This window comes from Alosa sapidissima, chromosome 5 (assembly GCF_018492685.1).
Source record: "Alosa sapidissima isolate fAloSap1 chromosome 5, fAloSap1.pri, whole genome shotgun sequence".
In the NCBI taxonomy this organism is placed as follows: Eukaryota; Metazoa; Chordata; class Actinopteri; order Clupeiformes; family Clupeidae; genus Alosa; species Alosa sapidissima.
In genome coordinates, this window is record NC_055961.1 from 22,531,935 (window position 1) to 22,820,292 (window position 288,358).

Consider the following 288,358-nt stretch of genomic DNA (forward strand, 5'->3'; position numbering starts at 1 on the left):
GCACTCAAGACTCAGTGACTCGAAACATCAGTGTATCCGCTTCAGCCATGGAAAACCCACCCGGAGGACAACGGAGCTGCACCGCACCCTGACCACCGTGCCCCCTCGCCATAACGTTGGTGACAAGGCCGAGTTTAATGCAAGGGCCAACCGGGTACTGGCCCAGTTGATCAGAGATCATAGGGGGCCAGAGGCCCTGAAAACCTGCACAACGTAAGCCCCACAGACCGCTGGGTTGACCATTGAGAGACCCTAAAAGGACCTAGCATTTCATGGGCCCTCATGCTGACTGCAAGTGGTCTATAGCTACTTAGACATTCTGCTTAAAATGTATGTTTATGCACCATATGTGAGATCTTAGAATGTCTACAGGGTGTGAATGCAGCGCAGGGCCACCTCATGGAATTCCGCGCTCCATGACATAATTTTCAGTTAGCCCAATCCCACTCCCACTCCCAAAAACCCAATTCCAACCAGGGTCCTAGGGATTGTACACACCTGTCATGCCCTTATGGCGCCCATAATAACTAGATAAGATCACACAAAATATGACCGCCGCTCAGTCATACACATTCTCTCTGCAAAAATAAATCACGCTTGTCAATTTGTCTCCATCCCCTACTCTTGTAACTTTTGTGTACTCGAGTAAATGAGTGTGTGCATGTGTGGGTTTGCTTTTGTGTATATGTGTGCTTCTCTGTGCGTGTTCGCTTGTGAGTGGGTGTGTTAGGTATGCGTGTGCCTGCTTGTGTGTGTTTTTATGTGTGTGTGTGTGTTTTTGTGGGTGTGTTTGTGCATGCGTGCGTGTATGTGTTTGTATTTATGTGTGTGTTTGCGTGCCTGTGTGTGTGTATTTTGAGTCTGTGCGTGCGTGCGTCGTGTGTACGTATGCCTGCATGTCTACTGTGTGTGCGTGTGTTTTTATGTGTGTGTTTGTGTGTGCGTGCCTGTGCGTGTGAGTCTGTGTGTGCGTGTGCATGTGTACGTATGCCTGCATGTCTACTGTGTGTGCGTGTGTCTTTATGTGTGTGTGTGTCTGAGTGTCTGTGTGTGCATGTGTACGTATGGCTGCATGTCTACTATGTGTGTGTGCTTGTGTGCCTGTGAGTCTATGTGTGCATGTGTACGTATGCCTGCATGTCTACTGTGTGTGTATGTGTGTGCGTGTCTTTATGTGTGTGTGTGTTTATGCGTGTGTGCAAGTGTGCGTACCTGTGTGTGTTTGTGTCTGTGCTTATGTGTGTGTGCCTGCATGTGTGTGCATGTATCTTTATGTGTGTGTTTGCGTGTGCTCATGAGTGCATGTGTTTGTGCATGCGTAGTGTAGTCACTAAATGTACACATATCCCATGAACGGAATTCCATGAAACTTGGCATGCATTCAGGGGGTGTCATAATGATCCTACACTTCAAATTCCGTGCCGTTTTAAACCTGTCAGCCAAAGATACCTGTGATTCCAAGGCCTCATTTTTGCTTTTTCATTTTTAACTAGGTGGCGCTATACCTCAAATGAGTGGATATGAGATGTGTTAACATGGCCCCTTAAGACAAACATACTAAAACAATGTGGTCCTCCTAGGCCCTATAGTTCTCGAGATATTCACAGAAAACTCTGTCCCCCCTACCCTCCTTTAAGGGGTCCATCCGGCATGGGGGCGACTGATCAAAATGAAAAACAATGGTTCCGTGTCATCCTTGTGGGGCTACATGCTAAACAAGTTTCGTGCACCCCGGTCTTTCAGAGTCCCAGGAAAAAACTCTTCGGAAGAAAAAAAACCTTTACTTCGCGGCTGTCAATTATTACGTAATTACATACATCTTGCTGATACACACAAGCCATTATCTCTGAGCCACCAGCTCTAGTACCATTGTGAGTAGGGTAACCAGATGAGAATGTTCTATCAGACTTTAACTACTCGAGAGAGACTAATTTTCGGGACAATTAGGGCAAGATTCGGGACAACTGCTTGGATTTTGGGACCGTCGCGGATGTCTGGTCACCCTGATTGTGAGGTCTCCAGTGCAGCACTGAGTTTAGTCTGCACTTTATGTCTACGTTTCAGTCCATTGCCATGCCTGGATTTCAGAACTGTCTGGAAGATGCCATACCCTTTGTGTGATGTGCCTACTCTGATCATGCACTCGCTTCAAGGGCAGACCCATCAAGCTGCCAAAATGGTCTCCCCTTCTCCATCTGCACGTTATTAAGCAGGGTGAATAAAGTTACCGGGAACAATGTATCTTCGTCTTCAAGGGGATCCTCTGAAATAAGTTCACAGCCATCCTCGCAAGCCACTTCTAATGGGTGAGTGGCCGTGAGACGACGAGCTTGGTTCTGCCCCCCTTGGGCAAACACAGGACGAGGAAGCATGAGGCTTAATAGGCCCTTGCTAGCACAATGGCCTCTTTGGTGAAGGAGTGGCATAGCATCAAGCCAATAGTGGATGATGCAGCAGCTTATTGAGCGCTCAGCTGCCCCAGTAAGGCATTCTGGTGAATGGTGCGTTCATGAGCACCTGGGAAGTTCAAGGGCATTCTTGCATCTCACCCGCCAGACCCAAAGTGGCAACTGGCTCTCCAGGGCCCAGTTGTTCAAAGTTGAATCTGGATCAGAATGATCCGGATTTGGAAATCACATGTTTTACAATCGAAGATCAGGTAATCCATTTTACTGTTATGCCGTTTTTTTCAAAGCAATTTGGGATGGGATTAAATTGGTCCAGATACAAATGTGCCTGTAGATGTGTGCTTGTCTGAGTAGGTGTCTTTGTGCGGGAATGTTGTCTTTCTGCACAGGCTATTCCCACACAGAGTTACAAAATTGTTACATTTAAAGCACTTTCACCTGTTCTGATTAAGTTCTAGGAAATAAGCACCTATAATGCAGAGGCTTGTGCACAATTCAAAATTGGAGAATGACTCCTAAATTCCAATTCAATTCTTGAATTTGAATTAAGGTCAAAAACAGGATGTAGAATTATGATTCGAATTTGAATTAAAGGAAGAAGAATTGAAATTCAATGAAATTTGAAGAAATTCATATACATAATTTAAGTGTTTAACAATTAAGCTTCACAATATATGTCAGATATGATTGCATCAAACACACAACTTATAACCAAAAACAGTAACAAGTTACATAATAGTTTTACTTACTTAAAATGTTCTAGTAATTAGAATTCAGGTTTTGTCTTTTGTTGAGATTTCTTGCGTAAAATGTTTATTTTGTAGAGTGTTTATTGTTGTAGAGTGTTTATTCTACTTCATTTTGATGTAGAAAAGTAAACAATCAAGTAAACTATACTTGAATTGCTGAAGTTTGTGCTAAACTGTAAAATTAGTTTATAACCTTACTTAACCTGTTAGTTTTAAAAAGCATGCAAACTGATTGCCCTTGCAATTCCCATTCCAGATTTGTCTGTAATGTCAAGTTGTGCAAACATGCTCACTTAGTGTAGTGCACTTACAGTACACAGAATTGCTATTTCAACTAACTTGGTCATTATAAGTAAAGTATACTGTATGTTTATTAAACACAAGAGGTGTATTGTAGTTGTGCTAACTAATGTCACAGTTCAGCAGTTCAAAATAATGTGTATATATAATGTTTTGCATCATTTAAATGACAAAGTAATTTTGTTGTAGAAAATTAATTTCTTAAGAAATACTGTTCATTTGATGTTGTTTAATTAATTTATAAATGGTGCACTGCCACTTTAAGACTCTTTTGCCAGCTCCACTAGCCTATGGCTCACAGTTTATAAATGGTGGTCAGTAGTGGGAACTACTGTTGCCATTGCGATTTCCTTTTAAAAGTTTCTTATAAAAAGGAGATATCAATTATCAACAATAACAAGCCAGCTGGAACCTGTCGCACTCTCTCCCTCTCGTGCACACTCAAATGCGTTCCCAATTCTTGAATTTCCCCTTGGGGATCAATAAAGTATCTATCTATCTATCTATCTATCTATCTAATTAAATGAAGTAGCATAACTGCTGCAATGGAGATACTATGTATCTCGATGTAACAAGCTGTTTTGACATTGACATGGTAAACGCTCTCTAAGAAGAGTGTAAAGCAGTTTCGTTTTGCAGTGGCCTAAAGTTAATCACAACGTCGTCTATGCTGGAAAAAATAACCCCCCCCCCCCCCCCCACACACACACACACACCATTTACACTACGCAACAAAACCGCTAAGTTTCACTTACAAAACCCTTATTTAATTAACCTGACTCTCGCCAGATGAATTTCGTTCCGCTTAGCTCCGCCTAGCTTCACTCACATCCGTCTGGGACCTCTTCCATAGGCCTTTATCACGGCAGCCCACGGGCAGCTGAAGCAGGGCTGTTCAATTTCCTGTTGGCAGGCAAACCACAGGTGTTCCTAAAAACATTAACGAGGCCTCTGGTTGAAGTAACTGTGGCCGAATCTGACACTTAATTAGAAACACCTGTGCTCACACAGGAACAGGGCTGTTCACTTCCTACTTCGGCTGCCGTGATAAAGGCCTATTGAGAGTGATTTCTGCACCCGATTTTATGGTACAGCCAATCAGGACGCAGGGCGGGAGTTTCATACATGTGACATAGCGTAGAAGCGACTGTGAGGCTCAGGGGGTCAAGAGCGTGCAGATTAGCTTCGGCATGTTAGCATATGCCATTTTCAAATATGGCGCTGCATGGAGCATTTGGAACCAGCTCCATGCACGAAAATCCGTGTTGGGCACGAGCTCTCATGCGCGTACATGTTGGTGGGCGGGTACCTATCCGGCGGCTACAACCAAACGTTATTCAGTGCGTATTTCTTGAGGAGCCTATAAGAAGACGTGCATATTATGGTTGTTTATCCATCATATGACAAATAAAGAAAATTCTATTGATCTTCTTTTGTTGTTGTTTGTCCCGAACAAACATAGCCTAAACATGATTAAAGACAATAAATTACACAACAGCGGCATAAAGACTTTGTCTCGTTGCACCATGGGTCTCCAACAGCTCTCAACCTATAGCTGCCCCCTTTGGAGCTTGCCAGAGGCTGAAGCACTAGGCTACTACATTTAAACACAATTATTGCCGCGAGGCATTCCAGCCTACGAATTTCATAAAAAGTAAACCATGCATAATTTAAAAAAAAAAAAAATCAATTTAGGCTACTTCGCTATGCAATAAGGTTTCCATTAGAGCACAGCGCACGTTCAATGAATGAAGGAAAGGCCTCGTCTCGCAATAAACAGCTGGAAATTCCAACACTTTTTCAACTACAGTGATCATCAAATACCCTCTAGATTTAAATGCCCATCAGTCTCAACATTTAACTATATAATAAAAGTCAAAAAGTAAATTAAATCCCATACCAAAACCAAAAATCGTCTGCGTTTGATAGCCTGGTATGCCGCTCCAAACAAAACGCATGTCTCACAATAACATACAATGTAAGAAATAAAGGTCTGCCTCGAATAAGCCTACCTCAAATAAATAGTGCCTGTGCTTTGCAGCCTAAGTAAATAGCAGACCCTGGACATAATTTAGGATTTACGGAAAGTATGCAATCATACGATGTTGGACGCCTGGCGATGCTCTGGCCGTCTACTGTGCCTCTGACACCGCTGCCTCATTTGGATGGTAACTCCACAGGTGAGCGCGAAGATTGGATGTCGTGGATGCGTAAGTAAACAGTTTTTTGCTGAGTCCGCAGACAACATTCTCTTTAACCGTTACTTTACCATCTGCGGTGTACAACTCAAAGTAAAGACACCACATTTTAGATGAGTTGGGGACGTAATTGTCCGCTCAGGCTGACCGTTCTGTGCGTTATCTTCAATACTATCTTCAATAATATTGAATATCTTCAATATTATTTTCAAAACAGGGTGGCTATTGAGGGCTCTGGCTCCAGTCATTATTGTGGCTACTGGCTATTATTGGCTTGATTTGGTCATGGGCCAACGAATACGTTTAGAGCACCCGCTATGAGATGGCAAACAATACAATAAAAAACAAACTAATCATAGACTGTAAAAATGCGCTACACCTGGCACTAAAAACCGAATAGTTTATTTACAGTTCGACTACGGATATTTCACGTCATGTTCGAATGCATATTTGCAGCAGGACAGCAGGCAGACCGCTGTGTTATCCAATGAAATTAAGTTGCGCTTCAGGGTGACTCCACTCGGATTCCATGCGCGTTCCCGAGCCACTTTTCTTCTTCTTGTTATGAGGCAAGAACTTTATGTGCATTATCGCCACCCTCTTACTGGAGGACGACTCTCTTTTTACAGAATATCCAATAAAAATCGACGTTGGTCCATGCGTCATTTCCAGCTTTGTAACTTGGCGCATGGTCAGAGCCGACTGGCGCTGGATCCGAACCCCAGTGTTCAAGATGGCGTTGACTATGAATTGGCCGGATTTACTAGCCTAGCCTCCACCATTCATTTGTATGGAGGGCGGGACTTAGTCACTCTCTCCAGTTATATATAATACCTCCATGGTGAGGTATTACCATAAACAAAATTCATCTGGCGAGAGTCAGGTTATTATTTAATAGCTTTTAAGTACAAATTACAAAATACATAACATATAGTGGTACTGTCACTGCACATATCTGTACATGTTGTTCATACATTGTTCATATTACATAGCATATTTATTCTGCTAAGGTAACTGCTAATAGGAACACTGCACATATTTATATTTCAATTATATTCCTTTAAACTAGGGCTGTCCAAATTAATGTGTTTTGAAATACATAATGCGTTAAAAAATATTAACGCATTAAACACATTGTGTTTAGGCCTACCTATTTCCTTTGGGGGCCGATGTCATATAACGGAAGCCACAAAACCTGAAGCCGCAAGCCTGAGAGTTTATTTTACTGTCTGGAGTTAACTGAAGATGGAGAGGAACCATGAGCTTGTAGGCGAAAAGGTCCAGTTTAATAAGTTGCCTAAAAGCACAGTGAGTGTCAAATGCTATGCTTATAACCAGGCTTGGAATTTCATAATTTTAGGGGCAGGCCACCTGGCCTTCAGTTGGGCATATTTGGTGGTGGGCACAAAGGCCAAAGTTAACTATATAGTAGGCTACATAAAAATGATAAAAGTTATATTTAGCCTATTCATAGCAGTAGACCTGCATCAAGGTATGAAACAGAACATGAAACATAACATATTACTAGAACTGTAATTTATAGAACTGATTTTAATATTAACAGATATCTAGGCTATATTTATCTATTATTATTTTTTTGTCCTGTTATGAAATCATATATTAAACAATTTAAGCACAGCTTGAAGAAGCTCAAATAGGCTAGTCTACATGCATGTTTAGCATTTCGTGATCATTAAGGCTACTTTGACAAACTCTTAGTCAGCTGATTTTAATAATTATTTTACAGATATCTAGGTGATATTTGTAACATTTATTTTGCATTTGGCCTGTTAGGAAATCATGTATTGAACAATTTAAACACACTGTGAAACCTGAAGCCCAAAGTTGGAGACATGCATTTAGACATTACTGCAAATGTCAGGGCCGGTGAGGCCAGGTGAGTTGCTGTGGAACCAAAAGCAGACTCGGGAAGCAGAGAGTATATTTAGTGGGTTTTAATGACAGAACACAGGAATCGGCAGCCAGGCAGAGTGACTTGACAAAACAGTGCAAACTCAAAAAAATCCACAAAAAAAAACGGCAGAGGTACAGGCAGGTTTCAGTCAAAATCCAAAGTGGCAAGACAGGCAGAGTTCGGTACACAGGTTGGCAGGCAAAAACACAGGCAGCAGTACAGGCAAGGTTCAGTCAAAAATCCAAGGTGGCAAAAACAGGCAGAATTTGGTACACGAGTAGGCCAAGAAAAACACAGGCAGATGAATCAAAGGGGCTAGGCGAGACTCACGTGGTTGAACAGGCATAGGTTGGCAACAAAAGAATGCAAGGTCCAAGCAAAGGTTTCCAAAAGGGTTGAGTCCAATTCTCAAGTCCAAAAAACAGGCTTAGGTCAAAAAACAGTAATCCAAAAGAGCATAAGTGAGAATCCACTGCGAAAGACGTGACAATCTGGCAAATAGTGTTTCTCCTGGCACTGCTTAAATGGTATGGCTGACGAGGAGAGTGGCAACAGGTGTGACAGTGCAAGCACTGATGATTGGGCAGCTCCCCTGTCAGTCAACTAGGAGCCAGGACAGAGGGAAAACCTGGAATGGAATCCAGGGACAGCAGAGGCATGACAGATCACAGACTAAGTGGGGATTCTGGACCGGACTGTGACAGTACCCCCCTCCGACGGACTCCACCAGGCATCCCAGCCAGGGCCTCAGGATGGCGCTGGTGGAACTCCGTGATCAGAGTGAGGTCCACGATGAACCTGGCAGGGACCCAGCTGCGCTCCTCTGGGGCATAGCCCTCCCAGTCAACGAGGTACTGGAGTCCTCTACCTCGGCGACGCACCCTCAGGAGTCTGCTCACCGTAAAGACTTCACCTCCATCAACAATCCTGGGAGGAGGAGGGGGTTTGGAGGGTGGGGATAAGGGACTAGAGACAAGAGGTTTCACTTGGGAGACATGGAATACTGGATTAATACGGCGCATAGTCAGAGGCAAGGCAAGTCTAACTGAACAGGGGTAGATTACCTTCGAGATGGAGAATGGTCCAACAAACCTGGGATTCAACTTGCGGCAGGGGGACTGGAGAGGTAGGTCGCGAGTGGACAGCATCACCCTCTGGCCCACTCTGTACATTGGAGCAGCAGAACGATGCCTGTCTGCCTGTTTCTTAAAGGCATCCACTGAGTGCAAGAGCTGGGTCCTGGCTCGAGACCCAAGTCCTCTTGCATCGGCACACAAAAGCCTGGGCTGAGGGAACTGCAACCTCCTCCTCCTGGGTAGGAAACAAGGGTGGTTGATAACCCAAACAGCAGTGAAAGGGGGAGAGACCAGTGGCTGAGGTGGGCAAGGAGTTGTGTGCGTATTCCACCCAGGGAAGAGTCTTGCGCCAAGAGGCAGGGTCCTGAGAGGTCATACATCTGAGTGCCACTTCCAGCTTCTGGTTTGCACGCTCAGTCTGCCCATTTGTCTGGGGGTGTAAACCTGAGGACAAGCTGGGAGAGGCACCAATTAGTTTGCAAAACGCCTTCCAAAACTGGGCAGAGAACTGAGGCCTTCGATCAGAGACTATGTCAGAGGGAAGACCATGCAGGCGGAAAACATGAGAAACTAGCAACTCGGCAGTCTGTTTGGCAAATGGCAACTTGGACATCGGAATAAAATGTGCAGCCTTGGAGAATCGATCAACCACTGTCAGAATACATGTATTCCCATTAGAATTGGGGAGCCCAGTCACAAAATCAATGGCTATATGTGACCAGGGGCGGTGAGGGATGGGGAGAGGCCTTAGGAGCCCTGCAGGAGGTCTGTTACCCGTCTTGTTCCTACTGCAGATGTTACAGGCTGCCACAAAGGTCCGGACATCCCTCCTCATGGATGGCCACCAAAAGCGCTGTCCGACCAGTGCCAGGATGGCAGGCAATTCTGGAACCATGCCCCCATTCCAGCACCTGTGACCGGACTGAGAGAGGCACAAACAAGTGGTTAGGGGGTTCTTGACTTGGTACTGGTTCCTGCTCCCGAGCCTTCTGGACAAGAGTCTCTATATTCATTCGGGCTGCTGCCACCAGGCACCGAGAAGGGAGGATGGTCTCCACGGAGGCTGGGTCCTGAGCTGAGGTGAATTGCCAAGAAAGAGCATCTGGCTTGGCATTTCTGGATCCTGGACGATAGGAGAGAGAAAAATTGAACCGTGAGAAAAAGAGAGAACACCTGGCTTGTCGAGCATTGAGGCGCTTGGCTGTTCAGAGATACTCCAGGTTCTTGTGATCTGTCCATACCAGGAAAGGACCATCAGCTCCCTCCAGCCAATGCCTCCATTCCTCCAGGGCCAGTTTCACTGCCAGCAGCTCCCGATCTCCAATATCATAGTTTCTCTCTGCAGGAGAGAGGCGGCGAGAAAAGAAAGCACATGGGTGAAGCTTATTATCCTTGCAGGATCTCTGGGACAGAATGCCTCCTACTCCAGATTCCGAGGCATCAACCTCAACCACAAATTGATGGGCGGGATCGGGAATGATGAGAATAGGGGCTGACGTGAACCTCTGCTTGAGCTCAGCAAAAGCCTTCTCTGCTCCTTCATGCCATCGGAAAGGGGACTTAGTAGAAGTGAGAGCAGTAAGGGGGGCAGCCACAGAATTGTAGTTCCTGATGAACCGCCTGTAGAAATTCGCGAAGCCCAGGAAACGCTGGAGTTCTCGTCTTGAGGAAGGAGTGACCCAGTCACACTACCTTCAGTTTTGAGGGGTCCATCTGGACCTGGGAGGGAGAGATAATGTAGCTCAAAAAAGAGACTGAATCCTTATGAAATTCACACTTCTCTGCCTTAACAAACAGTTTGTTCTCCAGAAGCCGCTGGAGAACCTGCCTGACGTGGAGCCTGTGGTCAGCAAGAGTACGTGAAAAGATCAAAATGTCATCAAGGTAAACAAAAACATTCAAGAAGTCTCTCAAGACATCGTTGACCAGAGCCTGAAAAACAGCTGGCACATTGGTTAATCCAAAAGGGACCACGAGATATTCATAGTGGCCTGTTGGGGTGTTGAAGGCTGTTTTCCATTCATCTCCCTCCCTAATCCTCACAAGGTGGTAGGCATTTCTCAAGTCAAGTTTAGTGAAAATCTGGGCCCCCTGTAGCAAATCAAAAGCTGTTGACATGAGGGGTAAAGGATAGCGATTCTTGACTAATGTCATTTATTCCACGATAGTCAATGCAGGGGCGCAACAAGCCGTTCTTCTTACCCACAGAAAAGAAACCAGCACCAGCAGGAGACGATGACGGGCGGATGATTCCAGCAGCCAATGATTCTGTAATGTATTTATTCATAGCTCCTCTTTCTAAAGGGGAGAGGTGCCAGGAAACAGCTCAATAGCACAGTCATATGGCCTATGAGGGGGGGGCAGGGAGACTGCACGTGATTTGCTGAACACTAGCTTGAGGTCCAATTACTCCAGTGGCACATTGGATAAATCAGGGAATTCCTCCACAGCTGGAGAGTTAGAGACGGGGGTAACAGCAGACTTCAAACATGAGGACAGACAGAAAGGACTCCACCCTAAGATGGTACTGTCTGGCCAGTTGATGTGGGGATTGTGCAAGGAAAGCCATGGGAATCCAAGAACAATTGAGACATGAGAATTCTCCCTGAAATTCTTAACGAGATAGGGGCAGTTCTATGGGTGATAGAGCTCAAACAACTGTCATCGAGGGCCTGGACTGTGAGGGGCTGTTCAAGAGCATATACAGGAATCCCCAGTCTCTTGGCAGTGGCTGTACATATTAAATTCTTGTCAGCTCCAGAATCAATGAGGGCATGAAGAGTATGGGGCTGACTGTCATGGATGAGTACAACAGGAAGATAGGAGCGTTTGATAGGGGGGTGATCTTGAATTGTGCCCGCCAGGCCCCCTACTCTTACTGGTGGGCATTTCCTTTTAAAGGACATGATTGACAGAAATGACCCACCTTTCCACAGTAGAAACAAGCCTTCAAGTCTCGTCGGCACTGACGCTCCTCTGGAGTAATCCGGGCTCGATCAACCTGCATGGGCTCAGTAGGTGGAGCGACAAGTGAGGAAGTAGTCGATGGTCTAAGAGGTGCGCGAGTCCTCTCCCTCACCCTGTCTGATGCGGCCATCGATTCGGCCTGCCAGATCCATAAGACTTGGAAGATCTGAGGGAACCTCTCTTGATACCAGTTCATCTTTGACAGCATCAGACAAGCCGTTTAAAAAAGCATCCAACAAGGCATTTTCATTCCACCCTCACGATGCTGCCAACGTGCGGAACTCTATGGCATAATCATACACTGACCGTGAGCCTTGTCGGAGTCCCATGATCTCTCTCGCTGCTTCTCTGCCAGAAAAAGAGCGGTCAAAAACTCTCCTCATCTCATCAGTAAAGTCCTTGTAGCTGGAGCAACATGGAGCATTAGCATCCCATAGGGCTGTCCCCCACTCTCGGGCCCTCCCAGTAAGGAGTGTGATTATGTAGGCTACACGGGAGCATTCTGTGGGAAAAGCTAGAGACTGCAGTTCCAAGGACAGAGAACATTGAGACAAGAAAGACCTGCTTGAACAGGCATAGGTTGGCAACAAAAGAATGCAAGGTCCAAGCAAAGGTTTCCAAAAGGGTTGAGCCCAATTCACAAGTCCAAAAAACAGGCTTAGGTCAAAAAACAGTAATCCAAAAGAGCATGAGCATAAGCGAGAATCCACTGCGAAAGACATGACAATCTAGTGTTAATTTCGTCAGACGAGACGAGAGGAAATATGTTAGTCAACAACCTTTTTTTTCATGACTAAGACGAGACGATGACGAGACAGCAGTAATGTCCTGAAACACTGACTAAGACTATCTTAAGATGCATTATTGTTGACGAAAAAAGACGAGACTAAAATGTCTTCCATGAAATAAAAACTCAAACTCAAAACTCAAACTCTTCATTTTCGTCTACAAAATGAGAAGACAGAATATCTAGCTGTTACGTTTTCAAAATATTCCGAATGAGTTCATACGCAACAGCTTTCCTGTAGGCTAGTCTACGTGCTGTTGCTGCAACCCTGTGGCTGCAACACAAAACTACATGGAACAAGAACACTGGAGATTTCTGCCAGAGTTAGCAAGCTAACTACCTAAGCTGTATGCCACAATGCTACATACCCAGAAGTTGAAGCTTCTCTCATACAAATTAACATCCCCCAGAATGTCCATACGAAAATGTTCATCATGTAATGTCAACTATTTAACTACTTAGACTGATGATGCCAAGTTTGCTAGCAAGTAAGCTAATATGGAAAGTTCGCTAGCAAGTTAGCTATGGCTAAGATGGAGAGTCTGTTTGGGGAATGTGTTGTGTTTGGGCGTATATCGCCATCTAGCGAGGCGGAGTAAAACATTAATACTTTGGTCTATGACAGTGTTTCTCAAACAGTTTCTTCTTTTTCAGTTTCAGGACCACTTAACTAACCCTAGCTAAAAAAAAAAAGATTATACCTTCTTCAACAGTAGCCTATAATTAGTCTACACTATAGGCCTGCTCACTGAACAACTTTGCTTATTGTGTGGATTCATACTATATGATTTAAACTGGCATATCTTACATAGACAGTGTTGCAGAACTGTTTTTACATACAAGTTGGTTCAATATTGCAAACAACTCATCTATATTATATTTTACCACGTCTGCTCGCGGACCACTTGGGATAGCTTGCGGACCACCAGTGATTCCCGGACCACACTTTGAGAAACACTGGTCTACGAATATGACAGTGGTCCATTCAAATCTTTTACGTCTATGGTCAAATCCCAGCCGAGCTATAACTGTAGCTCGACTTACCTGTGCATGTAAACATACTGACTGACAAAAAATCAGAATGAGTAATTATAACAGACGAGTAGCTTTGTGGACACACAATATTGTTGGAAAATTGAGATGCGTGAAACACTATTTGACTCAAATGGTAATCAAAATGGTAAAAAAAAGACTAAAATGTGTTGACTAAAACTGACCAAGACTAAGATACCTTTAGTTTTCTTTTGACTAAAACTAGATTAAAATGACGAGACTTTTAGTCGACTAAAACTTGACTAACAAAAATTATATTTGAATGACTAAATATGACAAAGACTAAAAAGGACATTTCGTCACAAGACTAAGACTAGGACTAAATTAAAAATAGGTGACAAAATTAACACTATGACAATCTGGCAAAGAGTGTTTCTCCTGGCACTGCTTAAATGCTATGGCTGACGAGGAGAGTGGCAACAGGTGTGACAGTGCAAGCACTGATGATTGGGCAGCTCCCCTGTCAGTCAACTAGGAGCCAGGACAGAGGGAAAACCTAAAATGAAGTCCAGGGACAGCAGAGGCATGACAGATCACAGACTAAGTGGCAATTTCTTGCCAATTCCATTTACCACAACAGCGATTTTTAATTAGCCAAGTGTTTCTCAAACTTTTTCAGAGAAGGACCACTTAACCAATAAAAAAGAAACGCACGGACCACCTAGCTAAAAAAAAAAAGATCAATCCTACTTCAACAGTATTAGCCTACACAATAGGCCTACTCACTGAACCACCTTGCTTATTATGACCGCTGCTAGCGAAGCGGTGATATAGGGATTGTCAAAGTTTTTTTTTTTTTTTTTCCGGGGGCCACTCCCCCCCTCCCGTGCTGGGCCCCCCGAACCGCAAAAAAAGCAGTTTTTCCTAAATAACTACCTGAACCGTGGCACTGAGGATGAAGAATCTTTTATGGTATGTTGGTCTCAAGGGCCCACATCAATCTGGCCCATAATCACTCATTTGTGATTTGCACCCCCCCGGTAAAAAATGAAAATGCAATATTATTCTGCTTTAATCGCCCCTTCAGTTAAGATGTTCAGAACTGCACCAAATTTTATGTGTATGATTGACCTGGCATTCTCTGGGGGTATGCAAAGTTTCGTAGAATTTCATCCATGGGGGGGTCTAAAAAAATTAGGTTATGTGTACATTTAGTGACTGTACACTCATTGGCCTGTAGATAGCGGTGCACACATATACACATGAACACACACAGGCACCCACATACTATCGGTATTAGAACGGCCGATACATAATTACAAATTCAGTAGGATTAAAAGAAAGCCAAAATAAATATTCATCATCATCATCATGGCTGCATTTCCAGTATTGGCGATAAGTAGTCGTTTGTCCACTAGATGGCGCGTCGTTGCAGTGAGACGTAATTTTGTTGGAAGTTAAAAGTGGGTTGAAAAAACAATGGACGCTTCATACAAGGAGTGTAGTTTACCGCAGAGAACGTCTAATAAGGATAGGATGATGTTCACATGAAATGTAATTTCCATTTCTTCTTGAAGCCGAAATAAATCTGAGGATGTTTATCGGACATGCTTGGTTTTTACTGCAGGTATGTTAATCTTATAATATCAATAAGGACCTAGGTAATGTTACCGTTAGCATTGGTTGAGTGATGGAGGCCAATTTGATTGATTGCATTGGTAGAAAACTATAAATGCGGTTATACCAAGCAAATTGATAGCAGCACTGTAATTGTATCTTTCGACTGTCATTTGTTGCACATGCTACAAAGATCATTTTGTGCAATGGAAGATTTACCCTAACCCTAACCCTAACGTTACACCGGTCTGATACAGTTTTGCCTATACATGCGTTAGACTGAGACGCCTGTTTATTTTGTTTTAAGTGCGTGCAGGGTGTGAGAGGGGAATCGATGTGCTTTGATTCCAGCTTGGTAGTTGTAGTCTGTGAAATTAAAAAGCATGTGTGTGTGAAGTATCCAATGACACCTTCATTTCATTATGGCTGCTTTAGCAACACACCTTAAGCCACTGTGTAGTGGGTCCCATTTAGAAGTGGCTACTTCATTCGCGCTTTCCTTGACTCATGGAGCTGCGTGAATTTTATTACAACTTTTCGCCACGATATGGCAGTTTAAGTCCGCTTGATACTGTAAGGCGTAAACCATTGGTTTCCAAAGGAGATTTTATTTGTGTCGCCAGCATAGCCTATTGACAATTTATGTTGTACTGTAAATAGGCCTACCTTATAAGCCTACCTGTAGCTTAGGGAAGCTAACAGCTTTCTATTAGGATCTAGTTTGTTAGTTACAGTTTTGTCATAACTCCCTGATGCATTTTTGCATTTAGAATAGCCAGAGCGTGGATATCTCAATTGGAAAATTAAACAATATCGGGTGCCTATGGACTAGGCTGGGTGAACCCAGGCTGATTTGCCCGCTATTTATTTCTTGATTTCTTAAAAGATTGAGCTTGGTCTGGTGAAAGCCAGACTAGCCATGGACCTCAGTTACACAATGCAAGGGAACATGAATCAGCCTATATTTGCACGAACAATAACGGACAACAGCTCTTCAACTTTGGCCCGTTAAAATGTGTATGAACAGTCTAGCGACGCATTTCATCAAGGCCCATTTGGACATGTCAGTTATTTGCACCACTGGTTAGATGTAAAACAGCATTTCGTTTCAGACTTCTGTTACTTAATTTGTGCATTAACAATAACGTTTCAGACTACTGTTACTGAATTTGTGCATTGACATATTACATGAGCTAAAGATGACTAAAATCTTATGTAGAAGAAGAAACATTAACAAAAAATCCATCCATCCAAAAATGACCTTTGTTTTTGATACCTGTTGAAAACGGCATGGAACTGACAGAGATGTTTTTGTTTATAAATAAATAAATAACATTATGCTGATACCTTTTGCTTTTCCCAAATACAATGTAGCCTACAGGTGTAAGTGACCTTTCATCAATCCAGTTGCAATGGATGAACTGTGATGAACTGCCCTACTTGTGATTGTTTAGAGATTTTATAGGTTTTATAACAATGCTACATCTTCTTTGGCTATTCTACAATCTATTCACCTTTTCAGCACCAGTAGGCTACTTTCTGTGCAGTCGCACACACACACTCAGGCATGCCAAACAAGCATACAGTTAAATACAAGTTTCAAGAGTGGGGGGATGGAGTAAAAGATGGAGACAAATTGAAGTGTGATTTATTTTCGCGGAACGGGTGTACAGGACTGAGCGGCGGTCATATTTTGTACTGCTATGCGGTACATCTAGTATTTTACCACATCTGCTCGTGGACCACTTGGGATAGCTTGCGGACCACACATGAGAAACACTGATTTAGCCTATGGCCTGTCAAATTAAGCTTAGCGATTTTACAGTGTACAGTAACCTTCCCAAAACTGAATGTATGTGAGATTCAACATATTATTTCTGTTGTGTGACTCTGGAATTGCTTTGAATTGCCATGAATTTAATTCCACTTCCTGTCATTCCAATTCAATTTCCTGTGGGGCGGAGCCAATTCAATTCAAATTCCAATTTGTGAATTATATGGAGATCCATTCTAAAATTCAGAATTTTGCACAAGCCTGCTATAATATTCAACAATCTTGTTTCTATATTTTTACCTTTCTAATAATCGAATTTACTCGTTTCCTCACAAAAAACGAAAATTATCATATGATCATAAATGTGATCTCACAGGAGTAAATGGTAAATATGAACCATAAATTATGTCTACATCATTGGTAATTGAGCTAAAGTAAACATCTGTTAAAGATTGTATCAGCGATAGCGGGGATACGTCACTTCTGTTGATGTCCAAACAAAACAGAGAGCTAGCTCGCTACTCCCTCCCCCTCCCTCCCGTGCAATTGAAACTCACGCATCTCGTCGGTTATTGGTTGAAACACTTTATTTTGCCTTTGAGTGTTTGCCAACCCTTGTTGGTAGCAATTGTTTTTGTGTACAGATCTCGGAGCCTAGGCTGCCTACAGAGACACGTTTTTTTGACGGGAAGGCAGCTAGCGGATCGTTAGGAAAGATTGGATGAATGTTTGGGCCTGAAATCGCTGATACAACCTTGAAGTATTTTATTTGTTATGGCTGTATTGATTTAAAAGCCTAATAATGTGGTGGGTCCACCAGACCTGGGAACATTGTCTGAGTAACAAAAATATGAACACCTTACAAGGGTTAAACCCTAACATTACCATGGTCATTAACCATGGTTTTCCTCAAAAGGTATAAACCATGGTTTTCTTCAGAAAGTACAGTATATAAACCATGGCTTTCTTCAGAAGGTATAAACCATGGTTTTTCCTAACCCAACTTCATCGACTGTAAAAAAAAACATAGTAGTTACACAGTTACCATGTTAAAACCATAGTAGTACCACAGTCAGCATGAAGTGCGATAGAGGAACCATGGTGGTACCAAAGTTACTATGAAGAATTATGAATAAACCATAGTAGTACTATGGAAAGGAGCATGGTGATCATCATCACCATGGGGCACCATGGTAAAAGCATAGTTACTGCATTAAAACCATAGGAAACCATAGTGAATTTTTGTAAGAGGGGCCCTGAGGATTACGAAATCTGGATTACCTGTGCTTTTATATACGCTCGGTGTCAGACACAGCAGTGGTGGTAAACCACTTAAAACAGCTGAGCCTGTCTCTCAAGCCAGCTAAATTCATTAAAAGAAATCATTTTCCTTGGGGTAAAACTGGACTCAGTAGCCATGTTAGCAGGCCTGTCAGATGGAAAGGATTGTCCCTCTACAATGATGTCTTTCACACTTCTAGGTCAAACAGTCCCTCCAGAATTTCATGATGTTGCAATTGCAACAATTAACGCAAATTCAACCAATCCCCGCAAATTCTGGGCGACCTTGCAATTTTGTCCAAACACCGCAATTTTTTCACAAATTTCGCCAATCATTGTAGTTTCCCTGTGAAATTTCACCTACCACAACAGTCCCTCGCACAGAATATTGAGCCAGATGCCACACTCACTTCTGCAGACACTAGAGACCACTCTATAACTTGTTCGTTCCTATACAGTGATGTAGAAGTTATCTCTTGGGAATGCGGTTTTGAGTTCTTAACTTTAATTCTAGAGTTCAATATGCATTTTTGGTACCCTGGAAATCCAGAGTCCTCGCAAGAGCACAATGGAATTGTCTCTGTGAGACACTCTGGCAATGAGCAATGATACCCCTTGCATCCCGTGGAATCAATCAAATCGTATCTGATATAGGCCAGAGGCGAGCTAAACTGATGATGACAGCGCTGCAACGATGGAAACATTGATCGTAGTATTATCCAATTGCGTCGAAGTCTGGAATCATTCAGAGTAAACATTGGTCTAGTGTTATACAATTGCGTGCAGTGAGATTTTCAAATGGGCTAGCCGTCTGGCAGCCTTTCTTGAGTGAAACAGAATTTTGGGTTATGGTTGTAACCTTGGTTCTGTGAAGGAAAGAAATGCTGCCAGACTTTGACTACATTTACACCGTCAGTTAAATGTGACCCAATACTAGTGCTGGGCGGTATACCGGTTCACACCGTATACCGGTGTATATTTTCGTTATGATATGAATTTTTAATATACCGCCATACCGGTGTATTTGATTACACAACGTTTGGAACGCTGCGCCGCGACACAGTGTTTCAGACGGGACTTTTCACACGCACGCATGGTGCCACTGCGAGGCATAGTGAGGGTAAAGAAAACACCATAAGTTTTTCCCCTGAAGTATGACCCTTAAGGCTTAATTTCTCCTTAGGTAAGGGGTTTATTTAAGGGTGTTGCACAGAATACCTTAAATTGTTTCTTTAGTTAAGGAAAAACGTTAAGGGATACTGCATTGAAAGGGATTTACCAAAGATCCTTGATTACTAGCTCCGCTTTAACCCTCTCTGGATTTACCGTCACAAAAATTCTATCGAGATTGTTTAACAGCTGTAACTAGCTGGCTAGTAGGTGATGTCGTTAGTTAGCAACCCACCGAACACAGTGAAGTTTAATGTTCATATCATTCATCTCACCTTAAGAATATTCGCTGAAATTATCCAGGTTGCAAGTAAAGCATGTTATAGACATGCACTGAGCAATACTAGCTGGCTAGTTAGAAATGATCCTGACTGTCATCAGTGCACCAAAATTAACTTTTTTGTTAAAAATTTGCCTAGCGAACCGAAGCTCATGGCAGGCTAACAAGACATCCACATGAAGTTAACGTTAGCCTACACTAACGTCATGTTAACCACACAATAACAATAAGGCATGTTTCTGATAGGCATATTTGTCAGAGTAAGCATATTAGCAGAGAGGTTTTATTTTAAATTGTATAATTTTCAAAAAAGTATAATTATTGCAAGTTGCACTACTAGTATTGGTTTTATAAAAGATGTTTGTGAAATTTTCACAGTAAAAGTTCTATATTTTGTCTGCAATTGTCTTTGCATTCTGATTAGATTCTTCATTAGAATCATGAGTGGCTCTTTGTAAACAGCATAATTTTCTGGGGGCATGCAAAACTGCATTACCACTAGTGTGGAGTTATTCTACATCATGACAGTAAAATAGACCATCCTTAGTCAGTGTACTGCAGCAATTCCTCTTTCAACCTGTAGAAAATGATGTGAACATCTGATTATGCATGGGAAAAAAAATACCGTCATATACCGTGAAACCGTAAGAATTTTTAAAAATACCGTGATATACATTTTTGGTCATACCGCCCAGCACTACCCAATAGCCTACTGATTTTTTGCTCATATGTGGCATATTTCTGATGCGCAGCATGGATATGTAAACAAGAAAATAGCACATGGATTCCAATGTTTTCAGATCCGTTTCAGGCCTCATCATATGTGGAAAAAAATCAGATATGAATCAGATATGGGCCAATGCGACTGCCGTCTAAACGGGCAGAAAGGATATTCCCTGTCATTTTCAACTTGCACATCATTGAAAATGCCCAGTCTTTTATCTTTTCGCATTTACATTACACAATGTTTTTTTTACATGCTCTCATGCTAAACTAGCAGAAAACCTATTTTGCGGTAGAGGTGGATTTTATCGTTCGTTCTCATGACAGTTTGCGTCATTCAGTTCGCCAAGATGATTCGTTCTGAATTGTTCGTTCGTTCAGTCGCATTTCCGGTAGCCTACAACGTAGTTCAGCGGTGAATCATGGAATGCAGGTTCTCAGCTCCTCGTTTGTGCAAACAAACGGTCAACACAACACTGTAATTGTAGCGGCAAATATATAGCTGCAACTTCATGATTATGTGTACTTTTAGACAAAACAGCAGTAGCTAATGTGTTCATTCACCTTGACATTAAATTGATATATTGAAGGTAAATAGAGTAGACTACGGCTAGATCAGCTAATTTCTTTTTTAAAAATGTGTTCATTCATAAAGGAACAAAGACCCAGTAGGCTATGCCGACAAACATGTTTAAAGGCTTGGCAGAAAGATTATATTGATGAAAAGGTTTCAAGTCCCCATTTTGCCTAGGCTACAGAGCCATAATCACTCTGCTTCTAGCCAAGAACGAGTGACTGCCTGAACGAGAACGACAGACCGAAGTGAAACAGGTGGGGGGTCTTGGTGTGAGAATGAACTAATGAATGAACGAGACAGGCTGAAGAATCATTTATTAACCTGGCATGACAGAAAATACAAAGACGGCATGCATTTACCATTAGACAGATATTTAAATGTAAATGCCAATATTGAAATGTAAAATGGAATTGTTAATGTAGGCTATTATGTATGTATTAATGCATTATCGTTATTTTTTATCGTATGCTCTTCCACTAGTCTCACTAGCCCATTTGTTGTTGTTTTTTTCATGGAAACGATGCTTTCATGCCCCTCATTGGCTAATTCCATGAGAACGTTTTAGAAACAATGCAGACAACAGCATACGATTGGTTTGGCTCTTGCCTTAGGAAGCTGGGCCATAGGCATTCACAGCAGCACTAGGTTAGTGTGTGTGATTCAGCGACGAACGAACAGCGAAACAGGAAAGGCGAACCAGTTCAGGTCGTTCATTTTAAAGACCCGTTCGAACGAACTGATTAGTTCGCGACCGACCCACCTCTATTTTGCCGACTTCTCACGATACTTCAGAAACGAAAGTAAAGCCACTGAAGTAGCCTATAATGCAAGCTTGTGCTATTTTGTGCATTTGCAGTGCCGTCTGTATGTTTGCTTTCATTTTGGTGACCAAAATCCCTGCGCGGGTTGTCTCAAGTGTTAAGCAAACTAGTGAACGATGTAAACACTCTGAAACATAGATGTGAACAAGCAGTCACAAAAAAAATATATAACTGCATCAAGGCCTGCCAGTGTAATGCAATTTTCTATCATAGTCTGAGGATCCCCTGAAATAGGCTAGCCTTCGCCACCACATGTATAACATTCAAGTAATGCCACGTGCAGTAGAGCTTAGATCGGACCCTAAAAAATCAACCCTGACCCTACCCGAGCCCGTGCACATTGTGCCCGAGCCCGACCCGGCCCGACACATTAACTGTAATTATGAGCCCGAGCCCGATTTAAACCCGACATTTTTTAAATACGTGGGCCATTATAACTGACGTTCTCAACTACAATTCCGAGCTGTTTGAGCTACATAAATCCGTTTAGAATTATATTAATGAACAATGCAACGGAGGATGAAGAAAGTAGGCTAAAATATGTTTGTTTATTCAGAATGGAATGGATTGCAAATGAATCCGAATGAAGAAACGTAAGCCACTTACGTTTCATAACGTAAAATTATGTCCCTGCAGCAAAACTCAACGCATTTCTCTGTGAGGGCTTGCCTCGCTTTCAGGTGTATTCTTGGAGAAGTGACAAGAGGACATTGAAGGCTGGCTATCATTATTTCTGCCATGGCAAGCCTGCTTCATGTTCATCTTAAAGTCTTTTTGCCATCATAGGTGAACATCGCACTTGCACGCAAAGCATACCTGACAAATGCATACCTCCGACTTTTCCCCAAACTTGCTCGAAGTTATTTCTCCTTTACATCTTCAAGATTCACGTTGCACTTAAGCTACACAATACAGCACAGCAGGCCCGGTGTGATGAGTGCGAGTGGAGAAGCTGCGCATGACACGTGTTGCAGATGACATAAATTACATTTTGTAACTCTGAGCTTAACTTTTATAACTTTGTATACACTTGTTACTTAGGTCTACTTTGTTAAATATATAATATTTCTGAGTCTGACTATGGCATAGCTTTAGCTCCCCACCCAAGTAGGCCAATTTCAAAAAAAAAAAAAAAAAAAATGCTTGATCAAGGACCCGGCCCGGCCCGAGGATAGCGGCTGGAAATATCGGCCCGACCCGGCCCGTGGGTCGGGTCAAGTTCGGGCTCGGGCAGAGAATCTAAACTCTACACTGCAGTCAAGACTTTATTGCCTAATAATTACAACCTCTACTACAGTAATGAGAACAGGCACGCTCAACTTCCAAACAGGCAAGTTATAAAGAAACTGTAGGCCTACCTGCATTGTTCACACCATTCCTCTACGGTCCCTCACTTGCTGAAGCTTCACTCCTCATTGCCCCAGGTTACTCATGGCCAGGTGACTCATGGCCAGAATTTGCATATTTCAGCAGGTACAACTTCTGCAGCTTGGCCTGACAGAAGAGCTTTAAGCCTTCAGGGCCTGAATCCATCAAGCACGTTTTTTGCGCTGAAGGCGGCTATTTTCAAAACAAATCCTATGAAGTTCAGCGCTCACAGTGCTCAGTGCGGTCGGCGGAAAAAAAGCCCTGGGCGCAGACCGTTTTTTTCCGCTGGGCTGGGCTGGGCTCGTCAATGTCACAGCTGAAACACGCGCGACAGCACTTTACCTCGGGAAAGCCACCTTGCCTTGCTGTGAAAGGCCTACAGCCTTTTGGTCAGCTCCCATCTCCTCGCAAAGTGCGGAGAATAGACGCGCTTTTAAGGGCCGGGTCTTGATGAAATTCACCACTCTCACAACCTTGTTCAAAATCTCATTCAGGTCGGGATTAACTAAGCTGCCTTGACACGAGCGCTTCCCTATGAATAACACAGTGCGTCCATTGTGCATTGGGTACTACCTGGGCCTAGGCTACAGATAAAAAAATAAATAAAAAAAACTCCTGTTTTTCACGTCAGTTCGCGCCCCACCTGGCATGTCTCTGCGACCCAGTAGTGGGTCGCAACCCACAGTTTGAGAAACGCCGATATACAGTATGTTAGCAATATGGGTTTTTTAACATTTGTGCAGAGGGAATCCCTTAATATTTCATTCATTGCATTTTCATCCATTCAGTTGATTCCATTATATTAGGCATCTCAACTTGGCAGGTGATCTCACCAAAGTGGATGAGTTCTTCATGGAGAGACATCCAGCAGACAGAGAAAGATAGAAGTGTAGCACTGCTTGCCTCTGCTTCACAAGCACCTCAGTTTTCTTCAGGTGGACATGGCAGACAGTAGTAGGAAAAATCCGCTCCATAAACAGATCTGGTTTAGGGCAGGGCACTAAACACTGCAGGTAAGGTATTACTATTCTATTAAATATACAGAATGTCACTAGCCTAGAAATCTAGACGCACCCTAGCAGCAGCAAATGTAATTTGCAGCCAGGGTAGTCTAGCAACTCTCCGTTGGCTTGCGAGCTGAAAAAATCATAATTCGAGGCCAATTACATCGTGTTGGTGGGGGGCGGGCTTAATATAATGACGGCAGAGTTGCGACAGTTCCGTGTGAATTCCCTGCTACTTGAAAACAAAGAAGATGGATGTTGCTGCTGGCAAACAGCGTGGCTCCAGTTAAGCTTTTTTTTAAGTTGGCAAAAGTTTGATCAAATACCTCCACTGGTGGGAAAACGCATGGGACTCATGAGTTGTAGCACTATCATTGCGTGCAGAGGGAATTTAAAGACAACCTTTTATCCCGTCACTCGGATTGAGCACTGCCAATGGTGAGTTCCCAGACCCTACATCTTGATGTGGTTCTGGCTCGTCAGGCTAGAATGTCACAGTTGTGTGCTGAAAATCCTGGTTCATAGCATATCATGTTGTTACACCTGTGATCTCCTTCACCTGGACTGTGAAAAATGTGTCCACCATCTTGTTTTTTAAAAAGATAAAAACAGGATATTCTTTGGTAGAAAACATCTTTCTTTAATTTATCCAAATGTTCAACACACACGATAACTAGCACATCAATCAGTCCGACTCTCCCACACCAACACACTGGCCCTTTTTAAAAGAGCACCTGTGGGTGTGGCCCAATTAACTTAATTAACAATTATTATACTTTCACCTGCAGACAGTTAGGGCCCATCCACACGGAGACGCTTTTTGGGTTAAACGCAGAGGTTTTGCTTTTTAAACGCAAAGGTTTTCCTGTAAACGCACTGCCTGAAACCGCACTTTTTTGAAACCTGGTCCCAGAGTGGAAAAATCTGAAACCGTAGCCCTTTTGAATACGTTTGGACAGCAAAACCGCACATCCTACTTGCGTATCGATGATGTCATCGCCACACCTCAGCTGCCCTGGACTTGACACTTATAGTATTGCCTAACAATACTAGTTTTCATACATGACATTATCTACAATTACACTCCGTAGGATAAATATCACAACTGGTGCTGTGCAGCGCCAATAGCTTATGACTTGGTGGACAGAACACTGTTTTTCCCGGTGTTTTTTTTATGCATTCTAGCTACTGTCAGTGACGCGAAAGAACTTAAGTTATTAGGGAAGTGCGGTGTAAGTTTACATTAATTTGTGCGTAGTGCCGGTGTCATTCATTTATTTTACATTACAACATAAATAAATGCATTCATAGTGAAGTCAGATATGAGCATACAAAGACGCTTAGAACTCATGTTAAGCCTATAGATGCGCACTAAATGCGCGATTTGATGCAAACAAAAGTATCGACTGTTACTAACAAAGGTATTATAGCAATATTATAAATGTGGCGACGGAATAGCCTAGAACTTGGGTACGCCTAGCCTTTAGTAGCCTATGCACTTGCGATAGTCAAAACTAATGTGAATCGCGGACTATCCTACAACCAAAGAAAGTAAAGGAGATTATGTGTACCTGCGTTAGCCAGGATGGGACTGCATCCTTCACAAACCGTAAAAATGAAGTGTATTAGTTTTACAGTTCACTATAAGTCCACACAAACAATTCTGGTTTCCTTGCACTAGCCATTTTCGTTGTAGACTACTCTGTCTGTTTATATGGCCTACACAGCGCACAAGCTTTGGTCAATTTCTGTAACAAACACTGCCACCTATAGGCCTGGGATATGAAATAATGTGTTGAGTCGGTTGAGATGGATCCGTTTGGACGCAAATATTCTTGATACGGTTCCAGGGAAGACGGAGGGAAAAAAGATCGGTTTGGTACGTGTGGACTAGGCCTTAGTCAGCTAACACAGACAGGAATATGTGCAAAAGTGCATTCAATTAAAAATTGTTCTAAAACAGGGAAGATGTAGTCAGCATCTTCACATTACCTTCCCCCTCTTTTAAGCTTGTAAACATAGTTTCAAGTAGGGATGGGCAAAGCGAGGCTTTATGAAACACTGAAACGTTCGAAGCAATTGTGCCGAATTGTTCCGAATCTTCGAAACAATTCCGACACCTGAGCTTTTTAGGTTGAAACAAATCTGTCAAATGCTTCGTATTGGAGATGTAGTCTTTAAAGTTCGTGGCTCGCTGTGTTACCTGTGTTCAGTCTTTGTCAAAAGCTAAGCAGTCATGCCCTTGGTCAATTACTGGATGGGAGGACCACATGAAGTCACAATAAAGAGAGTCTTATTGCTGCCACTAGTGTTCTCTAAATCACTTTCTTATAAAAACTGTCGATTTTGACCATTCTGAGAGTTTAGTTGAAACTGTGTGGTTAATGATGAATCAAGAAAACTTATAAATGATCTGAAACAATACCTTACAAATCAAACGGGGATTGAACCACATTTGAGCAGCCTGGGCTACCGTGCAAAAAACACCCTCACTAACCACTACACCATCATGGTTATTGCTTAAGAAAAGTCTTAAGCAATAAGACTTATAAGCACGCCTGCTGACACCGGTGAAATGCACCGAAGGTTCACTTAACTTTGGTCACATGACATGGCTGTTTTGAACCACGTTTCGAAGCAGTGTTTCGAAACACTTGTGCTTCGAAGCCTCGACACTGATTTGAGACGTCGGTTTTGAAAGTCACACCCCTAGTTTCAAGCGCAGACAAAAAAAACAGTACATTACAATAAATTGTGCAAGTCATTAGTGCTTTAAAAGGACACCAGGCAAGCCTGATGCTTTTTCTCTACGAAACTCCCCCTCGCTCGGTCTGAAGCTCTTTTCCTTTTCTTTGTGTCTTCCGTCAAGGGTTTTCGCTGCTTCTTCGCTGGCTCTGCCATTATACACACGTTTGCAACAATCTAGCGTTTCGTTAGCCTGCCTCTGTGCTGTAAACCGATCCTGCTTCGGTCGGTGGGTAGGATACACCAAACTTGCAAGTGGGATATTCTTCCTACAGGCAGTAGGGGCGGGCGAGAGAGAGCCTTCATTCGCCCCGTAATGAGTCATTTAACCATATACCGACTTGCGAAGATGATTAATTAACACAAAAACGTTGCCTGGTGTCCCTTTAAAAGATCAGTTCAACAATGTCTCAGGTGACTGCCAGTCTTTTCAAGATCACTCCTTCTTGGCCCAACACTGCACTCTTCACAGTACACAGCCCCCCTGATACCTCCTCATCCAGGCCTCCAGACAGTCTGACACACTGCCCAGCCCTCTGCAATCCCAGCAGATCCGAGCACCGGCCTACTCCCAAGGCCACAGGCCAGTCTGCCACTAGATATATTCAGGAAGTCCTCAGGTCACTGCTGCTCTCTTGGGCTTGGCAATAGCTCCCCACAAGGCTTACATCAGCATCAAGGAGTTCCCGAGCTATTCCTCCATCAGGCGTAGGCCAACCCAACAGGACAGCAGCGCAACTCCTCCAGTGATCTTTTCCCAGCAGGTCTCTTCATCGGCCTGCCACCCCCTTCTCCGCAGTACACCTTCATGTTCCAAATCAATGAAAAAGTGGGTTCCCTCCACACAACTAGAGGGATAATCCCACCACTGCCACCAAATGTGAAAAATGTGTCCACCATCTTGTTTTTTAAAAAGATAAAAACAGGATATTCTTTGGTAGAAAACATCTTTCTTTAATTTATCCAAATGTTTAACACACATGATAACTAGCACATCAATCAGTCTGACTCTCCCACACCAACACACTGGCCCTTTTTAAAAGAGCACCTGTGGGTGTGGCCCAATTAACTTAATTATTACTTTCGCCTGCAGACAGTTAGTCAGCTAACACAGACAGGAATATGTGCAAGAGTGCATTCAATTAAAAACTGTTCTAAAACAGGGAAGATGTAGTCAGCATCTTCACATGGACCCAAAACGAAGATAACCATAAAAACGTTTCTGTTTATATGTTGAGACCACATTTATACATTTTCGGACATTTATATTTTCTTCACGAGATTACTTAAATAGCAATTGTTCATAATAAATGTCCATTAAGAAATGCACATTTCGCCTAACAACGAAGCATGAGAGACACAACTGTACATATTGGTAATGCAAAGCTCTATGAAGAAAGATCTGCACACGTTATGTGAAAGCCCCTAGAAGGGGAGGGGCATCAACAACATTCTTTTGAAAAGAGGCATTCTTCATTTTTACTCTCAATACACCAAGGGTCTAAACTTACATATTGACCTCAAACCTTTCTTGTAGGTGTATTTTTTCTAGTTTGTTTTTCTTTTCTTTATTCTGGAACCCCTTTTTGCTTGTTTGGTTTCTTTGTCTGTAGGTTTGTATGCTTGTCTGTATGTCTGTATGTCTCAATCATGTAAACCATAGTCACCTGTGTAATGAATGTATGTGTGTCTTTATATTGTTGTCTTGCTCTGTGATGGTGATTTTGTAATGCCTGACTCATATATATATATATATATATATATACTACTGGTCAAAATGTGGGGTCACAATATCCATTCCACTCCATTATAGACAAAATACCAGCTGAGATCAGTTGCATTGTTTTTTATAATCAAGGCAGCAGTTTTACATTATGTGCTTACATAATTGCAAAAGGGTTCTCTATGTTGTAGAAAGAAATGGCTGATATTTAAGGCCATCCTTAAAAATATTTTCGTTTGCCGTAACCCGACCGACCCTGTCAATTTAGAACCGACCCAAATATTTATTTTTTTCCCCTTTTAGTCCGACCGACTTGCCGGTTGTAAACTTGCGTTAATACCGACCGATTGTTTTTTTTTACTCTAAACAACCAATACAAATGCAATAAAATAATATTTCTTTTAGTAGGCCCAAGTATTGTGAATATAAATTGCCTACATGCAAACGTGGCTCACTTAAAAAAAAACCTGTGGCGTCATCTCTACACCATTGGTTTTAAGCATGTCACACTATGGCCTACTCTTCGTTTCATTCACACAAACTGATAACGCTTTTACTTGGCACGAAGTTCTGGAAGAACTGTGGCCAGATCTTTTCTCATCCCTTCTCCCCCTAGTCTAACGGTGACCATGTCGGAGTATTGAAATTGGTTGTGGTCTATTCAGCATTTCTCAAAATATGGGTCCGCAACATGGAGACTGCTGGTCCGCGGAGTCGTGGAGTGAAATTAGGCCCGGTGCTTCATCTGATAATTTGCTGCACAGTTGATCAAGAAACCGCGGATCGACGAAAAAAGAAAACAAACGTTTCTGCTATCGATGTCATTAAACATGGAGCCCTACAATTAAGTGGTGGTATGAGCATTCATTCAATGCGCGTCTGCGCGAGAGAAACTGAAACTAATCGATAACGTTGGTATCAAAGCTCCGCTTCAACCTGTTGGAAGGCTATTTATTTATTTAACCAAACTTAATAGAACGACGTTGATTTTTGGAACTTCCTTAGAAACAGAGCAGAGACTGTATAATACACTGTATAGCATTGAGTATTGTATAGTCAAATTTCAATATAACGTGGCCAAGAGCTATTGTAGCCTTCTTTCTGGGTACATGTAGATGAGCCTTATGACCCAAAAGTCTGCCATGACCGGGCCTCAGGTCAAAGAAGTTTGAGAAAGGCTGGTCTATATAACCTGCATCAGAATGAGGTTTGCAATGGTGCGCCTGAAGGCACGGGTTGAAGACCCAGTCAGTTACGTCACGATATGCACATTTGTGTAAATTCATTCCTACGTAATCACCATGACCAAAATTGTACTTTTTTTTTTACTTTGAATCTTGAAAAAAAAAAATATTGACCTACCTACCGACCCATTTTTATTTTTTTTTGGCTGTTACTGCAAACAAAAATATTTTTAAGGATGGCCTAAAGAAGCCCTATGCAACAATTTTAGCAAAAATTACCTTAATTATGCAGGTTGAGAGTCGTTCTGATGGTTCTACAACAGTTTTTGGGTCGTTTGGTGGGTGCTTCGTCTCCCCCTAGTGCTTCTCCGCGGAAAAAACGAATATGCAACTTTCTGGTCACGGTCCGAACACATCCGGATGTGACTCAGCGGAAGTATCCAATCGCGCCTCGAAAATGTAGTCAGATTGTAGTTTCTAAGAAGACTGCAAAACGGACTCCGACTTGGCTTTGTTGCTGTTGAAATTGTAAGTAGCCTACCCTTGGGTGAACTTCGTTTTTGTAATGTGATTTGATAGCCTCTTGAACAATGTGTTTGCTCAACTGTTTTATTGTGAGCCCTGTATGTGTTTAGCTTGGTTTCTTGATGGCTAGCTCGCTAGCTAGTGGGGGTTTAGCGTAGCAGTCACTTGCTACCGAAGCTGCAGTGGGAGCTATGTCGTGAAAAATGCGAGCCCAAATCAGGCAAAAACCCAGAAACAGCGAAGGAATAACCAGACCTGCATAGGGATTCTTTAATGCAATATCTACATTGCCCATTATAAGCAACCATTCATCCAATGTTCCAAAGGCAGATTCTGTTTACTAATCTGATATAATTTTAAAAGCCTAACTGAGAAAACATTGGAGAACCCTTGTCATGCTTATCAATCTGGAACAAAGATTGACTGGGATTGAAGCACTCTCGAACCCAGCAGCAATTCCTAGAAAAAAACAGCACTACTTCCTTTATCTGAAACCTTAACTGTGGAACCTGATTTAGGAGGTGAGCCAGATTTCTCCATAAATTGATGGAGAATATCCGACTACTAAAATAATTGATAGCTGCACCATAATCCTTTGATCTAGCATCAGGTCAAAATAACTATGCAGAAGGGGAAAAAAGAGGCTCTGACCATTATTTTTGCTCTTTAAGGTGAAAGCCTTGCATAGTGTACCTTTTATATAACCTTTACGAAGCCAATTTGATGGTAAACGAACTTGTAACAGGGGAATCGTTCACCTAGCATAGCCTTACAGCACAGCCGTAATGAGTTGCTAACGAGAGAACCAGCCATGCAACTTGCAGAATAGCGGCCTGAAGATATCTCATGAGAATCATGAAACATTACCTTGTCAGTAGATAGCTCTTTGAAGATAGTTTTTGCCTGTTGTTAATCCTTCACCTCCACAACAAAGCATTTTCATTGTGTACAGGGGGAACAAAGCCACTAGAAGTAGGCTATTTACAACGGTAGAGTAAAGCATAAATATATCGCGACTCTACGGTGAGCTCTACAATCGCAACCTGAACCTGCATAGTATGCCTTTAAAACTTGTTAGTTTGTCTACAGTCAGAAATTCACAATCCAGACCAACCACATCTCCACATCTCCTTGGCTTGCTGGGTGAGCTGAAAAACATACAACCAACAGCCTCAGCATGCCTGCAGAGATTGGATGCCGTACTGATATACTGTGGATACTGATTGCACACAATGATGGCCATAGCAGATTGCCACATCACACCAGACCCCACTACTCCTCTTGAGCTAGTGTGTTTGATACAGCAGTTGCAGACGGTGTCCATTCACCTTATTCACCTGGGGGTCATTTGTAAACCAAAACAAGTTCCTTAGATTCTACATCATACTTAGTTATTATTGGGAATGAACAACTAACGTATAAACTACTCACAAAAAGTTAAGGGATATCTGGATTTCATGTGAAATCTACAGAAAGTTTTGAAACATTGAACTGTTGGACATGCACATTCAAAAGTTTAGAGGTCACATTAAGTTCACCTGTAAAAGTTATAGTGGATTTTAGGTCCATCCTGAAATTTCACCCTAAAGCCTAATATCCCTGACTTTTTGTGAGTAGTGTAATGAATGTAAGAAAATGTTTCTGTTGAGTCCCAGCATTTTATGCCCTATGCAGATCTGGTTATTCCTTCGCTGTTTCTGGGTTTTCGCCGGATTTGGGCTCGCATTTTTCACAACATAGCTCCCACTGCTAGCCTGACGAGCCAGACCCACATTAAAATGTAGGGTCTGGGCACTCACCGTTCGCAGTGCTCAGTCCGAGGGGCGGGATAATCAGTTGTCTTTCAAATTCCCTCTGCACGCAATAGGACAGCGGCAGCGCTATGAGTCCCATGCGTTTCCCACCAGCGGAGCTAGTTGGCTAGTTCAAACGTTTGCCTACTTAATAAAAGCTTAACTCGTTCACTGTTCGCCAGCAGCAACATCCATCTTATTTGTTTTCAAGTAGCAGGGAATTCAAGCCAAACCGTTGCAACTCTGCCATCAATCATTATGTTAAGCCCACCTAACGACTCTATACATGATTTCATTGGCCTGATTAAGTTTCGATTTCTGGAGCTCACAAGCCAACGGAGAGTTGCTAGACTAGCCCTGGCAGCAAATGTAATTTGCGGCCGCTAGGGGCGCGTCTAGATTTCTAGGCTATCCCACTGCAGCTTCGGTAGCAAGTGACTGCTGCGCTAAACCCCCACTAGCTAGCGAGCTAGCCATCAAGAAACCAAGCTAAACACATACAGGGCTCACAATAAAACGGTCGAGCAAACACATTGCTCAAGAGACTATCAAACTACATTACAAAAACGAAGTTCACCCAAGGGTAGGCTACTTACAATTTCAACAGCAACAAAGCCAAGTCGGTGTCCGTTTTGCAGTCTTCTTAGAAACTACAATCTGACTACATTTTCGAGGCGCGATTGGATACTTCCGCCGAGTTACATCCGGATTTACCCGGTCCGGGTTCATAAAGTTGCATATTCGGTTTTTGGAGACAATAAATTTGCTACCATTTCAAAACCGGATTAGGCCTACTCTGGAACTAACAGGGGATTGCATTACACCTTTGTGGTCAGTAAACTCTGCTGTTTATTCTGGTTTACAGTTTGTAGTTGAACGAAAAGTGTGTGAGATATTCCACCTATATGAATTGAGATCAGCACAGAGTTGTAGAGTAATATGATTATTTCTTGAAAGTTCATTTTCTCGCGAACCGTTTATCACAGCAAATAGCGGCTATAGCACCGTATTAAAAGACGAGAAAAGGTTATTTAATGTGATATCTGTGTGATGACTAGGCTAGCCTACTTTGTGAGTAGTAAACAGAGAAGAATGGGCGGCCACACTTCGCGTCCGCCTACCTCATAGGTCTAAATAGCAACGTGTTCTGTGAAGGTGTCGCGATTAAAATAGTCAGCGAATCAACAGAAAACTGCGCTGAAAACGTTGTAGGCAGTTATTTAGAAACAATGCTGTGGTCTATAATCTAGTCATCAACAAAAAATGAACGGATTGCAAAAAAAATAAAAATAAGAATGGATTGAATGATACTGTTGTTGACGATATCTTCTGCCGAGCTACCAGACAGCCTCGATGGCCTCATAGACCTTGCAGGTAGGATTGATTCTCGTCTGAGGAGGAGAGGACTGCAGAGAGATCACAGGTTTCAGCTCAGGGCAGTCATCCCTCCATCCTTCACTCCCACAACACCTGAACCTGAACACAAACCTATGCAGATTGGCTGGACTGGAGATTCTCTGGAGGAGAGGAAACGACGCAGAGAGACAAATTCCTGCTTTTACTGTGGCAAGACTGGGCATTTTGCCTCTTGCTGTGCAGTAAAAGAGACTGCCCACCAGTAGCGTGGATATGGGTGGGCGTGACGAGACACATTTCCCCTTCTGAAGGAGCCATAATTTCTGTCGGACTGGTTTTCAAGGGAAGGGTAAATTCAGTTCAGGCTCTTCAGGGGCCGATCAGAATTTTATTTGGCCCTCTCTGGCTCAGAGGGTGGGATTGTCACTGAAAAGGCTTATGACTACTCTGGTAAATAGAGCGCTTAATGGTACCAGACTCTGATCAGTTATCCATGTCACAGATTCTGTCGTTTTAAAAGTATCAGGAAATCATGTGGAGAGTTTTTTTTTTTTTTGCCATGGATAATGCTCTTGATTCTTTTGTTGTAGGTCTTCCCTGGCTCCAGTTACACATTAATTGGGGGGATGGCTCTGTTCTCTCCTGGAGCGCTCACTATCTGTCACCACATGTCTGTCTTCAGGCCAGGTCCCTGTATTCGCTCAGACGACCAGGCCGGATGAGAATATGGATTTGTCACATGTCCCGCCTGAGTAATTTGTCATCCGCCAGGTGTTCAGTAAAGCTTGTGTGTCCTCGCTTCCCCCTCACCGTCCCTACGGCTGCGCTATAGATTTGCTCCCCCGGAACATCCCCGCCTAGCGGTCGCATTTGCTCCCTCACCCCTCCTGAGAGACAGGTACAAATACATTTCTGAGTCCCTGGCGGCAGGTGTCATTCACCCTTCTTCCTCTCGGGTGGGGGCGGGTTTTTTCTTTGTGGAGAAGAAAGACAAGACTCTCAGGCCATGTGAATGTAGCAGGGTGAACTGATTGGCATGACTGTTTATGGTAATTGACTCATACCCCTTGCCCCTTCCCCTCATTGCCCTGATTGTGGTTGTAAAGGACTGCTGGCCACAAACTGCTATATGGTTACCACTGACTGGTTGTCAATATTCTATGTGACTAGAGATGGTAGGTCTCAGTTAGACCAACTTAGTCATCTTTTGGTGATCTATTGGAGCTCATTGTACTTATTGTTCTCCACCCCTGGAGGCCTGAACATTGGGTGACGGCCAACATATGAGGATGTTCTGTTTCTGGGTTTCATTTCATATTGTCTTGCCTCTCTGTTCATGTGATGTCTGCGTCTGTTCTCCCTATGCTTGGGCAACGCTGGTTCCGTGGTTCCGTCGATAAGGCTGGTTTGGCCGGCTCCAGTCTCTCTGTTTGACCCTGTTCCGAAGGTGTGAGCTGTACAATGGAGGCCGAGATCTGTTGCACCATCCACTCATCTGTGTTCAGTCTGTGTTTATTCTTTGTTATTTTCATTTAGTGTATTGTATTTATTTTTCTGTTCTGTGCTTGGGCTAGATGGGGGAACTCCCTTTAAGGTGTTTACTGTGTGCTGTGCTGTGCCTATTGACTTGTACTGTTAATTCACCCAGCTTGGTGTGTCTTTTGTGGAGCACTCTGACTTGCCTCTTGGCTGGGGATGTTGCATTCCTCTCCTAAGTTCCCTGGAAACAAGCCTAAGCCCTCGGTAGACTTTTCTGGTTTGTTTGCTTAATAAATCATTAAACAATCAATTAAATCAATTATTTTTTGTAAACCACGTCTCTGCCTTTTCGGTCAACAAACTCGGGTGATCTGTTGAATTATCATGTGTGGGGTGTCCCTGGCAATTCCTGGGGTGGCCTGGTCTAGGGCAAATATCCTGTAATGCCACACATAGATTACCGGTGATTCAATTTAGGGCTGTCAAAATAACTGATTCATTTCAATTAATTTAATTGATTCCGTATGACCTTTGACCCCAAGCTGTTCTAGTCAGTAACCATTAGACTGTAAAATGAAGAAGAGAGAAGAAAATGTGCTGCCTAGATCATTGATTGGAACATTTACTTTTAAAAAAACAGCCTGATAGTGTTCGTCAACTCTATTTCTTTGCATTGATGTGCGACTTTAGTGTTGACATTGAGGGGAGTGTTAATTTATTTTCATTGTGTCCTCTTATATCTGTGGCCTGAAATGCCTTGTATGTGAAAAAAAACTTCTTCCCGAAGCACTTGTGAATTTATTTCCTCAGCATATTAGGTCATATCATAGATTATTATGGCCATTATTTGAACAGTGAAAATAATAATAAAAGAGTTTTTGAACTTTTTCGAAAAATTTTTTTGAATTACATCACAGTTAAAGGAGAATTCCGGTGTGATATTGACCTAAAGTGTGTTGAAACATGATACCGAGTGTGAACGTATGTCTCATAGCTCATTTCGGCTTGTCCCCTGCACTCAGAAATCTGGCGCTAGTTAGCCAATGCTACCAACAGTTTTTCTATGGGGGTGCCTCGGGCATCGGCCTAGCCATGCCAATAAAACACTGTTTTACACCATTTACGAGGCTCAAAGTAGTTTCATACTTCATTGGTAGACTTCCGAGGGCCTTGACATTTAAAACGAGACATTGAGAACTTTGAAAAAGCACTGGTAGTTTATTTACAAGACGATTTATACAGACAGTACCTTCAGGAAGTTTACCGTTCGTCGCCATCTTGAATTTATTCACGATAAGTCGAGCGACGAGTAGCCTAGGAATGAACAGGTATGATAAGGGATCAGATTCCAAAAATAATTCAGTGGAAATGCATGGTATGGAGCTACTTTGAGCCTCGTAAATGGTGTAAAACAGTGATTTATGAGTTTCCAGTGAGAACGTAGTTGTTCGTTTGACTCACAATAACCCAAGCCTGGTATCGGAACGTCACATATTACCAATCGTCCCGTATTTCCAACCTCTTTACGTGTATGGTGTCACTTAATATTCATTTCTATACAAACCAAGACGGCGGATTTCTAAAGAAACGCAAGCACCCACACCATAAGTGTATCTAAATTAGCTATGTACCAAAAATTACATTTTACCGTGAGCGTGGTAAACAAAATTGGATTTATTAGGCAGTAAAAACCCCGGTAAGAAACAAACTAGATTTTGTTCAAATCTACACACCTATGGCTACTGAAAAATGTGAGGTTCATTTATCAAATGTTATTTTGAAGTATTAAAAAACATCGCTGTTTTAGAATTTTCAAACGTAATGGTTGGTAATTAGCACGTTTGCGATACATATTTGCCTTGTGACATTGGCGCTGGCTTGGTAAAATGTCGGTTCAGGCAACACAAAACTCATCCTATACGTCATTGTAGGCCTATTGTAAGTCTTGGACATGACCAGGAGATAGTTATAAGCATTCAATGAATAATGTCCGGCCATTCAACTGATGGCAAACCTGTCACTCTTCTTTCCAATCACTGAGGGTATAGGGGTCTGTCAGGATGGTCCCATCTGATAATGTAAGTTTTTTCAAATAATTCTCCCGATCACGTACACTGATTGTATGTTCATATTGTGTTATATCGTTACCCATTTTAGCAAAGATTTTAGATTACTGTCTGATTTTAGCCGGAATTGCAGCCTCTGATTACGTGAAATTAGCCTACTCAGTTGGAGGATGTTCAGGTATGCATCTGTAACGGTAACCAGCTGGTATGTAGTTGTGCAGTATGTACATTGTTTCTTGAGGTCACCGAATATTGTCGGAAACCCCCCCCGCCCGAAAACAATCGATTTTACCTAACTTGAGTTGCTAGTTCCAACAGCTAAAGCAGCCAGGTAGCTACAGCACTACACTCATGAGAGCATGAACATGGGGGTTCACGGACATGCCCCCAGAGTGTAGCGCTGTAGCTGCCTAACTGTAGAATATATTTGTAATAGTAAAATATTTGTAAATGTAGGATGATCTGTTACAAATAATTTCTACAGTTTCAAATTGCGATACAGACATACAAAACATTTTCTATATTATTACATATCAAATATTTATATTTTACTACCACACAGGCGCATAAAAAGTAAGAGATCTTGATGGCAAGACTTCATGTACAGTATGTACCCATGAAAAGGAGGGTCATGTATTCCTTTAAACTGCAGTATGTGTTAATGTCACCAGCCAAGGGCCAGTAGCCTTAAGTACCAACAGATCCCAGTTACACACACCACAACCCGAGATTACGTTTTTTTGTAAAAATACAGATTTATTTATAATGTAATAACACATGGGTCGCCACTCTAGACAGGAGGGTAAAACTTATAGGGGCGGACATGTTCAGGGCTGGCCACTCAAAACCACACGTGTAGTCAATCCCATCTCGGAACCATAAGGCACTTCAAAAGTCATAAGCATGAATCACCACCTATTATAATTTCACAATCCATGGACACAGCACACAGTAATGATTTGTGACGTCACGCCCACACACTACAAAAAGGCCCTTAACCGTTGCCCACTACAACTCCACCCACTGCCCAGTTACTGCAGCCCACCAGCACATAAGACACAACATTCACAAACACAAAAATGAATAAGAAGAAAATTATTGTCCGTTGGCCGGGATCCTCCAGGCCAAAAGGAAAATAAAAAAACAATAAATCAGTTCCAAGGGGATTGGTATCAGTCTCACCGGGGCCTCTGGGAAATGTAGTCCGCTATCGGATCGGCAGTGAGCCTAGTTCTTGAAGGTGACGTCACGGCGGCACGATGTTCACGTCAGCACACCAGTGGAGTCGTCAACCACGGAAGCAGAAGCAGCACTGAGTCCCGGCTGAAACTGTTGACAAAACACAGGCCATTAGACCACTCTAGCCAGCAGTGTCAGCGACGCTCACTCGCACAACGATGCAGAGTTGGAATATCACCGTCCCTTTTGATGCACTCCAAGTTAGCGTTGTCACTCAACTGCGGCTCTCCTCCGGATCAGACTCCATCTCGTCGTCCGGCAGCACCCGCCTTTACTGTGGCGATCGTCTAGCGTAGATAGCCCACAGCGGCTCAACGTCCTCGTCGGCAGCCACAGTCAGCAAGCAGCGGTCGGCACAGGCAGCGGTCAGCAAACAGCAGGCAGCAGGACTTCGCTTTCTCCCCTACTCCACCTGCACAGTCCCGCCGCTCCCTGCCTCTTATCCGAGCTACAATCACCACACCAGCCAACCAGCACGGTAGCCAGATGATTGCCCATCAAGGCTGACGGGTGTGGGAAATCGTCTAGAGCACCACGCAGGCTTCGGGGCAGGGAAAAGAATCAGTACACAAGCACCCTACCACACAAGCAACACGGTCATGGCTCGTCTAAGAGTCCAAAATGTCCATAACTGCAACAGTCCATATAACAATAATGTCCATAACTGCAACAGTTCATATAACATTGGTCTCCATATCATAATCAGTCCCCACACAACACATACACATCCTCCCCGCCCACGACATTAACATCTGTAGAGAGCAGTATGGGTCATCAAGCCCCATAAAGGTTCCTGTAATCTTCATTGTCACTTGTACAACTCGTGTTACAGTAAGTAGCATATTGATTTTAAATCTGAATTTATAACAGAAGGGCATGATATGCTGTTGGTGCAGTAACCTTTAGAGAATATTTGCCACTGACTTGTCAGCCTTCCTCGTGATTCTTTTTTTTTTGGTGGGGGGGGCAGCCGTGGCCCACTGGTTAGCGCTTCGGACTTGTAACCGGAGGGTTGCTGGTTCGAACCCCGACCGGTAGGAACGGCTGAAGTGCCCTTGAGCAAGACACCTAACCCCTCACTGCTTCCCGAGCACCGCTGTTGTAGTAGGCAGCTCACTGCGCCGGGATTAGTGTGTGCTTCACCTCACTGCGTGTTCACGTTGTGCTGAGTGTGTTTAACTAATTCATGGATTGGGATAAATGCAGAGACCAAATTTCCCCTCACGGGATCAAAAGAGTATAAACTTATACTTAACCCGTCAGGGCCGGTGAGGCCAGGTGAGTTGCAGGTGAGTTTGAGGAACCAAAAGCAGACTCGGGGAGCAGAGAGTATATTTAGTGGGTTTTAATGATAGAACACAGGAATCGGCAGCCAGGCAGTGTGACTTGACAAAACAGTGCAAACTCAAAAAATCCAAAAAAACGGCAGAGGTAAAGGCCAGTTTCAGTCAAAATCCAAAGTGGCAAGACAGGCAGGGTTCGGTACACAGGTTGGCAGGCAAAAATACAGGCAGCAGTACAGGCAAGGTTCAGTCAAAAATCCAAGGTGGCAAAAACAGGCAGAGTTCGGTACACAAGTAGGCCAAGAAAAACACAGGCAGATGAATCAAAGGGGCTAGGCGAGACTCACATGGTTAAACAGGCATAGGTTGGCAACAAAAGAATGCAAGGTCCAAGCAAAGGTTTCCAAAAGGGTTGAGTCCAATTCACAAGTCCAAAAACCAGGCTTAGGTTATCATAAGCGAGAATCCACTGCGAAAGACGTGACAATCTGGCAAAGAGTGTTTCTCCTGGCACTGCATGGCTGACGAGGAGAGTGGCAACAGGTGTGACAGTGCAAGCACTGATGATTGGGCAGCTCCCCTGTCAGTCAACTAGGAGCCAGGACAGAGGGAAAACCTGGAATGGAGTCCAGGGACAGCAGAGGCATGACAGATCACAGACTAAGTGGGGATTCTGGACCGGACTGTGACATAACCACACATTCAAATTCACATTAGATACCCAGATGTGTAAATACATAACAGAAGTTTTACTTTAATGATAATGTAGTTTGTGTTTGTACTTGTTGGCTAGCCTTGGAATACCCAAACAAACCTTTGCCAAATTTGGGATTTGCTCTGGAGGTCCATCCAAAGATTGTTAAGGCGGAGCAAGATACTTCGTCGTAGTTCATGTCTATGGGCGCGAAATGGGGATCGAATCCTGTCTGCATAAAGAGGCGTGTCGATGACGTATTGACGAGCGTACGTTGCAACCGGCCAACAGCAGCTGCATAAATAACCGGCGCACGCCTGATATAAGGTTGATTTTCTCCAGACTGGAATGCTCAAAAATGCTACAAATGTACCTGAAATGTTCAGAAGGGTTTGAGGATCATGAAAACGTGCCCGAAATTCACATTCCTAACTCTATAGAACCAAGACCTTAGCATATGTGGTGAAATTCTGAGCTATGCCCATAGACTTCAATGGAGCAGTCGCTGCCTCTGCTCTGCATAAAGGGGGATTTTGACCCCCCCCTCGTGCGATCCGGGTTCCCGGAAGTGGCTCCTGATGAAACATCTTGCTCCGCCTTAACAATCTTTGGTCCATCTGGCCAAGAGGCCATTGACGCCCATTTCCAATGTTCCTAAAACCCGGACATTACAAACACTAATCTGGCATGGATGTGTATTTTCTTTGGAATTGAGTAAACAACCTTTGTTTACAAGATTGCTGCACTTCTGAAATTATTTGGTAAGAGTTTAATGTACCAATTTAAGTTTAATTTCACTGCTAGTTACGCGCCTGCTGTCAATGAACCCTTTCCAGACCCACTCAATTGAGAAGGGTCTGGTGTCAACAAGGCTACTTTTTGGCACCAATTCAAACTCTGATCATGTAAGTATTACCATTAAAGTTGGAAAACAAGATTTTATCATTGCTCCTTCATGTTAATGAGTTAAGTAAGCAGGTGGTAGAGGCACATATAGGTGTTCATTTTACGACATTTTACAACAGAGCAAATTAGCAAAGTTAGGTGGGGATCACATTAGCCAACGGCAAGCGGCAGGTTTCCAATTGTTCTCTATGGTTCGGCAGCGGAACGGTGGCAACGCTGGCGTAACGCTAGCGTTGAACAAGCTGACCGTTGAACTTGGTTCAACTTTCAAAGCGCAATGCGAGCGTATTTAATTGACAAACCGTTTGTGTTGCTTAGGTTCAAGATAAAACTTATTATGGTCTGAGCGTTGTGTTACGTTTGCCACTGCCACTTGCTGCTGGCTAATGTGATCCCCGCCTTAAGTTGCGCTTTGAAAGTTGAACCAAGTTTAACGCTCAGCTCACCGTTCCGCTGCCGAACCATAGAGAACAATAGGAAACCTGCCGCTTGCCACTGGCTAATGTGATCCCCGCCTAAAGATATGAAAAGACACAAGTCTGTTGAAACCTGTTTGTAAAACATTTTGCTCTTCAGAACCTTTCGGTATATCCGTTTATCAGGGTGTACTGTGGGAGGGAAAATCTCCTGTGCTATATCCTCTGTGTCCTTCCCGTGGATGCCACTGTGTTGTAGCCTAGCACTAGCTGTCAGTTGTTTCTTTGTATAAAGATGCCACTAATCCCAGCAAATTTTAAGTGTATAAATTAGCAAATAGCTACTCCCTGACTAAATGATTTGTGAATATTTAAAGCCAACAGAAAATACTGCTATGTAGGTCAAATCAAAAGATTGTAATGCACAATTGTCAATCTGGGGAAGGCACATTCAACAGCAGAGGACAACAAGCGATAAACAGCATGAGATGTTGCTGTGTTTATGCAGGTCATGTTCTCCTATGTGGAAAGACGTATTGCCATCAGACAGTGAGCCTTATAGAAAACAGTGGCCAAATTGTGTCTTTCATAAGATTAATGCATAAATGAACTAATAAACTAATGTCTTATTAGTTAATTTATAATTTTTATTTCGACCTATGGATATCATGAGAGAAGTGGTGCATTATCAGTTGGCTTCAATAATCCCTGTAGTTTTCTCAATACTGCTCTTGAGTGTGTGCAGTTCTCTGGAATAGGCATACTTCATGTCACCTTATAGGTGACTATAAGGGACCTCTGCTTATGGACATAATCTATTACAGTCCAGATAAGATGGTATTTGACATGGCATTCAGGCATAGGGTGCACATTAAAACAGAACTCTGAAGTAAGCCCATACCGTCTCCCTTTCCCCTGCTGTCCTCATTTGTCACTAATGAGCTGAAGGGACATTGAAGTGCCCTTTCTCCAGTGGCAGGCCTCTCTGATCTGCCCAGTGATAGCCATGGGTAGCCACAATCTCCTTTAGAGGCCCTCCAAGAGCATATTGCTGTGATGTATTATACTATGAAATAGAACAAATGCTATTACATATACGCTAATTTGGCCCTGCAGATACAAGAGATACAAATGAAAGCAAATATTTCATCCAAGCTATCTCAATGGTTTAAAGCAATGTTCTTAAAATTAAACACTTAGTCTAAAAATACTGCTACATTGTGGACATTATTAGCTCAGAATAACATGCAGCAACTTCATCTTCACCACATAGGCTACTACATGATTTTAACATAGTGGAGGCTAAACGCACCTTGCATCTTTTAACATTTAAACATAAGTCCACACTGTATTATATATACATTGTAGTATATAAACTCATTTGATCCCGTGAGGGAAATTTGGTCTCTGCATTTATCCCAATCCGTGAATTAGTGAAACACTATTTTAGATTACTCAGCACACAGTGAAGTGAAGCACACACTAATCCCGGCGCAGTATAGCTGCCTGCAACAATAGCGGCGCTTGGGGAGCAGTGAGGTGAGGTGAGGTGCCTTGCTCAAGGGCACTTCAGCCGTGCCTACTGGTCGGGGTTTGAACCGGCAACCCTCCGGTTACAAGTCCGAAGTGCTAACCAGTAGGCCACGGCTGCCCCCATATGTACACTCATCAACACTCTAGGAACCATTTACTGTAATACCACTGGTATTGTTAAAAACATTGGACAATAACCTCCACCATCATCAAACATATTCTGAATGTCTTTTTAAAAAATCCGATACCGCATGATGCAGTCCACCTTATTGTGATCACATAGTTTACCCACTTCTTATTTACCGCACCCTTGCCTATGACAAAACAAACCTCATAGACTTTATCTGTCTGCACTGTGAGCTGAGGTTAGATATTTAAAGTGGAATGGAAAAAAAAACAACAACCAAGGCGCATTAACTGTACACCCTACCAAAAATCTTTTGTGAGCTTTCTATGGTGAATTAGCCTTTTCCCCACACAGCCTTGTAGGCCCAGTGCTAACCACCAGATGGCAGCATTATGTTAGAATTAATGGACACAATCATACTGAGAGAAATTTTGGAGTTGGTTCATTTGTGTTGAATGCCTCATGTATTCAACTTTTTCAGTACATACAAACAGAATGATAGTAAAAGATTAAAGGAAAGGCAGAACACCGTAGTCTACCACTACTATACTGATGGATACTATGTATCAATAAAAATAAACATCAGTAGTGCATATCATGTATACATACAGTACAAAATGAAAATGAATCAGTTTTGATGTATTATTTGGCAAAAGGGGATTGAGAAATACCCAGAATACAATGCACTTGCACTTCCACACTGTAGTTCTTACATCATTTATAGCAGGGGTATCCAACAGGTAGCTTGTGAGCTACCAGTAGCTCCCCACCTGTTTCGGAGTAGCTCTCAAAGGAAAATGTTTGCGAATTTGATAACAAAGTCACTTGGTAAACCTGATAAAATTCCTATCAAATCAAATTCACAATCTGCAAAGACAGCAGGTAAAGAAATTGAAAATGTATTCAGCTGTTTTGGGTGGAAATCAGCTATGTGAATACATATTACTATAGCCTATAAACATAGCTCTCGGCCATGTTCATTTTGTCAAAGTAGCTTTTGGAGAAAAAATGGATGGAGACCCCTGATTTATAGTTTAAGATTAACTTCCCGTTTTCTGCCATAAAGACAGATAGACTAACATACTGCCTTTTGCAGTTAGTGCCACAGGGCTGATGGAAATAGGGAGATAATTTGTTTAGCATCAGATATCCTGTCTCGGAAGTAGCTGCATCATGCCTATTCAATTAGGCTGCTTCAAAGCAGTTCCATTGATCAGCATCATTTTGTTCATTTAGATTCATCTTCACCAGCAGGAAGCCATTATGCTTGGTCAAGACAAAATGTTGGCCTCTCTGGCCAAGACAAAACTTGGCTTCATATTAAATCCCCTTGCAAGTGATGAATTGTTAATGGGCAATTTCATGTAATCATTCACATCATAACATACCATCACATTTTATTGGCATTATGGATGTTACAAAAACGTAATTTTCCATGGAATTGCCCTAATGAATTTTACAGTGGAAACAGTTAAATATTTGGTTCTAGTCTATTGTGTGGTGTGCCTTTGTGTCAGGTACAAGTGTATATGTGATCACAACTGTATGAGATCAAATGTGTGATCTTTAACCTCACAGGGGCAATATTTTTTTTTTTTGTAAAAAAAACCCCTTCTATTTATGACTGGGATCACCTCAAGGAGGAAATGGCTGCAGTCATTAACGGTAGAGCATGCATCAGAGGTCATTTTTCACTGATGGCCACCATTACACAATATTTACAAATACTATATCTCTCTGAATTTGCTGGCTATGCTGTTCACTGGTAATCTGATGGCTTTTATAGATGTGCAGGCCCTTCAAAGCATTAGAGGCAGTTCATAGAGACACAAATCAACATGGGCTTCCTCTCTCTATTAGGAGTCTGTGATGGATGCATGGATGGATGAGAAACAGTCATCAGGACCCTTATCATCTGCTGTGGGCTCAAACAACTCCTTTCAAATACATTTATATGAGCAACAACTCTTACCTTTTGATCATGTTTACTGATTCCCTAGCCTTAGTGGTAATATATTTCACGGTACTGTGGATTAACATTGCAAACACAGAGAAGTGAAATCCCTCACTTAAATAGCACACCACCTCCTCAAATGTGTCATTTTGAGTTGTTTCAGTCTGGATAGTCCAGTTTCATTTCCTAGATATGTGTATATATTCAGATGTAATAGGCAGCATTCCCAAGCAGGGACATTTTTGTTCAGGCTTCCTTTTCTCATCTGGCAGTAAGTCTGTAGACAGCGTTCTTTGTTTGACCTAATTCAATTTGGGCTTGGAGTCATTTCCTGTAGGGGTGGACCTCGAGGGGTGAGGAAGAGGGTGACAAAGAGACAGATGGAGAGAGTGTCTCATGTTCTTACATGTATGTGTTTGCTCCCTATCTATTACATTTCAGTTTACTGTTAAGTTTAATATTGGTATTCACTTTTCAAGCATCTCTACCTGTCTTTGAAATTGTCCACTAACACCTATGCTCTGGAAAAATATTCAACCCCTGAATCATTGCATGTCTTCATTAGTCTTGCCACCAACAGTATCTGTCTAATTCGTCATAGTAACCATGACAGGTTGGTTATGGTTATATCTGATTGGTTCCCCAGAAGTGGAAGGTATTTCCTGAGAAATCAGAGCATCTTCAGAACATGTTGGTCTTAGCCTGAGACAGCGATGAACGTTAGTATCACTATTAATGGCTAAGGATTACACCCTCAGTGTTGCCAGGGATGTCCATCACAGCAGTTCTATAGTAAAATCACATGACTCACTTTGCCACAAATGGTCAATTGTCAGATTTAGTTTCATGGATTCGTAGGTAACCACACTGTTTTGGGGATAGATGTTTAAAGGACTTGTAGTAGTAGTGGCAGTTGAAAGGTGAAGCAGCTGTGGACCATATCTAGCCTGTTGAGGAGTGAATTCTTTTCCTGGCTCCTTCTAGAATTCTACGCAAACGTTCTATAGTTTCAGTGTTCTTTATAAAGTCGATGGGAAAAAACCCTGTCGCATTATAGCAAAGAGTATAGAAGTAACTCTCGGATTGCGAACGTTCTAATCACATATTTGTGACTACCAGAGAGGGTTAAAGCTAGTAATCAAGGATCTTTGACTGTACTCCTCAACATGCTAGTGGCTTGTCTGTCTTGTCTGTGAGGTCAGTTCAGTCAAAATGGCTATGTGTCAACACCCACTCCAAGCGTTGACCCACTTCCAGTCCCAGCCATGCCTCCTGTTACTCGACATTAGTGGAGGTCTCAATGATTTAACTTTCAGCAAACTCTTTAATGGAGCAGTGTTGGCTTAAAGTTGTCCTATACATGCAGTCACATGGCACTCTTCCAATTGATTTGTGTTGTATTAAATACAGTGGCTACACGTAGTAGAACGTGGTATTACAATAGAGCCGGCCTGGCACTAGTTGGTTTGCATGCTAACTTCAGGATATCTGGACTACACGGAGCATAGGCATTATTGACACTGTGTCAAATCAGTTGTTCGACCGCTATTTCTAGGTCATTGTTCAATGTTTTAAACAAAAAAAAAAAACCTCCATGTACCTATAAGACCAGACCAGAGTATCATGTTTCTGTACGATCTGGGACAAACACATCTGCACACGGATCAAAGTTGACCTGGTTGCTTGCCACGTTTACACGCATGGGCATGTTCGCGTAGCCACAACATTGGCTGTCAGAGTTGAGCGTGTTGCTGTGAAAGCACATTGTGAGTGGGTGGCTGAATCGCAGGTGCTGGGGGTGGTGGATGACAGCAGGACTGACTGAGTGCAAGCATGTGGAGGGAGCCTAACTGTGTGGGCCTTTTTTCTGGGAGAGCTCGGCCACCACCATAACAGCCCTCTTGGTTACGCCCTCACAGGCCTGGCTGAGGCAACACTCACCTCGGAGCGGAGATGGAGAGATATGTCACTGAGCCAAAGCAAGGCTCTTTCTGATGTGTTCCAGTGATCGTGGTGCATGCATGCATCTGAAAAAAAACCTATTTTTCTTTATTTTCCGAGAAAGTTCCTCTGGCATCATCCCAGATGTTGTGCATTACAGCAGGGCTGGGACCACTGTGTGCTGCAGCAAAAGTATTGTGTGAGTAAGAACTGCTTACACTCCCACTGGCACAGTACCGTGAATGTCATAAAGATGTTCAGTCTACTATTCTTTTACTTTCATTTTGAAGCTAGGGAAATACATTGCTTTGAATACTCAGATCTGATAGTAATGTAATTATAAGTGTAATAGAACACCTCTATATTAATGAAGAACAATTTCTTATTGTTGTCCAACTCCATTACTTTACTGATATTATATCATGGTATAAATTTGCCCTGAAGGTGGCAATATTGTAACAACATCAGATCCACTTTACATTTTTATACACAGCATAATTCTCGGATTTGCTGAAATAAATACAAATGTGCATTTAGGACCATTCCCCCACACACACACACTCACATGCAAACACAGATATGCAGGCTCATGAATGTTTTTAGTAATTTTCAGTTCTATAGGTAAATATGTTCACAAGTGTAGGTGCTGCTCGACTATTTCTTTATTTTCTGTTATCTTCCACCTCATCTACAGAAAACTGCATCTAAGTCATGTGTAATCACTTATCATCAGGTCAAAAAGACCAGAGGGGCGCTGAGTCACAGAGTTCTGGACTCAGGAGCAAAGCTGTCCTGTGTGATCATGTATCAGATGGCTTGGTTATTAGCCATCTTCACTGTGTCTCTAGATCCGTTTTGATCTGGAGTGGGTGTCAGCGGTAAATGCCAGAGGTCACTAAGACCTTGCCTTCCTGCATAGCTTACTGTGACTGTCTGGCATGTAGTGGTTTCAGCATCACCACGGAACAGTGCGAATGCAATTGTTCATGCAAGAATATGTGTTACAGTATATTCACAATTCTTGCCAATATGGTATTTAATTGTTGGTTTGCAGACAGTATGTTTTGTATGAATGTTCAGTGCAGCTGGGTTGGTGTGCTTCCATTTCTTCCTGACAGTCAGCAGTTCTCTGACTGATGAAAAAGTGACACTATGTGGTCTGTGGTCTACTGGTCCAGCAATGCCTCAGCAAATAACAACAACCACTTGCATGTATAGCACTTTATCAAGGCACCCAAAGTGCTTTACAGTGAAAGGGGAACCTCACTAAGCACCTCCAATGTGTAGCACCTACCTGGGTGATGCACGGCAGCCATTATGTGCCAGAACGCTCACCAAACACAACCTTACATGGAGAGTGAGATAATAAATTCCCAAGCAGGGACCACAGAGAATTATTATTTGTACACAGAGGCACTTGGTAGCTGTTTCAATTGCACTTCATAGCAGTTTCAAGTCACTGGTAAGATGTTACTACTGAATAATATGTGGTGAGAGCATAATTCTGAATAAAAGATTCACCTATTACATCATGGCTGAAAAGAGACATTAAAGGCAATAGTTTGCTACATTCATTGGAACACACTACAACATCTCATACCGACTTTGACATGAAACATGTGAGAAGTTCTTTCATCTTTTAATCATATGAGTCTGTTTTTAAAAAATATCAGGTAGATAGGCTCCAAAGTGAGGACATATTCATTCAGAAATGTGTGACTGGTCCTGTGTTTTGCAGTGAAGATTAAGGCCAAATGCTAATGTACTTATGTAAAGGTGTGATACTGTATGTATAGTGGTCTATTTTGACTCTATGCTGGTTTAAGGTGCATTTATTTTTGACATGTGTGCTAGGGTGCTATGTGTGCTATGCATGCATCACAGTGTGACAAGATGATACCCATGGTGCAGTGGGAAGGAAATGTGCCTGTTTCAGTGGCCTGGCGTTCATGTGATGACAGGGCACAGGTGGACCACACATGCTCTCGGTCACAGATCCAGCTAGCGCAATGTGTCCAGCACAGCAGCCCTGCCTGTGAGTTCCTGTGGGATGCGTGGATGTAGTTCTGTGGCTTTGTGCTTTGTACTGAGCACTGTGGTGAAGCATGATGACGTTTGGTCCGTGGGCTGAGATGAAAGGCTCAGTGTTCATACATCCGGTGGGTTTGGGAAGGCCTCTCGGCATTGTTCAGTCAAGCATTTGTCATTCAACGAGGTCTCCTCAAATTTCTCATTCTGTTGAAACCATACCCGATGCAGGTATACCTGACTGAACTCAAGCTTTCGCTTTCCTTTAGTGCTAGTGCAGTTACTTGATTCAGTCATACATGTGTGTACATTCAGTCATATATGTGAGCTTATCAGTGTTTTCAGCTTTTAGTGACAGCAGAGGGAGATGATTTGAAAGACATGAAGACCCTAATGTTTGGAGTAAAATGAGTGAATTCCCCCGCAGGAATTCCACAGGTCATGCTGAGGTGTTATTATTTTCTTATGTTCAAACTACATGAGTTTCTAGGTGAGGTTTGTTTTTTGGTTCTTGTATCAGATAAATCAATATTTTATTTTGAGTGCAACATCATGACCCACCAGAACCAAGAACAGTTGACTATTTTTTCATGCCTGTTATTAGTTGTGTTAGCGTATAAATAACGAAAAGAATGCACACCCGCCGAGGTGCTGTATAATAATAACAATAATTTGTTGGCAAGGGAAAATAAACTAATTAAAACTTCACACTCTGTCTCTTTTTCCTTTTATTAAAATAAAAGAAAAAAGAGATAGAGTGGGCGATGACCAAGTTTTTATGAGTTGTGTTAGCAGCAATAATTTGTTTGCTCTGTGTATTCACATTTCCTTGGGAATGCCATTATCAAAATGTCACTTCTCACCAGTCACATTCCCTTAGGTTTATACAGGTTGGTAGACAAGTTGTCTATGCCATATAGTACATCCACCCATTTACTCACTCACGACAGTGACCTGAAAATGAACAACTTTTCTGTGAGCGAATATATTCACACACATGACATATTCAGATGTGAAGCTACCGTTAATAATATACAACCCCAAAACAGAAAAGGTTGGGACATTGTGTAAAACATGAATAAAAACAGAATGTAATAATCTGCGAAGCTCTCAAACTCATATTTAGTTGCAAAAAGGACACAGACAACATATCAAATGTTGAAAATGACAAATTTGACTATTTACTGGAAAATATATGCTATTTTTGAATTTGATACCAGCAACATGTTTAAAAAAAAGTTGGTCGGGGATGGGGTAATAAAATGCTGTAAAAGTTGTGTAATGATAAAGAAAACAAAAGGAAGAATGTTTCACAACTAATTAGGGTAAGTGGCAACACGATTGGGTATGAAAAAAGAGCATCCCAGAGAGGCAGGGACTCTTAGAAGTAAAGATGTAGGGGTATTTATCACTCTGTGTAAACTTATGTGCACAAATGATGAAACAATGTCATTTTAATGCTTCTTAACATGAAATTGTGAAGTATTTGGGGAGTTAATCATCTACAGGACATAATATTATTAAAACATTCAGAGAATCCAGAGAAATCTTTGCAAACAAGGGAAAGAGCTGAAAAACACATTGGATGGCCGTGGTCTTTTGGACCTTAGATGTCACTGCATCAATACCAGACTTGTTAACAGACCTGTCATTGTATGGGCTCAGGAAAACCTCTGATAACCATTGTCTATGTGCACAGTTTAATATCAATTCAAAAACTGCAGCCAACATTGTAACAGCTAAAATTGTATTGAGACATGATACAGAAAATACCACCCTCTTACCTGGGCCCGAGCTTGTTTAAAATGGACTGAGGTAACTTGGAAAATGGTCCTGTGGAAATCATGGACTCATCTGGGCTAAAGAGGAGAGGGCCTATCCAAGTATCCAACCTATCCAACTTGTTTTAGTGCTCAGTTCGAAACCCAACATCTATGACGGTGCGGAGGAGCATTAGTGCCTACAGCATGGGCATCTTGCACATTTGGCAAAGCACAATCAATTCTGAATAATGTATACAGGTTTTGAGCAACATATACTGCCATCCAGGCAATGTCTTTTCCAGGGACGACCTTGAATATTTCAGGAAAACAATGCCAAAATGAATTCTGCACATATTTAAATAGTATTTCTCCATAGAGGAAGAGTCCAGGTGCTAAGATGGCCTGTCTGCAGTCCAGATTTGTCAAATTAGGTGCATAATGGAATGAAAAACATGACTAAGAATACCCTGTACTGTTGAGCAAATTTTTTGGGACAAAATTTCATTCTCAAAACTGTAGCAAATGGTCTCCTCAATTCATAAACATTTACAGAATTTTGTTAAATGAAGAGGTGAAGCAGAACAGTGGTAAACATGCTCCCGTCCCAACTTTTTTTGAAACATGTTGCTGCCATTAAATTCAAAATGAACATATATTTCCATGAAATTTGATATGTTGTCTATGTCCTTTTTGCTGCTAAATATGGGTTTACGAGACTTGCATATTATCACATTTTACACAACGTCCCAACTTTTTCTGTTTCGGGGTTGTACTTTTATATATAACAGCAGTGCACCGATACCTTACCTTTGTGCTCAGGGAGCATGCACTTTGGATAAAAATAATCCTTCCAGTAGACGCCCCACATGTGCTTCAACTAATGTCCTTGCAAATAACCCAGTTTGCTGTGTTTAAAAAATCTTGACACATGCACCTAGATATTTGCTTATACTCAATGAGCCTCACACCTTTACTTTGATTACAATTCAAACACACAACTAATTGTGGCTTGGCATGACTGAATTCTTGTGAACTCCATTTCAACAGAACATCATCTGATCATACACCAGTGTGCTGAACACCTGACCCTCTTCAAGCCTGATCAGCCTACAGTAAGTAACATTTTCCTTTCGAAATTATATGTAAATTAATCATTTACATATTATTTCAATTAATGAAATCATTTTTGAGTGTGGTAGATGATGCTGTTTTCAGCAGATGTTAAGAATACAAACCAGTTGTGGCTAAGCGGAAACAGTAAGAAAAAAAAAACTGTCCCACTTCTCTGTGAAGAGGCACCAAAGTAGTGTGATGGCATACACATGTAAAACCCAACTGGAAACAGTTAGCGCCACAGGCTATCTCACTGATAAAAAAGAAAGATACAGTTGTTCAAACAGCACTGATTAAAAAGACAGCCATGGTTGAGATAAAATGAAACTTACGAAGTTCAGCAACTTCTAATTAAACTTTTTATTCCATTCATTTGCCAACCAATTACATACCCTCATAAGTAAGTACCCTGTAAGCATAAATAAATAACATATTTTCAAAAAAGGGGTTCAGTTTGTGTAGCCCATATTTAATAGCAAATACTTTCTGATTTTAATCCAAAGCCGTTCTGGGATCTGATGGAGAAATTTAGTTCTGGCTTATTCAGAGCAGAAATTGTCATGCTTGACATTTACACAGCTGCGTGTAATATTTGGGTCATCTCATATATTTTGTCATGCTTTGGAAAAAACTTTTATTCAGTATTTGCCCTGTTATTCAGTATGTGCCCTGTTAAGTGTCTTCAATTGAAGGTCTCTAACCTTATATAACCTTTTGATGTCTGCTAGGTGGCCCATGGATTGAAAGATTTAAATTGGAACATTAACTATGCCAGTTGTGTAGTCATAGTCAAGTCAAGTCAAGACTGAGCCCTGGTGTGCATGCCTCATTGTTCCTTGGAAGTGTAGAACTAAGTGGGCATTCATAGGCCATGTTTCACCTTGTGAAACTGGTATTAAATTGTGGTTACCACATGCATCACAATTAATGGATCTTTGATAGACCCATGGTTGCACACAACATTATTAATTCTGCCAAAACCTAAATAATGGGAACATTGCACATTTTATATAAAGCAGTGTTTCCATGAACAGCTGTAAACAGCTCATAGCAGTGCCATTTTGGGTTTCAGTAATGTCATACAATTGTTGTTGTCGTATTTAGCCACTTAATGTTGCACTTCTCAGTTGGTGTCAGGGTGTGAGGTCACAGCTGTGTTTGTGTGAAGACCACACAGTCAGCTAGTTCATAGGGGGGTGCATCATCCTACTCCGTATATTGTTAAATTCATTATCACATTTAGACATCCACCACTACACAATTTTCTGTTTTTTTTTTGTCTTGCGTACAAGTAATAGCTTTAACATATTCTGTGACACATGTGAGATTTGCTGTCATCAAGTGGAAATGCATATTAAATCCTTTAAGATTATGATACACAAGGCAATTTTCTACCTAAAAAATCTGAAAGCCCTTAATTGAAGTCAGTGACAGAAACTGTCCTTCTGCAACAACTCGTTAATTATTCATCACAGTGAATCTCAGAATTTCTAATTGCAGCCATGCTTTTTCCTCCTTGAGCTGGGTCAACCTCCTGCTATCTCTCCTGGCATGCTGTCACTCCATGTTTGGAATCATTGTTCTGGTGGCAGTCAACTGGTTTGATTTCCAAGAGTATGGCTAAGGGCCTCTCGCCTTCCTTGGGTGTCACGTTTCACAACAGCGACACTGAAGGCTGTGAGTGGGAATAAAGAGGAACTTCCTTTTAAGGCTGACATTGTACTCGCAGGCCCACCTCCTCCGCACAGATGCCATTTCCTGAGTTGAAATTCCTCGTAGTAGGACATTTTGGTGAATCAGAGGGAACGGGAATATAAATACAGGAGAATTGTGATGCAAGGCCCGGCCCACACATTCCCACTACGTCACTTGGATTTCCTTTCTCATTTTCAGTAAACACCTGTAGTCTCAATATCGACAGCGTTTTGTACAGAATTGTTTCCTGAGAGAAAACATGCAAATAACAGATTTAGACATGTTATAAGATGTTTAAAACATATCATATTATGTTACATTTTGGACTTTTGGAGGAACATTGAACAAATAATGTTGACTTTCTAAAAGGATAACCACTGCCATTACTGCTGTCTCTATTGTAAGTGATTACAGACACATTAAAAGGCAGCCTAATGTTAGAATGTGTTGCCAGGACAACTGGAAAGGAAAGACTAAAGACAGACTTGCCAGAATGAAGTTTTGCTGAATAAAGTTATCAGTGACCTTTGCATTATTCTTTATTTCCAATGGTCATGACATCAGAGTTACAAATTTTAACTGTCCAGAAGATTGAGATACAAGCTATGACCACACTTCTCTCACAGTTTAGTCATAAAAAACAAGACAACATCAATAAGGTCGTTAATGGCATTACTGGACAGGTGACCAGGCGATTATATGGGGGGCTGACCCCTGATGATAGCTGAATGTTACTTTACCAGTAACTTTACCAGACTCAAGCCCAGCTGCAGCACTGATTGTTGGCTGAGAGTTTTTTGAGTGAGCGGATTGTTTCTCATCATTAGCCGTTTCCTCTCTGACAGAACTGTTGCGTCTTATCTGGGAAATGCACACGTTCATAAATCTTTATGTAGCTTGGTTGCCATGGACACCGTTCAGGATGTGTGATGGTAGGGCACCAGACAAAGTGGACATAAAATGCAGAAAAGATATAAAAGAAAGTAAAAAGGCTATACAGTTCTGACCAATCATTTGATAGTGATGCTAAATAAGTAATTAACCCAATAAATGTACTATATTCTGAATTCTAACAGGTAATTAACAGATTTTGAGGGAATGTATAACTTTAGTGTTTGGCTTGAGGGAATGCAACTTTAATGTTAGGCTCATAGATATCAACTATGATAGCCCTGTGTCCTGGTGCTTCTGTTTGTTTTCTTTAACTTTTGTGTATTATAAGCATATTTGGTTTTGCAACCTGTGCTGCACTCCTGCAATTGGATGGAGGGCATCACTTCCCTTATGACTGGACAAAGAGTATGGAGCATTAGGATGAAGGGCATCACTTTCTTTATGACTGGACAAAGAGTATGCTGACTTGAATATGGAAAGAGACTTCGATATAACAAGAAAATTAGACCATCCACTAAGATGGGGCACGGCAATGATGCAGCTGTTGGGCAGCATCCAGGGTAGAGGTGAGTTTGTTACTGGAAGGCAGTGATGACTGATGGGTCTCATTCTTTTAGTCCCAAGTGCCTCTTCTTATTGCTTTCCACAGTAGATCATGCACAGTCGATGCATCAATGCCCTGAGAAAGGAAGGAAATTCTCCTGTATCCTTCTGTCATATTTTTACTCCCATGCCACAGATGATTAGTTTCTTGATAAACAAAAACAAGTATAATTGAAGTATTGGATGCCATACTGTTGAAGTATTTACTTAATCAGTTTTAATATGACTGCTCTGTGCATTATTAGTCAAATGATTTTTGACCAGTAAGGTATTGGCATTGGAAACACATTGAGTAGGTCATGCATTCTTGAAATAACAAACAACCCCAGGAGCCAGATGATAAATCACATTGAGTGGGAGGTCACAAATGGCAAAGAGTTCCTTTGGTCTATTACATGACAGGCTCAAAGACCTAAGCCATTTTGGCATACCTGACCTCTAGGTCACTTGAGGGGAAACGGAACCATGTGCACCCTGAAAGTCATGTTACATGCAGTAGGAGTCTTTGGAATGAGGTCAGTGGAGCTCAAATGTTATATGTGTTGATTTATTGAGAAAGTCATTTTAGCAAAAAAACATGAGTGACAATGGCTTTCACCTGCATTCTTCTGGCACATTGACAGCAACTTCAAAAATGAACACTTTTCATGTTATTGTTATGTATATTATTATATCATTATATTGTTATATCATCAACAACCCATACAATACCCCAAACATATTAAATTATAAGCAGGCATTAATGTAATCTCTCAAGTAATACCTATAATTCCCACTGTAATTATTCAGCCCATTCTTGCCCAAAGAAACAAGCCATTTGTGGATGAGGGTTTCAGCAACTGTTCGACATCACAGACATACACTCATACTGGTTATTCCTGACATACAGTAGCCTAAAGTAGGCATGTAGCCTACACCTCGACTCAACTATGAAATATCACTAGGCCACTAGGCCTATTTCTAAATCTTCATTCCAGTTTTGTTTAGTGAAATGTAGTGGAGATCTCAATGTCCAAGACAATAAGACGGAGTAGCCTAGCCTTTTCATCAGCAATTACAATTCCATTTTCAGTCATGTTTGTTCCAATGTGGTTTAAGGCCCATAAACATCTCCCTGTAGAAAGTTATCAAGACTAAATGATTTGCGTGCTCATAAAAGGACAACCCACAGAACAAATAGCACTGAGATATTTGATACTAAATGTGCACAAACATTAAACATGTTGTGTTTCAATTGGTGATGAACTGTCTCTATCACCAAGGTACAAGCCCCCGCTGTTTTGTGATAGGTTCTTCGAGTGCGATTGCTTCATTGTAACCGCCTACTCTGCCCCTCCTTCTGAATGCACTGTTCAGAGGGCAGGCAGGCGAGGGAGCGGGACTCAGCAATGCTCTTGTTCCTTTTGCTGTAAAACCTTCTGATTTTTAAACAAGCAGTCATATCAGCGAGTGACGAAAATGGAACTGTAAACATTTCAGACAACACGCCGAGGGATATTCAGTGGAATAGACTATAACCTCGTTCGTTTGATTGAACTGTAGTAGTTTCCTGTGTATTTGATTTCTTTGGACGTTGTCGTAGCATTTTTATTTTGTTGGTGGGGACCTCATTGCTTCAACTCAGGAACTCTCCATTGACATTCCCTGCTTTGGCAGCTACCGTATCTTTTTGCCGCAGTAAGTCTAGAGTTTCAGAGTGTTACCCGTAACCTATGTGTGTTTAGTGTTGGAAAACAGGCTTTTCCGAATCCCAACCATTGTCTAATGCCAATGTCTGTGTATCTGTGTTCCAACGCAGTTGTTGGTAAACTGTCCTCGCACACAGCTCAGATCAAATAACAAACTCCGCCGTGTAGTTTAGAACTTAAACAACCCGTGCACTATAAACAACACAGTTAAACAGCTTGGTTTCTGATCATCTTCCTTCCTTAACCCTTTGCCACTGTGTAGTAAAATATCCTTGTAGTCTACTGTAATCATGTAAGGTTAGCCTATGCAATTATACTTACTGAAATGTTTTCTCAGGATGTAGCCAAGGCTAACGACTGTTAACGTCAGAGCCAGATGTTTATAACTAAGTTGTGGTTTGGGACATAAATCTAGCCTGTAATCTGGGCTACCTGTTATAAAACTGTATAGGCAAATTCATGCGCAATGTAGCCTGTTTCACCTTGTCAATCTTACTTTTTTAGTCTCTCCATGACGATCAGGCGAAAACATAACTTCATTTTAATACACTGAGTGAAAATGGCAGCTGCTCTCAGTGGCCGAAATCCGGGTGGACGTGGACCAAACCCCAGAAAAGGCCGGATTTTAGGCATCATTGACGCCATTCAGGATGCAGTTGGGCCACCAAAACAAGCTGCAGCCGACCGCAGGACTGTAGAAAAGACATGGAAGCTAATGGACAAAGTTGTAAGTGTTTTTGCAGTTTTAAAGTCGTCAGCCTACCCTCATTTCTCTTGTAGGCCTATCTGATAGCTCAATTTCCACTTTCCGAAAAATAGCCTATTGCATTCTGATGAAATTAACTTTTTACTATAACTTACTGCATGCTCTCCTGCATGTTTGCTCTGCATTTATAGGTGAGACTTTGCCAGAACCCCAGATTACAACTGAAGAACAGTCCTCCATACATCTTGGATATATTGCCGGACACATACCAGCATTTGCGGTTGATATTGTGCAAATATGAAGAGAATCAGAGACTGATTCAGCTCAGTGAGAATGAATACTTTAAGATCTACATTGACAGTCTGATGAAGAAATCTAAAAGGGCAATTCGCCTCTTCAAGGAGGGCAAGGAGAGGATGTATGAGGAGCAGTCACAAGACAGGTAAGGATTGGGGCTCTGAATTTGTGCTGTTCGATACCTGTAATGTAACACATCTTTGTATGTCTTATCTTTATTGTTTGATATCAATTAACTGTATTGCATTCAGAAATTAATGATCAACTTATTATTATTTTTCTATTGGTGTTAGATGGGTATTGTTTAGCTGAGCATCTGCCCGGCTTAGCTTATTGGGTGTTCATTAAATCGTTTTTTGCCATCTCCAGAGCAGATGGAGAAATACTAAGACTTAAGTTGAGATATTGACTAGAAGACAAGGTTGACATTTGCCTTGATTGATTAGTTTGCATTTAATTTGTCTCGAAAACACAAATGGAGACAAAGGTTTAAGCAAATAGGCTCCAAATCCAGGCTCCAAAAATGAGACAAACTACAGGGTTCCTACGCAGTATGGAAAACCTGGAAAAGTATGGAATTTGATTTTAGTAATTTCCAGGTCTGGATAGGTATGGAAAAAAGAAACAAGGGTATGGAGAAATATTTGTGTTTCCAGACTATTGCATCTACAGTACTAATCACTTCACTCGGGTCATAATGAACCATTCCTATTGTTGTGTAGCTTAACTGTCAGTCCACATCATCAAGATACAATTGAATGGGGGTCCTCAGAAAAAAATCTCTCCCACAAGGGGACCCTGGTACCAAAACCAAATCGAGAACCCCTGCAACATGCAAGTGCCCTATACCATTGTGCACTGGTATGTTTGCGTAGCTCTGCTATTTTCGGCTAAAACACTGATAGACTTTTTTGATTTTGCAAAAGTTAACAAGACATGGATACTGCATTATCTGATAAACTGTTATACAAAAAATATTGTTTACGGTGATTTCTGAGGCCTCTGCCAGCAGTGCACTAGTCTCCCAACACATGTAGGCTATGCTGTATCTACAGAGAACTAAAAATGTGAGTGCACCTTCCAACACAGCACTTCCCCCGATGAAAAGTATCCAACAGTGGACAAGTGTTTTCTGAGGGCTAACAAGTTAATAATAAACATTATTATACAGTTCTTCACAATGCTAGTAGAACGCTCCATTGACAATGTCTAGAATATGGTCAGAAAAATGTACCGAGAAGTTTGAAAATTTGAGTATGGAAAAAGTATGGAATTTTGAAATGGAAAATGTGTAGGAACCCTGAAACTAGGTATAACAAGTAAAAGTAAATGTTTGTCCATTAGGGTTGTGTCAGTTGTCCCCAGTTGAAAGAACATAAATTAATATTTAATTATTTGAATGAATTGGCAGCTACTGAACAGGGGTGAAGCAGAGGTAAAGAGAACTGATTAGCCTTAGGATAAATGTTGGCAACATTTTGTGACATATTGCCATATCGGGAAACTGTGACACAGCGGACAGAGGTATCAGTTGATGGCCCCAAACCGTCTGGGATGTCACTTTTCCTTAAATCACTAGAGAGAGATACCCTCTGTTGCCCTTAAAGGCACACAAGACAGAGAGGGAGCAAAGTGAATTTGTCATTTTGTAGACAAACGAAAGATGAGAGACCGAGAGGTCATCCACAGTGCAGTGAAACTGCTGGGAGTGATCATCCTGGTAAACTGGTACCTGGTCTGTAGTCCAGCCTCTGGGAGAAGTTCACACATGTGCTTTTCCAATCAGGGCGGTCCATAGAAAGGATGCTCCCCTTTACCTTCGGCTTAGTTTGAGTAGGCTACATCCTGAACACCCAAATGAGAGATCTATATTGGTGTCTTAAATCATGTTTATCCATCTAAAATGTATAGTGCTTTTTCATATATTCAACAATATGTCTTTCATATAAGGGCCTTTTATATAAGAATCTCTTGGCTTTTCATTCTAGACTCTTTCTAGAATCTCTTTGCATTTCATTGCTCAGTGTAGCACATTGACAGCAGTGCTGGCTTCTAATAGCCTATCTACTTTGTGCACACACTGGAAAAAGTCCAGCAAGAGATCTGATCTTAATTAATCATACCCAAAACTAATTAAGCTAAATGTATAGGTCTTGAGGCCAGACTAATGTAATTACATTTGGATTAAAATAGACTGGCAGACAAAATACTGTACCAACAATGTTCTCTTTCCCTTTTTTCTCTAGTGACAGCTTTTCTTCACAGTCACTGTAAAATTATTTCCTGAGGTCTAGGTGTTTGAATTCCCTTTGATGGAGAGATTGGTGCCACTACATGCAGTGTATGGCAGATGATGTTATGTTTAACCTTTAAGATGAATAATATGGCCACAGAGAGGAACTGAAGGGCTATGAGGTGCTTGTGTCAACCCTTATGATGGTAATAGTGTACCTGCTGAAGTCGTGTCAACCTTGTTACTTTTGATAACTATGGGACAGGGTGCAGGGGTCCTATGCATTTCCCTCAGACTCAAGTGCTCTAAGTGCATTACCATCAATTAGTATTGACATTAAGAGGAGATTTAAAGGGGTCAGACAGAGAGATGAATGGTGGGATGAGCGCTCTGAATGGAAATTGAGCAGTGTCTAAAAGGGCAATGGGTATTTGGGGGAAATGGCTGTCACTAGGAAACAGTGCTTTACCAGCATGTCATCTTTAGAAAGTCAGTATCTCCTCTGTTGATTGCACAGTGACTGACAACTGTGTGATTGAAGAGTTGAAGGTAGCTAAAATAATCATGTTAACATGTGCTTGTTGATCTGTGATTTATGACCATCTAAAGATGAAACTACATTGCAAATCTTCTAATTTTCTATCAAATGTTAACACTAACGGAGCAACCTTTTGTTCTTAGCTGATAGACCAATTCCAGATTAAGTAAATTGTAGGCAATTTGCATCATGTTAGGCCCAACACAGAATGAAACCAAGATTTGTATTGACTATGTCTTTAATTTGCATTAAATGCATTGAATTTGCAATATTTAAAGATGCAGTTCATGATTCAGTTCAACACAAGCTGTTGTTGATGCTCAGCAGCCAATCAAATGACACCCCTCCCTTCTGCATCCCAAGCACCATATTCATTGACTGGGGTTGTTTGTGGCTCAGTCAAGCCACGATGTCTTTTCCCCATAACAGACCTACGCCGATTGTGACACTAGAGTTCTGTACAGACAGCTAGAGGACTGTAAGGAGCAGTTTTCTGAATTTGACAAAATATAGATAGATAGATAGATAGATAGATAGATAGATAGATAGTTTATTGATCCCCAAGGGGAAATTCAAGAATCATATCATAGACATCCTGAAGTCTAGGCTTTTGAATTCCCTTTGACCGCCTGTATGGAGAGATTGGTGCCACTATGCAGTGTATGGCAGATTGAAGATTAATAATATGGCCACAGAGAGGAACTGAAACAATGAGGTGCTTGTGTCAATACATTTATTCTTCTTGTTTTGCATTTAAGTAAAGGATGCGGTTTGTCTGCTTCGTTATGTGGTTATTCTACGTGTCATATGCATGTAAAAGGCTGTGTTCATAAAATCTAGTTAAGCCACAGTAGAATCAGTTACAGTATCTAAAAAACATTTCCCGTTCTTTGTCATGATGCAAAAAATGATGACCGTTTGCAAATGTTGTGTTCTCTTTTCTCTATTTTTAACTTCACTTTTGTTGTTTCCTGTTGACTTTTTCAATGAGCTAGCATGCATATATTTAGTAAGTCACGTGAGTTTGGGTTCTACAAATGGCTGTTGAACATGAACTGAAAGTGCAAGTTTGTCTGTTGAAGAGTTAAATAGGTTTAAATTAGCAAGAAAGTTGCCTGCTTTTAGTACTGCTGCATATTCAATTTTGGAGAGGAGGTGGTTCTAGTAGTAAAAAAAATGTTGGTCAAGTTCATATGGTTGCAATATACAAAATAGGAAAAGATAAAATATTTTACAAATCATTTAATTTAAAGAATCAGACTTTCACAGTTGATGTCTGTTTTATCATAGACTTCATACAGTGTCTTTATAAAGTTATGGCAGTACTAATGTCTTTGCGTCATGATGAGAAGATGTTTGTGTGGCAAGCAGAGATGGTAATGTGTTCACATTTTATGACTTCCAGAGATAGCAGTTCACTGCCACATACGGTCACTGGGTATAATATGACTCTGCTTACTGTACTGCACATATAGAGCCATACATGTAGCCTGACCCAGTGCATTCAGTCTGCTGTCATGGATGTTTTGAGACTGACAAAAATGAACGGGTAGGGGGAAACGAGTAACATCCGGTGTTTTTCCTGCATTCATCCTTTCATTATCACCTCACCAAGGCTCCTCAGATGTACGACTCTCATGGGACCATGGTCTGGTGTCTCCCTTTAGTGCCTCAGCACACAGACACACACACACACACAGACACACACACTCACACACACACACACACTCACACACACACACACACACACACACACACACACACACACAGACACAGACACACACACACACACACACACACACACACACACACACACACACACTCACTCACTCACTCTATCACTCACTCAACAGCTAGCACTCCACCCCCTCTCCCAACATCTCCCCAAAGGGGGGCCTTTCTCAGCTTATGTCATCTGGAAAAGATGTAGACCAAACTCCCCACAATGCATGTCACCCACGTGAATATTCTTTAATGAATAACCAGCTTTTGAGGTTTTATTTGTGCCTTCTGGTGGTTTTAAATGTCAGAACATCTGGCCGCCTCTTTCTTCCTTCCCTGACATTTCTTCATTTCTGTCTGTCTCTCTCATGCCGCCTTTTTTTCTTCTCTTTCATTCGTGCTCTCATCAGTTTCAGGTGTCATGAGGGCCTGCTTTGTGTAGAGTGTGTGGGTGGATGTCAGTTTTTTTTTTTACAGTGTTCTCCAAGTGTTCGTTTTTGAAGCTAAAGAACACTAAAGCCACCTTAAAGGGTTTTATGCCCGTGTTATCTGCTTGAAGTGGACAGGGAAGTAGGATAGGAATCAGTGGAGATTGTTCTTGATGAGACCAATCAATATCGAGGCTCATGGCTGTGTCTGAGGAAAACATTGGTTGAATGGCCACTTTTTGCTTTGTGCTCGCTAAGCAGCGTCATATTGCTAGTCAGTGAAGTGAGGTCTACAGCTGAATGTGACAGATGTTAAACACAAACCTTGGGTGCATAAATGAAGGCAGAGGCTTTTGTCTGCTGAACTTGCACAAGTGTCCATCCATATGTGCCACGCTGGGTCTTTTGTGCTGGAGATCTGCAGGGAGTCTGGCCAATGTGGCTGATTAGTTGTCGTGTGTGTGTGTGTGTGTGTGTGTGTGTGTGTGCCTTCCCCAACCAGGACCGCTTCCTCCTCAGAGCTACCCCGCCCCGCCTCTCCCCTCCCCAGCCCACCATGCCATCTGATCTCAGCCCCTCCGTTTATTGCTGGTAGACAGAAATCAAATCTGACAAGCTGTGAACAAACTGCGTGGCTCCAGAGCTCTTCAGTATCACTGCTGCTGCATTATTGTCCACTACTGAGTACGTGTCATTTGCTCCCTGCCATGACCACCACACAATATAACAGATAGAGATTCTTACTGTAATGTGTGAAGTGTATTTCCTGTGTGGCTTTGATTTATTGTTTGATCACGTTTTTTTTTTTTTTTTTTTTTTTTTTTTTTTTAAATCTCGTATGGGAAAGGACAGCAAACCCATCACCGGGTGAATCATTGTAAAGCTCCCTCACCAAGGCAGTAATGTGTGGGGAAAGGACAATGTGAGCCAGCCACTAAGTGTCTCATAGCAGCCTCTCTGGGTGGTCTGATCATAGGGCAACATGGCAACACTGTCTGAAGGCCCCGGAAAACTGTCACAGCAGTAGGCAGCCAACCCCACGTTTGTTCCCATCTGTCAAATTCTTGGCATGCGGCTGGTAGAAAAGTTGTTGGCTTACGGGCCTGACTGTCATTCCTCTGTCTATGTTATCATCGCTGAGCTTTTTTCATAATGTACAATCCAGAGTTCAGGCTCACTGTGTGAAACTGCACATGCATGTTGGAACGAATGCTTTTGAGATAGTGGGGCTGTTCTTTTCACCAGCTAAATAATTCCTTCAGTGTTCAAGGGAAGCTGTCCTGCTGTACTCCATCACTAAGTTTGGTCTTAATTAAGCTAATTAATCCTTTGCAGTGTGCAGCCCAACCTTATTTAATGAAAGCACCCTGCAGGAGTCCTTTTCAATGCACTCTTGACTGAAAGGGAAGCACGCCCTGCCTGTCATTAAGTTTGATGAGTCTGTGTGTAGGTCTTTCAGTGTCCTCTTCCACAACTATTGATTTTGCTAGCATTTTCAAAAATAACTGTTCTGTCAGTAAACATACATCAATTTTTTTACTGACACCTAACATTATCTGGTTGGTCTTTCACTTGTTTTTCCAGTTTTTCAGGATCATCGCAGAGGTGCTTATCATTTCTGAATGTGTCCCTCCCTTTAGTTAAGAGAGCTTAAGAGCACATGCATGCAGACATGTGGATCTGCTGTTACAGATGGACAGGGACCATGGGAGCTGCCTGCTGCTGCTGCTGTATCATTTTTACTGCTCCCTTGACAACCATGCCCACAGTAGCTTCCTAAAGTAATTGGTTCAGAATCAGCTGGATTTAAAGTGCAGCATTTGCCAGAAAGGTGGATGTGGACCCGTAAGGTGTTCTTATTCCTGATATAAAAAAAAGAAATCAGTCACTCTAGGGATAACTACTTTTAGATTGACACACTAAATGCATATGTACAACACCACAGACATGGAGTAGAATGTTTTTTAACATTTTTTAAATGGAATAGCAGCTTGTGTTACTGAATTTGCTGATTTGATGTGAACTCTGAAATGTATGTAAGGTTCATGTTATTTTTTTTTAGTTGATGACTAATACATAACACCATTTTAATTCCATCTTTTGTTATTATTATTTTTTTTTATCTGAACAGTTGAAAAAGCTGACGTTGAATTGATCTGTAGTACACACATCATATGTATACTAGAAAATACCAGTTTAAATAACTGGAATAATAACAGTTTCTTAGTAACAGTATCATCAGTGGTGAGATAACAGCCTAATAGTGAGAACTTGTAACCTTTTCTACAGTTATCATCATTATCTTCATTTCCTGAATAGCTAGCTATGTGTTCTCGCTTGTTTTGCAGAAAATGTGAACTTCTTGGTCATGATGTCAGATGGTGATATATTTAAACATCAGCAGATTAGCATTAGTAAGTATGTTTGTTGTCACTGACCAGCCACTAAAAGTAGCAAGGGCCATAACCCTTTCAAGTGTTTCAACCACTCTGCAATTTTTGAGCTGTACCACTGCAAAGATTGTCTCCAATATGTCAACCATTTTGGCTTGCACCATTTTGCGTAATTTACAGGATAACCTTTGTTTGTGACATGCTTCATTTGTGGTTATCTTTAAGCTGTCTAATAGAGGTAGCCGTGATGTTATCAGAGAGGATGTTGCTGCTTATGGCAGGAAGTATGCTTGTTGCCATGTCCTTCAGCCAAATGGTCATTGTGCTTCCATAGTCTGTGAATGACGTGTGGAAGGATCTCTGGTCTGTGGTTGAGCTGTTTCCTGTTCTCTGGATAGTATGTTGGAAGACTGATGGGTCATTGGTAAATTAAAGGGGGAAAAACAAAACAAAACTGTAGATGTCTGTAAGATAAGTCACTCATGGTGAACTCTCAAACCCTCCACTGTCCACAAATGCTCACATGCTCACTCACTGGCCTCCCTTGCCCAAAACTAGTGAATACAGCCCTGTCTGAGGGCTGGAATCACCCTGGACACACCATGGCTGCTGACTCATCGCACTGTGATGGACAGAAGCAGAGGGGGCAGGACACTGTGGAGGCGTACAGGAGACGGCCTCTCTCAATGTAATGAGGAGAAGAGGTCTGAAAAAAAGCCTGGGAAAAGCTTCACAGGAAGTGATGTGTGTTCTTCAAGTGGTGCAATGTGGTCAATAGCCATTTTAGGTCTTTGTGAGGATATCCTCTCAAGTGCTTTTGAAATTAAATTGCAAATTGGACCTTGTACACGACATTGGTTCACAAAGACAATCATTTTAGAGACAGTAATCAGCCATTGAAAGCACAGAAAGGTGCCTTTCCTTCAACTGAACATTTTGTAATGAACTTAATGTGTCACTGCATCTAAATTTGGAGTGTAGTTCATGTTGAGTATTGTATTTGCTGCAGTATTTATTAAACACAGAGCCATGTCTGGGCAGTGGAGGGGAATGAATATCAATGGCAGCAAGACTATTTTAATTAACATTAGCCCAAAGTTAATGTTAATTTTGGGTGTTCTCTGTGTGTTTTGCCTCTCTTGAGATGTTGGTCTTTCTTGTGAACAATTTCACATGAAAGGTGTCGCTAATTGCAGCCATCTGGTGAGGAAATAGGCCCTGGCCGGCTGGTAGGGTGTGCTGAGGAGCGACGGCAGCCAGCCACCGGTTGGTCGAGGGAGTGAGTGAGCAAGCATCGAGTGGGACGGAGGGAGCTGTTAGTCACTCGTCGGCTGAGTAAGGTTGCGTGGCAGCACTGACACAGTCCAGAGGAATGAAGGGGTGTCCCCCCCTTATAATCAAACAGCAAAGAATGCAGCTCTGTCAGCTCTGCTGACATCAGAAAAGAGGTGCTGCTAAAGCTGACAGGACTCTGGACTATGGAACTGATTTCCGGCTTATGTCCTGCACCCTTTCTTGCTCCTGTGGGAGGCAGATGAATATTCTAGATTTACTATGTGTTCCCCATAGTATAGTATCCATGTCTCAGTGCTAAGCCCATTATCCTAATCTGTCTGAGAGTTTTGATAGGAATAATAAAACGGCAGTATGAAAAATGGAAATCTGTACAGTATAAATAACTATGTTACAAATATATTATTACTAATGTTGTATTCGTCATTGTTGTTGTATGTATGATTTTGTCTTGATTTTCATTCTTCATCCTTTTAAGTTGGCCAGTTGTGAGAAGTCTCTGGTCCATGTGACTGAGTCCTGCAGTCATGTCCAGTGCTGCTGGGCACAGCTATTTTAACACAGGAGTGGCCAAGCTGACCTGACCCACTACATCGTTCTTACTTAGTGATCTCAGTGATATTACTGCTTTTACAGCCAATGGGAACAGTTCAATATTAGTCAGATGTGGACATGGATTTAAGAGATCATGAAGAGAGATACTTAACCAGAAACTGTTGTCAGATAGTATAAAGCTATTGAGCTAAGTTGATTTTCAATAAGACTGTTGAAGTAGTTCGGTGGTTTGTTTGGTAGTTTATTGAAGGAATTAATAGTACACTCTTGTAAAAATGCTACTGATTGTTTTCCTTGACTATTTGCCTGTGATGGAGATAATATTTTATAAAGGTTCTTAATACTTAATGCTTAACACTTAATAGTTTCTATGCTGCATCTGATGGAGCCCTGCTATATACTGATTTTGTGAGGTCTGCCCAGCTTTAAAGTGAAGCCAAGAGGCAGAGAATGGATTGAGGGGATCAGTTCCTGTTCCTTTTGAACAGCACAGATGCTCTCTTTGAACTGTGCAGCTTGACTTTGTGTTGAGTTGAGCCGTAATGGTATAAACAGACTTGGGCATCCACCACTTAGTCTCCCAAGCCTCAGTAATCTAAAGGATACGTTTTTAGCCCACTGTAAGAGTTCTCTCTCTGTCATATGCTCTTGTACACTCTCTGTTGACTGATACCACAAGGCTATATGTGTAACATCTCAAGGCGTGAACAAAAGTGTGTCGTATGCATTTCCCCACATGACTACTCGGGGTGAGACTGGTCCTCCAGTGCCCTAATGAGGCAGGCAGCTGCTGCACCTCAGAGTCGGGCCGAGTCATCCCTCCCTCCCCCGTGCGCCGTGCTGCGGCTTGCTGGCCGCTAGGTATGGAAATGAAAAGTAGCAGTTAGTCCAGCGGCAGTGTGTAATTAATGTGCGCCACACTCGCCTGCACAGTCCTGGCCTTGTTTGAGTTTGCCCTGATGAGAGAGCAAACACACCGAGTGAGTCACAGTGTTCTTTCGCCTCTGTAGCGGCTTGAGCAGTGGCTTGGCCTGAATTTCACTGTGTGTGTGTGTGTGTGTGTGTGTGTGTGTGTGTGTGTGTGTGTGTGTGTGTGCCAATGGCTTTTTGACAATAATACAAAGTGAGGGGCAGCTTTGTCTCAGATGGATCACTGCTATTTGCCCAGCTTGCTGAATTTACTTCACCTGAGCCCAGAAGTCGATTGCTGAAGCAGTCTGAGCTACTGCTAAGCTCAAAGGAGGAGCGTCTGGTGCATTCCACAACTCTAGAGAGCTCTGTCTGTTTTCTCATTCAGCCTTTTCATGATCTCCATTGATCAATGGTTTACACATAACAACACAGACGCATTATTGGTCCCTCTGTCCATGCATGTTTTTATTTAGTTTTTATTATTTGCATGTGTTGCAGTCTTTTATAAGAGGTTAAAAATTGGGAGATTCTGTTTAATGACCAGTTTTCCACATCAGCACCGAAAGTGGATTAATCACACAAAAGGTGGGATGTTGAACACGTTTGCTTGAGGTGACACCAGGCTGTAGTTTCGTAAAATGGTGCTGAAATAGAACATCAACCACCTCAAGCTCACAGCGCTTTCTGTTCGTTGTGCTGGCTTCAACATATCATATGCTATCATATCAGCAGCTGGGGTTTGTGTTTCCTGTTTGATGAATTTTGTAGAGAACACCTGCAGCAAAACAGCAGCATTTTCATTAATAAAAAGAGAATCCTCCACCATACTGTGAAGAACAAAGACAAGAACTCCAGAGGCTGCCCAGGAGGTAGGGGGCCCCTGCTCGCGGTAGCTCCGTTTTCATCTTCTGGCTCTGGGAGACCCTTTTGAAGACCGTTTGTGGTTCAGCGGCTCAGTTGTGAACTGCTGCATGGGAGTGCGTTGCCATCGAGCCAGTTGAGTTTTACAGAATGACTAAAATGTCAGTGTTTGTTCAAGGCTTTTCGTGGGGGGACAGTTTAATGAATTAATCACATCTCTTCCCCTCTCAGATACTGCATGCTGTCTTGAAGTGAAGCAATTGAGTGTCTCAGACTTTGAACTCCTGGATATTTTTCTCTTCATGAGAAGTTTTTATGAGGACATTTGCTTGGAGCACTCTGCTGGTTCTCTGGTGAATTAAGCTTGTTTCATCAAATCATCCAGTAAGTGTCATGCAGGGTGACATCAGTGCTGGAGCCTGTATTTCTAGTGTTCTCTCAGTAACATGAGTGAGACTGACAGCCAGTGTCTAGCGGGGTGTGGGGACTGCTACAGCCTTGGCCAGGGGAGATGTGTGAAGGGCCGCAGCAAGCAGAGGTGGGTGGTTTGTAGATGCCAGTAGGTGATATGTGTGGGGAGATGACCTTAAAGTGTTTGTCCCTGATGGTGTGTGAGTGTGTGTGTTGTTTGTGTGTGTTTGTTTATTAGTGCCTCACACGACACAAGACCACACACAGAGGCACATACCCTAGATTAAACTCCCTACTGTTGATTTGCTTATAAATCTCCAAATATTGTGTCCGGAGTCTTGTTATTTAAACAGTGAACATCACATGAGTGGAGAGGGGATGAGAGGAGGAGATGAGACTATGAGAAATGGTCGGCTTTAAAAGCCCCAGTAGGTATCCAACTGTGAAGCAACGCACAGTTTGTTTTGTCGGGGTCGTTGTGAAAGCTGTGGAGGTTTGTAGGTTTGTGCCTTACATTAATCAAGCTGTCTTCTATATCCTGAGCGCTCATGACATTTAGCCACTGCTCAGCCTTATTAAGAAATGAATGGGCCCCGAATCCATCACCCTTGTCTGAAGGGACCCCATCTCTCTTTATAATCAGCTGACGGGGCCTGCCCATCGCACTTAGCACGTTCGTGCACATACCCCCCATTTCCCATTTGAGTATGTCCTTTGAAGTGTATTTCATCAACAAATTGAACAGAACAGCTAATTTCACAGCTAATTACCATTATTGTGAATTGCCCTCCTATTCATTAAACATGGCAGCGGATTCTAGTACTGTACCTTATTCACTTCTTTTTGTGCTGCTTAAAATCGTCCACAAGCTTGATTTCATTTGACTAAAAAAATCATCCTGAAATATATTCAAATTAATTGACAAATCCTCCTTCTTGGAGACTCCAGCCAGCAGACACAGGGGCGTTGCATATCTTCTGTGACTCTGAATCAGCGTGTGTGTGTGTGTGTGTGTGTGTGTGTGTGTGGCGGTGTGTGTGTGTGGCGGTGTGCACTGCAGAGAGGCCAGGGCACGGTGCCCGCTCCTGGAGAGGACATTTAAATGAGGACGCAGACGGCCCTGTCCCAGCTGCTCTCTTGTGGCCAAATGCAATGGGTGGGAGTTGTCACAGGGGAGCTGAGATGAGATGGGGGAGTTGGGTGGAGTGTGTGTGTGCGTGTGTGTGTGTGTGTGTGTGCACACACACTAGGGGACACATGTGTCACTCCCTGCCTGTTCCCTTCCTGTCCCTGCCCCCTTCTTCCAGTGAGGTGGGATTTAACCAGGCAGGGGCCTGATGACACAGCAGTGACCACACAGATTGGCACAGATGAGGCCTCATTAAATGCACATGCTTGAACACACACACACACACACACACACAAATGCAATATGTTAAATTACTTCTTTCGAGTAGCAGAATATAACAGCATTTCAATGGTAGCCTAAGCATGAGTGTGCTTTCAAGACATCTTTTTATCTTCATATTCACCTCAGTGCAAAACCAACTACATTTAGCAGAGCTATGTGCAGGGATCTGTGTGCATGTGAGGTCTGTGTGTCAGTGAGGTTACTTATAGACCAACATTTGAATGCTTTTTGTCATTGCCTGTGCTGTTTTCTTTGAAAGTTGTCTATAAAAAAACATCACATGTGTTGCATCTCAGATGCACCACAACACCACACAAGTAGTTTTTCTTTTTTATAGCTTGTAGTCATGTTTTTTTTTTCTTATCCTGTTAGAACTTCTGATACGATCGTGTTTAGGTTGCTTGTGTTGAGTGGGAGGCAGCCTTGCGGTGCTCTTAAGTGTAGGGGTTGTTGTGAGGCAGGCTAGGACCAAGAGCAGAACAAAGCCCTGTGTGACAGATGGGTTCTCAGTTCTACCCAAGTCTGGAACAGAGTGCTGATTCCACAATTAGCCTTTCCTGTGAACGCCAAGCTCACACTCTATCTGTTACCAGCACAACACATTTTTTTCAGAGAAGGAGTGCTCCAGGGTAGTTTATGATACTTGAGTATTTTTCTGTGTAAACCTTATCTTAATTGTGTTGAATGTGTTAAGAGCATCTTTACCTCGCTTGATTTGGAGGGTAAATTTTGTGAAGGAGGCAGATTGAAAGGTGACAATTTTGCATTTCGATCGTGAGTCTTGCTTATTGTTAGTGTGACTAGAGGATGCTGCAGCAAATTGGTCCAATCCTGAATTTAATCTAGAATGTCCTCACTATAGGATGTTACTTTGAAGGCAGACCCCTTTGTCATTACCTGGCCTTTTGGGTGTAATATCCCAATTACTAATATTATTTTAGTTTTGCAGTGAGCTCATTTGATATCATTGAATTTCAGCTTTGGACTGCATCTCAGTAAGTGTACAGGGATGTGGCCACATTGATTTAAGCATAAACTCATGTACTGTGATTTCCCACCAAAGCTCCTCCCCTCATTAAAGTCTCAAACACATCAAGGAGCTGCTAGAGATGAACTGCTGAATAACATGTTCACTCTCCCTCTCTCCTTCTCTCTTTTCTCTCTCTCTCCCTCTCTCTCGCTCTCTCTTTCACTAATGGATAGGGTTGTTTTTCAACCTTCTGCAAATTATTTTCAATTGATTGAATAATTCATGGCAATGCTGGTATGGAGTCGGGGGGTATGTGTGGGTCTGTGTGTGTGTGGCATGTGGCTGGCGGTGGCAGCAACAGCCGCGTTAGCGGCTTCGTTCACAATGGGGGGTCCAGATAGATATCTCATCTAGAGTGATGGCCCTGACCAGGTCCCTGCAAACCATTAGCATCCCGCGGTCACTCTTAACATTGGCAGCATCAGCCTGGCTAATGCCTCGGCTCGGTCCTGTCGAGATGGAGTCTGGCAGGTGTTTTAATGATGAGTCATCCAGCTGTCCCTTTGGGATAATGCGTCCCGATACCCCAGAGATAGCACGAGGAGGGCTGTGGCCACAGGGCTGATTACCTCTGTCTCCTTTTCCTCTTTGTTGTCGTCCAGATCAGATGTCTTCTTCACATTCTTTTCCTTTTCCAATCACTGAGAGGAATACTGTGTGTTCAAATGAGGGTTCAGGGTTCAATCTTGTTTTCTTTTGATCTGCTATAATTCTTCTTTTTTTATGTGGGTGATATTTAATCAAAAATGACAGCTAAGCAACGCAAGACATTTAACTAAGTTATGTTTTGAGTGACACTTTGAAAGTGAATGTAGGCCAGTGTGAACTGAAAGAGAATAATGCACGAGCCAGGCAGTGTGTGGCGAGGCCAGGCGCCACAGGTGCAGCAGAATGTCACTGTAGGCCGTTGATCCACACAGGTGTCACCCCTTAATCTCTCTGGTGCCCTTCTTCATGCCTGCATGACAATAAGCCTGAGCAAAAGAGACAGAATAGTGAAATGTGAGAGAAAAATAATCATACCATATCTTAATGTTTTGCAGTCTGCTTAATGAATTTACAGCTTTGGAAATAGTGGAAACATTTATACAATTTGTGTATAATTTAAAATGATGATGTGCTTTTGGGCCTTACACTAATACATATCAAAGATGATTTATTCCTCAGATTTTATATTCCTAAAAAAGCATGCTGGAGAAATGATAGTGGAATTAAATCTATCCAAATACATATATCTCTCATGTCAGACTGTATTTATATTTGTAATGGAGAACTTCTTTTAAAAACTTAATTTCTAATTTGTTGGAAATTAATTAAATTCTGCTACATCAAGATCCATGTTGTTGGTGCAAAATGGAATTTGGATTGAGAAGATATTTCTACATTTTAAATGTGTACTGGTGATGTTTTTGTGTGATTAAGTGTACATTTTATGTAAGCATATTTAAATGTTGTGTGCATGTTTTACATTTTCTTTATGCATGAATGTATTTTTGCAAATTCTTGAGCATCAGACCAACTCCTCTGACAAGTTGACACAGCACATTTCATTTGCATCCTCCTCTGTATCTAATAATCAAATCATCTTTATGAGGGAGGGGACAATTCCATCAAACTGTTCAGATAAAGACTCCCAGCAGCCACATAATTTCACACGGCTGTTGCATGAATATCAAACCACGTAATTTACACAGTGTGCAGAACAAGATGGTGTGAAGAACAAACCCTAATTTGAGCAGATATCTGTCCATTGAGGCTGTTGGACCAAATGATGGGCAGAAGAGTTTTGGCCAGAGCTTAATTTACATTTACATGTATTCATTTAGCAGACACTTTTCATCCAAAAAGACTTATGTCTATTCTATTACAAGGCCTTGCTCAAGGGCACAACTGGTGGAAGCCGGGAATTGAACCCACAACTTTTCAGGCTACTGCATGCTAGCCCAGCTCCTTAACCACTACGCTACTACCACCCCACATATGTTCATTCACGTACCTATGGGAAGCAAACCTTGATCTCCCATCATCTGCAACATAGTGCTAAATGCTTTGTCAGAGTAGAGTAGGTCACCGTCTGACAGTCACTCAGGCTTCTGCTCAGCCCTGCTGTCCATTCACAGGGGATCAGTGTCCTGGTGTACTGTATCAGACAGCCGTACAGAGTGGAGCTGACATGTACACCCCTGCAGTCTCTGAAAGTGGTGCCAGTACACTTTTGACATCTGCGCCAGCTTTTGGACATCCTTTCGTTTGTGTACTCACAGAGTGATACTCTCCCTCCTATGGACCCTTTCAAGAGAGTTCCATTATCAGCATCATAGTTGGCCCCACAAGACTTCCGTTTTAACATTCCATATGTTATCTTACTGCAGAGGAAGTAGATTGGGGCCCAAATAGAACGTTCAAGCATTGTTTTTGTTTACCTTGTTGAAAGGGTCTATACCCTTTCACCCTAACGCACAAGGGAAGAAAAAGAAAACACAAAAACGTTCCAGATCACTGACCTTCATCAGATCTAGTAAAGGTTGGAATGATGCTGTTGTGATTAAATGTTGCTGCTTGGGGAGTATCAAATCCAGTGTGATCGCCGGAACCAGTGGAAAACCTAGTCCAAGTATGTCAGTGTCTTCAGCTGACATTTTCAAAATTTGAAAGTTGGAGACTCATGTTTCTGAAGGTGACTGTTTGAGTAGCCTATTCATAAGTTGGAAAACATCATAAGGATATAATTAGCGTGACTCTTATTTTTGACCTAGCTGCAAAGATTTTGGCAAGAGAATTGTCTGTAATGAAGTGTATATTTTTTATTCAGATTTAAATGACTCATTAGCTAACCATGACTGGAGCTAATATGAACATAATTAGCTCACATCAGTAGTTACTGAAATTTAATCAGGTAGAGGACTGCGTTTCGTTGGTTGCATGGTTGCAGTCGTAAAGAGCTATTAAGACAGCCTTAAAACAGACACACAACAGTTATTCTAGTCCCAGAACCACAGGTGTGAGGCTGTTTTCTTCCTCAAAGGAGTGATGATGCACACACTTTTCACACAACATTGACTAAAGATTAGAAGTGCATACTCATTTTCCTTCCTCTTTTGACATCCTTAATGCATGAAATACTTGGTCAGATAACTAGTAATGTTGTGCATCAGTGTTTACGGCCACGTTCTGGTCGTCCCTTCAGGCTGTGCACTAAAGAGCCAGGCTGCCAATTTGATCAATATTGCACCCTCTAAACTAGCTTTGGCTGATGGGCACTGTCACCAAGATCTCCCTTTTTGGCAACTATATATTAAGTCATTCAAAATAACAATCTGTTGTCATCCGTGGTTATATTATCCAATTCAATACCCTATTATGCTTTATTTATCTATGTAGTTGCGAATGTGTATTGTGTTGTGAAATTCATTTTAGTTTCTCAGTGATTCTTGCATGAGATTGTTGCATAAGATTAAAGTTGTTTTGTTTTCTTCTCTTTCCTTTATGGAGCACAGCTGTGAAAGTGCCACTTCATTTGTAAAGCCACCAACAGCATGCTAGCATATTGATCCATTTGTAAAGCCACCAATAGCATGCTAGCATATTGATCCTTTTTTCTCACAGAGATCAATGGCATCTGGGATGAGAGATAGAGACAGGGTGAGGCGGGGGTGCTATTTATGGTTTCATGTATGTGGTACTGACACACACACACACACACACACACACACACACACACACACACACACACACACACACACACACACACACACACACACACACTGCCCTCATTTCCGGACAAACAGGACAGCATCAGAGCACCAGAGTCCACCCCACCTCAGGCAGCCTGTCGCCTCACAGCAGCACGAGCAAGGGCAGCAATGTGCTAGGCAACGTGCTAGTCAGTTTGTGTGGGTGTGAGCTGAGCATGTATGAGCATGTATGTTTATGTATGTATGTTTCAGTGTTCCTGCATGTAAACATTAGTTTGCTATCTTGGAACGTCACGAGGAAACTAAAAGCTTATTAGTTGAATGTTGGAGATGGTGAAGAGAAAGGCAGTTGCTTTTCTTCTTGCAACATAACAGTGTCAACTCCATTTTCTATGAGACTTTGAAAACATCAGCCTGCAGTTTTATCTGGTATGAGTCAAGAGCTTCCTATGCAGCACAATAGGTACATTCTGGCTTGTAGGCTTCAGGCTTGTAGTGGTTGGTAAATGTCTGTATGGTTGGGGGTAATTGTTTGGTATATCCCCTCAAAACACTGCAAATATGGCTCTCTCCGAGAAGAAGCTGCTTATGCTGCTAGCTGTGAGGAATGTATGGGAAGTGGTCAAGCCTGCAGTGCAGTCTGCTCAGTCTCCCCATGACAAATTCAGAAAGCAATCAATTGCGACATTGACTTCTTTCGAAGGGCTTTACAGTCTGTGTCAGTCTCATGTAAATAGTGGTTGATAAATGCACAACACAGGGTAATGGAGAGACTTATCAGAAGTGTGAGTTTGTTTGGTTAGGTTGCTGTGAGCCTTTCACAAGATTATTGTGGAGCTCTTGCCTCACTTGAGCACATGACCGACCATGAAGTGCAAGCTTTGTAAGAGCTGACCTTTTGCTGTGCACACTTGACCTTTGCCTTCCTCATGCTGGTTTGCATGGAAGTGACCCTGTGTGAGTTGTGTGCTGACCTCAGCGCTGCAACCCCCTTGTGACTGACTAAGTCGCCAGTATTCCTTCCCCTTTTCACCTGGTCTGACCAGTCAGAATAGCAGTGCTAAGCCGAACAAGAATAGAGAAGTTCTGCAGCCCTGCTTGTTCCACGTTCCACTGTCTCAGCAGCACCTCTTGTGGCCCAAGTGGCCTTAGAAAACGGTGTGAGCTTTTTGAAGGTCGTCGTGGGCTTTGTGTAGGTTGCATTAGAGACAGGAAGAGTAACCAAAGATCAGTGACCTTTGATAACACCGACCACTTTGGCTAACAACTTTTCCCCCACGTGTGCACAACAGTATGTTGCATCTCATGCTTTGCCTAGACAATCTTATCTACAAGCCTTTTGGGGCATGAGTGTAGATCGGGGCAAATCACCTAACCTCATCATTATGTGCTTGAAAAGGTTTTACAAAGTGTGCTGGGGGATGCATGTTGAAAATGTCCATTCAAATATAGCCTATGGCTAGTGCTGTGCCGGCTGTGCCCTCTCACAGTTTATAAATTGGAACTATTGGCAACTACTGTTGCCTGTTGCTTTCCTTTTAAAAGTTTCTTATATTAAAAAGGAGATATCAATTATCAACAAGCCAGCTGAAACCTGCCGCTCTCTCTCTCCCTCTCGTGCGCGCTCAGACGCGTTCCCAATTAAATTGAGTAGCATAATGTTCAAGTTAGATCTGCTGCAATGGAGATAGAGAAAGGACACAAAAAGTATCATCCTTAACATGCTGTTTTGACGTTGACATTGTAAACGTTCTAAGAGTGAAAAGCAGTTTGCAGTAAAGCTAACCACAAAGTCATTTTTGCAGGAAAAAAATAGCGAGCAGCCTATGATAACCTAATTGAATGCTCGACGGGCCGGAAGTGTGTGGCGGGCCGGATCCAGCCCGCGGGCCGTAGTTTGCCCACCTCTACAGGATCCATGGAATCCTACCTGTGGAACAGTAAGCTGATTTACTAGAGGAGTGGATAAACAGAGAGCCCAACCACACACAGATGCTAAGCAGCCTGGGAATTTACATAAGTTATATGCCTGTTGGGCTAAATGCTTGGGAATAAAATTCAGTTTTTATACCTGAGGACAAACCTCTGTAGTGAGATTAACTCTCATTCTCTCATGTCTTGCTAAGTCTTCAAAGCTTTCCCCCACTCTGTGTTTTCTCTGACTGAGCACTTTATTGCCCTCTTCCTATTGAACCTTGTTTACGAGGCTCATAGTCGTGAACATTTCCAGATATTAGAGCGTGCTTGTCAGTGTCACAGGTGAGGGCTCAAAACCAGCGTCTCTGGGAAAGCCTTGCATTCTCCCAGACTTCTATATGCATGCTTAGATTCCAGAACAAACATGTTTTAATTCTTTGCAAATCCTTCTTAGCTTAACGACTTTGTTCCCTCTCAAACGGTGTTTTCAGTGTACTTGTGATATTGCTCATGAAAAGTGTGACTGTGACTAAGTGATTGTGTTTATTTCATGAATGCTTTGCTGGTGTATTTGCCCCCCCACCCCCCTCCTTCTTGCCAACAAACTCACATCTTGTTTCTGTATTGGATTCATTTCTCATGTTGTAATCAACCAGTCGTTTGGTAAAAAGAAGGCCAGAAGACATTCCATAAGCTGACTTGGCTTGTCTTGTAGAACCTCCACAGGAATGTGCTGTGGGAAAATGTGTCTGCGTTTTGATTTTGGCATTGAAATGTGAACAGAGTAGCAGTTTTAATTTCTGACCTCTGACACTTCCCTCCCCTCAGAACAGTGAGATCCAAAAGAACTTTGATGCTTCACTGCGGCACTGAAATCTCAGAAGAAATGTTGCAATGCAGGCGCAATGGTACTTAATGTCCTGAAAACATGAAGAGACTGAATGCTTAGCATTTGTGTTCCACCGTAGTTCAGGACTGAGCAGCTTGCACTATAATCTCAGAGATAAGTTTGTTTACCACAAAGACTATGTTGGTGACTGTAGTGTTCAGTGGTGTTGTTCAGTACGTTCTCATAGAACATTTAATACCTAGAAGTGCCACTGAATCTGCTTATTGTGTGGATTTGTGTGTTGCATCTGCTGTTTTTAAAACCACCTCTGTGAAAGTCTCACAGCTTCACTGCTTGGCTTGCTGCTTGTTTGGTCCTTGAGACAGTCACATCTCGATCTGTCATGTTCTCTTATCTTTTGTTCAAATTTAGATTAAATGTGTTGATGAATTCCGACTGAAGTAGTTTTCTTTTTCCCGAACTTCATCATTTCTGTCTGAGTCATCGCCAGCCCAAATCTCTCCTCAATCCTTGAGATGTTATTCGGTATTTGCTCTGGAAATGTCACCGAGGCTTCTGTGGTTTGATTGCCTGTCGGAAATTAGAGTTATGAGAGCGGGGCGTCGAGCGTTGTTAGTGTGGTGAGTGTGCTTGAGCTGTGAACCTCGTGAGGAAGCGTTTATCAGCGCAAAGCAGACGGCCTTCTTTCGCTGCCCCCTCTGGAGCACACCTGAGGGAGGGAGAGGCGCGCCAGCTCCAATTGTGTGCCACCAGGATACTGCTGTCCAAAGGCTTTTGTGCTGAAGTCTTTAGCGTGAGGCAGGAGGCTCGCGTGTCCTGCTTACCCGTTTCCCCTAGCGGCTCATTGTGAAGTTCTCCTCCAAGGTTCCCCTGGACTTTTGTGGCCCAACAGCCTGTGGTGAGATCACCAAAGGCCTTATTGAACTGAAACACTTGTGTTGTGTTCTGAGAGTCCCATATGTATTCTCAAACTCCCATTTGTATTAATATTCTATCCAATCTGTGTGTGTGTGTGTGTGTGTATTATTGTGCAACAGATGCTCAGAGACACTGCCATTTATTATCAAACTCCCACTCACACTGTGAAGAACATTTATAATGTTTTTACACAGTCCCCTCCAGAATGTGTGTCAGATTGTGAACATAATCTACAGGCTGTTTTAATGGAAATCAAGGGAACCACATTAACTTCCAAAAATGCTCAAGGGCACAGAACTCTGAGCTGAATTGAGAATGCAGATATGCATCTGTTTCCTCCCTGAATAGGTTTATCAGTGCGTGCATTTGATGAATATATGTGTGTGTGTGCTGCTTGTGTGTACTGAATATCAAGTGACCATGTACTGTAGTATTGTTAATAAAGATAGCAGGTTTGGATCAGTGCAGTGACCTTGCCTTTTTCTCCCCCTGTCTCTTGCAGGAGAAACCTCACTAAACTGTCTCTGATCTTCAGCCATATGTTGGCTGAGATCAAGGCCATCTTTCCCGGTGGCCAGTTCCAGGGTGACACCTTCCGCATCACCAAGGCAGATGCTGCAGAATTCTGGAAGAGGTTTTTTGGAGAAAAGTAAGTGAAATCTCCATTCATATATCTTTCTGATTAATATTTCTACTACTATCTCCTTCGACTACACTTTGACTGGGACGTACATTTTGGCACTGTCATCCTCTGGTGGTCTCGTGTAACACAGTATCTGTTGTTACCTAGGGTCTCCTATGCAATAAAGCTTGAATGTGACCTTGGATAAAAGCATCTACTAAATGAGTAAATGTAAATGTTGTGATATAAATGTATAATTCTTAAACAAACCAATCAAACAAACCTGTTTAATAATCTGAGTATGTTTGTTGACGTATCGAGGTTATGGAAAATGCAACCGAGCAGTTAGTTCTTGGAGCTCTTTGAGACGTTTCACTGAATCGCTTGTTCCATTTATGCGGTCTGTTAATATACTGTACCTTCTTTTAGTCAGCAGCAGTTGGCCTCTTTTAGCCACAGCTGAGTCAGTCATGCATGGCTGCAGAGTTGTGTTTGTAAAGAGTAAAGGTTATCTGGCTGCTTTGCATACAGCTGTCCAGTTAGTTTGCTGTGAGGAACTCCTGCTAAGCGAGCGTGTTGTTTTGCGATGCGTGTGAGGCGTGGATAAGGTAAGCCAAGGCCCTGACTGCTGCAGGCTGGCTGATAAGTGTTATGCTGAAGGCCTGCATCAGGCTGCTAACCCTCTCCCCCTCCCTCCTTAGCTTGCAGACTGGTCTCAACATGCATGCTGCTCTTTCTCTCTCTCTCTCTCTCTCTCTCTCTCTCTCTCTCTCTCTCTCTCTCTCTCTCTCTCTCTCTGTTCAGCTGTCCTTAGGGCCCATAGTTTGCCTCCCCATAGTCTCCCTCCCTCACACCTACAGCCAACCACATAACAAAGAATGCATGAGACACATTCTGGTCCATGGATGTGATTGGATGATGATGAAGGCTTGCCTCTGTGTGCCCTGGAGGGAAATTGACTTGAGGGCTCTGACTTAACCAAAAGCAGTCACTTTACATGATGTTCACATTCACTTTAAACACAATGTGAACATGCGTGGATCAATCATAATCGTAATCGTAATCTGATTAACAGTACCATTGACTGCTGTGTGTTCGGCTGTGTCGCTCACCCATTACCAGACCTTTAAAGTGGGCTCTGACGAGGCTGGAAACGGGACAGCCCCCAATAGACTGGCTTTCTGAGGGGAAGAGAGCACAAAGAGCAGAGCGCCAGTCTCCTGCATATATCCGGTTACTGCAGTGATATATTATAGATTATTATGAAGCCCAGCTTCCCGCTCTGCAGAGAGGAAGTGTCTGCCACTGATACCCTGGATGGAGAGCAGCTTTTTCCTTTTGACATCAGAAAGCTCAAACGCTGGCCCCAGGGTTGTCCTCTAGACACAGACATGGCACGGAAGATGATGTGCTGCTCAGCACTTGCAGTGCCACTGTGAGACATGACCTCTTGGGCTGATGCGCTGTCAGCAGGGAAGACTGACTCCCACGTTTAAAGAAGACTATGAGAAGTGAGAGGCGGCACCTAATTGAATTGGCTTTGATATAGACTTGAGTTTTACTCAGTGGCACTGTTGCTGCACTAACATTGACATTAGTGTCTGGAAGGGATGATGCAATTTGAGCAATAACAACCTAATATGGTATGATTCTCATGGAGAAACAGGAAAAATATCACAATTTAGCATTAATTTAGCATTATGTTTCACAAAAATCTCCTAGTTCAACTGCCTGTTCCACCGTGACTCTTGTGTTGGTGCATTGGAGTGCAGGTACTGTACTAGAGCAGCGGTGCTTTGTCCTCCTCTCTCATCACAGCCAGCCACACTCCCTGCTGGGCTGCAGCCCACGGCCATGGGTGTGGCCTCATCCACTTCACATCCATCGGCTGCAACATGGGAGGATGGCTGTTTGTGTGTGTGTGTGTCTGTGTATGCGAGCACGTGTCTGTGTGTGTTTGTGTGTGTGGTTTGATGTTGTAGTTGTTGTTGTTGTCATTGTGCCTTACAAGCAGCATTGCTGACCTTTTAGACCTCAAACGTAGTGCTGTTTTTCATTGCCATATGGTTTATCAGTCAGGCCTAACAAGCCATGAAACCCAAAGGAAGAAATAAAATAAATGGTCGGCTCTCTAACTGGAGGAGGGGGACTTGTTAAATGAAAGATGGAGATGTTCTTTCTTCTCACATTATTACAGAGCATTCAGTGGAGTCGCAATTTTATAAAGTGGTGTTTTAAAAAAAGCTGCTCGCTCAGAACAGAATTTTCTTAGTTAAATAGCTCTGCACACACACAGTTCTGTTTAAAAAAAAAAATGCTCATTGAAATGCTGCTCATGATCATCAGCCAATGTAAGTGCAGTTTCCAACGGCAACACCGAAGGCTACTAGCTTGAGCTGTCAGATTTGTTCCTCTTCCTTAAAGAGAGGAGTGTTATTCCAGGGCAGAGTGCTCTAGTCAGACTCATATGTCCAGTGGTGAGCTGTGTCTTATCACAGCGAGAGCAAGGGGTTGATAAAGCCGTCTAAAAAGGCTATTTTAAGCATTTACTTGCTATCTACAATGCTCCCCTTGTATCTACTCTCCACTGCAACTTATGTAGTACATTATGTAGTACATTACTCTCTCTCTCTCTCTCTCTCTCTCTCTCTCTCTCTTTCTCTTTCTTGCTCTCTCTCTGTCTGTGTGTGTGTGTGCGTGTGTGTGTATGTGTGGCTGGAACCTTTCTCATTTGCCGGGGGATGACAGAAACATGGTTAGAATGCTTTGTACCATGAATTGCAATAAGCAACATTTGGAGGGTAAGTGGAAAGAACAGTAGTGTGTGTGTGTGTGTGTGGGACTCCTGTTGTCTGCTCAGGACAGTCCTGGCTCTAAACCCCAGCTCATTTAGACACGCTTTCTCTCTCTCTCTCTCTCTCTCTCTCTCTCTCTATCTCAACCAGTCGCACACTGCTGACTGTGGCTCTGAGTGCCGCCTCCCGAGGCCGTGGGGAGCTCCTGGTATGTTGTAATTGGCTGTGACAGGAGGCCCTGTAGGCTGTCTGTTTGTGTATGTGGTGAGAGACACTGTCTGCCCATTAAGCAGTCCTCCACTCATTAAGGCCTTCAATATTTTAATCGGCCTAATTAAATCTCATCTCCTCTTCCCCTGCCTATCCCCTCCATACCTCTTCAGAGACCCACACCCACCAGGGTGAAGCTATTCTTCATCAGCAGTCTGCGTTGGACACCCTTAGGAATGACACGATCAGAGTTGACTTTTCAGGAAATGTCCATAACGTATGTCTTCTGTCTATGCTATTGTAGTTGAGCTCTCAATCACACTTTAATCCAGTAGTATTAGCATCATACACTTACATATACATTATACATTATACAAAAGTCGTTTTTTCAACAGGAACATTGTACAAGAAACGGGAAACTGTCCGTTCACTCTAACTCAACTCACAACATTGGATCACAAAATGCTAGATTGCTACTAGCACGCTAATTGCACGCACCAGGGTTGTCGTGGTGTATGACTTTTTTGAATGGCCTCAGAGAAGAGTGGCTACAGGACCGGTGCTTTAGTAAATGGATGTGAAGGAACGTAGATTCAGCACGGAGAGGGTCACTGTGCTAATGAATGTGGCCGTCCCTCTCAGGCGCCGCACTGTGCCATTTGCCACCCTTAATGAAATGCATGTGTTGAGAAGGCACCTACGGCAGATGATGGCTGCAGCTTTCAGGCCCGTGCTCAAACATTTAATGGGTGTTAATCATACAGTAAATCCTGATATTGGAGTGTTAATGGAATGGAGGCTTGATTTCACACCAGAGTAGTATTAACAAGAATTATTATTTATTTATTTACTTTTTTAAATAGCATAACATTTATTGTTATTGACACATATAGTCATTTATTTTCTAAAGAAGTTTTTGGCAGTGCTAATACTTTGAAACTTTGAAACTCAGTACTACTTTTTCTCCATTACATTTTCTCCCAAACATCTACATTGTTTTCCTCTTTACATCTGTCATACACCAGAAGTCTTAGTACAACAGAGGAAATTAAAACAGGGATACCAGTTTGTTGACTATCAATCACTACTACTACTTCTTCTATGCCAGCTGCCCGCTAGGTGCTACCAGGTGCTAGATGGTGTCTTTCCTGTGAAAGGGAGATAATCTGTGATCATACAGTGAGATTAAAACAGAATGTTTTGTGCTGTTGGCCATGATGTCAGTGCACACAGCAGTCTGACCTGATTCTGCTGGGTTGTTCTGCTCAGCTGAGCAGGACTGGATCATTTAGGGCCAAACATCAGATTGTCTTGCAATCCTCCTAAAATGCTTTAAATAGTCAATATTGTGTGAAACACCTCCACACTTTCCTTCTCACTCAGAAGCCAGGATTTTGCTCATTTCTGTCAAGGTTTCACACCACCCTCCAGACGTTCTCTCTTTTCACAGTTTTGATTAGTCTGTTTTTGCTGGCAGATTTTTGAAGGTCAGTGTTGGTGTCGTTTTTCCATCTGCTGAGGCATGTGGTTATATGAAGAGACACTCATAGTTCACCATGAGGGTGGAACCTTCTTCGAGTCTTGTTTTTTCAGGAAGATGTCATATCTTCCATTTTGTGATGCCTCGATTCATCAGACAGTCAAGTGTTTCCTGTAAATGTAACAGACATATATCAGTGTATGTCCTGAAGCTTTTCTTTGAGTTGTGTCTTCACAAAGCTCTTTTACTGAATTCCATTTATGTTTCACTAATCACAGTATGCAGGCAAACTATACTCTTCCCAGAAGTTACATCTCTTAAACATTTTTGCAGTGGTATTAACAATTAGAAGTGAAATATGGACTCGCACAATGTACATGATGTACATCACATCAATGTACATCACATCAATGTATGTATTCTTACAACATGTACAAATGTATATTATTTACCTTTTCCACCAACAATGTCCTGTACGTTTCCCGTCCATTCTTACATGGCACTTGTGGCAAAACAGACTACAATAGTTCTGATATGATATGTCATGTGCCTCCTGGAGGACATATGATTCATTTCACTTTGTAATCTCATATTGTCTGATACATAGGATGGCACCTATAAAAGGAACTTCTTCAACATAGTATGACTGAAATAATCTAATCTAAACCAATGGTTAGAAGGAATCTTATTTCCAGCTTTGTGTCTGAATGTAACACTTTGTGTCTGAGATCACTTCCTAACAAACACTTGTGGTAGTTGTCTTATTCAATAATTTTCTCTGTCTTTTTCAGGACAATTGTGCCATGGAAAGTGTTTCGACAGTGCCTTCATGAAGTACATCCAATCAGCTCGGGACTAGAAGCCATGGCCCTGAAATCCACCATCGACTTGACCTGCAATGACTATATCTCTGTCTTTGAGTTTGACATCTTCACCAGGCTGTTTCAGGTAGAGTAACAGCTCACAGCTCAACCAATGAGCTTCGGCATATTTTCTCTTTGTGTGGTTTCCGTGAGTCTATCCACGCACACAGCTAGAGAGACAGCAGGGATGTTTCTAAAATGTCAAGAGACAAATCATCAGTCATTTAGTGGCATGAAAAGTGAAACTGGGGATTACCTTTTTTCCCTTCCAGTGTGGGTGGCTGGTGTCACTCACAGAGGTCCCCCACTCAGTGAACAACAACTTCTAGTGGCTTCTAGTGAACACAGTCTGTATGTGTCACGCACGCTGCAAAGCCCTGCCACCACGCAGCTTCAAAGGCCCTGTTAGTAATGTCATAACTCCAGTGTGACGCATGTGGCGGGCCACCATGCTCTGGATGAGTGTGGTTAATTCACCATGCATGCACCAGCACGGATCCTCTGCTCTGCAACCCACAGTCCATCGTCGTTGCTGTGGAATTAGTGAGGGAGTGGGGGTGGTGGTGGGGTGGTGGTGGTTGTGGCTTCAGGCAGGGAATCTCTCTCACTGGCTCCCACACAACGGTACTCATGAACTAATCCAGCTCCTGCTCCTTAAACGGACAAGCCCCACTCCAGTCAGCACCTCACCCTCACCCTCGTCACCGCTCACTCATTTGGTATGGGTGGTAAACTGTGCTTAATCCCAGCGGACCCCAGATGAGTCACATGCTGTGGGCATTCCCTACGGAAGCTGCTGCTGCCTCATCACCGTTCCACATAAGTCTAACAGGATCATAAGCAGACATGCCTCAGTACCCTTCACTGTAGTGTAGGACGTCCACGGTAGTGCAGTTGCCTCTGTAGTAGTGCCACTGGTGCAGCCCTTTGGCCTTGGCAGACTCATGGAGAGTATCAAAATACCTGCAGCATCCCATCTGGTGGACGAGAATAGAAAGTGAAACTCAACCTCTTTGTCTGCAACATTCTCACTATTGTTCTGCCATGTTCAGAGAGAGCGTTTATGTTTTGTTTGCTTTAGTGGAGTTAAAAGTGCTTTGCTTTAGCACAGTAAATCAGACATTCACTCGTTTTTTACTAATCATCCTTTTGTCTTGTAGCCGTGGGGCTCTATCTTGAGGAACTGGAACTTCCTGGCTGTGACGCACCCGGGCTACATGGCCTTCCTGACCTACGACGAGGTGAAGGCCCGTCTGCAGAAGTACATCAACAAGCCTGGCAGGTATGTTGTCTCGCTACCTTAGGGGCGGCGTCGTGTTGGCGCGTGCACGGCCTGGTGCGTTTAATAAGGCTGAGGTAAGAGACGTGCCATCTGCCGTCTCCGCGTGGCAGCTGGGTTCCTCGGGCTGCTGTTGCCACGCGTGGGTGGAGCCGCCGGGCCAGCTAATTAGAGGGAGGTCAGAGGTGTGCAGACTGCCATCCTGGTGGGGTGAAACCGAGGCTCTTCCTGAGTCAGCGAGGCTCTTCCTTTTTTCCAGAGGAGCCAACGGCAGCGCAGGCACTATGGGGAAATAAATTCAGCATCTCAAGATAAGTTGGTTACACTCACAAGAGGACTGCTGGACACAGTCACTGTTCAGCCCCAGAGATAGAGCTGCTTTTACAGTTGAATGCAATTTAGTGTTGTGTAATAGTGCTGGGAAATTGGAGGGCAATGAGAGAGTCAGCTGGAATTGAAAAATGTTCTCCTTGTCTGATTGTAGCAGGAGCTGGTATTTCTCCAAAGGATGTGTCTCCAGGCGATTTGCTTTTTTTTTTTTTTTTTTCTTGAAGCAGTGATTAGCTTTGCTCAGCGTCAGAAGGCGATGTGACTAAAACAAACAAGAGGAAACAGAAGGACAGTGGGTGGTCGGCCCAGTTCCTTCTCTGAATCATTGCATGCAAATACCAATCTCCTGAACAGGGGAGAAGGCAGCTGTGGAGCACTCGGGGGTTGAGGTGAAGCACAGCATGTCTGTCTGCCTGTCTCTGCTCCGCCTGCATCTGTGGGGCTGTCTGCTGTCTCCCCGTCTGTCCAGGTCTCTGTCTCTTACCATCACTTTCTCTTTCACTCCTGTCTCTCACTCCCTATTACCACACACATGCACACACACACACACACACTTTCACTCACACACACTCACTCACTCACACACACACACACACACACACACACACACACACACACACACAGACACACAGACAACCGTCAGAAGGCGTTGTCAGGAGAGATCTGTGCACAGGCTAGCTGCTGCTGTCCCAGTCATTATGGGCTCGTCACATGTGCATGTGGTTTTAGTGTCAGCGCTCGCTAAAGTGGAGAGAGGCACCCTGGGAGGCAGCAGTGCCCCGTGGCTACCGTGTGCTCTGCTTATTAGCGCTCGCCGTCACACGCACATCCTCTGCGGAGGGGAAGCATGCCGCCGCCTTCTTCTCAGCCCAAGCTGCGCCATGGAGTGGAAATATAATGAGCTGTGGCGATTTTTAATTACGTTGAGACGGTATTAGCAGCGCGACTGACAGCCAGCTTCCCTTTTCAAAACAGTCTCTCGAGAGACCGCTGTTTGCTTCGCTAACGACCAAATGAATAGCAGAGCCCAAAATAAATACATTATAGATTAAGATGAAAGGCCTTTGTTAGAGCTGTGCTGGGATCAGGACATGGGTGACTTAGCATATATGAACAGCTTCATGATATCATGTTTGTGAGGTTGTGTTTCCCTTTCAAGTCCCAGTGACTGAATTGCTCTTTCTCTGATGAAACTGGAATAAACCGTGAAAGTGTAATAAAGTGCATTTTGTTTCTCATTACACATTATAGATTTATGACTCCGATACTGAAATCAGTGATTCATTTAGATGAAGTTTAGAATCAGTATTTTTTTGACCATACTAAATGACTGTAGAATTGACTTGACAGGAAATGTAGATACAGAAATCAAGATGATTTGAGATGTCACTCCTCCCATAGAGAAACCACAGCTGCATTCAGAGAGGAGGAAAAACAATGTGCAAACAAATACTGAGTGTAGTGTTTGTGTCTGTGTGTGTGTGATCGTTCAGACCATGACGGGAAGTGTGCTTTTTTTTCCTGATGTGCGGTGCTGGTTCGTCACCAGCTAAACAAGAACAATAGGCGCAGTGCGAAGAGGTGCTGCTGGAAACCAGCGAGGCAGAGAGGTTATTCAAAGCGGAGCTGATGCAGATTTGGCAAGAATCACATACAAACGTTCAGCTTAGAGAAGCTATACCCTACGAGAGGCAAAGCACAGTTGGCGTCTTGTGCATTTAATCACATTTAACACAGGCGCCCATTCACTGACGGCAGTAAAAATAGCACTAATATAATAAAGTAATCCCAGTGACAATCCCTGACTGGCAGGCCACAGGGTCTCGTTTGGTGGCAACAGAAGTGTAGTGTTTCCTGCCCAACCCTGATTCCTAATGGCAAACAGTAGCACACAGCTATTTTTACTTACTATGGGATAATAACCATGTTAGGCTTGCTGGGTCTTTCATTTCCTTGTTTTTTTTGTCAGCTCTGATTTTTCTGTTGTATTTAGGCACACTGAGGACTGAGCTTGATCCAACATGCTTGATTTCTTTTCAATCCTCTCTGTAGATTTTGGGCCCCTAGCAAATCATGTTTTCTTTCTCTTGGTAAATTGGTTGTGGCATGCTGTGCGATGTATTAAAGCAGTTTGACCTGTTGCATCCATGCCTCTCTGTTCCCTTATCCAGGCCGCCCCGTGGTGCCACCTGCTGTTTCATTCAGGCTAGCGGCCCACGCACAGGGCTGAGTCTCTTCTGTCCAACCTGGTGGCGTTTCTTAAGAGGCCGACGCAGGGCTGGAGCGAGGCCTTTAAATAGCATCCTCCTACTGAGCTCTGAGCTCTGAGTGCTGAGTGTCTGTACTGTAGAGAAGATGGATATGTGCACAGAGACATGGACAAGCCTCTGGTCTACATGTTGCTGAGCTGTATCCCGTTGGCAAGGGTGTCTGAAGGTGCTTTGAAGAGCCCTGTGCTTTCTTTGGTCTAGGTGGGATGGTGTTCAATAAAAAAAGGAAGATAGAATGCAGCTTACTTTAGCGAAGGACCATGTCAGGAATGCTGATGATTATTATTTTTAATGTTTTTCACAGTGAGAAGAGTTCACTGATGCACCCTCAACCCCTGGTATTGCTAGTTGTTGCTTGTAAGTTCCTAACTTCAGCTTTGCGATCGTATCATGTCTCACTCCCCTCCTCTCTCTCCTCCTCTTGCCTGTCCCCACAGCTACATCTTTAGGCTGAGCTGCACCCGGCTAGGCCAGTGGGCCATCGGCTACGTCACCAGCGATGGGAACATCCTGCAGACCATCCCCCACAACAAGCCGCTGTTCCAGGCCCTCATCGACGGCTGCAGGGAGGGCTTGTAAGTGTCGCCTCTCGCAGGCCCCATTCTTCAGCAGTGACCTCAGAGAGCAGGAATTGATTGTCTCTGTGGGGAGGAGGTGTGGGCCCCTCTCAGGAACTCTGGCCGCTTTCGCATCCCCCTCCCTGCTCGTTACAAAAGGACACTGACCACTTATTACATGACTGCCATTTTAATGTGTTCAGCTGGATAGGGAAGTACAGTTAAGCATCCATCACTCGTATGTGTTTGGGGATTATTAGTGTGCCTAAACTGAAGTTGCTTCATAGACAACTGTCAGTAATTTGATGCTGATGAAGTCTCAAAATTGGTTTCTCAAACTTGGACACTTTGCTAGGTATGTTTCCATTTTGAGTCTCATTATAAACAATAATTTGGTTGAACTTTTGCCCTTTGTTCTAATAATATCACCTCACCTTTTGATGCAGTAGAACATTGTCTTGGATTGTAAGGTATTCATACATCTGTTACACTTGCCCTCGTTTTTTTTTTTTTTTTTTTTTTTTTTTTTTCAAAAAGAGTTCTCTGGATAATGCATTTTCACTAACTGAATCTGATTTGAGGTTTTTTTTTTTGCAAGTCTCAACTGAGGACATTCTTTGATATTGTGATGAAATGGTTTTTCATTGTCCAATTACCTTGCTTGCTCAGGCAGTGTGGGTAGATGATCGCTGTAAATGCAGTTTGACTTCCCTCCTCACACTTGACTGGTTTTCGGTTTGGGTCTGTGTGGAGAGGCAGCCAAAGGTGGCCCACTTTCCTGTAGTCTCTAATGGAAATGCCAGGAATGCAATTATGCATGAAAGCACATTAGCCCGACTGCCTGTCTGAGTGCTTGGAGGAGAGTGTCAGTTCACGGGGACATGACATGGGTGTGTAGCACTGGCTGCCGTCTCCTCTCTTACCCCCATCCTCCTGCTGGTACTTGACCTGTATGCCACCTTATAGGACACTCACCCCTCTTGACATTTGTGCCCCCTCTCTCCCTCAGTTACCTGTTCCCAGATGGACGCAGCTACAACCCTGACCTGACGGGCTTGTGCGAACCAACCCACCATGACCACATCAAAGTGACACAGGTTCGTGGGGCGCGCGCGTGCACTCCACTGCAGGCAGCTGTGGTGTGGTTGCTTTGGTGGCGTAGGCTGGGGCTCTGCGCTCAGCTGACCTGTGTGTGCTGACTTGGCCTGCGGTCTGGGCTTTTTGTTTTTGTGTGAAATTAGGAGCAATATGAGCTGTATTGCGAGATGGGCTCCACCTTCCAGCTGTGCAAGATCTGCGCAGAGAACGACAAAGACGTGAAGATCGAGCCCTGCGGACACCTGATGTGCACTTCCTGTCTGTCGGCCTGGCAGGTGGGTACTTCCTCCGCAACTTCATTCTTAGGCCTCTTAGAGACTGCAGTGCAGTGCCGTGATGGATTCACTCCAGAAGGATGAGATGAGGCAGTAATTTAGAGATTAACTGTTAAACTGTCATGTTTCCAACTCAAGTAAATATGTGGTGTAATTCATCATATTAAGGTGTGGCATCATTCGTCATTCATCATATTGTTTCTTGAATGGCATCCTCAGCATAGGCAGACTAATGACATAAAGACTGTGAGGTGCTCCACCTATTCCATTCTGTTTCTCCTCCTCGTGTTGTGAGCAAACATGTGAGCACTATAGCTATTCAGTGATGAACACAATGGAGAGAGGGTAAAGTGTATGTACAAACTGTGTGTGTGTGTGTGTGTGTGTGTGTGTGTTGTGTGTGTATGTGTGTGTGTGTCTCTGCCTACTAATGACTCATTAGCCCCATGGCCAGAGATTCTCATAACCCTTGTCATGTTGCGGGGCATCTTGCCGCTTTCTGGAGTAAACAGACAGATCAGTGGCCTCTGAGGTAATCAGCAGAGCGAGTGTCACTGCTTGTCAGAGTGCTGTGGTTGGACCAGAGTGTCACTGTTTCCTCTCACACACACACGCGCGCACACACACACACACGCACACGCACAGGCACACTTTTTTCTGCTTATTGCGCACATGGGTGTTGTATGTGGATGTGCAGGAGATTCCAGTGTACACAGCGCTGGGCCCCTCTGTGCCTTGCCTCGCCTTGCCGTCTGTTTGCTGAGAACAATGTTCTCCATGTGACTCACAGGGGTGACTCAGAGGTCACGGTGTTGTCATCGCTAGGTTCACTCTCCTGGTGTCACGATTGGCTGAGGTGATACAATGTGACTTACTGGTCCTTAAGACAGACATGCTTGCACAACTTTGTTTAGGGTGAACGTGAGGAGTTCACTAAAGCAGCTTGTGAATTATCCTTTGTGCATAGATCATTTTGTAGAAAGACAATCTGTTACGTAAGAATATTATATTTATTCTAATTACTCTCTATACTGAGCCATCAAATAATATTCTGTGGTGATGCATCTACCACATCATAAACCCCCGTTGCCCTGGAGTGCCTGACAGGATCTCTTGTGAACGAGAAAAGTTTCAGTTATGAATGTTTATTTTTAGCGCATGAATGTTGATTTTAGGACGAACCGCTTTCTGTGCCTCATGACAGCCAAGCATTGCATTTGCATTGTTTATGAAATCTCAGTGCAGCACAACAAACTCTGTCTGGTGGAGCAACCCATGTGGATTAAGTTTCAAACAGTTTTTTGATGTCTATCATGAATTCCCAACCAGATGGTGGCCATGATCATCTTTTGTTCTTGTAAATACTTACACACTTTGTTTCGGAGGGCTGAAGCAGAGGAAATGAGAGTTGAACTACACCCCCCACCCACACCCAATCCCACTGTAATATGACTAATATGCCATGTGTAATCTGTTTGCTGATACTGCAGCTTATTAGAGAGAGGAATGGCTTCCCTGTTAATGTGTGTGTGTGTGTGTGTGTGTTTGTGTGTGTGTGTGTGTGTGTGTGTGTGTGTGTGTGTGTGTGTGTGTGTGTGTGTGTGTGTGTGCTTGTGTGCGTGCACTTGTGTCTATGCATGTGTAAGTGTGTGTGCGTGCATATATCTGTGTGTGTGTCAGTGTGTGTGTGTGTATGTTTATATTGCCTGTGTCCAATTTTGTCTCCAAATTTTGGTACTAAAATAGAAGTAGGATGGATGTTGTAGGCAGAGCCTGAAGGGTCCAGTGAGTGAAAGCATGTGTCTTACAGCTGTTTGTAATCTCCGAGATCTTGCTTTAGATCCCCAACAAAAACGTTTCCGTATGCTCCCCAAAAGCTCACAGCACCCCCATGTTTACTCAATCATGCAAATAACCAAGCAGGAGTTATTGGTATAACTGTGATGAACAGCTGTTGGATTCTTTCTTGTGTTATGTTTTACACTGCACTTACACAGAAAATGGGCATGCACGTGCCTTGTTTTATTTCATCGCAGGAATCTGATGGACAGGGATGTCCATTCTGTCGGTGTGAGATTAAGGGCACGGAACCTATCATAGTGGATCCATTTGATCCCCGCAATGATGGGAGCAAGTGCTTCTTCTTGGAAAATTTCAGCTGTCCAATGCTAGACCTGGATGATGATGATGATCGTGAAGAGACACTGGTCATGAATGGACTGGCCTCCATTAGGAAGGTAAATGCATCTTGTCATACCACAGAAACTAAGGCGACAACTGCAGGACAACAGGCAACAACTGTACACACATTCTCACATGCAGGGGTTTCAAGGATCTTGATGACTTCATATATTTTGTATCTAACAAACAGGATATCCGAACATATTTGAGTTTCTGCAGTCAACACGTATATGAGGAAGCCAGTTCCTCGGAGTCTTATTGGTAGCCCACCATCATCATCTCCTTTAAATGTTCCCAAACTTCATCCCCTATGATGATTTATATGAAGCATTATGAGCTACTAGAGTGATTTGATTCGAAAAAATTGCATTGCGTTGTATTGCATTGCGTAACAATCAAACTAGAACGGCAAAGGCTTTTTCCTAAACCAGGCTGAATGATAAACGATTAACAGAACTTGCAAAACTAAATGGAAGCCAGTGTAGGCATTTTAGAATAGGCGTATTGTGTTCAGTTTGCATGGTGGTCGTAAGATTTCTGGTAACAGCATGCTGAAAGAGCCGCAGCTCTGTAGTTCTCTGTAGTCCTCTGTAGACTTGGTAGTCCAGCGTGCTGATGATGAAGCCATGAATGAGTTCCTCTGAGTTTTGGCTGGATGGCTGATGTAGTTGTTGTTTTGATATAGCAACAGACAGTAAAGTCGAAGTCAATCTAAACTCTGAGATTTATGACCAGTTGTTATGGTTCAAGACACTGACCTCTAGGTGGGCACTTAATGTAAATCTTTCTGCGTTGATGCCAAATACAACGATTTTCTAAATTTTACTTTACACATAGGCTGTTTTGTTTTTGTCTGGCAGACATACTTAGGTGGGCCGTTTTAGGGTCTGAACCCTGACAGTATTGACCGCCTTATCTGATTTCTTGTTGAAAACCTCTGGACACTTAAACCCCCAACTGCAGAATGCATGGGAAATGCTAAGCCATAGTATCTATGTCTTTACAATGTCTCAGTGCAGTGTTGCAATGACTGATGATGATCGTGTTGATCTGGTGGGACTTCTGTATGAGGACATGTCAGGAGTGTTGTAATGACGTTCTGCTCATTCTTTGCAGTGCACTGAGAGGCAGAATTCGCCCATCATGTCCCCCAACTCCTCCCCTGTTGCCCAGCGTAGGAAACCCCTGCCTGACCCCTCAGGGGGCATCCAGCACCTCAGCCTACCTCCAGTGCCACCCAGACTGGACCTCATCCAGAAGGGCATCATCCGCTCCCCCTCAGCCAGCCCCACTGGCTCTCCAAAGGTGTGTTTGTTATTGTTGTGTGTGTGTGTCTGTGTGTGTCTGTGTGTGTCTGTGTGTGTGTGTGTGTGTGTGTGTGTGTCTGTCTGCCTGTCTGTCTGTCTGCCTTTGTGCTTGTAGTTTACTGGAAAGGCTTGGGGCTTGGGGATGTCTAATGGGGGATATTGCAGTGAAATGAAATACCAGCAAAGATGACTTGTTCACACAGCATTGGTCAGTAAAGTGAATTGGTCTTGGTCAGTTTGCCAGTGTGTGCCAGTAGCTGCAGTCTGCTCAGAGTCCAGTCCTCCATGCTGACTGCCTTCTGTTCTCTCCTCCCCCAGTCCTCTCCAGGGATGCCCAGGAAGCAGGACAAGCCACTTCCTGCCCCGCCACCCCCACAGAGGGACCCTCCCCCGCCGCCTCCCCCTGAGAGACCTCCCCCTATCCCGCCGGATGGTCGTGCCGCCTGGCTCCCATCCCCTTCGTCCGGCCTGCCCCGGGACCCACAGCTGCCACCCGAGGCCTGGTGCCCCAAAGACAGCCCTCTCATAGACGGTCGGCCAGGAGCCGACCGCTCCCCCAAACTGGGCCATTCGGCGCCCTCGCACGTGAATGGCCGGCCACTGAGCTGTCCGCTGGTGGAGAGTGGGGCGGTGCGGCCACAGCACAGACTGGACGGCGTGGCAGATGGCCCTAAGGTGAGGAGCAGCAGGCAGCAGGCTTTTGGGAAATCACACTGTCTTTGATGATGGCTGTTGACGCCAGTGTCAACTGATGCTGGGGATATTTAAAATTTGTTTGTTTGAAAATATGTTTGCAGCACACACATCACTCCTTTCCAGTCTGTTGTTTGTACTGTCCTGTTTTCAATGCAAGTGCAACAATTTAGCCTTTTACTCATCTGTTACTTAGCAACAGCCGTGGTTTGCTAGCTTAGTTGTGAATTTTGGCAAGGAACAGTATTTTCACCTTGTTTTCTTCTGTGTGTGTCTGTGCGCCTGTGTATATATGTGTGTGTGGAGAGGTGGGAGGTGTAATCTGTGTGTGTGTGTGGTCTAAGCTTTGTGTAGTAACTCTGTAACTAAATCAAATTAACAGCATTTACACATTTATGAAAACCAAAACTATGATCATACTGCTCACTTCATAATTAATCTGTCAATGACCTCTCTCTACATGTGTCTATCTCTCTCTCTCTCTCAATCCTTCCCTCCCTCCCTCTCTCTCTCCCTCTCTCTCACACACACACACACACACACACATAGTAGCTCAGTGGGATTTTGAATTATGCAACAGTGTTCATAGGGGACAAGAGAGTGTCTGAGGTATTTAAACTGTGTGCGTGTGCGCACGTGCACGTGCACATACAGTAAGTCTTAAGTGTGTACAGAGGAAGGCAGCTTATCCTCCACAGTAAGTGTTCACCAGGGCCTTGATTAGTGCAGTGTGGCGAGGCCTCTTGAGGGCCACTGGCTCTGACTCCGGCTGGCCTGCCCTGCCCTGCCAGCACCGGCCTGGGTGAACTGGACTGGAGCTAATCTGGGACTGGTGGAGGAGCTGCTTTAATTCCGCAGCTCTCTGCAGTAATTATGGATTATTTTCTCTCAGGGATTTTCCCCTAATCGTTGCTGGCAAAACATCAGACTGTGAAATACCTGAGCGTGGAGCTGGGAGTGGCCAGAGGGACTGGACAGGCAGCTCCAGACCCCCTCTCTCTCGTGTCTCCTCCTTCCCTATTCGCTGAGCTCTAGTCTTAGGTCGCGGCCAGTCTGAAGATAGTTCACTCAATGACCTCTCTTGGTGGACGGTTGAGGCTCCGTGTGGGAGAGTGTGTTTTACTGACACTCACTGCTGGCACATCTGGATATAAGCAGGACTCTGCCGCTAGATGCCAATCCTCTTGTCTTGGCTTCAGCCAGATTGCCATGGACTAACGCCACACACTCTCACACTGTGTGCTCTGTTGCGCCCCCCCGCTGCCCCCATCCCCAGGCCTCCTCGCCTCCCGGCCTTAGCAGCGCGCTGAGAGCTCAGCCACCTTCAACAGCTCATTGCCCCCATTCGCACCGCATCACTGCCCTCCCGCTTCTCCAGTTCCACCCTCTGGATTAATTGCATGACCTTGTGAACGGGAGCTGGCAGATAATGCACTGGGCCCCAGCCACAGCAGGCGAATACTGCTTGTCAGTTTAGATAGTCCCAACGCTCGAGCTTCGAGTTTTCGCAAGAGTCTCCTCAAGCACAAACATCCTGGTGGGAAGGTGTGATAACAGTATGATTTCAACTCACCCCCAGCTGATGCTTAGCAATGGAAGAATTCTTATATGTGGCCGAAATTCTTCAGCCAAATGAAATGTTGAAATGTTACATGAAATGATTCATCCCAGACCTTTTCATATGGGCTCAAAATAAATCCTTAAGGTGCACACACAATATATCTCTAACCTCGGTTAAACAAAAATGTTATATAATATATTTACTTACTCTCTCTCTCTCTCTCTCTGTGTGTGTGTGTGTGTGTGTGTGTGTGTGTGTGTGTGTGTGTGTGTGTGTGTGTGTGTGTGTGTGTGTGTTTGTGTCTGGGTGCATTTCGCAGGCTTTCTCTAATGGCCTCATGCTCAGTGATGAATATGATATTCCCCCTCGCCACTCCCCTCCGCCTCCTGCTCTTACCAGCAGCCAGCAGAGGTGAGTATCCCTCATATGCTCTCTACTCCTCCAACACACACACACACACACACACACACACACACACAGTCTCTCTCTCTCTCTCTCACACACACACACACACACACACACACACACACACACACACACACACACACACACTAATGTTCTTGCAGCCTGGCAGAGTTGTGCCTCTCTGTCCAGTCCTTCCTCTGTCCCAATCAGCTCTAACCAGCTCCATCTGCTCGCTGCTGCTCCAGCAGAGGAAGTGAGCCCCAGAAAACAAATAGCGGCCCTAATGAACAATGCTGAAACAGCTCATCCAACAACGCCTCACTATCGCACATCTAACCAAACATCCTCTCGCAGGCCCGTCACAGGCACCCGTCGTCCCACCAAGGCTCCAAGAGAGCAGAGCCGAGTCAAGGTCGTTAGGGTCACATCCGTGTGGTTACAGCTAACTTATTAAAGGTGCACTGGATGAAATTCTATATTGTATACTAGCCCATTGTATATTGCATACTGTGTGTGTGTGAGTTTAGCTCCTTGTGCAGTGAAAACAGACGTAACACTTCCATTTGAAGCATATTTCACTGTGAAAAACAGGAAGTAGATGTAATGGTTCACCTCTAATGGACGGCAACTAGGAAAGGAATAGTTATTGTGTGACATGGAATATGTTCTTGTCACAGACAAAAAAGGAGGGAAATGTTCAGGGAAAAAGATTGAGATTAGTTCCTCAAAATGACCAACTGTGACGTGGCATTCCATTCTCTACAGTAACCTAAGCCCTTAGTTCCGTACGTGTGAGGTCATTGGCAGGACCCTGGGTGGTGGTGGTGGGGGGAGGCCGGTGGAGCCGCCTGACAGAGAGGATTGTTCCTCGCTGGACGCTCTGTCCCATGCTCCTGGTGGCCAAGCGGTCCAGTCCCCGTCTGCCAGGAAAACAGCACCACTGTTTGGACACATGTCCACTGATTATGCAAAAGCAACAGGATCTCTCCAGCTATCGTCTCTCGACAAACACAAAGCGCTCCTCTCACTGGCCCCGCCGTGATGGCCTTCCTGTCCCAGCAGTGCAGGAATAAGGGAAGCCCATCAAAGCCTGTGAGCAGGGGGTGGGGGAGGGAGTGAGGGGGGGGGGGGGGGGACTCCGCAGCCACTACTCATACACACAATGTCTACAGCTGCTCTTGTTATAATGACTGTTCAACTGGTCAACTGCCTTGAGGGGCAAAATAACACATATTATCAGATATCAACTTCAAAAGACTGTCTTTTTGGGTCAGTGTTGGATCATTATATATTGTTAATGGCTTTATGTATGTATTTTATCATGTACGGGGAGAGTTACAAAAAAAGTAACTTTGTCGTAATTGTAATCCTTGTAAAGGATGAATGTGCATTTGTGCACTTCTTTCTCTGAAATAACTGAATAGGAGTCTTTAGTGCCATGTTGTGTGTGAGTGTGAGTGTGTGTGTGTGGGGGGGGGCAGCATCCACAGGCTGTAGTGTTGGGATGCCTGGCTGCTGGCACGAGGAGCATATCTGCTTGCTGCAGTATGTGTTTAAAGGCTAGTGGAAGGCCACTGGGTGAGGTGGTGCCCTCTCTGCAGCTGTGCACACTGGACCGCCAGCTCAGGGGCACACTGGGCTCTTTGTGATGGGACACACACACACACACACACTCACACTCTCTCACACACACACACACACACACACACACACACACACACACACACACACACACACACACACACACACACACACAGTTGTGGAATTGTTGAGGTCATTTTCCACCTAAGTAGAAAAGGAACATGGAACCTGTTAGCTCGGGTTGGAGTTACTTGTGTCTCTGACTTTCCTCAACTTGCCTCAGGATTGGGGACGGCTCCTCTGGAGACATAATATCCGTGAAAATCTCTTAAACCACTGGATGTTAACCACCAGAGTCATTTGGGACATTTGGGAATTAAAAATGTTTTAGGTTGTTTAATTTAGATGTGCAGGTTTGTCCTGGTGTGTTCATATGCCACTAGGAAAAAGACTAATTAAAATAGGCTGCTCTTTGATCTGCTTCCTCTGTTTCAAAACATGCCTTAATATATTAACATTGAAAATATATTTTTATGGTATTACTTCAATAAAAAAAACAAAGGCCATTCACCAAAGTCTGCTGAATCTGAGCCATTGAAGATGGTAATGCTGATAGGGGTGAATACTGATGATGCTGATAGCGTTAAGTAATCTTATCTGCTCTGTGCAGATATCCTAATCCCTTCACCAGTCCGTGTGTGGAGAAGGCGCGACTAATGGAGCGGCTGGAGGATGAGTACCAGGTCCCTTCCTCCCACCCGGTGTGCCTCTCCCAGCCTCCCATCTGCATCTCCGTCCGCGTCCCCGACAGGTACGGTGACGCCATGGACCTCTCTGGAGGCAGCGCAGGCTCTCTCTCTTTCTCTCTCTTTTTCTTTCTTTCTCTCTTTCTCTCTCTTTTTCTTTCTTTCTCTCTCTCTCTTTTTCTCTCTCTCTCTATGAGGTCCCCCCCCCCCCCCTTGTGAGAACCTTTGGGCTTTTCCGCAGGAAAGTGATTTTAGCTGTGAAGAATCCTCTTTTCCAGGAAAATGTTCTATGCAGAGATAGGTGCTGTCCAAGACCTAAAGGTTTTGAACAAGTTACAAATAACCTTTAGGAGGCTTTTCAGCTTTCTGTACTGGTCCGTAGCTGTGGTTTATGTGAGGTAATGACTAGGGTTAGGTTAAAGTAGGATTAAAATACTGTCTTTGAGCATTCAAACTAGTTACTGGTTAGTTGACAGATATGGGAATATTTTACTTAAAACACTGGAATCAGAAATTCCGGTCTGCTTACAAGAAAAAGTGAGAACATGAGAGAGGAAGTTTTGAAGTCCCTAATTTTTGCCTCCAACTATTTCTCTCCCCCTCTACTTCCTCTGGCCACCCCCCACCCCCTTTCCCCTCGTGTAGGGCCTTGGAGAATGGCATCTTAGATCAGTCTTCTTCAGAGGGAAAGAGACCCAAAGCCCCTGAGCATGGTAAGATCTCTGGACGGCTCCTGAGGCCTTTCCTTTCATCAGCCATCACCATCACCAGCATGTCTCCCTGTCATTATGTGTGTGTGTGTGTGTGGGTGGTTGTATAAATGTGTGTGTGTGTGAGTTAGTGCTTAGCACAAGGATGTGAAAGAGCTTTATGAGCGCTTTGTTAATTGCACAGAAGTGCAGGGAAGCCAGCGTGTAGGTGGCTGGTGAGCGCTGACTGTGGTAGCTAGGTTAGTTGAACCTCTTCTTGTGCTTCTCAGGTGGTCAGTTTGACTCGGGCTCATTGCTAGCAGCCGTAGCCCCTTCCCCACTCTGTCCTCTCCACAACAGGACTCCGTCAGACTACGACATTCTTCTCCCCCCACAAGGTAGCCCATGACCCTACATGTGGACATAGTTCTTATGGGTTGCTGTAAAGTCTTTTTGTGGTGTTGAATTCTCCAACTTACTTTGAACACTATTCTATTTATGTAGCTGCAGTTTTGCAAACATAATTCTGAAGGACATAAATGACAAATGAATAGCAGGTTTTATTGTACTTGGTATGTGAGTAAGTAAGTAAGTAAGTAAGTGTGAGTGTGTGTGGGTGACCTAGAGTGTGTGCCAATGTACACTTGTCAAATGACTCAAGAGTTGGAAATAATTAGCTAATTGAATGCTGATTATTTCCCTTCCACACTCACTTCCATTGTCGGTATGTTAACTAATGACTTTGAATAACATTTGAAGGATGTTTAAAAAGTGCATGTTCATTTTTAAAATGTATTCAATCTTGTACAGTTAAAATCATAATCATGGAGGTTGTCTGGGATTTGTCCTCCTAGTTCGCACAGCTGCATGTGGCATTGTTCCGCCATCTAGTGGCAAGCAGTGATAGTGCATGATAGTCTAGCATGCAGGTTCTGATAAATCTCTGCCTAGGAACCCCTTACTCTGCATGATTTCCATCAGGCTTCCCTGAATGTGGGGTGGCTCATGAGTAGTGCTGAGTAGTCCGGGTGTAGCCGCCTCATAGCACTCAAGTCTTCTTCTTCTCCTCTCTCTCCGTGAAGCCTCCCCTGCAGACGACCCCTTCAACAGCACCCCGCCCTCCCAGCCTCCTCCCCCTCCTCCCATCAGGCACAGTTTCCCAGAGCTCCCCACTTCCTCGTCCCCGTCCTCCTCCCGTGCGGCACGGCCCGCCTCTGGACACGACCATTTCCTGCTCAACCCTGGTGAGCTGCCCGTTCCCTGCCCTCCCTTCCTGTTCCATGACGTGTTCCCAGGAGAAATGCACTCTACTATTATATCTTTCAAGTGCTTGTGAGAATTTTTCATTGTGTCTATTCATTTGTGTGTGTGTGTACTTCATTGTGTGATTGTGTGTCCATTTGTTGGTGTGTATGTGTCTTTGTGCCTTTGTGATTGAGGGTCATCTCATTGTTTGTATGTGTGTGTGTCCTCTTGATTGTGTGTACATGTACATATACAGTATGTTATGCGGCTGTGTATGCTCGGCTGTGGTTTGAAATTGTGTGTTAGGATTTGTGTTCCTTTGTGCTGTCTTTTTTGTCCTGAATCCACTTACACTCATGATGTCTGCTCATGCGTCAGTAGACTCCTTCCTTGGCGTGCTGAGTGGATCGGCCCCTGTGCCTCCACGCAGGCAGACGGAGGACAATATGAAGTCTCTAGCGAGGAACTCTCAAGAGTACGACCAACTGCCCCCGACGTCAGGTACCCTCCCACTGAAGCACTTAGACCTTGCACTCAATGACTCCCACTTAAAGACCAGGAGTTTTAATGGCCCCATGCCACATTAAATATTAATGATTTACTTTGTAATAGCCTGTGGACTTTGTCCGGATTAGCTTCTGATACACACCGGTGTGACGGGAATGTTGGAAAATGAATGTTCTAAAGAATATCTGGGTTCATTAAATTTAACATAGAATTTTAGAACCTTGAATTGTTGCGGAACGGAATCTTATGTTAGAATATTAAAAAACACACACCTTTAAGGGTTAACCATCTGTCCCTGTCTCTTTCACTCAGCCTGGTCCTGTCTCTCTCTTGCAGTAGCTGGAGATTGCTGCTTACAGGCACCTGCCAGGCCACCTAAGCCCCTTCCCAGAAAGACGCCTCCAGACATACACCACAGAAAGACTCACAGTCATGAGTCATCACGAGAGAATGTGGACGCAAAAATTGCCAAATTGATGGGAGAAGGCTATTCGTTTGAGGATGTCAAAAGAGCACTGATGATTGCTCAGAATAAAGTGGACGTGGCACGGAACATTTTGAGAGAGTTTGCATTGGTAGCACCAAGACTGAACCTGTAGCCCACAGCGCAAAACTCCGGATTGGTGACTGTGGCGACACAGGTGGAAGCCCAGTTCACCTGTGTCAGTCAGGTGTGGTGGCACGTGGGTTGGGGGCAACGACAGATCTTGGTCTGTGAATAGGGGAGCTGTACACAGCTCTGTTGTTTTTAGCCATAGCAAAGGTTGAACAGGGGAGAAGCATTTACCTGTTGAAACATGAAACCTGTGAAAAAAAAAAAAGAAAGAAAAAAAGAAAAAAAAAAAAGTGTGTTTACAGAGAACAGCTGTGTGGTGGGCTTGCTGGTGCTGGTGCCTGTCTGTGATGCCAGTCTGTGCAGGCTGTCTCTCACCGCTCCTGCAACTGCTGCTGCTGCCAGCCGCCCTGCCCCCCCGGTCTGCCCTGCCCTAGCCTGCCCTGCGTGCCCAGATCCGACTCCAGCTGGACCCTGTTCTCCAGGCTGACTCTGTTATTTTTGTACTGTTTTTAATATAAATGTTATTCTTTCGCGGTTTCTAGCTATTGTGTAATCAGTATTGTACTGTTTGACCAGGCTAACGCAACCCCCCAGTCTACAGTATAATGGTTCCTTGTCGCATGTGGCCTTCACTACTGATTCTTCTCAGAGCAGTTCTTTGTCTTGAAAAAAAGAGGAAAAAAGCCTCCTTTAACATGCTCGGCCCTGAATGTAAAGTGCATTCTTCAGTCTGGCACAAGGTTGAGTATTTTTTATCTTTTTTGGTAGATACTAATGCAGAACACCCTGCTGTATCTACACCTACCTGAACATTCTGTTACATTTATTTTTGTTTATTTGTTTTAACCTCTTTATTCTAACCTGTTAAGATCTTGGATCATCACCTAATTTTGGGCACTGATGCTCAAGCGCTCTGTGGATCACTCCAGCAGGTCCCAGCCCTCTGCATTGCAGGTTTCTGTTGGTAGCATCTAGCCTGAGGAAAGGACAGCCCATATTATAGTATAGGAGCAGGGGCTCCATGAGTGGCTCGCCCCTGTGGAGAGTTAAGTGTAGTGAATGTACTGTGGGACACAGATGAGCAGCCTCACGGGTGGACACACCCAGCCACCCCTCCATCTCCAGAGGAGCCCTCAAAGGCTAATAAAGCAGAGAATGTATTCATTCAGTTTGGGAGAATGCAGAAAGGGGTTCGGCTGTACAGTCACAGTACAACACAACACAAGGAACCTGTAAAAAATGCCATTATATCAGGAGTACACCAATAATGCTGGTGCATCGATAATTATGGGATGAATTCCGAATTATTGTATTTATGTTATGTGTTCAAAAAAAGTGCTTAGTTTGGATGGGCTTTGCATTCAGCACCAAAAGGGAATAGGCTATCCATCTGCTAACATCTAGTCTTGTGGATAACAGAGCATAAGATCTTGTAATAAATACTTACTCATCTGTTAGGATTGGATATCTCAAACATGTAACCAGCCCCTTTAAGCTTCCAATGCGTGCAAATATTCCACCTCTGGTACCAGCAGACTTTTGTGGTCTGCTCTGATCAACAGGATTATGACTCAGAAACTAATTGTAGTTGCTGTTACAAGATGCTGGTTGTCTCCCACAGAGCATAGTAGCATTAATAAAGTGCTTGAGGGTTATATCAGGAGAATTCCAGATGATTCTTATTAGACCATCTCTATGAGGCCTTTGAACGATTATACCAACAACAGACTGCTTTGATCCTTTTACCCGCTGTTCTACTTCTCTGATCAGGTTTTTGTTTTTTTGTAATCTTAACTTGAAGCTTTACTTTGCACTGGTCTCTCTCTTTAATCTTAAACTTGAAAGTCTAGAACTGCGTGGTAACTCTTTGGCCTACATTTAAGAGTAAGTGGCCTTGTTCAGATTTGCAGGGGGTTATTTTCTCTACTTTCATTCTTTTACAGAAATTTTGTTTGTCAAAAAATGCCTTGTGGATCATGTAAACATAGTGATGTGTGCAATTAATTTATACTTTGTTTAAGGATTCTCTTGAGATTATTTCCATTGTTTAAAGTAACCAGTAATTTGTTCATGTGAAAATGTTTTATAAAAGCCAGTATTAACATTGTTTGTTTTTTGTAATGTTGTGAAGTTCTTTACAGATTTCATGGGGGTAGCATTTATTTATGGTTCTTGCTGAAGGTAACAAAGTAGTCACTGAAACAAGCATGAGTTGGTGTCATTTTCTTCAAAATGTACACTTTATTCTCAACAAAAGTACAAAAACAAAACTGTATTTACAATACTTGTATGGCCTTCTTCTCTTCACCCTCTTTGGTTTCACTGCTGACCTGATGGATTTGAAGTAATGTAAATCTTAAACCGCAGTACCTAAACACAAATTATTCTTTAAGGGCTTCATACAAACAAACAAACAAAAGGTGGCAGAAATAGCAACAGCTCACTCATCAGGACTCCTCAGTCTAGTGTCTTCAATCCAGCAGTTACATTCGGTCACTGATGACTTATATTTTGACATTGCAGTACATCTTACATTCTGTTGTGAAATTCAATTCAATATGCCTATCCAAAAGAGCCAAAGTAAAGCTAACTCTGCATCTCACACCATATAAATAGCAACAACAAAAAAAAAAAACAACTTGGACTGACAAAATAACATATTTACAAAGTTCTCAAAAACACAAAAACAATGCAATGTCTCTGCAACAGTTATGTTTAACTACAGTATGACACACAAAAACAGTTGCCAGAGAATGGGGGATATTAACATGTCTAAGTGATGAGTAAGTGTTGTGACAAAACAAAAGAAACACTGGTGTCACGAGGAAAGGCTTTGTACATCTTCCCCAAGAGCACATGAGGGCAACGGATTTTGCACATTCAATAGGTTTCACATTAAGTGTCCAATATTTCTCTATAAATATGTATAAAGCATTAGCTACTGACATTTACACTCTATTATCCTAGCACACAACACAAGTAGTTCTCACTTAAGGCATATGTAAATAGGACTGACTGACATCTTAATAAAATAAAAGGAGGCTGTAAGGTAGTCCCTGCAGAGCCATAGGTAAGGCTGAGCCAAACATTTGACAGGCCAATTGCCAAATTCTCCTCTGCTGTATTAATTATATGCAGCCATATTTAGTGGCTTTAGAACTACTGTTTGATTTGGGGGGAAATCACCTTTGTATAACTAAACTTTGTGGCTAAGGATATTGGTAGCCTAGAAACAGAGAATGCTGGAACTCAGATCTATTAGAGTATTATTAAAGTAATTTTGTATGGCTAGTGCTTATTATTATTTTGCTTTTTTTATGTGATTTTCTATAGCATAGTTAAAAAAAAACAATAAAGGTGCTGTGAAAAAGCCCTCAAGTAAAATAAAAACAATGGAAATGTAACTCCCAGAAAGTGTAACAGCAGTGAAGACTTCAGGCCCTCGGGACCAATCCATCCCCATAATAACCCCTACAGTGACCAAAAAGGTTGTCCCAGATGATGCAACATTCCGAATCTCAAGCATGATGGCATATGCTCACGAGCTGCAGCTATTTACAAAGGCCTGAAAATATGTACCAAGGTTTTAACATTTTCTATCAAGAGAAGCAATTGCAGAGCCCACCCAACCAGCAGTGAGTTGCTGATGAACTATCATTCCGCAGGAGCACAGGGGAAATGTAAAGAACAGTCCTCAGTGCAGGTGACATACATAAACACAAATGATTTCAGTCAGACGTGTCTGTGGGAGATTATTGTAGGTTTTCATTCTTTTGGACGAGGGCGAGTATTTTGCAATTCGTGCTGCGTATGAGAGGTCTGATGAGGGGTCAGATCGGATGGCTTTCAGACGACATCATTCAGATGAAATTACAACATGTTCAGTGTGACAAGGCCTTGCTACTGCTCCTTCCCTATAGACAGAAAAAGAGGTAAACAGTTATGACTGACATGTACTGTGATAAATAACACTTAAGCATGTAAACTGTATAGACACACACACACACACATATATTACTTGTATGTGTCTCATACATATGCTAGTCTTCCCAGCCAAAGTGATGGCTGGCTCTGCTCCCACTTACTTAAATGCTCTCATAAATGCTTATGTTACTCCTTGATCGCTACGTTCCTCTAAGGAACGTCGTCTAGCACTGCCGCCCCTACACGCATGGCAATCCAGACTATTTTCATGTGTAGTTCCCAGATGGTGGAACGAGCTACCAGGTGCTACCAGAACAGGGGCGTCCCTCTTTCTTCAAAACGCTCTTGAAGACTCAACTCTTCCAAGAGTACCTCTCCTAACACATCTGAGCACCCAACACACCTAACATGCTCTTCCTCTCCTCTACTTCCTCCTACCTCTTTCTCCTCCTACCACTCTCCTTTGATTACACTTTGACTAGTCATAAACTTCTGCACTCTCATCCCCTGGTTGTCTCGTAGTGTCTGTAAAGTGGTATTTATTGTTACTCTAAGGTCGCCATCTTGCTTGAATGTTCATTCACACTTTTGAAAGTGTTTTTTGCTAAAAGCATCTGCTTAATAAATAAAATGTAATGTAAATGTGCCTATAATTGACATTCTGCAGAGCAGACTCTGGATGGCAGGAGCTGTACTGTATACCTTCCCGTGTGCATCTGAGGACTCTACACATCAGGCTTATGGTTGTTCTCCTCCAGCTTCTTCTCCTCCTCAGAGGTGCCCATCTCCTTCTCTCTGGTTTTCCAGCTCCCTTGCCTGGACAAACATGAGGCAGCGTTATTTTACGTTCGGTCATGTGAAAAGAACATCTGATAAGGAACAACAAAGCCCTGTATGATATTACTAAATATACTCTGCAAGACAGCACGATGCCATAACATTTTCTCGTGAACATTATAAACTGTTCCACCGTTTCAACTTGTTATCTTCTGGTATGGCATCAAAATGAAATTACACAACAACAACAGACAAGAATTATACAGAATACAGTCTGATAGAATCCGTTGTTGGACTCACCTGGAGTTCTTCATGTACAGCCAATAGATGAGGCCCACAATAGCAGCAGCCAGAATAAGCCCAACCACAATGCCCACAATGAGCTTAGCCTGGTCATTACCAGTGGACGTGTCTGGAACACCAAGAGAAACAAGGAAGTATTGATTTCTCTCTGTCAAAACAGCTTAACGTGTTGTTCCAAGAATGTGACTAAAGGTACAAAAAAGTAAAACAATGAAATAAAATGGGCCAAGGATCAGGTTTTCTTTGTGCTAAGAGACAAGCAAAAGATCCAAGATGTAACCAAAGAATCACATTGATATTGAGAAAAGTTACTATGGGCAAAAAGCCTTTCCCACACACAGTATGCATTGATAATGATCTGAGGTCCTGTGCTCCATGCTGCTCAGCCCCCTGAGCACAAAAGGAATAAATACTTCATCAAATAACCGGCGTCTGCAGACAGCAGACAGATGAAGAATGGAGACGGAGATAAAACATGGGCTTTGATGAGAAAGCCTTGTCATGATGTTGGGCTGCTTGACACCTGGGCTCTGCGTGGGCTTCCTACACACCCACAGATTTCACTTCCACACATGGCAGTAATATACCATCCACTCCTCCAGCTCATGACAGCTTTCAAAGCTTTTTTAAAACTGACACACTGTATTTTCTTCAGTGTTATTCCATATAAAAGTTGAAATTATAAAATGGCATTTCTTACCTCCTTCTGGCTCTTTTTTCTCCACAATTACTGAAATTAGATATAAAATGAAATTAACTTCTTGGGACCATAAAATAGAAACACAACTTGTGTTGACATGCCGTTATAAACATGTCCCATTCACTGTGTTTACCGGCCCCGCATCCCAGCCGTGATTAAGAGGGAGATGGGTTAGCACTGTGTTAAATGCCACCAAAAGGGGAAGTCATTCGTTTTGACAGGTGTAAGATTTGAAATAGTGAGGAGAAAATTGCAGCATGCAAATTAGATGAGATCAGGGAAGCAGCCCAGCACCCGACACTGACAACCACAACAGAAACTGCAGCAGGAGAAAGACAGAGGAGGAAAAGACTTGTCATGTCAAATCACAGACTTGTGAGCCGTTTGGCCAAACCCTCTCTCTCACACGCACGCACGCACACCTTAAAGACAAAAGTCATAGCACTTTTGCCAATATTAGAAAATACAAAACAGTCTTAAGCAAAGTCCAGTGATTAGTCTGAGAGGAAAACGTGCTTGAAGGAATGGTCTTGAAAATACATCTTCCACAAAACCCTTAAGTTCAGTCAAGATGGAGGATGCTCTTCCACTGAGGTGAGTTGAGAGCATTGAAGGATAGGAAGTAGGTTAGTGCTGAGAGCTGGCACACAGGAGGTCACACCCATGCCATGGGGGCGGGCTCACGGTACTTACCGGACTGCAGGAAGATAGCCCTGGAGTCGTCTCCCAGGCTATTTGTCACAGTACAGAGAACAGTGAGATTCTTGCTAGGCACCACTGTGATCTCGTGAGTAACCTTTCCACTGCTGTAAGATGTTTTTTCCTGTGAACAAACAAACAGTCAGATCATAGTTAACCTGAGCATCAGCACTAAATTATTATTATTATTATTATTGTTATTAATAATAATAATAATAATAATAATAAATGTGTATAACATACATTTAAAAAAAAATCATTCATAAGTAAATCTCTCCATTAGGGGGTGCTGTATCCATTCAATATGCTCTTTGCTGTTGTTATGACTGGAGCTTAGTCAGCCTACCACACCTAGTGGTAATGGAAAATGCTCCCCCAGGCAAAACACTCACTGAGCTTGATGAGCCAAGTGGAAATAATCACTCAACTATTACAACACACACACCCAAGGCACCTCACTATCCAGAAACTCAATTCTCCTGTAATTGCATTCATTACAGGAAGCACAACAAAAAATCGGAACCTAATTCTGTTGCCATCTCTTCTACTACATGAAACAAAATCCCTTATCATTGGGGACACCCCATCATCTTATCTCCATTTTGTGTCAGCATAACCAGCATTACAACCCTAAAAGCCAGTAGGAACAGCTGGTGTGTTTTAAGTTTGGTATATTAATTCACCTTAACATTTCCCATCATTTCTAAGGCACAACACATGGGAACAGAGACTCAAATATACGACACTGGACCAGCGGGAAAAACGTCAGGAACTTACCTAGCAAATAGCATAACCCTTCTGAAAGATTGCCAAACTGCATTCTAAGGATGAGTCAAGAAGACAATTGTATCTTCATTTGATCCATTATGCTCCTTATATTTGTACAGAAAGCCTTCCCGCTAACAGAAACTGCAAAGCCTTCTCAATAACAGAAACTACAAAGGCTTCCCGCTAACAGAAACTACAGTTTTCTGGAAATCAAGGTATCACCCAGACATCAGAGGAAGAAGTCAGCTTTGAGGCAGAAGAGCTTAACCTTAAGTGAGCCTCACGTCATGACACCTTGTCAGGAGTAGCAGGCTTCCACATGTTACAGTCTAAGAAGCTGACAAACTTACATTGGTGCCATTGACACTCCACTGGACATTGGGCTCAGGTGAGCCTTCGGCCACACAGATCAGGACTTTGGAGTTTCCATCTGAGCTGAGCTTCTCAGTCAGAAACTTGATCGACGGCTTGCCTGGAGTGAGAAGGATAGCTATTTAGTATGAGTGTAGGCATAGCCAATTCATAAACACGTCATGTATTGGTATTGGATAATGCAGTCAGTATTGATGTGACATGAACTCTCCCAAAAAGTCTGACATTATTGGATTGGGGTGTTTGCTTTGCATTTTGAATATCTAGAAAATCAAAAATGGTCAACACAAAGACATACGACATCTACAATGTTTTTAAAAATACATTAATTATCTCACCACTCATGTACATCATGTTAAACTTCAAGCATCTTTACTACCTCTACCAAGACAAGCACAAGCTAATATTCCACAAAGATTACAGCATTATCCAGGTCACTGCACTCAAAACATTTCTATTAACATTCTATAGCAGTCAAAACAGATGTCATAGGTCTATGGGAAGAATGCAGTGGATAAAGGTTATTTACAAATATAGGCATGACTGATGTGTATGTCTGATGCCATACCAACACATTCCTAACCTTGTGCAGTAGAATACACTCATTGTCTTACTTAGAAGTACAGATGACTGAATGTAAGGAATGACAGTGTCACTGACACTGGCAAGCAAGACAGGCACTATTTGCATTGTTCACCGATTAAACCATCACAGTGAACGACCAAAAGGTCTCTTCTCATTCGGGCTTTCCCATGCATGTCTGCGCAATTTGCCTTCAGAGGAGCTAATCAGATTATCATACCCTGGACATCCAGCTCAAAGGAATGACTTTTCTTAATTCCGGCCACAGACACCTCCAGCACATACAGCCCAGCGTCTGAATAGGTCAGCTCTCCGAAAACCGGCTCCTTCTCGAGCTTCTCATTGTCCTGGAAGAGAGAGGGGGACAAATTATTGTTTTGAGATGTTGCTGATGACAGTCAGAGGCGGCCATCCCGGGTTCAGAAAGTCCTGCCAAGTATTTGATCCCACCATTTATTAAACCAGCTCATCCTAATTAGCAGCCAGGTAGATCAGATAATTAGTGATATCACCTGTGTTAAGTGCATATATATATGGCAGGACTTTTACTTTCTGGAACCGAGATGTCCGCCTCTGATGACAGTCCATTGACCTCTCCTTTGACCGGGACTGGAGCAGAACAGCAGCTCAGACATAAGGAATGAAAGACAGATCTTTACTTCCACCTGTCCCATTCGTCTTACCTTGGTCCATGAAATCTGGGCGTCAACAGAGGCATTCTGATCCACCATCACCACCAAGGTGTCCCCAAAGTTTTTCAGGACCCTCCCCGAGGGGCTGACGCTGAGATCCAGGTCTGGGAGGAGGGAAGGAAAGAGAGGGATTGTTCCAACATGGTGAGACGGCTCCTATCAGCTCGCTGCAGGCGGCTCCCACACGCTCATCTGTCCTGCTTATCAAGCGCTTTAGAACGCTACAGCCCTCAGAGGAGCCCAATTCACCTCACAGCGTGGGTGACTTTGTGATTTAGGGAGGACAAGCTCTCTGGAGACAACCCTCCTCCCCCGTCCCACAAAAGCCTTTGTTTCCAGCTCGCTCGCACTCAAGATTTAGACGTCAGCAACTTCAGTCTGCCCATGGAGAAGCGTGAAATACATTTGAATTGCCATAGGCGGCACCACTAAATTCACATTATAGGGCTTTGTCACGGCCTTTGAACATAATTGGCCGAAAGAAAACACACCTAAGAGTGGAGTAATTAAATGTGGCCAGAGTCTGTGCTTATCTCTGTTTGCATAATGCGCCTCCCTGATATTAGCTGTCTGGCCATTGGATGTCAGAATTTTCTAATTAGTTCTCTGCCCACAAGAATGTTTAACTTCCTCTCAGTTGTCCTGAAGTGAAATTTGATTATCTTAATGTCTTTTGGTTTAATTTAGAGAGCATAAAAGTAAAATTGGCAAAAAACGGTATGTCTTTTCATGGGAAAAAGAATGTACCGTACTCAAAACTGATTGAAAACTCACAGTGTACAATGATTTCCTGCGTGTCCTGTTTCTTCTCGTCATCAAGCAGAGAGCACTTGTACTCCCCACTGCTCTCTCGTGTGACACCGCGCAGGGTGTACGTGTCGTTGTCCATCACAGGCACTTTCTGGTCCTGTCAAAAGAAAGGGCACACACTGTGAGCATGCTACAGGTGTGCTGTGTGTGTGTGTGTGTGTGTGTGTGTGCATTAGGGTGAGGGGTCAAGCCATAGACAGGAGAGTGGGCTAGAGCACTGGTGGGGCAGAACACTTGCCTTCAGGTAGAAGTTAAAACTAGTGGGGGGAGGATTGCCATCTGCTTGGCACTTTAGGGTGACATCATCTCCTTCTTTAATGGCACCCTTATTGATTACCTGCAGGTTCACCTTCTCTGTGGGATCTAGTTAAGTGGAGGTGATAGAGAGAGGGAGAGAGAGAGAGAGAGAAGAGAATGAGAGAAGATAAAGAGAGAAGATGAAATCAAGCATACGTTCCAAGCACTGCCCACAAGCAGAGAGGGGATGTCTGGCACTCTCCTCATGCAGTGCACGGCACCCCCAAGACCCAGCCTTCTTCATTTCTCGAGCCATTTGCTGTGGCGATTTTCTATCGCCCTCTCTTCCCTTCTTTTTCTCCCTCTCTCTTTTTTCTCCCTCTGTTGAACACAGTGGTAGAGCGAGTGCTATTGCATCTGCACCCCGAGGAGCAGCACAAATCAGCTCTCAGCAGTCACAGAGTGCCACCACTGACAGACTAAATTAGAACCATTGTGTACGAACAGACTGGGCAAAAAATGCCCACTTTACTGATGTTGCATGTCTGAAAGCAAACTTCAAATGGTGCCCATATACTACAAAGCATGACCATTTCATCATAACATTTATCATGGCCAGTGCAGAGCATGGCTGTGAACATCTCATCCTCCCATCACACTCTCTCACTCACTCACTCACTCACTCACAAACACACACTCACACACACACACACACACACACACACACACACACACACACACACACACACACACACACACACACACACACACACACACCAGCGTGTGTATGTGTATGGAAATGGGATTCTCCACACTCATTATCCCACAGGGAACACATTTGAATGCGAGCACAGATGTCTCCAACACTCAAGAACCCAAACAGTCATCCATCTGCACGTCAACTCCAGTCCCCGGGCACCTTAGAGAGCACTAAATCAATATGTGCCTTCAGCTCCCAATTTGTGGGAGGTCAGCAGGCTGCCGGAGCAAGCCGAGGCTCTCCCCTGGGAGGCGCTGTCTACTCACAGTGGACGGTGAAAGTCTCTGGAGCCGACTCCTGGTCCACTAGCGGGTGGGTGGCCACGCAGGTGAACTGGGAGCCCACGTCCTCTTTGCCCGCCGTGTACTGCAGAAGAGAGGAGGCTTTGGACAGGCCAGTGCTTGGGTCCTTTGTGACCTGTCCAGTGATCTTAATTGCTATACAGACAGACAAACACACACACACACACACACACACACACACACACAAACCGAGAAGAGGTTTTTGTAATTAGGGATATCATTAAAATCACAAGAATTTAAATGATTTATGTGTGTGAATGTAACTTACTTTTGTCATCAGGGACCAGTGGCTGGCCATCTTTGGTCCATGTTAAGATAGCAACAGGGTTGGCATCACTGGCAATGCATGTGCCAAGCTGAAAAAGATATTACACTTGACCATTAACCACATGTTTCATCCAAAACTAACATATGATCTATTCTATTCACTGAGATGGGAAGTTGACGCAATCTAGTATGACCATTTTCCCTACTACTTCCTTTAATGGCTCAATGTGAAAATGTGAACAAAGGTCACTACTGAAGATTAATAGGTGGACAAATTCCATTTTGGTGACGCAGTTTACACATGCTACTGGAATTTACCCAGAATAAATAGCTTTTGGTGAGCTCACACCTGACTCACGTTCCGGGGGCTTTAGGGACTTTCCTGCATCATGTCCTTGCTACTGTTACTTTCATTATCTCTCATTTAGGTGACTTGGCTCATATCCTACTGTCAGATATTTTAAGATGAATATTCGTGTGTCATGTGCTTCTCATTGAGTCAGAATACTATCTTTTGAAAGCCATGCAGGGGGAGTTGGGCCTGTCATTGAATATGCCCTAAAGGAAAGTCCCGTGGTGCCTGTTGGTCTGGCTGCCTGCACCCTGCCTCCTAACTATGACTGATCTGAGAGCTTCCCCTGCCTGACAGCGCTGCTTGGCTGAGAAGACTTTTCTTCCAGCGGTGTAGCACTGACAAACCACTGCTGCTGCCTTTTTTCCCCCGGCTTCTCCTGCCGCAAGAAAAATGGATGTGCAAAAACTCCATTACAGGAAAAAGCTGGGGACGCATTAATAAGGATGTGACAGGATTAGGTGAGGAGTCGCTCCGGCTTTTGAGCAATTCTTCGCCCTGAGGGGCGGCGGCGGCGGCTGGAGCCGCTGTGTGTGCGGAGGGCTGTGGGGCGGGATAGAGAGCTCAGAGTAATCGCTACTCTGCCCGGGAGCTGGCTGGGGGATGATGCAGGGGCTCAGGCTGGCAGAATGGCACCCAAACCACCGTCCGCCATGCAGGGAAGCTGCAGCAGCAGCCGCAGCCGCACAACCATCAGATAAGAACCCCCCCACCCTCCACCCTCCCTCCACCCACCACCACCCTCCACCCTCCACCCACCACCACCCTCCCTTCCTCTCCCCTGCTTCTACACACAGCCGTTTCTCTGCCTGGCGCCTCCAGTGTTTGGGCTATAATGAGAGCCCTCCGAGGGCAATGTGCTGTGTGAGGCTGGCTCTTGGGTTGGTCGTGACCACAGGCTCTTTTTTTTTTTTATTTATTTTTGCTTTTTTTTTTCTCTCGCCGTTCCGCTGCAGCTTTCCCACCTCCCGTTCCCTCCCATCCCTCAACCCCGGCGCTGCGCCGAGCCCTGACCTTTCACCAGCCATAATGTTTTCATGTTGGAGTGAATTGCGCCTCAAAGCGGGCGCTCTGAGGAGGAGCGTTCTTCCGCCGCAGCGGGTGCGACCGAGGCGGCACTTTGAACTTGACAGAGCTCGGGAGGCGGTCTCCCAAAACAACACCCCACCACCCCCTCAAACCCCACCACCCCCTCAAACCCCTGACATTAAAGGCAAAGAGAGCAGCCAGCAGCCAGAAACTTGAGGAAAAAGGGAAAAAGAAATGACAAGCACTTCGACCAAGATATACATATATACATATCAAATGTGAAAATCATGTTTCAGCGCTGAAAGGCTCATCTGGGATGAATTACTCATCCTCAAAAGCCCCTGTGTTTGGTTTTAGGTTCCTTCAGTTATGCAGTTACAGATGGTTATTTTTGGTGAAGTACCCATAAAATGTCATCCAAAAACGGTGTTGCAGTGATAGGAAGTCAAACACTTTATCGTACTTGAGAGCACAACAAGGGTATTACCCTCATCACCCTAATATTTGTAACATCATCATTGATTTCATCATCATTTGATATTCATTTATTCTTCATTCTCTTTCATGGATTTTGTTCATTGCCTCAGTGCATGAACTGAGTCTAAAAAGAGATAAAAAGTCAGTGGTGCTTGATCTCACTAGATTGGCAAATGAATAAACCATTTTACTCACGGTGGTAAGCTTTCCATTTTCCAGTTCTTTGGCTTTATCTTTGATCTGGGGTGGCGAAGGCCTCTCTGTAAACATACAAAAAGCTCATGAGTAATGACTGGATTAGCTATTCTGATGTAAATATCTGTTCAGTCGAAACCACCCCACTCCAGAGAGCTCTTAATTACAGGAGTTACACCCCTCTGGTTAAGTGTTGATGCTGTGTGGCCTTTTTCATTTCAAAGCCTATATTTAAGTCCATATAACCAGCAACCAGTCATCGCTTTGTAATCTAACGCAGGGCAATGTGGAAATTACTTACTGTGGACAGAAACTTGCACTGGGTACTCCTTCACGTTGCCTCCCCATACTTGCATGCAGGTGAAGAGCCTCTGGTCCTCCAGCGTTCCCTTGGCAATGAGCAGGCTGGAGTTGGGGGCGATGCTCACCCTGTCTCTATAGCCATCTGAGGCCTGGATGGTGGCCTCCTCCTTGTGTGCTTGCTTTACCAGGAGGTCTCCCGCCGTGTTATCATCTTTCATCTGATGGAGAGAGCACGGAGAGCAGAGCTCATGCTTAAGGCCCTCAGCCCTGAATTGCAGGGCGTGATGCTATAATTATGTTTAATTACGGACTGACAGAATAATGCATACCTAATTGTACAGCTTACGTGTAGCATTCAGCTCTATAACATTCGCCATATATTTCTAGTTTAGCAGTGGAGGTAAAAACAACAAAATAACTCACATATTTCCACTTAGTGAACATAAGGCCATCGGGTTGGGCTCCTCCATTGATGCAGGGAACTTCAATAGTCTCTCCATACAAGCCAACAATTGTTGGTATACTGCTGTGGGCTGAGAAACAAACAGAAGGACGCATATACTCATTACCTGAACTAAGGAATGCAAAAATGTGTGTAGAGTAGATGTATGTACAAATCTGCATAACCTATTTAAATAAATAAATGTGTATATGCTGTACATAAATAGGCAAACAGTAATACGAGTAAACATTTTCAATACATATTCAGTGAGGTTTTTTTTAAATAACTCTGTTTGCATAGTTCAAGCAATCATCAAGTAGTATACACATTTTTTACCAAAACAACAGCAGTAGACAACACATCTAGACTTTCTCCCTGGATATGTGTGCTCAGTCACACACAAAGCAAACCACAGAGGGTGACACAGGGGCGTCAACTACAACCATCTACCAGAATAAGGCACAGAACCCTATAGAGAGGTTGCCATGGTGATGGGGCCCAACAGAAGCCGTGCATGGTTTCAGGCAGATGAATGGGATAGGTCAAAGGAGAGAGGTTGCAGGGTCTTCATGCTCCAATCACTTCCATAGGTCTCCTCTGCTTCTCAATGAGTTCTCAGTCAAAGGGCCACACACTATTGGGGTTCAGATTCTGGTCAGATTTAAGTTGTGGGCCTGGGGGCAACAACGACACACTAGAGAATTGACATCCAGTGAGGGGCCCATCCATAAGGCCATGGGCCTACTGTACAGTATGCCATGAATCTGCTGGTTTGATTTGTATTGTCTTAGTATTTCTAGCAGACAAGGAGTTGGAGAGGAAGAGAACTCCTGGCAATAAAGTCAAGTATACTGTGTGATACAGCAGAGCTTGCACTCTGCAGTCAGAGATGGTCACAACTTTTACATGACGTACATTCACTCATGAGGGCCAATTAAATTCTAAAGATTTAATCAATACACGATAGTGCTGCAGTCAGACCTCTGTCCAAGTGTGATCTGCCCTGTGTACATAGTAGTCTTGATTAAGTCCATTGTGACCCTGTTTGCACAGGAGACAGGCTGCACAGGGTAAACAACAGGGCCTGGGTGCAACCTTCTGCTTTCAACCTTAGCAGGCGAGATGCACCATGACAACAGCTAATCAGCCAGGAGAGTGTTTTTTGTTTCTGAAATTGAAGCGGGGTATATAGGCAGGTTTCTTTGGTAGGTCGAGGTCAAAAGCAAACGCACTTTGCTGGAGAACGTCTCAAGCTGAGCAGTGAGGTGGTAAAACAAATGCTCCTTTATGGCTCCTCATCTTTCCTCGCCAGGCTGGAGCCATTAAGGAGGCCTGCTGCTGCTTAAACAGCTTAAGCCTCACTCCGCAAAAATCAATACACTTTACAAATGTTCCAAAGACTTTTAAAAACATTAATGAAACCTACAACCCATGCATGCTCTCCTTTCAAAGTTGAAGTTCATTCTACACATCAACTAGATTCGCAACACTACCCAGCAGTATTGCTCAAAAGCCTTTAAAACAAGATTTCATGAAATTTATTTCTGTATTTTGACACTATAGGCTATTTGTCAAATGATCCCTTACAGAACAATCCATGCTTAGCACAAAATGCAATCCATTCCTTCAGTCAGTACAAAAACAGTTGCAGAAGATACTACACTTCATATCCTCAAATAAAATCCATTCTCAAGTTTTTGTCAGTTTAACTGTTCAATTAAATAATTCAAGAATGTTAAAGAAGCTATTCTGATAACCATGACTATCTCAAAGGCTGAGTGTGAGAGAAAGAATGCACAGGCAACCTCCGCGTGCCAAAATGGAATCTCTTTTGAATTTGAAAAATGCCTGTTGACTGGTCGCCGCCCTTTCGAAATAACCCTGAGCAACGGCTCTTCTCATGTGGCAGGCATGTTTGCACTCTGTCAGCGGGGATCCAACTCTTATCTGAGCACTCTGACAGGGGAGAACAATGATGGCCATACACTTAACTCCTCGTCTCCCCATCACACAGCCACAGGGATACAACAGTACAAGGATTGAGCATGGCAAATTCATTAACACTTCTTAGCAGGGGATAACAATCGGCATTATGATTCATATGAGCCGCTCATCCTTACAAATGTCATTTAATGCGTTGATAATATAATTATTTTCTGCCTCTTTATTCTGTGGCAGACTGCCTACAGAAAATTATTGGCAGAGGAAAATAATATTCCCTTTAGCTGCCCCAAGAGATATACAACTGGAGCAAAAAGGTGCCCCAAGAGATATACAGAGAAAAAATGCTGCAAAACCTCTACTGAGACTGAGGATGTCAGAGTGACAACAATGCCTTCAGAGATTTGATGTGTGTCTGGACTGGAAATCTGGACAAGTGCAGTTTTGCTTTGATGTGCTGCCTGGAATTCTTCACAGTGAAACGCCCCCAAAATGTTCTTTGCAGAAATATAAGAAAAATAAATTATTCTTTAGAAAGAATAATAAAATAACTTCCATTTTCCATTTTAACACCACAGACCGACTCATAACACATGGTCTTGACATCAGGGTCATTTCATTACAGAAATGCATTAGATTCTGCTGCATTTTGTTTCACTGGTGACAGGGACTGTTTCCTGTCTGCTGATTTCTGTATGTTTTTGGAGAAAAAAGCAATGCCCTGCTTGTGCCACTGCAGTGGCTGTCTCCATGTTCTCGCCTTGCTGAAGCCCTGAGGTAGATTTCTGACAGCTGATTCTTATGATAAAGATGCTACAGAACCACACAATCTCAGGCACCTCAGTCCAAATACAATGCATTCATTTTTCTCAACAGTCTGCATGAGGGATGCCACAAACATTGGCCACACAATCTCAGAGAGCAAAAGAAATTTATGAAGTGGAAAGAAAGATGTAGGTCCATTTGCTCTTAACAAATCCGATCCTGCTCCCCGTGTAGGAGCGAGTTAAAGTGTGCAGGCACTTGGGAAATCAATGTGGACCAACTGCACGCTCCATGGGCCCATGACTCATCAAAAGACAACTGCCATGGCCGTGATCAAACTCTAACTTATTGCTATCTTAGAAAGAAAAGGAAAAAAGCAGGCAGCGGAATTGAGCTCTGCCTAGCGATCTGTCGTTCGGCTGCCTTTTGTCTTCACGCTTCAAAACACATGAGGGACGGCAACAATACCAGCTCCTTGGTTTAGTCTCGATTCAGCAATCAAATCACCCGCCCACAGGGCAAGACATGGTGGTCTGACAATCGCAACCTGATTAATCACTCACACAGGTGTGTGGTGTGGGAACCCCCAACAGTGCCTTTGAATCAGTGGCTTTGCAATACTTTGGAGATAGGATGGTAATAATCTCAATCACTATTTCTGTTTTGCTATTGTGCATATAACATTTTGCATCTCCCAAGCAAAGAGATTAAAACATGGTGTTGGTTCCATAAAGGATTGAAATGACTAGAGATTTGCCACATGTTCTTTGTTTTATTCTTTCGTTGTCAGTGCTGTTAGCAGTATTACTGTGCAAGGGACCCTGAGCTCACTGTAAAAAGAAAAAGAGGATCCTTTTCATATTGTTGAGTCTCAGCCCATCACTCTCAGACATCAGTACAATACTGTATACTTTGCATATGTGAATTAAATTGAATTAGGCACTCCTTTATTTTATACATTTCTTACTCTTAGGTTTTTATGAAATCCATGTAAACAGATAACAAAATCACACAGCACAATGTGACAAGAACACAAAATTTACTGAAATAAAACAATTATGAGTGCTGCTATAGAACCCGAGAGACTAATAAAGACATGGGAGACACATTTACAAATACTGCAGAAATCCATTCTATACAAGATAAGGAACAAACTCTACTTAAAGGACACCGTTTTAGTATTCAGAGAGGGCTGTGCTGAAAGTGATTTTTTCAAACGTTCATTTTCAAAGTGAATGTAAAGGTTGCAATTATGGCCATAGAAGAAGAGAAGACAATTATGGACACTTGCACCATTCAAGACCCAGAAAGGACCTTGCCTAGTTGGCATGATTGCAACACCCATTTCTCCCAAAATAAAAGCTGTAATTTAAAAAAAAGGAGAGGCGGATAATTGAAAACAACTTGGCATGCAACACTGCTGTAGTGTAAGTGAGCAGATGGTAATTAGCATCAGTGTGATCCATGAGTCACATTACAAGTGGTTACACATCAGCACGTACAGCGGATGGGACTACATCCACCGGCACTCTATCATGGTAAAATCAATCACAGTGTGGGTGATGAGAGAACCTGGAGAGTTGACTGCATTGCATCAATATTTGTATGATATTTCTTAACTTCACCTTGTGACGTTCTAACTGCAAATGAACTGGGTTAAAATAGAGATGAACGTTGAGGGGAAATCTGATGAATTGCTCCACTGAAATGGATATAAAACTGCATGCAATATTTTCACCTTTTGCTTTTCAGCGTCTCTCTTTGGGTAGGATTCTGGCGTAAAGCCAACCCAAAGGCTTGCATTATTCCCTAGAGAACTATCCAGTGTCAGGACTTTAATGGGGACAGTTGTACCATCTGCAACATCCAACACCTTTCTCAAAGAATACGGTATCAACATTTCATGAAAGGTTCTAAAGGTCAAATGCTATCATGTTGCAATTAATGCATAGTGAAATAAATCCAGGCACCATATGTACATCAACTAAAATATCTGTATATGTTTACACTCATAGCTGAAACAAGATAGCTATATGGTTCCTGATGCTGCCATACGTATTGAGGAGACCTTATGGTTTTATGTTTTTTAATACATTATATTGTATGGCTCTTCTAAGAATAAGAGGACATGATATTATGTCAGAGACACTATGAAAATCTTGAGAGGACAGAGAAAGTTATTTGAATGCTGTGAACAATGAGTGGTAACACACTGGGGCCACTGTGTGCAATAGCAGAGTTACCAATAATTTCTCGTCATAACACAAGCGTTGAACATACCGTTTTCAAACAGTGACCTGATTGAAACGTTGCATTAAATAATTGGGAGTCAAAAGCAGTGTTGCGGACATTATATTTTTTCAATTGAGTATAGTTTTCTTTTGTCCTGCACCTGCCAGAAGGTGGGATGTGCACACTATAACTGTTTGCCAAACAGTGACCTGACCCATGGAAAAAATCAGATCTATGTTCATTATGTGCTTGAATGCTGTTTCATCTTTCCCTAAGGTGTATCCAGGTTTATCTTTCCCTAAGGTGTATCCAGGTTTATCTTTCACTAAGGTTTATCAAGATTTATTTTTCAGTATGGTTTGTCCAGGGTTTTTTCAAATCAGCAGCAGTGTTAAGAAAATGTGAGCATCACTGTGATGTAGCGTATGTGTAATCATATTGTTTGGCGGCTACGGTTACAGAGCTCTGCGTGTTGTCAAAAGAGCTTTTGCTGGACTGATGGCTCCGTCCTTTAACCGGTACCTCTCGCTGCTCACAGCCAAAAACGTTTTAATTCATTGAATAGGGTGTCAAGTGCTTTGCTATGCTTTTGCTTACTGAGTGAGTCTATTATAAAGATGAGCACAAGATTAGAAAAGTGAGGACTGGGCAGAGGAAGAGTTGAGTTCTGAAATGTGCTAAAACAGGGACAAGAGCCAATTCGCTACATGAAAGTATGACTTTGGAGAATCCGCAGAGGGTGTTAATGTTATAATCTCTGACTTCCCAGATAGAGGCATTTGGTTGGGCCAACATGACTTAACTGAGCCAAATTTACAATAGAGATGCCAGGTGTAGCAAGAGTCTGCTGAGGATGATGTCTTGGCGAGGCCAAATCCAATGAAAATGGCTGACATTTACTGTTCAGAAAAATGAGCAAATATTTGTACTATCGCGCTTTCCTCAACAGAGCAATGGAACTTGTCCAACAACCTGACACTGATAAGATTCCTGTTTATTTGAATTTGATCCAGTGAATGTAATGGCTCATGAGGGTTCAAGTGAGTGACTGCTGTGCAGAGTTGTTTTTACAGAGACATATGGTGTTATCTCAGCATGGATCTCAGTGAAATAACTACAGTGCATTATCAACCACCATTTTAAAAACAATTACAGACTGTATTGCTCTCATAATTACCATCATTCATACGTGGCCACACGGCAACAAAGGTAATATCGCAACCACAGTTATTTTATGATTTATACAAAGCATCAGCAACCATACTTAAAAACAAAGCACAGGCCATTTCCGGTGTGAGTACTGCCGAGCACCATTATCCTCTCGACCACTTTCCTCATTACCGCAACTCTGTTTCCACCTTAGCAATGAGCCAACTCAAACAAAACATCAAATCATACAACAGAATACTGGAAACATAAATCAGATGAATGATGAGCTCCCTGTGGACACTGGGCAGCACTAATGTGTTCATCATGCTCAAAGCTGCGGTAGCGAAACAGAAAGCTCTCCATCTGGATGGACCTGTCACTGTCGGGATTTGAAAGTGAGTTATTCCTTCACATGCTCATCTGGAACCAAAGGGACCACATAAAGGGCAGACTTATCTGAGCTAAAGGGGGGGGGGTTCACACTTCCCTTGCCATGTAAATGAACGGAAAATCAATTCGCTCGATCTAGTCTCCCCCACTGATAACAAGAAGCAGATAATGCAAAAAGGCATCAGTCACATCGAAGCTACCACATCCTCTCCACCCTCCACTGGCTCTGCGCGGAGGGTGACATATTTGTTCACAAATCTGAGAAAACGGCAGAGGCAGACTCAAACACCGTTAAGGGCACTGTTCTTGCTAAGGAGGTCTTCATTAAAATTTGAGTGAGAAAGAAATAAAACAGTTTTTACCCCCACCCCACCCCTCCACTTCCTCCACTTCCTTAGCTTGCTCAGGCATTTGCTAGAGCACTGAGCATAATTGACCCATCCAGGGCTCAAGCTTTCAAGAGGAGGGCCAGCGAGAGCCTAGAGTGCTGAAATAATTGACTTGATGAAATGAGGTGCAGCTCGTCTCCACCAGTCCCCATGGCACATGAACACATCTCACATCCCCTGGCGGGCTCAGCTCTGTTCGGCTCACCGCCCTGCGGACTGATCCGCTGGCTGATTAGCTCGCGTCTGCACACACTGAGAGCTAAGGTGCCCGCCATCTCCCCGGCTGCCACCACACAAATGGGCACACTTTCTCTCCGCAAACTGAGCCAATGAAAAGACTCTGGCGACAGCAGACTCTTAGCAGTTGAGTGCGACTAGATCAAAGGCAAGCAGAGCACAGCCATCAGGTGACCAGGGAAGGAGAAAGAGCTCAAAACAGTTTTCCACATCAGGGCTTAAAATTCATTTTTCAAAATGGGGGGGAATTCCCCCCTTAGGTTATTCATGTAGGGGGGATTTACACAATTTGGGGGGGGAGGGGGGGTTGATTCTGATACCAAGTCAAGAATTGCGATTTCAATACTTCGATACTTTTTTTTTTTAAAGTGTTTGATTTTGGGGCCCCCACCACCCTGACGTCATCAGTAATATATACTGTAGTGGGATCATTCACAACAGTGGACATCCTAGATTCTGCTTGACTCTCTCCACACACACAAACACACACTGAAAATGATAGCTTATGTGATATGTTTCTATCATATATTTTTGAATTCATATAGAGTGTATTTATTTAATAATGCATTTAGCATTTTACTAGTAATTATTAGTAGCTAAACATATTTAGTAATTTGAATGCCTCATATTGACGTTTAACCTATAACACTTAGGCATATCTTTAATGTGGTGTGTAGGTCCAATTGAGTGCACATTGCTGATGAGTAGGTGTAATTGAGTGCCTGTCACTTTAAGAAAATACGTGAGAGTAATTCTATGGAGTAATTAGCCCCCCTTCAACCTGACGGTTTTAGGCTATAGTCGCTAGTGAATAAAAGTTGTGCATAGTGCGGTATGTGTATGCAAATTATTATGTTTTCTATGTCATTAGATACAATACATGTTCAAAAAACTAACATGTCGAAGACAATCTTTCTGGGATCAAGTGTTGACGTGACCTGAGCTAGCAGGATCGTTACCAAGGAGCTCTTTCCAGATGTAAAAGTTTGCCATGGTAGCGTAGCCTATTTGCGTAAGCGCAAAGTGGTTCTCTCTCTCTCTCTCTCTCTCTCTCCGTGTGTGTGTGCGTCTGCATGAGGCTATGTTCAATTCAACTCGCCACTTAATGATTAGGCTATATTAACGTCATCAGACAGGCTGTAAAAGTGTATGCGGGAATTTCTCGCATTATGATGGCTAGAGTTGCGGGACTTGAACAAATTATGCGCAATACCCGCAATCCCGCAGTGAAATTTAAGCCCTGCCATATGCAGCACTTCAAACAATTAAGAGAAGGAGAACTGGTGAGGTCCAAAACAGTCATCTCATGAGTGCTCTTTAGATTAATACATAATACTGAAAGTGGTTATAACAATGGGATATGTTGTAACTGAGAGGGCACAGAAATTCATTTAATCTTTGTCTATATTTGAACTACAGATGAAACGCTTCAGTCGGCAAGGTAATATTTCTTGACAATTAAAATGTTGAGTTGATAAGAAATATACAGTACAATTACATGTGAAATCACTCATGTGCTATATGCAAGTTTGGTTAGTAGAAAAAGCATATTGAAAGATAGGTATTGAAGTGAATATCTGAGCCCCGTCCTTGCTGACGTTCTGTCTTCCCAGTGTCTCTATGCAAGTTCCTCAGATTCCTGAGGAAGGACACTAACGTAGCACAGATATGTCAAGGTACCCGTCTTGACATGTCAAGGAGAGCATAAAATGTCCATCAGATGTTTCTGGAATTCAGCCTGTTCGCTTCTAGTGGCTTAAAGAATCCAACACAGAATTCTGTGGCAACATGGACACTGACATAAAAGAAACAAATGTTGAGTTACTGCCCTGGCTGTGTTTAAGCCTGTTACATACAACTGCCAGGGACAAATGCCTGCAGGGAAACCTTTGGCAGGATGTCTATTGTTTAGCTATATGGTGCAAGGCCAAGCAGACTGACTATGCCACTCCTTCAGAAAAACACATACAGGCAGAAAACAAACAGCTTAGACCAGCTTTTGCCTGCACATCATCCACAATATCCACAGGGTACAACCACAACAGCGTGCCAAGACTTAGTGCCTATACTCATCTAAAGTATAGCTGAGTAATTGAAATCAGGGCAATGTAAAGCGGTCACCTGTCTCTATTTTAGGGTCAAGAGACAAGCCCTGCATTTGAATGAGCTGATTGTATTTGAGAGGCAGATTACTAAAGAGTAGCGAGGTGTAAGTGGCCAACTGCCTGTGATGTTGAGGGGTGTTGGTGATCCCAGAGCCCAGTCGGGGAGATGGAGTGGACGTGAGAGAGAGTGATCTTTCGCGGTGGGAGTTGACAGGGGACAGAGGCTCACCCATGGCACATGCCTGGCCCAAGGTACGCCACCTATTCTCTCTGATTCGCCCCCTGAGCACTGGACTCTGGGTGCCTGTGGATCAATTGTTGGCAGTCACAGCTCAGCACAAACGTGGCAGACTGAATTGAGAGATTTTGCTCTCATTGATAGGCGAGTTCTGCCCCTGCATTGAGGCATGGGGTGGCATTTCAAACGGGGCTCCAAGACCTTGCCAAAAAAGTCTCAAGGGTACTATTCATTCCAGTTTTCTTGCCAGCTGAAGGTTTCTCCTCAGAAATAAATATTAGATGCATTCGAGCTGTTTTCCCACACACATGAAATCCAAAATATATTACAAATAAATTAGGTCTGATATGGGGATATGAAATAGCTGAGCATAAAATACATACTGTGCAATACATCTCCGGAGAATATACTGAAATTAGTTCACCACCAGAGCCCTTGGACCAAGTTTATGATGTTATGGTGGGAATTATCTTCTTTAAACAAAGAGCCCTAGCCTTTATTTGCCAATAGATGCCTTATTTTTTATCAACAAATATCAGCTCTTGCTGCATCAAGGCCAGACTGGTTTTGTTTAGTGTGTTATGCCCGCTGCACAGCCTTTTCCAAATTTGGGGAAGAAAGCAGGCTGACAAAAGCTAAGCAGATCACCCACAGCATAAGGATAAGCGATGTGACCTTTGGTGCCTTGTCAGCAGCCTCAAGATTTGATTAATGTCTTGTGTATATAGTGAAGAAGAGGTGATTTTACATCCCAATAAAATGCAGCAAATAAGAGAAAGTGCTGCTCAAATCAAACACCAACGAAGCTGATGCTGATGAGGATGAACTGAATATTACACATTTGATGTAGCAGCTGTTGTAGATGCATATGTAAGATGTCAGTGTCTGCGAGATACATTTTGTCATACATTTAATGTGTTTGTAAGACAGTGTACCTCTCTGGTAGAGCTGGGATATTGCACAACAACAAAAAAGCCCATAATTCTAAAGCACAGCAACCATTTCAGACCATTATCTTACATGGAGGTGTTCACAATGGCCTGGCTCAACCCTGTTCCCTCTGTCTCCGAATGAATTTTTAAAATTCCTTCTTTTAAAAAAAAAAGGAATACAAAATAAACCACAGAAGGCATCATCTTGCAAGGGCAGGCAGGTAAGTGGACTGGGCAATGACTGTGCATTATGGATGTGAAGAGGTCCCTGGGGCCTCTGAGAGGTTGCAGGAAGTCTGAGCACGATAAGACGTCAGGAGTTGCACACGCTCATCTCCTCCAACAAAACATATGCATTCATCATCTGTCCTTAATGAACTGATGCTCAGCACAGTGCAAGGCCATTTAACAACAGCCAAGAAGGAAAGAGAAAGAATCACAGAGAGAGAGAGAAAGAGAAAGAGAGAGAGAGGGAGGGAGAGAGAGAGAGAGAGAGAGAGAGAGAGAGACAGAGAGAGAGAGACAGAGAGAGAGAAGCCCTGCTCCAGGGGACCATTAGGCTTCAATCTAATTTGCAGGGAGCAGGTAGAACAATGGCTTTATTTCGCTGTCTGTTTTTCTGTTTCCCATGCTAAAGAGATTAGGGCATTTTGCAATGTGATCCCGAACATAAACCAGCAAAGTGGCCTATATAGCGCATTTCAATCCTTATCATTTTTGTCTATCATGAAAAACCATTTTGGCGATTGCCATTTTAGTGCTTACAAAATAGAAAAGCCTGTAAGCCATCATGTTTGTGCTGGTGGGAGCTCGCGGGGTGGTGGTGGTGGGGGGAGGGGGGTTATGCTTGGTTAAGTTTGAGTCAGTAAGAACTGGAACAGTAATATGATTGTTCACAGAGTATGGATTACAATGTTATCAGTGGTAAGCCCATGGTCTCTTGTGGAGACCTCATGATACACAGCGCAACTCATACCTACACTGCACTCTGAAAGGAATTTTCAGTATGTTCATATCAACAAGGGAAACCACTTGTACCAGCCACGATGGTTTTAAACTTGTACTGTCCACATGCGTAAAGCCAGTGATCTTAGGGGAGTTACATCCCAGTAGTACGCCATTTGACAAGTTCACATGAAACGCTGGGTAACATGAGAGATGATTCACCCCTCACAAGCATGTATGTTTGTTTTACTAGGGTTTCAAGGTCTCCACGCTGGAGGCTATTTTTCTTCACCCTCTACCTTATCGGTGAAAGGCCAGCGATGTGCTTGGAATGGACAACACACCCCTCCTGTGACAAGGGAATCTTATTTTACAAAATTCACAGCAGGATAGTTTAAAAAAATATATTTTAGCCTGTATTCAAAAGAAAAACGTTTTAAATCATCCTTTGAAATGAGCTTCAGAGCTACATCTTGTGCCCATTAGGTGTGCATTCATCAAGCTAACATACTGTAGGAGTGGCTGCCAAACACCCTCTAATGCATCACATGCATCTTCATTTCTGTTACAGAGCATTCTATGCTGAAGTCCTTAACAGTCACAACCCCCAATACACAGCGGACAGCGTTGGTATAGTCACCAAAACCATACACTTTCCACTCGTCACAGATTACTGCTGAAAAAAGGAACATGGCAGCTCTGACCACATGTAAAAACCAAACCACATCACCAAGGAAGGAGCATTTGACGTGAATGAGGCCATGGTGACACACAACCGTGTGAACCCAAGCAGGCTTTGACTTCCTACCCTACAGCAACAATGAACAATAGTGATGGCAAAGGAACATGTAAACAGGCGTCTTCTCAGCTTAGAGCCAAGTATAGGCCATTAATTAATGGCAGATGGTCTGACATTATTCTCTACTAGTACACTTTCATCTGGGGGAAATATGGCTATACTGCTTTAGTAAAACATTGACCACAGTTACAGGACACAGTTACAGGAAACAGGAATGATTGTTCATGACTGTCTTGTGAGTAAGCACACATAACCCATTCTGAAACTAAAACACGAGAGAGGCACATACAGTATTCAGAAAGATTCTCACCATGAGAGACCAGGGTTAAAATAATGATTCACTCATGACTTAATTAAAGACTGATTCACACAACCACAGACTCTCATTTGAGGATCTTTGATATGGCAACAGCATGTGACTTCAGAGCCCTGTCATTAGCATTCCTCCTGGGGGAGTTATCGCTAAAAGCATTAATGTAGAGTAATCAGAGCAAGCATATCTGCACTATCGAGTAAGCAGCAGCTCTTCCAGTATTTTTCCCTTTACAGGAGAGGGACATAACACCCCCTTCCCGCTCTCATATTTTAACACTCCTGGGCTGGTTCACTGCATGGATTTCATCACCATTAATCAGTGTGCCTGTGGCACAGCCTCTCTCCACCCTGCATGGCTGGCAGGCTGTGCTGTGAGCTAATGCAAGAGGTAGGCTAGCGAGGAGATAAGAGGTTCAACTGTTGGAGGGGTCGCCAACTGGTACTGAATCACTGGGCAACCATGCCCCATCGTACCTCTCCCAGAAACACAGCATGTTCCTCCACAGATAAGAGGCGAAACTGAGGAGATGACTCACCTAGCTTTGGTAGTGGCCCATGCCAGAAGTGGCTTTCTAAAACTTTAGCCATGGTGCTGGGCCTGAAGCCAACAAAGAAAACTCCGGGGAGTGGGCACTCCTGGCCTTGACCTCACTGGCTAAAGTTAGAGCATGAGAGAGACACACCAACAATAGCTTGCTACTTCATGAACTCTGGGTGGTATTAGGAAAACCATTCAGGAGGTGCATTTAAAAAATGTTCTTTGTCATATCTTCTTTGTCAAAAAACAGCTGCTACTGAAACTTCTTGAATTCCAAAAACAGAACAATACAGACCGTTCAACAGCTGGTGCTGCACCTTCGAAGACAAATAGATCCCTCACATCTCTAACAGTTGGGTGCATTCCTCTGCCTTTCATATTTTGTTGGTGGACTTTATCTCAGGCAGTATTGTTTCATTCCTCAAAGTACTATTTATTTTTTCTAAGCACCTGTTCAGGGGGTGGAGAAAACATTCTCCAGAGTCTTCTCATTAAACTCCTAAAAAAGGCGATTCACTACAATGCTTTGCACAATGACCAGAGCTTGTGTACAAGCAAATGTATGAAATCTGATTTATGCCGAACAGGTGGACAAGGCAAAAAACCTGACCTGTGACAAGAACATTCTCCTGCAGCCTGCCTGAGACACCTTGTGAGCCCCCTGGGGTTAGGGGTCATAAAGGGCTAAACAAACATCGCCCACCGCTGGGGTGATAGTATCAGCTATCACACGACGGACCGGGCAGCTGGTGAGAGCCAAAGCAGAGGCTGTCAGAGGTTCTCGTCACAGCAGCTGCTTTTGTCATCAAGGTGAAGGCTGGTGTTGGGTTCGAAACGCATTCAGCTGATTTACAACAGCGTTTGACCATAGGCTTTGCCTGCACGCCCTGGAATGCAGTAGTTTCCTTTGACCACTTGAAGAGGTCAGCTATTCTTATTTTTTCCATCGTGATGGGAAAGAACACAAGTATTAATAGGGACATTTGATTGGCTGGCCTTTCAAGGGCATGGTGCCTTTTGGTTGGTACAAAAATGTGAATTCTATTAAATGCTATTTTCATGGAACCCTGAAATGGACTCTGACATGAAAGCTTTGTAAAAGCACGAGGTGACATGAAATGCAAAACACATGACGCTCTCACAATGAAATCAACACACCCTTCCTTAAGGTTCAAAGTCACAAGCAATACAGTTGCAATTAGACTGACTGGTCTGAAAATGCCAACAGACGTCCATCTGCACTTATTGTAGTAAGCTGCTTGTGTGATTTCACTTCAATCTACTACAGCTTAGGATAGTTACTATGGGGGCAAAGCCACCCATTCCCCAATCAGACAAATTGTGTTCTTCCCACTGAACCTGGACAGGTCAGGCTTTCAAAGAAATCCCAGCTGGTGGATAAAGGCTCTTAAAAGGAGCAAGACGCTCTGTTCCCCGATTCCCATGTTCAGACACCATTATTCAGATTGAGCCTGGGGTAACGGCCCATTTCACGCTCAGCAGAGGGTCACCCTCTCCCATTCCTCCATGGCCTCTATTTCCTCACAGTCCCAACCTAACACAGACCTCTTTTCCCGCCATACAGAAAAGAAAGATTTTTCTCTTTACAGAGGCACACACACACACACATGCACGCACACACGCACACTCACAGACACACAGGCCTATGCCAGGCATCAGGCATGAACTCTTCAGAAGTACTACTCAAATTAAAGCGTGGTAATTCATACATAGTGAAGTTGGTAACCTTTGAGTGTTTTGGCTCCAGTATGTCTGGCGTCAGATATGCACAGCAGGAACTGTGCCAGCCAATGCACTGTAAGTCAATAAATATAAACCACTTAAATGATCTCTAATTATACTTCAGGAACAGTTTTTTATTCCTGTGTTTTTCAATGTTGAGAACGGGATATTTGGGAGAGACAGGCAAAAAAGCAGGATATCTCCTGGTTATTTACAGGCGCTCTCTGAGACACATTACTTAAGCCAAGACATAAAAACATGTATTATCCACAGACGTTCCACAGAGCCTGGAACTCTTATCAGTCTGAGATTAAGGGACGCCAAAAGGTGCCATGGCCCCTTACTGCCCCAGACGTAGCAAACAATTCCTCACCAACAGCAACGAAGAAACAATCTAGCTTGATTGCTAGATTCCTTTCTCTTTGTTAAGAGTGGTGGCCCTCAGCCCCCCCCCCCCCCCCCCCCCGCACCCAAACCCTGAGTCCCTGCTGGACACTTAACCCCCATTGAGCAATCAACATGACACAAGCAGAGCCTCCAAATCAGCTCCAGGAAAAGGGTGTCTTTCAAACGCTCACACCAATCTCAGTGTTTATCAGGGACGTTAATGGAGGCTGACCACTAAGTGATGCTACCCAGCAGCCCAGGGTTGGCCTGAGGTGAAAGCACTTCCTGGCCTGGCTTCAGTTGTCCTGCTAAAATGGTCTTCGTCAGCAGGCACTTCCACTCGGCTGTCCTCGGGGAGAGCACATCCATGAGCCATGTTTGACTTTGCATGTGAGCCATGCCCCTGTTATGGAGCCTAAACAGAGACCACAGCACTTAGAGAATTAGCATTTGTCTTTAAGAGCAGTTCTGCAGATAGAAGTCTCTCCCCCACAACTCCTGTTTACTCTAGAAAGGCTCTTCCATGTACAATGGAGCTACATTCCAGACTGAAAGCAGAATACACTCAAAATACACATTTCTTTTTTCATGTTCCAAAAGGCAAGTCAATATCTGATACAAACAAGGATATTACTTTAAAAAGTAGTCCTGTGTGCATGATGGCAAGATGATCCTAAATGGATTGCACAACAGGAACCTCACCTTCAGAAATGACCTCAGGCTATAAAAATGAGGATTACAAGTTACTCTTCCACACAAGTGGCTGGTTTTTTAAAAAAAAACTTGTTTGTGCATCGACATTATGGCACCAGGGACTGCATAGCCTACAGGACTACCCAAGAATTCTAGTTCAGTAGTCAAGTCCAGTCCCATGGTGTGCAGAAGTCCAGTACATCAATATGTTTTCACTTGAGGTGGAAGTTGCTCAGGAGGTAGAGGTGTTGTTTATAGACTGGAAGGTCGCTGGTTCGAGCCTGGCTCAAAACTCCAAACTACTCTGTATGTACAGGTTGGCACCTGACATTTCACCTTCTGTCATCATTGTATGGGTGAATGTGAGGCATTACTCAGTCCATTTACTATTACTTGATCACTAATGTAGCCATAAAAGCATATCCAAGCACTCAGAGGAAAGGTCATGAAACTATATATTACTTTTTCCTGTACCATCGGAGATCAGGGCTTTGATTTTGGAGGAAAATCTGATCTGTGCAGCATAGACAACGACCTGTGCAGGGACACAATGTGTGCTTTGAGGCTCAATAAAGGACTACTGAGAGGCCCTTAGTAGCCAAGAAGACACTGAGGAGTGTCAATAGCACTGCCCTTGCATGAATAAATGAAATGACCAAGGCTAGGTCACACTGATAGCAGCACATTCTTCTGCTGGGCTTTGACGGCCAAGCTCTAGAGGTTGGGCAGGTGTGAGTGACGCTGGCCACAGAGGCCCCAGTGTTGGGCACTCTGTCAGCCAGGGGTCGGGTTGGTACGGCTGTGGGTCGGGCACCGGAGCTGGAGCTGGAGCCCAAGGTCATCTCCTCTCACTGTGTAACTGATTAAAGGCCTCGCTCCAGGGCCACTACGCTACAGCCTCAACCTGCAGGGCCCTGCTGATGGCTTATCACGAGGAGGTGTGCCGGAATCGTCCATCTGCTCACAACGACACTGATAAGCCCTGTGGGACTTGGGCACCTGATGCCTGTGTGAGCCGGCCAAGCCTGTGGGAGGCCACGGCCCTGGGAAAACATCCAGTCAAGCAGCAAACCTCAGCACGCCAAGCCTCAAAACACCAACCACAGCAACTTGTGAGAGCAAAAAAGAAAATCACAAGATTGTTCCACCTTACCTTGTAAAAGCAGTTAGGAAAGCCGTCAGGAAACTCCACCATTACCCCTAGTCTATGCAAAAGGGAGTTTCTCAACATAATTAAAATATGCTAATGTGATTTACAAGCCACAATAGTTTAACTGGAGGAATGTTTTTGCTAGAGTTAAACCACAATGTTAACTTAAAATGGGAGCCATTCAAATGAGATGAATTAAATGACCTTCACTGACACACAAATCTCTCTCTTAGGGGTATATTTAAAAAGTGAGAGAAAGACAAAAGTAAAAAATGTGCTTCTAAGCCCAATGAAGCTCCTGAGGGTATGGATTCCTAACAAAATTGCTTGACACCAGCGCAATTGTATTTCCCCATGCAGTTAACCACACAATGCAAACAAAATGCAATCCAAAAATTCAGTCAATGGCTATACAGCCTTGAAAGAGACAAAGTGAGAGTTAAATGATTCACAGCTTGGTCCAGTGGCACAGTCGAACACACAGGAAAATAGACTGCTCTTTTCACTTGCTCTTGCTTCACTTGTATGCGCTAGTCATACTTGTTGTACATGTACTGTACATTTACTGTATATAAGGTACATGTACAAGTGACCTGGAATCCAAAGCAAATACACTACTGTATCGCATATTTGCTTCCAAGCCCCTTATTTTGCTTTTGACAGCAGGAGGACAGGAAAGGGAATGCGTTTGTAATGGCTCATGGCATATCCATATAAAATGTCCCAAACATTTATTTTGCAGTGTGCTATCTGTCATATCGACCTGCCATTTCAGACACTACTAAATTGATTCAGTGGAGAGTAGAGAGAGTGCTGGAGAATGTTCCAGCCAATTTATCACAGCGCGCTCAAACTGGATGATGCTAGCAAACAAAGACCAACAGCGTTAGCCTCCCTACATGTGCTACCATGCTGCATATCTGTTCTCTGTGTTTAGACCCATAGAGCCCACACAGAATGAACCAATACAGACAGTTCCTGGGACCACAGTGGTGCAGAATTGAGTGATCATATCCAGTCAACACAAACTTTGTCTGATTTGAACTCCGTTGAGCACATCTGGAATATTTTCAGATAGAATATAGCATATCCTTCCAGACTCTGTTCCAAAACACACAAATACATACATGGAAAAATACCACACACCTTTATACAGACAAACACAGACACACACAGAGAGTAAGACAACTGTATAAATGTGCTATAACCTGATTACCAGCTCGCTCAACAAGTAAAACATGAAACATGACACTGAAGCTGAGAGATGGCAAACAGGAAAGGAATGCAACAGAGCATGTATTTCTGGACTAGTCACATGTTCACATAGAGCAAAACTCATCAAGCTAAACAATGGATCCAAAAAGGGTGACTGTACTGATTTCACAAATGCAGGAATTCAAACCATGTCCGAGGAAAGTGTGACCAGGTTGTTCAGTGGGTGATTAATCAGAATATGTACAGTGAAGAACATCATTGTGGTATAATTGCTAAAGCACTGAGTCATTGGCATGGTGTTTCAGAAGGACTCCATGTGCTTTTAATTATGGTGTATATTTGACTGATCAAAGCCTCTAGTGCCCGCTCAATACATCTGAGGGGGTTACCCCCACTGTATGTAGAAAAACCTCATGAATAATTTGAACAGAAAGACAATGAAAAATCGCCTTCCCAGCATACTGCATGCAGCAAAACACTTCTTTGATTATATTGCATTAGAAGATTATTTTGCAATGTACTGGGGGGGAAATTGTTCTATTTCAGCAAAGGCATACAGTTAAAAGATGAATTTGGACTACACTGGAGCCTCAGAACATCAACATGCAATCATGTTGCAGTATTTTAATAGGGTCACTGGTTGGTTATACAAAAAATAATGAGCATACCAATTCAAAAATGAGTGTCCAGGCACAGTAAACATGTAGAGGTTTGACATAATTTCTGAATTTCATGGACAGTCAACCTTCCCAACCCTTCGTGACAGCCTTGATTATTAAAACATGAGCACATCTGATTCTGCTGCAACACAAATATTCCTCTTATTGATGTGCTGCCTGCTAAACACTCCCCCAGTACTGAGTTGGGTTCTGCATAAGAAAAAATATCCATCCACAGACAGAGACAAAGACTATCTATGCTTAACTCCACTAAATTAGCCATATTTTAATAAGCTAATAGCACAGCATGCAAGATAGTTTTTCCACAATATATTTGAAAATGAAAAAAAAAAAAAACTGTTCAATGCCAATAACTTTGAGTTTCAAATAAAATTCCACACCAAAGACGATTGACTCTCCATTGGATGTTTCTTTTCAAAAGACCTAGTCATCAAGCATCACCATGGTGGTGTATGTGAAACATGCATGAACATGTGAAATAAGTTAGAATACTGCATGCTTTATAAGCAATATCAGCAGACACATTCGCCTAATGTGGTTTACAAGAAAAGGCATAATAACGGTGCATGCATTACAAAGTCACTCACAATTCGTTCACAATTAGTTATATGATCATACATTTTATTCACCTGAATAAAACTGATTTTTAAGAAATTGCTGAGTGTAGAAGCATCAGATAAAACTTTTTATTAAAATCCCATTCCTACAGCAGTTGATACAACTGAGATATAAATTAGCCCAGGAGCTGTCTTTTCATGACTTTGAAGTTATACCCCTTAAATATTCCACAAGCCTAAACTAGATCTAATAGCACATAAGAAAAGTTGAAAATTAGTTGAGATATTCCATCCCCCTAACAGAAATGTATATTAAGCACATTATAACTCCAGTTAAAGTCCTCCTGCACTGCAGATTCCATTTACTCCAAGGTTATCTTGCTGTTATAGGCTGCTCTATGTTGTTCACTTGAATGAAGTGTCTTCATTGGTTCTCATCTCAGAACTACTTGAAAATAATCGTGCAATTTTGTCAGGGAAACAAAACCTCTAAAACTAAACAATCCCTTGTTGAAACAATCTCAATAAAAAAAGTGCATCAACAACATCGTTCTAATCTAAAACTGCATGTTTTCAAGCCATGTGTGACTCATCTTTCTTATGACTAGATTCATAGCACCACAGAACCTAGGAAAAGCATGCAAACACAACTAAAATTCACTTTAAACATTGCTTGAGGCTTGGTCTCATTTTAGACCTCTTCTTGTCTGTTTGAAATTGCATTTTAAAGAGCAGACATAAAGCCAAGACATCTTCTGAACTGAATGAAAAGATAAACCCAGCTTTTCTTTGTTGTTTTAATCAAGTTGAACTACGCAATACAGCCTGTAGCTGAACCACATCAATGCAGGGGACACTTCAATACAGCTTTACCTCAAAGATGTTTAAGGCCTTTTGAATGTTTCTGGTAAGGTTAAATCCCCAACATGAAATCAAAAGGTTTTCTGCACAACAAAGCATTAAGTAAAGCATGCCCCTAACCCTCTTGGGGAGATGCTATGATCCTCACAGTGATTCCCTGTACAATCTCAGAGCGTGTGGCTTAATATTTCAGATACTGCATCTCAACAACAATGGCTAAGGTTTTTATTGTTCACATGTTCTTTGTCTTCTGCCTTCACCTCAAAATTGCAGATGAGTATATGACAGCCCAGATTGAGGGACTTTGCAAAATTTTGTCTGGACATCAGCTGTCAACATCTCTACTTACTCTACAAAGAAAGATCAGCCAACCACGAGGTGGAATGCACCAAGTCCATTGGCCATACATACTTAATGACCCCTCACAGGTGCTTGGGACATGAAAGGCATGGGGTCAGGGAGCTTGCCTCAGCTGTTAGATGAGCCAGGAGAACAATAGCCATTTCACTGTCAAAAACAACAGCTGCTTAGCCTGGGATGATGAGCCAATGGTTTTACACAGTATTCCGAAGACAACGTGAAGGGCCAGGGTCGCCTGCTCTGGGATTAATTTGATGAATGGGGGTTTCTACATTATGATTTATTTCCACAAGCCGGTATGATGATGTCAGGCTTGGCCACAATAATTGCAAAAATATGGAAATTCTGCAATTAGCTGCAACTGTCTGAGCCTCACATGATGTGTGAAGAAACATAATATATTAATATTATACAAACAAAAGAATTCATGAACAGATATGATTTCTTATATTTCAGGGAAATTATGAACCCCACATGTCTATTATAGCATAATCACCAGCTGACTGCAATGAGTTGAACTGTGGCTAAATAAAAAACTAAATAACAAACACTAAGGTAGCTATCTACACTGAGACCTCAACAACAGTGGGAAAACAATGGCTCAGCATTCTTTGCTTACATTGTGCAAAATGTACTTGAACGTTCTCTCTCAAAGATGCCTTTGTCTTCACAGTAAACTGAATTATCTCACAAGCTTAAGTACTGCCAATGCATCACTTTGTGCACTACAGAGAGACTAATGCAGCCACACAGTCTCCAAATAAATTTACACAAATGAAGCATCAAGCCCATTAGGAAAAAACATAGTGGTGCAGCATGAAGTAGATGAGAAATAAAAAAAATATATAATTTGACTGATCAAGAGTTGATACTGTATTTAACACCTCTTATCTATCTTTGACTTAATATAACCTTTATTTCAAAATTGTGGTCTCCTGAGATCAAAGATATTTTTATGCACACCCATTTTCTTTATACCTTACCCTTAGGCAATTTCGCCCCCACACCTTCCAGTCAAGTTCTGCTCTCTGACAAGAACACAGGCATTTCCTGAAGCCAAGAGAGCTGTATACCTGGTTGAGCTCAAATTAGGGTATAGGCAGCACTTTATCAGCCACCGGCTGTCAACATACACATGAACTCACACCATTAGCTTTCATCTGTTTTCAGACTGAAGGTGTGAAGTTTATTGCCCTATGAGAGTAAAGTCCCTATCTGGATAAGTATACTAGCTCAGTCCCCATCAACTACATACTTATGCAACTGTCTATAAATAATACTGACAGTGTTACATTGACTATAATGGCGCTGAACTGAACAACTACCGATAGAGATGGCTGCAAATAAATGAATAAGTAAAATAGCAGATTAATATATCCATTGCAAAGATTTCCACAGTCCTCACACAAGAAGGTGTTAACAAGGACAAGAATTCAAGAACTGACAAATTTAATGACTGCAAAGGTAGTGTGTCTTGAAGAATTAAGATTAATTATTAATTGTTAATTGCTATAGCTAGTTAATAAATGATATTGCCAAGGAAACTGAGACCAATCAGCAAGTGCTTTGCTTAATCTATCATGGCCTCTTTTCATGTTAATGTAATTCCCAATACTATGCAAATGTCATACTTCTTTGATTGAATGTGGTTCCAGTGTCATGTTATACCATTAGCAAACCAAATGGCCTATCCTCCCCACTGACCCAACATAGCATTAAATCAATCCACATGGCTTATTTATAGCAGCGTCTTGCTAAGACAACAATTCTGCTGTTCAATCTGTGATTTAAACACCGCTGGTGAAGTAACACTAAATACCTGAGGAAGGCAGACCATGACCATGAGAGTCCAGACACACATTTGACCCTTTTAATTTGTGAGATGCGTCGTGATAAGCCACATAGGATAGATTAATGACATGGATCCATCTCCCCTTCAAGGATCCTTCAAGGACATTTGTCTCTAGTAAGCTGCATCTCCTTTCTACACCCTGTCATTTGTTGTCATCTGTGCCCCCAGTATGGGTATAGAAGTTCTTCTAAATAACAATAATGTCCAACTACTTTGTAATTGTTCTACACTCTAGCATTGCACAAAAACATAGTATACCAGTCTATGATGATTTCTTTAGCATATGCACATCCAGATTTGTTGTGTTAGCCTTGAAACATAAAGCAGCTCCTATGAATGCCTGCATTGTGTGGATCCTGAGAGAGGGTCATTAAAGCACCCAAACCCTTTCATGACCCACTTCAGGCATTCCACTTCCACCCGTGTTGCCTGTAATTGTAATCACTCGCTCTCAACAGGGCCATCCCTATAAAGCCACAGCTTTGTGCCACCTCACGTGTGATGAATTTATCCTGCAATGCTGTGCCAGCCTAAGCACAGAGAACTCTGGGAGGCCCCCTCTCTGCCTGTCCACAGACACACATCCGTTAAGGATTTGTGAAAGAAAAAAAGCCTCCCTCTGTCATGCCCTCTAGGCTTCAAAGCGTCATTTAAGGAGAGGAGAGAGGCAGGCTGAGGTGATCCCACAGACATGAAGAAATGTAATCTGCACATCAGAGAGAGCATCAAAGGAAAGGATTCAAACTGGTGAATCAAGTTATCGTATGGTTTGCATGGTGAGCACAAAAGTTGTGTGGTTTGGAATGTCATGTCGAAAGCATAAGTTTAAATAAAGTAAGGCACTCAGTAAAAGTTTGAAAAAATGCACACTGCAATTCAAAAGATTTGTTCTAATAGACAAAAATGGCAACACATTCTGTAAAAAGTGACCTTCACTGTCCCCATGGAATTGGTGTCTTTAATGAGCATTAGCCTATCGTTGAATTAATTAGGATCAGTAACCCAACTGTAGAATTCTTGGTCTAATAGGCTGCTTTTGTGTACTCACGAACCAAAAGGTTACCAGTAGCTGTTGAGCTTCTAACTGAGATTGGCTACAGAGTGAAAAGCACACCCTTTGAAGGTGAAGAGTATATTGTTCACTAATTGATACCTACAGACCTCACTGAAGAAAGTAATTGGCTGTGCTGTCAATAGCTGTTAATCTCCTGACCTTGATACTGATGTGGACATCGATACAAATTCAGTACCAGGCCAATAATGAGAACCATCAGGGTACTAGCTTTTACAGTGCAAACACACCAAAACAATTGGGTATGATTTAAGAACAAAGTCCACAATTGGGAAAACGAGAAGGGGCTGTCTGTGTGGGACTGATCAAAGTCATATCATGTTCGAGCCTGCCATATAGGGCATTTATGATGGAGTATGGGGAGCTATCCAGTTAATGTCTGGCATTTTCACAGCAGCATAAAGCTCTTAGCTGTTGATAGGCACTTCAGAAAGCCAAGGGAACTTTCTCCTGGTGACAGACCGGGAGTCTGTGAGTCTATATGGTCAGTTAAGATTTCTTTGATGGCTATTGATTTTCCTTAAGTGCGTCTTGACAACAAGCCTTGGGGTTTCCACAACTCAATGGAAAGCAGACTGTTCACAGAGTGTTTGGTGACAGCAGGAATTAGGGAGCATTTTTATAAACTTCCTGACTTGGTTTTGTCGGGGAGTAGACAGGAAATCTTTGCTGTTTCTAATTCAAAACCATACATAATCTCATGTGTGTACTGCAGTCAAACTTACATTTACATAAGTCCTTCAATTACTTAATATTTCATTCTTATTATACTGTTAGTACATTTTACTATTTATATTACATCAGTATGACAGATGACTGATATTGTAAATGGAAATTTGAAGCCCACTAGGCAATGATTTTATAAATTCTAACCTAAACCATGTATTAATCAATTGTATGACTATAAGCCTGATGAAAATGGATAAATTCCTTTTATAAACTGTTTTCAATCAGACAAAGGAGAGCCCAAAGTTTATGATGGATATGATTGGTTTGGTCTCTGAACAGTCATTCTGGTAATTCAGATGGAAGGTCCCCCTTCAGCATAGCAAAGATTAGCCCATTAGCAGATGAGTGGCTGGTTCTACTCACGAGATGAGCAACAACAGGGGTGAGACCTGATGAGGGGTTTGGAAAGGGGGTGGGGCACCCAGCGGTAAAAAGCAGATGCCTTGCCTGTCACAGGAATAAAGCAATCTGCCATAAAAGCTTTTTGTGACGACTTTCCCCCCTTTTCACAGTGCAGCCTGGTCCCTGGTGGTGTTTGCATAGATAATAGACTCAAGACTGACCTGATAGAGGTGAGGCCTCTCCTCACCAGTATATTTTGTCGTTTAATCACAGAAATTGGTTTGGTTTTAGTTATATCTAAGTTGATGCCTTGAGGGATATTTTCTGAATATATTCAAATTTGCATGGTGTAAGTTACACAATAGTCCAAAACATGATAGTCCAATATTTTATTCTAAGCATTGCCATATCTAATACACTAGATATGTAACGTTATGTTGTATGACAAAACTGTAACAAGTTATGGGAACAGTTTGCTGTGGTCTGCTGATGTCATTTGAATGACGTGTTTGAGTTGGAAATTCCGTATAGAGATAATAAGTCTGCATATTTATATTTCTCTGGAAAGTAAGCTTCTAAGGAACCCCCCAGCATGGTGTTTCAGTTCCTTGTTTGATACTTATTACTCAACAGTCATAAGGAATGTCATTCATTGCATCACATGATTCACACATATGCATCATTTATTATGTTCTAATAAGTGAAAATAGAACATGACTATAAAATGTACCGGGCTGGGTTGAGACTCCTCTGCTGTTGTTATTTTTTTAATCATAGGGCAGTATCTTCTTTAAAGACTAACAAAAAATAAAGAAACCTCACTGTCAGTCAGACAGATAAGAGTAGACAAGATATTATTAAACACAGGCTGACAAACATCAGTTGTACAACATAGGATTGATGAATACTGCAAGGGAGGTTTTCTGTGCTATATTCAGGTTCTGATGTGGAAAACAAGAAGAGCACCTAATCTAGCGTTCCCCCAAAATAACGCTTACATTGTCAGGGAAGATCAATCATATCCCCCTACAGTAGTGCTTTAAAGGTTTAACTGACCTTTCTCTGACTGTTCCCACATCCGTAGGGACTTCAAGATTAAGACTAAACTCACTTATCTTCTCTTCAAGATATGTTTACAAGATGATGCACTGCTCCATTCTGAAGTCATTTCAAAGGAGGTCACTACATTATTTTGGGTTATTTCTTTGTGTAACCACGCACACAGATTGTCTTGTCAAGTTGACTCCTTATTAGCGACTAATGATTAGGGCACATACCTTCTAACCATGAGAAGCAAACAAATCTGACAAACAGATACTCTCAGATAACACTGTTTTATAACCAGCTACAATAAAGGTATACAAAATATATAGTGAAATCATGGAAGTCATCAAGACTGTTCTGAAATATGTCAGTGTCCACAGCAGGATCGTTTTGTTTCTGGTTTGTTTTAAGACCGATACTCACACAAAATCAGCGCAAAATCGCAAAGAATCTGTCCCAAACTGACGCTATGAAGGTAATTAAGCAATGCACTATACCTTTTCATGGAAATGCATCTATTTTCTACCTTGACGACAATTGGGATCCATACATGAACTGGCCTCATAATTTCTAAACCCAGTTGGTGTTAAGTCAGCTCAAAATGTAGGCTTCACACATAGACAAGGTTGTATTCAGCTCGAGGTCGGTAAGCATTTCTTGTTAAGCCTCGCTAAGTAATTTCTTTTACTGCCTAAAATAGATCACGTGAATCATCTGGATGAACTTTACAGCATTACACTGTTAGATAGCCTAGGCTATTACATTGCCCAGAAAAACCTCAACTGGCGAAAACCTGTCTCCGAAAATAGGCTTCAGTAGTCCAAAAACGCATATCACCTATTTGGATAGGCGAACAGGGAAATAACTCCGCGACAGCGTTGTCAGCTCCCTTCCACTCCCTACCTTTAGTTCCGTGGCTAACTGTAGCCTATTACTCCATTATAATCATGTTTTCAGGCTGACTAATGTCAACAAGATATAGTGGCGATGTCAATTAGAATCCTTTAAAGTAAGCGATAGACCATCACATCCATAAACTGTAAACTTTGTTTCAGAAAAGGAAAAGTTGAACCGCAATTGTAAAGTCATTCAACACATTGAGAGAAGAACTCCACAGCACCTTTTTTAGCCGAAGTCTAGTGTAGGCCTATATTTTATCTGTTGGGCACTTGTTGATTTTAAATATAGCCGGATAGCGTAGAAACCAAACCAAAACTAGACTTGTCTTCAATAGCCTACAACTTGGCAAAAGGAATCAGCGAAACCAACCAAATATCCCACGTAGCTTCCCGAAGAGTATCCAAAAGGCGGAAAACATATTAAAACAGATTACCAACATACCTTGCAGAAACATTACGGCAGTGATGAAGACACGCAGGAGGTACGAAGATGAACCCATCTTTCCGAAATTAACGTTCTTCCTTATGCAGAGAGTAGTCTAACTGATAGGCTATTGTAAGTGTTCTTCGGTTCAGATGTGGAAAGCCACAATTTGATATTTGGATCTGAAATATTAAGCTATTTATCGAGTATCGACTAACGTGTGTCCAGTGTCCACGTAGGCTACGCACTGTGAACAAGTGACAGCGTGAGCAGGTGAAACCAGACTGAACATAAAAACCAACCTCGAGGGTATTGTACAAATTCTCCGCCCATAGTCCAGCCCTCATCTGGGCGGGTAAAGCACACTTGCTGCAGGTAAATTACCACATGAGAAAGTCCAAAAAATTCTATGCCTTTTGGAAAAGCAGATTGGTATCCGGAAACCATCACCCATGAACACGTAAAGAAACCAAATTGGTGGACAATATAACAAATAGGCCTATGTTAATGAAGTTTAGGCTACTTAGCTGCATATAGGGCTTAGTCTAGTCCAACGGAACAAAGCTTGTCTTTGTCACTTTCATACCGCAGCTTCAGGTTTGGTGAAGTAGCCAACATCTCACTAAGTTTCCTTCTTTAAATATGACGATGCGTATCAGTTTCAGACAGCAGAAACTCAACGAGCAGCCATGTTCAGTGTATGACATTTATTCCAAAGCCATATTCTGCAGTGCCAGTTCAGTGCAGGAAATGTTCTGAATTTAATAACCCTTTAATTTTTCATTGAACTTCAATTAATTAAACCTTTCATTTAACTTGGTGACATAGGGTTCCAGCGGAAGCCCATATTAAGGAGGAAGATGGGTATTAAGTAGTAGGCTACTATTAGTTGGTTATTTACCAGTTTTTTTCCTCAGAGGAAATTCAGATGTATTCAGATAGTGGCACTAAACAAACACTAATGCAACATTGCATCACATCAGTGTGGTAGGTGTTATATTAGCTATTAAATAAAGGAAAAGCATACCATTGAATAACAGGATTTACTCTCTCTTCTAGACTGGGAAGCCAATATCATTATCAGCAATTACAAGGTTTAGATTGTCGAACAATGTCTGAAATGGCTAAACAGTACAAAAAAATCGTTTTCCACCCACCATCTTTAATTCATAGCATATCTGTTTCAGCTTTGATGGTTGAAACAGAGAGAAAAAACAAACATATTTTGGTTATATGTTTGGTTGTATTTTGTATACATAATGCAGATCTACAGGATGCTTAAATGTGCAATGCAGATCACAACATTCCCTTTAGTAATACATCAACTTTCCATTTCAGATTCTGCTGTCTGTAATTGCCCATGTGTGTTTTGTCTGATTCAAGTTGATTTCAAGTGGATATGAGTGGTGTGTGTGCAGTTGTAGTTAGCTGTCCCTTTAAAGTATTTCCCAGGCATTAACTCTGTTTATGTCTAAATTGACTGTGATATGCTTTCGGCATAATGACACTGTTCTGACCCCCCCCAATCGTCAGAATGAAAAAAAAGAATGGCTATATTCAAGACATATAGAACTTATTCATTTATATTAGCAGTTAAAGGATCAAACGCAAACATCTCTTTGAAGTATGCTGAAAAGTGGTTACTTTGAAATTTTTTGTCAGATCTAGATTCCTCACCAGAGGTTCTTTTCCCTCTATACTGTCATTCCTATATAAAGGAGCATAACTTCTGACACAAATGAGCAAAGTAAGCACTGATATGCATGCAGATCATTTGTACATCAAATAGTGGATCATTTCATCATTCTCCAGTGAATCTATGTTAAGAGCCACTACATATGCCTGTGTATTTCACACTATGCGTTACAGTTGGCATTTACATTGCTGATGCTGTAACAGGTGTGCTGTAGATAGTTGGGAGTGCTGCATAAGGTACATTCTGACTGACTGTTTACATTTGTTTTGATATTCAAACTACTTGCACATTTTGTTTTTTAGTAAAATGCTAAAGAATCCTGATGTGTCCTCCGTTGTCCACTTGAGATCAAATCACCCAAGATGGAGGGGTTTTCGTGTGTACAGAGGTGACCAAGAAGCTAGCAGCAATTCTTGTCTAAAAAGTATTGCTACACCACGATACTTAATATGTTGTCCGACGGTGAGTAATTTTTCCCTGTTGCACCGACACTGGATTTTAGCATTCCCCCACCTGCCAAATCCCACTTTAACCACTGCCAAGATGCATTTTAAAGCCAAGTGTAAACAGATCCATTGTGAGACTAGTGTTTTGATGAAACTCAAGACATTGGATGAGGCTGATACCTGAGTCTGTGCCTAGTTCTGTTTCTGGCAGGAGAGACCCCACATTACTGGGATGGCTCAGTAAATGTAGTCGGTTCACTTGAGGCTGTGGGGTTGATTCATCATTTAAATTTAGAAAGATATCAAGTTGTTGCTGTGATACAAGGCCTCTCGGTCAGTTCTGTCAGTGGACATTGCCGTTTCCATTGTTTATGTTGCTTTTGTATTGGTGGCCAGCAGCATAGAACTGTTCAGCCTGCAAACCCCACTCTAGTTCAAGAGATTGAAGCATATACTGAGAGTGGGCATGTACATGTTTCAATTAATATTGCAGCGTCAATGTTGATAGAAGAGAATCTGCGGCCTTGAGATGAAACATTGTGAATAAGTTGTGCCACAGTATTCAGAAGCATTAATTGTAATTGGAAACATGTAACATGGAACCACTGATATCTTGAGCATGCTCAATACCTAATGTATTCATGATGGGAACAAAGCTAATCTTGACAAAAGAATGTTTCACCTGAAGATGTTTGTTGAAAATGAAATGAAAACATTCCTTCTATGGAAAGGACATAGGTTTTCTGTGGAAACCATAACAAGTGTTGAGCCCCCTTGGTGTTTGTGTTTTGTTTGTGGATGCATTTGAGTGATTAGGTATAACGGTAGGTTAGTGTGGAAATGTTCAGATCAACCATGTACCTGAGGCTGTGCACTTCCCACTGCCTGATCACTTAAAGAGCTGTGTTCTCATGTTGCTTTGAAGCTTGGTATTGTTTGTTGTCTTTTACTAATGTTTCAGACCAAAAGACAACAGAGTCTGTCCAGAACACCCCAGCCCTGAACAACTGGTAATCAAACAAGACAGGAATGAGGTTGATGCCTGGAAATCCCTGAAAGGTGAGAGCCATGCACAGACAGCTATAGTAAGGTGTGTTTCATAGTTTATTAAGCCTTGGGTAAGGCTGTGCATGTCAATAAGAGCTGCCCCTATCTGGCATTACATAACAAGTCCGGGGCATTACTAAGGATATAGATTTACTAGAAAGTCAAACCAAAACTGAAGTTTCCGTTACAAGTTTCACTTATGAAGTCTGAAATGTCTTCAGCGCTATTTACTGCACTACACAACAGGTAGTAATCTGCCTGTCAGAGATGTAGAAATGCATTTCAGGCTGATCCTTTTGTCTCATGTTTTCATCTGAGTCCATTATTTTCCTTACAAAGATGCCTAGAGTGACTATAGTAGCCTGTATAGACCCTTTCAACAATAAAAACAAAAACAATGCTTGAACGTTCTATTTGGGCCCCAATCTACTTCCTCTGCAGTAAGATAACATATGGAATGTTAAAACGGAAGCCTTGTGGGGCCAACTATGATGCTGATAATGGAACTCTCTTGAAAGGGTCCATAGTGGAATATAAAACAGAAGCAGGCCCATTCAACTGCTTCAAAAAACAGCTGAAACAACAACTCACCACTGCAGGAACTGACCTTAAGACCTCAGAGTGTATACGACTACACTCATACGCAGGTGGTGCTCAACAATCAGGAGGAGAGCAGCAAGAACAGACCACATCAGGCACAAAGATTCAGAGAATAAGCAAACACCATTCAGGACTTAGGATTCAAACATTCCTGAGGAAAAACTTAAGTCAAGGTCTGCCCCAGAGTCTGCACTCCTAGAATTATTTTTCTGCTACTAATTTGTAAGCCACTAATTGTCCGGAATACAGAATTATTTATTTTATGACACTGTGTGTTCATGCAATAGAAATCCATAACGTTAGTCTATTTATACCATTCAGTTGACCTGGTTAACAAATGCATGTGTACAAAATAAATATTTTCTAATAAAATAAAGTTTGCATTTAAAATAAGTGCACTAAGTTAAACTGCTTGGTGCTTTGTACAGCACCTTCTCTTGAAGAAATTAAGGACCAATAAGTCATCACATACAGTTATGTAAATTCCATATAGGAGCTAAGGGAGGCCATGGGAATTTAAATTCAGTGCTGCTGCTATCATATTTAATGTAGCCTTGGGCAAGAAACATATAGAATTAGCCCAAGCCTGCTGCTAATACTCCATGGACATAAATGTTTCAAACATGCACTTGGCTGTGTAGAGGAAGTATAATGAGTAAAAATATGAAAGTATCAACGTTTTTGATGCCTTCAACAGGCCAGCATGGGCAGATATCCCTCAGACAACAAGGCTAGTTTTGTGCTGATATGCATATTTTCTCCAGATTGACACTTTTTTCCCTGTACATGTCATTTCCCATCCTTATGTTCCTGTCATTTAATGCCTTCATCTGCCCTTTGGTGAGGGTTAGCACATACCAACCTCTCATCAAGCTCATAGGTGTATTAAGGTAAAATGTGCTGTTTGCCCTGGAATATTGCTGTCCCTACAGCAACAAGAAACATGCAACATATATGCAAATAGGCATAGATGTAAAAGCCATGTCTAATGGAAAAAGGCCCAAACTCATTCCACTGGTGTTAAGGGCTGTTCACATCAGGAATGATAAATCTAAAGATAACTATAACTATAACTACTATAACTATAGCGATAAATGCGTCCACACTGATTCGAAATGTCAGTTTTGAGCATCATATCCCTGGCTTTAATGGGGAATTGGTTTGGCATGGTAGGACTGGCCTGCTCGTGGGCCTACCAGTGCTTCTATGCTTAAGTCTGGACCTTTAGTTGGATTTGACCTGTCTCTGTTTGGATTTACTGTGTGTTTGGGTCCGTTTTCATAATTATCTTTTTTTTGTCTTTGTTTCAGGCTTTTCCCTGTTCACAATATTCTGTTAACATTGCCAGAGTTGGGAGATATGAGCGTTGCAAACGGGCTGATCATCCTGAGAAGACAATGCGTGGGCGGGCCCAGGACTTGGAGGTAAGCTGCCCTCTTGCATTTCATCCACCATTAATGTGTACACTCTGACTTCCACATTATTGCACACACCTAGGTTAGAGACTGTGTTCTGAGCAACACATACATTCCCTAGACTTGGTGCAAGCTGGGTGCTGGGCCTTGACTCCCTAGCAATGGCATCTTCTAGAAAGAGAAAAGAGAGTATTATAAATTATATTAAATAAGCATCAAGCCACTATCCAAAAGTGATCACAATTGTAGTCATAAATTTTGGTATATAATGAATGCAGAAGCAATCCCTAAAAGTACTCTTCAGATTGGTAATCATAAACTATCTTCTCAAAGCATTTTGCACCTAATTCATATTCAACAAGAGGCCTACATATTTTTCAATCTAAATGGATCCATTGGGACGCTTTGTAAAATGAGAATAACAAAAAGAATTGATTGCTATGATTTACAAACCATGTCAACCCTATATTTATTTGAGTATAACATATCAACCTAATTTCCTTTTGTTGCCCCCGTCCCAACTTTTTTGAGACGTGTTGCTGGCATGAAATTCAAAATGTGCTTATATTTTCATTGAAATTATGGATTTTCAGTGAAATTACTCTCCTTCAACAGTTGATAGTGTAACCAAGGTCGCAATTCGTCCGCCGCTCACGGCCCTCGAACCCGCGACCTCAACACACACCGCCATGGGAGTCGAACGCTCTAACCACTGAGCTAAAAGCCCAGGCTTCCAACTCAGCGGTTAGAAGCGTTCTTAAGGTTAGAGGGGTGTGAGGATTTACACAGGCAACTAGCATGCTAGCTTAGTTTGCCGCTGTTACAATTATAGTACAACAGCAGTTGAAGTACATCCTTCATTAAATAATGCCACCCTAAAAAGATGGTTTTGGTGTACAAAGGGGTTGAATTTTAATCAATCCTTCTTTCCACAACTTGCTGCCAATTCAGTCTACTCAAAGCATAGAGAGCAATGGACATAATTTCATTCTACTAGTTTTCAACCTATATTTTTTCCCCACAACATTCTAACTGTGCTGTCAGTTCAGTCGCATACTGTACTTGAATCATAGGGAGAGACATTCTACAAATTTTCATCCTAAAAAGACGGGTGGGTGATTGATCTTATTCAGAGATCATGAAATGAAATATACTATCTGCTGAATTGTTTTCACTCCATTATTTTCCTTAAATATCCAACCATGCTGCCTTTTCAGTCACCTATTCTACTCAAAGGAGAGAGAGAGAGAGATTTTTATTCTTCTAATTATCACCCTAATAGTCCATGATTTCCACACCTTCCCAATTGAAAGAGCTCATTCGATAATGAGTGCGTCCTTTAGTGACAATATCTGTACCATCTGTCATGGCAAAGTTGAAGATGGAAATGATAATGTCCAAATTCGACAAAAGGTTTCAGATGGGATTAATGCAGCTAGCCTCCAAAGAGGTGACTCTATTGTTGTGACATCTGGATCAAAGGTGCATGCTATACTAATAAATGTAGTTTAAGATTAATAATTAATAAGATTAATAATATTCTAAAAGCATATACCCTGTACATGAAATATAGCATCAATCAACTTATGTCCCATCTTCCTTCACACCATGCATAATACATACTCCTCTATATGTGAATCAAGTGAACAGCTGATACATTTTAACCATCATTTGACCTCAAATTCACCCCTGTAGGCTGAATAGTAATTGAGATATAGCCAATTCTCACCTTTTGGCAGCCATTTTGGTGGCCATCTTGAAAATGACCCCTTTCCCAAGGTCAGATTTTACTAGGATGGATTTTGTATGTTATTTAGCATGTCCAACAGTACCAGAATCCATAAAAATGCTTTGACGTTGAACCCTATATTGACCCACCTGTGTTGCCTGTGACTAGTACTGAGTTAGACAGTGGCTAAAAGGTGTACTGATCCACTAGCATGACACGACATACGCATGGGGTCGCGCTGCCTCCCCTCGTTCAGTCGTGTGTGGGCGTTTCGTTTAAAATGTCAGTTAGCAGCATATATTCAGTTCGTTTTAACGTATCTTAATTGTTTTTCCACAGATGGACCACAATTTTAGGCAGGTACTTAACAGTATACAACACATTAATAGCCTATACAAACTCAGCAAGCCATTTCGAAATCTTGTTTTATTTAAACTACTCAATGCAATCTCAAATCCTCACCAGCAGTGATGCCAGTAACGCGTTACTTAGTAACACGTTAGTCTATTTTGACCACTTTTTTCGGTAATGAGTAGGCCTAATCTGACACGCTACTATTTACAAACCAGTAATCAGATTAAAGTTACCTATCTAAATCACTGTGCCGTTACTATTTTTGTAATTTTCCTTAGTAAAAAGATATATCCTTTGCTTTCTTCTTGTCTCGGGGATTAACGTCATGTAGGCTATGCCAACCTTTTCAGCATGATGACAACTCACGTGTAAAACTACGCAGCAACACAAACGTAAACAACAATGGAGGGAGGAGAGAGATGCACGTTTTATCTATACAGTCATTATTTTGAGTTTGTGTCAGCTAAACATGACAACATTAAGGTACGTTGTACATTCTGTGCTGGCGACAAAGTGCTGTCTAGCTAGACATCCCAAGTCTCCCGAAGTTTTGGGAGTCTCCCACATATTGATATCCTGCCCGCAAATTACATAAAATCTCCCGGAACCTAGAGCGAACAAGAGGACGCAATTCAAGCCAGACCAGACTTCAAATCGCGTTTGCATCTAAGTTTAACGCGCACACAATAGAGAGGGAGTGAGAGAGGAGTGGTGCGTGTGTGCCTGCAAGCGCATCAAGACAGAGAGCATCCTGGTCTGTTTTGCTAAATCAACCAATCAGTTTTCAGTGTAGGTGGGCTTATATCTCTTTTCTCCCGAACTTAATTAATCAGTTCAGTGTGTAGTGTATCTAGGAACAGGAGCGTCATGGCAGAGTCAGTGCCCCTCAAAAAGGAACATTTAAGACCCATTTCACATCAGACTACACAAAAGTGTACCCAATTGTCTCATAAGAGTTAAACATAATGATAGTATTGCACACTGCACTGTTTGTAACAGTGACTTTAGCATTGCTCACGGCAGGTTAAATGATTGCAAAAGACTTGTTGAGGTGAGTTTAACAAGTGCAATTTCATTTGCATATTACTCAGGCCTATACTAGATGGCTAGTTACAAGGCTACATGAAAAGGGCCAAACTACCAAAATCTACATATTTTACTATCACAATTTCTATCAATAGGCCTTCCTTATTTGGTGTACTGACTAGACATTATTGAATAAACATCTGCATTTCAGTATCTAAGTAGGTTAGGTTGGGATGTCTGCTATACATTGTTGGCATTACTGTTAAAATGCACCTCCAGTATAGTGAGTATTGGCAAAACCGGTTATCATTTTTATGTTGAGGCGGTGGGGGTGTTGTCGGCAGCTGCTGAAAGTAACTAATAAAGTAACTTGTAATCTAACTTAGTTACTTTTAAAATCAAGTAATCAGTAAAGTAACTAAGTTACTTTTTAAAGGAGTAATCAGTAATCAGATTACTTTTTCAAGGTAACTGTGGTAACACTGCTCACCAGAAACACCAACAGTCAATATATTCATCCAAATCCTAGTTTCGTTTGTTTTATGGACTACTAGGTGGTCGGAAAGAGATTGTTAAAACATTAATTTGTCTTGTAAGCGGAACCAAAGTTTCACAGGCACCGTTGTGGTAAAACAAAGGACTTACAACCTCGTCCTTTCATTGGATAGTCGCCTCGCGTTCAATGGATTCATTTGCATAAAGATGGGAGTGCGACACGGCAGAATGGAGTGCGACACGACAGAATATCGTGAAGTGCTAGTGGATCAGCACCGTAAGCCTTGAACCATCAGAGACATACCTGGCATCCATTAATAATAAGTAATTGAGTTTGAGCCTGTAAGGGTTCAACATGCTGATAACCTGTGACCTATCATTAAGTTGACAACACCAAAAACATGGGGGAATAAAGTAATTACTGGATGTTTGAACAAATTCTAAGAGTCTGCAAAATATGGCTTGTTGAATAACCTTGGAAAAAGAACCTCTATGTAGGCTATGAATTGTAGAAAAGGTAGTTATCCCACTAAATTATTGGTTTCTGAAACTAAACAATGTTGACTATTAAATTGTAACTTGTGTGGAAATTGTAAGCAAAGAGGTAGAATGCTGTTCAGCACAGCCACAAATAAATGCTAGTTTCACATTCCCATTCTTTTTTTAGCAAGCGAATGACCATTCAAATAAGTGAAATGAAGAAAAGGCTATATCTGTGAGCCATTTCTTCTGGGAAAAGTGTTGTTCTTTAATTTTATACACTGTTTGTCTTCCAACCACATATCTGAAATTGATTCCAAATACATTTGCCTTTGTGTTTTCTTCTATTATTTTCCTCTGTTCAATCTTGCTTGTATCATTATGTGCCCTTTATAAACCATTGGGTTTCCCAACATGAGATTTTTCTAAACAGATATATTAGAGTACAGAACCTTTACAAGTTTGGGAAAGATTAATATGTGGGGACTCTGCACTTGATTCAAAGCAGGCCATTGTACATTATGATGATGACACACAAATTCAGTTAGTATACTGAGTGTGCCAGCTGTACACCAATAGTACGAATACAGATCATCTTCAATTCCAAGGGTTAATTTATTTCATTGTATTATGTATTTGTTAAACACTATAAGATTAACAATAGTAAGATTAAGATTTTAGGTGTCACTGAATTTGTATTCTTTATCCTAATTAAATGACATTACAATAACATTCATCATTACCCCTTTATAAACTTTATACACACATAAAAGTTTTATCAATGGATATATATATTATGGCTGTTTTTAGCTTTTATTGGGAACTCTCTTAACAGCTAGTGAATCGATACTTAATTAAGGTAGAACAGTTTGAAGTAAAGGCAATGAGCATAAAAGTTGGAGCAGCTTGTCAGTCTAGATGACCTAGGGCCAGGGGGATCTGGAGGCATGATTTTTCATGGCTCCACTGTCAATAGTCTCAGCCTTTGGTTACTGTGAATGTGCTTCAGTGGATAATGTCATAGCATTCTTAGACTCAACACTTTGTGTTTTGGTTGCTCCAATGCAATGAACTGTGCATAATAGAGCTAAGAAAGAAAACATGACACTGTTGTAATTACTATGGAGGCCTGTGTATATGTTCTACCAAAGGAACAAATTAAAAAAGTGAGGAATATTACCATTACAGTGACATGGAAGATATTATACCTTGTAAAGAACTATTGCAGAAACAAAAATATGAAGAGTATTAGCTTTGAAACAACAGATTATGTTTGTGTCACAACAAAATAACACATTTAATTGTTGTATGGATGTTGATAAAGATTGGCACAATCAAATACTTTATACAAAATACACAATACTATACACACATATACAATCGCTATATATATCATTATAAATGCTGGGAGCTGCTCTCTATGGACATCACAGAATGGTGGTTCAATATTCTTTTTCAAGAAAAACTGACCTCACAAAGGATCAGCCAAGTGTGTGCTCTCTGACCCATCATACCCACCCATGTCGGAGATCAAATCTCATATAATATCCTCTGCTGTAATTCGATAACTGGTACGCAGTCTGCGGAGATAAAGAACATGAACAACACAAACACAAAAGTACCTGATGCCCGGTAACATAAGAGCGCACACACACACACACACACACACACACACACACACACACACACACACACACACACACACACACACACAGTCATAGGATTTGGATTGTATACAGTGTCACATATTTTGTCCTCAGAGGCCTGATTATACAGCTAGTCATTGACTAAATCTCTGGGAGAAGCAGGAGATGAATTATTGAACAAGCAGCTGTTTTTTGATATTAACATATTTTCATAATTCAGGGAATACCCTCACATTTCTTTCCATTCATTTTTAATTTAGCACTTTTTCGACCACATGGTTCCTTTGCAATTAGTCTTTATTTTTTCCATTCTTTGAAGCCTTTGTGATGACAAAATACTGTTGATGGGACAAATAGGCCTGAGGCATCATGTGCATGTGCAGAGGCATCATGTGCCTCTGCAAGTCTTTCAAATGCATGAGTTGTAAAAGCTTGTAAATTGATGCTTTCTAAACCAGAAACAAATATCCGTGATTGTTGACGAACTCTCCAAGGCGTGTTAAAAAGCCCCTACCCCACAAGCCGCGGGTCTCAACTTACCGAAAAAAGAAGGGGGAAAGCAATTAAATCAAGTTTCATCCCAGAAGGGCAGAGGGTGCTATGAGTAAGCCTTCCTATTACACTAATCCTGCCTGGAAACTCAATGCGGATAAGAAACCCGCATGACACCGAGCAAACTCCCTTCTGCTGAGCTTGAAAGGACATTAAATTACCGATCACAGAGAATGGATGAGTGGTCATGGCTTCAGTTCCGTCTTTGAGAAAGTAGCACAGGGATTACTGCCCACCACCACAACCGCCATCTAAATACCCGCACGATGGAAGGCCCTTTCTCCCCCTCCTGCTTTCGGGAGCCTTAGAAAGCCCGGATGAGACACTGTGAGGCAGGGATGCTGAGTGGAGCTCTGGGGAGTGTGAATTCCTTTAATGGTCAGCTCCATGGTCAATATAACATACGGATCCTCACACAACAAATGATCTGACTCAGTAGACATGTTCTCAGGAGAGCTTTGGAATGAGGCTTTGGCATGAGGTTCAGAAGTTGGATGTCAAATTAAATTCCTTTTGTTGTCGAAACATTGCAATGAAACATTTTTATATTTGTCATTTTTATATTTGTATATTTTGTGACCTAATCTCTAATATATACAACAGGTATCATCCAGTTGGATCGACACACTGCAGAATGTTGTACATTCCAGTAAACATAATCAGGAAACATATTCAACAGGAATACTCTCTTTTTTTCTCCTGTGTCTGCTGGAGTTACAACTATTAGAAATAAGATTCAAATGATTTATGAATGATTTATCCAAATACATTTACGTACCTAGTGTCCCTCACTGAAATGAGCTCAGTCCTCCCTGAGTTTTTTTCAGCATGTGTATCACAGAGTGGTGCAGCCTGGAGCCTCATGACAGAATTCTGAATGTGGCTCTCAGCCTGTGTCAGGCTCAGTCTACATTCTTTCATGCACAACTCCAATTCCATGACAGGACAAATATGGAGTAAATTTGTATTGCAAATCCATGGCAGAAACAGATCCTCATGAGGTCTGCAATGTCATTTTAATTTAGATTTTCCAGTGTGAGGGAGCCTGTTCTATGGCCATTTGACCTACCCTACTTTACATGCTGATGTGGTAAGCATTCAGATTTGGTTAATTAATGCCAGACTTTATAACTTTCGTTGCATTTGAAAGTCACCACACTCTCTGCAAAATGTCTAATTCTTTACAGAGTACTTCACCAAGACAAGTGTAATCATGCTTGATTAAGCTATTAAATCTACAAGTGCATCAACAATGGCCCTCCAGACACTGTTTGAATAAGACCAGCACTGCAACACTGCTATTTTGCTGCACAAAACATTATGATTCCAAATTCCTGTATTGTCACACCATCATGATGCAGGCCACAGAGTAAATGTATTGTGTTCTGGTTGGTTGACATTGCAGTAATTAAATAATTCCATTGTTTGTGTATGCGCAGATGTGTGTGTGTGTGTGTGTGTGTGTGTGTATGTGTGTCTAAGCCAAGTGTCTAAGATGGAAAAAAATGTCAAAAAAATGTCTCCAGGCTCAACTACAGTTGGGGTGGCTGAGGCCTTTTTAATCCTATAGGCTTTACTGGCACACCGTCCTTTTTAAGCCCAGGATGGAGGGATACATACAATCCTTTGGTTGACGGCAGTAGAGTTCCCATACCACATAGTATAATATACTGTATAGTTTAATTGTATATCCCCGGTCTATTATACTTTTTTATTTATTCTTAATTAAGATAACTATTTTAATATCCATGATTCAGTGAGTGGGAGAATATACACAGTGCTGTGAAAAGAGTTGAAACTCTTGTTGTGAAACAGGGGATAAGTGTGTGGGTTTCAAGACAAAGTAATTATGCAAAATTCAGCCATGAATCCCCAGTACTCTATGGGACAGAAAAAAGTTCTCAAAATGTTCGCAGCTGCTTATCTACTCAATGCCAGGATACAGGATTGGATTCCACAGAAAATATAAGTACTTTTATCTGGTCACATCTATCATTTAATTATTGATTGTGCACTAAAGTGCTTTGCAATGCAGTGTTCAGCTGTGTATTGTATACATGTCTGCATATGCATGTGTGAATATCTTCACACCTACATATTAGATGGTAATTCGGTTTCGCCCCTTCGGTAAAAAATGTATTCCATCCATAAAGATGCAGCCAGCATGATGAGTATCAGAAACTGACAGAACTTTGTCCTGTACACAGTGGTGCTGGTGAACATTAGCATCTTTAAACCCTGGACCTCAGGAAAATAAGTACTTTGTTGATTGTGAAATGGTACTTCCAATGGTTACTTTTGCTTTTACTGTAAGGAATAAAAAAGAAATGGCAATAACCACCCTCTCTAAAAGAGTTCAGTAGCTCAGCAGGAAGATCAAGGTTCTCCCAGTCCCAAGGTTATATCTTTGATCTGTAGGGTGCATACATAACTGATAAAAATGGGAAGCCACCTGATGTTCTAAGTTGCTTTGATTTAAGTGTCATGAAAAATAAATAAAGAATAGAATAGTGTATGTTGTTAAACTTAGCAGCTTTTAAAAACATTCTTGCTATTGCTGTATAATTACAATATAATAATAATTAGCCTTTAAAAAAATTACAGTGTGATGAGCAATACCAAATGGGATATATATATATTGTTATTGCAGACTGATGTGATTGTTCACAGACATAAATATCCAGTGACCTCAACTTAAAGAGGCGCGGGTGTGTTCTTTGTAGGATCATTAGTTTCCGGGTTAGTAATAAAAAACAATTAGGCTGAGGCCAGGAAAAGAGAAATGGCAATAACCACCCTCTAGTTCCAAGATCTGTTACTGCAGTGTCACAAATGCTGACAGGTAAGTGCAGCGGCACTGTCTCTGGGAGCACTGTTGGTGATAAGCCTTCTCGTGAGTGAGCTTGCTGACTTGGCCACTTCTTCAGACATTTTTCTGTATGTCACTAAGAATTATCTGTGGCTCATGGTGGTTGCAGTTATGGTTTTCATTACTGTCGACCAGAACTGCCTGAAAGAACCCATGATGTGAATTGCCAAACTGCATTTTTCCGGACTAGTTTTGATTGAATTCACATTCATGTTTTCTCAGCAGATATTTTAATCTAACCAATTTGAGTACAGGAAAAATAAACATCATCATTCTGCCAGTTATAGCTCCAGTCCATGGATTAAAGTATTTACTGTCCTATATTGGAAATGTCCTTTTTCTCATCCACACTGAATGTTCCGTGAAGTGAAGTCAAGGGTATGGATGAAATATAGATACTAGAGAGGGTTAAAGTGCAGCTAGAAATCAAGGATCTTTGTAGATACTCCTCTATAGCTCAGTGTGTAGGCTACCTTTTGTGATATTCCCCTGGACTTTCCTTATTTAATCAATGGGCCTCAAGGGGCCATAGGTTCCAGTGATTTTAGGACAGCATAGGGGCATTGTTTGGCATAACACGAAAGGGCAAATCTTTGTTATAGGTCTTACTGCTGCTTACCCAAAGGATATGGTCTCCAGATTGCCTTTCCTGAGGCATGGCTAAATGAGCTTCTCTCTTAGAGCATGTCCTCAAAGGCCTTGGTTGGTATTCACCACTAACTGGCATCAATCAGGCAATACCCCTCATACCTCTGAATCCATATCTATAACTGTATCTGAATCTGCACACCTATCTGAAGCCTGCAACTTCAAAGGAGCAATTCAGAGGGTTTTGTTTTTCAGTTTAAACCATTCAAAAATGACCTAGGAATAGCAACAGCATGTGAAAAACAACTATGCAGACAAACTTCAGCCTCATTCTGGACATGAGCTGACCCTGTCTTCTAACTATAACTGGTCTTCATATCTAAAGTTTGCACAGTGACATATTTGAAAACTGGCAGAATAGTGTGCAGTCAAACAGAATACCAAAGAGGTTCTACTAGTCAAAATGTCTAAAATGATATTAACAATAAATAAAGTACTCTTGCTGTGAACAAAGCAGGCTTGTATCAAAACTACATTAGATACATTCTTTTAGGATCTCCTGAGATAGGCTGGCCTTCCAAGGTTGCTTATTTTTTTCACACTGTCTACATCTCTCTAAAACTGTACAGTATGCTTTTATCTCAGGAATGATACTAACCTTTAAAACTTATCAAACTTTACCTGATATTTCCCTAGACACATTTTACATTAATTTTGACATTTCTATTCAGTCAATAAGGCAATACAATACGTTTTGTTGACTGAGTTCTACTATAAGAAACAAACTGGAATCTGTAGACATTGAGAATGTACAAATTTCAAGTATTTTTTGCCAAGCAGAACGCTCAGGTTCTAGGTAATTCAGCGGTTGATTGCTGAAGTAGTGCTCATACTGAAGCACATTCTTCACAAAGAGACAGTATCAAATATTCAAATGTTTACATAACACAAGAGGAAGGAAAAGCTCAACATCAATTTTGTATCTTGTTCGAAGCCTGGATCTCTTGATGATCTGGAATTAATTATCATTGATTTCCTTCTCCTTTCACCCATCTGTCTGTCTATTATTAGGATCAGCACAAACTGTGGGTGAAATAAAGGATGAGAGGGAGGCTTCAGTCAATATGAGTTTGGGATTTTGAAGTTTTACATGTGAGAAGGAAACTATCTGTTCATAATGTTCAGTCTCAGATTTTATTTTGTAATGTTTACAAATAGTTTCCCCATCATTCATTAAACAGTTTTGTACACAGATGTGTGTTCACCTGACTTGTCTGTTCATGCCAGTCATCCTCCATCTAATCCAGATGCCCATGAGCCCAGCTTCCGATCATACTGATATGTCCAGACCAGAGCCCAGTCTCAAGGGCTGTCTGAGAACATTACAATGCCAGCACACTCAGGCAGCTCTTCAGCTGGCCTCACTCTTCAAAAGCATTCATCATTCAGAAATATATAAAGCAAGCTGCACAAACTCTAAAATTACAGTACACAGCCCGTCTCTTTTATTTTCTATGGAGGATATAATGGCACCACAAGGAAATGCAAGTAAATATCATTAATTAATTTGAAGAAGAAATGTAATGATATGAACATAAATATCATATTTCTGCATGTTGATCAGAAACAGCTTATAGTACATGCAGCAGCAACTTTGCCCCCACTTACACTGTAAATGCTGAATGAGAGCCCTGTCCACTACCAGTATAGTTTAACTTGGTATACAGTAGGGAAATAAGTCAAGTCAAGTCAAGTTTATTTATATAGCACATTTCATAGAGGTCATTCAATGTGCTTTACATAAACAAAACCAAACGATAATAACAAATAAAAGCATAGAAGGGCAATATAGTCAAAGAATAGTTAAAAGGTAAAGATCATAATAAAAAGAAAACATAAAACACAAGGTAAAATCATTTAAAAATAAAGAATAATTAGTAAGCAAAAACAAAGGCAAAAGTAGTAAAAAAAGTAATAAAAGACAAAGTAGAATAATTATCGAGGCAGATTCAGAATTTGTAACTCGGCACAGTTAGCAGAAAGCGTCTGAGAACAGTTTGGTCTTAAGTCTAGATTTAAAACTGGCTACAGTTGGGGCCTTTTTAATGTCATCCGAAAGTTGGTTCCACAGCTGAGCCGCATAGCAGCTAAAAGCTGCTTCACCATGTTTAGTTCTAACTGTAGGTTTTACTAGCAGGTTTTTCACCTGGGACCTGAGAGGACGAGAAGGTGTGTACTGCTGAAGCATGTCTGACAAGTATTTAGGTCCTGCTCTATTTACTGATTTATAAACAAGCAATAGTGCTTTAAAGTCAAATCTGTGACTTACTGGAAGCCAGTGCAAGGACTTAAGAATTGGAGTAATGTGGTCAGTTCTTTTAGTTTTTGTTAGAGTCCTAGCTGCTGCATTTTGTATCACCTGAAGCTGTTTAATAGTCTTTTTAGGAAGGCCTGTGAATAGTCCATTGCAGTAATCAACCCTGCTGGAGATAAATGCATGAATGAGTTTTTCTAAGTCATGTTTTGACATCAGCCCTCTGAGTTTGACAATATTTTTGAGGTGGTAAAAAGATGATTTAGTTATCGCTTTCATGTGGCTGTTGAAATTTAGATCACTGTCAATTAATACACCAAGGTTTTTAACCGTATCCTTTGCCTTCAACCCTTTTGTGTCAAGGAGAGTGGCAACCCTAAGTCTTTCCTCATTTTTACCAAATGTAATTACTTCAGTTTTTTCTTTGTTCAGCTGAAGAAAATTTTGAGACATCCAGGTGTTGATTTGTTCTATACACTGGCACATAGATTCAAGAGGACCATAGTTGTTTGGTGATAGAGCTAAGTAAATTTGTGTGTCATCTGCATAGCTATGATATGAAATCAAATTATTTTGAATGATTTGTCCAAGTGGGAGCATATAGAGGTTGAATAATAGTGGCCCCAAGATCGACCCCTGGGGAACACCACAGGTCAAGGACGTTGGTGTTGAGGTACAGTTTCCGATGGCAACAAAGAAGCTCCTTTCTTGTAGATATGATTTTAGCCAGCTGATAACTATGCCTGTAAATCCAACCCAGTGTTCTAGTCTGTGTAGTAAAATATTGTGATCAACAGTGTCAAATGCTGCACTAAGGTCCAGTAGCACTAGGACTGATGTTTTACCTGAATCTGTGTTGAGGTGTATGCCATTGGAAACTTTAATGAGAGCTGTTTCAGTGCTGTGATTTGCCCGAAAACCAGACTGAAAGTAATCAAAATACCCATTTGATGTTAGGAAGGTGGTTAATCGATTAAAGACTACTTTTTCAATAATTTTGCCAATAAAATGTAGATTGGATATGGGCCTGTAATTGTTTAGCATGGAGGCATCCAGGTTATTCTTCTTGAGAAGTGGCTTTACAACAGCTGTTTTCAGTGACTTAGGAAAAGTGCCAGACAGCAATGATACATTTTTGATGCGTTCAAATAAGTATTGAACGCATCAACATTTTTTCCAGGAAGTATACTTTCAGTGAGGTCATTTGCATGACATTTTCATCAGACATTAGTATTAACTCAGGTCATCCACCCATTTAAAAATTTGCAAACATTAAAGTGGTATGTGTAATAGTGGAATTACACAGGGAAAAAGTATTGAACGCGCATACTTACATTTTTCAAATACTTTGTGGAAAAGCCTTTATGTCTCATGCTTGATCATCATCAAGCACACTGTGGATTTTTTTTATTTAATTTATATAGTATATTTAGTATTTAGTTTGGTTAGTTTTTCTTATCTTCGACTGTTTCTTTTGTACAGTGGTGTTTTGTTATATGTATATACTTATTTTTACCCTTTCTGCTGTAAGTGCATGTTGTGTGTGATGTCTGTAGGCTACTGAGGCATTGAATTTCCCCTTCGGGATCAATAAAGTATCTATCTATCTATCTATCTATCTATCTATTTATCTTCAACTGAAGTCTGCCAGTAACATGAGATGGAAAACAGCCCCACACCATGATGCCTCCACCTCCAAACCTCATTGTTGGTATGGTATTTTAGGGTGATGTACAGTTCCATTTCTCCTCCAAACATGAACATTTTGATCTCGCCTGGCCAGTCTAAATTCTCTCAATATTTCATAGGCTTGTCCAAATGTTGTGTAGCAAACTTTATACAAACATCAATATGTTTTTCTTCAGTAACGGAGTCATCTGGGTTGAGCATACATAGAGGCCGTGGCAGTGGAGTGCATTACCTATGATTTTCTCTAGCAATTTTACCTGCTGCCTCCAAGTCTTTCTGGAGCTTTCTCTGAGTGGTCCTTGGACCTTGGGCTACTCTCTGACTCCCTGATCAGAAATCTTGCGAGTGATGATAAAGTGATGTATCTTCCACTTGCGCATAACTCTACTTGGACTTTTAATGTATGGATTAATGTGTGGATTACCTGAGTAAATACTAATGTCTGGTGAACATTTCTTCTGAATAGCCTCACTGTAAGTATACTTACTGAAAAAAATGTTGACACGTTCAATACTTATGTTCCCTGCTGTAGCCTATTGTACAGTAAGCCTGCCTGCCTTGCCTAAGCCTGCCTAGCTTCTCAGGTGTGTGATCTATGTTTTGGTGTCATGGGGTGTGTTTGGGAGTGTATGGTGTGATTGCCTTAAAGCCTAATGCAAGATGAATAATGTCATTATAGATTTGTTATTTTGGCTTGTATGTTCAGCGAGCAACAACAGTGCTAACAATATTCAACAATACTGTACAAGATATGTAGTTCAAGATAACGCTAACAGGGTCGTCTATCTCCGTAAGAAGAGTCAGAGATCATCAGGTGATTCAACGTTAGGGATTTCCCGGCAGCCGCGAGCACAACTCTGTCTTTCGGTAACTGACCGACAAACGCAAAAGGCAGAGCTAAAATTTCAGGTATGTCCCTTCTTGGCTAACGTATTCTAAAGATGGAGGCCGAAACATGGCGACTCGGTCATATGCATTCTGAATGGCAGATTCTACGTTTACGAGAATACTTCGATTTGTTGGGTGGAAGTAATTATACATGAATAAGCACATATTTTTGAAAGAAAAAAAGGGTTTTTGCTAAGAATCAACCCAAAAAATTACACAATGTAGATTTAATTAATCGCATGTTATTCCTGATCATGTCAGTGGCCCTTTTACATAAAGCTCCTGCTCTGAATTTTCATCCCAAGGCAATGTCGGATGTCATGGTGAATACCAATAATACTTGTCCAGAGGATTTTCTCATTAATCAGTGTGCGGGGTGTGGAAAGGGAGGCCTGTGTCTAATGTCAACCTCCTTGCTTTTTTATACAAAACCATCCAGTGATCTGTAGCACAGTGAAAAGAGACAGTCAGGGTTTGATTTTTGATACGGTGTTTTTATTTGACACATGTGAGCAATTTATTTGACACATTTCCTGAAATAAATTAACCATTTTCGGAAAGATAACTGCATTTCACAAAACAATTTCTGTCCAGACGTTGGAATAATTACAAATGTACTTTATCAATCTCATGAGTCTTCATTAATTAAATGGCATGTATGTCCTACTCAAAATAGTGACAAAAGCAATGATTTTGATTCCTGATATACAAAGCAGAGTTTGGAGAAGCAATTGCTTATCATTAATATATGATAATTGATAAGTTGTGTGAAACTAATAGGTTCATCTTTATCACTCTTTCATCCTGTTATGCATGACAACTGGTGCACAAACCAGGTGACAGGCTTTAAATTAAATGAAATATTATTGAGGTGTATACTGATGGATGACCAGGTAAACTTTATTCTTTCCTCTTGGGATAATAATGATGTTAGACTTAAATAGATTTAATCAGACAGAGTAATCATCTCTTGACATGAGACAACATTGGTATGATATGATGATATGATCAGTAGTCATTGACGGCTTTCTTTCTCCCCCTTTGTTCATAATTTAATAATGCTGTGGAGGAAGGGTGGATATGATGTTACACAATGATTGCTGATGTCACTTTCAGTGTCAGTAGAAATTAAATGAGATAAATTGTGTCAACCTGTTTCTAAGTCAAGTCCATTGAAGCCAGTGGGGAGCTGATACTGGTGCTGATGCCATCAAAGAAAAGGAGATATTTTAGTTTTTATTTAATCTTGGAAACTCTCTTGACTGGAATAAGCTAACCGCACTGAATGCTAATAATCAAATGTTTCTCTCCTCCATGAAAGTAACCCAATGAGAGAATACTTCCTGGCCGTGCTGAGACTAGAAATAGGCTGTTGTTATCCATCATATGTGACTGGGCAGGGGGGCGTGAAGTCTCCGGAGAGCCAAGTCGCGCTAACAGCTTCTGTGAAATGAGACAGAACAGGAAGCAGCGAGTGCTGTCACACATGCTCTCTACTGCCATGTATGTGGCAAGTATAGCCAAATCAAGACGGCTGAGTCTCTCAAAGGTGGTGTGCAGTCAGCGAGACTGACAGGAGCATGATCCAGGTGCAGTCCAATGTTTCACTCACTTGAATAAAAGATAAAAATCTAATTTAGTACAGCGCTATCCTCTCTGAAATGGTTGTATTGTTACTTTGTAATTTACTTCAATAGTACTACTATACTATCAAATAATGACCTATTCAGTCACTGAAGCTTTTCAAATGAGATAATCAGAAATGTTATTACTCTTGTGACTACACATGACAGACTTTTTTTTAGCACCATTTTTATACCCTCTCAAGTCTAGAATTATGAAAAAACTGACTTAGACCATTCGGTCATGTCCATGTTTTTCATGGCCAATCCAGCTCAACAAGTGATGATCAGAAATAATATTCTGTAATATTCATTACTGTTGGATGTGTAATATTCATTACTGTTAATCCCTGAACAGGATAGTTCCAGTTTATCTTGTAAGTATATCATCTGGATTTTATGGTTGTGATATATTCCTAAACCCTCTCTGTTAAACTGTAGAACCAAAAAAACAGATTCTGAAAGACTTCAAAAAGACTTTATTAGTAGTACAGTATTTCATAGTCTTCTTGGTTGAAATTTTGCATCACTGTAGGCTATTGTTTTGACCTCTCCCAACTGCAATTGTTATAGGCTTGTTCTTTCTTTTCTTTCTTTTCTTCTTTTCTTCATGTTGTTTGTGTCCATCCAGGGGCAGCTGTGGCCTACTGGTTAGCGCTTCGGACTTGTAACTGGAGGGTTGCTGGTTCGAACCCCGACCAGTAGGCCACGGCTGAAGTGCCCTTGAGCAAGGCACCCAACCCCTCACTGCTCCCTGAGCGTCGTTGTTGCAGGCAGCTCACTGCGCTGGGATTAGTGTGTGCTTCACCTCACTGTGTGTTCACTGTGTGCTGAGTGTGTTTCACTAATTCATGGATTGGGATAAATGCAGAGACCATGGGATCAAAAGAGTATATATACTTATACTTGTTGAGTACTGCCAAGATCCTACACAGAAGGTGATCCAACCCCACCCTGGTACACACACACACACAGGTTATTGATCCTGCTCTTGGGACACCACAATTTTGCAGGTTTTCCATCTGATTGAACTTATTAGTTGATCTTGATTCACTGAACACATCTGACTAAAAGTAAAGAACATTTTTTATTCACATTTATTTCTCTCAGGTGTTTCTGGAGCAGGGGCAGATAGAAGGTGGGACAGAGGGGTTCCAAGAACCACACTGGATTTAGAGTGAACAGATTTAGCATTTCTCAGACTCTCTGGAGATCTGCTTCGGCCAGCACATTTCCTGCTAATGTATGTGTCTGAATACAATGTAAGGCCGATACCCCAAATGCAATGTCCAGAGACTCTCCATTATTTATTTGGATAGAAAGTTGACATTTTTAATCTTTCCACTTTCCAGGCATCAATATCTGCTGAACTGAAGGAATTTATTTCTGTAGACAGAGAATTCCATTAACTGAACTGATGTGGCTTCTTAGGTGAGGGAGAGAGAACAGGGACAAGTAAACAGTGTCTTGGCAACTGATTCACATTATCACATGATGAATGATGTGAGGATATCTGAATGAAAGTGACTATATATGTCCCATAGCTCAACACAGGATCAGTCTTTACAGCTAAAGACAGGCAAACATTTAATTTCAATATCACTGAGATAATGGATTTATTCCTAGATCAATGTAATAGTTCCTCAAGAGTACATGAGACATATGTTTGAGTGAGAAAGCAGTGCAGTTCTGGATGTTGAATTGTCAATTCTGTGCCATTATTTTCTATTTGTGGCAGGAACCGAAACCTTAAATCACTTTCACCAGACAAAATAATATCTGTCAAGTGGCGTAATCAGTGTATTTATTGAGCTTTTTATGTTGATAATAGTGCACTGGGTGTGAAATTGGTCCTGTAGCATGTCATGAAAAATGCAAAGGGCAGAAACGTTGAACTCACGCTTAAGGAAATAAATAGTAGAAAGTAGTTCAGAGGAGCTCAAAGATAGAAATAGAGAACAGAAACCTCTCCAAAATGTCATCAGAGTTGAGAAGATTAAATTACAGAGGGTTATCAGACGGATAAGGATCTTTTAGAGAAAACTTTTCAAGAAACTTTAGCAGTGTATTTCAAAGATATTCATAGTATAAAATTAATTTCACACAGTACCCAAATGCTCATCCGATTTTTTTGTCTCGAAGCAAATCTTTTAATACCTTGCCCTAGACTGTGCCATTGGAAATGTGAGTAATTTGGAAGACTTTTCTTGTGTTTTAATCAAAAAATTGACATTTGTATTTTGTTGAGCTGTTTTTTTTTCTTTTTCTTTTTTTTATCAGATCTAACAATGGTAGTCGTGGAATGGAGAGTAACACAAATAATTAAACTGACCAAGAAAAATGATGACCATCTTCCAGCCACTTTCTAAAATGGTCTTGAAGTAAGTTTAAATAGCAACTTCACTTGTATAAGCTGTGGAGATTTGCCGGAAACTAGAGATAATAAACTCATTTATTCCCTCACTGTGACCTTCTTGTCTTTTACGCCTTCGTTTTAAAGCTGACCCTCCCTCTGCCCTCTCCCTCTCTGCGGCGGCCCCGAGGACGAGCCAGACAGACAGACAAATGGACGCTCCTCTCCTCTGCCTGCCACAGTCAATCTCAAGCTTTTTTTGATGACCTCTGCACCCCTCCAGCTCCTCCATTGTTTGCGAGCAACAGCCGCTATTGGGAGGAATACATCGACCTGCTGGTTAATTAGGGATGATTGGACACTGCTCATGCCCCGGGAGCTCCCATTAATCCAAAGACAGATGCAACAGTCATTAAAGCTCATCCTTCGGAGAATGAGATGAAGCATGCCTGCAAAAGCTAGGGTTGTGAACTATTTTTTTTACTGGTGTAGATTTGTAGGTGTTTTTCAATAGTTGTAACATTATTGATGTGTTTTGTTTTTTTGTTTTGTTTTTGTCTGATTACAGCAGTTGTGTCACAGAGGGAGAGGAAGTTTCAAAATGACTTTTTTGTGCAATGTCTGAGAGCTCAAATTTGGATTCAGGTTTGTCTGTGTTGGACCAGACTTCTCATTAAAGACTCACAACTATATCCATTTCATAACATATTTTAGACCTTCTCTTAAACAGGTATGCAAATATTATATTTATAACATGAAATGATTTCTGTCAAAACAGCAGACAGAATGTGCCATGTTGTATGCACTAATGTATGCATTTCACCTAAAACTCTAAATTTGATGAGCCTGACTCCTTAGTGCACTCCCTGTCTGCACACATCTCTGCCTAACCTTTGAAACAGAGTGAGATATCCTTAAGCCATCATCCCAGCCAAAGACGTCAGCCAGAGACTGACATCTGACAGGATGATGCCATACTGTTAGTAAAAGAGGGAGTATCAAGCTCGAAATGTTTGACAGACAGCACTGCAGAAAAGTCTAAATATGTACAGCAGCAGCAGCTTTACAGCTTCTTCAGTTATTCCTAGAAAATAAGTATAAGTAGGCTATAATAACGTGGAGTAGTTGTTTATGGCTTCTGGGGGGGGGGGGGGGGGGGGGGGGTGCATACCAATGTTAAATATCTGAACCATGAGTGGAGCCAATGCATATATCCAAAAGCACTTTGGATCAATTCTGTAAGGGAAAATGTATAGAACGCCAGTCATTATCGGCCTTCTTATCAAGTGAATGAAGCATTCTGCAGCATTATGAAGAGCCGTGTAATAAATTGTGTTACTGTAAATGTGCTATATAAATAAAGTTGATTTGACTTGAAGAAAGTAAATCACACTTCTCAGTTTTTCTCCATCCCTCCATCCATCAGATGGTAGCATCATCACCTGGTATGGGAACTCCACAGTTAGAGATTGTAGTACTCTGCAGAGAGTAGTGCGCCCAGCTGAACGTACTATATGAACTCAACTCCCTGCTCTACAAGATATCTATTCCAGAAGAGTACTCCTAAGAGCCCAAAAGATTCTGAAGGACTCTTCTCATCCTAACAATGGATTATTCCTACCGCTGAAATCAAGAAGACGCCTATGTAGTCACAAAGCCAGAACTGAGAGACTCAGAAGAAGTTTTTATCCCCAGGCCATCCGAACTCTGAACTCACACTATACTGACTTTGCACACATTCACTCCTCAGCACTCTTAAACATTTCCCAACTCTGAATTCACACTATACTTAATTTGCACTCATTCACTCCTCAGGTCAAAACACACACACACACACACACACACACACACACACACACACACACACACACATATCTGACTTTCTCCAACTTTTGCACATCTCCATAGAACTTTTTATTTATTATTTTTGATTTCTCCTCCATCTATCTACCCATGTCCTTGATTGCCTAGCCTTTCTGCCACTCACATACATCACTCACATGCATCATACATACAGTACTCTGCTTGCAATAGTAAGTCCCTTCACCATACTTGCAGTACACTGCCCCCCCCCTCTCCCCTACCTACACAACACATTATTTCATCAGGAAGCTTCTCCAACACACATCCCCAACATACTTACAGCACACTGCCCCCCCCCCCCCCCCCAATACACAGCACATTGTCTCATGAGGAAGCTTCTCCAACACACATATTGCATACTGCCCTCTCCCCACATACACAGCACACTATCCCATCTCCCCTTTCATCCCCCCAACACACACACCAAGACCCCTGGCAGTTGGGTTAGCCCCTTGAGCCGTGGATCTGCCCAAGGTTTCTTCCTTGGTAAGGGAGTTTTTCCTTGCCCCTGTTGCTCTTGGGTGCTCCTTGTTGGTGCCCCCCCACCCAATCCCAATCCTCCCCCACCTTTCTTATGCAGCCCTTGCCACTTAATCTACTAAACCCCTCTTCTACTGCACTTTTTACCCCCCCCCCATAATGCACAAATAGGCTGACACCAGACATAATTTCACTGCATTTCTTACTTAACTATATGCATGTGACAATAAACGTCCTTGTATCCTTACATCCTGCAAAGTTATTCAATAATTCTTGAAATTTACATTTTTGCTCATGCATGTTAATTTCACAGTCTTTTAAACATACAAAAATATGTGTTCTGTGTGTGTGTGTGTGTGTGTGTGTGTGTGTGAGAGAGAGAGAGAGTAAGTGATGTATGTGTCTGTGTGTGAAAGAGCATGTCAAATGTCATAAACTTTGAATCTTTACATCACAAGATAATGGCACATGCATGTCTTGAGAATATAATATGCCAATTGCAGTGATATGGATGGTATGAACAAATTTCAAAAGAATGTGGTGATATTAATTTTGAATCTTCTGCGAAAACTGGATTCGGTTTCCCCTGGCTTATTTGGCCTCCAGGGACAATATCTTCTATTCCCAAGTTTCAAGAATCGTCCACCAAAAATCACCTATATGTGATCACGCTGCACTAGTCATGATAAGGACAAAACAGTAGAAAAGGGTCTTAGCCAGCCGAACAGTCTGCTTTGCCACTCCTTATCTTCTGCCACCTTAGACTCATCCACTCAAGGCATAATAATAATAATCATGTCTATTATCATTTGGTCCTTCATGAATTTTTGGATATGATCGCAGTAAGCCCAATTTTTTTTTACTGCAGAACTGAGGAGCTCTAGCCCGCTTGAATCTGTGACTGGCACAGAATTCCTTCCTTTAAAAACCTGCAAGAGAACTGCTTCCCTGCCACAGTTATTACCTGCCAACCTTTAACAGCTGCTGTGAGAAATAATTATGCGCCTATTGAATTTTTTCAGTGCCGATCTTCCTTCCCCCTGTCATGGAAATAGAAGCGCAAACATGCAGGGGAAGAGAAAGTCCCTGACAGTCTTTACCTCTGCGTGTCTGAGCTTGTGGGAGTAAAGTATGGATTTGTTCAGAAAAAAGCAAAATCACACAGCAATCAATCTTTCAGCCTTCCTGTCAGGCACAACACATGTTTGTCTACTTCAAAGTTGAATTGTATTAAGGTGAATTACGCTATTCCTCATTGTCTGTCCACTTAAAACCTGAACACTAAAGCTGACTTGTTTTAAAAGTCATGTCGCAAGGAGGGTCTAGGTTACTTCATTAGCCTTTCTCAGATCAACTTTAACCTTTAATTTCCATAATGAGTGAGGCTTTGAGACACTTTCCCAAGGAGCATCTTCCTATCCAAATGCCCTTAGCTTGGGTAGAATTATTTATAATCTGCTTTCCGAGACAGAATGATAATGACCTGTATGCTAATACAGCATGCAAAGAGGCTTCGCACATGGAGCTCTATCCTCGCCATTCTGACAGTGCGGTGACAATAGGTGGGACAACAGCTCATGTGCTGATTGATGCAGCCTTAGCGCTGGCAGAGGTATTGTTCCTGTTTTCGCTTATGCAAATGGAGGGAGTCTCATCGCTCACAGCCGAGGTGACAAGGACAAGTTGTCTCACTCTTCCAACTGAAACATTTGTTTTTCTCATCACATAGATGTTAACAGCAGCAGTGTCTTACTCTGCTCTAGTGTTTGCAGTGCATTTAAACACTAAAATATCATAAAATATTTCAAATTGGGAAGAAGTACAAATGTGACCATCAAAAAAGCATCTGGACAATCACTGACTATGTCCCTATACCATCAAAGAGAGGTACTCCTGAGTCAACAGAAGATAATGAAATGGGTAGTCTGTGGCTTTAGTATCTTTGGTTTTAAAATGCATCTTGAGACAACAGCTGTTAACAGTTTGTTTCTGCTTACATCCCTGCCAAAAGAAGTCCCCTTGTTGGAGACATCGGGACACAATTACACTACGATGAGGTAAAATGTGTCCCAATGTGTCCCACACCACCATGAAAAGTGTTTTGAATGATTGGATGACACCAATATGTATATCAAATACGTATCAGATACATCAAATTTGTCACTATGGCTTAAGAATACATGCTTTCTCTTGGCCATTTCATTTTAGTGCAATGTATGATATGGAAGGTTACAGTTATACAGTATAAAACAATGTATGATATGGAAGCTTATATATGTGTTATACAGTATAAAACTAGATGTACCATACCACATAGCAGTAAAAAGGCACAGCTGTGTTCTGAGAGTTATGAATGGCCAAAAGGACTCCACTATGTTTTCACGGTCATAGCAAGGTCATGGGTATTTTCACAGGTATTCTGTAGGTGCATTTTGTCAGTAAATTGTACAATACATCAGCCTTCTTCAGGGTTTGTTTGCTGTTGCAGCCTACAGACTATTTTCCCTTAGTCTCCCTCTTTAGTAGAAGTCTGCTGATGGATGCACATGATCATTGCATGTCATGTTTCGTGATGGTTCTTTGCAGTTTGCTTTGAATTAGTCATAAAGGGTTTCCTTGTTTGTCACTGTTACAAAAACATATTTGGGTGTCCTTGTACTCTGACTGCTCAGGGTATCGTAATCTATTGTATTTAGATAGAGCAACATTTTTTCTGGCATTTTTATTACCTGGGTATGGAACATTTCCATCAGACGGAAATCGGTTTATGAGGGTTGGAGACTACTGTGTGCTGTGTCCTGTTGATGGCCTCTTCTGTCCAGACATGGTCTCATCTCCACAGGAAGCCATGGCACAGAAAGTGTTTCTTGATAACCATCATAAAGATTAGCTATTGTTTCAACTTCACATTGTTGAATACCTACAGGCATGTCCATGGGACAGGGAAAACCAAACCTGCAATCCTTAAAGCATGGGCTTGTGACTATCCACTGAGGTTCCCAAGCACATTGTTTTGTTTTATTTAATATTGTACTTTCTGTTTTCAGCACTGGGGTGTGTGAAGGCAACATATGCCTACTTCACTCCAGTTTTCAAATGTCAATTCTAGAAGTTTTAGTTCTGGTTTTAGTTAGCAGGATTATGTAAAAAGTACTGGCCCAATTTTCTTGAAACATGGGTATTATTTGTAGCATGAGCAGAGAACCCATTGGGTTTTGGAGGAGATCTACCTGGTGATGCTCGCAAAGGATTACTCTTGAATCTCCCCTTGGGGATCAATAAAGTATCAATCTATCTATCTATCTAAGGAGTTGTAATGAGCTAGGGCTCTTACCATCATAAAAATGGTCATTTTTGGTACAGCGATGGTCGAGTTATTGAAAAAACCGGCCTACCCAACTTCTGGGGGGCGAGCACAAAGAGACAAAAACCTTCTATTCCTTATGAGTCATGTGGGGATACAAGAATGCCACATGCACATGTGCATCAGTGTCCCAGTAGTCGTTGACCAAATAACGTTTCAGGTAAATACACACTGCCACATTACTTACCTGGTAAAAACACATGTTGACATGTTTTACTTTTGACTCAGAAAGACAGATATTTTGATAATCTAACCTTAGTTTCATATTCCCTGAAGGGAACATTGTCGGTGTGAAGCTGATATTCAAGCATAGTGCATAATGCTTGATGCATAATTTGTAACTCATATTTGCTCTCCAAGATACCCTTTATTAGAAAGGATATCCTGGATGAACCATGGTTCTTACCTGCCTGATTGCCTTAGTGCAATTAAAATAATTGAATTCTCCAAGGTTCAGGAGGCAATTTATTTTTCTGAAATTAAATCTTGCTACTTAATCTAGTACATTTACAAAATGTACAGTCATATTAATTTTCGAAATACTCAAGCCCTCAAAAATCATTCTTCAGTAACATCATCAAAATAACAAACAAAAACCTGTCAGGGTCAAACTCTGAAAAGTGTGTGTGTGTGTGTGTGTGTGTGTGTGTGTGTGTGTGTGTGTGTGTGTGTGTGTGTGTGTGTGTGTGTGTGTGTGTGTGTGTGTGTGCGTGTCTCCACCTCTCCTGTTGATTAATGGTGCAGCCACTTCTCCCTCCTCTCCTTCACTGATCACAAATATCACCTTATTATCAAACTATCAGACTACAGATAGCCAGCCTTTGCAAGGCTTCCTTTGATGGATTGACTGGTGTTCGTCTCCAAAAGATAATGAGGTAACCTGGGTTCAGTTTTCAAGTAGAAATGTAAGCCATGGAATTAAATTAGCATTTTGCTATGAGCAGAACCAGGGGCACTGCTAGATAATTTGGGCCCTATGACAGACAATAATTCTGGGCCCCACAATGCAAACCACTTCCAGCCAAACTGTCTGAGAGTAGGCTGACCAGCTGTCAGATGGACATGTTCCATCATGTTAGATGATGATGGAGAAATCCATTTCAGGTAGGCTTTGGAGTAGTTGTTGTTTGGCAAAAGTTATTCTCTGAACAGCTTTGCAGGGATGTGACACGTTTGAAAGGTAGAGCCAGTGATTCTAGGAAAAGGTTGATATTCCTGCTCAAAAGCCAATGCAATACTCCACTATTTCAAGGTCTAATGTTGATTGTCTCAAAATGTTTATGTTTTGGTCCAAGCCTTTATGTTTAGAGTACACAGATTGGACAGAGGACCATGATGATAAATTTGTTGAATTTGACAAAAAGTGTATTGGATTACAACTCAATATTTTTCACAAGGGTTATTGCATTTATGTAGGCTATTTATCTAAATGTGCACATTTATGAATTATGTTTTAGGAATACATTTTAGTTTGAAATGTATATGCAAGCTCTTTAGAACAGATACAGTATATCATGTGTATATTGCAAGGTAAGGGTGATTATTGTATGAATTCACAGATTTTGCTGGGACTGTTGTAGACATCCATGGTTGCACCTGTGGCTCACTGGCATAGTCCAAAAGGTCTGTGTGCTGCAGGGAGACGTAGCTATTAGAATGTCAGGAATGTGAAAAACCTCTGAGGTTCTGACACTCTGGTCATGGGATTGTTATGCCATCCCATTCACTCCATTGAGTAGCATTGCGGAGACCCACTTTAAGAAATGAAGGTCTGTGCATATTTTTAAGGGTCATTACATCTTGACTCAAGCCAATGCATGCTGCCCCTGCGGTGCATCCACCCCCTGCTGTGATGATTTCCCCAGCATTTCACAGTGAGCAACGCCACATAATGGAGCATTAGGAGCTGGTATGCGGTGGGAGGAGACTCCTCCACCCACAAAGGTGCCAAGGGCTGAAAAATGAAAGTCACTCCCGTTCTTTTTAAAACTGAAGTATGAGATATTTGAAAGGATTTTTTGGAGAGGATTTCACTGACATCATCACTGCTGTCAGCATGTCAGGCTAAATGCTGTTCGGAGATCGCCCCCCCCCCCCCCCACTCCTTGTGGATGTTTGTGATATCTATTGAATAAAGAAGTGAAAGGCCCTACAGCACTATAGTGTAGTGTTATAGTGGATAGGATAGTAGTGTTATAGTGGATAGTGTAAGTGTAGTGTTGTAGTGGATAGTGTAGTGTTAACATTAACATTACATTTAGCAGACACTTCTTGACCAAAGTGACTTGCATCAGCTATATTACAACATTGTCCCCGGAGCAACTTGGGGTTAAGTGCCTTGCTCAAGGGCACAACGGTGGAAGCCGGGAATTGAACCGACAACTTTCAGGCTACTGCACGCTACAGCCCAGCTCCTTAACCACTACACTACCACCGCCCCAATAGTGTTATACTGGATATGATAGTGTAGTGTTGTAGTGGATAGTGTAGTATTGTAGTGGATAGTGTAGTGTTATAGTGGATATGATAGTGTAGTGTTGTAGTGGATAGTGTAGTGTTGTAGTGGATAGTGTAGTGTTATAGTGGATATGATAGTGTAGTGTTGTAGTGGATAGTGTAGTGTTGTAGTGGATAGTGTAGTGTTATAGTGGATATGATAGTGTAGTGTTGTAGTGGATAGTGTAGTGTTGTAGCGGATAGTGTAGTGTTATAGTGGATAGTGTAGTGTTATAGCGGATAGTATAGTGGTGTAATGTAAAGTGTAGTAGCCTCAGCAGAGCTTTCTTTTTCAAGGTTAAGATGCAAAAACAAAGGTCACAAATGTCATTGAGACATTTCATACATTTTGTCTTTCAAACTACTGCTAAAAGCAGACAAGTCAGTAGTTCTCATCTTTAATATTGCCATCAACTCTATGTCTTTACATTGATGTTTGAATAGATAGATTTGATAGATTGTATAGATAAATGTATAGATTGAAATGTTACACATCGTTTTTTTGTACCATTTCTTGGGTGTGTTTTGTAACTAGTAATTAGTTGGGCAACTTACTTTGGATTCATTCATTTGGATTGCATATGGAAAAGGGTATCAGACACCTGTCATTCACCTAATTATTGCAAGAAACGAGAGAGAGAGTGTATATGGCTGGTTGACACAACAGACGCTCATCAGAAGACGATTTGGGATGTAAAACTAGAACATAGAATTGAAATAGCAGGGAGCAGCTCCAGTAATTGTCCTATAGGCCCAAGTGAGAGATTTAAATTTAATTCTGGCCACTATAGGAAGTAAATGAAGAGTAACTAAAAGAGGAGTTACATGTGTCCTCTCCGGCTGATAAAAGACCAGGCGTGCTGCAGCATTCTGAATCAATTGAATTAGTCACACTACAAAATTGTCTTTGTAGTATATGACATATGTGTGCTTGTGTGTGTGTGTGTGCGCCTGTGTGTCTCTGTGTGTGTTAGTTTGTTGTTCTGCTTAAGCCATGGCTCTGTGGATGTCTTTATCTGTAGTGACAAGAGGCACATTGTGTTTCTAGAGATCTGATTGAGATCTAGACTTGGCCATTTAATGGACCTCGTAAGCCCTAAGGCTGATTGTCAAACAAAACAGGATTTAGTATTGTCGAATGTGCTCACATTCCTAGCTAGGGTCAGATATCATACCCTGCTGACATTCCACCCATGACTAGCAAGCATTCTGCTATTTGGACAAAATTAACAAAAGTGCTTTGTCACAGAACTAAAATAATCTTCCACATTTGTCCAAGGACACTGATAAGGTTAGTATAAGGATACTTATTTTTGTTTTAAAATTGATGCACATTGTTATCCTGCAGACAATTGTGCCACTGAACCAAATATTTTGAGATAAACTTTGAAATAAATGTAATAAACCAATCAACTACCCGAAGTACCTTCAACCGTTGTTGTTACTTGTTCTAATCAACAATAAAACAACAATAAAGATTGTCTACAATAACAATGATGAATCAAATTAGATGTATATATTCAGTCATTCAAACAGATATGACGTCACTTGCATCATGTTATGAGTTAAGCTATATTCTGTGGCATTGCCATGATGAAAGTTACGCACAAGCAAAAAACAGTATTTTAATTCCTTGCAAACAGGCTTGTACACACTATTCTGGACAAACTTTGGCTATGGGGAAAATCTTTAAAGATGACATAGAATGGATGAACGTATTTTACTTTGTTCCCTGATGTTATCATAGATGCAACTGTCAAAAACATGCTCAGATACTATTTTACTAAGTCCATCTACCACACTATTTTTAGGCGGGAGAATAAAAGGGGCCATTTCAGCAGATATCTAGCAGCACCCCTTCATGGTTATCTACTGTAGCACCCCCCAGGGGCGTCGGACTGGGGGTAAAACCAGTACTGATTACTAGGGCCCCAAGGGGAGGGAGGGCCCTTGAACAGTCTGGAATATATTTTATTATATTTATTATCAGGACTGCCTATGCATAGGGCCCAGGATCTTGTGCTACGCCCCTGACACCCCCTCATGGTTATCTAGCACCCACATTAATAATTACGTGAGCTTCATGCTGATTGGCTGCCTTGCAGCCAAAGACCATTCACAATAATAGATAGCTAGATACCGCATCGTCCGTCGAGTTCTATTAGGTGGCATACACATGAACGTGGCCACCATATTGCTGGGGGAAAACACCTTACTGTCTATGGGCAACACTTGACGGCAATCAGAGACACCTGTTTCTCCATTGGCCTCCAGTGATTGTTGCCCCACCAAGATGGCAGCGCTATTTACGTACGTTCTGGAGCCTAATGCGGTATCTAGCTTTCTAATTTCTATGGTTCACAATAGGTTCCAGCAAGTTCTTCCTAAATCTCCAACAATGTAACGTGTGGCGTGGGTGTTCAGAAGAATGACTTGCATCACAGTCTGTATTTGCATCACAGTCTGTTTTTGTTCAGATTCGCCCATTTTTAGCAGCAATTTCAAGCACATTGGTACAAAATGTCATCATTAAAAAGAATCCAGTGAGAGGGAAGAAGGATAGGTTCCACAGCAAATTCAGTCCTCAGAAAAATAGATATTTGAAAAAAAAAAAAAAGAACTGATTTCCACAAGGTTGCCTCACTTCTACAGCCTGGCAAATGATGGCACAGGAAAAATAACAGCTCTGGCATTTCATTTTTTTACTTTGAATTAAGTGAAAGATGACTTTGGGGGCATTATGGGGTTAGACTCTTCATTTTGCAGTCTATCAGAGGGAATGATGGCATTGTTCATACTCAGCAGATATCCTGCATAACATTTTCAGTCAAACTGTGCACCTCAGGACTCCACGGCCACAACAAACTCATGCCCACTGCAGAGAAGGTAACATTCATAATGACCAAAACAGTATCCTACACATATTTCAGCCTCTCTGTTCTGTCAGGGGGGTCATTCAAATGATTCAAAAAATGCTCCAGAATTTGCAAACATAGTTTGTTTCTCAGTTTGTCCTAGTTGCCTTTTTGTATTTGTATTTCAACAGAGTTCTGAAAAAAAACCCCATAGAAATTAGGCAATGAATAAATAAATCCCCTTTTACATTACTTTGTGACAAAACGATTAATCTTTTCCTGGGAGAGGTTGCTGCTACCAGGCAACTTCAGGTTGAAACAAATATGGAGAAAAAGGAAGGAGGATCTAAGAGGTCAGGTAATCAAAGTCACAGGTATGTGTAAGTCAGCCTTTCAACAACCATTAAGACAGCCATTAAACATGTCCTCCCACCACTGTGAAATACAGATAACCTTTTTCGAAGTTGTCTTAACATTCTGGAAAAAATACTTCCCAAAATGTCTGAGATTGCTTTGCGAAATGCCAGCATGAGAACATTCTGTTACCAGGAATGAGGTGTGGTCCACTCACAGTGCCAAGATTCCCCAGCACTTGATGTTCTACAGTACAAATTCCTCGGAAATCTATCTATCCACCTATTAAACTGATTCAGTGGCATAAGTACATATTACTTACTGTATATCCCTGTATGTCTCAAGTATTTAATCACCATTCTTAAAGAAAAACATGGCCCATTGTAAGCTTTTGGGCTCATCCTCCTGTCACCCTTGCAAGGTAGTATTTAAAGCCCTGGGGTTTTTCAGCTTGACCCCATGTCCAACCCAATGATCCTAGAGAGCACCTTTGATATTTATATGAACCCTTAGATACGGTGCAAGACTTCTCTTTTAGGATATATGGGGATATTAGCTCTGACTGCTGAAAGCAATACATTTCACCCCTAAGTGGTTAAGGTTGCAACCAATTGTGTATCATTAGGTTTTTTCGGTGCAGTCAGAGATTGGATATTTGGTTGGCGATTGGAAAGGGAAAATTTCAGCATAATCAGGCTCTGCTGGATCCAGAATGTTCTGTCACCCCTGTCAGCGTGTGACATTTGCCACAGTAGGCTCACTATGTGGATGAGCTGTCGCCGCAGATAATGTGCCTGTGCACCCGGTAAAAAAATGATGTAGCTGAGAAGACATACAGCTTTCGGCATATTTTTTATCATAATTTCATATCACTGCATCCATGGGAAACCAAAAGAAATAAAGAATTTAGGGAAAAAAAAAAAAAAAAAACAGCAAGATGATTCTACCATATTACAGGGAAACTGGGAAAAGTACTGAGAAGCTTACTTAGCAGAAGTCCTTAATTGACTATACAACCTTAGTGATTTTACAAAGCTGCTTACCAAGACTTTAGAGATGACAGGAAGCAGGCAGCAGAGGCATCTACCAGAGCGGGCAGCAGGGCAGCCTCTCAACACTCTACAAGCCACAGAGCTAGTTAGTCCCTCCGAGATTTATGTTAATTGCTGCACAGTTGGGTGGAGGTAATCAATAAAATCCATTCCAAAGTTAATTTTTATGACTGTTCTCTTTTTTTCTTCTTCAAAATAAAATATCCTTTCCTGCCATTAGGCAGATGTCTTTAAATATTTATCGGACAGAGAGTGCACTAATCAAGAAATTCCTGTAGTGCGGAGTTAGGATGATTGGACGCTTGTGAACATAGGCTCCTGGGACCCCTTAAGGCCCCTTAGAAGAAGACAGCAACATAAATATGAAATTATATCATGTGTAAGCCTCCCCAGGCCTCATGATCAGGGCTGGCATAATTGGCCCTGTCTCCCCTGTGCTGGTAAATGAATTCAGCGGCTTGCTGTGCTTTGGTACCTGCCTGCATATTCAACAAAGAGAAATATCTCCTGTGTGAAATATCTCTGTGATGACTGATTTACATGACCAGCCCGGCACATGCCAAACACTGCCATTGTTCTGTCAAGATCAGACGACTCTGAGACATAAAAGGAGCCTTTTTCATCTAGTGTGATAGAGCGTGTGTGGGGGAAAAAAGGGGTGCCATCTTTTCAAAGGAAACTTTGTGGTCAAATGTCCATTGCAATGGTTCTTCTTAGTTAGTACGACTAACAGCTGTTAATGAGACTGGAGTCAGAGGAATGAATCACTGAGAATAGCAAGAAGAGGTAGCGAGAACACACGCCCCTTTGATGCGATTGCCCGTACACTTTGTCTCATAGGAGATAAATGACTCCCTCTCCACCCATGGATGTCATGCCTTCAGTCACTGCCCCAGTGCTTGAGGGCCTAATTTTTGTCTGTAGCCTCTTTCCTTTGCAAATGGTCTTTTAATTGTGCTTTAATAGATTATTAACAGACTCATAAATCAGGAGAATTGGCTGTTGGGTGAGCTCCTGTTAGATTCCATTGCCATGCTTTCAGTGGCCTTGCCTACAGGGGGGCTGTTTGAACCTGGATTTACCATAATACCTTAATACATTTCACAATACATGATTTAACTTATTTACATGATTAAACTGTGCTGTATTCACAAACTGCTGAAAAAACTGTTGCAAATGAGCAGGACCCAGTTATTAGGATACACCTGTTGGACAAGGTTTCTTTCCTGTCATATGGCTCATTCTGTTATGGTGCACAGACTGAATAGCAAGGGACAAAATAATCTCTGACCATTACAAAGAACAACCTGTCCAGTCATAAACCCTCTAATTCTGTAATGAAATAGCAGAGATTTAGAAACTCTGTCACAAAAGAATTTTGTTGAGGCAAAGATTAAGCAAAAAGTGGTTAATGGCTCCAGACTGGTAAAGTTAGGAGCGTCCAGCTTCTCTATCTAATGCACCGGAATGAGTCCTGGCTCCATAGTCCATCACTGGCTGTCCAGGCTGTCTGGGCTTTGGGATCTAGCAGCAGAACTAGAGCGTTTTCCTCTGACTGTGATGACCGAAACTAGGTTCGGCACTGTGATGAACCAAAATATCGAAGGATGATTAACCCTCACAACCCTGAAAAAGGACTAAAAAAAAAACAAGCCTGAACCTCAGTCTTGCACCCTCCCCTGATGACCTTGAAACAATATGGATGGGCGCACTTAGGGCGTGGCCCGCTCAGCGTGAGAGAGGGGATGTGAGAGGGGTGCTTGCGAGGTGCGGTGGCTGAGGGAGCTGCTGGGGGTCTCCTCTCAAGCTGCTGCTTCTTGCAGCTGGCAGGTCAGCTGTGCTAATTGGAGACATATTTTGCCTAGGATGTTGCAGGGCTGCCACATGTCAGTTTAATTAACCAGACGTCTCTGGATCTATTCACCAGGGTTGTTTTTGTTGGTGGTGTTTTGTCTCTCTCTCTCTCTTTCTCTCTCTCTCTCTCTCGGTCTCTCTCTCTCTTTCTCTCTGTGTGTGTGTGTGTGTGTGTGTGTGTGTTTGTCTGTCTGTGTCTGTGTGTCTGTTTGCTTGTGTATGTGCATGGGACATTTTGTTACAGTTGAATTGTGGGTAGGCACAACCATACACACACACAGACCCAAAGACACAATAGACAAATGTTTTTCCACCCCATACAGACTTGCCACAAACATGTTTTTTTCCCTTTCCAAATCTTTAATCAGTGTTCATCAATCAGACAATAACTGCCAGCTGCCTCAGGGACTTTTTGTAGATACCATGGAGACACATTGAATGGAATTTTATCACAACCATGAATTAACTCGGGGGCAAGACACATTAAGAATTCGGATTCAATTCACTATGAAGCCTGCCCAAGACTATTATCTGCAATAGCACTGAAAGGTTAATTATAGAAAATGTCTCTGCTCCAATTCCTTGTATTATTTTAATACTGCTTAGCTATTTTAGCTTATTGATTTCATCTCCCACAGTATGAATGATAGGCCATAACAGACCAAGATGACTTCAGTTCTGTCAGGAAAATATACCCTGATGGAGCTACCTGTGGCCATGGAACAATGGCAAAGCATGAATCATAAACCCTAAAAACAAAACAAAAGTTTTTATATGCATATATTTGATTTGATATATTTCTTCTCAAAGAAATGCAACAGTAAAAGTCACTTTGTGGGGATTAGACAGAGAGACTCTGGCATACAGTTGAGTATTTCTACATGAATTCTTTTGAAGAACTCTGACGTTTGGATATCCTTTGATCTACAAGAACAGCTTGAGGTCCTTCCGGTCAGTTACCCTTTTCTGTCTAAAACTCTCTGGTGTCTGGTAGAGGATGGAGAAGCTCTTACTATAAAGCCACTACTGTAATTGACTTCCTGTTCTCTATCGATGAGTACCTGCTTGCAATAATGTAAAATAGTGTGCTTACATTTTTAACAAGCAACCCTCAGGGACTGGGGAAGAGAGACAGGAAACATAAAGAGCATGGAGCACACGGAACCCAAAGTTGGAGTAAACAGCTTCTGAAACAGACGTCACTGAAAGCCGCTGTGGTGGCTGGGGTCGACTCCAAAATGCTTCCCATTAGCACTCCACTGTCTAATGAGCATGTATAGATGTGAGAGTGTTCCCCTGCCAGAGCAAAAACAGCCTTGTGGACCACACACACACACACATCCTGTACACACACACGCACACACACACACACACACACACACACACACACACACACACACACACACACACACACACACACACAAGCATCTACTCACAAATCCCAAACCTTCATGAGATGTTTAAATGTGCATTTCCTTAAAGGTTGTCCTTAGTAACTTTATTTCTAATCATTCGGACGTGCATGGCTCAGTGCCTACTGTATAAGTGTACAAGTGTTCGTAGTTGGTAAGGCTACAATGGATGCAGTTCACATGCAAGACATAATCTCATAATGGATCTGTTTGCCTGGGTTTCATTATTCTGTGAATATTATTGTATGCAGAACAAAAATTACATAACTGTCAAGATTAATTAATGTCTTATTTGCAGGCGTAAGTCTGGATTACAATATTTTTTGATCTGATATGTAATTGTGAAATCAATAAGAATCAGGGATTAACATCACATAAGGTAAGGCAGATTTTAGCTCTTGTGTTCTATCTTTGCAGTCTTGGCTGAGTGCCTGAACCTGCTATATAAAATGTTAATTTGGACATCACTCAGTTGCAGTGACAGTGGTAATGAAATTGGAATCACTTATACAGACTTTTAGCGAACATGTGACATAATTCTGGAAACAGTGCCTTTGACTGTGCCTCAGACTGCTTTAGGACCAGGGGTATTCCAGAAAGCAGGTTTACTGGCTTAACTGGGTATGTTAACCCAGAGTTAGCTGTAAACCTGGGATTTCAGTTCCAGCATGCTCAAATATGATCAGGCTATGTAAGTAACTATGGTAACATAGGCTCTGAACTTAACTGGGTATGTAAAACCAGAGTAAACGGTAAACCTGGGATTTCAGTTCCAGAAAGCTCAAAAATGATCAGGGTATGTAAGTAACTATGGTAACATAGGCTCTGAACTTAACCTGGTAGGGGGTAGGTTTTGTTCAGGTTATGTTCAATTATGTTCGGTTATTTCAGTGCATGTTCAACCAGGCCGCTATTTTTACACTTGTCACACAATGGCGTTTCATTTTGACGAAGGTCCGATTGACAAAGAAGCACAAAATCATGTAATAATCATCCGTGCAATTTACCGTGAGAGGGCGATAAGACCACGACATCACATGATAGCCTATCCATTCTTTTCCAAACAAGTTTTTCAAGAGCGCTAGAGTTTTTTAGCTGAATCCTAAATATAGGCTAGCCTACTTGACCTACGCATGGTGGATTAGAATAGAATAAAATAAATCTTTAATGTAGGCTAGCTAGCCTACACCATAGTGGACATTTGTCTTTGGCTCACCAGACAGATGGACAAACAACATCTCAGACACGTTGAATATATAATTAAAACAAGTACAGTACAAAAAAGGGAAAACATATAGAACATTAAGTGTTCTACTTATAGAACATTAAGTTTAAATATAGACTACATAACACCTCAGCCGGGTATGCGTTTTGTCACTAAGTTTGGTTAAGAATGCTGATGGCATTTGTGATAAAATAGTTTCCCACTCTCCGACTGGGATTTTTTGTAGTGTTGGAGACGCAGAGCATATCGGCAAGCTGTCGGTCAGTGTGTAAAGTTTGCCTTGCGCTAGGAGTTCCTGCGCAACTTTTTCCTGGACACAAACCCATGAAGATCATTAAAGGGACACCAGGCAACGTTTTCGTGTTAATTAATCATCTTCGTAAGTCGGTATATGGTTAAATGACTCATTACGGGGCGAATGAAGGCTCTCTCGCCCGCCCCTACTGCCTGTAGGAAGAATATCACACTTGCAAGTTCGGTGTATCCTACCTGCCGACCGAAGCAGGATCAGATTATAGCACAGAGGCAGGCTAACGAAACGCTAGAGATTGTTGCAAACGTGTGTATAATGGCAGAGCCGGCGAAAAAGCAGCGAAAACCCTTGACGGAAGATGCAAAGAAAAGGAAAAGAGCTTCAGACCGAGCGAGGGGGAGTTTCGTAGAGAAAAAGCATCAGGCTTGCCTGGTGTCCCTTTAAAGGACCAGTATGTAGGAAAAAATGGAAAATAAACTGTAACCATTCCAAAAATGATCACCATATGTTGTCAGAGAGTAAGGAAACACGATGAATTGAAGTAATGGCTTATTTGACAACATTATTCTAACCCGTAAAACCCTGTAAAACCCATGAAAAAAGAAATGAGTTACGGGGCGGAATCTCTTGGAATTTTCGTTCACGTTTTGAACGATTAATTCTAGAATAGCGTATTAATAATGGGCTAGCGCATCTTATTTGGGTTGCCAAATTAGCAAAGGCCAACTGTCAACAGCTGCCAGTTGTAGTCATGAACGCCTACGAGAGGCAGGCAAATTTCCAAAATTAAAACAAGAAACAAATTAAGTGGACATCGGAGGAGCTTCCTGAGATGGTGACGTCTTCGTCAAACGAAGAATATCAAGTCTGATGCAGAGCTGCCCATACCTAGCGTTCATGGGCTTCGGAAAAACCTTTCTCCGAGTGAAAACATCATCATTCCGCGTCATTCACGTCACTTAATGTGTGAGTCAGAGGTCGGAAACTGGGGCTAGATTTTGCTAACAGAGTTGCCCAGTTAGGGGCTCGTCATCACTTTGTCGTCACGTTGTAGTTCGTTTGTAGTCCATGTGGCCTTTCATGTCCAACAGTTTTAATGTGAAATTGGGAATTTGCCGTTTTTGTCACTTGAAAGCTGCATATCTTTCTTTCATGAGCATCTTACACTATATTTTAAGCAAATACAGTTGTTTGTTTAAGATTAGTGAGTGTATGTTTTAACCTTTGTTGTGGCATCCGTGTTTGTCACACATTCCGATGGCAAAGCACATGAACACTTGCTGTCGGAAAAACAAAGTAGCCATGGGGGCGGTCCTTGTCATTCCGAGGTGCTCTGAATGCACCAATATTTATTTCTCCACAACAGGTAGGCTAGCCTAGGCTAAACTTCATCTGCATCGCTAACTTCAGCTAAATATGTTACGTTGGTTAGAGAGGTATTTTTTGTTTTCACTGTTTCCATAATGTGTAGCTGGGTCATGGTTGGAGAAATGTTAAAGCAGCTGCGGGTCAACTAACGTTAGCTAAATCCTCATTACATCTGGCAACCCAGAAGAGGCTCGCGTCTGGTAGTCTTGAGAATGTTCACCAGTGTTTTGATTTTGGCCTAGGCCTACAGAACGTTCGGTAACAATCCTACAAATCGCACCTTTAAATTGTAGTTTCACCAACTGGCAGGTCAGCATCACTTATTACGTTTTTCAAATGTGCACCAACAATAGGGTGTCTTAGATGGTGAGCTTTCAATTAACGCGCTATGGCTTTTTCAGAATGTCCTTAAGGTCGAATGGATAGGTCATAGGCCACTTCTATTTTTGGATGCTCTCTTAATGGTGTTGGTGTTTACTATAAAAACACATTTTTATTTTAATAATTGCCAGATGTGATGCTTCACATCTTATCACAAATGTGGAGGCAAAATGGCAGGGCCCAGTAGGCCTATACAATGCCAGGATGTACCGGGAATCTAATTTGAGCGACACATTTCAACAGGGTGTGTTAGGGCAGGCCTACCTACACTTTACTAGAATATTATCAGATCCACCACAGACTAATTCATGTGTAGGCTGTAACTTAATGTCATACTGTATGTGCAATTACAGGAGAACTTGATGGGCAGAGCCGGACAGTAACGGAGTACATTTACTTGAGTACAGTACTTGAGTACAATTTTGAGGGATCTGTACAGTACTTTACTCAAGTATCATTTTTGGGGAGTACTCATGACTTTATTCAAGTACATTTGAGAGGCAAATATTGCACTTTTTATTCCACTACATTTCTATCCATAACCGTGAGTACCCATTACTTAGAAAAATCTCGGAAACCCTCAATTTGTTGTTTCCCTCTCAAACGTGATTGGATTGTGCAGGCGCCACTGATTGAGACAGCCTATCAGCAATCACCTTTAGCTTTCCGTCAACTCCATGGTCAGATTTAGATAAGAGACGAAGCCATAGATGAAACAATGGATGAGGACGCAGCAGGTCCATCCCGGGAACCTGAGGCCCCACCTCGCCAAACTATTTAAATTTTCTGAACAAGTTAATGATAGTTTTCACTTCAAGTGTTTCAATTACAAAATATAGCTGCAAGCAGCAATGCGGGGGCCAAGCAGTGCGCTATAGCAGGAATGGCTTTGCCATGGCATGAGCAAGCACTCACAGCAAGTTTGATGGCAATTGGATAAAGAACGGCTGAGAAATAAGCTCATTTACTTTGTTACAGCGCCCCTAGAGGCCAAATTACACCAATGTCCTTGTGCGTTCTTACAATCAGCTCCCATGTCCGTCTACCAAGTTTGGACTTCATACACCAAAGTGTTGCTGAGATGTGAGCTCACTTTCTTTATTGCAACACCCCTAGAGGCCAAATGAGACCACTTTCCTTGCATGTCCTCACAATCAGCTAATTTGTCCATGTATCAAGTTTGGACTTCATACAACGAAGAGTTGCTGAGATATGAGCCCACTTCCTGTATTACAGCGCCCCCTATAGAGGCCAAATGATGCCAATTTCCTACTGTGTCCTCAAAATCAGATACCAAGTCCCTGTACCAAGTTTGGACTTCATACATCAAAGCGTTGCTGAGATACAAGCTCACTTCCTGTATTGCAGCGCTCCCTGTAGAGGCCAAATGACGCCAATTTCCTAGTGCATCCCCACAATCAGGTACCAAGTCTCTATACCAAGTTTGGACTTCGTACATCAAAGCGTTGCTGAGATACAAGCTCACTTCCTGTATTGCAGCGCCCCCTATAGAGGCCAAATGATGCCAATTTCCTAGTGCATCCTCACAATCAGATACCAAGTCCCTGTACCAAGTTTGGACTTCATACATTAAAGCGTAGCCGAGATGTTAGCCCACTTCCTGTTAGGCGGCATCGTCGCCATGTGTGATTGGCTGTCACGGGCAAACAAACTTGAAAATAAAAAATCTGACAAGTATCGTTTGTGCGGCTCGGTCTGAAGATCATCTCCGCCAAGTTCTGTGAAAATCGGATGAAATTTGTAACCGCTGAAACTTTTCGTAGAGTTTGGACTAAATCCAATATGGCGGAGGTCCAATATGGTGGAAATTGACGGGATAGGGGTCGATGAACTTGAGATTGTTCAAGGATTCAGACGCTACCTCAATTGTGAAAATCAGACAAAAGAGTCAAGGATCACGCACCTGAACACATGTCCAGCGTTGAACTGGTGGTGGCGCTACCGAGTGTTCGATGTATATGCATAAAAATCGCTGTGAGTGATTAGGACAGTGTCCTGACTAATGGTATCGAGTTTTGTTATGTTAACACAAAGCGTGACCTAGATGTTTGTCCACTTCCTGTTTGGTGGCTTCATTGCCATATTTGATTGGCTGTCACGGGCAAACAAAAATGAAAAAAAAAAAAATCTGACAAGTATCTTTTGTGCGACTCGGGCAGAAGATCATCTCCGCCAAGTTCTGTGAAAATCGGATGAAATTTGTGACCGCTGAAACTTTTCGTAGAGTTTGGACTAAATCCAATATGGCGGAGGTCCAATATGGCGAAAAGTGACGTAATAGGGGTCATTGAACTTATGTCGGTCTAAGGATTCCAACAGTGCCTGATATGTGAAAATCGGACGCACCGTTCAATGGTCACATGCGTGAATGCAATCCAGGTTCGACCCATTGGTGGTTCTAGAGTGTTGGGCATAGAGTTCTGGAAATTGGAGTGATCATGGGACAGTGCTGAATCAGTGTGCCAAATTTCATAACTTTAGACCCAGCGGTTCAATTTTCGGCCAGATTTTGACCTGTTGGTGGCGCTAGATGGCTGGGTTTAGAGCTCTGTAAATGAGTGTGAGTGGTCAGTGGAGTGTCCCGAAACTTTCTGCCAAAAAATCTGCACTTTTCAGCCAGGCGTTCTATGGGCTGCCATAGACTCCAATGACGGAAGTATAATAATAATAGGAAAAGCTAGTAACTCAATGGGTGCCTTTGCAGCTTCGCTGCTTGGCCCCCAAATAGTATTTTGTATTTGAAATGCGTATTTTAAATACATGTATTAGAAATACTGCCCATCCCTGGCAACATGGTGAAAAGATAAAAATGACTTGATTCAATTTCTTTTACATTCTCCAAGGTATTAACATTAACATTTTTCATAACTCCATGTTGGACGTTTCTGTACATAAATGTGAGCACTGTGGCAGTAGTAATGCAATATTTAGAAAATGTAGGCTACTCTTGTACTCTTGATATTCAAGTACTTTTAAAAACAAGTACTTTAGTACGTTTACTTAAGTAGACATTTGACTGTTGTACTTTTACTTGTACTTGAGTAAAATTTAGCAAAGGGTATCTGTACTTTTACTCAAGTAATGAAGCTGTGTACTCTGTCCGCCTCTGTGGATGGGTATGCTACTGGGGGATAGAGGATACCCATGCCTTCCGACATTCATCACCCTTCTGATGCTGGAGCGCAAAGGTTTAACTTGGCCCACAGCTGTAGAACCCGGGTTAAAATAGAAAATTACATTTGGGATTCTCAAGGAGTCTATGGTCCACTCAATCTGTGACAAGGTAGGCTAGTTTAAGAAAGCATCATTCAAAGCAGTCAACAGGGATGGGCAGTATTTCTAATACATGTATTTAAAATACGTATTTCAAATACAAAATACTATTTTTGTATTTTTGAGATGATGAAAATGCCTTCGTATATTGTATCAAAATACTTCAGTGTTGTGTATTTTTGTATTTTCAAAATACTGTAAAAAACTTTCTGTGAAACACTGTGATGACATCTATCTAACTATCTATAAAACACAAAATCTCTGTCTCTGTCTGTCTGTGGCACCCTCGCATGGTCAAGCCCCTCTGTTCCAGTAGAGTGTTTATTTTCCTTTGCTGGACTGATTAACAGGCCCCATAGGCATCGTCTGAAAGCAACACTGTTTGAGAAGTTAGTTGAGCTTAAAGGCATCAATTAAAGAGGCACGACTAGCTACCGTTACACACACTCCTTTGCTCACACAAGGACAGCACAAGGACTTGAGTTCACAAGCTTATATCGCAACACTTCAGTTTGCTATTTTCCTTTCTTTTTTTTGTTTTACAGTTTTTTTCTAGACTTTAAATTTGTCTATGTTCTCTGACCTGTGCAATATTTCAGTGCTATGGAAACAAAATACCTCAAACAACATTTCCAATTTTGCACATTTTAAAGAAATGTTTGATAATATCGTAATTACTGGCTTCTAGTTGGCTTAACTGATTGGATGGTATTAATGTGACAACCTGATTTTTTATTTACATTAATAAAGGTTGTGCACACACCAGTTTCAGGTGTTTACAAAATTATTCAACTGTGATGAAACTAACCATAAGTGTGGTAGTGATGTTAAATGTGGTGCTAGTGTTAGATAACTTAAAAGGTTAAAATGCTACCTAGTTTAAATTTCTGAATAAGTCATCCATTTGGATTGTTTGTCTTTGAATTATTGTCACTGATTCATAGTGGGCAATCTATTACATCAACTGGCTGGGAAGTGCAACAGTTGTGGAGTCGCCATTCATAGCCTGTCGCTGCAAAACAGTACATCTCAAACTCAAAAACAGTAGACTAACAGTCAATAATAGTGTCAGAGCAGCACAAAATACTAAAAGCCATGCTGAGCGTCCTGTTCGTTCTTAAACTTTCCATCACATTTGGTGCATCTGCCTAGCCACGTGTTCTGTACTTTAAAGAACATTTTGAGCAATCACAGCCTAAGTTCAATGTTGCAATATTATCAGAAGGCCCTATGCAATTTGCTTTTGAGCAGGATCTTACAAAATGAATGGAAAGACAGAGATGATGAGATTTTGCACTCAGCTGTAGCCTAGGCCTGCTAATGGTGAGTCTGTTACAGCCTATTTACTTGTATTGTAGCCCATGCAACTATTCTATTAAACACTGCATGCTAGTCCATTAAACACTATAGACTATCGCTATGTTCTTGCACTACTTTCCCCCATGATCATATTGTTTCAGTTATCCAAAAGGCTCGAAGGATGTTCTTTATTATATGGCAATTTTGGAAAAATAACTAATAAAAGTGAGGTGAGGTGCCCCCCGTCAGTGCTCATGGCCCCCCCACCCGTTGCTCTCTGGCGCCGACCCTGGCAGAGGTTTATATCGGGATGTTTAACATGAGGGGTCAGCATATCTAATCTGTTGACTGATTATGGAAAGAATCTCTTGCTTTCAGATGTTTTTCCAGGTAGTGCACAGGTGAAGGGATAGACGAAAAAGACTTTTAGAAAGTATTTTGTAGTATTTTGAAAATACAAAAATACAGTATTTTATTTTGATACATTTTTTGGCTGCTGTATTTTGTAGCTTATTTTGATACATTTTTAAGGTGGGTATTTGGAAATACATTTTGATGTATTTGTGCCCATCCTTGGCAGTCAATAGCTAATACGTAATGTCCACTGAATTATTTAATTGTGCTTTTGACATTAATAGGCTATCCTAAACTTACGCATTTACACAAACAAAAAACACACAAGCTAAAACAAAATTTAATATGGTCTGTTTTAATTTTCTATTGATTGAAATGTCTTTCAAAGGACTTGATTTTATAACCTTACCAAGTCATTCCAACCATGACTTTCAGATTCCTTCCCCAAATCCACCTGAAATGTATTCAGCTGTGTTGTAGTGGCACAGTTACCACAACAGTGATCTACTTCTAGAGCAGAAGGCCAAGAGACACTCTTCACAGACACTCTTAATCCACCCAAAAGAAAACTGCGGATGTGCATACTCTATACATCTTGTGTTGGTGATAAACGGAAACAGTAGGAACTTTTTGGTTGAGGGGTCTCCAATGAGGAGCCCTTAAAGAATCCTCAGAGGGTGTTTGCCTAAACAAGAGCTGTTCAGATGGGTTTGCAATTAAATGCAGAACCTGCACATTTAATAAGCTTAAAGAACCATGTTTGACTTGGGGATGAAAAAGACTTGTACAATTTACTATACAAATAGTCACAAAAACGGCACGTGTCATTTAAATTGTCTTCACAGTTCAATTGATAGGACATTTCAGTGTGTCTGACTGTATATGAGAGCAAAATACCTTTTTCACTTATGCGATGGTGCATGCATGCTGCAAAGGTAAGGTAACAGCTGAGGGGGGACCCCAAATTATGCTGAAAGCAGTCTAGGTGAAAATGAAAAGCATGCAAATTCATAGATAAGGTAAAAGGAGTTTAAGCGAGTCAGAGGAGCATGAGAGGGATGAGGACTCTTGAGTGGCTCCACAAAGGGCCCTTGGATTGAGTGTGATATTTCACGAGAGGCTGAAGCAAAACAAAAGACAGGATGGGCACACAGAAAGCCCATGCATTATTTATAGGAGTTAAATGCAAGGGGCATAGTCCTCCCCATCTGTGACTTCAAGAGATGGACTGAGCTCACTCCTCATCCATAACATAGAGTTGGCTCTCTCACACACAAGCATGTACACACACACACACACACACACACACACACACACACACACACACACACATACATACATACACATATGCACACATACACGTACAGAGGGAGAGAGAGAGAGAGGGAAGAGAGGCAGAGGATGAGCGTGAGAGAGACCCATTGTATTAATCCATCATATTAGAGTAGATGCATTAATCATTGACAAGCTGTGCAGTGTAGTGGATGATGGACTCACAGAGCGCAGCAACCTCGGGGGACATTAACACACGGCGCCATAGAGCACACAGAGGCACAGTGTCACACACCAGTGCACAGCTGCTTGTGAAGAGCAGCCACCGCCCCCTCTGTGGGTTGGCAGCATACACCAGATTGCACCATTAGAGCACGGCAACCAGCCAGGCACACACAGCACTCGCCCCCCACCATCCCTCTACCATCACACTGTGGAAGCGTGTGGGTTAGCGTGCCTGTGTGTGTGTGTGTGTGTGTGTGTGTGTGTGTGTGTGTGTGTGTGTCTATCTGTATGGGTGGGTTGTGGGATGCAAGAATTATGATCTCCATTATCTCTAAGTTGCTATTCTTTAATTAGTATTTTAATTTTCTCACATTATTGATTCATAAGATCATTTTGAAATTAATCAACGAGAATCCCATTTATCATCTATCTATACACATTCAGATATGGTAAAAATGTATTTAAAAGATATACTGTATATTATTAAGTCTTAAGTTAAACCTCAGACATGAATTCTTACATGGTCAATTTAAGATCTTAGTGTGTTTTGAAATGGTTTTGCTGTTAGTGATGTCGGTGTCGGAAAAGCAGTTCCATCAGTTTCTCTTAGCAGTCCTGAAATCATGGTGTAGTTAAGAGATTTTCTTGAAGGTCTTTGTGTCTGGGAAGTTGTAAAACAACCAGTCTCCTTGTGTGCCTGTAGGAGGGAGTGCTGGGCCTCAGCAATCTCCCGCTCAGCACTTCTCATGACGACCCTCATTCTGTAGCATTATCTCCAACAGCCTACTGCCGAATTCAGTCAATTTGCACAAAACTCTGCGTCAGAGGACAAAACAGGTGGTAGATTAGAACCCAGCATGCCTGCGATACTGCACAGATTTTGGGGACTTTAATTCAGTGACTAAGATCAATCAGAAAGAGGAGCAATTGAGAAACACAGTATGAAGGTTTCAGCAAATCTTTTCAAATCCCACAAGTGAACAGTGGATCTGTAGCATTCTATCAGAAACAGCCATTTGTGTAGAAGTCATAGCATGCCTACGCAACTCAGACACAGCTTAGTTATGTGTGGCTCAATTACTAGTCTCAGGTCCTATTCCTAGTTAACATTTAGCAAAAAAATGAGAAATGTTCAATCATATCATCAATCATAGCAGTATCTGAGACCTGGCATTTGATTTTTGTGCACTGTGGGTGACATGAGTCTAAGACATTTAATTCAAGCACCATTTATGCGATTTGAGTCCTTCTATACTCTCAAGAGGACATCCTGGGCATTCTGGTACTGTCACAGTTTTGCTGAATTCTTTTGTCAATGTGTTTGGAGTTTCTGCAATAAGGTCAGTAATGATTTTACGATAGAAAACTGTTTAAATGACACACATCTTTTGTAACTGAACTAATATTGTCATATAATATTAACCCTTAAAGGTGTAGGTTTTTGAACGTTCTAAGTTCCGCAACAATTGAAGGTTCTAAAATTCTATGTTGAATTCAATGAACCCAGATATTCTTTAGAACGTTCATTTCTCAACATTCCTGTCACACCGGTGTGACGGTACTCCTTTAAGGGTTAATAGAATAGTGTCTTTTGTTACATTTTTCAACTCTAGAAAAGTTGAGAGCACCGCAGGCTCTACAGCAGGAGGTTTGCTGGAGTAGCAGAGATTCTTTCCAATCTACGTGGCCACAACCTTTAATTAGGTGGCAGCCAAAAACCTGGAGGAATGTGTTCTCACTGTCTCAATGTGAGATTTTTTCGTTTGACTCCAGGCGACCAACCTGAAAAGCAGATTAGTCATTGGTTCACTTCTTGTGAATGGCCAGAAATGTTTTAAATTGTTTGCCATAAAGACATTCTCTACTATTGGGTTCTCTGGGAACATAATTTTGTTTCAATTTATTCTAGGCCTTACCTGCTACTTGTACCTGTCTCTACTAGCCTAGTTAGCATTATCCATGAAATGTCATGTTTGTCATGCTGAAGTACAGTCTAAGTGGGTGCACATCTATGTAACATTTTTGTGTGCTATGCTCCCAGCATGTTACAGAGGTCCTATATTTTCTCTGGCTCAAAGACACATTCAGCATACTTAAAGCAACTTTATTCAAATATAGTTTCTTCAGGTATTCGGGGACATGAGTCTATGGCCTCGGCAACACTGGGTCCATAACAGAAGCACTCCATTTTCATAGCGTAAAAATTGTTTTAGAACACAATGTTTTGGAATGTAGGCCCCACTATCATGTCTGGTGCAGCTAGTTCCATTGATTATAGTGGAAACTAATTGTTGCAGCAGACGCTATACGAAAGGAACGCTTCAGTCAGGTACCCGGTGTAGTCTCTGCAAGACCTTCAATTCAAGCACCATTCATGCCTATTTTAGTCCTTCGATAGTCTCAAGAGCTCCTGGGCTTTCTGGTGATGTCACAGGTTTGCTGAATTCTTTTGTCATTGTCTTTTGTGGTTGAATGTTTCTGCTGTAAGTTGGTGGTAAGCAATGATTTTACGATAGAAAACGTTTTAAATAACACACATTTTTGTAACTAATATAAACTAATATTGTCTCATAATATTAATATAGATAGTGTGGATTTCAGTTTTGTTACATTTCTCATCTCTAGAGGAGTTCCACTGTGAATTCTGGGAATTCCACTCTAGAGGAGGACCACAGTTTATAGCAGGAGGTTTGCTGAAGTAGTAGATTCTTTCCGATCCAATTGACTTGGCCACAACCTTTAATTAGGTTGCAGCCAAAAACCTGGAGGAATGTGTTCTCACTGTCTTCAAGATAATAAAACAAAAAAGCAGATTGGCCATTGGTTCACTTCTCGTGAATGATCGGAAATGTTCTAAATTGTTTGACATTCAGCATACTTAAAGCAACTTTATTCAAATATAGTTTCTTCAGGTATTCGGGGACATGAGTCTATGGCCTCGGCAACACTGGGTCCATAACAGAAGCACTCCATTTTCATAGCGTAAAAATTGTTTTAGAACACAATTTTTTGGAATGTAGGCGCCACTATCATGTCTGGTGCAGCTAGTTCCATTGATTATAGTGGAAACTAATTGTTGCAGCAGACGCTATATGAAAGGAACGCTTTAGTCAGGTACCCGGTGTAGTCTCTGCAAGACCTTCAATTCAAGCACCATTCATGCCTATTTTAGTCCTTCGATAGTCTCAAGAGCTCCTGGGCTTTCTGGTGATGTCACAGGTTTGCTGAATTCTTTTGTCATTGTCTTTTGTGGTTGAATGTTTCTGCTGTAAGTTGGTGGTAAGCAATGATTTTATGATAGAAAACGTTTTAAATAACACACATTTTTGTAACTAATATAAACTAATATTGTCTCATAATATTAATTTAGATAGTGTGGATTTCAGTTTTGTTACATTTCTCATCTCTAGAGGAGTTCCACTGTGAATTCTGGGAATTCCACTCTAGAGGAGGACCACAGTTTATAGCAGGAGGTTTGCTGAAGTAGTAGATTCTTTCCGATCCAATTGACTTGGCCACAACCTTTAATTAGGTTGCAGCCAAAAACCTGGAGGAATGTGTTCTCACTGTCTTCAAGATAATAAAACAAAAAAGCAGATTGGCCATTGGTTCACTTCTCGTGAATGATCAGAAATGTTCTAAATTGTTTGCCATGAAGACATTCTCCATTATTGGGTTCTCTGGGAACAGAATTTTGATAAAATTTATTCTATGCATTTGCCATGTTGAAGTACAGTTTAAGTGGGTGCATATCTTTGTAACATCTTTGTGTGCTGTGCGCCTCAGATATGTTCTAAAGGTCCTATATTTCCAGAGTTCTATTTTCTATGGCTCTTACTCTCTACAATTACACAGTCAGCATACTTCAAATACTACATTATTCAAATACAGTTTCTTCATGTATGTGTATGATTGTTCTGTGACAAACCTTACAGGGTTTTCACAACAATCCAAGATCCACCAAAGTTTAAACTTCTGATGATCTACCATGATAAGTGACACTAAAATAGCTGTTTAATCAGCTTTCTACCTTTTCAAGTCATGTAAAAAAGTATAGTGTGGACATTGAACATACTAATTGACATTTTACAGGATTTCTATTTCACATGGTATTTAGGCACCTAGCACTTTTGACATATCAACACAGTTTCAAGTCTGACACGTCTGTCTTGATCCTGTATACTGCTCTTATAAAATGGTTGTACTGCCTCTTTTTTCACGGCTGGTCTTTCCTTGCTGCCAGTTGAGGCTGTGGTATTGGTTATGGAGCCAGATTAGAGCTTGAACGGTCGTGGGTTCAATTCCTGGCTTCCGTTGTGCACTTGAATGAGGCACTGAGTTACAAAGGCTCTGCAATGAATTGACATCTAAACGTTGCATTGGATAAAAGCGCCAACCACATAAATACAAATTTAAATGAATGGTGGAATATTTGCCTATTGTGATGTTACTCACAGACTGGAGCCAGTTTTCAGTCAGTTTTCAATGTATTTGATCTGTGGTTTCATATATAGTAGACTTTTGTTCTATATTGTCCCCCCTTAATGGCGGAAATATTTCACTATTGTGAAAGAAATAAGACTAGGAAATAAATCTGAATTCTATACTTTGCTTCATAATATATTAATTTGAGCTCTCATGATGTCATGTTCTGTTGATGGAAGTTCCCTTATCTTTTATGCATTCAGTGCTCACTCAACAATGTTCAGCTAGCTTTTGTTCTGTCTTGCAATGGGAAGTTACTGACAATCAGTGATTTCAAAAACGTTCAATTTTGAAGCATAGTTCATTAACTGTTAAACAAGAGCTGTCTGAGCCCACTGGCCAGCAGCAGCCAAGATAGCAAGTGACATAGCAAGAGGCTAACAACCATTTAATTAACTTCACTATTTCTTTTTTTAAATATATATTTTTTTGGCCTTTTATGCCTTTAATTTACAGGACAGTAGAGAATGACAGGAAGCGAGTGGGAGCGAGAGTCGGGGTGGGATCCGGAAAGGACCACGGGGCGGGAATCGAACCCGGGTCGCCAGCGTACGGTGCACGTGCCCCAGCCAGCCGTGCCACGGCTGGGGCCTAACTTGACTATTTCATTTCACTACATGTAGGCCTAGAGTAATAGCAATAGCAATAGTTGCATATTTTGCTTGTTTCTCCTCTCCTTTGCTCTTTTTTCCTACCTGATGGCTTGACCCTTTCTTGTCCTGTGTTTATTTGGCACACCAGAATTAAATCACCTATCCCTCAACACAGTCAACCATTGTCAAAAACGAAACCAATTAATGTTGGTGTGCAGATTCCTTTTGTAGGTATTATCTTTTTTAAAACTATTTCACAATACAGAAAAATCAGGTAGCCAGTGTTATGAATGTGATAGTATTGCGATATTCCCCGCTTCAGCAAGGACACGTGCTCAAGAGATGAATCCCCCGGCCACCCCTCCTCCTTTCCCTTCTTAACCTCTCTGTGTGAGAACAGTGAGTTCTAAGCAGCAAGCATGGGCACCTGCAAAGTAACCTATATAGGGCGCCCACTCCCCACATGGTGACATACGAATGACGTGCAAATGAGCCATAGAAAACTGATTGGCGCAAATGAAAGATTTTTTTTTTCATGAAAAAATGCCACCCCGGGCGACTGCCCGCTTAGCCCATGCCAAAAAACGCTAAAGAATTCAGGTTACAACATGGAACCAAATAGTCTGTGAACACCTCAATAGTCATTGACATGTTTTTTTCAGCAGCCTCCGTTAACTGCTTTACAGCTCCTTTCAGTGACCATCCTCAAAAACAAAAGTCCAACAGAATGTTGTGGCTGATTTTGCTACAAAGCCTCCAACTCCTAGACACCACGGTTAAATGTCTAGGTTGCTCCTCTTGCTCAAAACAAAGCTGGTTAGGTGCTGCTTTTATTTCTATTCCTGATCCGTGCTGTTACTGACCCTCTACAACTGCTGAGCAATCACACTTAACATTTTCTTGTGGAAATGCAGGTCTAATACAATCAACAGCAGCAATACATCTCAGATCTATTCGTGGCAACATCTAAAAGAAGTTGACTGTTCAACATTTTCCTTCAACTGTTCTGTTAATTAAATCAGAGTTGTAATGAGTTTCGACCTGAACGCCATTGACAGTGTGCCATATACATTTCAATTTCAATTTAATTTGGGTTCCTGGTAAGTGGAGCAATGTAACTAGTACATTTTCATGTTAATTTAGAATTAAATAACTATTGATTCAACTTGGTCTGTTTAGGCTACACGAGTGATGACAACCACAAACTGAACTAGGCTCAGTTGTATCTGCTGTCAGTTTCTCCTTTACTCAGTCAAGTCATTTGTTTAGTAGAAAATGACTAATTATAATGGTAGCTACAAGTAAATATGCTTAAAACACAACACATTGGTCTTAGTCATAAAATCAATGGCTTTCATTTAACCAATAAAATAAACATCATGGGAAATCTATACAGTGATTGTGTTGACCTACATTTATAAAATATGTTGCTCTTCTATTACAAGGACATTTAAGTGATATCTAATACGTTGACAGCTTGCACACTTTGATTGCATCCCAAGTGGTCATCTCAATCTCTCTAAGAGGATCTTAGGGCAGTTACATCAGTAACTGAGACCCTCATGCTCATATGGTTTGCTTTCTTGTGTCCATCTGAGACACTTTTGTCATTCAAATTATTTACAAGTCTTGTAAACCCATATTTAGCAGCAAAAAGAACATAGACAATATTTCAAATGTTGACTATTTCATGGAAAATATAGGTCTATGATCATCACATATCATATCATTTTGAATTTAAAGGGACACCAGGCAAGCCTGATGCTTTTTCTCTACAAAACTCCCCCTCGCTCGGTCTGAAGCTCTTTTCCTTTTCTTTGCATCTTCCGTCAAGGGTTTTTTTGCTGCTTCTTCGCCGGCTCTGCCATTATACACACGTTTGCAACAAACGCTAACGTTTCGTTAGCCTGCCTCTGTGCTGTAAACTGATCCTGCTTCGGTCGGCGGGTACAATACACTGAACTTGCAAGCGGGATATTCTGCCTACAGGCAATAGGGGCGGGCGAGAGAGTCTTCATTCGCCCTGTAATGAGTCATTTAACCATATACCGACTTACGAAGATGAGTAATTAACACAAAAACGTTGCCTGGTGTCCCTTTAATGTCAGCAACTGTTATGTTACATGATCTTACAGATCTATATTTGGATTTGGACCCCTGTTTACTATTATTGAATGATGATTCAAAGTACCAATTTTCTTTACGTGACAAAAAAGTGTTGATGGCAGGGTTCACAGCTGCGAAAAAAGCTATTTTACAGCAGTGGATAACCCCAGATACAAACTTGAAGCAATTCTGGATAGTCTCATTTCATTACATAGTTTGCCTTGAGTGTACAACTGCAAAGATTAATAAGGCAAAGACAACCACTGTAAACACCTGGATGAATATAGCCTCTGCCCTCAAAGAGCTTCTTTAAATATTTTAGTCAATATGAGTTTGCTGCCAGTATTTGTTAAGTGTGTTGTGTTCTGTGTGTTTTTATTTTACTTTATTTCATTTAAATGTTATTTTTATTCTCATCCGAATGCTCTCTCTGTATGATATGTGTTGTTTATTGATTGAAAATAAAAAATCATAATCACAAAAAAAAAAAAAATAATGTCAGCAACATGTTTCAAAAAAAGTTGGGACAGGGAATGTTTACCATGTGCTGCTTCACCTCTTTATTTAACAAAATTCTGTACAGGTTTAGGAACTGAGAAGACCAGTTGCTAGAGTTTTGATAATTAAATGTTGTCTCATTTCAATCCTGCCCGATATACAGTAGGATTTCAGTTGCTCAATAAGGTATTCTTAATCATGTTTTTCATGATGCACCTAATTTGACAGGTCTGGACTGCAGTCAGGCCATTTCAGCTCCTGGACTTCATCTATGGAGAAATACCACAGAATTCATTTTGGCAATGTTTTCCTGAAATATTCAAGTTCTTCCCTGGAGAAAAACATTGCCTGGATGGCAGTATATGCTGCTCAAAACCTGTATACATCATTCCACATTCATTGTGCCTTGTACCAGATCTGCCTTGTGCCAGATTTACAACCTTCATAGATGTTGGGTTTCGAGTGAGAACCAAAACAAGTTGGAAAGGTTGAATGCTTGGATAGACCCTCTCCTCTTTAGCCCAGATGAGTCCATGATTTCCAAAAAGAATGGCACATTTTGATTGGTCTCTCGAAGTGTGATTGGTCTAACCACAGGACCTTTTCCCATGTTACCTCAGTCCATTTTAAACAAGCTCATGCCTTATAACATATAACCTCCGGAGTATATGCGGAGGTTTGTCAAACGGAGGTCCTACCCTTCGGATGATTCAGATATGATGCTAACCTGCAGACCTTATACTGACCTTATACGGACGTATGTGTGAACGACATACACGCACATTACAGAATCTCCGTGTGGTTGTCGAGTGAGGGGTGGGGGCTTGTAGAGTTCACAAGAGGCGAGATATCATGCAGAATATATGCGGCCGCTGCCTGTCACAACTGCTTTTTGTTTACAAAGTGTAGCCTATGCATTATGTAGGCTAAAGAAGAGAAATCTATTGTGCGTAGGCTAATACTTGAAGTAGGCTAGTCAAGTAAGCAAACAGTATTTGTATGTGTGCTTCGAATAAACACATTTATCTGTTTTCAACGTTATGTACCAGAATTACTTGGCTATAGAACCCCACATCTGGTTTGCTGGTCACTGACCTCTGTAATATGTTGTGACACTACAGGTGAATGGGGTAAAACATTTAAATGATAGATATCACCATGAAACTTTCTCAGTTGATTACTCATGTTAAGCTAAGAAAAAAATGTATTGAAAGTTTTTTATATTTTAATGTTTAAATATGCAAATTAGGCCTTATCTCATTAAAAATGCGCTAATTTGCATACATTTTAAAAAACATAATCAGATTGTCTGATAAAGCCAGGCTCAAAATATTTTTTTCATTTTGTTGTCATATGAGATGGGAAAAGAATTACTGAGGGGTTTATGGACGTCTACTTCTATTATCCTGTAATTCATCTGTACCTCTGTGAAATGAAATTCCTAGGCCCGAAATTAGAAATGAGTGTATCTTAGGATCTAAATGTGATAGAAATGTAAACTAAATATGTTTTTCCATGTGGGCATGAGGAACTTATCTATAGCAAAATATCTACTTCTGTTATCCTGCATATAGCAATGACAACAATGATAAAAACAGCAGGGGAAGGGTGACATGAACACTTCGAGCAAACAGGTGGCCAATCAGAGATTCAAAACAACGAGAGACCAACATTTCACAATGCAAAAAAGCTGGTTTCCCTATTTACATGCAACTGTGAAGGAGTTTTCCAAATCGTTTTTGTGGTTTTCGTGTAAATGAGAGTTGATGAGAGTGATCTTTCCTTGTCTCAACTAGAACGTTTTGTGGTACTGATCTATGAGGCAAGGAAACAACTTTTTATCCAGAGGTCAAGATCCCTGGAAAACATCCCCCCTACACAAGCTGCTTTGAGGCAACACATCAAAAGAGCAATGCACCAGGCTAACATAATATGGAACCTTGCCTTGGTTCCTACTTCCTAGCCCACAGTTACCAAGTCCTTCAGACTGGGGATGGATTGATACAGATGCAGGCTGGCAGCCACGTTGGATAACACTCCCTGAGGCATCACAGACATGCTATGAGCTTGTACACTGTGGTTGTAAAAAGGGTTGTACCGGGCACTGTAAATGCAAAAAGGGAGCATTAATGTGCACAGCACTCTGCACATGTGCTGGTGACTGCAGTGACTAAAGCTGTTTTGTAGGCCCTTTTCTTACCCCCAAAAGCTAAGGCCTCTACAACAACTTTCACTGTACTATTTTAAAATGCTGATATGTTACCTGTTCAATGTTACACTGGGGATTTGATCAGTTTCTGATAGGAGCTCAAGTTCAAGTAGGGCTACATTTTTATCATGTCCATATTTATATGGAATTGTTTGGTGAAATTATACATTTTGTACTTGGATTTGCATAATCATTGGATCTTTTGCCAGTGATCTTCACTGCACTTAATGATCTTGACCTCTTAGAGTGCTATCAATGCTATAGATGAGTTCCTCATGCAAACATGGAAAAACATACAGTATTTAGTTTACATTTCTATCACATTTAGATCCTAAGATACACTCATTTCTAATTTCGGGCCTAGGAATTTCATATCACAGAGGTACAGGTGGTACAGGAGGTACAGGATAATAGAAGTAGATGTCCATAAACTAGTGCTGTCAGTTAAACGCGTTATTAACGGCGTTAACGTAAACCTATTTTAACCATAGATTTTAACAGCGTCAATTTTTTTATCGCGAGATTAACGTTCTTTTTGGTGTAACAAACTTTGTAGTTTTTTCACAAGCTGTTGCAACAACTAGTAACGTTAGAACAACTACAACACCACACTGGATCTAGCTAGACCGTGCTGCATGTACACGCCCCCTTTTAGGGGCAAGGGAGCTGTTTGGATAATGTAAACCTATGCTGCATAGAAGTGGGGAGCGAAAAGGTGTTATACTTACTAAATCTTGAAACAAACGTGAATAAAAGGCACAAAATAAGGTTGGTATAAGAGTTATCTGTGTGTTTATGGGATTAATGTGACCATTATGTTCCTATTTTTTGCTCTTTCCAGTTTAGCCTACTAACAGGAGTATCACGAATGTAGGCACAGTCAAACTGCCTGTGGCTGACTATAACTAAGTTCGGCAAGCTTAACTTTACATGTCACAACATCAACTAAACATAAGTCACACATTCATTCTATCACTTGTAATATGAACGTAGCCTTTTTCCTACAACTAGGTGAGATAATTGGCTATGCCTGTTATACTGAAGTTAAGCTAGCAAGCTAACCGTTTTACATGGGATATGGTGTGTAGTACGTCCTGAATGGGTTGTAATGTAGCCTACATCGTTTCGACATGAGTAAGTTACATACACATAATTCTTTATAACTGCCGTGTTAGTAAAATTATTGAATGGCCTGTAAATTAATAACTAGATGTAACGTCAAGGTGTGATTAGGCTATCTGTCTTTCCCATTTAAATCAATGATATATGTATGTTAACTTGTTTTCCGCTAAAATGGGGCGTGATGCAGATTAAATGTAGGCCTAACCTATCTTTATGATGATGCGCCTTTAGTAGGCTATGTAAAGGCATGCTGCACACACTTGTTTGGGCTTACGAGCCGGCCAAAGAGTAGATTCGTAGCCTACAATAAACGCAGTTCTGAACTCCCGGTCAGCTGAATGGTGTTTTAAATTGCTGTGGACACCGATGCCGACATGAGTGCGATGCACTCTGCTTTCGACATTCAATTACTTTACATTAGATTCCATTCTTTTCAATACAACTCTGCACACCAGCATCGCACTTTGCCGCCGTGTAAATCACGATTCAGTTATATTTGGTCGACGCCGCTCCATAAAATCCGTTCATCCAGTGTTTCCGTGTTAAAAACTTCGGCGCTGATGTGTTTGGCAAGTGACAGGGCACCATAGACTGTAGGCCTATTAAATGGCAGTGCACTCATGTCGAAAAGTTCCTTATTTTTCAACTGAACTCAAAGATAATAAATATAGTATTTTATGTTTGTTATGCCCTTTATTAGCTATATTTCTGAAGAATATATTGTGTTGCCTCAGGTCTACTGCACATCTTTTGAAATTTGATTTGAAATAATCAATAGACCTACTTAAAGTTAATGAAGTAACTTGCTTTGCTTTCATTTGAATCCTAATTAAGATACACAATAATTGCTTTATATTGTTAACATGGACTCCTGGAAAGTTCAGAAATGCAAAATAATATAATTTTAATCATGCGATAAAATATGTGATTAATCGTGATTAACTATAGGAATTCAGTGATTAATCATGATTAAAATTTTTAATCGTTTGACAGCACTACCATAAACGCTTCAGTAATTCTTTTCCCATCTCATATGACAACAAAATGAAAAAAATATTTTGAGCTTGGCTTTATCAGACAATTTTTTTTAATTTATGCAAATTAGCGCATTTGTAATGAGATAAGGCCTAATTTGCATATTTAAACATTAAAATATAAAAAACTTTCAATATATTTTTTTCTTAGCTTAACATGAGTAATCAACTGAGAAAGTTACATGGTTATATCTATCATTTAAATGTTTTACCCCATTCACCTGTAGTGTCACAACATATTACAGAGGTCAATGACCTCTATCTGACCTCAGAGGTCAAACTGAGAATGCCTCCAGATCTAAAATGAAAGCTTAGGTCATCAAGAACAAACCCTGAAAGTTTCATGTTTCTTTCATAAAAAGCAAGATCGTTGAGCTTAACAGCCCCACTAGTGGGGCCGTATATCTGAACGACATAACCGGTCATATGGAAGTCCGAATTTAGCCGGTTGTTCTACTACTCCCCCCCTAGTATTTCGTCAGGTTATCAGATGTTTTCTTGAGCCTAATGACAGGTCTGGTTTTGATGCAGTGCCATCTGAGGTCCAAAAGACCACGGCCATTCAATTTGTTTTTCAGCTCTTTTCCTTGTTCTCTGTTTCTCTGGATTCTCTGAATGTTTTAATAATACTAGTGCAGTGCCCGTTCAAACATGCTATTCCTGTAGTCCAATTACATGCCTGCAGGTAGGCCTGCTTTAAAAATAGGATAGTGAAAAACTTAATTCCAGGTTCAAGCATTCAATAATGAATAGGCCTACATACTGTATTATAATATAATAAATGTGAAGTGAGCAGAATTTAAGCATGGCTGCATGTGGCATTTTTTACAAATCAAAATTACATAATCCTAACAGCTGTTTTGAGTCTATATGCTTAGCCTATTGAATAACTTGATGATAGAGAAAACAAACCATTTTGTGGAATGATGCCCCAGATAGCAATTAGTCATTGAATCTAGTTCTAACTTCTTCTATGTTAAATCAACATTATTTTGTCAATGTTAAAATCATTGAGTCAACGTCGCACTTCAACATTGATCCTATAACATTTTGCACCCTCTATTAATATTGAAGCAATGTTGAAATTCCAACTACAGATCAACGGAATTTCAATGGTATTTCAATTAAAATGAATATTGAAACGTTGAAATTATATATACAGGATAAATTTGACTAGGCCTAGTATGGCTGGTTTAGGCTACACAATCGTGCATAAATAACCATTGACAACTTATCAGTTTGAAAATCAAGTGCATTTATTAACTCTTCTTCATTTAGAAATTCACGTGTGTTGTGCTTCCCTGCCATCCATTCAGTATAGCATTCATAGACCACCCGTTCGCAGTTAGCCCTCCACCATCCAGTAGCAGAGTGAAGTGGCACCTAACAGAAACAGAAGAAAAAGAGATAGACAGTGTTAGATAAATATGTTCAAATGAAACTGAAGGCTACTTATAATTGAAAATTTAGAATAATCATAGAATATATATTATATATGTTTGTTGAGTTTGCTGTCATAATGCCAGGCTGAAGATGTGTTAGAATAATTCAGTTTCGCAAGCTGGGTGAGCTCATTGAACATGCCGTGTTTGCTAGCAGCACCAGCCATTCGGGCAGCTCTGTTCGTCCGAACAATTTTGCTGCCCAATGAACGGTTAATGATAGCAGTCTAGTCAGATATGACTTAAAGTTAACTTATATCAGTATTGCTAAAGTTAGCCTATTAAACACACAAAAATATGATCACCAGGAGTTACATAAATGTTAGCTAAATCTCCACGTTAACCAGCAGCACATCTTCAGCCTATAATTTTGACAGTAGCCAGAAGCTAACGTTACCGGTAGGCCTAGCACTACTTCATATTTTATTATCATGAGTATAATAAACTGTAACTTACTGACAACAAAGGTAGGACCTAATTATAAATCAGACTGCCAAGTAACGTTAACCTAACATTATGATGAACTGCCATAATGTAAGTTAGCCTAAACATTAATTTGACAACAGCAAGTACATTTAGCCAGCCTAGCATTTGAATGAGTTTGTAAGTCAGACACTATGATGTACATAGACTGTAAACATGACCGAATTTAATGTAGTACACTTTTACAATAAAACATTATCGTTTGATAAATAAATGCTTGCTTACCATTAAGGAGGAGTGAACTTGACAGAGAGCTGAACACCCCCGTTGGTCTGACTGAACTGTTGCTGAAAATGATCTCCTGGACAGTTGAAACGTCGTCGCGCGGTCACTACTTTTCAATCACCACGTTAAGATTTCCCAGTAAACCACAAATCCATGACTTTTCAATATCTTTTAGTGAACTATGTATCGATGCTCTATCGATTATGGCAACATAAACTATAAACCAATGTTGTTTCGATATCTCTCTTATCGATATTCATGCACTGTTGGGTTTTTGTCAGGATTGTAATGCTGATTCAATGCCCGACAAACATGGGACGTCCCCCGGACCTTATGCCGACATTCACGACGTCCCCGATTGGTCCCGAATGTCATGTTCTCTAGCGGACGTTCCGGTGACCTTATTGACGTCTGGAGCAAGTTATCGTTTGGTTATTGCGTGACGTCCGGTGCAGGACTTTCTGGGGACGTCACCGTCAGGTCCCTCGGATGACATTTGCATTTGGTCATTTCAAATACCTCCTAAGGACCCGACAATAACGTTATACCGGGGACATGGGGGGGACGTTTGTTTATTCACACATGTCAGCGGAGTTGAGAGCGCTCTGGCTACCGCCTGCAGGACGGAGACATCACATCCATGCACGACTTCACGTTATACATCTGGGGATGACTAAAAATCTATCTATCTAGTCTCTAGCAGTAGCTGCATTAGCCTACCGTAGTCTAAGGCAACATATCATACAGTTTATGAAGTTACTTTGCTCAAAGACGCACAACTTCATAAACTGGGAAAAGTGTTGTTAACGTTAAACTCAAAATGTATGTGCTACATAATTGAGCATGGCTGCGAATTATGTAGCACATACATTTTGAGTTTAACGTTAATCTATAACGTTACAAACTAGGGAAGGGATTTTATCAAATTCATGTTTGCTGATGTGATGCTTAGTGTAACGTTAGCCAGGGTTGCCAACTCTCACGCATCTGGCGTGACACTCACGCTTTCAGCACCAATCTCTCACACACACGCAAGAAATGTCACGCCAAATCCATATTCTTATTTTTATTTTTTTGCAATCCGTTAATTTTTTTGTTGATGACTAGATTATAGACCACAGCATTGTTTCTAACTAGATGTACCGCATAGCGGTACAAAATATGACCGCCGCTCAGTCCTGTACATCCGTTCCGCGAAAATAAATCACACTTCAATTTGTCTCCATATTTTACTCCATCCCCCACTCTTGAAACTTTTGTGTATGCTTGTTTGGCATGCCTGAGTGTGTGTGTGCGGCTGCACAGAAAGTACCCTACTGGTGCTGAAAAGGTGAATAGATTGTAGAATAGCCAAAGAAGATGTAGAATTGTTATAAAACCTTTAAAATCTCTAAACAATCACAAGTAGGGCAGTTCATCACAGTTCATCCATTGCAACTGGATTGATGAAAGGTCACTTACACCTGTAGGCTACATTGTATTTGGGAAAAGCAAAAGGTATCAGCATAATGTTATTTATTTATTTATTTATTTTTTATGTATTTTTAAACAAAAACATCTCTGTCAGTTCCATGCCGTTTTCAACAGCTATCAAAAACAAAGGTCATTTTTGGATGGATGGATTTTTTGTGAATGTTTCTTCTTCTACATAAGATTTTAGTCATCTTTAGTTCATGTAATACTTTATTGTCAATGCACAAATTAAGTAACAGTAGTCTGAAACGTTATTGTTAATGCACAAATTAAGTAACAGTAGCCTAGTCTGAAACGAAATGCTGTTTTACATCTAACCAGTGGTGCAAATAACTGACATGTCCAAATGGGCCTTGATGAAATGCGTCGCTAGACTGTTCATACACATTTTAACGGGCCAAAGTTGAAGAGCTTTTGTCCGTTATTGTTAGTGCAAATATAGGCTGATTCATGTTCCCTTGCATTGTTTAACTGAGGTCCATGGCTAGTCTGGCTTTCATCAGACCAAGCTCAATCTTTTAAGAAATCAAAAAATAGATAGCGGGCAGATCAGGCTGGGTTCACCCAGCCTAGTCCATAGGCACCCGATATTGTTTAATTTTCCGATTGAGATATACACGCTCTGGCTATTCTAAATGCAAAAATGCATCAGGGAGTTATGAAAAAACGGTAACTAACAAACTAGATCCTAATAGAAAGCTGTTAGCTTCCCTAAGCTACAGGTAGGATTATAAGGTAGGCCTATTTACAACATAAATTGTCAATAGGCTATGCTGGCGACACAAATAAAATCTCCTTTGGAAACCAATGGCTTACGCCTTACAGTATCAAGCGGACTTAAACTGTCATATCGTGGCGAAAAGTTGTAATAACATTCACGCAGCTCCATGAGTCAAGGAAAGCGCGAATGAAGTAGCCACTTCTAAATGGGACCCACTACACAGTAGCTTAAGGTGTTTTGCTAAAGCAGCCATAATGAAATGAAGGTGTCATTGTTTGGATACTTCACACACACGTGCTTTTTAATTTCACAGACTACAACTACCAAGCTGTAATCAAAGCACATCGATTCCCCTCTCACACCCTGCACGCACTTAAAACAAAATAAACAGGCGTCTCCGTCTCACGCATGTATAGGCAAAACTGTATCAGACCGGTGTAACGTTGGTAAATCTTCCATTGCACAGAATGATTTTGTAGCACGTGCAATAAATGACAGTCGAAAGATACAAACAGTGCTGCTATACATTTGCTTGGTATAACCGCATTTATAGTTTTCTACAAATGCAATAAATCAAATGCCTCCATCACTCAACCAACGCTAACGGTAACATTACCTAGGTCCTTATTACAGTGCATGAAAATGCACTGTACTGTTCTTCCTAGGCTTCTTCTTATTACAGTGCATGAAAATGCACTGTACTGTTCTTCCTAGGCTTCTTCTTATTCTTCTTCTTCTTCTAACGCATTTAATGCAGCTTCAACCGTTTAACGTAGAAACTTCATTCAAACTATGTTACGTAGGTCTTACTTAGGACATGGGTGCTATGTATTTTTCAACTTTGTAACTTTTATACTTTTTAAACTATTAATTAAAAACTAATCAAAATTTCCCCATTGACTTAACATTATGATTATGACATCACAATACGGCCGTTAAGCAATTAGAATCCTATGGCAGGTGTTCGGGCCACCTGGACCAACTGCCAGTCTCAGGCTTTAAGCATACAAACTGGCCCTATTAAGACTACACATCCTGTTCAACTGCTTCCTCTGCCAAAAACTGTTTCAAAATAAAAGTCCTCACTACAATATTTCACTGTTAAACAATTCAACCCTTTAAACTACTGAACTTTTTAACTGTTCAGCCATTGTAACTGTTACTTGTCATCAACTATGACTCCTACCCACTGTAGCTAGTTAGCTAAGTTAGCTAAGTAACATGGTTAGCATAGTTAGCATGCTAGCATGTTAGCATGCTAGTTAGCATTTTTAGCAAAACTGCTTAAAATGATTAGCTAAGTTAGCTAAGTCACATGGTTAGCATAGTTAGCATGCTAGCATGTTAACATGCTAGTTAGCATTTTAAGCAAAACTGCTTAAAATGATTAGCTAAGTTAGCTAAGTCACATGGTTAGCATAGTTAGCATGTTAGCATGCTAGTTAGCATTTTTAGCAAAACTGCTAAAAATGATTAGCTAAGTTAGCTAAGTCACATGGTTAGCATAGTTAGCATGCTAGCATGTTAGCATGCTAGTTAGCATTTTAAGCAAAACTGCTAAAAATGATTAGCTAAGTTAGCTAACTCATATGGTTAACATAGTTAGCATGCTAGCATGTTAGCATGCTAGTTAGCATTTTTAGCAAAACTGCTTAAAATGATGAGCTAAGTCAGCTAAGTAACATGGTTAACATAGTTAGCATGTTAGTTAGCATAGTTAGCATAACTGCTAAAAATGATTAACTAAGTTAGCTAAGTAACATGGTTAGCATAGTTAGCATAACTGCTAAAAATAATTAGCTAAGTTAGCTAAGTCACATGGTTAGCATACTTAGCATTTTAACATTGATAACTGCTAAAAATAATTAGCTAAGTTAGCTAAGTCACATGGTTAGCATACTTAACATTTTAACATTGTTAGCATGCTAGTTACCATAGTAACTTGGTTAACATTATTATCTTTGTTAACATAGTTAGTATAACTGCTAGCAAACATTAGAGCCATTCCAAGTGTCAGTTATCGTCAACTATCTACCTAAATAATTTAACCATTTAAACTATCCACTTATTTAACCGTTCAATCATTCCAACTATATTAAACCTTATCTACCAAGTAAATCATTTACCTATATAAACTATCCACCTATTTAACTGTTCAGTCATGCCAACTATATTAAACCTCATCTACCTAGCAACCAATATAGTTTGTTTTTACTCTGTATGATATTTTACATCATATTTTTTGCATTTTCATGCACTGTATTTCCTTCAGGAAATGCTTTTCTAGTTCTTATTCTTCTTCTAACGCATTTAATGCAGCTTCAACCGTTTAACGTAGAAACTTCATTCAAACTATGTTACGTAGGTCTTACTTAGGACATGGGTGCTATGTATTTTTCAGCTTTGTAACTTTTATACTTTTTAAACTATTAATTAAAAACTATCAAAATTTCCCCATTGACTTAACATTATGATTATGACATCACAATACGGCCGTTAAGCAATTAGAATCCTATGGCAGGTGTTCGGGCCACCTGGACCAACTGCCAGTCTCAGGCTTTAAGCATACAAACTGGCCCTATTAAGACTACACATCCTGTTCAACTGCTTCCTCTGCCAAAAACTGTTTCAAAATAAAAGTCCTCACTATAATATTTTACTGTTAAACAATTTAACCCTTTAAACTACTGAACTTTTTAACTGTTCAGCCATTGTAACTGTTACTTGTCATCAACTATGACTCCTACCCACTGTAGCTAGTTAGCTAAGTTAGCTAAGTAGCATGGTTAGCATAGTTAGCATGCTAGCATAGTTAGCATGCTAATTAGCATTTTTAGCAAAACTGCTTAAAATGATTAGCTAAGTTAGCTAAGTCACATGGTTAGCATAGTTAGCATGCTAGCATGTTAGCATGCTAATTAGCATTTTTAGCAAAACTGTTAAAAATGATTAGCTAAGTTAGCTAAGTCACATGGTTAGCATAGTTAGCATGTTAACATGCTAGTTAGCATTTTTTGCAAAACTGCTTAAAATGATTAGCTAAGTTAGCTAAGTAACATGGTTAGCATAGTTAGCATGTTAGTTAGCATTTTTAGCAAAACTGCTTAAAATGATTAGCTAAGTTAGCTAAGTCACATGGTTAGCATGCTAGTTAGCATTTTTAGCAAAACTGCTTAAAATGATGAGCTAAGTCAGCTAAGTAACATGGTTACCATACTTAGCATTTTAACATTGTTAGCATGCTAGTTAGCATAGTAACTTGGTTAACATTATTATCTTTGTTAACATAGTTAGCATAACTGCTAGCAAACATTAGAGCCATTCCAAGTGTCAGTTATCGTCAACTATCTACCTAAATAATTTAACCATTTAAAGTATCCACTTATTTAACCGTTCAATCATTCCACCTATATTAAACCTTATCTACCAAGTAAATCATTTACCTATATAAACTATCCACCTATTTAACTGTTCAGTCATTCCAACTATATTAAACCTCATCTACCTAGCAACCAATATAGTTTGTTTTTACTTTGTATGATATTTGACATCATATTTTTTGCATTTTCATGCACTGTATTTCCTTCAGGAAATGCTTTTCTAGTTGATATTACAAGATTAACGTACCTGCAGTAAAAACCAAGCATGTCCGATAAACATCCTCAGATTTATTTCGGCTTCAAGAAGAAATGGGAATTACACTTAATGTGAACATCGTCCTATCCTTATTAGATGTTCGCTGCGGTAAATTACAGTCCTTGTATGAAGCGTCCATTGTTTTTTCCAATCCACTTTTAACTTCCAACAAAATTACGTCTCACTGCAACGATGCGCCATCTAGTGGACAAACGACTACTTCTCGCCAATACTGAAAATGCAGCCATGATGATGATGATGAATATTTATTTTGGCTTTCTTTTAATCCTACTGATTTTCATTTTTTACCGGGGGGGCAAATCACAAATGAGTGATTATGAGCCAGGTTGATGTGGGCCCTTGAGACCAACATACCATAAAAGATTCACAGAGAACTGTGTCTGCCCTACCCTCCTTTCGGGGGGTCCAGTCCAGCGGGGGGGCTGCAGATGAAAACGAAAAATGACGGTTCCATGCTATCCATGTGGGGGTACATGCCCACCAAGTTTTGTGTACCCCGGTCTTTCAGTGTCCCGGGAATCCTTGTTGGTGTACGTCACTAAATGTACACATAAATTATTTTATTGTAAGGCCCCCCATGAACGAAAGTACACAAAACTTGGCATGCATTCAGAGGGTGTCATAATGATCCTACACTTTTAATTTCGTGCAGTTTTGACCTTGTCAGCCAGAGATATTGAGATGAAAACACCTAATTTTTTGCTTTTTAATTTTTAACTAGGTGGCGCTATACATGAAATAAGTGGTAATGGGATGGGTTGACATGCCCCCTTAAGACCAACATACAAAAAAAAGGTGGACCTCCTAGGCCCTACGGTTCTCGAGATATTCACAGAAAACTGTCTCCGGCCACCTACAGGCCAGTTGGTGTATAGTAACATAAATTAATTTATTGTGTGGCCCCCCATGAACGGAATTCCACAAAACTTGGCGTGCATACAGAGGGTGTCATAATGATCCTACACTTCCAATTTCGTGCAGTTTTGACTATGTTAGGTCACAGATACCTTCAATTACACCACCTCATTTTTACTTTTTTGTGTTTAACTAGGTGGCGCTATACATGAAATGAGTGGTTATGGAATGGGTTGACATGGCCCCTTGAGATCAACATACAAAAAAAAAATGGTCCTCCTAAACCCTACGGTTTTCGAGATATTCACAGAAAACTGTGTCTGCCCTACCCTCCTTTCGGGGGTCCAGTCCAGCGGGGGGGCTACAGATCAAAACGAAAAACGATGGTTCCATGCTATCCATGTGTGGTTACATGTCCACCAAGTTTCGTGTACCCCGGGCTTTCAGTGTCCCGGGAATCATTGACGGAAATTTGGGCATGCGAAAAAGAAAAAAAAAAAAAAAAAAAAAAAAAAGAAATCTGACTAAACCTATATGACCGCCGCTTCGCTGCGCGGCGGTCATAAATAACAGGAGAGTTTAAGACATACATACATGTCTTTACACCAACAGCAGGTATTAGGCTAGGTCTAATATCTGCCTACAACGTTTACAGCGCAGTTTTCTGTTGATTCGCTGACTATTTTAATCGCGACACCTTCACAGAACACGTTGCTATTTAGACTTATGAGGCAGACGGACGCGAAGTGTGGCCGCCCATTCTTCTCTGTTGAACTACTCACAAAGTAGGCTAGCCTAGTCATCACACAGATATCACATAAAATAACTTTTTCTCGTCTTTTATACGGTGCTATAGCCGCTATTTGCTGTGATAAACGGTTCGCGAGAAAATTAACTTTCAAGAAATAATCATATTACTCTACAACTCTGTGCTGATCTCAATTCATATAGGTGGAATATCTCACACACTTTCCGTTCAACTACAAACTGTAAACCAGAATAAACAGCAGAGTTTACCGAACACAAAGGTGTAATGCAATCCCCTGTTAGTTCCAGAGTAGGCCTAATCCGGTTTTGAAATGGTAGCAAATTTATTGTCTCCAACTTTGGGCTTTAAGTGTCTTAAAACTGAGCTGTGCTTAAATACCTATATATCTGTAAATATTGAAATCAGAGGATATACAGCTCATAGCTAAGAGTTTGTCTATGTAGCCATAATTTTTATTTTCACAAAATGCTAAGCATGCATGTATTTAAGTGTCTTAAAAAAAGTGTGCTTAAATTGGGCAATGCATGATTTCATAACAGGCCAAATAGAAAATAAATGTTAAATATAGCCTAGATATAATATTAAAATTAGATGATAGGAGTATAGAGTTAGATAAAGTTGGATGGCTCCAGAACTCAGTGGACCACACCACTTTTATGACACTAGTACTGTTCTGTTGACCGGAAGGACAGGCCAATTCTGTCCAACATTGATGGTAGGTTTAGAAAAAAAGTCAGCACATTTTAATCATATCGCAATAATACCAATAACCATGATCATTTTGGTCATGTTTTTTCATCAAATGTTCATACATCTCTAGTGGCTGGTAAAAAAGTTGAGTGGCTGGTAGATTTTGGAATCCGCCAGCCACAATGGTAGGTGGAAAAAAATATTTTATTTCCATCCCTGATACATACGTACACTCATACACACATTCATATTTGTAAGTCTCAATCTGTCCATTTCTGTCCACAAAACTTGCCAGAGGTCATCATTTAAGGGGTTATTTTTTTTAAAAATTCTGCCCCCGGACCCCCCTAGAATTGCTGAGCTACTACCTTTTTCAGATGGGCAGGGCGGCCCTTTTCATGTCGTGCCCAGGGGCGCAGAGGCTCATAATCCTCCCATGCCACAGGGTAAAAACACTGGTTGTTTTCAAGTGCAATCAATAAATTAATTGTACATTTTGAAGAAACTTTTCCATTCTATTAGTTTTTTTTTTTACATAGGCCTAAATCAGGGATTATACATAACAAAAGAGTCAGGGGACAGACATTTTTCAAATTAGGTTTAGGGAAAAATTTAACGCACACGCACTATGACTTCACAAAATCTCACTCCAGCCAAACACCCAAAGTTGGCAACCCTGTCTATATTCAGATGTGCTGGTTATCAATGGGTTTGTGATTAACGCTCTTCAGGTGAAAAATGGAGGAATTGAATGTGATTATTGTCTTTAAACCTGATATAGATTAGCTTGCTAGATGGCGAGTTTTATGGCGTTATGAACTGAACCATGGGCTGAACATGACATGAAGTAGGCTAGTGTCCACGACTTGTGAACGACTCGTTGTTGTTACTGGTGCGTGGCTCTTGTGTCCCTTGCCAGCCCAGTCCTGTGCCACTATCACTGTTCCAAACGGGACAGTGGCACAAGCTGTAGGCGGGTGTGGCACGAGCGTGGTCGTGGGACAGTATAGCGTCTGTAGCCTACAGGAGGAGTTTTTGCTCCAACTGATGATCGGTTTCAGTACATTTAGTTTTCAGTAATTTTACATTTCGTGTTGGTGTTCTTGGTGTAATAATTTTGATTGCATTATCTGCCAAGTAATTTGTCAAATACATAGCGAAGTTTGCATGGAAGAGACTGACGTGACAAGAGGGCATTGCCTTTCATTAGGTCAGTGATCTTGTAAGTAGGACAAATGTCTTTTTTTGGATAACTGAAAAGTGTAGTCAGGTTAGTAGGGCATAGATCACTCTGAAAGTAATCCCCAACAAAATCATTCTTCATGTTGTTATTGTTATAGTTTTGTGTGGACTTGTGGCACCCCCAACCAGCCTTGCAAATGGTTGGCTGTGTATGGGTATGTAAAACTCTTGCTGGCCTCTTGCTTAGGTTTCTGCTACTTACTTAATGTGTTGTCCCAAGTAATACATGAGTGTTACCTGCTTTGTTCTCTCCCTCCATTCTCCACTGTGCCTGTTCTGCTTATCCAGGACCAAGGATGCAGAGGACAAGAAGGGTGTGCGATATATGACTGGAATAGTTAGATAAGATAATTTTTTATGTTTGAGGTCCACACGATGGGGCCCTTACACAAATGGAGTTGTGTTGATCCAGCATATTCCACACCTCCCATAACACTCCCGACTCCAGCCAAATGTTGCATCCTCCTTACCATGTCCCTCTTATAGGTGTACAGAGTACACGGAGGGCTACATCCCTTCCACATTGTGTCTTTTGTGTAGTTCACACACAAGTTTTGTTCAAACTTTGGAAACTGAAATCTTTTTATTTTTTGGAAACCTAAATGAGTGTCAGACCTCCTTTTTATGTTGCAGTGTCACCATACCTTCCTCCCAGTCTTTTTTGCATTTGGTCCTATTATTGTTTTAAACACACATTGAAAACTTAATAAAAATTCAATTGAAAACCTAACATGTATCAGTCATCCTTTTCATGCTGTAGTCTCACCAGCCCGCTGAAATATACAAGTTATAAGTATTTTATTGAAATAGTTGATTGCTTATTGAGTTACAAGTGTGTTAATGAAACAGTGGGTGTCTTATCTTGCAGTATTAATCTATCTATAAAATAAATTTTCACATTTAAGTTGTTATTGATTCTTATTTAGCCTATGTGTTTTTGACATGTTTATGGCTTAGTCTTAAAATGTTACCAAGGCCGTGTGGTGGCCACCTTTATGCTATTTCTCTAAAAGAACTGAACAGATTTAATGCATTGATCAAACTTTTAAAATTTAAGGTGTTAGGCTACTGAATGCCATTCATATATTTGATAGACGTTTATTGCTAGTCTTACAATGATCAAAGTTGTGTGGTAGATTGGGGGGGGGGGGGGGCACCTTCATCTTCATCTCACCAAACGAACTGAAAAGGACACTGGATCTAATGTCCACACACAAAAAGGATGCAAAATGCATAGCCTACGTTTTGACAATGTAAGTAAAGTATATGTAGCGTGATACAGGCAAATGTAGGAATCCAATAACAGCTCATGTCCAGCAAGGAAACAAACATTCAATGTTAGAACTACCAAAGAACATATTTTAGATCGATGTTGCAAACTAATTATACTCAAACTATATAATTGACACTATAATGTAAGCATGCTAACACCTAATAACACTCGTGTTTGGTTGTCGTTGTTGTAATGGTTCCCGTTCAATAACGCACTCGCTGCTGTCCATCCCATTGAAATAACACGACACGCAAAGAGCTGTTTGGAACTGTTGAAGCGTACGTGAACCACGTGGCGGCGACTTCAAAAAGAGTGTCGCAACTCTCTTTTTCTATGGCTCTGGCTTTGGCACTGTCTGCAGGTGCCAAGTCCTGTTGGAAAATGAAATATGAATCTCCATAGAGTTGGTCAGCAGCAGGAAGCATGAATTGCTCTAAAACTTCCTGGTAGACGGCTGCGTTGACCTTGGACCTCAGAAAACACAATGGACCAACACCAGCAGATGACATGGCACCCCAAACCATCACTGACTGTGGAAACTTTACACTGGACTTCAAGCAACGTGGATTCTGTGCCTCTCCTCTTCCTCCAGACTCTGGGACCAAAATTTACTTTCATCAGAGAACATAACTTTGGACCACTCAGCAGCCGTCCAGTCCTTTTTGTCTTTAGCCCAGGCGAGACGCTTCTGATGCTGTCTCTTGTTCAAGAGTGGCTTGACACAAGGAATGCGACAGCTGAAACCCATGTCTTGCCTATGTCTGCTGCATGGTGGTTCTTAAAGCACTGATTCCAGCTGCAGTCCACTCTTTGTGAATCTCCCCCACATTTTTGAATGGGTGTCTATTAATGTGCTTGGACACAGAGCTCTGTGAACAGCCAGCCTCTTTAGCAATGACCTTTTGTGTCTTGCCCTCCTTGTGCAAGGTGTCAATGGTCGTCTTCCCCATGATTGTGTAGCCTACAGAACTAGACTGAGAGACTGTTTAAATGCCTTTGCAGGTGTTTTGAGTTAATTAGCTGATTAGAGTGTGGCACCAGGTGTCTTCAATATTGAACCTTTTCACAATATTGTAATTTTCTGAGATACTGAATTTGGGCTTTTCATTGGTTGTCAGTTATAATCATCAAAATTATTATCAAGTAATAAACACTTGAAAAATATCAGTATGTGTGGAATAAATGTATACATTATACAAGTTTCACTTTTTGAATGGAATTACTGAAATAAATCAACTTTTTCATGATATTCTCATGATGTTCTAATTATATGACCAGCACCTGTATTTTGTGACAAATGTAGCAAGTATTTGAAAGGTCAAAGGACAAAAGAGAGTCTAACAAAATGCGCAGAGTTAAGACCTGATGACAAAATCAGAAGAGCAGCCGTCAGGAAAGGTTACAAAAGAGTATTATCCAGCCAGTCGTGACTAAAGCCCTCCTTACACTGACTTTGGAAAGATTTGGAAAAATGTTTTGAAAGACTACAGTCTCAGACCCTCTCACATCTAAAGACAAGTAGTAGAGTTTTAAGTCACAGACTATGATTTTGCAATGAAAAGGGATCTTCTTGCAGGGTCACTATTTACAAGACTGCAACTAGATTCCTTTAAATTATTACCCATCGTGCAAGAGATAAACAGGAACTGAAAATTATAGCCTATAAACTCAAAGTCGTATTTTCATGTTTCTGCAGCATTGTTTCATGCGTGACATCCTTAACCGATATAGAGTTGTTCTGTCACGTGAAAGAGCCGACTACATATGTATAAGAAATGACAAATATTATAAGATAACAAATAATTATAGGCTACAGCTGTCGCCTACTTGGCCCCTTCCTGTTTGCTGTTGAAGAGAGGTCACTATTTGCATGAGCCACGACTAGAAAGACTAGTCAGTCAGAAAGACTAAACATGTTTGATATTGTCGTAACGGCAAAACTAGAAAAGGACTGACTCCGACTGACTTAAAACCGCTAAGATTGGTACCTTACACATAACGATCTAGTTGACGGGAGCGCGCCGCGATTCCAGTACAACTCCCATGATTTCTGTCCGACTTTGGAAATTTAGTCGCCGACTGTGAAAACAGTAGCCCTGGCAGCAAATGTAATTTGCTAGGGGCGCGTCTAGATTTCTAGGCTATGAAAACAGACCAAAATCGTACAATGTAAGGCCGCCATTAGTAGCAGCAGAAGGCCATTACCATAGATCTTGCTACAGGGCGTACACAAAGGAAGATTCAGACATAGACAAAGATGAAACTAACTTGGCCTGCAAATGTGTACGGACCTGCAAACTTCCTGACTGCTCCTGCCTTTCAAACAAATTAAAGTGCACGGAATTGTGTAGGTTACAAACTTGTAGCAATCAGATGGAGGAGGAAGAGGAGGATGAGGAGAACATACTGTTAATGCCAGTCTGGATGAATATGATGATAGTGATGAAGATTAAAAATATATTTTTGAGTCCTCATTAATCTTGTCTTCAAACGTTTGAGCACATCCACCTATAAATTCCACTGTAGCCTATGTTGAGCCATTTTTGCAGCCAAGACATTATGGTCTCTATCAAAGCCAAACATGCCTATTCAGCCATTTAATCCATATATTTTTTAAAAGCCCATACTCTCTAGATGTCACAAAACATGAGTTTGGACTTGATCCACCCTTTTCCATCCTTTTGCATGTATATATTAATGTATTATATAGGCGAAAATGTGTACATTTTATTTAATTTAGCCTGCATCATTAATGAAAAACTAAATCATCTATCTAAATTTTATATTTTCTACAAGCCTATGTCATCTAGATGTGATATAACATGGATTAAGACATGTCCCACCTTCCTCCAGACTTTGAGGCACCCATATATGTACATAGGCTTGTATTGTATAATTCACTGTGTGCAGGTATAAAAGCTAGGAAAAATACAACTAAGCTACCACTTAGAGAGGGTTATCATACCAAATAATGTCCCTCAGGCATGGAGGATTACAAAAATCATTGGTAGATTTTGCCACCTCAGGTGATACCGATATGTGATTTTTTAGGTCCTGGCCCATAGATTGCTTTATAGATAGATAGATTATGTCCTGTCCCAACTTTTTCTGATTTGGGGTTGTACTCTCCAAATGTTCATATTTACATTTAAATGTAAATTCTGTTCCAGATAATCTGGGCCATCAATTTTATTCATTTTTTCTTCCTAATCGTTTGCTTTAGTCCTTTACTTTGTTTAAAACCCATTGACAGAGAAATGCCAGTGAAAACTGTGCTCTGGCAATCTAAAGTGATACTACCAATTGAGAAAATGTATTCATGCATTCAGGAGCTGAACTGATTTTTCCACATTTCCGTGCTGTAGACATCACATGTCGTCTTAACTGCACATTGTCTGACAGGTGAACCTTTGGGGCAAGGCAAGGCTAGGCATTTTAAGTCAAGTGATGTGAAAAATGATGGGATGAATGAATTGAGCCTGGATGGGGAGACAGATGGGGCTGCTTCATGTGTTGATCACACTTCTTAAAATGTCTGTCTTATCCTGAATGTGTCAGGAAAAAAGAAAGAAGGTCCAGAAGAAAATCAACTGATAAATCATGGTCACTTTCGCCTTCTACAATAGTGTTAAGTATGGCCTTTGTCTTGGTAATTAGGCGGTAGTCTGTCAAAATGGAAGCCCTGCTATTCTGATTACTTGAATTCTGAGCATCTGGTGCACCGGGCTCATAATTAGCCTTGTGGAGGGGGGAGCAAGACATATGTGCTTCTATCAGGGCTCTGCCATGCTGATTAACCTGCCCACTGAAAGCCAGTGGAAGTCACTAGAGGCCTCAATCTCAGCCCTCCCGTTTCACCTCACCTCTTTCTGTCTAGAGATCCATCAGTTGGGTGGTGCTTCACGCTCATTTTTCTCCTGATTTTCCATGGTGAATCCACAACATCTTGTTGTAAGGGATATGAATATCCAAAATACATCACAAGCAATTCTGAACTTAAGTTGTTTTTGGGGGCCAAGCAGCGAAGCTGCGAAGGCCCCCATTGTGTTTCTACGTTTTCTTCCCTATTATTATTATTCCGCCATTGAAGTCAATGGCAGCCCATAGAACCGTCTGGTGAAAAGTTCTGAAATTTGGCACACTGAGAAGGGACAGTCCCATGATTCATGTCACCAAGTTTCATGTCGGCACCTCCCGCACTCTAGCGCCACCAACAGGCCAAAGTTGGACTTGCGTTCACGCACGTAACTTCTGACCTGTTGACCCGATTGTCAAAAATGAGGTATCATTGGAATCCTTGTACCAAGCCGAGTTCAACGCACCCTAATGACGTAATTTTCCGCCATGATGGATTTTCCGCCATTTTGGATTTCATCAAAATCACTTAAAACGTATCAGAGGTCACAAATGTTGTCCGATCGACACCAAACTTCACAGATATCATCTACAGACCATGCCTCATTAATGCATTGCTTTTTGTCTTCGGAACTAAAACCGTTCGCACGTAAGAGCAAATCGAAATTTGCGCTCATATCTCAGCAACCCATTCATCTATCATAACCAAACTTAGTCCATGGACTCAGGACCCAATCAGGGGGACGCTCAAGAAATCTGGTGACCTTTGACCTCTAGGGGGCGCTGTAATTAAGAAACATGCCTTTTGGCCTGTAGCAGCAGTTGTGCTTAGAATTAAAATGCACTAGTGGTGTCTGGTACTACTGTTGAAGGTCCTTAGGCCGACCCAAGCCAACTTGTGATGTCATCGTAATTGATTCGGCCGCCATATTGGATTTAATCAAAAACACGTACAAGTTTTCGCAGGTCACAAATTTCAGCGGATCCTCACCAAAATTGGCAGAGACCATCTTCAGACCATGCCTTATCAGTGCATTGCTTTCTGGAACAATTGACAGAAGCATTCGGCTGTAACAGCCAATCGAAAGTTGCGGCGAAGCCGCCAAACAGGAAGTGAGCTCATATCTCAGCAACCCTTGCATGTATCAAAGCCAAACTGGGTGCATGGACTGAGGACCCAATCAGGGGGACACTCAATAATTCTGGTGACCTTTGACCTCTAGGGGGCGCTGTAATTAAGAAACATGCCTTTTGGCCTGTAGCTGCTGTTGTGTTTGGAATTAAAATGTACTAGTGGTGTCTGGTAATACTGTTGGAGGTCCTTAGGCCGACCCAGGCCAACTTGTGATGTCATCGTAATTGATTCGTCCGCCATGTTAGATTTAATCAAAAACATCAAAAAGTTTTTACAGGTCGCAAATTTCATCTGATCTTCACCAACAGTGGCACAGACCATCTTCAGACCATATCCTATCAATATATTGCTCTCTGGAACAATTGACAAAATCATTCGGCCGTAACCGCCAATCGAAATTGGTGGCGAAGCCGCCAAACAGGAAGTGAGCTCATATCTCAGCAACCCTGCCATGTATCATAACAAAACTTACTACATAGATTCATGACCCCATTAGGAGGACGCTCATGTTGCTGATGACAACATGTTCCATCCAGTTAATTGTAATGCGGGCTGGGGTGATTAGGTGGGGGGGGGGGCTGCTGGCTGGCGGAGGCGGTGGCAATACTCAGCCCTGTTTCAGCCCTGTTGATCCCGGGTGTCTGCTGAGTTCTATCTTGTAACCGTGGCTACTCCGGCCTATTTTGCTTGGCCCCCTCATTGCTGCTTGCAGCTATATTTTTGTATAATGTCTTTACTATTATAGTAGGTCAAGTCAAGGAAAACGATCTTGTATAAGATTTGTACGGTCATAAAGTTGTCATTGCACTCCATGCCGGACTCGATTTTGGATTTGCTTCCTTCTGGGCAATCACTTCTTGTTTACACTGTACACAGTAGGCTATGACAGAAATTGAAAGATTACTTGACTGTCAGTTTTAATAGGCTATTTCTTTTTTTAAGTATATTTTTGGGCTTTTTATGCCTTTAATCAGATAGGACAGTGGAGAATGACAGGAAGTGAGTGGGAGAGAGAGTCGGGGTGGGATCCGGAAAAGACCACGGGGCAGGAATCGAAGCCGGGTCGCCGGCGTACGGTGCAGGTGTCCCAGCCAGCTGGGCCACAGCTGGGGCCATAGTAGGCTATTTCTAATTGAACAACATAGCTAAAGTTATTTAAACAGTTCAATAACACCAGTTGCTTGATTAAGGTTAAGCACATTTTAAACCCTTTTCCTGTTTGCTGGAGTGAGTGGCACTCAACATTTTCACAAAGTTGGTCTACATTACCATGAATCGAGGTCCTGAGGACAATGACTACAGAAAAAAGCCATTTGTATAACGTAAACAGGAGGTTGTTATGCCAGTACAAGCAAATCAAAAATGGAGTCGTACATAGAGCCTATTGCAAGATTTGTTTGTACATCGAGAGAATGTGGACTATTTTGGTTTAGCAACGTTGATAATGTCCTTAAATCCTGGGAGAACTACGGGGCTTTTTATGACCGTGTTACAGTACCTTGTTTACTGAACATGCTGCTCCAAGGTGAATGTTGCACTGCTTGGATGTTTGTCTGGCAGAGCTCTCAGCTTGAAGCCAGAGATGTGAAAACGCTGTATTTCACTTTTGATACTGAGATTTTTTGCACATTTTGACATCAGTTGACGAAACCGGGGTTTGGTAGGTCTAGGGTAGAAAATCACATCCCTCACCATTAAATCGCTGTTGTCTAACATTTTAAACCGCTCAGTCTATGTCTCATTGTTATGCGCCGGTTGTTGTTGTGAGTGGAAGATAACCGGGATCTGGAATTGAAAACAAACCTTTTTTGACCTGCCATCATTCGTTTGACTTTCTAAGACCTCCTCCACAACGAAAATAAATGCTGTGAACACATCAAGATATTTTGTTGGATTGATGATTTTAATGTCTTTGTCAACATTGGGCATCTAATCCAAGAGTCCAAATGTTTATCAGCTATTGACTTCCTCTATCTCTTCCTCCCACCCCTCTCTATGTATCAATCTGTTATTCTTTTTTTGTTGTCTCTTTGTCACTGTCTTTCTTCTTAATGCTCAGTCTCTTCCCACCTCTCACTTTCTGTCTCCCTCCCACTTTCTTCTTCAGTCTTGCTCCATTCCAAGTGTTGCAGATACATGTAACACTTGTGAGCACAATTAGTGTTGATTTAAGTTTAAAATGTAAAGATAACTCACATAATCTATAAAACCTTAATGCATCTAAACAGGACATACTTTTCTATTTATTTTCATTGACCACAGGATTTCAGTGGAGCAGAGGAGCACACCTACACTGGGTGGCTATTCTTACATTCTTACAAGGAATTTGAGCTCTGCATTTATCCCCTCCATGAATTAGTGAATCACACAATGAATGAGCATACAGTGAGGTGAAGCACACATTAACCCGGAGCAGTGAGGGGTTCAGCTGCCTTGCTACAGTGAGGCGTTAGGTGCTTCAGCCGTGGATGTGGGCATGGGAGAGCAGTGCTCAACCACTTCCCTTGCCCACATTTTTCCTACTGGTCGGGGATCGATTTGGCAACCCTTCAGTTTCAAGCCCGAAGCCCTAACCAAAGTCCTTTTAGGCAAGTCCCTCCACTCGGCGGCCATATTGCAACGCTTTTTGGGCACTCATTGGGCATCTGTTTCGGCAGAAATGCGCGTGCGTAAGGCTTCAAGACACCAATCTTGCTCCAGCAGCAAGATCACAACACATGATTGGCACAATGTGTTCACAACACACCACATTATTGGCTCAATGTATTCACAACACAGCACATGATTGGCTCAATGTATTCACATGTCGACGTTTTGCCGCGGAAGGGGTGTGATATGTGTAGACACGGCCATATTGGCGTTACAAACTAGTCCCATGCATTTCTATGTAACATTTTTTGAGTGCTGTGTCTCCTCATTAGAAAGTCTCTGCCCTAACCAGTAGGCTACGGCTGCCCCAAGCATATTGCTGCATTACCATAGCCTAGGTGAACCCAGACAAACCTGTTGGCAAGGTCCGTCTAAAAAGAATCCCATTGAGGCCCCTTCACCGGCAAGCATTACCATGACACTTTGAGCAGAATGTATGTTTTTGTTGCTTGCTGATAAATTATCACGTCATACTGCTGAGGATTATTTTGCAGCTTGTGAGGACAAGAATTCACAATCAAGACAGAACCTACAAATAAACCTTCAGCATTAGATGAAGACAATTTCACATTCTTTTGTGGACACTAAAGAAGTATTTAGCTAACATTAGCTACCACGCTAGTTACCCCTCTGGTCCGGTAATGAGTCCACATAGTTTAACTGAAACAGATTCCATTATCATGCTCTATGGTAAGGTAGTGGTGGAGGACTGTCTGGAAATACAGTACCTACAACAGGCTCCAGGCATTGAAGAAATTGGATTTTTTTTTTGGAGTGATTCTCTTTGAGTGAGTGAGGAACATGGCCTAGAACACATTGTCCCATGGACAAGGAGGTGTGTGAAACGGCACCTGAAGAGCAGCAGTCCTAGCCTGACGAGCCAGACCCACATTAAAATGTATGGTCTGGGCACTCACCGTTGGCAGTGCTCAGTCCGAAGGGCGGGATAATCGGTTGTCTTTCAAATTCCCTCTGCACGCAAAAGGACAGCGCAATCCCATGCGTTTTCCCACCAGCTGAGCTTGTTGGCTAGTTCAAACTTTTGCCAACTTAAAAAAACCTTAATTCGTGTCACGCTGTTCGCCAACAGCAACATCCATTTTCTTTGTTTTCAAGTAGCAGGGAATTCAAGCCAACCCGTTTGCAACTCTGCCATCAATCATTATGTTAAGCCCGCCTAACGTCTCTATACACGATTTGATTGGCCTGATAGAAGTTTAATTTTTCCAGCTCACAAGCCAACAGAGTTGCTAGACTAGCTCTGGCAATGTAATCTGCTGCCGCTAGGGTGCGTCTAGATTTCTAGGCTACAGCAGTCCCTTACCTACAACTGAAATTTTTTATTCACCACAATAGGTTTTGGACTGAATTAGCTGTACATCACATAAAAAACACATACATGTGTTTGAGTGTGGTAGATTGTTTCATCTCCAGTAAGCTATCCATTTTGTACTTAATTTAATTAACAATTTTGAGGGCACGGATAAAACTGATTTATAGTACGTAATTCACTTACTAGGCTGGCGTAATTGGAGGTTTTTCATCTGCTATTTATATCAAGGTGCTCTTGAAACATTACTTGGCTAAGATATGGTGTACAGGGTGAAGAATAATGGTTGAATTATTTATTATTTTAATTATTTTGCTTTTGTTGGATACAATGTCTAAGATGTTTGCTGGGAGAAGAATTACAATGTGTTCATCTCTGTGCATCCACAAATGACTTACTTTGAATTTCAAATAAGCAGTGACAGTGGAGTGTCCTCATTGCCTATATAATATGGCTTTCCAAGGTCATGCAATAAGCTAAGATGTTACATTCTGAGACATTACATATTCCCTGCAGCCCACCGGTTGTCTTTGCTGTATCCAATAGCCCACACACCATATCCTCTCAGGTGATGGCATGATGAGAGGAGCGGTAACCAAGTGGATAGAGGCCTTACATTCGGAACAACCATGATGTCAGAGAGTAGAGAACACATGATGTGGCCATTTACACTTAGACTTAAGTGTTATATCCACCATAACCTGCAGATGGCTTCCATTGATTTTCAATGGAATACACTGGACTATGGCTCTTTCCCCCTAGGGTGCAGTTGAGTCAGGCACAAAAGAACAGAGTACTGCAAACATGCGGTTGGAGGCATGCACAGACAAGTCAGAACTTCTCCTTGTCCTCAACTACTGCACAGGGTCTGTTACACCTTGAAGTACATAAAAGACATCATCTTAAATCATCTCAATGTAATGTCATGATCAGTTGCATAATACATTTTAACACCAAGACTTTAGACATTGGTGTATACATTAAAGCAGAATCATAACAGAATGTTGGGTTAGAATGCGACAACAGTGCCAATCTGCTCAAATATATGTTTGCCTATGTCTATATCTTTATTTGTTCTAACTGTGTATCCCATTGAAACAAACTCTTTCAAACAAACTCACTGCAGAATTGCAAACTATGGCTGTTTTTCTGTCTTTGGGGAATGTATTGTCACGTATGCCTTCTTTCACTTGCTCTGAAGTCTGCATGCAATTAGCAAATCACACCAGTATATTTGAGTAAATTCAAAATTAACAACAAGCTTTTACACTGCAACTTTAAGCAGATCATTTTAGATCTCATATTTTCAATGATTTACAGAGATGAAGACCAAAGACCTTACAATAAACGATGTACTCATGGGTGAGTACATCGGTGCACATGGGTGCATACTGTTTGGCTCTCAGATACTGCAGAGACTTACATTCACCATTTCTATTGTATCAATAAAAACCTGAGATGGAAGTGAAGGAGTTTTTCATAAAGTTTTAAACGGTTTATGGTAAGCTATTTTTTTCATTATGTGTCAGACTTTTTAATTATTCATTACACAGCTGCTTACAGTACATTACTGGCATGTCAGCAGTTTTAGAAATTTGGATTGGGGTATGGATTTGGGATTATAAAAAACATAATGTAGTGCAACACATATGGAGGATAGAAATGAAAATATTTTACCACAGGCTGTATCAATCAATCTTGTGTTTCAAGAAGAGAGTTTTTCCAATGGATTATCAAGACCAAATGGTTTAATGACTTATACTGTATGTATGACTGCATCATTTGTTATCAGATTATTTTGTGGTTTGTCTACATTGTTAAGTTGTTTCTAGTCATATGTGTTTATTGTGTAATGACCACTAAACATAGAAAAGGATGCGTCGGTTCAACAGTGGTTGACAGTTACTTAATTGATATTTCAGTCTTAATTAATAAAAAAACAGAGCCATTCGCGGTAAAATGAGGACACTGCAGTAGCTTAAACTACTATCTTCATTATTGAAATAGATCTATTATTGAGGTGTCGGACTAATTTTGGACAAATGATTTATTCATGTTAACCTACTCCATTGTGCCACTTCAGTCCATAATGTAATCAATCACTCAAACAGCATTAATCTGCCCCACCGATACCTTGGCAGCCTGGCCGTGCTTGCCTGCAACTTCCTGTTCTCCCTCAGACATTCCCTATTTACACTGTCGCCTTAGATTTGGAAAATGCTCTCAAGCCAATGTAACAGTCAATGACACTGCGCTTTTGTGCACACCCCAACCCTGAAGCTATGTTATTCACTTGTTCAGCACCCACCCTGTATTATACAGAACTCACCAATGTCTAGAGGGACATGATTGCCCTCTATTGGCAGCATCTTGGTGGTACAAGTTGACATATGGAACCAATGCCCAATTCGTTTTTTTTTGCTGTAGAGTCCAAATAGATTGCATTGCAATTCCTCAAGGCTCCTCATGTGATGCTATACTAACATGTTCACTTTTCACTTAGATAGTTAACGTAATATGGTAAAATCTAAAATATACAAACAATTCAATATAAATAGAGACAAGTACGGTGGTTTTAGGTACTAAAGCCCCTCTCTGGCCACATTAGGGATATTACACGATACAAAAAAGAAAGACAGAAATGGGCGATGTGAGCAGAAAAGGGTTTGTGCAAGTTCGGTGATGTGTGGCTTTCAAGGTTACAGTTATATGGGGGTTATACTGTACATCTGGATGTCTACATGATGGGGGAATTGCAAAGTCTGGTTTACACCAGACCACTTCTTAAATCTCAATTCAGATTGAGAGGTTGTATGCAAAGGTTTCATTGACTTACAACTGAAATTAAACTTAAATTGGTGCATTTGATTCTTACCAAATTGTTTCAGAAGTGCAGCAAGCAAGTCTTTATTGTAAACTTTCAAATGCAGTGGTTTACTCACTTCCAAAAAAACAATACACATCCATATCCATACCCTATCTATCGCCACCAGCGCAGCCATTGGCTGTGTTGAATGCACTGCTCTATCTGTCATCATATAAAGACCGCCCCATGCCGGTTTCGTCTGGGTTCTCCTAGGCTATTACACTGTAGATGCATCCTACAAGTAAACCTTTACGTCCAATGACAAACATGCAGTTACAGCTATGGCTAACCATAGAGCTTGCAGGCAACAGTTGTTGGTGTAGCTGCAGGTGTGTGTTCTCAAAATGGCTGTCTATGTCCTTGTGCTTGTCCCATCAGTTTGCAAACAAGGATGTTTTGCTGTTGTTTGCGTGCCACAAGGAGCAGCCAGATAATCATGGCTGTGTGTCAGTTGTTGTGCGCTCCAGTACGGCACACACAATCATACTGAGGTTGGGGCCTGGAGCCCTGTAGAGGACAGACTCCATTGTCACACCAAGACATTTCCAAATGAAAACACAAACAGATGATTAGCCTCCATCTGCATTCTGATGAGTGGTGCTTACAGCCTGGAGCCTGGATTTAACAATGTGCTCTCATTTGTCTGGGAGCTCGACCAATTCCTATACAGAAAACTCCATTCTGCTTTGTTAGTGCAGTCTACCTCTCAGGTATGCTGATGAGAACCGCAGTGAAGCACTTTTGGAAATAAAGTACTGGCCATATTAACATAGCATTATTCAGCAACAATTGGTGTGCTGTGGAACACCCACCAATGTAATTACTTCCCACCAACGTAATAAACCACCAGTGTAATAAAAATTGGCACAAAATCAGTACGTTTTAAACGTAATAATCCTACCAACGTAATAATTTCCCACCAACGTAATAACTGTTGCCTACTGCCAACGTAATAACCCAATTTCCCACCAACGTAATAATTATTATGTTTGCAGGAAGTTATTATGTTGGTGAGAAGGTTAAAAAAATATTACATTAACTTCCCACCAATGTAATAAATCACTGATTTAGTGATATTATATCTGTTTTTATCAGTTGTAAGGGTATAGTTTTTAATAATTGTCACCATCTAAACCATCTCATGACCATAAAACCTTATACCCCCCATCCTTTACTTATACCTCAACTTCTTATTCATCACCTTTACTAGGAGCCAAGCAAAGCTACATGGACACCCCTTGTGATCTTTTGTTATTATTTCATTTAAATAAATGTCAGAATTGCAGTCTGTGGCAGCCCTAGAACCATATAGCAAATTATTTTTAAATGTAGTATATTTATAGGGACAGGTCCCAGACTCTTCATGCAAAGTTGATTTGTCATCCATTGTGTTTTTGCCTTACACAACACCTTTAGTGGGGGCCAAGCAGTTTACTGCATAGGATATCATTGTCTTTCTACCTTTAGTTATTTTCATCATCGTTTTACTGGGGGCCAAGCAGAACCCATTGTGTTTCTGCCTTCTCTTACTAGGGGCCAAGAAGTAAAGCTACAGTGTTTCTACTCTACTGACTTATGTTTTGTTAATAAATCGAGGTGTCCCAATATACAGAATTAATGGACAAGACGGAGCAGATCTTCTTGACTTTAAGCAGATAGGTAATTTACCCCCAGAGTTTGAAAGGCTAGATGATGGACATTAAGTAGAGAGGGTGAAGGGAATAGGGGGATAGCCTCCGGATTTCTTTTTGTGAGGGTCACCAAGTACCGCTAATAACTGACGCTATACAATGTCCAAGTGGCAAGTTACAGGAACATAAAAAAGAAGCCATTTTCACCTCATGATAAGTTGTGATTGTTGGTAGATGAAATGCTGAGATGGTGGCAGTCAGCTACAGTGCTTTGAATGGCAGGCACTGAAAAGAAGTTGCTGCAGTGGTCTTTGACCGCGCTAACAAAGTGGCGGTCATATAGGTTTAGTCAGAGGTTTTTTTTCTTACGGATTTTTTCCCCTTAAATGAATGAATTTCTGTCAACGATTTCGGGGACACTTTGATCCGTTGCCCACCCGCTGCATCGGGCCCCCCAATAGGAGGTAGGCCCGACACAGTTTTCTGTGAATTTTCTGATTTTCTTAACATGTATTCTTTTGTATTCCTGATGTGAGGCACCCACTGATGTGAATGTCAGCCTAAAAGGTACCATGCAAAATAGTTGCCATTACACAAGTGCAAAAAGATTATGTTGCCAGCCTCCATTCACCATGTCATGAAGAACAATAAATAGGATTTAGCAATAAAATTAAACAGTATTGCCTCAGTACCTACTGTATGCTTGCCCTGTGAGGAAGTAGTGTTGTCTTTTGAGACCCACCTTAATAATAACGGACTAGTAGGCCTACTGTCACCTACAACACACAATGCTAAGCTAGACATGAATCATTCACATGGTCAGCCAGTGCCTCATTAAAACCACAAAATACAAAAGTTAATGTATCAGCAGTGCTTGTTGGCAGGCTGGGTATTTTGCGCTATTTGCTTCTATGGTAACAAACCTCTTTAAGCCTGTCAGAGTTTACTAATCTTTTTTTATTTATATTATTTTGGCTTTTATGCCTTTATTGCGGACAGGACAGTGGAGAATGACAGGAAGTGAGTGGGAGAGAGAGAGTCGGGGTGGGATCCGGAGAAGAGGAGTAAATTTGTCATTATGGATTAATTTAAACTTGCATATGTTGATTGATTTTAATACACATACTATTCTGTCATGCACTTCCTTAATTCTCCAAATGTATCTGGTTCACAGGAGATATTGATCTTGTGGTATAATAATCTTGACCAATACAGACAATGAATTTAAATGCACTTGACATTTTTTATGCTTTGTATTGGCTAAAAAGATAGTGTAATAACCAGTGATTTTAGAGGATAAGTTTTAGAACGCTAGAATCTAAAATTGCCCTTTGCTGAAATTCTATGATTGTTTTCATAGAAGTAATTACTCAATAATTTCCGGTGTGCTAGTGAAATCAGAGGTCAACACAATTGTTATGTTAATCTAATTAATATCTCACCACATTAGGCCTACAATAAACAACCATTGATAAATTCACAATGTATTTATTTAAAAGCCTTTGAAAACAGACCATGCCAAACATAATGCCCTTGGCATGTCTGAGCAGGGGTGTGCTGGTTCGGGGGGTGGGGGGGTTAGGAAGATTCCCAAGAGAGCCCCCCGATAATACTATATTATCAGGGAGCCAAGAATTATTGTCTGTCATAGGGCCCAAATTATCTAGCAGCGCCCCTGTGTCTGAGACTGACCTCTCCTTCCCCGCACAAAGTGGACTCTACAGCTACAGACTCCCCTTTAATCTCACGATTGTGGCCTGTGGCAAATCCAATCCATGTCTGGATTCTCTTTCCTAGCACAAAAGAACAGAACAGAATATGTAGTATAGTGGCATTAGTGCTGGCCTGCCTTTTGTCTTCCCACAGGATAGCAAACGTAACAAAGAGTACATCACGTCTGAAAAAAAGTGCCTCAACATTCTGAGTCTGTAATTATTTGTGCGCATTTATGTGGAATTACAAGTGGCTCTGGAAACAAAGTCCAAACAGAATGAGGCTACAGCCATTAATGTAGTACCATTGGATTAAACATACTTTAATCATTACTAGGCCACTAGATGGCAGCAGCCATCCCCTGTGTTAGGCTGAATTTTTAATTTGACTCACTCCATCTGCCCACCTAATCATGTAATTAGGTAAGTATTTTCGCCATCATTCCCATGTAGCAGTTTGACATTTTCTTATCTTTCATGCCATGTCATGCTATGCCTTTCCAGGTCGGTGCTGTTTATTTTGCCTTTTAAAGCAAGTTATTCAAGAGGCATGGCATCTGTAACTTATAGACATTTAAGCACAGCAACACTTTATACGCTTTTGACAAACTGATAAAACTGGCCATGGCAGCAACAAACATTTTGTTGAATGTTTTTAAAAGCACATAACGCCACATAATAATTCTAATCATTCCATCATTTCCGTTTTGCTATTTGATTCTTTCCTGTCTTGGCTTTGTAATGGCATCTTCATGTTATCCAGTGGCCATCGCTTTGTCACCATCACCCAGGTCCAATCCGCCGCCTGTCCCGTCCTTGCCTATTCCCGAGTCCGATCCGGATGCCATTCCCGAGCCCAGTCCGAGTCGGGAACGCAGTCCCAAGTCCAGTTTGGATAACTGTCCTACTCTGCTGCCAGGCAGCAACATCTCTGGTCAGCCCTGTCGCCCGGCCATCCTCCTGAGCTGCCCCGATGGTCTGGCCTGCATTCCAGCCATCCTCTCAAGCCACCCAAATGTTCTGGCCGCGAACGACCAGAACTACCCAGAGGGTCTGTCCACCCCAGACACTACGACAGGTTGCCCCCTTGATGGGCCTCACCTCCAGACCCCCCAGGAGAGAAAGGGGGTAATTAGAGCAATAGGGCCCAGAGTAATAGAGGTGGAGTTGGGATGGGAGGAACGGCAGGGTGTAAAGGGGCAAGGGAAAACGCTTTCGTTGCTTACCACAGTGAACACACCTGAGGTTCATGAAGTTGACCAGCTCAGGCTTTCATCACGTATGGCCATTCCACACAGGCCAAAACCACTCCGGTCTGATCTCGGAAAGGGGGTAGAATGGTAGGGCCTAGAATTAGGGATATGGAGAGTGGAAGGCACTGCACAATACCCCAAAATTTGGAGATTTCGCATGGATACGTCAAACTTTGACCCATGTACAATCCGTGTTGGACATCGCAGACCACGGCTGATGTAAAAACGTCATATCTGGAGCTGTCTGATCTCTGGATTGGGACCACTTTAAATCTGGAATTAATATATTTTTCCTACATGGCTGATGCTGTATTTTGAATAGCTTGTATGTCACTAACAACATACAATATGTAAACAGCATTAAAAGAACACTGTGAAGCATGATCAGAATTAAGACTTTATGATTAAATTTATTTATGCATCCACTTCTCTATGTGTGTGTGTGTGTGTGTGTGTGTGTGTGTGTGTGTGTGTGTTCAAGGATTCCACATTTCAGTGTCCAGTTCAGTTCTGTACTCTGGGTTCCATGGTTCAGTGTTGATTATGAATATAACCTGGAATTTAAAAGATGTTAGTCATTTTGCAAACTGTTATCCCGTTAAAAAAGTGTCTGACAGAATATAGTATCTCTGACACTATTTCAGCCAATCAACATGCTGCTTCAGAAGCAAGGATAGGGAGGGAAGTTATTTGATTGGCTGCTGAGTTAAAATATCAACAATCTTTCACCTCCATCACAAACTAATGACTATCCCATTAAATGCACTTCATGTGCACCTCACAAACAGACATTTGATTTGATTTCCTCAATTTGTATTACTACTAATTGAAATGAAATTGTGGATATATACACCTGGAATTCTTCCTGCATTAAAGATAAAAACTTGAGTTGACTGATAATTAATTTGCAGATATCTGCCATGAGATATTTTATTAGTTATTTTAATTATTGATGAAACCGTGGAATTTGGTGATGGCAATGTATGACTAATCAAAATTAAATTATGGATGCCTTCTATTTTAATTATGACCTCTCAAATTTAAATTGTCGATATTTTGGATATAACTGAAATTAGAATTGTTAGTAAAACTACACTATAGTGAGTAAAGGTCATTGTATTGTAGGATAAAACAGCTCGCCATATTGCTAAGGGACGGCATTAATGGACGAGGAGTTGTAAAGTATTGCTATGGGGTAGCAACACTGTGGGGAATGTCTTGACAGAAGTCAGAGAGAGAAATGTCTGTTGCATCCAAGATTGCTGGGGTGTAAAAGTTAACAAATCAAGTCAGGTCATGCCTGTAGAGTGTAGAGGTATTTGTAAAGTGTTTGTGTCAGGTTAGTTTGCTGAACCTAAAAAGACAACATACAAAGCCCAGACGTATTTACAAGACGGGACTGAGCTTTAAAGGGGCTTGAGCATTCAGTACAAACCAATCAGAGGAACCTCTAATGGCAGGCTACAGAACATTTCTTCATCTGTAACAAGTAGAAGTGTGTGTGTGTGTGTGTGTGTGTGTGTGTGTGTGTGTGTGTGTGTGTGTGTGTGTGTGTGTGTGTGTGTGTGTGTGTGGGGGGGGGGGGGGGGGATTAAGGAAGGAGAAGCATTGAGTTGGGCCATTACGGCCCGTAGAGGAACTGGGGAAGAAAAGTTTGCAGCTGTCACCACAATAAATAGGGCAATTTATACTGTAGACGGGTATAAACTGCTTTGCAATTCTATTGTTCAAGCTGCAGACAGAAGATCAGTACTCACAGAAATAAAGGCAAATAGAGGAAGATTTCAGACAACATGTACATATCAACAAACATAATTACATGTAATTTATATATGTATACATATATATATAAATTACAAACCAATTGAGAGGGTATAAGTCTCAAATATTGAAATATTTCTACGCAATGAATTCCTGGGGTTGTCTTTAAAAAAAAAAAAAAAAAAACATCCATCAGATCTATTTGATTTCTTTAAAAAATAAAAGGACATGGGTGGTTCTCTGAAGCACCCTGTAGGCTCGGACTGGGGGTGGTCTGGTTGGTGGGTGTAGAGTTTGTTGTCCGACCACCCCTCTCCACCCCCCTGTCCCATCTGGCATGCTTCCCTGGCAGGCTGAGAGGCCTCCGCTCTGTCCTGTCTCTGGGGATGAAATGGGTGGTGGGTCGGAGGACCTGAGTCTGAGAGGGGCCCCTGGACATTATTAGGGCTGGAGGGGTTGCATCTGCGTCTGTATGTGTCTTTTCCTCTATTTAGGGAGAGAGAGAGTGCATGGGAGAAATCTGAGTAGAAGAGAGAGAAAGGAAGGGAGCAAGAAAGAAAGGAAGAAGAAGAAAGAAAGAATAAAGGAGAAAGAGAGAGAGAGGATCCAGTGTATTGGTCTGGTTGTGTATAACCTTCAACCTCTTTTCAGGTGGCAATGGTGTTCCCCTGCATGGCAGAGACTTTGGTTTCTGACTCTGTGTGAGCATTTGTGTGTGTGGTCATGTGTGTTTGTGTATGTGTTTGTGTGTGTGTGTGTGTGTGTGTGTGTGTGTGTGTGTGTGTGTGTGTGTGTGCGTGCCTGTCTGTCTGTCTGTCTGTCTGTATGTCTATAAATATCAAACAGAGAGTGAGATAGAGAAAAAGAAAGAGGTTGAGAGGCTTCAAGCTGAAGGTCTGTTTCCAATAATTCCACAGTAGTTGCAGAAAGCTCCCAGGAGGAGCTAAGTCCAGCACAGTCACACAGTGGAATCTCGGAGAAGGGTCCCAAATAAAAAATCTCAGAGGGTCCAGACTGAGTCCATTTGAACATACGCCACCTCCATCCACACACAATATTAAGAGTCATGAGTAAGGCCTGGGTCTTCACCGGGGAGATGCTGCTGCAGACATGATCTACGGGATGCCTGTTTGACTGTGAAAAGAAAAGACCTGGTGTAAGTTCTACCGGACAGTCAAAACACAAGACAACACATCCAATGATGCACAAATGTGTCTATGTGTCAACATGCATGAATGAGCAAAGCTGATGTCATCAAGTGATGCGGTGTTCATCTAGCCTAGTTTCACCACACCCATACACCCCTTTCACCAAAATAGTTCCATTATCAGCATCATAGTTGGCCCCACAAGGCTTCCGTTTTAACATTCCATATGTTATCTTAATGCAGAGGAAGTAGATTGGCAACCAAATAGAACGTTCAAGCATTGTTTTTGTTTTGATTGTTGAAAGGGTCTATAGGCCAGCATCAGTAAAAACTCTCAACCTCGCAAGCCAACGGAGAGTTGCTAGACTACCCTCGCTAGGGTGCGTCTAGATTTCTAGGCTAGGAACCACAGCGGAATGTTTCCAATCGTAGAATCCTAATGGGCGTAAACTTAACCTTAACTTTCAAATCATTGGACCAGCCTAACCAATCGGAATGATCAGGGATTTCTAACATTACTTTGTACTTCAACACTAACCTTTTCAAACTGATAATAAACTGGCAGTTTTGGCAGTAAAGACACAATGTCTTTACATTTGCAATGTAGCCGGCTGCAATTCTTTGGTGGCTGCTGGCATCGCTACTACCGTTTCACTGCTTCATCTAGCTCTGCCACAGCCCCTTTTCATTTCAAAACTGTAACATCATCTCATCAGGTCACTGATTGGTTTACTATCCCAGCATCTGACGGAAACGACAACGAAACGTTGATAGGAAGAGCATTTCTAGACTGATATCTCAGTGGGAAAATGAACTGAGATGGCGGTGGGTGGAGTCAGACTAGTGTTCATCCACTAATCGGGAGATGAGCGGAGAGTAAGCAGACCACACAACTGCGCCAACATGAGTGTGTCGCACTCCACTTCCAGTGTTACTCAAATTCTCTTTAGGTTTGTCTCTGAAGAAGACGCATTGACGTCGAAACGTCATTTTGCACTAACAAAATTCACTAAAAGTTTGTGTGCTCCGGTCCCGCTCCCTGGTCCTAGATAGACCGTGGGTCTCCTTATTGACTGCTGCGTCCTGTTCCGTGAGCACTAACCAGGCTGAAGCGCAAGTGACCCCCTGCTACCTCTATTGTTTTAAATAGAACCCCACACACCCGAGCCAAACCCTTTCACTGCCATCGTGCTGATTGCCATTCATTTTCATTTTTGTTGGTGCTGCTCAATAAAATCCATTGTTCATTGAATGCTTGTCATTTTAAGATTTCGGCGATGGTGTGCGGGGCCAAGTGACAGAATTGGCGCACTCACTCATGTCGGCAGCGGAGCATGGTCCACTTAAACTTAATGATGGTGTGTTTGTAATGTGGTGATGCAACAACGATGAAATGTCAGACACCAACTGTCATGATAACTAATAACAGGACAGGGCATCTGCTATTACATATTTATGAACTGGTTTTCTTGGTCCTATGAGACAGGGTTCAAGTCAAGTGTTCATACATTCATAGCTAGTCAGATTACTGAAAGAGTGAAAGACCAGTGACACAAAAGAACAGATAGAGTGGTGATACAGTTTAGATGTTCAGGAGATGTTTAGAGCGCATCTCAGAACTTACCTGAGCAGACATCAAGGCCAAAGGATAAAGGCAAGAGAAAAGAATAAAAACAAAAATAAAAACTGAAGAGAAAGAGGAAGCAGAAGAAGGTAAACAGAGATGGAAAGACAGATGAGAGAAAACAAGGAGGGGAAATAACACAGATGTGTTACACATTTGAAAGAGACACAGATATTACACATAATTAGTTAGGGGAAGAATAGTTTGAAGCAGTCATTAGCAGTGATACATTATTATTCCCTATTTACTTGAAATACGTTGTGTTTTAAAGGAGAAATCCGGCAAGTTTTTGAGCTAGGTAAAACCGCTTTTTTTTTTCCGTACCGACAGTTTTTGGTGACCTCGAGAAATGGAGATCTATGTGAAAACTTGCTGGACTGCTCCTTTAATTCTAACAAACATTGGAATTTGATCAGTATATTCTCATAGTGGAGAGATGAGGTTGAATTACATCACATAAACAATTAGAAAGCTAATCTATTCTTTTCTATTTCAGAATTCTATTGCAGAAAGTAGTTCAAATGCAGTTAGTTATGTAAAGTATTTTTAATGGTTTAAGGCAATATGGCGATCCTTATTCTTCCTATGGCAAATCTAGGCAAATTCCTAGGAGTGCTCATTGCTGCTATCAAGTGATCTTCACTGACTGGGAGTGAGTTCTTTGACAGTAATACCACTACTAACACTTCCCACTTCCTTCTACAGAAAGGAAGGATGCAGCAGGTGAGACCACTATCACTCCACCTTCTTACCTTTTCCTCAAGGTCTTTGATCTGTCTCCTCTGGATGTCTGTTTTATCCTCCAGATCACGTATCCTCTGTGAAAATTAGAGACATGGTATGCAACCTCAACTTGTCCATTGGCATGCATGTATTTACATGTTCGACTCCTCCTAGCACCCAAAGCGCATTACATTTGCTTTACATGCTTCACATTCACCCATTCACACACACACACACACTCACACACCGATGTAGAATGCATAGTTTCTTAATCATGACCATAATCATGATATTCATAAATAGTTAAGAAATAATGCAAGGATCAACATCTCTGGTAAGGTTAAAATAGCACACTTATGAAGATCATAACAAGGGCTGTCAAACGATAAAAAAAAGTAATTAATGTCACATTTTGAAATATGGAACAGTAATAGAACAGCACAGCACTTGTTTTCACTTACAGTTTACAGTAGCTCGCACACAGTGCACCACTGTCCATCTAACTCAAATGTATGATCCAATTAGCAATTAGGAAGTAATGTTCAGTGCAGTTGCAGCAAAATTTCAGCTCTGTCTATTGCAAATGACAGAGCTGTCATTCATCTTTTAGGGTATAGGGGTATACGTGTTTTGATAAACCGATTGCATATTCACTTGCAACTATATTAAACTAGGATATTCAGTGAATTTCGCTAGTTTTGACAGGATACTTTTGGAAATATCCTTAAAAGTTTGGGCATGATGGGAGAGAGAGAGGCTGGCGGCTGCATGACAGGTTTCGCGTCTTCCGTTATGGGACGTCAGCCCTCCACAAAGGAGGTAGGTAAACAAAATGCGCTAGTTGTGTTAATATCTTTTAAAGCGCTGTGTATTTCAAAATGAATTGCTGCGATTAGCGTAATAAAACCGCAACTAACAGCCGCGGTTTATACATTGATTTTGCAAAATGTCTTCAGCTATGAGGTTAATACACAGGGGCAGTTAATATGGTATTAACATGGTTTTGTTTTTTTTAAACTAGCATAAAACACTGTTCTGCTGTTTATACACAATGCGGGTAATACACAGGAAATTACCGTAACTGTAATTTTGACAGCCCTAATCATAACACATCATAAAATGTGAAATAGTCAGACTGCTGAGGTTTAGGTAATCAATTTAGGTGATCAAATCCATATTAGTGGATTAACTGATTCTCTCAAACCGCCTACTTGCACACTTCAAATACTTAGTTTAAGAATTTAGTGCAGATATTGGGACAAAACTAACCATCAAAAAGTGGACCCTATGGAAGTAAGCACTCAGTGCACACTAGCAGTGTCCTGACAGAAGTATGCGGTTTGAGACACAACCACACTCTCTCTCTCCTCTGTGTGACTCAGACACAATGGGTGAGTTAGGACGCCCTCTGTTGACAAATTAAAGAACTGCAATATTTGAGCATCAGATTTTTTTTACACCAGTGTATCTAGCTTACAGCAGGGCTGCCTCATTATTACTTTCAGCTATTGTTTGAGTGTAGCATAGGAGTTTTTTTGGAACACAGTGCCTATTATAAAGTCACCTGACCATTAAGTAGCCAACATTAGTCGTGCTTGTCTTCAATCATACATGCTAGTCACTCTCCACAGTGATGGAATTGTGTATGTTTGTTTCGGTGACCTGGTTACCTAGCTACTGACTAGCTATTTAAAGCCATGGCGTACTGTAGCTTTAATGGAGAAAAGGTTTGGCATGGTAAGACTGGCCTGCTTGTGAGCCTACCAGTGCCTCTATGTTTCAGCCTTAGAACACCAGTTGGGATTTCCTTTGCGTTTGGGTCTGTTTTTGTTGGTTTTTGTTTTGGAGTTTTCCCCCACATTTTGTGAACACTGGAGATATGAGATTCACATGTGGGCTGGTCGTCCTGAGGAAACGACATCCAAGCACGAGTCCAGGACTTGGAGGTAAGCTGGTGTCCTTTTCCATTCCATCCACTATTAGTTTGCTCCTGAATTCCACGTTATCGCACACACCTAGGTTAGGGACTTGGGTCTGGGCAACACATTATGTCCCTAGACTTGTTGTAAGCTTGATGCCGGGCCTAACATAGTGCAGTGTCAGCAGGCTTCAACTTATATTTCTTTCGAATGAATATTCTTTCAATATGGATATTCCATAAACCGCATTTCTGAATACTGAAGTGTCATGGCGACCCCCCATGTTTAGCTCAGCTCATACAGAGTGAATACATGTCTGAGAGTGTGTTGGTCTATGTGTGCCTATGTGTGTGTGTATACCTGATGTGCCTGGTGCAGCAGCTCCATGCGTTCCTGCAGCACCTGGCAGTCATACTCTCGGCTCTTGCGGAGCATCTGCCTGCGGAGCTTTTCCACGGCCGTGCGCAGCTCGTCCTTCTGCGTGTCCGTCAGTGGCTCGCCGTACTTGATCACCTTGTCCTGCTGCAGGGCATTGTACAGGGTGGCCTCCAGCTCCTGGATTTGCTTTGGGAGACAGGAACAGACAGGCAGGGTCAGCAGCACACACACACACACACACATAGGCACACTGCACACACACGCACACCTGAGTACATCCACTGCACACACACGCACACCTGAGTACATCCACTGCCCACACATACACACACAGACACATGCGTACTGTACACACACATATGCACAAACACACAAATGAAAGATATATTGGACGGCACAGGATTCGGTGAGCAGAAGTTAATGCAGGTCAGGCAGAAAGCGTTACTACTCGAAGTGCAATTACCTTCTGCTACCCAAATGGCATGAAGTCCATTATCTCACTTATACCAATGTTGTAACACTTGAGCTGTGTTCATTTCTACATTTCGATAGTTAAAACTGTCTTGTTTGTAAAACTACTTTCTGCCACACATCGACTTATTTACAGGACAAACTGCCATTAGAAATACTAAATGGATAGTTGCAGCTAAAGCCCTGTCATTATAGTTCTGTCTCACTAGTTGCCAAGCTAGCATATCCGACTATTCTGTTGAGCCTTAGTATTGCAAAATTGCTGTTGTCCTCAGTCCAAATACAGTGTATTTGGCTGAAAGTCATCTCGGTCATGTTACAATGTTGCTACGCTCTGAAGGCCTGTTGCAATGTGAAAGTTAAAGTTTAGCGAATTGATATACGGATAAAAAAAACGGAACTGCTTCATAGGCTATATTAATGTTACAAACAAATAATCTCTGTGTTAAAATCCAGCAGTTTTGAGCTAAGGCTTTTATCTCCGGTCAAACCATTACAGTCATTGAATGGCTTTGAAAGAGTAATCCATGTATTTATCACATTCAGGCTAGATTACTGTAACTACATTGGGGTAAGCAAGGCCTCTCTCTCGCCTGTAATTTGTCCAAAATGCTGCAGGTTGTCCTTTAACTGGTACCCATAAGCATGAGCACATCTTCCTCATTCTAGCCTCCCTTCACGGGCCCCCGGTACATTATAGGACTAACTTCAAGATCTTACTGTTAACTTTTGTATCAAGGCCAAACCCCTCATATCTGTTACAAAGCTATACCTCAGCAAGATCCCTCAGATCCTCAGATCAATTTCTGTTGATTGTCCCCAAATATTAAGGATTATTGTATTTGTATATTATATATATATATATATATATATATATATATATATATATATATATATATATATATATATATATATATATATATATATATTTGTATATTATTGTATACATTGATATTGTATTTTTTTTCAACTGTAGCCTTATGCAAACACACAAACACACACACACAGACACACAAAACCCCCCACTATATTTAATCGAATTCCAGTGTACCCCAAATCATCACTGAAGGGTTGAACATCCAGATAAAGAAGTGATATAAAGAGTGTATGGGGAAATGCACTGGTATACCATGTAAGCTTGGTCCAGAGCCTGCTTTCGGTAATCCAGCTCCTCTTCAAGGTAACCTTTCTGCTTGCAGAACATTTCCTAGGAAAGAACATCATTGTAAGTAAAAGCACAGCTACCCACTTCCCCCCCAACCCTATGGCAAACACTATGTCATGCCTCAAATGTCACCATTCCCAGCAAAACTATATGTTATTCATGGACAGGTTTGCAAATTATTAGCAAGACACAACCCAGCCGCTGTGCATACAGTGTGTGTTTATTCTACAACACATAACCCATTTACATATGTTAAAGACTGATTCCTTCTTTCTCATTTCAGGAATCAGGATCTACTGTATCTGACCTGGTCGGCTCTTTGTACAGTGCTGCAGCTGACACATCTTTATCAAGAATATGCCCACCCCCAAGTACTCAGAATTGGTTCAGTACCCTTATGGTGGTCAGAAAGGACTGTAGTTTGAATTTGCATACTGAGGCTGTGATTGGTGGACTGTAGATCCAAAGCCATGAAACTGACTGCTTATATTTCGCTCATGATATGTCTTGTAAAACATAGTACACATCGTACTGACATGTTAACAAGGTTAAAATAACTTGATTTTCTCTGAAGGTGGTCTCTAATGCAATGCTTGGTTGTTAGTAGGGAAACCTAAATAGTAGCAGTCTGGCAGAAGAACTGATCACCATCAAGCCCTCTTTTTCCCTGTGGAAAATGGACATATACACTGTAGGTTCAAAAGGTTACTGCGCCTTTGGAGTCTAACCCTTTGGAGTCAACAACAATAAGCTGTGAGGCTTTTCCTCACACTTTTCAAAAGTTTGCACATTTCAGACATTGAGGTTTGCAACAGCATCCGTAGGACAGCATAAAGACTCATCCTCTTATAGGTTCTACTAACATGGTACTTAGTTTACATTCATATGATCCTTAGTTTCAGTTTTTATAAACAGTGCATTCAAAACTTGAGGCTGTCAGGGTAACTTTAACATAAATGCCCACCCCCTTTCCAGCAAATAAATGTCTTATTTGACCATTTCTGAAAGAATTGTGAATCAGAATAAATCCTGTGCGTATTTCTTATTGTTCCTGGCTCTAGCACTCGGACCACCTAGAGCCAGGAAGCAAAGTGAGGTGTGAGAAACACTACATTTGTAGAATCAGTATGAGGCCAGGCCTCTGAGAAACATCCCAAGCAATGGGGAGTTCTAATTTAAAGAACAATAAAAGGTGACCAGACATTTACAGTGTTGGAGGGTCAGCCCTTCCACCTATACATCTTCAAACAGAGGTATAACAAGAGGCCACGTCCCCAGCCCCCTTTTGTTTGTAACATACTTAGGTCAAGGATATTCCCGTTTCATTAGAGATACGAGTTAATCCTCTTGGTGAAGCTTGTGTCTCTCCCTTAATGCGCATCATTAAAAGAATAAAGCCCGTTTCCTGATTGACCATCATCCTGACTGATTTTCCAGATAACTGTGGTACTAGGAATATTACCATTAAATCTTTCAATTTTTTTTCCACCATTTTAGAAGAATTTCAAGGTTCAAATTCATGTTAAAAAAAGGTGGATGGAAACCCAGCTATAGATATGAGTACAAAAATAAGGGAGAGAACATTTTATACCAAAGGCCATTCTGCCTATCAGACATAAACAAATAAAACAGTCAGTCAGAGGTTTTCCATTCAACACCTTTGCATACAGTATGTTAGGTGCATTCATGAAAAAATGGAAGTGCAAGTGTCTGTGCATTTCTACCTGCTGTGTCATGAAAATCTCTCTCCTAATCAAAGAGGCAGTTATGTGGGTGCAGTGCATTCAAAACTTAACCACTTTGATCTCAATAGAATTGCCTGAAATTGCACTGTGCCTATTTACAAGGGCATTGTTCCCACCTCTTTTGGGGCCTAGTATCAAATGTTGGACCTCTATAGAAAGCTGAGAACCTGTAGTTTTCGTAGGAAACAGTCGAAATAACTTTGTGATGTACTCACACAGAGTTACAGAGACTAGAATATACTTTTTTCTTTCTGCCGGATTACAAGCATCTCTGAACTGACCACATTTCAGCCCTCTAGGTCACTTGATATCCCTTAGAAACACAACTGAGCCCTAGCACCAGGTCTTGTGAAGCTGTGTGCAAAAGTAGATCAATATAGAATGAAAATATGAGTGCTTTAGACCATTATTTGCCAAGGTATGCTCATGCATTTTGTAAAATGCCTATGGAAACTCCCCATAGGATTTTTTGTGCATACTGACAATCAAATGCTTACTGCACATGAACCCCTTTGTGTAGAAGCATAATCCTGGTCTCAAATGAAAGGTAACACTTTGAGGTTTCTTCTGGATTATTTAGATTGTATGTCAGGTGTTCTGATATAGACTGACTACACACAATATGGAATAATTACAAAAAAAGTCTCTATTTTTGCATTTACTTTGTTAGTTCAATGAGTGTGTATGAGATAGACTATACATCTGTACAACTAATATTAGATAATACAACATGAAGATTCAATTTCTATGGATTCTTGTGAATATTTCAGTACCCAATATGCTGCATCTACTGTACTTATTGTGCTGCAGCTGCACTGCAGCCAGAAGTCAGGGTAGCACCAAAAGCGGGGGAGGGGGGCATTTTGGATCAAATTTAATTGAGACATAATAAGATTAATCTGAGAATGTAAAGCACTATACAGATTGTACATGAAAAAAGTCATTTTTGGATTCCCAAGAGCCAATGAGCCTTTGAAATGGTGTATAACATTACTATGCTACATAGCAATATGGTGCATACAATTGATTTAGAATGTTGGGGGGGAGGTGTGTGTGTGTGTGTGTGGGGGGGGGGGTACTGAAAATTATTAAGGTGGTTCAGGTAGTCCATTATCTCTACCTACCGTTTGTGAATATTCCACAATGCCTGAAATAATGCTTCATTCATCGGCCTGCCATTCTGGGCAGTAAGTGCAGTAAGTGGGCCACACTGAACTGAGTCAGTGAGTTTTAGAGACAACCCCAGAGCATGACTCACCATCTCCAGCTCCAAGTCCATCATTTTCTGGTGTAGTGCTGCCTCCGTTCCCTCAATCTGCTGTATCCACTAGGGGGCGACAGAGATTTAGTGTGAGAGAGGTTACAGTATGTGCTGATTGTCAGTAGTCTTACTCAATCTGTATGTTACACTTTAGACATAAACCCCCCCCCCCCCCTCACTCACTCACTCACCTTTTCAGCAAGAGAAAGCACCGTGCTTGCTTGAATAATGGCTACTTGCTCTTCATTTCGTAAGTTCTGAAAAGAACACACAAAAAACAATGCTAGAAAAACAATGGTAAAAAAAAACGTATTTATTAAATATAAAGTGAAAGAAACACAACTGTATGAAATATACTGCAGTAATGTTCTGATTTACCCCATTGTCTCCCAGTATGTCTAGAAGTTTAATGAGATCAGGTATACACACATCCTGAAAAAGAAAAGAAGGACTTGAATCATGACCTGACAGACTGCGGATTAATAGCAATGCTTTCCGGAACATCTTTTTCGGGGATAGATGTTCACCTATAAATCTGAATTCAGCACACACAGCACATTCTCTTGAAAAGAACTGACCACATCACTCCCCTACTTTAGCACCTGCACTGGCTTCCAGTGAGTCACAGAATTGACTTTGAAGCACTACTGCTTGTTCATAAATCATTAAATGGGAGATGACATAACTAGCGATCAGACATACTTCAGCAGTTCAGGCATTCCAGATCTCTCAGGTCACAGGAACATATTTGTACGTAAGACCTGCTGTGAGAATTAAACATGGTGAAGGACCTTTTAGTTGCTATGTGGTTCAGATTTGGAACAAACTTTGGGATGACTTCAAAAATGTTCCAACTGTTGCTAGTGTCAACTACTGTAGCTTCAACACATCAAAGGCACCCTCTGTTTATCAGATGCACTCTGTTTTATGACTTTTAATTAAATTAATTTAATTCAATTGTATGTACTTTACTTTTTGACCTATTCTTAAGCTCTTGACCTTTTATGTTTTTATTTACTATTACCATTCTTTGCTTGTGTAAACACATTGCATTGCCCCTGCGTATATATAATTGCCCCTGCGTATATATAATTCCCCCTGCGCTATTAGGGCTGTCAAAATAATGTGTTAATTTGATTGATTATTTACAGACAAAATAAAGTGTTAAAAAAGATAACGCTGATTAATCACATTTCGTAGTGACTTTTGACCCAGTGCAGTCTGGCTACAGTGACTGAAGGAGGCAGACGAGAAAGCACTGCTTGGTCCTCCCTTACAGAAATTTCAGGTTTCTGGCGAAGTTGCCGCAAATTTGCGGCAAGGTCATATTTTCACATGCAAATTAGGTTTCTGGCAAACAGTTGCGGTTAACTTTTGGTAATGTCTCAGCAATTTTTCAGCAATGTCATTATGCAAATTAGGTTTGTCACCAGAAGTTCACTGGAAGTTTGCCATTATTGGTTAAGTGTGATGGAAAATCACTGGCGAACACATTTGCCACCAGTGGCAAATTTCGCATTGTTGCCAGAACTTTGCTGGAAGTTTGCCTTTAGCCGGCCAACACTGGCAAACTTCTGGCAATATTTTCAAGTGAACTCATTTGTTTCCCACAAATCACCCACAAGTTTGTTGCAAATCTGCCGCAAACATTACATTTTTGTAAGGGCTGTGAATGAAACATTTAGCCTACATTTAAACAAACACCCAGACCAAACCTGTTGACAGGAGCATCATTATCTACTATTTCTGCAGTAAGGAATTTCTGTTGCCTACCATAAGAGTTCGTCAAGTCTGAAGCATCACCTCAAAGCAAAGCAATCCGGAGGTACAAGTTAGCACAGCTGTTGATGATAATAATGCTAGCCGCCAGCCTTGTCAAAGTTAACTTGGCAAACTACCCTTATTTCCATTCCAATAACTTCACACATTACATTTCCGTTCTTGTTTGTAGAACTACTTCTTTCCGCCACATACAGTCTCAACTAATTTCTCAGCTTGCAGGACAAACTGCCGTTACTAGTTCTAAATGGATGGTTGCTGTGACCAAAGGCCAGTCTTTAGTTCCATCTCTCCAAGGTGCTTTACCTTCACCCCCTCTTTCATACAGTAGATCTGGAGAGCGCTGACTCCTTCAGAGAATGGGTGGATCCGGAGGTTAAAAGGAGGAGACCTCCTCTCTCGTTCCTTTAAGAAATAAATACATACTAATTTCATCACCTTCAAATATCCATCAGATTACAAAGATGACCACCTCTCAGATTATATTATATTTAAACCTCATGTGCTTATAAATTCAGTAAAAAAAGTGCAATGTCTCATGTTTAGTTATAAATTCAGTAAAAAAAGTATAATGTCTCATGTTTAGCTGGCAGAAAAAGCACCTCTAGCTCCAAGATACGGAACTCCAGGAGCTCATTCTGGTCTTTGGAGTCTTGCAGTTCCTGATGAAGTCGCCCAATCTCACTGTCTTGCTTTTCCACCTAAGGGGAAAACAGGTGTCGTAGCAATAGAATTACTAAAGCAGCACTTTTCACCTGTCTGAATGAAATCAAGAGATCAACTTGACAATTAAAGGTTGTCTTGCAATTAAAGGTTGTTTTGCAGAGTAAAGCTATTATATTAAATTAAGCCAACTAGGGGAGGTTAAAATATGCACATGAATTAGACAAACCTTTTCCAAGAGTTCTTGGTTCCGTCGCAGAAAGAGCTGTTTCTCTTCCACCCATTTTGAGTCCTGTGAATGGAAAACAGCAGATCATGGATACTGGACGCAACGGATAGGCATATCAAGGCATATCAAATCACATGTATGTGTGTGTACAGTACATATATATGTATGTATGTACACACACATACATGTGTCATATGTTTATATATGCCTGTGTATATACACACATATATTGCATCATGTTTTACTTTCTCGTGTATCGCCAATAATATCAGTTCTTCAACAGCACCCACATTTTCTCAATGTTAGTGTAACGGTAGCCAGTATGCAGCTGTGCAGTAAGTATGCTGTGTAAACCTCCCTCCCGATGCCTTAAGAGTCGTGTTAGTGACAGAGCTAGCAGCCTGGGCTTTTAGCTCAAATGCTAGCCTGCTCGACTCCTGATCCGAGGTGCAGCTGTTTGAGGTTCGAGACCGGGCGAGTGCAGGGTCGTGTGGTAAACACAACGCCGGTTACATTATCTTAGAGTAAACAATAGGGTCATTCCACATCAATTTAACCACAGCCCACGTACTTAGGTCTCAAAAAATTCTGAAAAAATTACCAGGTGTACCTATGTTACTCAGGAGACACACTGTAAAATTACTTTTATGTAAGATTAATACTTTCCAAGATACAGCCAGTTTTACAGTGAGAGGGGTGTGTAGTTTTTTTTCGGCCTCTTTTTTTTGTCAAAGTCCACAAGCCCATAGCGCAAGAACTAAACCATGTAGGAGGCTTACATTTTGCATGCTGGCACATAAATAGGAATAGTATGTGGCAAAATCGTCACGTTTGGTCTGGATGATCCTAAACATAAAATAGGTAGGTAGTCTTATTGTTGAAACAAACCATTTTTGGAAAGAGTTTGCTTATGTTACTACTTGCCCACTTCTCTCAAAGGATTCCATTCAAACAACAGCCTCTGGTCTCTCTTCATAGACCCCATGGCCAATGTGCATATGAATGATTATTTTCTTTTCAAAAAGCACACAGCTACAATACTGCTTAAAGTGCAGTACTGAAATACTGAGATATGAATTCTCATGTGGCCTTTTTACCGTGAAATGCAAATAAACTAAACAATACACAGTTTTCTTTTTTCGAAACATACCTCAGAATTTATTGGATAAATATGTAAATATCAAAGAAAAGAAATATAAATATAATACACTGTTTTCACATCTGCTGCCTTTTAGTATGAGCAGCAAAAGATTACAATGCATAATTTTGTAGGAGCCATCCGTAAGTATAGCTACTTAAGCAGTGTCCTGTTGGAACACATTCTTCAATCAAGAACAACAATTAGATTATCCAATTTTACCTGATATGTTACAACCTTTTGACTTGGTATGTTACAATGTCCACTGACTGTTTCTGGAGCTAGAGAAATATGTTATCATAATCATGTCTGCTAGAATTGGAGGAAAATGCATGCCCCCTGCAGTCATATATGAAAGATTACATATTTAATGATAACTGTGTGAACAGTGTGGCTATTCACACATATTCTCTTATAAAACACCCTTGACTAATTGTAATTTTTTTCCCTCTTGCACAACACGGTTTGATGTTGTAGCTATTAAAGACCTTTCCTAGAAATTAAATTGTTCATGCTTGGCCTTTAAGACTTATATGAGACAGAAAGAGCCCAACAGCATTCCCTTCTCAGCTGGCCATGCCTAACCTGACTCTCGCCAGATGAATTTCGTTCCGCCTAGCTCCACTCATCCATCTGGGACCAATCCATTGGAGTGTTGCTTCAGAAGGCTGGGCCTAATCAAAAAATGCTTGCATATGATTGAATAAGCCACTTGTCCGTCATCTATTGACGTGCTACTTCAACCACTCACATCGAAGCCAACCCGTGACGCTAATAACAGTCTCACAGTCGCTTCTACGCTATGTCACATCTATGAAACTCCCGCCCTGCGTCCTGATTGGCTGTACCATAAAATCGGATGCAGAAATCACTCTCAATGGAAGAGGTCCCAGATGGATGTGAGTGAAGCTAGGCGGAGCTAAGCGGAACGAAATTCATCTGGCGAGAGTCAGGTTAGGCCATGCCAGGGAGGATCTTAAACACTACTTCCAGGCTATGGAACAGTTTTGAAATGCACATCTTACAAGCATGAATCACATTCATGTTCTCAGAAATTCATTAGGAAGAGATCAGCTAAACCTGCTCTTTGTGGTATAACTAAGTAAGGGATAATGTATAGAACGCCGGTAATTATTGGGAAAATAAGACCCGACAGGGCGAACCGGTCCCCGACGCGCAGCGGAGGGGTCTTGTTCCGCCCTGAAGGGACTTATTTTCCCAATAATGACCAGCGTTCTATACATTATCCCGCTTATTACATGGCTACTTGCCAAAATGAAATAATAAACTCCCCACGATATGACTTTAGCCTACATAGCCTAGCCTATTTGTTTGTTCATCGTGGCATTTGCTGAAACAAATAGTTTCAACAACACACGCTGAACTTGAATCAAACATTCTTTAGAACACAGCTGATCAACCGTCTGCTTTCACTTTTGAAGTTCCACTCCTTGCGTAGTGAGTGATATGAAATACCTGAATTAGAAGCACAAACTCCGTTGCCATTGACAGCGGTCATTATTTTTTTCAGAGGTCCTTTCCTCGGAAATAATGACCGCTAGAACTTTGGGAAATCCCATTCAAGTCAATGGAGCGTTCTACTTGCCTTGTGAAGAGCCATGTAATAACGACTGTTATGTGACCACCCTCCCTTCTTCCAACCCTTCTTTCTTGGTCACATGTCCCCGTCTCAGAGCCACAAGACAATAACACAAACGGTCTGGCCCTTACCTGTCCTTTGAGTGTGAGCTCCTTCTGCAGGTCCTCGATTTTGGCCTGGTAACGCTGCACATCTGCCTGAAGCTGCTCCTGAGCCTGAGAGAGACAGAGAGAGTGAGAGAGAGACACACAGAGAGAAAGGTTACCAATATTATACTACTGTATAGTACATAATACAGACACAGAGCTTGTGATAGAAAAGTGTTTGACATGGAACTCCAGATGAACTGATTTAGTTCCACTACTTGCAGTAGCAGCCCAGAAGTGCTAGTATCCATGATTCTGAATCAGTAGAAGCAGACAGGTCTTATCATTCAAACGTCACAGACTGGAACGGTACTGGAAGCCCGAATATTTACTATTCTATGACAGTATTACAAAAGTGTCTTTTCTAGGCTGCAGTGTGTCTCAAGTGCGGGTGATGGATCAGGCTCTGTGTGTACCTTGGCCTCCATCTCCGCATCCAGCATGCCTCCCTTCTGCTCCTGCAGGAGAGCGTATGCGCGCTGAAGAGCCTGGTACTCCCGCGTCAGCTGACGGAAGCGCAACTCTGCCTCCTCACGAGCCAGACCCTGCACACACACACACAAAGAGGGTAAGAACAATCACACCCTCGGAACAATTTAGGCTTAAAGAGGCAGGTTACATTTGTACACAACAGAAGAGATCCACAAGGCATTTGAACATATTCTAACCTCGTCCAAATCCTCGTCTGGAGTAGCAGGAGTCCTATCCATTCTCAAGGAAGCTACTGACGAGGTCTCTGAATCCATTGACTCCTCATCGTACCCAAAGAAGGTGTCCACAACAATGTGCCTCTGCATCGCAGAATCATTAAGTGAGGAAAGGCCCTTCTCACAGCTACAACAGCCTTACAAAAACATTTCACATTGGAGACATTTCACTGCCTTCTATTGCAATAACACTTACCTTGATGGGTCTGGAACTTCGTTTATGTCTCTTTTTCCTTAGCAATTTCTCTCGGTCCTGTGACAGGGTGAATCAGTCAGACAAGGACAAAACACTACAAACATCACACAACACAATACTCAAAAGTACAGATGTAGCCTGTATGTACTGTGTGAATATGTAAAAAATGTAGATAAGATTATGTTATCTGGCAGGCAATGATATCTGTCTTGGATATGAAAACTGCATGCTTTTGTACCAAATGTGCAAACTTACAGGACACTAGATATACCGTGGTGTGGTGCATATACTGCTTCAAGCACTGAAAGAGTACAGTACCATTTGAATCCTTTACATTTTAAGAAAGGATTTGAAGAGGAGACAGAGGAAACATGTTTTGTTGTAGTGATCAATTGAGGGTGATTTGTTTTAAATTGGGGATATCGCTTTTACATTCCATTATGAATGAGCTGACAATGTTCTATGAAGATGGGCCATTTGTATTAGCTTAGCTACTGAATTTTATTGGCCAAATTTAGCCCAGAGATGATTCCAAAAGGGTAGATTACAATCTTAGCCATTTTCCCGTTGAGAGAGAGAGAGTGCAAAACAGCATTATGTCCAATATTCCAATATGTGGTTTAATGTTATATTTTATATATTTTTTGCTATATTTTTCATTAGTGCAGTAGGTCACTTTGACCCTGAAGTAGTAGCGCTCCTACTGGTCTCTATATGATATATATGATTTCTGTACTGTGTGTTCCCAATCAGGGAAAATGTAATTGTCATTACTGATTGCTTGTATGGAGTCAAATGCCATGTACTATACATCATAGATTAGGGTAGCCTGGATGTCGTCTGACGTCTTGGGGGATGCATTGGGGGGCTGGGCCCGTCCTGGAAGACATCTGTGCCCGTCCTGGACGAGCTTGGCTGCACCAACCAACCCACCCCACTTCCCCAATCCCATGGATTGATTTTGAACAGTAATTTGATGTAGGCCTATATAGGTTGTCAATATAGCAATTATCAAATAAACTGGTAAAATCTGTATTATTCTGTAGACTATCAGAAACATTAACTAAGCCTTAATAGCTTATCACCTTTATGGAGAGGTTTTAGTGGTATAGTTTAGGCTACTTGACTTCTGCACTAACCAGTCATCTGATGACAAATATAGGACTTATCGGCCCGCAGGTAGGCTGTCTCATATCGTAGTTAGTAGTAGTAGTAGTAGTAGTAGTTTCTGGGTTTGTTTGATTTCGCTAACGTCAGACCTAGTCGGAGAACATAGGGGAACTTCATGTTAAGGCACCAGGGCCGAAGTTATCCGTAACATTGGGGCTAACTCCCTTTTCCCTCTATCTGAAAATGGTTAGCAAATGAATGAGGACTTCGGTTTTGTCTGCGTTATCGGAGTTATTTTTTGCATTTTTTTCAATATGACTCGCTCCAGTCTCAACAGCACGTCTACTTTCTCCATAGGCATCTCAGTTCTTAACAGACATACCTCTCGCTTTCTCTCTCCATCCCTGCCTGCGCACGGGGCTCTCTTAAAGGAGCTGCACCAATTTACAACAGTAGGTTATGTTGTGTAGATACAGTTAAGCTATTTGGGTTTAAGTATGCAAATGACCGTGATTTCCTTCTCCCTCGGGGGTTATAAGATCTACACTCTATAGGCTACCCCAAACATCTAGATTTTCATATTAGAATGTTTTGTCAAGTGTAAGTTTGTAATTGCCATTCTTATTGGTTTAAAGGATGTTACGCCCAAAGCACACCCATGACTGATTAAGAAACATAAGAACTACCCTATTGCACCCGGCACCCAGCTTTTGATCACAAAATCACGTCATTAAAGTAGTGATTGTGGACTAGCCATGCCTTTAATGTCTATAAACTTTGCGCCCCTGACCATCCGTTTCTGATCGCCAATATAGGGCCCTACATTTTTACCAACACCATTGACAAAAAAGTAATGGCTAACTAGCTGTAGCTTGAATCATATGATTCACTTAGAATCAATATCACCTTGTTTCATGTGAATTAGTTACCAAAAATTACCAAAAATAGGTGAAAAAGAGATAAAATAACAAAAATGTTGACATACACCAGCAGTAGTGTAGCAGCAGTAATACAAGTCATATGACCTGCAATCAAATCGCATCAAGAGTTCAAATTGTGCATAAAACACATTAAAAGCTTTCACTTACTCTTGTCAGTTCATCTATCATAGTCTGTTGTTCGAGAACCTGAAGCTTAAGGAACTCAATCTCCTGGTCATCGTGAGCCTGGTCAAGGTCGTTTAAGGACTTCAGCTTCTTTAGTGGAGGATGAGAACTAATTTTCTCTTTCTGAGATAGAGGGAACACAAAAGTTATATATACAGTACATCAACAGCTAACACAGCCCCACAGATTTGTACAAACGTCCTTACAGAAGAACATTTACATACTGCGTATTAATTATTATCTATAGTACACGCATCAGTCAACTTCAAAGCACCTAACCCTAACCTTAACCCTAACCCTTGCCTAACCCTAGTGCCTTTCATGTAGCGCTGCCTGGAAGACGACGTTGGGAGCTTAAACCACCAAACACCCATACAGTATGATTTGTATTAGCCTTAGGGGCATGAGGAGCACTCTCTACTCACCATTTCCATGTTCTCCCTGGTCAAACCCTTCAGTTTCTCCTCCATTCGCTGTAAAGACTGAGTCAGCTCATCGTTCCTTTTATTCAACAGCTTGTTCTTCTCCAACATGGGTTTGCACTGCTTCTCTGACTCCCGCACACGTTTCAACTAATGAAAGAGGGACAGAGAGAAAGAAAAAGAGAAAAATAAAGTCCATGCGTATAACATCATAAGCACTTGTAATGGCCTGAAAACTCAATTGTAATCAGTTTCTTTCATTTATGTCGTGCCATTAACAATCAACAATGACTTGACACTACATACACCCCTAGACACACCTAATTTGACTACATTTTGAAGCTCTGCATCTAGGCATAAATATGTATGTTTTATTTTACATTTCCACTTTTCTGGACAATTTGGAAGATCAAAAGTAGAGCAAAAATAATCTGTGCATAACGATTAACTTAAGTGGACCAGCGCAGTCTTGGCCAGTACGACCAGTACATCTCCCACCAAAGTTCCTACCAGCTCATTCCTCTCCTCGCCCAGCAGTGTGTTGCGATCCTCCAGCTTCCGGATGGTCGAGTTCAGCTCAGCCACACGCCTTTGATTCCTTCTCATGTCCTACATACAAACACAGGCAGGCAGGTTAGGGGTGTTATAACAACCCAACTTTTGCTGAAACACGATTCTACCCCCCCCCCCCTTACTTTCCTATTTCAAAACGCCCCCCTCACACACACACACGTTTAAAAAGCTTGATACGCCTCACATACACACACACACACACACACACACACACACACACTTATGCTTCTCATATACAGAGCAATTGATAAAATAGTGGTGGATTTAGCAATACACCATACATAATACCATATCATACACATGTTTACATGTGTAGGTCAAAAGGTCTGGTTGAAATTTTCATGGTCATGGGACTCAGACACAGGAAAAAGTCCCTTCCTTCTTCTTAGATGGCAGCATAACACTGTTATCTCTTGAGGAAGGAATTCTGATAACACAAATGTTGTGTAATGTTTTAAAACCCTTTTTTTCTGATAACTGGTAAATAGAAATCATGTGCAGATATCCGTCACAAATGAACTTAACTCATGAAATAATTTTGGATTATTGCAGCAGCATGAAGACACATCCCACAAGCCACTAAGTTTCACTGATTTGTTATGCACCAGCCACAAGCTCTGAAGCAAATCCCAAACACATCTTCCCATCTCCCAGCAAAAAGGTAAGATTTATTTTACTTTATCACATATGACCGTGTTATATCTTTTAAATGAAAATGTCAGTGTCAGTGACGGTGACGGAGGCTAATAATTGAATTTAGTGGCAAAATTAGACAATCGGACTGAAGCACTGAACAAAAAAGAAACCTCCTTACATTTGTATGTCTGAAACACTGCATAATCACATTTGATCTTATACAAAGCCATGTTTCATATGCAGTACTAGACAGTTTGAAAAAGGGAAAAAAAAACCTTTGGGGCTTAGAATGGCTAAAATATAGCACTCAGCTTATAGTAGCATCCTGACTTGTGGGAATGTGGAACAAAACCTTCATAAGCATTACATCAATTTGTGGCTTTGCACATCCTGTAACAACACAAAACAGCTACGAGTGAAGCTAAGGCTGCTTCCCAGATGATGTCTAGCTCGTATAGGCGTAGAGACTCACGGGGCTCCCGCAGTACTCGGCTCCGTCGCCTGCCCGGCCAGGGATCTCCCTTTTGGGGCTGCCCAGGTTGCACTCAGCCTCCTTCACCAGAAAGAGCTGCTCGTCCAGGGCATCCTTCTGTAGCTGCAGCTTCTGTAGGAAGCCTGTGGCTGTCTCCAGTTCCTTCTCCAGGGCGAAGACGGTGCGGTCCTTTGCTTTGATCTCATCCACCTAAACCAAGAGCAACATCCATATTTGGACAATCGGATTAAAATGCATTCATCATCCATTCCATTTACGATTTAAAAACACTGATGAAATCTAAAAGTTGATTGCTGAGGTACTGGATTTAAAAGTGACAAAGTGGTTAAGTAATATAAGAAGCTATGTGTTGATGCTTGAGTAACAAGCATCAACACATAGCTTGAGAACTAAATGTCTCATGCAATGAAATGGTAGGTTTTCGCAGGGATTCTATTTATAGCCGGGCCTCTGATAATAGCCAGGGTCGTGGTCGATTCGGACAAATAAAGGCCGGCCCCCAAATACAAGCCGGGGTAATAATTGGCTATCAGTAGGGCTATCAGTCCACAAGCACTAGAATACATTGTTTCGATTTAACTCAATGAAATAAAAGAGCATTTAATATTTTATATTAAAATAAATATTTTATATTGTTGGTTGGTTTAATAGTAGCCAATGAAAAGTCATTGTACACTATGGGTCTCCAACAAGTTGCTCTCAAGATACCAGTCGCTTGCTGCCCACTTCTGAGCTTGCCAGAGGCTGAAGCAGTTATTAGGCTTACTACATTTAAACACAATTGTTGCCGCGCTAAAGCTAGTGCACAGAGCCCATTCACTGTAATGTAAGTGTCTTGGAAAAAAATGTCTCCACCATTATGAGGCTAAATATTATGTGGCTACTTTTGCTGTGCGGTGTCACACCAAATCCCTTTTCATTAAATTAAGCTTTTCAACGGCAAACGGCATTTGTTTGTTGGGGAAAGATGGATAATAATATATGTTTGTACATTATGCGGTAAATGGTGAGGATTCCGTTCCACTGACACAAAAAGGCTGCCAATGGGAGCCGCATCAACAATAGTGTTCCAGGTTCTAAATAAACTAAAAAAAGAGCACTGCTAGAGTTACTTTTGTCAGAGTGCTATTCAAGAGTTTGAAAACTGCTAATACGAACAACTCATACCAACTGTCGGGGAAAGCTTTCCTTCCCATTGAATAGTGTGTGTGTGAATTGACTGAAACCTCAAGGAAACGTCAAGAAAAATGTACTACTTGTACTACTTTTTTTTGCATATCTGGGCTTGTCAACCAGATAGCCATATATGTCGGGCTAATGAATGTCTGGCCACTTGCTAACGTCGTCTACCAATTGGTCTACCAATTCTGTCAGCTCAGGGTCAGGCAGACAATCGCTATTCACTAAGTCTAATTTATTAAGGATACGGCCCTTGGGTAACAATGACTGTGCATACCTTGACAGCACAAGCCTTCTTAGTGTTTCAAAAATAGCGATTTTGATGCGATCATAGTAGTGCCCCTAGCACTCCCATTCAAAAGGCCATTTGACCCTAAAACCCGAAAATGTGGTCAATCTTAAAAGCGGCGCTTACTTCGTAATTATGCTTTTAAACGAAAGTTTGACTCAGGTATATTCAGAAAAAGACCCTGCATTTTGGTTGCATTTTGGAGAGTTTTACTTTAAGGGAGGGAGTCTAATAGACACAGCACTGATGTCAAAGCCGGCTTATGTCAGCCACATGACAGAGAGTAATAGATGCTGGACCAAAAAAGTGTAGACCCTCACATCTCCCTTTGGGGATCAATAAAGTATCTATCTCTCTATCTGACATGCCAAAGTGCCCTAACATCCAATGACCAGCCGATATGTAAGTTGTGTCCATAAACCACACTTGGGGTTGGGACATCTAAAGGATCATTGCTGTGGAGGTGCCTGGCTGCAGTGGGGTCAAAGGGCAGAAGCACTGTTAAGGGCTGTCGTACCAGCCTGCGTATGTCTCTCTCGCAGTCCCACTTGATCTTGGTGATCTGCTCCTGGTGCATCTGGTGCTCTGAGCGCAGGTCTCCCGCCTTCATCTTGTCCGCCTGGATGATGGTGCTGAGCGCCTCGTCCGTCTGCTTCTTGGAGGACTTGAGCTCGGCGATCTCCTGCAGGAGCTTGACGCGCTCCTGGTCAAAGAAGCGCCGCGCCTCCTCCTTGGCCTCCAGCGTGAGGGCTGTGCGCACCTTCTCGCCGCTGCCGTCGCGCAGTGCGCTCATGGCCGCCTTGAGCCGCTGGATCTCACCATCCTTGATCTTGCCGTGGCGCAGCAGCTCCTGCTCGTGCTGGCGCACCAGGCTCTCCCGCAGCGCCTGCAGCTCCTTCATCTTCTCTTCGTGCCACTTGGCCCGCTGCTCGGTCAGTGCCACTGTGTGCCGGTGCTGCTCCTGCTCGCGGATGCGCTTGGCCTCCTGCACCTTCTCACGTTCCAGCTTAGTCACCTGTGGTGGGAGAAAGGCACAGACGACGTGCAACAGTTACGCAAGACGCTATCAGTATGGTCACACAAGACTGGAGACTAGAGAGTTACTATGGCTCTACAATCTGAGGTGGAAAACTCCTACCACTTATTCCAACCATTCACTACACCAGCTGATTCTAACTAGCACTAGAACTTTTCAGCCAGACAGATTTAGGGTTAGAGTTGTCCACCTCTGTCTACTGAGAGTATTGGAATTTGAACATTTTATAAAAACGAATGATTTTTGTATTTATAAGTAGTTTATGTTCTGTTATGTGTTATTGGGATAACCAACGCCAGATTGGATGCCAAAAACAGAGTACCTTCCCAGGCAGATAAAGTCCAAATGAATTTTACTGAAAAGGTGTCTGAGTTATTGCTCCAGGTCTATTCATGATCACTGTCACTTCAAACCTCTCTGTTATAAGTACATACACTAATTACAACAAACATGTCTACATTTTATGTGTAATTCAAGGCATGAAAGGCCTACCTTGCATTTTTCCTGATGCAATTCGATTTGAATGTCCGTCAGTTTCGACCTGAGGTCTTCATTGGCAGCCTGTAGGGCAGAGATTAGTGCTTCGGGCTTTTCGCCCTTAGTACGGGCCTTCTTCGCCATGACAATGAGTTGCTACAATTCCTCCTCAGACACGTTCATTTAATCCACTTCCACTGCTTCAAAGAATTAAGTTTCCAATTTTTCCTCTTCTTCATATTCCTTGGGGACAGTAGACCTATGACATGGAAGAAAAAAAAAAGAAAAAAGTTTTTAGAATTTTGACTGCATTTTTGATAGGACAGTGAGAGACTGACAGGAAATGAATGGGAGAGAGAGAGACACTGTGGGATCGGGAAATGACCCAGGTCAGACTTGAACCTGGGGCCCCGTGGGCTCTTGGACCCGTATATGGTACGGGCGCTGTAGCCAGTTGTGCCACAGCACCCCCTACACAGAACTTTCAAACTTTTCACCAGTACACTATAAGCTACCCATGTAGTTCTGCAGACAGCAGCTCAAAAAATGGATCCGCTGGAATAGACCTGGCCCAGGTCTGATACAGTGCAGCGCCGGGATCTATTCAGGAAGTCAGCCACAATGTGGGATTAGCACGTCCACCACACCACCAGTCATCAGAGTGATCGGCAGCGACGTTGTGTCTGTTAGCTGGACCTTCGACCTTCCCCAGCAGTTGCCTCGCCACACACATATCATTGCTAATGGGCTTTGACTGAATCAGACCCAGACCAGCCAAGAGAGTGCAGACATTGTGCTGATATCATCAATCTTAAGAACAATGAAAAAAACAGTAAGATCAGGCATAGGATTTTACTCACTAAGTAGGAGCTGTCTTCAGCTTGATGTGAAATCAATACAAGTTATTTTGGTGTGTGCTTCTCTGAGGATGTCCGTAAACACAAAGATGCTCTTAAAGGGGATTTATGAAACTTCACCAAGTATTGCTTTGACTATGAAACTGCTGGCTGTAGCCACTTGAGCTTGGTAAAACCGATTGTTTTTTTTTTTTTGTACAAACAGTACTCTGTGACCTCGAGAAATCTATGTGAAAACTCAACGGATTTCTCCGTACATTCGGCACACATCTGTATTGATTACAGTAACGTCCTGTACGTACAGTAAATGGTTTGGTACGTATACATGCGTATACATGTACCTTTACACTCTACTTACATCAGATCTGGAAATAGATGGTTTAGACTGAGGTGAGTTAGAGACGGGCTAGAATAAAAGGATGAAGGTGCTCTGTGTTACTGATCTAAAATGAGAGATCACCTAAGCTACACTGACGTGAGTTAGCGCAGAGAAGAGCGAGAGCATGTGTGCGAACAGTCTCTCCAACAGCCTGCCGAGCTGCAGGTGGGATGGGGCCCTGGGGAGGGACTGCCAACATGACCAGGCGTCGCCTTGGCAACATTGTACTGCAGCAATCTCCTGCATGCCCGCACACACACACACACACTGCACATGCTGCTGTGCTTCTTGCCAGCCAACAAAGACTATGGGCTGTGGGGTAGAGAGGAATATGGAGTTCTTGTCCAGTGTCCCATTTAAGTCAACTGACCATCAGCCAGAGACATCCTGCTGCTTCACACACAGTTAAAGTTGTTTCTGACCTTCTTAGGTAACTAGTGAGGCACAAAATGTTCAATAGTTAACTAGTGAAGACAGAAATGCACACTAGTTAAACACTTTTTGTGCCTTGCTAGTTAACTAGTGAGGCACAACAATTGTTACTAGTTGACTAGTGAATGCCAAATGCCAGCTAGTTAACTAGTTGGAGTCTTTTACCTTTACTAGTTAACTAGTGAGGCTACAAAATGTTTATTATTAAACTATTTCAAGCCAAACTTAACAAAGAATGATAATGAGGAGGTGGGGAGAAGTATGCTGAAGTTTCCTTTTGGCTCCCCAGCAAGAACTCAAAATTTAGTGAGGTGCAATAAGAGTCAATTGTTAACAAGTAAGTACCAAATCTCTAGTTAACTAGTCAACTATTTGAGTATTTCTTCATCTGAACCGTATTTATTCACCCTTGCTTTGACTGCTTCATTTGTATGCAAGTGAACCATTGTGCACTAGTGGCGCATACTGTACACATACAAGCCTTTTGAGTATTTATGCATACTATTTTGCTATACTATTTAATATTAATTCATATTATTTTGCCCCACCTGCTTCATTTGCATGCAAGTACAGTATTGTACAGTCATCTAGTTGACTAGTGAACTAGTGGCGCATACATTCAAGCCTTTTGATTTTTTTTTTTTTTTTTTCATTTCACTAGTTTACTAGTTGGAGTCACTCTTTTTTAAATTAATTAGCTAAAGCCTTTTGGCCTTCTGTCTGAAGTCTGAAAATGCTCATTAGCTAACTAGTAAAAGCTAATATGCTCACTAGTTAACTAGTAAGAATGTATTTTGCCTTACTAGTTAAATAGTGAGGCCAAATGTGTTTACTAGTTAACCAGTAAATGCAAAATTGGGTACCAGTTAACTAGCTACTTATTGAACTAGTAAGGTCCAAAAAGAGCAACTAGTGAGCGTTACATGTGCACTAGTTAACTAGTGAAATGTTTAGCTGTCGTGCATTAACTAGTGAAAATGTTAGCGCCTTACTAGTTAACTAGTGTGCCCGGGTCATCAATTAGTGTACTAACTAGTAAGGTCCAAAACACCTTCACAAGTTAATTAGTAGAAACTTTGGTCGTTAATAAGTGACTCTTCTTGCACAACACTAGCTAACAGGTAGGGTCCAAATTGCCCTCACTAGTTAACTAGTGGACATTTTGCCCCTTAATAGTCAACTAGTTATGCTTCTTGCACCTCACTAGTGAACTTGAGAAGGTTGAAATTACCCTTACTAGTTAACTGGTGGGCATTTTGGGCTGCACTCGTGAACCGCTGTCTTGCCTTGCCTAACCTAGTTAACTAGTGAGCCGTTTTGCCTTGACTTGTTAACATGTAAGCTGCACATTGAAGCCACTAGTTAACTAGTTATAGTTTCTCAGGCCAACATGGTAACTAGTGCACAACATGCAAATGCAGTGGGTGGGGATAATGGCCATTTTCTGTGTCTTGATTGGTTGGTATGTTTTATTTTGAACTGGGAAGCCAACAGGAAGCCTCAGTGTGCAGTGCACCCCGCCTCCTCATTAGCATTCTGTGCAACTAGTTAACTAGTGACAATTCTTGTACATCTTCACTAGTTCACTAGTGTGGACAAAGGAGGCTTGAACTAGTTAACTAGTGAACATTCTGGCTTGAACTAGTTAACTAGTATACACTTTATGTCTCACTTGTTAACATTTACTAGTTAACTAATAAGCATTTATGGCTCTGACTAGTTAACTAGTAAGGCCAAATATGTGGTCACTAGTTAACTACTGCACATTTTGACCCTCACTAGCTAACTAGTAGAAGCATTTTGGCTCTCACTAGTTAACTAGTGCAAAAAATGTGGTTCACTAGTCAACTAGTGTCACTAGTATTGTAACTTGATATCAAGATGTCGGAATAAATGTTAATTCGGCTTGCCATACATGCCCGCACACACACACAGGCTCTTTAGTCAATCATCTCTCTGCAATCAGAGCGGAGTCACAGGTTATGTGATGCAATCGTGTGAGATGATTATATCTGTAACATTGCAGATTGGAAAGAGCAACACCACGTGCACAACTAAGACTCTAAGCTGAAACTGTAAGCTTACAATGTCAACCAAGTTCTTACAATATTGTGTGCTAGAGCTTGGGGATGTTTCAGGCATGATGGTCTACGCTTTCCATATCATAGTAGTAGTCTTATAGCTAAATTCTGAACTAAATCCTCAATAATTCTCTGTTATTTACTTAGGTTACAGTGAGGTTGAAATATAAAATAGTAATTAACATGGTCCATATGTCATGCCGACAAAAGATGGAGGGTATTGAGCTTTGAGAAGACAGAGAACCAGTTCTGAAAAGAATGACATGTCTCTGCAAGTAGCTATTTTGTGAAATCCAAAGGCTATCTTTCCTAATCTCCCTCATCTCTTTTTCATTTAACAGAGATGAGAACATTCACCATTAACCTTTCTTAAAACACAGGGATCCACAGAACAATCCCCCTCATTCATATCACATGTAGACAAGTTCACAAACAACAACCTGACACTTGGCTAGTCCAGTGTAATTACAGTCCATGTGACTCCACAGTGTGAGGAGGTCTGAGGGAGAGACTGTTGGCATGTCGCCTGTGACTAAACAGCTGGCTGCCACTGCAATCAGCTGAGGTCTTATCTGGGACCACAGTAAAGATTTGGCTTGAAGGGAAAAACGTTCACGTTCCTCAGACGCTGAAATTCACTTCATTCAGAAGTATGTAGTCAGATATATTATTACTGCATATCATTTACTGTGATAATTTTTCTATATTGTGAGAATACTTCATTCTGCAATATTGACAACATAGTTGTGTGATGTTTTTGCATATCGTAGTGTGAAATTTGCACAGTTTTCCATATTCAAAAAAGTGCCCATGTGTATTGTTTTGCAAAGCTGTAAGCACAATCTGTTTTTTAATTGGACACAATTATCAAGATGTATTATAGCATGATGTGTTAATGCAGTATAAATATATCTACACACTTTATAAGATTTCATTGTACCATATCATGTTGTATATTGGCATTTTTCCTCAGCATATCGAGATCAGAGTTTCTTAGCCATAATCGCCCAGCCCTAAATGAATTATTTCTTATCCATGGGGAGTGTCTGCACAATGTCTGCCTATTTATGCACAGTGACACAATTATGTAAGGGATAATGTATAGAACGCCGGTCATTATGGGGAAAATAAGTCCCGACAGGGCGAACCGGACGCGGAGGGGTCTTGTTTCGCCCTGAAGGGACTTATTTTCCCATGATGACCGGCGTTCTATACATTATCCCGCTTATTATACGGCTACTTGCCAAAACGAAAAAATAAACTCCATGATATGTCTCTTTACACTTATTTGTTACCGTTTCGTCGTGGCTTTTGCTGAGAAACAAATAGTTCGCAACACACGCTGAACTTGAATCAAACATTCTTTAGAACACAGCTGATCAACCGTCTGCTTTCACTTTTGAATGAAGTTCCAAGCGCAAACTCCGTTGCCATTGACAGCGGTCATTCTTGTTTTCAGAGGTCCTTTCCCAAGAAATAATGACCGCTAGAACTTTCGGAAATCCCATTCATGTCAATGGAGCATTCTACTTGCATTGTGAAGAGCCGTATAATAAACAATGATACAATACCCCCAATATAAATAAATCAACATTTCCCTAAATTTTCTTTTAGCATGTCACCTTGAAACACCAATACATGGAGGACTTGTACATTAGTGGGCAAATACTGTCTGCTTGGTCCTTTCTTCATCTTGTGTCATGGTGAAGTGCTATTCATCTCCTCTACTGTGAATGATCTCTTATCAAACAAATTGCTGACACACTCTTGCTACTTTATCCAGCGGAACATCCCCACGATTATGATTAACAGTTGACTGGACTGAGGAGGCACAACACAATGGATTAATCTCCTTAACTCATTGTTGATCCAAATTGCAAATTGCCCATGGCCATCCTCACCCCAATAGAGCAGATCTATTTATTCAACATCAGTCCTCCTAGCTAGCCAGCCACCAGGCAGACACAACTGTCAGCATTGTGAGATGGATCAATTACCACACAACTATGTCAATTGTGACCACATAAAGTATGTCAGTGGTGACCACAACTATGTCAATGGACCAGAAGGGGTTGGTTTTCCAGTGTGACCTTGCCGCTAGTACTGCACAGTAGCAGAATTGCGACGGCCAGATGATGTGCTCTGATGTGCAGGAGAGTTGCTACCACTGAGAACAAGCGCTCTCATTTAAATCCTGTAACGCTAATGCTTGTAGCCATATTAGTGCTTCCCTTATGCGCTTACAAGGCACCCTGGTACATGGTAAAATGCCTAGATTAATCAAATTCTCCTTTTCTCTGTGTTGTATACAATCATCTGTCTCTGTTATTATAGTTAAAACTTTGTCTTCTAGTGAAACAAAATATAATTATAAAACAAAGCATAGTAGAGCATAAAATAAAGGCAATATGCTTTGCAAACTAATAGCTTCAGACACCATTAAGGTAACACTGTGTCTGCACTTTGACTAAAAATTCACATGCACTCAAGCTCAACAAGAGCCACTCCATGTGTTGAACTCAGCCGAGCTCTTAATATTTCATTACAGGAAAAACAGGTCTCTCACGCTACACATGATTCATTCAATGGTGGTCCTGCAGCTCAGCTGGCTGTAACATCTACAAAACCCAGGCCATGAGTTCTAGATCCAAAACAGGACAAGTAATAATATCATACATTACAGGGTTCCCACTCCATGACTTTTCCCTGACAAAAAAAAAATGGAATTTCCATGGCCTACTATATAATGAATGATACAGACCAAAGCTTTCAGAGCAGCTGCGTAGCATTCAAGAATATTTTACTTTTTAGAGCAGGAGATGAATAAATGGGCATTAAATACACAAAGTTGGGCTAACCACAACTACTCAAGCAAGCAGTAAAGCTAATAAGATACACCAGTTCTGCATGGACAAATATTTGTCCTAATGTATTTTGGCAAGTAAATTTTAAACTGATACAGTAAAATTCCCTGATATTCCATGACTTTGTCCTAAAAAATATAAAATTCCCTGGCTTTCCATGTCTAGGTATAGACTTTCCAAAATTCCAAGATATTCCAGACATTCCATGACCCATGGGAACTCTGACATTACCTATTACTATACCTTAACAGTAGGCTACTAAAAGTATGGGTAAAGGGCACCTGCTAAATTATTAAATGCAAATGTAGACTCACTGCAGTCACAAGTGGTCACACACCACATAATATTCTCCAATATTCCTCTACAGATCCTCACGTTCATGTCATATCCTCCCCTCAAACTTCTTCCAATCATAGGATGCTTTTTAGTCTGGAATAATTGCATCTGCTGTCCTAATTCTAACTAATCCAAACTGATGGTACAGGACACAGTGCCAAAGTTGAACCTTTTTATATAAAAGAAAATATTGTGTTGTCAGACACTGTGACCTCAGATCATCTTCTGTGAAACCATAATCCACAGAGGACATGTAGAACAACACTGTGCACTCTCTGCATCAGTGTTTTGGCAACAGGGAAAGAAAAAAGAAGCACACTTGGCTACTGTAGACCCTGTCTGGCTCCCCTTGTGCACAAAATGAATGGCCAAAGTCAAGTGGCTGCCCTGTGTTGATAAGTGACACTGTGTATCTCAAGGGGTTATGTTCCTACACAAGCTGCAATGACTCACAGGGAGGGCACCGGAGGCAGGGATTTTGCAGGTTCAAAGTTACTTTTTTTAAGACCTTTTTAAATACTGTACCACTATGAATAACATATATTTATTTCATGGTCACATTGGCAAACAAGAACAAAGGATTTGTAAGAAAATCTGAATTTCTATGCAGAGTAATTGAATTATAAGTATATACTCTTTTGTTCCCGTGAGGGAAATTTGGTCTCTGCATTTATCCCAATCCATGAATTAGTGAAACACAATCAGCCACTGACGTTTCGGGCGCTAGCGATGTTTCGGGCGTTAGCCCTTCATCAGACAAACGCCCGAAACGTTGCATTAAATTAATCATTCATTGGGAGCTATTGGTGTAGCGGACTTTCATTCATTCATTCAGTATTGCCCTTTTTGTCCAGCACCCAACTAAAATTTGGATGTACGTGCTTTATTGTTTTTTTTTACAGTGATTCCTTTTAATCTGACCCATAATAGCTGATGCTCCAGATGCTCAACTCATCTAAAGAAAGCCAGTGGTATTGCTTCTAATAACCTGTTTGTAATGATCAGTTGACCATTTAAAATTATAGTCAGATTTGCAAACACAATATGCCATTGGAACACAGGACAGATGGTTGCTAATAATGGACCTCGGTACACTCATTCAGTGTTGATATTTCATAAAAAGTATCCATTTCCTAGTAAAATAGCAATTTACAACATTAACATTGTTTAAATTGAATTTCTAATTGATTTGGTGTTATTTCAATGGCCAAAAATGTTGCTTTTCCCTCGAACACAAGGAAAGTGACTCAATACTTTTTAACAGTAGTGTGTGTCTGGAACATGTGGAGAAATTGATAGAGCAGAGCAGACAACTTTGTAGCCTGTCAGTTATCAGTTACACATTGGCTTCATTTGTAGTTTTAATGCAGTGTGATATATTTAGACCTTTGAGAAAAAGAGCAACATGAACCCATATAAACTATAGAGACACCCTTACACACCTTAAAACACCCTTACACAACTTGTAAGTGTCTCTGGGCAGCATCACACACTGGAGACAACTCTGTCCCAGAACAGGGCCAGCTCTGGAGTGATCCGGCCTGAATAGCACTGTCCGTCTCCATATTATGTTGAGGCTTCTGACTAACCTCACTCTCAGGAATTGCTTTCCGTGTTGGCGTGCACACTGCCTTTTGTCAAACATACCACCCTTTTGTCTTGAAGTTTTGAGTTATGTGTGTTACCTGAATGTTTAAATGATCAGTAGCAGTTGCTTGCGGTAAGCCCTGTAATGTGTATGAGCTCGGAGCTCATTAGAGACCATTACTTCTAATTGCCTGATCAGTGCAGGTCCAGTGAGAGATGTTGGCATTGCAGCTGGTTGTGAACACGCCCACTGAGTGCAATGTATATCGGCATTTATGGATGCTTAGATTATGAATAACCATGAGGTGAGTGTTTTGTCTTTTGTGATGTGACTTTTAGTGCTATAGTGGTCAGCCCACTTTTGTAGATCACTTATGGATGTTGCTAGCTAAGTGAAGGCAGCAACTTTGTTTGTGTGGTAGTGAGCCACACTAGGGGCCTGTACTACGAAGCAGGGTTACTGGCTTATCTGGGTAACTTCGAGAGTAACTTGATCACGTGTGGCGTAACTTCCCGATTAACCCATACTATGAAAGGTGGATAGGTTTTAACCGAGGTATGCTGCCATGGCAATTTACGCTGCATCTCAAACCTGCTCCGAGCAGGTTATGTTCTTGGTTAACCCGAGGTTTCCGTTAACCACACCCTTTATAAGTACCACCCCTCCACTAACAATTCGAGACAATGTCGGCGTGCATTGGACATTGGACATTGGAGCGCAAATCGTGAGGGGCTCTCTTCGCAGGGCGAGGGGTTTTAGAGACCGCCATATATAGACTATATATATATATATATATATATATATATATATATATATATATATATATATATATATATTATCTATGAAGATATTGATTGTCAGCCGAGGGAATTTGTTATCTTTGTCAGATGATCTAGGCAAAAATCTCTAATGTGACCCGTCATAGCAATGCCCTTACGTGAGCATTCATGTATTCCATCTAATCGGTTATGCTGAACATCTGAGCAAGAATAACCTACTGTATGTCCTAAAATAAATCGGACATAAGCCTAGCCTACAGTATGCTGAACATCTGAGCAAGATTAGCCTAAAATAATTCGGACATTGCCTACAGGCCTGTAGGCCTAATAAATTAAAATCACCATTTTAACAAACTTGTTGAATTGAATGTCATATTACTGTACCCTGCAAATAAAGGCTACACATTTCCACAGCACCAGAATCCGACCGAATGCCTCCCTCAACCCCTTCCATAATCGGCCTTCCACTATTATTTGCGATGGCCAACTGCTCTGCTACTGTAAAACACTCTGGTGCCTTACAGTAGTGTTCAAAGACACCTTTTTCTTGTTAGCTGTAAAACAGAGGCAAAGTTAAGGCTATAAGCATACTAGGCCTACATGTTTTCATAATTAAGAAATATTAATGCAAGCTATGACTATAAACCACTATTCTGAATAATGTGTTTGTGTTTCATTTTCACCTGCTGCCATGTGCATTTGGCAATGGTGTTGCATCTGAAATGTTCACAGGATTAGGCATACACTAAATCAGTCAATGGGGCTACTTAAACATTCAATTATTCTTACTACTGTAATCTATATGCCCACTTCTAAATTGTGTTGCATCTGTAGGCATTTCTATGAACTCAAATCCTCCGTATTTGAAGAACAAGTCAGCTAACGTTATTATAATTGTAACAAGTTACAAAAACATAGCTGTTCATGTTATCTGGCTACCATGTTATCATGCTACCGTTGCCCAAGCCATTTAGTAGGCCTTCAAAGTATCATGGTTAAGTTTTACAAACGTTTCACTAAGGTTAGGCTGTGGCCGCCCCTACCTGAAGTGTCTGTAGAGCCACATGAATGTCAACAAATAAATTAAATTAAAATGTGTTGCCTAATTGTGTATCCTTTTGTCCAGCCTATTCTTTTAAGAATTCAGTTCATGAAACTCGGGCATTGAAACGCACATTGCAATGGGCAGGAGAAGTCTATATAGTGTCCATATTTTACACAAACTTTGAGCACAGGGAGAGTCAAAACTCTTAGGCTTATAGGCTATTAACGTTAATGTTGCTGACATGTAAACATGGGTTTGATGTTTTTTTGATACTTTATTTCCCAATTCACGAGTTGGTGCTTCTCCTGTGGCGCAACAGGTTAATGCCTTTACATTGCTTTTTCACACAGTTGACATGGGTTCAATCCTCCTCATCACACGTTTTTTTTAAATTATTATTATTTATTTATTTTTAGACCAGCAACGCTTCCTCAATTTAGGAAGGCTACAGATACTAGGTGGCCACAGAGAGTCTGACCAGCAGTCAGTGAGATGTTTGAAAACTTAACCATGATACTTTGAAGACCTACTGGCTTGGACAACTGCTGCAGCAAGACAACACCATCAGCCGTGTTAACTTGCTACAATCATCAGCTGACTTCTTCTAATTGTATAGACTAAGTCAAGTAAATTTCCCTGATTTATCAGCTGGTTCGTGGCGCAAGTACGTAGATGAATGGTTATCATGTAGGAGGTTTCATTTGGGAAGCAGGTTCGATACCCACGTGGAGTTATTATTTGGGTATTTATTTTTTTGGTGGCATATTCATGGTCCAGTGTATGTAGCGTACTACAGACAATTTTGACGTTTAAATATGTCATGCATATTTGTATTTGTTCGTCTCCAGTTTCCATCAGAAAGTGACAAATCTGCAAGCGGCCACATCTGTCAAAGAAACGTCATCACTCGTGAAACGTCTTCAACGCAGCCAGTTAACATGGGTGCCAGTTGCCATGTAACACCGGTTTAGCAAAGTAACCCTGGGTTACATCTGGGTAGGTTAAGCTCCCTTCGTAGTACAGACCCCTGGACTCCGTTTACACGTACATGGTTATTTTGAAAAACAGAGTAATTTCCATTCGTTTGTGCCTTCCGTTTACACGCAAACAGAGAATTAGCCTCTGAAAATAATTCTTACTACTCTGGACAGAGTGGAGATTTTGAAAAACTTTGTTTGCATGTAAAGTGAGAAAAACTGAGTTTTAGGCAGCCGACGTCACAGTATGCGCCAGAACTATCATTGGTGGAAACAGTGGCAACGTGTAATGCCCCACCACCTGGACATTTTCTGTCACGGCCTATGTCGACATTTTTCTAATTTAAACCGAGTGATTAATGCTGGCATTGTCATTGCCATCAGCAAAAACCTAAACCTATTGCAAGCATATAAAACAGTTAACTTAAATAATGACTCATATTGGTCGCCTTATGTTAAATATCTATGTTGGAAAAAATATATAGCCTGGAAAAATTTCTGGATATCGCGATTTCATCAACTGGCTCGTGGCTTAACGGCAGTGTGTCGGTGCACTGCGCGCTCGGCCGGAGTTCGCATCCCATCTCTTCTTTTCACCTCTGAGTAAGAGAGTAGGCCTACGAGACACAACAATAGGTTTTGACCATACCTATTTATGTACTGTATATAGTTACTCTACATCGATAGACCAATAGGTACAAGACATCAGTCAAAACAATTGAATGTACGTGTCACACTAGTTCACCTGCAGGTAGCGAGAAGCAAGAGGACAATCTCACATCATCAATCGAACCTACAACACTGGGATAACAAGTCACCTGCTTTAGCCACTACACCATTCATCACTGTGCTGATTTTAAGAGTCTGTGAAGATTATAATACTAGCTTATCAAAAAGCAAGGCAATACTCAAATTAACATAAATAGCAAGAATGAGCCAAGTAGGCGAGTTAGTCTCTTAATCAAAATAAAGCTACAGGACAGATCAATCATTGAGTCACGAGACAAACATCCACTTCGCAATTTTTGGTTAGGCAGTTGTGATTTTTGATTAGGCGCTCAGGACACCAACTGGAACTAGCAAGGAACGACAGAAGTGTGACTGCCCAGGGGCAGTAGTTCAAACTACTAAACTTTGCATCCTTGTTTGCGATTGAGAGTTCGAAATACCCTTTCTAGAAACACCAAATTCAAGAACGATGGAGCGAACTACCAAGGTTGCGACGCAAGTTAGCCAACGACACTTTCTAGAAACGAGCCCCAGGACGATGCTACAGGGTACGCCTCAGTGCAGCAGATGGTGGTAATGCACTGTGTTTGCAAACTGCCAAAAAAAAAAAAAACTCACTGAAGAAGAAGAAGAAGAAAAAGAAGAAGAAGAAGGTTACTTTGGCAGACCAGCTTCTATTCTTTTATTTCTGTGAGCTTTTTTTTACATCCATGTCCGGGGCTATTTAAAACATGTCACAGGCGCTCATCCAAAATCTTCATTAGTCTCTACCCATCGCAACTCATACCTGCATGTCAGCTCATCATAGCTACCAGGGCTGTGGGGCGAGACCACAGGGAACAGAGTCCAGGCTACTGCAGCGAAAAGTTATACAAACAGCAACATCATGCCCTTTTTGAGCTCACAGTAACCTACTACATGGTCCCAAAGACTAACCTGACAATAGCCAGATGAATTTCGCTCCGCCTAGCTCCACTCATCCATCTGGAACCGATCCATTGAAGTGTTGCTTCAGAAGGCTGGGCCTAATTAAAAAATGCTTGCATATGATTGAATAAGCCACTTGTCCGTCATCTATTGACGCGCTACTTCAACCACTCACATCGAAGCCAACCCGTGACGCTGATAACAGTCTCACAGTCACTTCTACGCTATGTCACATCCATGAAACTCCCGCCCTGCGTCCTGATTGGCTGAACCATAAAGTCGGTTGCAGAAATCACTCTCAATGGAAGAGGTCCCAGATGGATGTGAGTGAAGCTAGGCGGAGCTAAGCGGAACGACATTCATCTGGCTATTGTCAGGTTACCCAAAGACAGGACCATATACAATCAGTCACATATTTTTATTGTATTATTAAAAAAATGTTGTGCCTTTCACAAATTTCTTACTAGAGGGATTAGGCCTAAAGTCAGCCATGTGTGCCGATAGTGCTGGTATTGTAGTAGCCTAAAAGGCTTCATACAGAAGTTCAATTGAATTGAATGGACTGTCCCAACATTCAGAAGTTAAAAATAATGATGCTACCTTTGACAACAGATTTTGAGCTTAATTTAATACAACAATGAATCAGTTGCAATGAGATATAAAGGACACAATGAGTTTCTTTCCTATTTAATTCCTATGCAGCTACTGGGAGAGCTTTGTCACTTTTAAGGACTGCATGGTATGACACATTGGAGGCCCCAACAACCAAATGCTAAAAGCAGCATTCAAAACCTCTTTTGAAATACATTCAAGAGCTTACTTCACTTAACAACCATGAGCAGAATTCATTGAGCAGTCAGTTTTGGGATGAGAGTAATTTCCTGGATATAATGCCTCATAAATAAACTGTATGGCAGTGTTTTATGCAAATTTGTGTACTGCAACTCTTGCTGTGACAAAGAAGTCTGAAATGCAGGCATTTTGCCCTAAACACTTCTATCATCTGACTTTGAGTGGGTTTTGTGATCTTCGGTACATTCCATTCTGTCTCCATTCACTCCAAATTGGGTCTTTCTTAATTTCCCAACTACACTGTATATTAACTGCATAATATAAAACTATGTTATCTAATCTTCAACAATGCAACTATATAATCTGATTACACATTTTTTCTAATGTAGGCCTAATATGGATTATAGTTACTTGGTTTTTGTAGGCCTAATTTCATTACATAATTGATTAAATGTAAAAAATGACTACCAAACCCTGTCCTCATTCAACAGTTATATAGCAAACTAGCTTTAGGTTCTTGGGTTAACGTTTGCCTAAGCATGAATTTGGCAGTTTATCATATTTCATCTTGATAAACACACTTCTTCCTCTTCTTTTGTGGCAGTGTGGCTCATAGATAGTTTCAAACTCACACCCCTGACGTCTCAAATAAGTCTCGAGGTTTCAAAGCACAAAAACGTGGTTTAAAACAGCCATGTCATGTGACCACTGCTTTGAAACATTGTTCAAAATCCCCATGTCATGTGACCAAAGCTAAGTAAACCTTCGGTGCATTTCACCCATTTCACCGCTGTCAGCGGCAGGCTACTATTTGACTGTGCGTTTAATTAACAGTGTAGACTTTTCTTAAGCAACAGCCATGATGGTGTAGTGGTTAGTGAGGGTGTTTTTCATAGACAGTAAAAGATATGGACAGAGTCATCACGTAGACGCCAATCGAGGCAGGTGAAGCAAATTTCAACCGTTTCCTGTTGGTCAACGAGGCTTTCTGCGCAGGCTCAGGGGATGTAAATGTAACGTAGGCACGTAGTCTGACTTGTGTAACTCTTGTGATAGCTGCACCGAGAGATTGGGTAGCCACTTACTTCGTTACCACCATGTCTACATTACTGTTCTAAATGTCCTAGTTCGTAGATAAATGCGATTTAATATAAACAGCACTCGCCACATTCATAGCCTAGGCTACTGTCAATCCATCAAAACTTCGGTGAAATGTTGTGCTCCGATGCTTTCGTTCTTATCCAGAGAATACGGTTATTTTACTCCTGTGCTACAGTATACAACAGGCTGCAGACTGCCTGTGTGGAAATGGCCCCTCTTTCCCAGCTTGGCTACTGTAATCTGAAGGCTTCAGAAGCACACTGCCTCCGTGACCCAGTTTTGTGCCCAGTGAAGTAACATCATTCTCCCTGCTACTCTTACTCTGTGAGCCAGTAGACACAATGCTGGGAGTGTATGTGTGAGGGGGGGGGGGGGGGGGGGGGTAAGCCATTATTGCTCACAGCAACTACACACACACGCACACAAACACACACACACACACATACACTCACAGAGACTTTAGGAAGTCATACACCTACTGTATTACACCAACATGTACAAAAAACCTACATCCTACAAATGTATGAGCCTACATTATCCAAAGTGTAGGTATGTATGAGCCTACATTATCCAGAGTATGTACTGTATATGAGCCTACATTATCCAAAGAGTATGTACTGTATGTATGAGCTATTGTCCAAAGTCAATGAGCTTGGTTAAAATAAACACACAAACTAGCATGCTCAGTGACTAATTTTATTAGCTGTGATATGGATTTTGTGTGAATCGTAGAGCCATCTACATGAATACAGAAATGGAAGTTTATCAGTGAAGCCATCACAGGTTTGTTCAATTTAGGATGTTCCTTCCTATCTTCTCTAGACCCAAGAAATAATCCTTTGGACACAATATTTGGGCTATATATTATGCAATGGATGATGGTCGATGTCAGCCATTTAGAGTGGCATGCCCATGCCAAAGATAGCCCCTGCTTTAATCAGGTTTGGTAGCTCAGCATGTGGGTTATCCTGTCTGACTGTTTGTGCTGGTCTGTCACAGTCATCCGATTACAACTCTGAGGTTTTTTTTTCTTTTTGCTTCCCCATGAACAGCATTTCTAATCCCACTGCGCAGTGATGTAAGGACAATAGAACCTAGTAGTGCAGTCCTTCCCAGTTCTTCTGTCAGGGATTAGAAACGGTTCAAAGAACAAAAATGAAAACGAACAAAATTGTCGGATGAATATAACCGAAAATGGGAACAAAACCAATTTCACTTGTTCTGGAGTGAAAACGCTATTTTCAATTTTAGATAACCGGTTAATAATAATGGTATTTATCGTTCCAATTAACCTTTCTTTGAAAATTACTATCTAACCGCCTTTTCCAAACATGTAGCATAAATTACTGAAACATTGTGTAAAATAACATAGCAGAGAAAGAAAATATCTAGGCCTAGTGTCATGCAGTTGGTAGCATCATGCATAGGTTAGGCTATTACAGGGCTTAAAGGTGCCATGTGTAAGAATTGAGGTAAAAATATCCAAAAAATGAGCTACACGCATGAAAAGAATGAGAAGAAATAAGGATGATGATGTTATTAAAAAAAAAGACAAGGTATAGTGCTGCAGAGATATCCACCTGAATTAGCATGCTAAATTACTAGCCACAGCCCGACAGTTGTCATAATACCAGTTTCGGCCATGGGAGGCGGTATGCAGGCAACATAACCGCCAGCCAAACTGCAATACTGTTACTCAAGGGTAGACCAACTCACTTTCTGGAGGTATACTGCCCCCATCTTTTATGGAATGTGGAGTATGAATTGATTTTTTGGCGGACATTACACATGGCACCTTTAAAACAAGGACATTTTCTATGCCATTTTTTTTAAAGATCTAATATTATCAATGAATTAATATTATAAATTAATTATATAATAACCTGCTTTCAAATCTCACCCACACCTGAATAGGCAGTGTTTTAAACAGTTACCTTAGCCTTGATACCTACTTTGATTCAAGCTTTGAGGCTGCTGTGCAGAAAAAAGCTTATGCTATTGCACCTGCCATAAATCAATTTGTCAATTTGTATGTCATTTTTAAAGTCACATTATTAACCATTCTTCTACAACGTTCTAACCAGTTACAATTTAGAAAACCAACCGAAATGATAATCATTCTGTTTTCGGTCCCTGTCTGCTGTACATGAAATGGCCAGGCTCTAAATGTTAGATTGTGTGTTCATTAATGCCCTTAATGTGCAGTGCAGTACAGTGCAGTGTTTCTGTCCATGTGCATGGTCCATGTAAGCCATTAGTAGTGAAGGATATTTTGAAAATGCAATTTCTGATTCAGATGCAAAATCCTCTAAATCTATCTGACCACTTTTCTTTTAAATTCATATTTTTTATCAGGCTCCTATAGGTTTTTGCCTTCAAATTGATATTTCAGACCAGAAGGAAAGTGGTATTTAGCAGGTTTTTGAAGCAAAATTATTTGATTAATGTATGTGTGGAGAGCATCATCACCATCATTTTTGACGGAGGTGGCATTTAGAGTTTTGCATCTGAACTCTTCATATGTGAAAATGTTTTTTTGCATAGGGTAGTATGCTATTTTCAAAAATTGGAATGACCCTGTCTCATTCCAACAAAGCATGCAAACTGTGCACGGCATACTGTTAGGCTAGGCCTACTATTGGTCATTTTATTATTTTGAGGAATGTATAAGACTTTTTTCGGATGTTCCTAAGAAACTTGGTGCCATGGATGGTGAACATGATGCCTAGTGGGTCTTACCCAGATTACATCCATCTCTGAGCTTAGCCCTGCTCTCTCTGCAAAATCATCATCATAGCATTTTTATCATATCATTTTATCATATCATAGCATTTTGTGGCCTACAATCTATGCTTTTTTATACAAAACTGCATGCAGGGTGTTACAGCTGATAGCGTAGGCCTCGTGTATCCTACAGTGGTGGCGGCATACAGGCATACCTGTTTATTAGGCTTACTCTCAGAAATGTTCTGGGTCTAGATGAGCAGCTTACAGTTGGTCTAATTGTAGGCCATACAGTAGCCTAGGCCTACACATTGATGTAGGCTAAAACAATAATTGTTGGTAGTAGCCTATGCATCTAAAAGTGCTCTATTATGCATAATATACAACATATCTGCTTTCATCATTGTAAGACTACACAAACCTGCAATTTACCCCTATTTCATGTTTGCCCTGTCTTAGATTAGAGAATCAGTGGCCGAGAGCGCCGAAGAAATAGCCTATTATAGAACACATGATGTGTTGACCGGAAATATCAGTCGGCGCATATTAGTCTACTAGGGCTACGCAATAGCGCATCATCCGCTGCCTTATGATCGGCAAATCTACAATAGATCAGAGATGATTCAGACAATTCAGTGAGAAGCTCACGAATAGAGGTCAAGGGGAAAAAGCAATAGGCAAATTCAGCCCACAAAAACAAAAGAAGAGAAATTGGGTGAACTGTGAACATGCACAAGTTGCCAAAATGCTTTACCGACGAATAGCATATTCTCTGCAGCATAGGCCTTTAAATTAAATAATACTACCGCCATTGGCTTCACACACTGTTCAACACACATCTGGTTTAACATCGCCTTAGCCGAATAGCCTAAACGGTTGACCAGGATTTGTCCACAAGTAGTGTAGCCTATAGCTCCATTTTCATGCGACCCATAATAATAGGCTACCTGCAGTAGACAGACAGATCAGACAGATGCTGTTGTCTAAATCCACCGATTGAGTAGCCTAGCCTTCATGTTTATGTGGCCTAAAGCGATAACACAACCGAGCAGCCACAAGAAAAAAAACGTCATCTTCACAGATGACTGCGATGAGTAAACCAACCGAATTGTTACGATGGGTATTGGGCTGACCAACATTAGCCTACCAGCAACAGCTTTCCGTAGCCCTACAGCTTTGATTTATATTACCAGGCCAAAATGTTATCTGAACATGGTATCTCCTATAGACCACACTCGACCATAGCGGCATTGCTTGGCTAGCTAGAAGCTTAAAACCGCTACAGTTAGGCCACCCTGAAGAAGAGAAGCAGTAGCCTACCGTAAGCCTAGGCTATTTAGTGCCCGGTTTCAACAACACTAAATAAGAAACGAAACAACAGATGCTTACCGTGTAATTAATTTCCAGCGCGAATCAAAGTCTTCCAGTCCCAAATCATTCACCATGGTCCTACATCTTTCCTCTTCCTCGCAGCTTCAGCAACCATCCAATGCACTGAGATCTGTGATGCTCCCACACCCCGCCCTCATCGTTATGAGAAAATGATCTCACTAAATTCGCCGAGAACTGCAGTATATCCACCTAACCAAAAGCTACCGCTGTAGGCTTTTCTTTCTCAACAACACAAGGTGGCCTTCCTCTTCTGTATCAACTCCTCGAAGGATTGTGTCTTTTGACTGCAGCAGATATGTCGGATAAAGGAGGACAACTCGACTTTCACTGTGCTTGGACGCCATAGGCTATATGCTGTAGGCTAAGGGCACCAAGCTGTCATAGCGGTGAAAGGGGAGGGGACTTCAAATTAGTTAGCCTAATTGTTGTCCTATGCACTATGAACTTTATCTGAAATGAGAGGATAAAGGTGTCAAGTCAGTTGTGACAATTAGAAGCCTGAAGCTTAGGCTACAATTCCAAATATTACCTATAAGGGGCGCCAATGCTTGATAAACTCAAGGAGGTGCAGATGGAGTGTTAGTTTGTTGGCTTTATTCGGCCTACGACTGCATCAGTAGCCTAGAAATCTAGAAATTCTAGGGGGGTCCGGGGGCATGCCCCCGGTAGAATTTTTTTTTTAAATAACCCCTTAAATGATGACCTCTGGCGAGTTTTGTGGACAGAAATGGACAGATTGAGACTTACAAATATGAATGTGTGTATGAGTGTACGTATGTATCAGGGATGGAAATAAAATATTTTTTTCCACCTACCATTGTGGCTGGCGGATTCCAAAATCTACCAGCCACTCAACTTTTTTACCAGCCACTAGAGATGTATGAACATTTGATGAAAAAACATGACCAAAATGATCATGGTTATTGGTATTATTGCGATATGATTAAAATGTGCTGACTTTTTTTCTAAACCTACCATCAATGTTGGACAGAACTCATAATTGGCCTGTCCTTCATGCACAGTAGCAACAAAACTAAAGGTCAACAGAACAGCACTAGTGTCATAAAAGTGGTGTGGTCCCTTTAAGACATAATCCACTGAGTTCTGGAGCCATCCAACTTTATCTAACTCTATACTCCTATCATCTAATTTTAATATTATATCTAGGCTATATTTAACATTTATTTTCTATTTGGCCTGTTATGAAATCATGCATTGCCCAATTTAAGCACACTTTTTTAAGACACTTAAATACATGCATGCTTAGCATTTTGTGAAAATGAAAATTATGGCTACATAGACAAACTCTTAGCTATGAGCTGTATATCCTCTGATTTCAATATTTACAGATATATAGGTATTTAAGCACAGCTCAGTTTTAAGACACTTAAAGCCCAAAGCTGGAGACAATAAATTTGCTACCATTTCAAAACCGGATTAGGCCTACTCTGGAACTAACAGGGGATTGCATTACACCTTTGTGTTCGGTAAACTCTGCTGTTTATTCTGGTTTACAGTTTGTAGTTGAACGAAAAGTGTGTGAGATATTCCACCTATATGAATTGAGATCAGCACAGAGTTGTAGAGTAATATGATTATTTCTTGAAAGTTAATTTTCTCGCGAACCGTTTATCACAGCAAATAGCGGCTGTAGCACCGTATAAAAGACGAGAAAAAAATATTTAATGTGATATCTGTGTGATGACTAGGCTAGCCTACTTTGTGAGTAGTTCAACAGAGAAGAATGGGCGGCCACACTTCGCGTCCGTCTGCCTCATAGGTCTAAATAGCAACATGTTCTGTGAAGGTGTCGCGATTAAAATAGTCAGCGAATCAACAGAAAACTGCGCTGTAAACGTTGTAGGCAGATATTAGACCTAGCCTAATACCTGCTGTTGGTGTAAAGACATATATGTATGTCTTAAACTCTCCTGTTATTTAAACAATGCTGTGGTCTATAATCTAGTCATCAACAAAAAATGAACGGATTGCAAAAAAATAAAAATAAGAATTGATTTGGCGTGACATTTCTTGCGTGTGCGTGAGAGCGTGAGATTGGTGCTGTAGGCGTGAGTGTCACGCCAGATGCGTGAGAGTTGGCAACCCTGGCTTAACATAATGATTGATGGCAGAGTTGCAACGGTTTGGCTTGCCTGCTACTTGAAAACAAATAAGATGGATGTTGCTGTGTTGGCGAACAGTGTGACACAAGTTAAGCTTTTATTTAGGGTATACGTTCAGACTTAGCGTCTTTTTCTGACAAAAGAAGTTATGCAGACCGCTTTTTCAGTTTGAAAAAAAAAACTGCCAGCGTTCTTGTTCCAAAAAGCAGCCGGAAGCGTCTTTTTGCGATAGACAAAGTGACTAACGTTACGTGTGGGTACCAAATGTCGTGGAAGAGAAAACTCACGTTGGCTATTGCTTTTGGTATGTTATGGTAAAGTTGTGAAGTCATGTCAAACAATTCCCTATGCTCAGACACTAAAACGAGTCTCTCGACCGGTGTTCTGTCACCTTCTCCATTTTTTACTTGGTTGTCATGGGAAACCACAGGTCTCGGTAATCTGCTTGTGATTGGTCATCTGTAAAAAAGACAGCATGACGTATGGCGTTTTTCCGCTAGAAGTTGAACATTTCTCAACTTCTGAGCTGCAGAAAAAGACGGTTGCAGTCGCGTTTTAAAAGAAGCCGACGACTTTTTTGAAAACACGGTCTACTCCATAGGATTATAATGTAAAACGGACGCCGGCAGCTGAGAAAAAGACGCTTAGTCTGAACGTACCCTTAAAGCCTATGGTACGCTCCCGCGTCTGCGTTCCGCGCACGCGGCACTGGTGAGCGCGTGACGAGAATTGCGTCATTTTTACAGCATGCGTCGCGTCTTTGAGTCAACCGAAATGTAAAGGCTCTGGTATGGTCGTGCGTCACATTTGCGCGTGTCCAAGACGTGCGTCATTTTTGCCGTGGACGTGAAGCATACTCCAACTTCTGCTGTCCTGAATGCGCGTTAAATCGTTAAGGTTAGCGCCTGCGCACTACGGATTAACTGTGATACTCTGCCCCGCTAAATGGGGGCGGTATGTCGAGCATGAAAGTAGTACACAACCACCAAAGAAGCCTGAAACGCCTGAAGAAAAGAAGAACGTGGGATGTGCGAGTACTGAACGAAGGAAGAGCTGATGAAGGAAAAAGCACCACGAGTACTTTCGCCTGTCTGCTGGGAAGTTTGATAAGCTGGCCCATCGCATCGCTCCATTTATCATCCACCAGAACACACAGCACACCTGTTGGTATAGCTGAGAGACCAGCTAAGCCTACTTGCTTATTAGGCTACTTAGCTAGCCTATAGCTAAGTGACTCGGTGCTGCGAGGGCAGCAATATTGGTGCGATACAAAGTAAAGACATTTTTCTAAACACAGCATGGTAAGAAAGAGTTGTGCGTACAGATGTTCTCAATTAAATTTGTATTGAGTCTTCACACCTGCCTCATACCAAAAAGTATGAATCAAAAACCTGTAAATATGACGTATCAATAAAAGTTTTGAAGTAACTATTTGTGTTCATAATGTATAATGTCTCACTGTGATAATGGGTGTATTTAGAGCGAGAGGTAGCCGGTTATTCCTTCAATTATTATTATGATAATGCATTATCCGGTATTGACAGGCGAGTTTCGAGATTTGAGTTCAGCATTGTTCAGGAGTAGGCTAGGTGATAATGATTGCACCTGGGAGAGGTAGGCTACATTCCCTTTATTATTATAATCACTATTGATAACGCATTATATACGGAACAGGCGAGAATGCATCTCGATCAGCAAGTGTTACTGGGTTTCGCCTGAGCGTTGTAGATAGATACCTTTATATGGCTCCGGGTTTCGCGATTTGATTTCAGCATTGTTCAGTAATAGATGCTAGGCTACGCTCATTTTTAAAAGATGCATTTAATCCGAAGTCATGTCAGCTCTCTATGCAGGGAGTAGGGCGGTCACTTTTTATTCGAACATGACATGAAATATCCGTAGTCGAACTATAAATAAACTATTCGGTTTTTAGTGCTGTGTAGCGCATTTCTACAGTCTATGATTAGTTTTATTTTATTGTTTGCCATCTCATTCAGTGCTATATGATCCAGGGCTCATGACCAAATCAAGCCAATATAATAGCCAGTAGCCACAATGAGCCCATGCAGCCACCCTGTTTCGACAATCAAAGGTGACGCACAGAACGGCCAGCAGACAAATAATTACATCTCCAACTCATCTAAAATGTGGTGTCTTGAAATACTTTGGGTTCTACACCATAGATGGTAAAGTGACCGTTAAATATAATGTTAAAGAATGTATCTGTGGATTGTGGCTTTAATCGGTCGAAGTTGACTCCATGTCGTGGTGTCTCACGTAACTCAAAGCCAGGCAAGCTGAGGACAGGCGCTCTCTCTGCTCCATCGTCGTTATGGTAACCAAACAAGTCTTCTTCTGTCTAGGTTTGTTTCTAGGTTTAAGTGTTGTTCTTCTATGTGGTCCACCTACTGGAGGGGAGTGTTTACAGCAGTTCCGTTTCACACATGCGCAGTCTACGTGTCACTTTGACGCACGGTCTTAAGCCTATGGTACGCTTCCGCGTCTGCGTTCCGCGGCACTGGTGAGCGCGTTTGAGTCGACCGAAATTTAAGACCGCGCGTCAAAGTTTGAACTAGCCAACTAGCGCCGCTGGTAAGAAATGCATGGGACTCTTAGCGCTGTCCTATTGCTTGCAGAGGGAATTTGAAAAACTATGGATTATTATTAACGGTGAGTGCCCAGACCTACATTTTAATGTGGGTCTGGTTCGTCAGGCTACTTCATCAGCTCAACTCAACGTGACTATATCCTCACAGCACGAATTGCTTCAGTTTTCAGGAGTTAGGACGGAGTGACCTGGCGTAGACTAATTAGGAAAAGACTGTTTTATTTTTCTACATTTCATTGTGTCATGCCATGTGTTTTGTTTGCATTTCAGTTCAAAATGTTTATTGTCATGTAGGCTACTCATAAAAGGAATTATAAGTAATGAAATTCCTTGTGTTCAAGAGCCAGCTCAACTTTAAAGAATAAATTAGTTATGGCTGTAGGCCTACAAAATCCTAGCCTGGAAAATCGTTAGGTTATCTACATAACCCCGGTTCTCTGATAACAGAGTGAGGTATCTCACTATGGGAGACGCCCTCTGGCGTGACCGACCACGGAAGCACCAATTACATCACGTCTGTCACAGACAGACCAATCACAGCTGTGATACGGAGGGCGCCCTCCATATATATACTACAGTATCAGCAGCTACTCGTCATTCATAGCATACGCTCTTCCCCGTGCGTGAATGCAAGAAGGGAAGTGTGGCGAGATACCTCACTCTGTTATCAGAGAACCGGGGTTATGTAAATAACCTAACGTTCTCTTTTAAACATTCGCTCGGTATCTCACTATGGGAGATATAGCCAACTCCCGGATTGCATGCTCGAGTTCGCAACAGACATGACATGCCAACTTATAACACACATTGAACACTATTTGAGTTTGGTGTCCAAGTCGGACCAAACGGGCACCAACACTGAGGACTGCGTGAGCCAGTGAGGGCGCAGTAACATCCAGTCTATAAAATCTCATAAACGTATGGGGATTTTCCCAGCAAGCTGCAGCGCAAATATCATGGACTGATATTCCTCTGAACAACGCCCAGGACTTCGTCCTCGTAAGCCAAACCAATAGCCTCCACCATCCAGTGAGACAAACGCTAGGATGAAATGGGGAGCCCCTGATGTGAAGTAGCCCATGACACGAACAGCTGATTACTTTTCCTAAGTATCTTTGTCCTGTCCACGTAAATGCGTAAGGCACGGACAGGGCACAGGCAATGGAGCCTCGCCTCCTCTTCTGAAGAGAAGGGGGGCGGGTGAAACGCATCCAGGTCAAAAGAATTACACCTATAAGATGATTCAACGACCTTCGGAACGAAAGCGGGGTTGGGCTGTAAAGCCACTTTTTTTAATGAAGGGCTTAATTGCAAGCAAGAGGGATGCACTGACAGGGCCGTAATTCACTCACTCGCTTAGCTGACACAAGCGCCAGTAAGAGGACAGTCTTGAGCGTAAGAAGCTTCAACTCGATTCCGTCCATCAGTTCAAATGGTGGCGATCACATTATCGGGGAGACCAACCGCATTCAAGATGAACCGCTCAGGGGCCAGACCCAAAGAGCTAGCTGGCCGGGCTGGGGATGAAATATTTGACCTCACGCTTGGGAGAGAAGGTCCCGGCGCAGAGGAAGCTGCCATGGCTCTCCGTAGAGGAGTTGCGTTATCTCTCTCTCATCCTCCCTGGCCAAAGGGGGGCTATGAGAAGCAGTGACAGGCCGTGCTCTCTTACCCTGGCGAGCGTGGGTGAGATGAGACTCATCGGTGGAAACGCGTAAAGCAGCACGTTTGGCCACAGGTGAGCCAGAGCGTCCCCACCCAAGGGAGCATCTGTGTCTGTTAGAGAGAAGTAGAGGGGACAGTGCGGCAGCTTTGCCGAACCTCTCCCAAATCACCTCGACCACCTGAGTGTGAAGCCTCCACTCTCCGTAGAGGGGATTCCCTCTGGAGAGGAGATCCGCCCCCCTGTTTAGGACTCCCGGAATGTGTGTGGCGCGTATCGAGGCGAGATGCGTGCTGCACCACAATACAAGTCCGCGCGCTAACCTGTGAAGCTGGAGAGAGCGCGTCCCACCCTGTCTGTTGATGTAAGCTACCACGGTCGTGTTCTCCGACCTGATTAGAACATGACAGTTGTGGATGAAGGGGAGGAAGTGTTTCAACGCCAAAATCACCGCTAACAGCTCCAGGGCGTTTATGTGGTGGCTGCGGAGGTGCAGAGGCCAGATGCCGTTTACTGTTCTGCCTTCGTACACCGCTCCCCAGCCTGTCAGGGACGCGTCTGTTGTTATTACCTTCCTCAGAGAAACCATACCTAGGGGGGCTCCCATGAGGAAGATCGCAGGGTCCCGCCACCAGCGTAGGGCTGCGAGGCATTGTGCAGTGATCGACACCTTGCGGCGCAGATGCCTCCGTGGGCAGAGATGTAGCGCTAATATCCAACACTGAAAGTCTCTCATTCTCAATAGCCCCAACGGAATGACAGCCAGGGTCGAAGCCATCAGGCCTGCTAAACGAAGACAGGTTCTGAATGGGACATGTCCTCTTGTGTGGAATTGAGACAGACATTGCCGAAATGACTCGACACGTCTCTGTGACAGTATAGCGCGATAGGAGATAGAATTTATCTGGACCCCCAGATATTCTATCCTCTGGCAGGGTGTCAAACAACTCTTTGTGAGATTGATGTTGAAGCCCAAATTTCTGAAGTGGGAGACGAGACGAGCCGAGCCGAGAGCAGCCTCGATGCATTTGGTGAAAATTCTGGGCGCGAGCGCATACCCGAAAGGGACTCTCAGGTATTCGTAAGCTGTGCCCTGATATGCGAACCTCAGATATTTCCGGTGTGCAGGTAGCATGCCTATGTGGATATGCGTCCTTCAGGTCTACCGTAGTGAACCAGTCCCCTGGCCGGATAGAGCTGAACTGTTTTGTGAGTGAGCATTCTGAAGGTGAATTTTGAAAATGACCGTTCAGAACACGCAAATCAAGGATGGGGTGAAGCCCCCCGTCCCGTTTCGGAACCAGAAAGTAACGGGAGTATGACCCTTCTCCATTTCTCCCTTGGGGACTTTTTGTATAGCTCCCTTCTCTAGAAGGGAAGTTATTTTGGCTTCCAGAACCCGTTCTCCTTCTTCTGCAGGTCGCACTTTGTGCGCATTGCAGCGATTGCTGGGCCGAAAAGCACCTTCGGGTCAACCTCGGCATCGAGGAGATCCACCTTTTCTTTGTCGTTTAGGCTTGATAGATTCAGCCACAATGACCTCTCACCCACGACGGCCAGTCCTATGGTGCGGCCGCAGCTTTGGATCGCGCCGCGTGAGGTGCGGAGATTCAAATATGTTATATAGCATATCTCCTCCCAAAGGGCTGGATTCGGGTTTCCGGAGTCCAGCTGGGACCCCATCTCGTCCAGCAGCTCGGCTTGGTAGGCTGTTAGAAGAGTGGTAGCGTTGAGGGCTCTAACCGCGAGGCCAGACGACTTGTAGATTTTCGCCGTGAAGCGGTCCATTTTCCCTGGCAGTGTCAGGTTACCCGCGGAGAGGGAGGTTCTCCGGCTAGGGTGCAAATGATGAGCGACTGACGCCTCGACTGCCGGTGGGGCAGAAAGCCCAAGCTTGTCCATCCCCTGGACATCCACTGCGGAGAAACCTATGACAGGCACCCGATGGGAAAAGGGTTTGTCCCAGAAACGCTTCATCTCGGCTATGCACGCCAGAACTGCGGGAAGGAGTTGTTTCGCTGGCGGGGCTCGGGAGGGTAGGCGTTTTCCGTCGAAAATGTCTGTCGCTGCACCCGCGTCGTTCTGCGGGGCGGGCCAGTCAATTTTCAGCTTAGCTGCGGCTCTCCTGCAGACCTCAATGAGACTGAAGTCCACCTGTTCGGGGCCGCCGCTAGCAGCGCTAGCTGGCCTGCTAGCCTGAGTCGTTCTTACAGAGAAGACGCTCGAGCGTCTCATCGTCTTCGTCCTCCTCCTCACCACCCTGGCCTTCGTCCAATAGTTGGTCGTCGAACAACGGGGGCAGGGGAGAGTCAACATCCATGAAGTCGCCCCAGGAGCCGCCCTGTAAGGCGGGGGCGTCGGGCCTCGACTCGCTCGGTAAGGTAGTAGAGAGGCACGGGTCATCCCTCGACGTAGACGCTACTCGAAGGCGTCTCTCCAGGATCCGCTGCTGCATGCCCTAGTGGGAACAGACGTCCGGGTCGGCTAAGGACTGCTGGGCATGCTTCACCCCCATGCAAGTGATGCACATGGGGTGTGGGTCCTTTCCGGAAAGCTTAAATCCACAATTGGAGGGGCAGGAGCGAGGAGCTGGGGAACCCGCGCGGGCCTCCGGAGGGTTAGTAGCAGAGCTAGTGCTAGCCATAGCTCGCGACATGTTAATATCAAAGTTCGCCTTGACGCGTTAACTTTCAGAAATATGTTCGCTTGACGCGATAAAGAGTTTGCTTGATGCGGAGTAAGCGCTTGACGCGATAGCTCGCCTTGACGCGTTAGCATAAAAAGAACAGATTTAACTGTGGAAATCCCTGCGTTCAGCGACAAGCCTTGACGGTAGTCTGCGAACGAAGAGCAGAGAGTTCGGTGCAAATAGTCTTCACGGGGAAGAGTGCGAGAATGACGAGTAGCTGCTGATACTGTAGTATATATATGGAGGGCGGCCCTCCGTATCACAGCTGTGATTGGTCTGTCTGCGACGGACGTGGTGTAATTGGTGCTTCCGTGGGCGGTCACGCCAGAGGGCGTCTCCCATAGTGAGATACCGAGCGAATGTTTGAAAGAGAACCAGACCCTGGTAATCTAGAAAGGTTAAGGGTCTGGCCACGAACAATGTAATGCGAGGGGCGGCACCAAGCATGGTTACATGCTGCTATTCCGACATGCCGCTATTGGCGTCTAATTGTCGAAGTGGCAGCATTAACACTAATTTTCAAGCGTCCCACTACTGCGACATTTTTTTTTTCTTTTTTTTCCCCCGAGTAGCGACACTTGACCTTTTTTTTCAAACGTCCTGCCATTCCTACACGAGGTCATTAACAGTG

General features: G+C 41.7%; 3 protein-coding genes, 2 long non-coding RNA genes and 1 pseudogene across 10 annotated transcripts; 2 read left to right on the top strand and 4 right to left on the bottom strand.

The window, feature by feature from the left end:
* Window positions 1-56,431: 56,431 nt before the first annotated feature.
* Window positions 56,432-104,285, top strand: cblb (Cbl proto-oncogene B, E3 ubiquitin protein ligase). 4 transcript variants are annotated; one of them, XM_042091488.1, is made up of 19 exons: window positions 56,432-56,745; window positions 57,261-57,483; window positions 57,654-57,904; window positions 79,429-79,575; window positions 84,825-84,981; window positions 86,057-86,178; window positions 89,213-89,350; window positions 90,342-90,429; window positions 90,574-90,705; window positions 92,742-92,942; window positions 94,003-94,191; window positions 94,512-94,868; window positions 96,767-96,858; window positions 99,104-99,244; window positions 99,825-99,892; window positions 100,159-100,266; window positions 100,951-101,112; window positions 101,492-101,614; window positions 101,933-104,285. In XM_042091488.1, the coding sequence occupies exons 2-19, from the start codon at window positions 57,316-57,318 to the stop codon at window positions 102,217-102,219; spliced, it is 2,931 nt and encodes a 976-aa protein (XP_041947422.1). In that variant the 5' UTR covers window positions 56,432-56,745; window positions 57,261-57,315; the 3' UTR covers window positions 102,220-104,285. The 4 variants fall into 4 exon arrangements, with proteins under 4 accessions (XP_041947422.1, XP_041947424.1, XP_041947423.1 ...); XM_042091490.1 differs by having other exon boundaries at window positions 101,957-104,285; XM_042091489.1 differs by having other exon boundaries at window positions 101,495-101,614.
* Window positions 104,286-104,384: 99 nt separating this feature from the next.
* Window positions 104,385-143,441, bottom strand: alcama (activated leukocyte cell adhesion molecule a). 2 transcript variants are annotated; one of them, XM_042091492.1, is made up of 16 exons: window positions 143,169-143,441; window positions 116,149-116,258; window positions 115,724-115,943; window positions 115,423-115,487; window positions 113,371-113,458; window positions 113,067-113,237; window positions 112,042-112,166; window positions 111,768-111,900; window positions 110,985-111,097; window positions 110,522-110,648; window positions 109,698-109,819; window positions 108,574-108,703; window positions 107,881-107,910; window positions 107,178-107,289; window positions 106,803-106,916; window positions 104,385-106,090 (listed from the first exon to the last, which is right to left on the bottom strand). In XM_042091492.1, exons 1-15 carry the CDS (start codon window positions 143,224-143,226, stop codon window positions 106,826-106,828), a joined length of 1,695 nt encoding a protein of 564 aa, XP_041947426.1. In that variant the 5' UTR covers window positions 143,227-143,441; the 3' UTR covers window positions 104,385-106,090; window positions 106,803-106,825. The 2 variants fall into 2 exon arrangements, with proteins under 2 accessions (XP_041947426.1, XP_041947427.1); XM_042091493.1 differs by lacking the exon at window positions 107,881-107,910.
* A 3,430-nt stretch (window positions 143,442-146,871) lies between these two features.
* Window positions 146,872-166,981, top strand: LOC121708685. Its single transcript, XR_006031744.1, has 3 exons — window positions 146,872-147,112; window positions 148,250-148,363; window positions 166,887-166,981. It is a non-coding gene; the product is annotated as an uncharacterized LOC121708685 (long non-coding RNA).
* A 38,660-nt stretch (window positions 166,982-205,641) lies between these two features.
* LOC121709313 lies at window positions 205,642-206,649 on the bottom strand. Its single transcript, XR_006031907.1, has 2 exons — window positions 206,558-206,649; window positions 205,642-205,790 (listed from the first exon to the last, which is right to left on the bottom strand). It is a non-coding gene; the product is annotated as an uncharacterized LOC121709313 (long non-coding RNA).
* A 28,950-nt stretch (window positions 206,650-235,599) lies between these two features.
* Window positions 235,600-278,894, bottom strand: jakmip2 (janus kinase and microtubule interacting protein 2). Of its 2 annotated transcripts, XM_042093162.1 has the most exons (22): window positions 278,642-278,893; window positions 259,657-259,900; window positions 258,646-259,143; window positions 256,640-256,849; window positions 255,469-255,567; window positions 254,962-255,108; window positions 254,519-254,659; window positions 252,321-252,377; window positions 252,086-252,208; window positions 251,834-251,962; window positions 251,403-251,486; window positions 248,534-248,596; window positions 248,244-248,342; window positions 247,948-248,046; window positions 246,241-246,294; window positions 246,054-246,119; window positions 245,860-245,928; window positions 242,821-242,898; window positions 241,203-241,406; window positions 238,953-239,018; window positions 238,201-238,262; window positions 236,480-236,563 (listed from the first exon to the last, which is right to left on the bottom strand). In XM_042093162.1, exons 2-21 carry the CDS (start codon window positions 259,783-259,785, stop codon window positions 238,212-238,214), a joined length of 2,466 nt encoding a protein of 821 aa, XP_041949096.1. In that variant the 5' UTR covers window positions 259,786-259,900; window positions 278,642-278,893; the 3' UTR covers window positions 236,480-236,563; window positions 238,201-238,211. The 2 variants fall into 2 exon arrangements, with proteins under 2 accessions (XP_041949095.1, XP_041949096.1); XM_042093161.1 differs by lacking the exon at window positions 238,201-238,262 and having other exon boundaries at window positions 235,600-236,563; window positions 278,642-278,894.
* Window positions 278,895-284,844: 5,950 nt separating this feature from the next.
* Window positions 284,845-287,493, bottom strand: LOC121709748 (annotated as a pseudogene).
* Between the last annotated feature and the right edge of the window lie 865 nt (window positions 287,494-288,358).

Coding starts and splice junctions, on each gene's coding strand:
- jakmip2 (XM_042093161.1), bottom strand. CDS start 259,785: ATGGCGAAGAAGGCCCGTACTAAGGGCGAAAAGCCCGAAGCACTAATC. Junction 248,597..251,402: donor AGCTCACACTCAAAGGACAG/GTAAGGGCCAGA, acceptor TTCCATTCACAG/GACTCAAAATGGGTGGAAGA. Junction 248,343..248,533: donor ACCAAGAACTCTTGGAAAAG/GTTTGTCTAATT, acceptor TTTTCCCCTTAG/GTGGAAAAGCAAGACAGTGA.
- alcama (XM_042091492.1), bottom strand. CDS start 143,226: ATGGGTTCATCTTCGTACCTCCTGCGTGTCTTCATCACTGCCGTAATG. Junction 113,459..115,422: donor AAAATGGAAAGCTTACCACC/GTGAGTAAAATG, acceptor TATCTTTTTCAG/CTTGGCACATGCATTGCCAG. Junction 110,649..110,984: donor CCCAGATTTCATGGACCAAG/GTAAGACGAATG, acceptor TCTCTCTTCCAG/GACAATGAGAAGCTCGAGAA.
- cblb (XM_042091488.1), top strand. CDS start 57,316: ATGGCAGCTGCTCTCAGTGGCCGAAATCCGGGTGGACGTGGACCAAAC. Junction 57,905..79,428: donor GAGGAGCAGTCACAAGACAG/GTAAGGATTGGG, acceptor TGTCTCTTGCAG/GAGAAACCTCACTAAACTGT. Junction 90,430..90,573: donor ACCACATCAAAGTGACACAG/GTTCGTGGGGCG, acceptor GTGTGAAATTAG/GAGCAATATGAGCTGTATTG.